The sequence below is a fragment of the Prorops nasuta genome, unplaced genomic scaffold, assembly GCF_024137725.1.
Source record: "Prorops nasuta isolate Cenicafe-Biocafe unplaced genomic scaffold, Cenicafe_Pnas_1.2 PNAS00011, whole genome shotgun sequence".
Classification (NCBI taxonomy): Eukaryota; Metazoa; Arthropoda; class Insecta; order Hymenoptera; family Bethylidae; genus Prorops; species Prorops nasuta.
The window spans coordinates 2,550,860-2,757,092 of record NW_027116808.1 but is presented as its reverse complement, the minus strand read 5'-3'; the positions used below and the strand labels follow the sequence as shown (position 1 = coordinate 2,757,092).

At 39.3% G+C, this 206,233-nt stretch overlaps 16 protein-coding genes and 1 pseudogene across 23 annotated transcripts; 11 read left to right on the top strand and 6 right to left on the bottom strand.

The window, feature by feature from the left end:
• The first annotated feature begins 5,295 nt into the window (after positions 1-5,295).
• Positions 5,296-8,363, top strand: LOC136777580 (farnesol dehydrogenase-like). Its single transcript, XM_066733990.1, has 5 exons — positions 5,296-5,822; positions 6,523-6,649; positions 7,346-7,481; positions 7,552-7,695; positions 7,793-8,363. The coding sequence occupies exons 1-5, from the start codon at positions 5,525-5,527 to the stop codon at positions 7,844-7,846; spliced, it is 759 nt and encodes a 252-aa protein (XP_066590087.1). The 5' UTR covers positions 5,296-5,524; the 3' UTR covers positions 7,847-8,363.
• Positions 8,364-9,279: 916 nt separating this feature from the next.
• On the top strand, positions 9,280-12,538 carry LOC136777270 (farnesol dehydrogenase-like; annotated as a pseudogene).
• Positions 12,539-14,767: 2,229 nt separating this feature from the next.
• Positions 14,768-17,458, top strand: LOC136777579 (farnesol dehydrogenase-like). The gene is made up of 6 exons (XM_066733989.1): positions 14,768-14,862; positions 15,027-15,345; positions 16,017-16,143; positions 16,790-16,925; positions 16,999-17,142; positions 17,249-17,458. Exons 2-6 carry the CDS (start codon positions 15,048-15,050, stop codon positions 17,306-17,308), a joined length of 765 nt encoding a protein of 254 aa, XP_066590086.1. The 5' UTR covers positions 14,768-14,862; positions 15,027-15,047; the 3' UTR covers positions 17,309-17,458.
• Positions 17,459-18,759: 1,301 nt separating this feature from the next.
• LOC136777581 (farnesol dehydrogenase-like) lies at positions 18,760-24,613 on the top strand. The gene is made up of 5 exons (XM_066733992.1): positions 18,760-19,054; positions 20,031-20,157; positions 20,234-20,366; positions 20,679-20,822; positions 21,384-24,613. The coding sequence occupies exons 1-5, from the start codon at positions 18,760-18,762 to the stop codon at positions 21,426-21,428; spliced, it is 744 nt and encodes a 247-aa protein (XP_066590089.1). The 3' UTR covers positions 21,429-24,613.
• A 122-nt stretch (positions 24,614-24,735) lies between these two features.
• On the bottom strand, positions 24,736-38,990 carry LOC136777567 (protein lava lamp-like). 2 transcript variants are annotated; one of them, XM_066733972.1, is made up of 11 exons: positions 38,770-38,990; positions 37,724-37,897; positions 37,287-37,625; positions 36,849-37,204; positions 36,031-36,775; positions 35,832-35,940; positions 34,880-35,008; positions 26,463-34,743; positions 25,887-26,050; positions 25,692-25,746; positions 24,736-25,623 (listed from the first exon to the last, which is right to left on the bottom strand). In XM_066733972.1, the coding sequence occupies exons 2-11, from the start codon at positions 37,889-37,891 to the stop codon at positions 25,599-25,601; spliced, it is 10,371 nt and encodes a 3,456-aa protein (XP_066590069.1). In that variant the 5' UTR covers positions 37,892-37,897; positions 38,770-38,990; the 3' UTR covers positions 24,736-25,598. The 2 variants fall into 2 exon arrangements, with proteins under 2 accessions (XP_066590069.1, XP_066590070.1); XM_066733973.1 differs by having other exon boundaries at positions 35,874-35,940.
• Positions 38,991-41,392: 2,402 nt separating this feature from the next.
• Positions 41,393-47,740, top strand: LOC136777573 (fatty acid hydroxylase domain-containing protein 2). The gene is made up of 6 exons (XM_066733985.1): positions 41,393-41,657; positions 44,445-44,574; positions 45,115-45,218; positions 45,363-45,690; positions 46,395-46,667; positions 46,770-47,740. The coding sequence occupies exons 1-6, from the start codon at positions 41,597-41,599 to the stop codon at positions 46,927-46,929; spliced, it is 1,056 nt and encodes a 351-aa protein (XP_066590082.1). The 5' UTR covers positions 41,393-41,596; the 3' UTR covers positions 46,930-47,740.
• Positions 47,741-48,066: 326 nt separating this feature from the next.
• LOC136777578 (uncharacterized) lies at positions 48,067-50,602 on the bottom strand. The gene is made up of 2 exons (XM_066733988.1): positions 50,250-50,602; positions 48,067-50,165 (listed from the first exon to the last, which is right to left on the bottom strand). The coding sequence occupies exons 1-2, from the start codon at positions 50,388-50,390 to the stop codon at positions 49,485-49,487; spliced, it is 822 nt and encodes a 273-aa protein (XP_066590085.1). The 5' UTR covers positions 50,391-50,602; the 3' UTR covers positions 48,067-49,484.
• A 185-nt stretch (positions 50,603-50,787) lies between these two features.
• Positions 50,788-53,452, top strand: LOC136777574 (transforming growth factor beta regulator 1). Its single transcript, XM_066733986.1, has 4 exons — positions 50,788-51,383; positions 51,636-51,864; positions 51,925-52,201; positions 52,276-53,452. Exons 1-4 carry the CDS (start codon positions 51,264-51,266, stop codon positions 52,667-52,669), a joined length of 1,020 nt encoding a protein of 339 aa, XP_066590083.1. The 5' UTR covers positions 50,788-51,263; the 3' UTR covers positions 52,670-53,452.
• A 175-nt stretch (positions 53,453-53,627) lies between these two features.
• On the bottom strand, positions 53,628-55,777 carry tank (EI24 domain-containing protein tank). Its single transcript, XM_066733987.1, has 6 exons — positions 55,622-55,777; positions 55,227-55,405; positions 54,908-55,163; positions 54,501-54,844; positions 54,355-54,429; positions 53,628-54,271 (listed from the first exon to the last, which is right to left on the bottom strand). Exons 1-6 carry the CDS (start codon positions 55,634-55,636, stop codon positions 54,184-54,186), a joined length of 957 nt encoding a protein of 318 aa, XP_066590084.1. The 5' UTR covers positions 55,637-55,777; the 3' UTR covers positions 53,628-54,183.
• Positions 55,778-55,848: 71 nt separating this feature from the next.
• On the top strand, positions 55,849-66,420 carry Epg5 (ectopic P-granules autophagy protein 5). 3 transcript variants are annotated; one of them, XM_066733974.1, is made up of 22 exons: positions 55,849-55,945; positions 56,045-56,621; positions 56,846-57,085; positions 57,151-60,107; positions 60,183-60,360; positions 60,431-60,454; positions 60,568-60,795; positions 60,860-61,023; positions 61,099-61,284; positions 61,362-61,485; positions 61,563-62,084; positions 62,161-62,303; positions 62,380-62,557; positions 62,627-62,956; positions 63,022-63,258; positions 63,324-63,507; positions 63,576-64,305; positions 64,370-64,578; positions 64,642-64,887; positions 64,946-65,162; positions 65,243-65,452; positions 65,513-66,420. In XM_066733974.1, exons 2-22 carry the CDS (start codon positions 56,598-56,600, stop codon positions 65,862-65,864), a joined length of 7,683 nt encoding a protein of 2,560 aa, XP_066590071.1. In that variant the 5' UTR covers positions 55,849-55,945; positions 56,045-56,597; the 3' UTR covers positions 65,865-66,420. The 3 variants fall into 3 exon arrangements, with proteins under 3 accessions (XP_066590071.1, XP_066590072.1, XP_066590073.1); XM_066733975.1 differs by lacking the exon at positions 55,849-55,945 and having other exon boundaries at positions 56,066-56,084; positions 56,386-56,621; XM_066733976.1 differs by lacking the exons at positions 55,849-55,945; positions 60,431-60,454 and having other exon boundaries at positions 56,142-56,621.
• A 303-nt stretch (positions 66,421-66,723) lies between these two features.
• On the top strand, positions 66,724-67,970 carry LOC136777583 (RING finger protein 212B-like). The gene is made up of 4 exons (XM_066733994.1): positions 66,724-66,856; positions 66,933-67,114; positions 67,175-67,383; positions 67,458-67,970. The coding sequence occupies exons 1-4, from the start codon at positions 66,748-66,750 to the stop codon at positions 67,657-67,659; spliced, it is 702 nt and encodes a 233-aa protein (XP_066590091.1). The 5' UTR covers positions 66,724-66,747; the 3' UTR covers positions 67,660-67,970.
• Positions 67,971-68,304: 334 nt separating this feature from the next.
• Rab7 (RAS oncogene family member Rab7) lies at positions 68,305-72,075 on the top strand. The gene is made up of 5 exons (XM_066733996.1): positions 68,305-68,431; positions 69,176-69,361; positions 69,447-69,665; positions 69,746-69,883; positions 69,961-72,075. The coding sequence occupies exons 2-5, from the start codon at positions 69,182-69,184 to the stop codon at positions 70,045-70,047; spliced, it is 624 nt and encodes a 207-aa protein (XP_066590093.1). The 5' UTR covers positions 68,305-68,431; positions 69,176-69,181; the 3' UTR covers positions 70,048-72,075.
• Positions 72,076-72,188: 113 nt separating this feature from the next.
• Positions 72,189-73,478, bottom strand: LOC136777582 (uncharacterized). Its single transcript, XM_066733993.1, has 4 exons — positions 73,324-73,478; positions 73,050-73,247; positions 72,789-72,962; positions 72,189-72,697 (listed from the first exon to the last, which is right to left on the bottom strand). Exons 1-4 carry the CDS (start codon positions 73,372-73,374, stop codon positions 72,416-72,418), a joined length of 705 nt encoding a protein of 234 aa, XP_066590090.1. The 5' UTR covers positions 73,375-73,478; the 3' UTR covers positions 72,189-72,415.
• A 138-nt stretch (positions 73,479-73,616) lies between these two features.
• On the bottom strand, positions 73,617-75,606 carry LOC136777584 (uncharacterized). The gene is made up of 4 exons (XM_066733995.1): positions 75,223-75,606; positions 74,889-75,068; positions 74,615-74,788; positions 73,617-74,385 (listed from the first exon to the last, which is right to left on the bottom strand). Exons 1-4 carry the CDS (start codon positions 75,271-75,273, stop codon positions 74,107-74,109), a joined length of 684 nt encoding a protein of 227 aa, XP_066590092.1. The 5' UTR covers positions 75,274-75,606; the 3' UTR covers positions 73,617-74,106.
• A 168-nt stretch (positions 75,607-75,774) lies between these two features.
• Positions 75,775-159,916, bottom strand: LOC136777571 (A disintegrin and metalloproteinase with thrombospondin motifs 9-like). Of its 4 annotated transcripts, none has more exons than XM_066733980.1 (28): positions 159,649-159,916; positions 132,585-132,713; positions 130,986-131,149; positions 130,270-130,395; positions 108,364-108,544; positions 97,947-98,157; positions 97,414-97,597; positions 86,882-87,096; positions 86,644-86,796; positions 86,410-86,559; positions 85,418-85,559; positions 84,624-84,982; positions 84,195-84,286; positions 83,776-84,126; positions 83,519-83,685; positions 83,207-83,457; positions 82,703-83,084; positions 82,423-82,584; positions 82,210-82,350; positions 81,972-82,103; positions 81,607-81,798; positions 81,282-81,497; positions 80,602-80,787; positions 79,309-79,497; positions 78,893-79,218; positions 78,671-78,807; positions 78,392-78,594; positions 75,775-78,303 (listed from the first exon to the last, which is right to left on the bottom strand). In XM_066733980.1, exons 1-28 carry the CDS (start codon positions 159,902-159,904, stop codon positions 78,214-78,216), a joined length of 5,487 nt encoding a protein of 1,828 aa, XP_066590077.1. In that variant the 5' UTR covers positions 159,905-159,916; the 3' UTR covers positions 75,775-78,213. The 4 variants fall into 4 exon arrangements, with proteins under 4 accessions (XP_066590077.1, XP_066590075.1, XP_066590076.1 ...); XM_066733978.1 differs by having other exon boundaries at positions 75,776-78,303; positions 97,414-97,621; XM_066733979.1 differs by having other exon boundaries at positions 75,776-78,303; positions 84,624-84,967; positions 97,414-97,621.
• A 4,400-nt stretch (positions 159,917-164,316) lies between these two features.
• xit (ALG6/ALG8 family glucosyltransferase xit) lies at positions 164,317-166,619 on the top strand. Of its 2 annotated transcripts, none has more exons than XM_066733984.1 (7): positions 164,317-164,654; positions 164,725-164,997; positions 165,079-165,235; positions 165,303-165,509; positions 165,575-165,814; positions 165,889-166,037; positions 166,104-166,619. In XM_066733984.1, the coding sequence occupies exons 1-7, from the start codon at positions 164,509-164,511 to the stop codon at positions 166,546-166,548; spliced, it is 1,617 nt and encodes a 538-aa protein (XP_066590081.1). In that variant the 5' UTR covers positions 164,317-164,508; the 3' UTR covers positions 166,549-166,619. The 2 variants fall into 2 exon arrangements, with proteins under 2 accessions (XP_066590081.1, XP_066590080.1); XM_066733983.1 differs by having other exon boundaries at positions 164,318-164,654; positions 165,079-165,247.
• Positions 166,620-166,820: 201 nt separating this feature from the next.
• Zir (Zizimin-related) lies at positions 166,821-174,256 on the top strand. Its single transcript, XM_066733977.1, has 6 exons — positions 166,821-166,965; positions 167,302-171,938; positions 172,017-172,451; positions 172,537-172,889; positions 172,974-173,176; positions 173,243-174,256. Exons 2-6 carry the CDS (start codon positions 167,341-167,343, stop codon positions 173,564-173,566), a joined length of 5,913 nt encoding a protein of 1,970 aa, XP_066590074.1. The 5' UTR covers positions 166,821-166,965; positions 167,302-167,340; the 3' UTR covers positions 173,567-174,256.
• Positions 174,257-206,233: the final 31,977 nt, after the last annotated feature.

Genomic DNA, 206,233 nt, shown 5'->3' with positions numbered 1-206,233 from the left:
AAGTAATATCAATGATAGGCATAATTGCATGCGTGTGTGCATATGCGTGTATGACAATACGGAACAGTAGGGAAGTATACGAACTTCTTTTGTTTTTCGAAAGGGAACTGTCAACGAAAGTGACAGTAGAGTAATTTTTCCATCGAATCAAAGTCCTGATTTATCGGTTTAAAATTGATTTATCTCAGCAATGATGCTTTTACGGTATTAAAGGTACATGACTTTTCCACTTAGTTTATGCTCGAGACTACGTGGTTAAAATTAAAAGCATCATTGCTGATACACACCCTGTATATTCATTGTGATACAACACATTGCAAAATCCTTCTGTAATCCTAAAAATTCACAAGATATCTCTCGCAGACAAAGAACGATTTCACGTCTGAATTTTGTTACAAAGAGTAATTTGGTTTTTAGGTATAGGTCATTGAGAAATCATTGAGAATTTAGCAAGACGAATCGAAGTGGTTCGTCTTGAGAGATTTGCAGCCTTCTTCTTCGGATCAAGAGATTCTCTGGTGGATGAGGTCGTCAAAGCGAATCCCACAATTTACCCCTTCGTGGAATCCCACCCCTAACTCATCATCTTATATGAAAAATTATTCCTACCTTTCTCTCCTTAATTAAATTTAAACAAAATGATTAATGCATAAATTACAATTTTGTAATTATTCAAAGTCCACTTTTTTCAAGTATCGAAAAAAATTGTGTGGTCCAGGGTTAATGGTTAGAATAAGGGTGTATTGTGGTCAGTAGTGCAGAGATGAGGTGTTTTAGAGGAGAATTTTCGCGTGGGAAACGAGCGATATCCTTTCTGCTGGGATTTTCAAACGAGTCTGTACACTATAATGCCGATCACGCTCACAGGATCAGAATTTCTCCGAGTACCAGATTTTCTCTTCCTCATCCTCTTCATCTTCTGCCTGACTTTCCGGATTCCTCTCATCCCATCACGATACACGCGATACTTTCAAAATGACAAACGCTTTGTGAAAGTTTTACCTCGTATCACTGTAATCCAGCTGAAAAAATTTCAAAATTCTCCAATAAAATTGTCTTCCGACTATTTTTTTGCACACCGGAAGTTTCTATACGAGATAATTTTTAAATGAAAAAAGGCTTTCTGAATGATTTATAAACCTTTGATATTTTAGATATTTTTCAATGAACAAAATTCAAATTTCTGGAATCCCTTATTATTTCGCCTTTGGTAAACCGGAAGTTCCTGTTAGTCCCCCAACGTCACTACGCAACCGAAACTGAAAATTGGAAATTATAATGAGACGGATTCATTGGGCTGGAAAATGAAAATTCGACGAATTTTTTATGAGGAGTTAGAGGCGATTTGGGGAAGGAAGAGGGGGGGGGGGAGTCAAACCGAGATGGATTCGTGGAGTACGAAGTTTGAACGTGGAGAGGCACGTCCTTATCCCAAATTAATTGCACGTCAATCTTTCGAGAACGAGCACCCTCGTTCACGAACCGGTCATCTCGATTGCAAAACGCCCCAGATAACAATCCATTCACAGCCACTGAATTTACGTCCGATTGAGTTTGCGAAACTAAATCCTTCCACCTTTAACGAAAGCAAGAAAAAATCCTGATACAAATGTTCAAAGGTGAGCCAGAAAATTGATAATATTTCTAAACAAATAATCTACAGAAATAAACCAAAGAAACATTTTACAATTTAAAGAATGTATAGTTTTAGAAATAAGGAAAAGTCTCTGAAGTAACTGTGGACTTTCGAATGACGAAACATTTTTATAAAAGAAAACATTCGAATTCACAGAAAAGAAACGATTTAGCAAAATAATGTGTGATCAGTGGATTTACAGATGATAAAATATTATTAAAAAACTAGAAACAAATTTGAAAATTCTAAAAAGAAACAATTGAGAAAAATGAAGGATTTTTTATTTAAAAGTATAAGAAACGATTGGCAAAGGAGTGTGGGGTTAGTTGGCGAATGGTAAAGTCCTTCGAGCTTAGAGGGTCCAATTAAGGACACAGGAAGAGACTGGGAGCATTTAATGTGAGATTGGTCGTCCATCGTGTCCCAGTTGTAATCGCAGCCGACTGAAGCTGGAGCTGACTGGACTAACGAGTTTGTTAATCCTCGAGTAAACGGTAAAGGGATCCACCCCCACTCCTCTGTACCTCTCGTAATCCTATCACGCTCCCAGTTAACCCTATTTAACTTTACGCGCTGAAACCAAAACAGAATGCATCCTCGTCACTGCCAGACACTACCGTTAAGTCAATCGCACCTTCAATCGTCATCCTTTCGTCCTGCAGTTTCATTTAAATCGTCAGTAATTTCACTCGTAAACAGGAACATGACATACATATAGTATAGTATAATTCCTTACTTAAATTACCTGGAAAAGTCTTATTTAAAAAATTGTTTATTTCTGCAATTATTACAAGTGGCAAATTTTTGCACAAGATTTTGCAATGAAAATAAAAAGAAGCTTCGAAATGATTCTTATACAAAATTATGATTTCTTACACGAAGAGATAATCGTTTTTATGCTTCTATGCTTGTTCAGCAATTTCATTCAGAATAAGTAGTTTCATGATGGACACGCAGAAAATCATTTAACTGTGGACATTTAAATTAGCTGACTATGTACAGTATAAATCTCACCTTGGTACTATTACCAGATGCATGTGTCAAAATTGAAAAGTCACTCTGTCTGATTTGTCAATATAACGCAACTGAGACTGTATAAAAATATTAAGTGCTTTATCATAAAGTGTAATTATGTTTAATTGAACGTGTAAACCTGTACAACCTAGCGGATGAATGTCCTTGTTCCTTTAATACCTTGAAAAGATTTTCTAACAAATTTATTCGTATACGAGTAGAGCCAAGTTTTTATCGCCATGACCGGTGCAAGAGCAAACAAGATGGAAATTTAATTAAAGAAACTTCGCGAATTCTTCGAGGGCCTTCGTTCGAACAAGAGCATTAAATCTCGAAGAGTCATCAAGGCCAAATCGATCACAATCACGATCTCTCATCGTAGCCAGAAAACTCGAGGGTCCTTATGCGTTCGAGAGTTCGACTTTCTTGAAATGTTTGCCTAAAAATTGACAGACTTCCAGCAAGGATCACTCTTCCATCTTAATTAATTCTCTTCGTAATAAAAATACCAATTAATCGCTGCTTCATCAATTTTTACAATTGAACTCAAATTTATTTCTTCAGCAGGAGTTCGAAGTGGATCGAGTTTTACTTTGATAACCGAGAGCTACTTGATATGTTTACTTAAAATTTCACAAAATTCCAGTGATGGTAATTCTTTGATCTTAATTAATTCTCTTTCAACTAAAATACCAATTCATCACTGATTAATTTTTTTTTACGATTTATTTCTTATCAATTATGTTTTAAGTAGATAAAGTTTTCGTATAAATATAAGCAAGAATTTCTTCAAATACTTGTGAATGAAATTGCAGTTTTTATCTTAAAATTCTATTTTTAATTAATGAATTAATCAATTAATCGTCACATAATATCGTTTTATTCCAATCAAATAAGTTTTATTTCTTTCTAGAGAAAGTAGTGGACAAAGTTCGCATTTCTACTCACAATTAAAACTAATGTTGCACCATGTTAGGATGTGTCATATGGTGACTAAGATAAAACGGTATATATGTATGTGGAACGCGTGGTACTCACGGACAGATCCAAGTCACGCTACGATGACTTGCAAATAGTAAAAATTATCTGTACAGCTTCGACCAAATCCAACGTAAATGTACAAGTCATGATAATCGTATAAATAAATAACATGATACTGCATTTATTAACATTAATCAATTATCATAAACAATTTTTTATATTTCATAATTAATACATAATACCACAATCACATTAATTAAAGATTAATTGCTACACTTTTATCGTACAATTATTTCCATTCTTCAAAGTTTTTTCGTCACTCGAGTCTTTTAACGAGTGATTCAGCAAAAGTGTGGATGCTTTCTTCATCAGTTCCCTTCAAAAGAAACACTTGTGATTTTACACTTTTTTACAACGGATATGCTTTCGCTATGAAAATGATGAAAAACCAGAAGCATCGTACAGCACGTCGACTTCGCTATCCACTTCAAAATTATTTTCCATTTAAAACTCGTCGCCACGTGAAACTTTCGCACTATTTCTCCTCTTTTTGCCTGTGGTTTTCGCTACGCCGGAGATTCAGCGGGAGTTTGGCGGGCTCCGCGCCATATCCGTCGCTCAACAAGAGCTTGACTAAAAAAAAAAAATAAAGGAAAGAAGAAAGTGGAAAATTCGATCGACCCAATAAAACGATGACCCGTCCAAACGCTTTTTCCTTGCACAATATCAGCTCTACTATACGTAAATCTGTGCAAAGTTGATTTCAGTGTCCACGAAATTATCTCGGAATCAATATTGGATAAACAATTGAATTAATATTGTAATCCTGGAATTTAGATAAATAAAAATGAAAATGTGAAATTACTTTTTTGTTTATTTTTAAATGAACATAAAAATATAATACAAGAAACTAAATGAAGGTGATATTGATTTTTGAATGGGAATTATAGGATTATAGCAAAACGTTTTTTGAACTGGGAGGTTTCAGGGAGCACTTTCCAGGGAAACATTTGCCTGTGGGAAATTCGATTATGCGATGTCGCGAAGGAATAAACGAGACATCGATTCGAATTAATTCGCAGACGCGTCTGTCGCGAATTAATTCAACTCTCGTACGTACGCTGAGATTGTTCAGATATGCCGACAAATTGCTCGCGATTTGATCACGAATATCATAGCTTTTAATAACGCTTATCCTTGATTACTTTTTCTAGTTAAAACATTATTTTAGGGAAACTTAATTTTCAGCTCGATCACTCTTATAATTTTATCCATGGAGTCCATATTTGTTATTAATTTTTGCGAAATTCAAAAACAAAGCGATGAAATAAAGTGAATATAATTCTTGATATTCTCTCGACGTGAAAACGTATATATTTTTATTATTATTAAATGTAACGATTAATAGAAATATCAAAAAATGAACGACTCAAAGTCTGAGGAAATATGTGACCAGCATAAATTAATAAACAAGAAAAACAAATATTTTGTAATTTACTAAAAAAAATGAAAAATAATTCATTAGGATAATACAACTGTTAGCTGTGTAACTGCATTTCATCGAAAAATGCAGAGTGGGGAATCATGTGGTGGGGATGCATTACTCGCTTAAACTGGTTGTTAGATGTATATATACAGATGTAACAATCGTGACTAACAGTTTTCGTTCAATCAAGCTAGGAGATTGCAGTCTTTGTTGTGTTGTGAGCATAAAAAATATTGTTGTATAAATTCCAACGTTTCCGTTTATAATCTTTCGTGTAAACTCATCTAAAACTTAATAAAATCAATTTGCCTTTTTTAATATTGAACCAACTCAAATTTCTCAATATTTTTTCAAACAAAATTCTTTTTTGCTTAGTAGTTTCCGACAAGTTTTCTTGAAAAAACAAAATGGAACGTTGGGCTGGAAAAGTGGCAATTGTAACTGGTACCAGTTCTGGAATCGGTGAGAGCGCTTGCGTTGCCCTAGTGAACCATGGTCTCAAGGTTATAGGGCTGGCAAGAAGATTCGATAGATTGGAAAAGCTGGCGAAAACATTGGAAAAAGCAAAAGGACGATTTTACCCCATGAAATGTGACGTCACCAAGGAATCAGAAATTCTGGAGGCATTCAAATTTGCAGAGACCCTTGGTGGCGTTGATATTTTGATCAACAACGCTGGAGTCTTCCTTCCAAGTCATATTATCAGTTAGTTTACTAAAATTTCACTATAAGATGATATGCAAATTTTCATTTTTATATAATTCAAACTTTTCTTATAAATTGTGAATTTTCCTTTATTTTTTATTGTCGAAATATCGATATTAATTATTGTTGAATTGAAATTTTTAAATCCAAACAATCGTAGGTGACAAGTTATCTATGAATTTATTGTTAAGGAATAGACAAAAGAATTTTATTAACGAGGTATTTATGTAACGTAGATTTACTAAACTTTAAAGGACTTCTGATGTGAAACATATAAGTAACAGAATTTTAAATTTAATAATATCTTATTTGTTTCAAAATAATTACTTCCACAAATTTGATTATTGGTTTATTCTTATGTTTAATATTCTATTCATATAATTTTAATTATATGGAGCTATTAAATCTTCATCGTTTTCTACATTTAAAAGGAAATAACAAGAAAATACTATTTTTCTATGAACACAGCAAACTTCTTACATTCTAAGTTATATCAATACGTGTACTGATAATGCAATCTCTTTTAAAAGCTTTGAGCAAACTTATTGCATTTATCTTTTAATTGTTGATTGTAACATCAAGATTGCGTTAAAGATTCTCGATTGTTTACAATATTTTATTTTAAAACATTATCATTACCATTTATTAATTACTGTTGTCGTTTTTCTTTCAATTATATTATTCATTTTTATTTTTACAGACGGTTCCGCGAAAGATTATGATCAGGTATTAGGTGTGAATGTACGAGCTGCTGCGATATGCATTCGAGAGATTACTCAATCAGTGAAGAAACGTAAAAGCCAAGGTCATATAATAAATGTGTGCAGGTAAACAATTAAACTGTTAGTCATTTAACTGGTTATCTCCTACATTTGAATTTTGGCTTAGGTGAAGTAGAGAACAGAATTTAATTAGTGTTTAAATTGATATAAGTCATAAAAACAGTCTATAGAATGATAAAATGATTCTTATCAAATTTATATTACAAGGTTCAAATAGAGTTGTAGATAAATGCTGCCAAAGAGTTAAAGAGTAAACCACCCTATACAAAGATAGATCATTATGACACTGGCTTCGCACTGGTTAGAAGAATCCAAACATATCGTATGCACTCTTCCAACTAATGCAATGGCCAGTGTCGTAACTATCCCTTATAAATTAGTGTTCCATTCAATTTATTCGAGTCAGTTCTTTTTTTAATTTTCTATGCTTTTTTCTACGTAAACTTATAAAAATAAAAATAACACAAGAAAAGTGAAGAAAATTGAGTTATAACGGGCAAATGTATTTTATTTAAATGTAAAGTAATCCGACTTTCGATTACGTTACATTGAGAAAAAATAGCAGGTGATATATTATAGCTTGAATGTGATCAGTTAAACCAAGGATAGAATAGTAATTTAAAACGTATTAGAAAGTGTGGTTAGAGTTAACAAATAAAATTTGTACTTATTAGTAAAATTAGTTAATTTTATAGTATCCAATTAAAAAATAGTCTCCAATTTATAATTTTATTTTTTTAGCGTTATAGGCCATAATGTGGAAATTGCAAGAGGAGCAGCTATTAATCTTTATGCACCTAGCAAATTTGCACTTAGAGCCATGTCTGACGCAGTTCGCAATGAATTAAACGTAGCCAAGGTTGACATTAAAGTTACAGTGAGTAATTCCTGATTGTATGGATGATAGTTGATTTGATAATAATGAATACGAATTGTCACATTTTCAGAATCTTTCTCCAGGGTTGGTGAAAACAGAAATGCCAAGCAATTCCAGCTATGGAGAAAAAATTTATGAGGTTATGCCCTATTTGCAATCCAAGGACATTGCTGATAGCATCGTCTTCGTTCTTGGAACCCCTCCCAGCGTGGAGGTAAATGTTTTACTTTTTAATCTGAAATTCTGATTTCACATTTCTTTATGAAAATTGTCTTTAACGAAGAATCTAACACTTTTTTTATATTTTACAGATCAGCGAATTAACAATACAACCGCTTCATGCAAATTTGGCACCCCAAATATAATTATTAGAAAACGACACAGAGTAGGATTTATTTTTATATCTATATAGTGTTCTTGACAAAAATGTGATTTAATTTTTTGTAAAAAAATTATTGATCACATATGAAGTTTTTATTCATATCATAAGATTGTGTCATTTGCTGATAAAATTTTGGTTGAGAGAAAGGTGGGCCTAATTCTATTGGGAACAAGAATTTTTAAAATTTAAAGAACTTCTGCTTATATATGGAAGTTTAGATAAGGTCGTGAAGTTTGAAGTCGTTTTAAGAATCTGGTTTTCGCCCAACAGAAAGAAATTGAAAAAGTAATAAAAGAAGATCGTGAGGAACGCATGGGATCAATGACCTCTTCATGTACCTGTTAGGTTGCCCCAAACTCTGAGCCTTTGCGGAAATTAAATATAAATAGGACTTATACCTTCTCACATATACTCTTTTCAATTCAATACACATTTCAAATATGTAAAAAAAATATATTTATAACAACATTTTTGAACAATAAAAGCTTTGTTAAAAACAATTTATTACTCGTTTCTTACCTTCCAAATATTTATAAATAAATAAAAACAACTCTAAAGCATCATGAATGAAATTATGGTATACTATAAAAAGATGTAAACAATCCAAATTGTTAATAATAATTTGTTTATACTCATTCTAAAAAAAGACAAATCTATTTATAGAGTAAATCCTTCGACAAATTGATGACTAGTGCTGACGTTCCATATTATTTCATAAAGCTTTTATGATACTGTAGATTGTATCCATTATGCAATAATGGAAGTATGAAAAACATACAGACGGAAAAAATAAGCGATACAATAATAATGATTTTCACTTAAACATTTTATTAGAAATTGCATAAAAAATGTATGAATATAAATTATAAATAATGATAAAAGAATTTAAATAATAAGAAAATATATATCTTTATTTATACAAATTAAAAATAACTATAACTCTATAATCATATTTGCAAATCCAATATTCAACAATCACAAAATACAGCTATTCTATTATTCTCGATTGAAAAATTACAGGTAATCAACATGATAATTAAACGACCTTGTGAGATTCAATGACTATAACTGGAACCAAATGATAAAATAGTTTTTCGTACAATTTTTCACACGATTAAAAATATCCCAAATGACTTGCAGAAAAAATTGCTACTTTTTATCCTAGCGTGAGGGGACATGTGTAGCCACAAAATTACTATCCTGTATGTAATTTCCGCAGTCTACAAGATAATTACAAGCCACGTGTAATTTATAATATAATGATACGATATACCTTCCAGCTAGATAATTTAACGAGTTAAAAATATAATGTGTAATGATGAGTATTATAGAAAGGGTAGTGGTAATGCAACATTCGACGAGCCTCACTCTTCAGAGTGGGGATAGAGCGCATCCATGATCGGTTAGAGAGATAAAGACGAAACACAAATGATCAGCCTTGTCCGAGGTTGCTGATACCGGTATTAAGTCAGTGCATGGTGAAATTCGCGAGGAGCACCAGTGAGGAAGACCCACTTGAACGTTGCACAAGTCCAACCTATACCGATCATCAGTACCGAGCGATAAATCATTTTTTAAACGATTCCTGAAGATAGCGCTCTTCGTACTATTTAAAATTCAAGCTTGAAGAGGTCCGACCGATACCGATCTTCCCGAACCAAAAATCGGTATTTGAAATAGTTCATCTCCGATACCAATCAGCGTGGTGCATAAATCTGAACCCTGAAGAAGCCTCATAGATACCGATCTTTACCGATTTTTTCAGACACGAAGGAGCAATGGATCGTTGGCAAGGAAAAATTGCGGTTGTAACTGGTGCCAGTGCTGGTATTGGTGCTTGCATCGTTAAGAAACTGGCAGAGGCAGGTATGAGAGTAGTTGGACTCGCTCGAAGGATCGACAAAATGCAACAGATTGCTGCACAATTACCAAAAGGACGAGTCATCCCTATAGCGTGTGACGTTGGCAAGGAAGAGGACATTGTCAAAGCATTCCAGTTTATTGAAAAGGAACTCGGTGGTCTTCAAGTACTGGTCAATAATGCTGGAGTAATCATCAACGAACCACTATTGAGTAATTTTTCTTCTTTCTGTGAACTAATAATAATTTTATAATTATAATTTGGCTTATAGTGGCTATCCATTAGTAACTGCATTTTCATATATTTTAATATTATAACAATTCCAGACTGCTCTCCATCCAACAGAAATTTATTCTCGATAACATTTTGACATTCGTATTCGAATTTGGCGATGATTTCATTAAAACCATTGCAATTCCCTTGTAACATTGAAGTTTATAATGGTTCAGTAGCAGTTAAGTTTTCGTATTACAAATTGCAAAAATTCCTGATATTTATCTCGATCGAGGATATTGGTTATTTTACTAATGAAATGTTATAATCGAAAGTATTTTTTTCGTTGCTATTTAAATGAAATAATAATTTTATTAAAAACATTGCAATTCTTTTATTGTATTTTAATTTAATATTTTTCCATTAAATAAAGAAATTTCTCATTGAAAATAATCAAAACTACTTAGAAATCGTCAAATTTATTTCAATACTGAAAATTTATGCACGGTGACATTTTCACACATTGACGCATATCACACATAGCAGCTCGTACTTATTAGTTAATATTGCAATCATTAATAATCTACACGTAAAATTGAACTTTTTTCACTACGAAAGTGATCGATAAGTGGACTTTTTAGGCTCTGCAATGAACTAAAGTATTAGCCAGCATTGATAAATTTAAACGCTTAATCAAAACGCTCGATAAGCTTGAGACAATTTTGTCCTTACTCGCAATAATAGTAGTGAATAAAAATTTATGAACATTGATTGTCGTTAGCTGTGAATAATTTAAGCAATCGATCGTTCGTGAGAAAATTTTACGCGAGAATTATTCAAAATTATGGAACGATGGTTTAAAAATTGATCGGTTTAGCATTATGACAGTACAGTGGGGAAAGACAGGAACGATACAACTGTAGGTCATTGGATAATTACACGACACGCAATCGGTGTCTATTTTTATAACGCAACGTTGGTTGAAACTTGCCTTGTCAGAGTGATTATTTGCAGCACGAGCAAGGATTTCGAGGAATAAAAGAAATAAAACAAATTGTTGAGGAATTGTAAACGAAGAATGTTTAGATGACAATAATAAATCGTTGGAGGAAATATAAATTATGAATGAGTAATTAAAGAAAGTCAAGGTTCTTATCAATTAATTTATTTCTGTCCAGCTGGCAAACCGGAAAATTTCCGACAAATATTCAATGTCAATGTCGTGGGTGTAGCAGTCTGTACGAGGGAAGCAGTGAGGATCATGAAGAAAAATAAAGTCGATGGACACATTATAAATATGAACAGGTATTGTTTAAATTTTTTTACAAGCTTGAGATTTTAATACAAATTTTTATCATTGTCTTTTAATTAGCATCGCAGGGCATTTTGCGGATAGCATACAATTACCTCTGAGTGTTTACCCAGCCAGCAAATACGCACTAACCGCAATGACCATTGGAACTCGTCATGAAATTGCAGCTGAAAAATTGCCAATAAAAATCACGGTATGATTGTAAATTTTTTTGGTAGGGTTATAACGATAATTAAAGCAATTTGGTAATCGACGATTATTGTTGTTAATTTAAACAATTATTATGTTAATAATTGTTAAGTTATTTTGCAGTCCAATATAAATTTACAGGGTTTGTTGTATACAAAAAATTGCTCATGCAAATGTTGTTGCAATTTTACAGTTTTTTTAGAATGTGGAATACATGAGGATTTTGTTGGGATTTTATGTTTATTTTTTTATAATAATTTTGTTAATTATTTATATCATCAGAGTATCAGTCCTGGAGCTGTGGAAGACCGATATGATCCAGAATGCTGGTCTTCCTGAGGAAGTTCCTGAAAAACATGCCAATCTTGCAGGACAAGGATATTGCTGATGCCAGTTTTGTATGCTATTGGAACACCACCCAATGTTCAGGTAAATTAAACAAATGTTTTTTTATTTTTATAACTTTTCCAGAAAAATTACATTCAATATTTGATTTAATCATTATATAAATTAAAATTTCTTTATAAGTATTACGTGGGAGAATAACAATCAAAAATAATGGAAACACCTGAGACGAAAAATAAAATTCCAAGATTGTGCTAGATAAGTGAATTTGTGATAATGAAATTAATTGATGTAGATAAGGACATTCTTATGTATCAGCTCTTATCTGACCGAGCTAATAGTTATAATTCTGTAATAACCTACTATTTTTAATTGCATTTATCTCTTGGTTAATACATTCATATTTAGATCTCTTTGATTTCAAAAGCAAATGATAAAAAAATGAGAGGTAAATGAAAATACTTTAATTATGTAGGTATATGAGGTGTTTTCAATAGAATTAAATAAAAAAATGTTCAAAATTTTATTTTTGTAAACATGCTGTAGTATTTCAACTTAGTGCTAAAATTAAGATTTATTTTCTATTCATCTTTTTATATAATTTCATTTACTCTCTTTTCAGGTTCTCGAACTTTTGATTGGACCACTCGAAAGTGTAACGAAATTGGATTCCAGCTACTGGAGACAAGGTGGTGCTACGAACAAAAATTGATTCTATAAAATTGTTCACTTTTCCTGAAAGACTCAGCTCTTAACAAATGAAATCTTGCATTGATTTTCGAATAACTGGTGGTAGTTATATATATTGAATAAATATTATTATTAGTAAAAATTCGCTTACGCTTTCGCTAAATAATACTTTTTAATTGACTTGAAATGAGTGAACACATTCCATTTTTATCATTAATGTATTTGAATGTAAGTTTTTGAAAATAAATATTTTACTATATAAAACATACGGTAATACAAAAATTATTTTAATCCTGCCAAAACACATTCTACTATAAAACAAGGATTAATATACCTCATCATAAAACAACATTACCCTACTAAATACAGACCAAAATAAAGAAGTAATTTTTTCAATAGAATCGACGAAACATGCACTAATTGAAAAAAAGGAGTTCATATATAAAAACAATATTGAAATCAAAATTCTAGATAATATTTAGATGATGATAAGAAATAATGAGTTAGCCTACATTTTCAAAAATAATCATTCATGCAGCTGGATATACTCGTAGGTTATCGTCCATTAACCATCAAAAGTGTTTCATAGTTTATTTGGAACACATTACCATCTACTAACGAATTAGTCAACCGACAATCACGTCAATAGGCCGAAGTTGACTAACTACTTGTTTAATAATCTCAAATCACAATAAAATTGTGGCTTGGCTCATTATTACGTAACACTGTACATTTTTAATCCTAGCAAAAAATAGTATTACACATTAGTAAAAAAAATAGCGGAAAGTACAAATTAAAATCGCATTATTTATAAAAAGCATTCCAGAGAGTCGTTTATTGTTAAATAGAAAAAAGATAGTCCATATTTTGTCGATATTATTTTTTATTAGCATATTAACACTAAAAGTATTTTCCTAAAATGTTGATCTTACTATTTTTATTAATTGAAATATTTTTTACCAATAGTACATGTTTTGTAGATTTTTTGAAGAGGTGCTTTAATATTTATTGTCTATATTTAGCAGAATAATTTTACATTAACTAAGGTTTAATAATCCTGCTTTTTATAGGATATGTTTTAACAGGATTGACAAAATGTTGTTATTGTGATACATTTTAATAGGACCCCAACTTACCAACTTCTTCGGTTTACAGACGATGTTTTTTCAGATGATATTGACCCTGAAAATTAAATCATTCAGAACTCTGTAAATAAGAAATATAAGTCAAAATTATTAGGAGTATGAGAAAATAATGCGAGAGACTCATTGAAGTTAATATTGATTTTTGAACGAAGATTAGCAGATTAGTAAAATATTTTTCGGACATGAAAAAATTCGGGGGCACTTTCCAGAGGAACATTTGCCTGTGGGAATTTCCATTATGCGATGTGGCGAAGGAGCAAACGGGACATCGATTCGAATTAATTCGCAGACGCGTCTGTCACGAATTAATTCAGTCCTCGTGCATATATACACAAATATTAATTGTTTAGATATATCGACAAATTACTCGCAATTTGATCAGGAATATCATAGCTTTGAATAAGCCTATCACTAAGATTACTTTTCCTTGTTAAAAAATTTATTAAAGGAAACAGCAAAGTTTCATCTCGATCACTCTTATAATTTTACTTATAAAGTGAATGATTGTTTTTAATTTTTGCTAAAGCCTCAAAAAATTAAAAAACAAGTTAACAAAACTACAAACTAAAATTATCACAAATAATAATTAAACCTATTCCTGCTCAATTTTAATTTCACTCAACCTTTTTCTGAAACTTTTACTAATTTAATTTGACTTTAAAATGAATTGAATTTATTTCAGTAGTTTAAATCTTGTTCATGGTTCTAATTCACGTTTGAATAGAAGATTTATGAAGAAATTTATATGCAAAATTTGTAAAATAATTATTGATATCCACTCTCAACGTAATAATAGATATATCTTTATTATTGTTTAATACATGATAGAATTATGGTGCGATTTCTCAATAAATATGAGAGAGAGAGAGAGAGAGAAATTTCCTCTATCTCTCTATCTATATCAATCTCTCTTTCCTTGTGTCATTAAAACAACACTATTGCAAAACCGCACTGTGTCTTAAATTGATTAATAAATCAAAATATCAAAGAAAATCTGACAAGTAAAAATTAATTTAAGCACAAATATTTTTGTAATGAAAAAGAAATAGAAAAATAGTTATTTTGGATATAACTGTAATTGTGTACAATCTAATCTAATCAAATTAGAGAAGTGGACCAGTTAGTGGGGATACAGAACTATAGTTCGAGAGTTGCTTGTCAGGTGTTTATATCATATAGACGGAACAATCGCTACTAATAGTTGTGGTGTATCTAAGTTAGGAGAACGTAGTCCTTGTTGTCTTGTAAGTAAACAAAATATTCCTTTACAAATTGTAACGTCTACATTTATAATCTGAGCAAAAACTCATGGATAATTTATACAAATTTATTTAATTTTTCTAACTTTTAATTTTCAAACTTCTCAGTATTATTCCAAATAAGTTTTTTATTTTTCAAATAATTTTAGACAAGCTCTCTTGAAACAAAAATGGAACGTTGGATTGGTAAAACAGCACTCGTAACTGGTGCCAGTTCTGGAATGGGCGAAAGTGCTTGCATCACCCTGGTCAACCATGGTCTCAAGGTCATAGGACTAGCTAGAAGATTCGACAGGATGGAAAAACTGGCGATAAAATTGGAGAGAGCCAAAGGACGATTTTATCCCATGAAATGTGACGTCACCAAGGAATCAGAAATTTTGGAGGCATTCAAATTCGCGGAGACCCTTGGGGGCATTGATATTTTGATCAACAATGCTGGACTATTCATTCCTAACCATATTATCGGTCAGTTCTCCCGAATCTTAATGTAATAATATCTGTATGAATTTTTATCCTTGTATAATTTAAAGTTTCCTTATTTTGATCAAAAAAGCTAGACTCTTCAATCTTAACTGTATTATCGGTCATTCAACCAAAATGTCAATGCAATGACCTATATACATTCTTATCCTTGTATAATTCATACTTTTCGTTACATTTTAAATTATTTTTAATATTTTATTGTAGAAAAATCGGTAATGATTTTTGCTATATAAATTAAGATTTTTAAATTTAAACAATCATAGGTAACAAGTATTTCATGAATTTACTGTTAGAGTATTTAGAAAAAAGTATTTACTTAAAGAAATAATTTTGCAAAGAAAGTATAGAAAATTGTAAATCTCCATTGATTTCTGCTCTTAAGAAAAAATTACGAGGTAATCTTTTGTTTGTTAAACAAAGCAATTTTTTCACATTCAAAGTTATCTCAATACATGTACTGATAGTCCAATCTCTTATAGAAGTTCCAGTAGATTCGTTGTGTTTATCTTTGAATTGTTTATTAAAACGTTGAGATTATATAAAAAAAATATCTTATAATTTATTGTCTTTTATGTTAACGCATTATCATTAGTATTTATTAATTGATATTATTATTATTGTTTAAATTTTATTAATTTTCCTTATTTTTAAAGATGGCCCTACAGCAGATTTCGATCAAGTATTGGGAGTGAATTTACGAGCTGCTGCTATATGCATTCGGGAAACTGCTCAATCAGTGAAGAAACGGAAAAGCCAAGGTCATATTATAAATATTTGCAGGTAAGCAATTAAATTAGTAGTAGTTTAATCTGTTATCTGCTGTATTTGAATTTTTACTCAGGTAAAGTAGAAAAGAGCATTTAATCATACTATTTAAATACATACTATCCATAAAAACAGTCTATAGAATGATAAAATGATTCTTATCAAATTCATATTACAAGGTTCAAATAGAGTTGTAGATAAATGCTGCCAAGGAGTTAAAGAGTAAACCACCCTATACAAAGATAGATCATTATGACACTGGCTTCGCACTGGTTGGAAGAGTCCAAACATATCGTATGCACTCTTCCAACTAATGCAATGGCCAGTGTCGTAACTATCCCTTACAAATTAGTGTTCCATTAAATTTATCCGAGTCAGTTCTTTTTTTAATTTGCTATGCTTTTTTGTACGTAAACTTATAAATATAAAAATAACATGATAAAAGTGAAGAAAATTTAGTTTAAACAGGCAAGCGTATTATAGTTAAATGTAAATTAAACCAAATTTCGATTTCACTACTTTGAGAAAAAATGGCATAGGATAGTAAATTAAAACGTATCATAGAGTCTGGTCAGAGATAGCAAATAAAATTTGTATTTTTTATTAAGATCTCTTTAATTTTATAGTAAACAGTTGAAAATGGACTTTGTTATTTTTCTAGCATTTTGGGGCATAATGTGGAAATTGCAAAAGGTGCACCTATGAATCTATACACACCTACCAAATTCGCACTTAGAGCAATGTCTGACGTAGTTCGCCATGAATTAAGTGTTACCAAGGCTGACATTAAACTCACGGTAAATGATTTGAAATTATACGATGATATTTGAAGGGATAATGAATGATAAACTCGAAATGTTAAAATTTCAGAATCTTTCTCCTGGATTGGTGAAAACAGAAATGCCAGGCAATTCCAGCTATGGAGAAAAAATTTATGAGGTTATGCCCTATTTGCTACCCAAGGACGTTGTTGATAGCATGATCTTCGTTCTTGGAACTCCACCTAGAGTGGAGGTAAATCCCTTTTTTTTTATCTAAAATTATAATTTCACAACTTTCTATGTAAATCATCAAATAACTAAAAAATCTAACAAATTTTATGATTTTTTATATTTTTCAGATCACCGAATTAACAATACAACCATTTAACGGAAATTTAGAATCTAACAATAGTTCATAGAAAAGGATGCATAGTTTGATTTATTTTCGTATTTATTACGTGCTTGATAAAAATGTGTGATTTAATATTTTATAAGAAAATTAATTATTGTATACAAAAAGTATTTCATTTTTATCATGAAATCTTTTCACTTGAGAATAAACTTTTTAATGGGATGAAAGGGCTACTGAATTCTTTCAACTGAAATTAAAAATCCTATATAGTTCAAAGCGCATGTATTATATAGAAGTATAAATAAGGTTGCGAAATGTGCATGTGTATTAAGGAAACTGGTTTTCGGCCAACGAAACGAAATTAGAAAAGTAATAAAAGATGATCGTGAGGAAACCACAGGATCAATGACCTTGGCTTGTACCTGTTTGGGTATCATAAATTCTGTCCCTTTGCGAATATTTAATATATATATATATATATATATATATATAGTATTTATGCCACCTCAACTATTATCTCATCAATTCAATATACAATTTCAAACTACGTAAACAAATTATATTTTTAAAAATATTTTCCAACATTAAAACCTTCATTAAAAAAACTACTAGCCTTGCTCGTTCCTTGCATTCCAAATGTTTATAAATCAGCTGCTCTCTAATGCTGACGCTGCAGATTGTATATCCATTATGCAATAATACAAGCACAAGAAAACAATAATATATAAATGGAACAAAATTAAGTTGGAATAGATAGAAAAAATAAAAGATATATAAATTGTTGTCATTCCGGAAGGGGAAACAAATACAAGGTGCATTCAGTTTACATTTTAATAATAACGATACTCTTCCCAACGAATTAATTTAAAAAGATAAAAATGCAGTGTGGAGGGAGCTAAAAATTCCTGAAGGGGTAGTGGGATAGCAAAATGCATAGACCCCCACTCTTCAGGGTGGGGGTGGAGGACGTCGGTGATCGGTTAGAACGAAAAAGACGAAACACAATTGGCTAGCCCTGTCCTCAGGTACCTAGGAGTGATATTGGTGTTGGGGCAGTGCATGGTAAAAATCGCCAAGAGCAGCAACAGTGAGGAAGATCCTCTCGAGCAGTGAACAAGTCGACCCTATACCGATCTCTCCCGAGAGAGAAATCGTATTTTAAAAACCGAGCACGAAAGATATCGATCTTCGTCCACCTTAAAATTCATCCTCGAAGGTGACCATTCGATATCGATCTTTACCGAACTAGAAATCGGTACCTGAAATAGTTCATTCGATACCGATCAGCTTTGTAAATAAATTTGAACCCTGTACACCGAGAATAATATTATTCAACCAATAAATAATTTTTTGTTATATAAATGAAGAAAATTCATCGATACAACGTATAATTATTTATATCAATGAATTTTGTTTATTTGTGTAATGAAAAATTATTCATTGATTGAAATATTTTTCTCAGTGTTTTAGTCTCATAGACACGAATTTTTAACGATATATTTTCAGACAGGGAGGAAAATGGACCGTTGGCAAGGAAAAGTCGCGGTTGTGACTGGTGCCAGTGCTGGTATTGGTGCTTGCATCGTTAAGAAACTGGCAGAGGCAGGTATGAGAGTAGTTGGGCTAGCTCGAAGGATCGACAAAATGCAACAGATTGCTGCACAATTGCCAGAAGGACGACTCATCCCAATTTCGTGTGACGTTTGCAACGAAGAGGACATTGTCAAAGCATTCCAGTTTGTTGAAAAGGAACTCGGTGGTCTTCAAGTACTGGTCAATAATGCTGGAGTAATCCTCAACGAACCACTATTGAGTAATTTTTTCTTTTTTCATTATAAGAAGTAATAATAATTTGATTATAATGATAGTTTAGTTTATTATTTTTTCATTAGCAACTTTTTTTCTCTATTTTAATATTATAATAATTCTTTAGTGCTCCGGATTGAGATTCAAATTTATTTTCACTGATATTGTTTAGTTTTTATCCAAGTTTATTTCATTAAAATCATTGCAATTATTATTTAATATTTTAGTGTTATATATTTTAATTAATTAAAGAAATTCTTCATTAAAAATTATAAAAACTTTTTAAGTACTGTCAGAATTATTTCACTACTGAAAATTTATGCTCGGTGGCATTTTTACACATTGACGCATATCACACATAGCAGCTCGTACTTATTAATTAATATTGCGATCATTAATAATCTACACGTAAAATTGAATTTTTTCCACTACGAAAGTGCTCGATAATTGGACTTTTAGGCTTTGCACTGGACTAATGTATTAGCAGCGTTGATATATTTAAATGCTTCATCGAATCGTTCGATAAGCTTGAGACAATTTTGTCCTTAATCACAATAATAGTAACAAATAAAAATTGATGAATATTGATTGTGGTTGCTAATGAATAATTCAACTGATAGATCGTTCTTGAGAAAATGTTATACAAGTTATAGAAAGATGGTTTAAAAATTGATCGATTTAAATTTATGATAAAACGATGGATTAAAACATAAACGATCCAGCCATAGATCATTGAACAAAATATGCCACCACGCGCGATCAGTGTCTATTTTTATAACGCAACGTTGGCTAAAATGTGCTTGTCACAGTGATAATTTGCTGCACGAGCAAGGATTATCGAAAAATGAAGCAAATAATATGTATTGTTGATTATAAAACAAGATTATTTACCAGACAATAATAAATCATTGAAAAAAATATTAATTATCGAGGAATAATGAAGAAAAGTCGAGGCTTTTATCGATTAATTTTTTTCTGTCCAGCTGGCAATCCGGAAAATATTCGGAAAATATTAAACGTGAATGTCGTGGGTGTAGCAGTCTGTACGAGGGAAGCAGTGAAAATTATGAAGAAAAATAAAGTAAATGGACATATTGTTAATATGAACAGGTATTGCTTCAAACATTTTTTAGTTTGAACAAACTTAGGATTTTAATTAAAATTTATATCATTTTCTTTTAATTAGCATGGCAGGGCATTTCGCGGATAGCATACAATTACCTCTTAGTGTTTATCCAGCCAGCAAATATGCACTAACTGCAATGACCATAGGAACTCGTCATGAAATTGCAGCTGAAAAATTACCAATAAAAATGACGGTATGATAAATAAATTTTTTGGTAAGATTAGAACGACAATTAAAGCAATTTCTTAATTAACGATTGCTGCTGCAAACTTATATTTTTAATTTGTAAAGAATTTTATAGCAGAAGTTGCTTAATTGTTTGTTTACAATCCGATGACTCTAATGTAAATTTAGAATGTGTATTATATATAAAATTTTGCAGCCACAATTGGAATTGTAGTTTTACAAAAATAATTTTAAAAGTGTGAGATAAAAGAGAATTTTATTAGGATATTTTGTTCATCTTTTATAATAAGTTTTAATCGTTTTTTTTTTGTTCCACCAGTGCATCAGTCCTGGAGCTGTAAAGACCGATATGATGGGAAGTATTGGAATTCCCGAGGAAGTTTTGAACAACATGCCAATCTTGCACGATAAAGATATTGCTGATGCAGTTTTGTATGCTATTGGAACACCACCCAATGTTCAGGTTAATCAAATAAATTATTTTTTGTATTTTATAGCTTTTTCAGAAAAATTGCATCTAAAATTTAATCTAATCATTCTATAAATAATACTTTCTTTATAAGTATTACTTGACAGAAAATTTATCAAAATAATAATAGCACTTGGAGGGGAAAATAACATTCCAAGATTGCAGTAGGTCAATGAAGTTGTCATAATATGGAAAAATTATGATAATAAAATTATTTGATTCAGATTAGATATTATTGCATTTCAGTTCTTATCTAGTCGATATAATTGCTTTATTTATACAATAACTTAAATATTTTCAATTGCATATGTCTCTTGATGAAATTCATTCATTCTTATCATTTTGTTTAAATTTTAATGCCAAATGATAAAAATATTTAGAAATAAATGAAAATGCTCTAATTATTTAGGTACCTGAAGTGTTTTGAAAAGAATTAAACAACAAATTTCCAAATTTTAAATTCTATAATCATGTTTGATTAGTTTAACTCAGTGCTAAAGCTAAGGGTAAATTTCAATTGAAATGTTTAAGTAATATATTTAATTAATTTCTTAGGTTTTGGAACTTTTGATTTCACCACTCGAAAGTATAACGAGTTAGGATTCCAGCTACTGAGGGCAAGGTGTTGCAAATTACAAAAATTAATTTTATACAAACTTTTACTTTACTTAAAAAACTTAACTTTCTAGTAAATAAGATTTTCCATCAATTAAATGTTTAATTTTCGAATAGTAATTATTCGCAGTTTACCCAGAAACTACAAAAGAGCTTAAAAATATTTCAAGATTATTTATAGAATATATTATATACTTTATAAATCTATTTTTAATATTTTAAGCGCTTACTTGTATTATCTAGGTATTTGATAAACATTATTATAATTAATAATTCACTTAAAATTCTTTAGATAAACAATTCTTGTAGTTGATTTGTATCGATCGAACATACTTGATTTCATCGTTGCTATATTGGGATGTAAATCATTGAAAATAAATATTGTTAATTTTTTAAATGTTCTTTTGTATTTATTCACTCTGCTTCATACGTGCAGTATATAGCTATTTAATTCTTCGAGAATTCCTTTCATTCTTTAAAAAATACTTTTTGTATAATTAAGAATTGTTGACTTATGCACTTTCCTTACTCCATATAAATATAATCTCAATTGTACAATTTAATTGATATATTTAACAAGAAAAAAATAGATCTTTCTAAAGTTCATAATTTTTGTTTAAGACTGGAAATATGAAGAAGTGGCACTATCAGTTTGTCGAATAGAAGGGATTGTTTAAGGGATGAATATAAATGAAGTCTGTTTCTGCGTGATTTCGTTGGGTCAAATGGATTCCTCTTATCATCTGTTTTACAGTGATTATTTTATAATAAACAAAGAAACCTGTGTACAATAGGAAATTTAGCATGAGTGCAATATTTCGATTAGCCTCGTGCATTTCGAAACAGAAACGAACCACTCTGTGTGTTCCTGATAAAATTCACACCAATAAACCATTTATATTTATAATAAGAGATACTATATTTATGAATATACCTATAAAAAATAAATTAAAAATTTTTAACGAAAACTTTACAATCACAATCAAATCATATTCCAACCAAATAAAAATTTTATTGCACGCTATAAATTTACAATTATTCCACTTTTTATTTTAAATTTTTTCATATAACGAACCCGTTGGCATCGTGTCAAAAATTTCGCCAAATAAAACAAAAGAATCTCAGTTTAAGTATCAATAAACGAGAGAATTGTGAAACTTAAAGTATTTTCATAAATGTATATTTAAAGTGTTTTTCTACTTAAAAAAAGTTTAAGATTTATTCACATCATTGATAGTTAAATTGAATTTTGTTGAGCTCGACTGAGAAGAGGCAAGCACTGATAGAATGGACATTCCTACGAAGCGTTTTCTCATCGTATCTATTACCAACTACACAAAAAACTACTATAGACCCTCAACGCCAATTGCACTCTCTGTTTTCCATGCAAATTGATCAAATTTTCCTAAAAAAAATAATAATTCACGTTTATCGACCCACAATAATCCAAAATTTAATTTATTCTGTAAAAATTATTATAAAAATAATCGTTCCTGTTCCTAAAAGCTCTCAGTAACTGTACAAAGTGTAGTTTATGAGATTTCGAATAGAGCATTGGGTTGTAATGAAGCCTTGCGCAAACCATTTCTCTTCCGGTGAACAAACGAGTGGATTTGCGTTGCTTTTTGGTCGGTATAAAGAATGCCAAGAGTTAGCTGGACGCATGTTGAATTGCGTGAGTAAACGATCCACAATGATTACCTTGCGCAATTAAACTCGAAACTCGTTGGAAGCTCGTAATTTCGCTCCGATTGTTTTCAACCCCAAATCATTCAGTCAATCGTCACCCTTTTCGATAATCCAAAATTCGCTGGGCAGACCACTTTGCTCACCACTTTAAAATTTACACAACCTTGGAGTTTCCTCATTAATAAAGCACATGAGAAAATTTCTCTTTGATAACAAACAATTGTAAGATAATTATAAATATAAATTATGTAATATTTATATACTTTTTTCAAATTGTGTCAACTTAAAATTTTGTTATAGTTTATTATATTGAGATAATATTGCGAAATTCAGTTTACTGGTTTGTAGACTGAAATAAATTATTATATGTTTAAAAACAGAGGTTTTGGCAGCCTTAACTATTAACTAGGATAAACCATTATATGCCTTTAATATATGTAAAATGCCCAAGGATCAAATCCAACAAATTATAAAAGCGATACTATCTAGTTTTTGTATGTAACAGTACGTAATATAGCATACTAATGATTTCTTATATAAATTATTACTAATAATTTAATTAATAGTGAATACTTCATTAAAAACATTAATGGGTAGTATTGAAAGAAAATGATTCAAAAGAGAACAGTTATGAAAAGTAATATTCACTAGTTGAGAGATTAGGCTCCTTTGCTCACTTATCCTACCTTAGAATCATTGATTATTCTAAGTCGTGTAGAGAGCACTAACAAGTTTTGCTCAAGCACCACTTCCGGTTTACTGTACCAGAATCCATACAGTTCTCCTGTAAATTCTGAATTTAACTCTTAATCACCACTAAAGCAATCTTTCCCAAACTGTTCTCTTCGTACAATTAATTTCCGCCAATATCCATAATCAATTATGAAAACAATATATCACCATCGTTAATTTTTGATTATCCTAATTAACAAACTTCATAGACCAATCGTTTTACAACGAATAAAATAAAGCTTCAAATGTTCAATAATTGCAAACGATTTGAAGAATGAAATATAAGATCCCTGGTTGGTGATTGCGGAAAATCCGTCGATTTTTCACACTTTTTCATTCCAGGAGCGAAAAACTCCTTTTAAAAGTAACTACACCCTTGGCAAACATAAATTGTGGAGAATCTCGATGGAACTGCACTCAGGATTCTCGCTTCCACTTATCAGCGCTCCTTCCATTTTCGTCAAAGCATTACAAAGGATACCGGAAATTACGATGTTCCCGTAACATCGGAAAACCTTGGGTCATCATCATTATAGAAAATAGCGTGAAAAATCACCAAATATCCTTTAACTCCATTTTAAACAGCTCTATCAATGATATCCTTGTTTTTCATATTCTCTTTTCAAAAAAACTGGTTGAAAAACTATAAAAGTAAAAACAATTCATTATTATAATAATTCAAAATATAAAGAAAACTATGATTAACACGTGCTTAATATGATTTTAATAAGTATTTGAAACTAACGAGAAGGTAGAATATAGTCACATACTGTTATACAAACTATTGTTTTGATCCTTTAATAACTTCTATTTGCATAAATTTTTCATCATGGTGCTTGTTGGTATTTTCCACAAACAAAAGCAATGTAAATTAAAGTGAGCACTTTTTTATTCAATACTTTGCTTCATCGCTTATTTTATTTCTGCTTTCACATTCGTGTCTGTACAAAATTTCGAGATGAAAGAAGGCAGCTACATTGATAAGAAGGTATGTCATTCTGCAGAGAGATACAACTTTTTATTACACAAATCTAACTGTTGCACAACTTGCCAGTATCTTCACAAACAAACTAATTTTAATACAGAAATTCAAGGTATCAAGTGGCAAGTGGGTCTTAACCGAAATGAATATATTTATATTTTTATATATAATAAAGTACACTATACTTATACTCGACGAACTCTACAGTTAAATCGAACAATGAACAATAACGAATTGGATAAAAATATATTCTTACATATTTAGCGTCATTCAATAAGCAAACTGCTCTATTAACAATTGCGGTAGGCTCTAATAAAAATTAATTTAAATGTACAAAGCGCATTGACACCATCTTTCACCATCTCTCATCATTATAGACAAGCACACTTTGATGTACATAAATATAGTTAAGTCTTCTTCCCGTAGTTTTTTTTGTGGGGTCGCTAATTCTTTTTCATTTTTACAGTTTCGTTTGGTTCAACCCATCGCAACGCGACACATTATTGCACAGGTTAAATATTTTCTTAAAAAATACTCTATATTCGTCGGCTACTAAGATAGTAGAAGTCGAACAACGAATCCTCCTCTCATCCTCGACGATGAGAAATTCAACGACAGAAAATGAAATTCATAAGCACAATTTCCTCATCGTGCAAGTACTTGGCATTATCACCGAAGGAATCTTGGCAGCTGATACAAGGCAGGAATGTATCCTCAGAGCAAAAGGCAATTTCTTTCTTATTTCTCGGTAATCACATGTGGACTACTTTCGGAGTGCTGAAAAAAAGAATCGATTAATAATTTATTCTCAATTGTAATTTAATCAATTCTTATAGATAGCATACCTTTTGCCCCACAGCCAATTCATCAGAACGCTCGATTGACTCTGGACGTCTCTCGCTAAGGTAAACAATTTTCATTAAAATAGCTATTACAAATTTTGAGATAAAAATCAATAATAGAACAAAAGTGATATTCGTAAAGCTTGAGTATACTTTTATTGAGATACGAATGAAGGAGAAAAAAATATATATACGTACAGAGAGTATAATTGGCATTAACAATTTTGGCAGCAGCTTCGGGTGGTAATGTACTTAGAACGTCTTTGTGCGCTAGGAGGGACATTTGCTGCATGTGTCTCAACTCTCTCTCATCCCTTAGACGCACATCCCGTACATGGCCAACTGTATGCAACTGCGAAAGCCTAAAGGGAAACTAGCTTGTACCCAATGCATGTAAGGAGCTTAAGATAAGTCAAACGGTATTAGGCCTTAGCACAAGGCTCTCAATGAATACAACAAAATGCTATCGATGTAGATATTAGACACTGTATACTACAGCCAATCATTAGAATTTCACAAGTTTTCTCAAAGATTTCATTTTATGATCAAAAAATCCAACCAAACATGACCAAGTGACCATTTCTAATTAATTTTCCATTCTGAAAGGGTCACTTAAATTCTACAAAAAAAACTGTAGTTCCAGTTTTATAACTAATGATCAAAACAAAATACCAAAACTTAAAAATATGAAAAAGCATTAACATTGAAAAGCTGAACTTTAAGTATAGCAATTTGACAATTGGGAAGTTAGGATTATTATTAAATATTTCATACTTTTCTGCTAGAGCTTCTTTGTCTTCTCCAATCGAGGTGTCTATGGCTTCCCTTGCAATTTCTACAGGTCCTTCGGATTTAGAGGGTGAGGGTTGTTCCACTGTTGGGTCTTTCGAGGAGGATGCTACTGGTGCTGCCTCTTTTTCAGGACTATTGGCCGATGGTTTGCGAAGCTCCTCGTTGATTCTTATAGCATTTGACAAACGCAATTGCAGGGTATCTCGTTCCTCGAGAAGCTGCATTAATTCATGGGTCAACTCCTCGCACCTGACATCACGTTGATGCAGCATGTAGAGTGCCAAGTCCAGCTCGGTCGAAGACATCTCTCCACTGTCAGTGGAAAGTATCTTCTCCGAGTTTTGGGCAGCTTGGGCCTCGATTATAGAGATATCTTTTTTAAGTGCATTTTGGATCATCTCGTATTCCTTCACCTTCTCTTCCAGCTGTTCGTTCAATGACCGAATTTCAGTCTCCTTTGCTACCACGACTTGCCTCAATTCAGTCAACTGTCTTTCCTCCTCTTCGGTTAATGCCAAAAGCTCCTCTATCTTGACGTCCTTGTCATGGATCTGAACCTTCAAGTTGTGCAACTCTGCATCTTTTGTGATACTCAATTCTGCTAATCTTCGTTCCTTCTCTGTTAAATCCATACTCGCTCTATTAGCTTCATCCTCCTTTAATCTTAATCTGTCACTCCACTCCAAGGACATCTCGTTTATTTGAATCTTCAAGTTCTCCACATCGTTACTCTTCAACTGCAAACTCTCCATCAGCTGCTGGTTCTCCGAATACAGCCTTTGCTTCAATTCCTCAATTTCCTTTTCCTTCTCCTGCAATCTCATTTCCAAATACTGTTCCATATCCACTCTGATTCTTTCCTTTTCAGATGTTAAAGATTCAATGACAGCTCGACTTTCCATAATTGTTCTCTCGTATTCTCTCGCTCTTGCAATTTCGTTCTGCATTTCAGCAATGATAGATTTTAAATGCTGAGTCTCTTGCTCTTTCGTGTATAATTCGTTGCTCAAGTTCTCTATGGTTTTTCGCAGTTCAAAGTCATCCGATTGAGGTTCCATACTGGCCTGTAAAGCTAATTGGGAGTCCTTTTCACCAATGATATACTTAAGCTCGTTGATTTCTTGTTCCCTTTCGTGCAACTCGTTCTGCAACTTCACTATTTCTTCCTGATCCAGCAGAGTACTCCTTTCCCTTGGAGTAGTATTAGATTTATCAATGGAGTCTGCCAATTGCTGCCTCAGATTCTCCAGTTCCGTATGTTTTTCATTCAGTCTCTGTTTCACAGTCTCTACAACCTCCTCCATTTCCCTCCTCTCAGCATGGAGGCAATTGATGTTATCTTGCATCTCCTGCAACATTCTGGGATAAGTATTTTCGGTCAAGAGATACCTGAGGTGGTTGACTTCATCCTGTTTCTCTGCCATTTCCGTTTTCAGCTGATCTACGGATGCTTGAAGATCCTGATCGTAATCACCACTTCCGCTCATGGTGAAAACCGGAAGTCCATCCACAACTTTGTTCAAGGTCTGCAGTTTCCCATCTTTTTCATTTGTTTTCAAACTCTCGGATTCCTTCAGACTCCTCTGCAATTCTTCAATCTGCTTCTGCAACTCGTTCCTTGCATTATTATAGTCCTGTCTGTTCTTTTCCAGTTCAGCCTTGTACTGATTCAATTCTTCACCATACTGTAATAAATAATTATCTTTTTGCGATATAACATTGCGCAGACTTACGACTTCCTTTTCCAATTCTTGTAAGCTAGCTATTTGCTCATTCAGATTCCTTATGGTAGTTTCGCTCTGTCCAAGCAATTCCTGTAATCTTGCAATTTCAGATAAATGCATTTGGATCTGCGACACTTGCTCGTTCACCAAAATATCCTTCTGCTCCAAGATCTGCTTAAGACGTGCAACTTCCTCCTGCAAACTGTCAAGGACAATCGATTCATTTTGCAAGGTCGAAGAGTATTGCTCAGCAGTGTGTTGAACGGCTGCCAGCTGATCGGATATAGCACGTATTTGCACATTTTTATCCTCCAGTTCCATCGCGTGCCTCTGAACAAGCTCTTGAGTGGCTTCGCTGACAATGACACCAATAGCCTCTGCACTCTTATGTTCCATCAGCTCTCTCTCCATTTCTCCTAAAACATGCCTCAACTTACCCAACTCTTGCTGCCTCTCACTCAAATCATTTTCCAGGGACCTTATCGTCTTGTTCGATTTCATCTCTGATTCCTCTTTGATAACATACTGTGCTTGCAATTCCTGTTTCAATTCAGCCACTTCCTGAACTCGAGCATTCAGAAGCTCAGTCACCTCAGCCAAGGATGACGCAAGATTAGACATTTTTTCCTCTGAAACTTCCAGGTTTTTAAGCTTCTCCAGTAACAAAGACTTTTCACAGGCTTCATCTTGCAACTTTTGCTCCAACCCGTTCACTTTTTTTAAAAATTCATCTATTTGGTACTGTAGATTCAATACTTCTTCGTTATACTTACTGGTTTTTTCCAAAAGCTCAGATTTGGTCTTCTGTGCTTCTGATAAATTTTGCTCCTGCTGGAGCTTAATCGACTCCAGAGCTGTTAATCTGTCTTTCTGGTCCTCAAGGTAACGTTGTAGCTGTTCGTTCTCAGTTGCCAGTGCTTCCATCTCATCTTTGAGATCGTCAATCTCCTCTTTGTACCTTTTGCATGCTTCTACGAGATCCTCCGAAGAAGTTTCTTGTACGTTCCTTGGCGAACGGTCCACAGTTGTGGAACTTTCAACTTGACTAACCTTCGAGATCTCCACTGGACCCTCAACTATTGGCACATTGACTTCAGAATCTCGTAGTCTGCTCTCCAATGCACCTACCTTATCGATAAGCTCTTTATTTTGCAACTGAAGAACATGAATTTCCATGTCAGTCTTCTTCTTCATCTCAGTAAAATTTTCGTTAGCAGAAGTGACGCTGTCCAGTCGTTTCATCAAGGAATTCTTCTCAGCCACTACCTGCTTCTGAGTCTCACGAACCTCTCCAAGAGTCTTCTCCAAAGACTTGATCTGAGACTTGAGTTCTTCCTCTATGGCAAAGTCAAGGCCACCAAAATCACTGGCAGATTTTTGAATTTTCAGTTGCTGCTGCAAACTCTCCATCTGGACTTTGTATTCCTTCAGCTTTTTCACCAATTTTGCATTTCTAAGTTGTACAGTTTCGTTATCTGCGAGGAACTTTACCTTTTCTGCCTCAAGATCCTTGATTTGATCTTGAAGCTCGTCGATTCTGGCATTCAAACGTACTTCCAAACTGGGAACCAGGGGGATGGACTGTACGTCACCTACCAGCTGAGCTTCTTCAGCATTCCAACCCCAGCCTTCTTCATCTACGTTTAATTTTTCATTTGAACCACTATCCCATCCAGAAGCAACATTCAACAAATCAGTTTCTTCAATCTTTTCATCTACACTTTTTGAAGATTCTATTGGGTCATCTATTGCAGATTCTACTGGCTTGTTAGTGACAGAGGAAACAATATTTGGCTGCTCTTTCTCTCGAAGCTCCTGAGATTCTTTCAACGAACGCATTAAACTAGCAGCCAGTTCCTTAGCCTGGTCCCTCTCTTGTACAATTGCATTTTGCTGACTTTCAAAAGATTCTTTAGCCTCATTTAAAGTCCTCGACAAATCGTTTACTTGTAGTTGCAAAAGTTCTTTCTCTTTTGTAACTTCAACCAAATGATCATGTAAACTCTTGGCATCTGTTTGCAAACTTAACAATTGACTTTTATATGACTCACTTTCATTCACATATTTCTCTTCCAAATTATTAAAGTCTTCCCTGGCATTGGATAGGTTTTTGTTCAAAGCATCTATCTCTCTATTCCTAACTGATATAAGAGAATTTAACCTTTCGATTGATTCAAGCTCGTTGCTGAATTGATCTGATACATTGTTTAGTTGTGCATTTATTGCACCGATATGATTATCTTTTTCAGAAAGAAGTTGTTGCAACCTTTCGATTTCCAAAGTTGTGCCTTGTTCAAAGTCCTTGAATCTTTCGGTCAATTCAGCACGAACTGCTTGTTCCTCACTGAGCAACCTCTGCAAATTACCAATCTCATTGGAAAGAGAAATAAGCTGATCTTCCTTATCCTTCAGAAGATCCTGCAGTCTGATTACTTCTTTATTATCGGATGTATCTAAACTACCAGAGGTACCAAAGATTTCAGAAGCATTGAAGAGCCTTGGAGAATTGCTTTCTGAAATTAAAGCCTTCTGTACAAGTGGAGAATCTATTTTTTCTTCTCGTTTTTCTTTATATTGCTGCATCTCTAATAGCAGTTCATCAATCTTCTCCAATTTTTGATTATTCTCTTCTTCCAAAACAAATACAGATTCTTCCAACTGTTGATTTTGTTTCTTCAAGATTTCATATTTTTCAGCAGCCTCTCGTCTTTCAACGTCCACAGATTGCTGCTGGGAAATCAATTCTTGTTGGGATAACGTAGCTCGTGCAAGAACATCCTCAAGTTCTTGTTGAGAATTTTTCAGAACTTGCCGAGTACTCTCTAGCTCTCGTTGAACCAACTCCAATTCTTTCTCTGAGTTCTGAAGCTTGTCTCGAGTACTTTCAAGGTCAATTTGAGCATCTTTAAGTTCCTTCTGCAAGGTTTCATAATTCTTCGAAGATTCAACATCGAAAACCGTGGAGTCTTGAAGGTCTCTCACTTCATCCTTCTCCATAGTTATGCTTTGCTCGATCACACTGGTCTTTTCCTGCAATTTATTTCTTACCTCCATCAGTTTTTCCTTCAGCTTCTCATTGGTAGATACTAAAGCATTATAATGCAGAAGAAGATCATTGAAGGGGCCATCATTCCTCGGATTAGACTGAATTATCTGGAAGAAATTACCAATGGAATTAGCCAGTTCGTTATACAAATTTTCAATCTCCATCTCCTGTTCTTGCAGTTTTGATTCCAAAGCACCCACTACCGTCTGACACTGATTACAGTGAGTATAAATTTTCCCATGCACCTTATCATTATTTCTGGAATCTTCCTCAAGTGTCTGAGTGGTCACACAAACTGATTCTGTAAATTCTCTCCTTAATTTTTCAATCTCGGTTTCACGCTCTTGAAGTTTACTCTCCAAACTTTGTATCAATGTTTCTTCAACATTATCCACCAGGGAGGTCCCCTCATCATTCTTGAAATCTTCGGTGGTCTGAGTTGTAACACATGTCGATTCAACAATTTCTTTCCTCAGATTTTCAACTTGTAACAGTCTGTCCTCTGATTCTTTTTCCACATCCTCCAATCTTTCAATAATCTGCGAATTTCTCGAAGCCAACAATCCATTTTCTGCTTGCAGATTATTAATGGTAGCTAATTGAACCATATACTGACCTTCCATTACTTCCATACGTACACTGAGCTCGCGTGCATTTTCTTTAAATTCATCCAGCATTATTTGTTTTTGCTCATCTTCCTGTTTCACTCTCTCCTTGTAAGATTCATATTCTTCCAGGATCTTTTCCTTGGTTAATCGCTCCACTGATAAGTCCTCTGAAACCTGATTCAATTGCTGTCTAAGTGTTTCAATCTCTTCTCCCATTTCAGCTATCTGCTCCATTAAGACGGATAGTTTTTCTTTAGAATTCTTAGTTTCCAGAAACAGAGATTCTGTGAAGGCTGCAGATTCAATAGCTTCATTCTTAGACTGATTTAATTTCTCCTCTAGATCTGCAATTTTGTTGTCCTTTTCTTTGATAGAAATTTCCACTTCTTGTATTTTAATATTCTTTGACTCTTTTTCGTCTTTTTCGAGTGTCCATTTTTCTTGAAGCTCCAGTACCCTTGCCTCTAGCTCTTGGCAAATCGTTGACTTCTTCTTCAGATTAGCTGCTATCTTCTTCATCTTCTCTAATTGGTCCAGTGATTTCTGCTTAGCCTCTGCCAAACTCTGCTCCAGATCATTAATCTTCCCTTCCAATGAAAGCTTCTCTTCGATCATGATAGACTGTTCCAGAATTTTGGCTTTGTCTTCCAATTCATTCCTAAGGCTATCATTTTCCAAGGTCTTGGACATTAACTCTTCTAAAGTATCCTCCAGTCTTCGATTTTGCATATGTATATCCTCTAGATGTTTCTGCTTCAGTTGCTCCAGCATTCTGTAAGCATCGTTTAGTTCCTTTGTTAAATCATTACTCAAAGTTTGCATATTCTGATTATCAAGTTTCATAGAATCAAGTGACTTTTGAAGTTGATTTCGAGCTTCCTCAGAATTTTCTAGCATGTGCAGTAGACTCTCTTTCTCTTTTGTGATATGTGAAATACTTTCTTCTTTCATAATCAATCGATTTTCGAGGTCATGCAAAGTTTGGATATTAACCAATTCTTCTTTCTGCCTTTCCTCTTCCTCCATTCTCATCTCCGATTCGTGTTTTAGCCTCAATACTTCAGCTTCAGTATCCTTAAGTACCTGATTAATTGCCAGAAGGTCTTGCTTTAAATTTTCATTTATATTTACTTCGTAGTTAAGCTTTTTATTAAGGTCGACGACAGACTCCTCTAATTCAGATATAAGTTTTTCCTTTGAAACTGCCAAATCGAATGATTCCTGGAGTCGTGATTCTAAGGAAGCTATTATAAGACTCATTTCTTCTTTTTGCTCCTTGGCCGTTATATCCTTAGATTTTGTCTCTTCGATCAATAATCTATTCTCCTCTTCAAGCTTGACCAGGCGATCCTCGATCGTTGTCTTCTCAGTATTCAACATTTTCATCTTCTCTTCCATTTCCTCGCATTTGAACTTCCATTCTTCCATAGTCACCAAACTTTCCTTCAACTCCTGTTGTAACGCATCTATCGCCAAGGATGATCTTTCCTGTTCTAATATCCTCTGACTCTTCTCCTCTAATTCCGCTTCCTTATTCTGTAATTTCATCGTCATTTCTTCAATAGCACTTGTCTGTTCAGCAATCAATTTCTTGCAGGCTTCAATTTCCTCCTCAAGAATTGAAATGCGTTTCTGCTCTTCAGCTTCTTGAGAAGATTTCTGAGTGGATTCTTCAATTCTTCGGGACTCATTAAGCTCCTCCGTAGATTTATGCAACAAAAGTCTCATCTGTTCCTGCAATTCTTGCCTTTCACGAGCTACGCTTTCCCTTTCCTGGGTTAGTTTTTCCAATTTATCTATCAACTCCAATTTTTCATTTGCATAATCGTCCGACTGCAGGTAATCAAGCTTCGCTAGAATCTCATCTCTCTCTTTGTGAAGAGTTTCCACTGTTAATTCTAAATCTTGCTTTGCTGCATCAAGGTCACGCATTTTTTGTAAAGCTGCGGACAATTCTACTTCCAAATCACCTCTCTCTTCAACTTCTTTAAAACGATCTTCCAGGTGTTTCAGCTTTTCCAACGTCACGCTATATTTTTCTTCCAATTTCGTAAATTGAATAGTCGTATCGTTATTTTCTATTACAGCTGCTTCTATATTTTGCTTCAGCAAATTATTCTCCTCCATAAGATCATTTAGCTGAGTTTTATATTTATCCACTTCCTCTAATAAAACAGAGGTACCCTGGTCTTCGGTCTCTTCCGATCTATCGGGCTCTTGTTGACCTTCAATTCGCTCCAATTTTTCCTCCAATTTGTAGAGTTTAATAACAAGATCGTTATTTTCTTGAGTAAGAAGCTCAATTTTTGCAAGACTCTCATTATGCTCCGGAATACGCTCAAATGATCCTGTGGAACCCGTATCCGATGATCCTTTTTCTTCAGTTTTGCTTAGCTTCATGACCAGCTCGCTATATTCTTGTGTCAGCTGTTCCATTTTTTTCTGGAGCTCATTTTTGTCCGTGTTATTAATGGTCTCGAACGATTCTGTTGATCCGGCATTCGAGCTTGCTCTTTCATCCACTTTAGATAGCTTATGAACCAACTCGTTATTCTTCGTGGTTAGATCTTCAATCCTTTTCAACAATTCAGTTTTATCGGCTTCTTGTATATTTTCAAAAGATTCCGTCGATCCAGTATCAGAGGTACTTTTCTCTTCTAATTTAGACAATTTATTCATCAATTCATTATTTTCTTGCGTTAAAATCTCCAATTTTTTCATAGTCTCCACAGTGAAATCAGTTTTACTCTCAGCCTCGGCTTTATGCAAAACTTCCAGTTGTTCTTCTAAGTCAACAACTTTCATCTCTGCTGTAACTCTCTGATTTTCTGATTCTGCATTTTCAGCTTCCAGTTCTGAAACTTCCTTCTTGACTGAGTGAAGTTCTGGAAAATTCAACACATCATTATTGTATTTCTAACTTCTTTTCTATAAAAATCATCCAATGATCAATTTTTCTCTACTGTTTCCTTTATCCCTTTATTCATAAATATTTGTTTTTATATCTCGAAGCACACTTACCTTGTATCAGGTCCAATTTTTGATTTTCTAAAGCACCAATAGCTGCTATATGCATCTGAAGTTCTTTTTCCTGAGTGGCGACCTTACTTTCAAGGTCGATAATTCGTTCCTGCCAGTCTCCTGATGAAGCTGTGCAAATCGTATATTTTGCCATTGACATGCATAAACTCTCATTTCAATTATATTTACAAAGCAAGCAACTCCATTAGTGATAATCATTCTGAATGTTATTTTGTATGCACCAGCATTCTATTAATACCTTAACGAGTACACTAATAAATTCATTATTTTTTAAGCAAGAAGCAAATGTAATTAGCCCCAGCTTTGATATTAGTAATTTCTTTAAATGCATTGAATGTTGAATATAGTAGATAAATCCAGATACAGTTATCGTTAGTAAGATAGCTTTCAATTTAAGTAAAAAATAGTTAGACTAATGTGCATAGCTTGAGACCAACACTAGCTAATTTTCTTTGTTATAGTTTTACAAGATAAGTCATTGCAATATTTGATAAAATTGTAATAACATAAAGAATACTCAGCTTCAAATTCGTTTTGATAAATTATAAAATAACTACTGCTACAAATTAGATTATAGCAAACTTTGACAAGAAAAGTAGGTACCATGTTATATTCAAATAATGAAGTATACCGAATTAATCTTTAAAGTCTTTGAAGCTAACATTAAGTTCAGCAAGATCCATCACCAGTCTTTAAGCATAATCTTCAGCTTTTAATAAATAACTGTACATGTTATTTTAATTCATTTGTCTAAATATAGTCTTTTTAAATATTCTACATTTTTTTAAACAGTAGGTCATTATCACACTAGGAACGGATTAAGGAAATATGAAAGACTGTCGCACGAGTGACCAAATGTCAAGATAAGTTTGCATTTGGCAACATATTAAAGAATGGAATTGCGACGACAGCTTCCTGTCCTGGTTCCTACCTTTAAGCTCGTCAAAGTCTACCAGACTCAGCTGAAGGTTACCTTTCTCCTCCTCTAAAAGAGTCACTTGATTCCCCAATTTCACAAGCTCCGCGTTTACATCAGATACCTATAACAAAAGAAATCATCGCATTATATGTATATATTTATCGCAACAATAATAAAAAAAATGGAGAATTAACAAAAGTAAGCTCTGCACCTTTTTAAAATTTTCTAATTGCTTTTGCAAATTCTTCAGTTTGCTACGATGCTGAGCCTTCATTTTTATCATAGTTTTATTTAAATCTTCCAATTCCTTTGTAAGTTGTTGAATCTTCTCATTCTCCTTAGAAACTATATTTTCATCTGGTAATTTAGCAGCAATGTCATTCTTTTCTACTTCGAGGTCGTGTACTAATTTCTCAAGATCATTAATTTTGTTTGCATACTCCTCATTTTGTGAGGACAATTCACTGATTTGATTTTGCAATTCAATTTTCGATTCCTCTTGAAGAAGCTCATTTGATTGTTTAAGCTCTTGAATTAGATTTTCAAGTTCTGCTATCCTATTATCTTTTTCCATAATTGCACCACTACCATATGCAGATTTATTATCTAGAACTTGGTCTTGCAATTCTACAATAGTCTTTTGTAAAGTATATTTCTCTTCTTGAAGCTGCTTTTGACTTTGCTCCAATTTTTCTAATTTAAATTGTAAATCTTCTATTTCTGGAGGCCTTACAATTCCTGCACCTGACTCAAACCGAAGTATTGTTTCTCTAGCTTGGGATAACTTTATTTCTCTCTCCTCCAGTTGTTGGAGAAGACTATCAATTTTAGATTTCATTGAAGATTCGATCAATACAAAATTTTCTTGCATTGATCTCATAGCATCCTTAGTTTCTGCTAAAGTATCCATTGTAGATCGTGAAAAATCAGCGCTTGCTGATTCAGCTAACTCGTTCCTGGAAATAATGAAGTATTGTTATATTAAACACCAATTAACTTATTTTATTAAAAATATTTATTTTCCCTTACTTTTGAATTAAACTTTCCAATTGAGTTATCTTATTATCTCTCTCATTAAGTTGCTCCAGTAAATTTTCATTTTTATTCTTTAAAGATGTCTCTATCAGTACAAAATTCTCTTGCATCGTTCGCATTTCGTCTTTCGTATCTTCGAGAGTATCCAACGTGCTTTTCCCTTTTTTGGAAAAGTCTGCTGACACAAGGGCTACAGCTTTGGTTTTTGAATCAATAACAGCATCTTTTTCTTTTAAATTTTCTTGTAAGTCTACAATAATAGCCTCAAGTTCTAAAACTTTATTACTAAGATCAGCTATTTTTTGCTCCCTTTCATGGATATCAACAGCAGATGATATTAAAGGATGTACCTTTACACATAAAAAATATAACAAATTAATCAGTTCTAGATAAATTAAACAATTAAAAAACGAGTTCTACGATAGTACTAACTTCTGAGGTAGCCGAAGTAATTAATGTAGCATTTAATTTTTCATCTAACTGCTGTTTTATTGCTTCTACTTTTTCTACAACCACTCGTTTAGATTCTGTTATTTCTTTACTACGTTGTTCAAATGCTTTTCTGTTTTCTGCTAATTTTCTTTGTAGCAATGATGACTTTGCTTTCGAAGTTTTGGCTTGGCTAATGTCATCCACTGTGTCTACATTTTCACCAACTATTTCATCACCCTTGCTATAAGAAAAGGATTCTTCAGAAGTTAAAGCAGCATCCCTACTATGCCTAGAAAGTTTTGCCCTGGATTTAATTTTAGACAGTCTTTGTGCATATTCCTATAAAAATAAATTATAGAATAATTAAAAGCTGATTAATATGTACAATCAAAATAATGATAAATTTTTAAAAATTACATTTTTATAATTTAAATTACCTGAACTTTTTCCTCTTTCCTTTTAAGGCTTTGTTTATTTTTTAGCATAATCTCCTTTAAATTCTCTAACTGATTTTTATTCTGTTCACACGCTTCTTTCACATTCACAATTGGATCTGGAGGCCCATCCCCAGTAGCACCTGGAGGCTCTTCTGATGCACCCCACATGATTAGCTGCAGAAATAAACAAACCACAAACCACTTCATTATATTAAACAATACTACTCTTAAATAAACTCTTTTATACAGTAAGTTAAATCATTGGCAGTGAAAGTTTGTCTAATATGTCTAGACACAGTGTCACCCAATGCTCTCATTTTCATGAACTAATTGGATAGCAGCTAGACTGGGGTAAACTAATTATGTAGCTGACTGTATATACACAAACAATGGTTTATATCCTATCAATCCTTTGCCATATACATACTTTACTTTTAAATATAGCATATGTATAATATATATCATATTATTTTGTCTTTTATCTGTGCTTTTCTTAATAATGCTTTTCTTTACATAATTTTTTATTCTTAAATAAGTAAAAAAAAATTAAAAAGCTATTTGGTCTTCCTGCTGTATATGATCTTATATATTACCGCAAACTATTAAAAAGCCAATAAACTAGATAAACAAAATAGAATATTCGTCAATAATAAGTTTAAAATTATTATTAATTATGTTATTTATCATTGGAAAGATGAAAAAATGTAAACTTAGTATAAATTATTTATATTGGAGAAAATATTGCTATATTGACAGAAATAATAACCTATAATTTTTAATGTCAAAGAAATTATGCAAGAACGTATAAAGTAATTTCTTTGGAAATTTAAACATAAGTGTAGAAAGAAATAAACAAGAAAATCAATTCGAAAGCATAACAAATTTATGCAATCTTTAATATAGAAAGATAAAATTAAAGCAAGCAACAAAGTATCATACGTTATGTTAAACGTGATATATTGTAAACAAAAACTGTTTCTTATTGAAAATATTGCTACTTTTGAGAAAGGTTTTAATAACCGGTAATTTCTACATACATTAATTACCTTTATTTATATTTTATAAGCTGTCAAGATTGTAATGCATAACTATTTAAGCACATATTTTTTTTCCGTATCCACTTTCTAAAGCACAGGTAGATTTGCTTCTGCATGTACAGCCACAAATAACTTACAAATTTGATATTGTTAAAAGCAAATCATGTTTTACACTAGAAACAAATGTATTAAAAAGTACACTTTATACAAATATTTTACAAGTGCTCCAATTTTACTGTACCACCTCATACCGGAAACAGTTGGACACTTGGCATGGCAATTGGCAGGCGTACACACATACGCGCACGTACACATTCGCACTCTCTGAAATGCCACAACAGTAGCGCCACTTTGTGGAAATTTCCTTAACTAACATCCGCGCTTATAGTAAAATTGAAAATACAAATTAATAATTCGATTTTGACATAACAAAATCATTTTTAACCAATGTATAATATAGTTCAAAATATTTTTCAATAAAATAGTATCTAATATTTAAACATATCAATTGTGAATGCGACAAGAAAAATATGTAGATGCTTTTTCTATCTAAAAGAAATAATTATAATAAGATAAATTTGTTATATTATTCAGCTTATATTCTTATTTAAATAAATCAAAAAGCTTTAAAATTATTGAACGGCAATGTTTTATCGTAATATGCAAAAATAAAAAACAAAGGGATCTTTCGAAAAAGAAACATGTTTTTATTATATAAATGGGAAAAATTAAAAAAAATAATTGGAAAAAAATACAGTCAACAGTACATATAGCAGGCATGTACAGTGGCGAAAAATGGGAAGCTCTCAGGTTTTCTTCTATAGAACGAATGTAAACTATATATGTTTGCTACGGCGCACTTGGCACTTGGCAGTGCTGCTCGTCCGGTATCGACTATCACGTCGTCTGTGGCACATATTAGCGGCTACCAGCCGAAGATTTGTGTGATTTTACTTGACAAACTGTCGCAATAACAAAAGTGAGACATGGAGATACAAAGGCAGTGCAAAGGTAGGCAGTGTTTATCTCCCTGCTAACTATGCTTTTATCCACTGTACTCAACCTCCACGGCAACAATAACAATACAAGGATGCATACACATATATAGACACTCCAGTTCTACCCTCCTTCTCTGTTTAATCAAGCTGTCATCTTTTCCACTCTTCCCTCATTTTCTTTAATTCCCTATTTTATGGCACGTCCCTCAGACAAGACTTATTGTAATTTCTGTTTCCATTGACGTGTGAAAGCTTCCGGAATCCCATTAAAAATTATTTTATTATGGTTTTCCATGAATATATGCTCGTTTCTCGCCGACAGAAATAAGACGGCAGACAAAGATGGACAGAGTATAAACAACGCTTTGGCTATCTTATACTAATCTGCTACTCAACTCTTCTAACCTCACTTTTCATCAATCCCATTGTACATTGGCGTAACGACTTTAAAATGTTGAAATATATTCTATGAATAGAAAGCAGAGAAAGTAATTGCCGGTTAAAAATAAAATTTTATCTGTGAGTTAAAGTGAAAAAGGCAATTGACACCTATCATATATCCTTTATGTGCGAAGAGCACTATCGACATAACGCTGATGTGCGAAAATGACTTGTTGTCCTTGTCTACATGGCGAGCCAACACATACACAAGCCTGCGTAACCGGAAAATCCATAAAATATCCGTTATCGATGAAAACATTTTTTATACTCTTCTCGATAAAATCAATTCGTAATTTTTTTCCATGTTAATATATATAAAACTGAGTTTTTAAGTATGATTACTTGCAAATTCATTATGATGTTTTATATTGTCGAAGAAAAGATAAAAATACATAGAAAAAGGTAAAGAAAGAAAAATGATAGAAAACCAAGTTTATTTGTTTATTTATTGTATCGCTAGGATTTGTAACTTTTTTTTATCGTTTCAGCAAAATATACACTTTAGGCTCTTTCCAAGCTGCGCAATTTAACATTCTGAAGACATCCGGGCGATATCGGAGCTCTTTGGTCCGAATAAGAATGAGCGTTGAAATTATAAGCAATTGAAAAGTGCATTATTACGTTTATATCATATCATATTATTAAGGTCGATGACGACCTGGCGTGTTACGGTTGAAACGAACTTTGTCTTATCTCTTAAATGCGCAAATCGTTTTATTGTCATCTTTAACGATACACCCCAGGCGCATAAAAAATTACAATCATTAAGGTGCAAAGTATTTTAGAATAAAACTGCAGAATTGAAAGTTTTGTTTTTAAATTTCAGGGAAGTTAATGTTTATATTTTAAGGGGCAGAGGGAGTAGACAGGACAAAATCGAATTGTGGGGCTATGACCGCAATTAAGTAGCGCGTGATTAGCGAAACATTGTGATGAGTGTGACGGAAGAGGGGAGGGGGGGATAAGAGAAGGAGACAAATATTGGATAGAGGAAGAAATGATCGGCGACTAACTGTGTACACCACTCAAGTCTCAACAGTCAGTAGTCGGTGAACGCAAATCGGAAAGTGGAAGGGACTGGCTCGTCTCCTCGTTTAAGCGCTTAAAACTGAGGAAAGATCCCAGCTGGATCCCCCCCCCCCCCCCCCCCACCCACAATCGCGTCAAAGTTTGGACTCCAGGCACGTTTAACTCGACGTATTTATTCTTGCAACGCGTGCCATGTATGTACCTTCGACACAGTTGACTTTTGTATATTCGCTCTCCACTTTTTTCTCCAACCGTTCTCTCTTCCCCGAAGCGAAGCAACCGCGAAACCAGTTTCCGCGCGACTCTTTCTTACCATTCTTGCGTGCTACTCACTCACTACTCAGTTGATCGTCTCGCTCGAACGCGTCATGTTCCGAAAACGTAACAAGAAAATCGGGAAGGCTCAGTGCAACTACGTTCAAGATAAATGTGAGTTTAGAGTGATTATACATTCATTTTTTCTATTTACTATTTCTTTTTTTTATCGTTAGTGCGACTGCAATTTTCACCTACGTTAAAAGAAATTCGGAAAAACTCGAGGCAGTTGTGTTCAAGATAAACGTGAGTTACCGGGTAAATTTTTTATCATCTTTCCATTTACGATTGTATTATTTTCATCATTAGTGCAGCTGCAATTTTCATTTGCGTGAAATGAAAAAATCGGAAAAACTCTATCCAACTGCGTCCTAAATTAACTAAACTTGTTACCAGTGATCTTCGATGTTTCGTTCTTTCGTTGTATTTATTGTTCTTATTTAACAACTTTTATACTGCTTATGGTATCATCCGGATAGCGCACTAAGAAAATTGGAAAAGTTCCTACAGTGATTTTATTTCGACTTTCTTTTGTCACTTTTATTGTTATTGATATTATTTCTGATTTTCACTCCTGTTTTTCATCCTGAAAACTCGATTAAAAAAGGGGGAAAAGTCCAAGGTAAACGCGATTCGCTACAGTGGCTTATTTATGTTTTTACGTTTGACCTTTGAACTGCACCTGACTACACGAAAGCATACAGCATGTATTTTTGCCTCGATCTTTCAAAGGATCTGTCGTTTTTCACTGCACTGCTGAAATATTTTCGAGCAAGATAAATTGATTTCTCATTCTAACTTATTGCACTGCTATATCCCAAAAGAAACATAACCTTCAAGCACGTATAGCATCAGGAACGTTCCTGAAACGTTCCCGGTATCAATATGACACTTTAGAACGTTTCAGGAACGTTTTTGGCACTATAGAAACATCCCTGGACTGAATTTGACACATTGGAAAGTTTTTTGAACCTCGTTTGCCAAGTTTACTGTAGCCAACGTTCGCTTCACTAAATACGTATATACCGTGTGTGTGTGCGTGTGTGATTAAAAACAAAACAGAGCATAGACGTAAAACTTCGATTTATTTCCTTAACAATAAAAGATATAAATTTTTCCGAAGACACTTTTTAGAAACTGATACTCATTTACCATCTGATACATCGTAAACAAAGTTTATATCTCTTAAAGTTTCTAAGTTAAATGAGTGTTTACGTTCGTGTTTTTGTGCAACTTCAGTGGTACACCCTATATACCCATTCGAGGAACGAGTCAAATAAAGTAGAAGAAAGTTTCGTTTAGAATTTCCAAGTTTTCCCCATTTTCACGATAACCCAACGAAAATTCAACTCTCCATGCAACAGTATTCGTTTTCCTGCCTTCATTTATGTCTTCATTTCAAGTATTCCACCACGAGACTCTGGAGACTTTCTCGGAGATCCTAGCACTCGCATTTGTTTATGCAAACATTGTTGTTTCTCGCGATAAGAGATTTTTAAGGGTCCCCCTGCAACATTATCTATTTATACAATGCCACTTATTTACAGTGAAGTAATCAATTGCGAAAGAAAAATTAACGCAAGTCAACAGTTTTCTGTTCTTTTTTTTCATAACTGTAAACGAAATGACGTAACCTTCTCTCCAAAGACGATATAACCCTCTTTCGTCGAATATTCACACGTGCCAAACATGTTTTATTATTAAATCAATCAAACGATCCAAAGATAGCCAATGGTTTATATTTTATAGTTTTGACTCGATCGAAAACGATAATAAATTACTGTTAGAATAATCTTCGGTAATTTATTGCAATTTTATAGTTTAAATATTTATCTGTAATGATTAGTTTTTATTATGCTAGGAATAATACTGAAAATATTATACACTTATTTTTCAACGTGAATTAATTTTGGACTATATTTATTTGAATTATAGTGAATTTAGAAATATTAATACAGAAATCCTGATTAATTCTATTAATAAATTCATCGAATAATACCAGGAGAGTCGTTTATATAAGAAGCATTCGGTCGGTGAATATAAATAATAGTCTTTTTCGTTATTTGCGAGCAATTTAAAGAAGAGCCTTAGTGGAGCTGTCTGGCAAACAAGAATATACAATTAAACGATGGAAGTTCGATAGTTCAGTTTCAGTAGGAAACGCAGATTCGATAGGCGACGTTGGAGAACAACAATGAGATTGATTTCAATGAAGAAATTCGATATGAAATTTTGCTTGATAGTTTCGTATCCATATGAAAATTATCTCTCCTATTTTATAAATAAATTTCAGATATTATACTGTAAACTGAAATTGTTTATGCAATTCTAAATTTTTATTTTTTTCCTCGATATTCAATTTTACGTACTTTAATACAAATATACATATATAAACAATTATATTGTTTTAAAAAAATTCCATCAGTGTAAATTCTCGTTCATTCATTTTTACAGAATTTCAACTTAACACGCCCAATTTGCAATGATTCTAGTTCAAGGTCTCCGTGTTCAAAGGATCATTATCTTTGCCACAGAATAATGAATCATTGTGGAACAAAGCACACGCTAATCTTATATATAGTATACTATGTATATATATATATATATATATATGTTTCAGTTTAAATAATCTTGCACGTTATCGGTAACAGAGATAAAACTTTCAGTCAAGGAGTATTTGCTTAACGATGTTCCGTTGAAAAGATAAAAATAAAAGGACGCGAGTTAGCTTTGTGTTTGCATAAATGTTTACAATAAACATATAACTCGAGCCTTCTCAATTGCGATCAAAACGAGGCTAATCGTTCGCAGAAAAATTGTGCAAATCGACGAAGAAAAAATGTTATTGGAAATAAATTAAATTGTTGTCTCAATCGAATCTTATTTGTCCTTTTTTTTCAGCAACAAATCCAACGGGGAATGGAAACAAGCACCAAACACCCCCAACCTTGCTATCCAGTTTACGAAGTGTCCTATTCGTTATTGGAACCGTGGTAATCGGATTCGCAGCTGTGTGCAACTCTCTAACATGGTAAACAAATTTTAGTTATCATCGACGACTCATCTCTTGCATCCTCAACAATCCTATTTTTGTACTATTATTCCTAAACTCCGTGCACACTGGTCAATAACAAATATTTTTGTAATTGCAAAATATATTTGTGCAATTTTTACTCGATATACTTTGTATCTATTTTTACAATTTTTTTTAGGCTTATAATTTTTGTATATGTGTGCATGAGGGTTTTAGTAATTTTTGTAGAATTGTTAAAAAATATTTTAACGAGTTTTCACGTTTCTCATTGATTTTTAAATTATTTCAGCTAATGTGTTTACGTTAAAATGGTATAATCCTGGATTACACACATATGTACACAAATGCACTGTGTCGATCGCTAGTGATAAATGCGTCGATAAGGCACACGAAGATATGTTTTCTATTTTGCTAAATATAACCCAAGCAGGAACGACTTTTGTCGAATCTGGGTTGAGACACTCGAGGAAATTGCAAACTCTCAGCTTCGAGCTCGAAAAATCTTCGTTCGTTGAATTTCTCTTCTTTTTGCTTCAGGCATTTGCAGAGGTTTTGGGGAGCCTCGGGAGACTTCTGGCAAGCACAGTGGGACAAGATACTCGACAAAATCGGTGACGATCCCGTTACACTATGGGTCTTTGGTATGTCAAAAGCAAACATTTTAACATAATTAGAGAAGTTTGCATCTTTGCTCAAAAAATATGGAAAAAGTGTGCTACTGCGTGAACAATTATTTTTTTTAATTTTTATATCAGTGATTAATATTGTTTTTCTTTTTCTTCAAGGTTCAATAGCGTGGACTTTTGTCGTTTATTGGGTGGTAGGAGGCATTTATATGATTTTGGATTTAACAAATCGGCCAGTAGCACTACGCAAATACAAAATTCAGCCAGGCACAAATGAACCAGTCGACAAAATGGATTTGTGTAAAGTTATAGCTCAGGTGCTGTTCAATCAAATCGTCGTAGGACTCCCATTGGCATACTGCAGTTATCTTCTGATGGAATGGCGTGGTTACCCTTCCGTCAGGGAGCTGCCAACTTTCCACTGGGTACTCGCTGAAATCGCAATTCACATTTTATTCGAAGAAATTGGATTCTATTATTCCCATAGGTAACTTGCCTGTTAAGCTCTGTCAACCCTTAAAAGGCACTTTAAGTTTAAATGACTCATAAAAATTTTGCGTCGCAATTTTAACCCTTTCAAATTGTAGATTTAATATTTATGACGTAGTCTATTGGTTGTTTAAGTCTTCCAATTGCAGATGCTACCACGCCTGTAGGCCAAGTGCCATCAATGTAAACTTTATCTTTTTTTATTCTATAAAAATCGTACAGTTGTTCATTCGATTAAATATACTTTTTTAAATATTCGTTACTATTGTCAATAATTTTAGTTAAAAGTTTATCATTTTATAATTATACTACTAAATTTTTTAGTAAAAATATTAAAAACTAGAACAGTTAGCAGTAGTTTTGTTAAAAAAAAATAGCATTTTTTCATGTTTATATTTTTATAAACTTCAAATAATTTCCATTTATATACAATTAAACACTGCTCTTCCACCATTCTAGATAAATAAATGTTTATGAATTTTTTCAGTCTGGTAATAAGCGTTTTCTTATAATTTTATAAGCACTCAAACTGTGCTGGATCAATTTGACCCAGTGTGTTCGTTGTGTTGTAAAATTAAAATATGTCAATTAAGGGCTAATAAAGTAATCCTGAGAGATTTATAATTTTTCATCGTTTAATATACATTATTTTTAATGATTGTACAAGTAGATTAATATTATATTAATATTTCTGTCCAACAGATTCTTGCATGGGCGATATTTGTACAAATACATTCACAAGCAGCATCACGAGTGGACAGCACCAGTTGCAGTTACAGCCATGTATTGCCATCCACTAGAGCACATTGGTTCCAATCTACTTCCGCCTTTCCTGGGAGTCTTCCTCGTAGGCTCCCACGTGGCAACTGCCTGGCTCTGGTTCTCATTGGCCATTCTTTCAACTCTCAACGCACATTCTGGCTACCATCTACCTTTCTTCCCCTCACCGGAAGCTCATGATTTCCACCATCTTAAGTGGGTACCAAAATCACTCGCATTTTTATACACGAATAGAAGCCCTACATATATAATTCTTTATTTGTCCACACAAATTTTATTTCGTTGGACATTTCGCAGGTTCAATCAATGTTTCGGTGTTCTCGGTGTCCTCGACCGTCTTCATGGTACCGACACCCATTTCCGGAATTCAAGGGCGTACGCCCGTCACGTAATGATGCTCAGTCTAACTCCTGCGAGAGAAGCCTATCCTGATGAGGTTAAATACAAATCGAAATAGAGTTTGGCCTCGTCCAAGATTCTGCAGCTATAGAGTTTTAATCGAAATTAATAAGCGTTGAATATGTAAGCTAATCGATATATAGTAATGCGTCAACCTTCTATAGTTTACACAGAATCAACAAGTGACGAAACGCCTGTTGCACCTTTCATAAAACCAAACGAAGAACTTTGATAGTAACGAATCGTGGTCCACACTGTCTTTCCAAAAGGATCATCTTCGACGTCTCTGTTGAGCACAATTTTTGGAGCTCTTATCGTGGTCGATGAAAATCAACCGAATGTATAGCAGGATGCATGTGTGTTTACATTCTTACATAATATATTGCGGCCAGTGCGAACTTGTTATCTTATCGCCGTTGACCTTTTTCAACGATAGATTTATAAATATCCGTCTATCCACGAACCTGCAACATAATTCATTCCTTTTGTATCATGTGTAATCCTTTCCCTAAATTTTTGCTATCGAACAGCTCTGGTTTTGCATTTCAAGTAACGTGCATCAAATCCTGTGTATTAATATTCTGTATGTATATATAATATTCTATGATTTGTAAGTGCTGAGCTTTTGGGATATGACGTTCTTTTTTTAAATAATTTTTTAATGCTCTTTGATGAGTACTTGGGTCTACGACCCTACAGCGGCTACTTTTAATATGGACTCTTTGTAGTAGTTTGAGAGCAACTAATCTATGTATTATTTTATAATGTGATAATATACCAGAGATACAAAGGTTCTATATATCAAATACTATTTTTGTATTTGGTTCTATGTAAAAAGACAACAAAAATATACATCACCTGTCCTCTGAGTCTTCTCTATATAAATCAGAGTATATACATAGTTTTTCTTGAGTGTATTATACATATATACATATATACATATATATATATATATATATAATATTACTATTTTAATTGTATTAGTTCGTGGAGCAGATAAGTATCCTAAAACTAAAATAATGTTATATATTATAATAAAATTCGGTGTTCGCAGAAAAGCGAAACACATATCATATGAATTATATTTTTGTTTATTTCTTTGGTCAATCATAGTCACGTAGCATAGAAAATAGAGCTATAAAATTATACCTTAGGATGGCAAGTAAGTTTTTCATTATTTACCATTATTTTTTGAACAGTATACTACAATACGTGTGCGCAAAAAGAAACACCATTGCACTTTTACCTTTTACGCGATTTAGTTATTTGTCGATTATTGTGAGTGTATCAAGTTCAACTGCTAACATCATCGCATTTAAGTGTAATTATAAAGAAACTTAATCAAGTTTTATATAATAAGAAAACATATCATTTGTATACAAATCGCTTTTACAATTGGGATATATCTCACGAAAATCAGTTTCACTTGTAACTGCATTTATTTCATGTACATTATCGTTACATTGCTTTAATTATACAATATAGTATATAAAAAATAATTACAATTATTGCTTTAAAATATTTTAACAAAATATAATTTTTATTACACAATACACCAAGAAAAAATCAGCATCTGTGCCCTAGACTTCAGAAGCAACAGTCTCCAAGCTTTACCAATGTTTATTTAATTTTTGGAAATTTATGAACTTGTTTAATATCGATGTTTGCTGAAAAAGTATTATTGCATGATATTTGAATAGGTTTTAAATACAAACGAAAAATTGCTCATGATTTTATTAAATGTATGGTTAAAGTGTTTTAATAAACGAAAATTAAAGCATTCATTTTTTTAAATCTCATTATGAATTAAACAGCTTAGGGCATCCTAATGTAAGAGTATTTTAAAATACCAATACTTATTTTAAATAAATGCTCATTGACGGAATACGCGGGTGAGGATTAGCATTGATTGTTCTTCATACTTCACAGACTTTTATACAGAGCTATGTTATTGATAGCTCTAGTATAATTAAACATTATAAAAATTGCTTTTCATTACTTTAATACATATTCCTATCTTTGAATTCTTTGTATTTAAAAAAATCTCCATCAGTATTATTGCCTATTTTTTCTTAAGCAAATACGTGATACCTCATACGTCCTTTTACTAACTTATGAAATATTTTCTATTGTACAAATCTATACTACAATAACTCTGGTTTTTATTTACATAAATATTAATGGTAAAGACCAATTCAACATTTTCTTCAAAAAACCCGTACTTCTGTGAAAAACACCGTTTTTAAAAAATTCAATATTAAATTTTTCATTTCACAATCAAAGCTTTAGATATAGCAAACAAACTTTCTCATACACATTTAGTAATAAGCTTGAGTCAATAGAACTCATAGCATAACAGCACATATTAAAACTGTTGTTACACATTTTGATATGTCATTAACAAACTTCATTAATTTTAATAAAATTTCTCAAAATAAATTTTTATAAGTCATATTATATACTGAGTAATGATTGATATGTATCATCATTGTTCAGTAGGTAATGGCTGTTAATTTTTTTGCATAATTATTTTATATATATATGCGTATTTACATTGTTCTTATTTGAGTATTCAACAGTACTTCTCACTCTCTTATATTCATTACAATATAATTAATCATTATACATCCCATCAATAAGGAAGTCCATTCTTCGGTAATGTCTTTTATCCCAACAATCTCTTCCTTGTTTGTATATAATATATGTTGTAGCACATAAAATAGGTATAGCAATCATACTTATGACAGTGGGAATAATATAATCAATTTTTCTAGGCTGCCCTGGTGGTAAGCTTTTCGTTGGTGTTGTTGGTATAGGTTTGTCTTCGTCAACCATTGGTTTGCCAACTACAGTAACTGTGGGTTTTGGCTTAGGCTTTTTTAAAGCATGAGTTGCAGCTTTAGTACTATTTTCAATTGTAATATTAGTACTTGTTGAAACAATATTTGTAGCATTGTTTCTCTTATTGTCAAAAGTTGTTGTAGTTACATTTCTTTTAATTGGACTAGGGGTAATAGTACTTGAAACAGTTTCTGTAGTATTCAAATGATTATTTTTTACCATAGTCGTAGAATTTATCTTCTCTGCATTATCTAAGCTTACTCCTTTTCTTGCAAATACTCTTTGACCAATAGAGTCTGGGTCTTTTTTAATTTCAGTAGAGTTTACATCCAAACTTCCAACTACATTGCTTACATTAGTTTTAACTGGTACTTGAGTAGTTATTTCTGATGAGATAATAATACTTCTTACAGGGCCTCCTTCACTCATTATTATTGACACATCTTCAGTAGTCTACAATATATGATACAGATAAAGTAAAAATAGCAATAATAATTTATGTAATTATTAAATTGTTTTAATCGTTAAGGTGTTTACCGTAGAAATTGTTGATTTGTTTAATCCAAATTTCTCATCTTTGCTTGTTTTTGCATCACTGTTGACAGATGAGGTTAGGACCAGTGTTGCGCACAAAAATAAATGGAACATATGAAGATAGGCTATCTTTATCGGTATCATCTTTACAAAGAAGTACAATGGAATTTGAGTAATACGTGAATATATGATGTGAGATTCTCAATATTGTTTAAAAAAGAAAAAAAGAAAAAAATTAAGTGGCCTAGACCACCATTCAACTCGTTACTCCATTAGCTGATTGGCTGTTTGAACGAAGTGAATTTCTACAAACTGCTACAAACCATTCGTGACTGAACAGGCTGAGTTGAGCTCACTGAAGGCTGAACCAGCAATTGCGCAAAGCTCAGATAATAATCAACATTTATTACAAAACAGCCGCTGCTCTCCATTTCAATTTCAGAGAAAAATACAAAGCACACCTTAATCGTCTCGCACAACGCTCCATATTTTTTCTACCAATCCGAATTTTCATTCACACACTATAATCATTTACCTGTTCATATTATTTTTTAATTTATTCTTGCTCGTTTTTATTTTACATACAACTTTAATAAAAAAGTATATATTGATAAAAATATCAGGAAACTATTGTTTTATAACTAAATTATAATTATTTTTCTTATCCACATAATATTTTTTACTTTTAATTTTCGTACCTTAACAAAGTTCATAATTCTCCATCGAACATCATAAATGCCGCCTTAAAAACTAGAATTTTTAGCGTCAGTGATGATTACAATACTTTGTTTTTCAAATGCTTTTTTTCAACCTCGAAATTATATTATATTAATTTCCTGATATAGTTGAACATTTTTTTTCGTACTCCACATACAAAAACATTTGAATCAAAGTCAATTTGATCAGTTAAAAAAATACAATTAAAGCTAATCGCAGCAAAACATAACCTACGAAGGAAATCATTCCATCTATTATTAACTTAGAATAATATTTATGCAATTGTAACAATCGAAAATTATGGCACATTCTTATAGCAGCTATTACAACGATTATAATAAAAATTCAGAACTTCAGCAAAACTTAAAATATAAGAAAAAATACAGGAAGTTGAAAAGAATTATCAAAGATACAGTCTTTGTAAGTACTAAACATAGCTGTCAATAGTAATTTATAACACGTGCTTTTGACGTTTATTTTTAATAAAAGATTGTTTTATCTCTAAAGAACATATAGCTGAAATGTTATTTATACATGCTAATTTTTGATAGTTATTAGAACATACACATTAAGCATAATTAATCATTTTTAAGTAGCATCTAGTAAATCATGATTGCCCTTAAATCAATAAAATTAGATAAATGCACAGCTTTAATAATAAACTGCTTTTAGGAAAATGCAGCATTGTGTGACCAAGTAGCTCATATGCAGGAAAATCTTATGGTGGTTAAAGAGGAACGATTATTTCTTCTACGAAAATTATGCCAGCAACAAGGTGAAGGAGATCCAGCAACACTTCTAGCTAAAGCACAATCAAATAATATTAATACTCCCAACTTTAACATGGAAGGAATAACACCCAAAAAGTCTGTAAAGAAAAGAAATTCAACAGAGAGCTCAGGTACATTAATAAAGAAAAAAATTCTCTTAATCTTTCATTGACAATCAATTTTTTTCACAGAGCCAAAAAATAAAGCAAAACGATATAATAAAGCTGCAAGAAGAGTAGTACAATTAATTCCATTAGATATTCATGGAAGGCCCATATTTCCTATATCTTTAAATGATCTTACAGTATACTCTCTAGGTGAAGTGGTATTTGATAGACACGCATATCACACAGAGGATTTAATTTATCCTGTAGGATATTGTAGTACCAGAATATATGCTAGCTTAAGAGACGTAAGAAGTAAAAGCTTATATACTTGTAAAATACTTGATGGAGGACCAAAGCCACGGTTGATATTTTGTTTTATTTATTTTCTCACTAATAAATTTTAAACATAATTCAATCATTTTAAATCACTTACAGATTTGAGATTGTGTCTGATAATGATCTTGACCAACCACTTGTTGGATCCAGCCCGGATGAATGTCATTCAAGATTACTGGCAGCCATTTCTCCAGTGCTTCGTTCTATACCTCCAAAAGGGGCAAACTTTTTTGGAATTTCCCATCCAACTATACAAAATTTAATTCAAAGCTCTCCTGGGACACGAAAACTAGCCTCATATAAACAACAGCGATTTGAAGTCAGCAAAAATCATATTATTGATAGAGGGGCAAGTCCAATAACTGAGGAAGAAACCGATCCGGGACTTGGATTTAATGCGCTTCACAGGCATTATGCCCTTACCAGTTCCTATAAAATAAAAGAAGAACCAGCGGATCACGACTTACTTGCTCTCCAAGAATTATTAGCATGACCATAATTATAAACTAAACAATATTATAGAATAATGAAACCATAATTTACAGATATGGTTACTAGATATATTTCATTTAATGACAAGACTTTTCAATACAATTTGCGCTGGTTTAAAATATTATATTGTTCGGTAAAAATGTTTAAAAATATACTTTTATGTAAGGTAATATATATTAAAAATCGTAAAAGTCACAAACCGTAAGATGTGTGACCGCGAATCAGGGAAATGATAAAACTACACTTAAGCATTTGTACTATATACGTTGCATCCGTTAAAAAAGATCACTAGGATCTTTCCTTAAAAAAATCTTATTCATACTCAATAATTTTATTGCATATGTAGGACTAGCTTTAAGTAGTATATATCTCAAAATATGCGCAATAATAAAGTATTGTTTTTGTGATACTAAATTATGTATTCTTATCACTAAAATAGAAACACAACTTAGTACAATTTAGTTTCTTCAATTTCAAAACCTAAATAACTAAATATAGATTTAGAAGGAAAATCTTCAGTGATTAGTTGCTTGCAGTATATTTTACTAATAAATTATTTAAACATGCAGTTGAAATAACAGCTCTGTAATGAAGAGTACTGAGCTTGTGAAATATTAGAAAGAAAACAATCAACAAAGTATAAATAATAATTTTGTATTCATACAGCTGTCATGTGAGTTTAAAATATTTTCTAAGTACATAGTAAAGTTTTCTGCTAAATTATAAAAAATCATTATCCATAGTCAAATTCCATAATAGATCAATTTGTTTGTAAATATAAAATCTTAATCATATTAGTCATTGTATCTTTTCAATAAGTTCCATATTATACATTTTTTAAAATAAAATCATATAACAGTATCTTCAAACTTATTTGAATAATTTACTTATTACTATATCACGTAAAGATTGCATGAAAGAAAAAATAGCATTACCATATAATTAACAATATTAGCCTTAAGTATTATGTTTACAAAGTCTTTAAATCATTAGATTGTATACAATATTTATTTGTTATTTAAACTGTATGTATTTTAATTCATAGAAAAAGTATAAAATTTTCAATATTAACTTTCTAAAAATTGATTATTGATAAATTAATCATTTGTCACAGAGAAATTTAAATTGGTAAAATTAGATTTCAATTTCTCTATAACATATAATTAAATTTTAAGTATTAACCCCCTGGTAAATATGATTAGCTACCTTTTAAATCCTATGCCAAAAAAGATATATATGATAAAAAATGCACTCCACATTATTCAAAAATATTTGTTTACCTAAAATATATAATTTAGATAACTGATCTACAATTAATTATTTTGGCAATAGTACATAAAATTAACCCCTTTCCTATTCTCTCAATCTCAAATATCTTACTGATTAAAATTGCACAGCACAATAAAATGCTTTTATACAAGACAACAAAAACTTTCCCAGTTTCTTAAGATAAATATAAGAAAACCCACTAAAATTCAGTATATAGATAAAAAAAATTAACTATTTTCTTCAACGTCACCGTTTTTTGGCAGGTCCAATAGTTTTATTGAAAATTGTATTAGCAATGGCAATCACTGGAGAAAATAATTTTAGTGGATAATCACTAAAAAAAGGAAACATTAATTTAATTTTTGTTTAATTAACAAAGGGTAATAGATCATTTCATTTTATATAAATGAAACTTACCAAACTCTTGTGACAGGCTCTGCTTCATTTCCACTTATAATAAATAATGGAAACAGTATAGAAAAAACACAGCCACTAAAGTAATTGACATAATATATAACATATAAACCAACAGAGCACAATGTTAATTAAATAATTTATGTTACCTTATAAAATATGAGTTGGGCAGTTGTGTAAGTACCGCTAATGGTAAACCAAATCCCACAAAGTAGGGCCAGTTGCCTTCAATGAATGTGAGCCGTCTATGTAGCTCCCATCCCATGTTAAACCACTTATATTCAAAAGCATAGAGAGCATATAAAAGGCACATGTGAATTAGGGCAAGAATATCACCCAAGGGAGGTAATGGTACTTTGGATACCAGCATACCTTGCCCTAAAAATAATGCTTGCACCAAGATGCTAAAAAGGGTATCAGCAATTAATTTGCTGACGCTGGATAATGGCAGAGGTCTTCCCTGTCGGTATCTATATGCACTGTCAGCAATGTCCTGCAAAATTATAGATTTAAGATGTTTTACACAAATTTTCTCCAGATAAATTTTAATACTTACTTGAAACCACAAGCTATTGACTATGCGACTTAAAAGGAATAAAGGCAACACCCAAACTGAACCAAACATGAATGATAAAAATGGTTGTGTCCAAGACCAAACTGTCATGCTCATTGTTGAAGAATGACCGAATATAATTGACAGCAAATATTTTAAAAATGGGAGTAATAAACATTCAAAAATTAAAATGCTTGCCCAAAATATGCCCCCATTTAATACACAGCATTGTATTGTGCGTTTCAAAATTTTGGATTTCCTAAAATAAATTGAGAATTGATAATAGTTAATGATCATTTGTAAGCTGGCAAATGGGAATTACTTTGGTTGATCATTGCGTTTAATTGGACTATTAGTCAAGCTGCTCTCTCTTCTTCTAACCACAGGGGCAGATGGTAAAGATTTTGCAATCTTCTCATTGATTTGCTTATCCAAATAAAAGAGTACTATAGCACCTTTCAAACTATCTGCAAATCCTTTGCATATTGCCCGTATTATACCCTAAAAATAGTACAAAATATAAGGTTACAATGTCTCAAAAGATGAAACCTCTTTCATCCATTAACAGTATATTATTTTCCAGCTGTGTTAAAACACGAAATACAAATAAATAATAATTATTATTTCAATGAGTACTAAATTAAAACGATACTTTTAAAAGTAATATGAGTTTTATAAAATGTCTGTTTATAGCAAATAATATATATAAATACTCACAGTAACATTATCCATGTCTCTCGACGATGACTAGTATATCACATTAGTTATTCTACGTTCCAAGTCTTTTCAATAATCAAGCAAAAAATCATTTTCGATATGATATCCCCATCGGAGTCAGTCATTCAGTGTAACGCGATTTGCATCACACACACAAACATATCAATGAACACAACAAACAGATGTTTACTACCACCAGAGATGAAACGCTACCACCTAGGCCAGGCTTGGTACTTCCGTAGTACTATATATAGCAGAGATGCTATGCTATAGTGAGGCTAGTGACTGATGCTACTAGTAAACATCATATAAAAATGTCCGACGGTACATATATATATAAAAATTTCTCAAATATGCTCAAAAAATAAATTTCGGGGAAATGTGATTTTAGCATTGGAGTCAATTTATGTTTGTTTTTTTCAGGGAGGGATTTAAAAAAGCGCGAAGTTATGTACACAACCAGGTAATGAACTATCTTTACAGAGAAACGCTAACTTCAGGTTAGATACGTTGAATTGCAGAGGAAAAGGCATGATGGCATGATATCATGGAAAAGACATTTCGCACGCAATAAAGAAGCACACATTCTGACAGTGCAATTTGTGCAGCCAGAAAAATTCCGAGTTCATCGATACTCTTTTTCTTAGCATTCAGTACAAATGAAAAGGAACTTTGCCCAAGTTGTCTCGCTCTCGGCCTTTTCTTACCCTACTTTTAAACAGAATGAAGATCAATACATCTTGGACCTTGTTTTACTTTGACAGTCAGCATAATACGTAATGCGTTATATCTAATAACATTGAATATGAGACATATCTATATCATGCAGTGAAAAAGTTTACAAAATAAGACCTGTTACCTTATTTCACATGATTGTGGCCCTGAAAAAAATTTCAAAAAGTAAAATTCAAGAAGCATTTCTACTTTGCTACTCTGCCTTTACTTGAGTAAATTTTTGTATTAAAGTCCATCAACCATGGAGAAACAAAAACTACGCCAAGTAAGAAATTGATCATAATTTTTAACTGTTAAACAATTTTATCTAGCATTTGTTACCTTTTATATTTCTATATACGATAAAGTAGAACATTTTTCTTCATTAAATTTTTCATGCCAATTATAATTAGTCTGTTTTGTAGCATAAGTCATCGGTAGTTAGTATTATAATTATGCCACACTTGCTGCATTAATCATCCTACTCTTTTACTCTTTCTTTGTATTTAGAGAAAGAAAAAAGAAAGATGTCGTCAAGCCATTCTAGAGAGACAGATACCAGATGCTCCTACATTAGAAGAATTTGAATGTCTTTTGGGAGAATCGCCTACAAACTACCCTAAAGGGGAAGGAGTGGAAAATATGGAAAGTGAATTACATTCAGCTGCAATTGATACTGAAATTTATGAAAAGCAAGCAGCAGAAAGTGCTGCTTATGAATCAGAATATAGTCTGCGTATTGAAGCTGAGGTATTTGTCAAATATGTAGAGCTATATTGTGAATTAGAATTGAATTTCCCTTTTTGTTTTTATAGATACCACAAGAAGGTTTTGACCAAGTTGACAATGTACCTACTGCAGCTGAACCAAACAACCAAGAAGACCAAACTGTTGAAGAAGTCAGTGTAATAGTTTCCAATATTCAGTTAGTTGATGTCTCTCCAACAGCCCCTATTCTTGAAAGCAGTGTGTCACATCATTCAGAGCAATTGATATGTGCTGTACCTTTTTTGAACAGAGTAATTAGCAAAGAAGAATCAAAAAAGGAAATACCAGTGGTATTGGAAAAGTCGGATAAGATTAGCAGCAATGTTAAAGAAATTAAACCATTCACTGAAACTCAACTAGCAACCCTATATAATAACCAAGAATTAACATTGATAGATATGTTCATCTCTGAATTTACTGAAGTACAATTAAAAACGAATATTAAGCAGCATCATAGATTATATGAACTTCTTATGAGCTATTTGAGAGTAAGAAACCATTTGACTGTAAATTCTCATGAGCTGGAAGGTCTTAAAAAAAATTGTAGAGAAACTCAGAAACAATTGTGGTGCTTGGATAAAACATCTGTGATGGAAGCTGGAGAATGTCAAGATGGAAATCCAGTCAATGCTACTCATGAATATTCGGTTGCACATTTTAATCAACAAACATTAGTATCACTGTCACGCAATTTATCTGCTATAAAAGAGTTACTACATAATACACAGGCATTATATTGTTATGAAGCTGAAGTTTTAAAGTTGCAAATAGAGCACTACATACAAAGAGTTTGTACATCTTGCAAAGAGTTCAGTAACATGTCAAATAGTACACCAGTAAGTTTAACGCCTATAAGCGCATCTTCTCAAACAACGCCACAATTGGTAGAGCTGAGAACATGCATCACTATATTATTTACTTTCCAAAGAAAAATCTTAAAGGATGGAAAATTTGTGACGGACACCAGGGAATGGTTGTCAAAGCTAGTGGCTATTCTTTTAAGAATAGCTACTTGGCAAGATCACTTGTTCTTGCTAAACCATATTCTTAGATGTCCCGGTGGTGTTACTAATTGGGCACGTAATTACGTTCAAGTACCAGGACCATCGAAACTTTCTAGTTTGTGTGCATCTCCATTAAATGATCCGTATCTCGATCACATGATAGCCGTGTTAGCTGTTATTTTACTCCCAATTAAAGAAAGGGAAAAATTTCTCGAACAAGTACAAATATCCTTACAAGATACGGGAAATAGCCCCGGGGATACTGTTTGGGTTATGCTGGACGAGGATGGGGAGGAAGATGAAGATATATCTAATTTGGGTGCAAACCTTTTCGAAAGTGATCTTATATCTCTACTACATCAGATTCCATTGAATAAATTATTCGAGCACGCTCTTTTTATTCAACGTCAAAATGATAAGTATGAGCAAGAAAAAAAAGCTATAACTGATCACCATATGTTAAGGGTATTTGCCTTTTCAACTGCTCTTGTAAGGATTTTGAAGCAGGGTTTGAAAACGTACGATTCGCCTAGATACAGACAATTAGCTAAAAGATTAAGTGCGTTAATTAGAGATATTGTGCAATACGCCAGTGATCAATGGGAGATATTTGACAAAAGTCAGGTTTTCGAGGAAAGCAAACTTTTAAAATTGCAGCTAGAGTATGACTGTTTTTTCTTAAGAGCAACTATGTGTATTTTTTCATCTCGGCGACTTGGAGCTTGGCAGTACCTTGCTGCTATTCCCTATCATATAATCTCTTCTGATGCTTTATGGCAAATTTTTTATACTCTACACACAGATACTTCAGCAGTAGAAACAATGGCAACTAATGTCTCGCCTTTAAATTGGATGGAGGAACTCACTTGTTCCAGATTATCTAAACAATTTGAAGACAAATTATGTAAAATGCCAGGCGACGAATCTTACTTTTTATTAACTACTTTTGCAAATATGGCTATGGCTAGAGGTTTGGAAGATTACGACTTTATTAGAGCCACGACACTTGATCTATTTCAGATTGGCTTTTTGAGTGAAAAGACTCAAGAATCTTGCTCCAAGGATGCACGTTCTTTATTATCCAATTTAACGAGTAAATATCCGATGCTTCTCTCTGATATATTACTGAAGTTAAGAGATAATTTTGGATCTGTTGGAAAATTAAGTTTATATTTGTTTACTGAGCTCCGAATGGACAAGTGGATTCCGCAAGATCAAGATATAACGATCCTCTCTACGTGGCTGCACAATAACTCATTAACGTCGACCGAAAATCACTTGGCAAGATTAGTTCTTAATAATTTGAATTGGAGTTTTGACGACGACGAGCAGCAACTCTTCCTTTCTATTCAACTGCACAGGCGCGTTGCACTATTAATTGTTGAGCTAGTAATGAAATTTGTACCGGACATGCCTGCACAAAATGCATCGTTATTAGCTGAAGGAGTTAAGCAAGTCTCTTCAATGGTGAGGCCCCAGAATAATGAACATGCCTTTTCCATGTGGGCCTGGGAAATGATAACGAAGCTTAGATTGCATAAATTCGATCAATCCGACAGATCATGTCAATATACCATGACCAATCTTGCTGAAGCATTCTCTCATGTTCTGGATCTGGATTCAGATCCATCTTTGGACATTTTGATTACTGGAGTCAGAGAAAAACAAACTATTGCATGCTACACAACAATGCTAATGACTTTATGGGGCCACTCTGTACCCCTTATTTGCCTTAATGGTTTCAATCAGCTACATGTACTGCAAAACCATTACAAGTACGATCAAGTACTGATAGTTTTGCATCATATAATACCTTTATTCTTAGACTGTCCGGATTCATTACTGAAGAGTGATAAGTTTGTAAGTCTTATTATTTCCTTGGTCACTGCCGATAGGACTTATATGAAAATTGCCAAAAATCTTATTGCCCCTGAATTTCCTGGACCAATACTGAAGCAAGTTGCTAACATGATCGAATCTCATTTAAAAAATTATCGAAGGTGAATAACTTTTATATTTTATTGTACATAATATTAAGAGATTGTAGTTTTATTATCTTTAATTTTACATTGCAGATATTCTTTAGCTAGTCCAGAACGTTTCGTGAATTTATGGTTGAATGTCTTGATACTTGTACCAGATTGGAATAAAGATCAAAATGTTTTATACCTGTTAGATACTGTAATTCGTGCTGCCTTTTTCCACTTGGATGCTAGAACAACAATGGAGATTATGTTTCAAAATTTATTTTCTGTAAGTGTCTCGTTTAAAATATTTTAAGCAAATTCAACTTACTTGATGATAAATAATCTTGTTTCATTAGCCCACTGTTGAAGGGAATATTGAGGTATGCTATAAAGAGCAGCTTAATCGTCTATGAATTAAAAGATGGAGTTCTCACTCTTATTTGTTTTTGTATTTTATTCTACATAGTTATTTTGTTAATTTTATCTGTTAAAGAACGTGATGGCTGGGCGAAGTTCGGGAGGGCTAGGATCATTTTTAAGCTGGGCAACCGGCTCATCGAACTCTCAGAGTTTGCTGGGAGGATCAGTGCAAACAATTTGGGTTGCATATCAAGTGCTATCTACTGAACAATTTCAGAGGGAATTAAAAACTGGCTTGTGGAAAGAAATCTTGAGAGAATTATCGTTTCAACAAAAAATTACATTAGATACAGCTTTAAAGGTCTGAACATTAAATTAATTATTGTACATTTAGTGTTAGGATTATTTATGATTTGTTTTATTAGAGAGCTTGTGCTACAGTAAAAATGCCGGCTTTTGGTGCAAACGCCTTATCCATTTATCGATGGTCTCAACAAGCGCTGGATACACCAATGGATCATCCACTTCTACCGCTTTTATGGCAAAATTTTTTCAGTTTATTCTTGGCTAGAGTTCCTACCTCTGAAAGGTAAATATTTGTCATTAATTTTTATATGTATATTCACGTAAATTTATCATTCGTATATTATTTTGAAAATTATAGCCTTCCTAACAGTGGTGGAGTAGGGGAAAAATTTTTCGAAGGAATGATCAATCTCAGTTATTTAAAAAGATTAAAGAAACGCTTACACGAGACGACCGATTATTTTCAAATAAAAGGAGAAAGGGATACGGATAATGGTAAACCAATAACGGATGATGGAAGAGTTTTTTATTTTAACACTGCGAAGTAAGTGTATTAATTTTTAAAAAGTGGCTATTATTTCTTGTATTCGGTATATCTATATTTTTATTATTAAATCATAGATTTTATAAAACATTAAGTCTTTGGTTGGAAGAGCCACGACTTCAAGAATCTGGACTTTATCTGCCGGCTCTACCGCCACAATACATGTCCCAGAAATTAATATTACTCGTGCAAGGTGACCGGGTGAGGAATAGTAATATAATATTTGCAAGAATATTCCTTTCATTTATTATTTGCTAATTTTATTACATAAATTTCAGAATCCATGGTTGGAGTATGTTGATTACTACTCAGTCCAGCAAATTCAACAAGCCAATGTTGAGGAATGGCAACGAACGTGTTTACGAGTACCGGAAAGTCAAAATCAAAAGTCAAGTTATACAGCAACTAGTCCAATAGAGCCCTCAGATCCATTGGAAAGAATATTCCGAAGACTGAGCACGTATGAGCAACCTGTTTCTCCGCCATCTTTGAATAAAAATGCTCATGTAATAAGTTCAATATCGAGAGACAGTTTATACAGCTCTTATACTTTAATTTCATCGGTCAAGCCTCATCTCAAAGTCATCTTAGATTACGCGCAAACTTACAACTTGATGGTTTCCGAGCATACGGCAGTGGACTGCACGTTTTTGGAGCTAGTGCCTACTCTTTATAGAGAGAGCGAGAATATTGTAACTCTACACGCTCTTTGCGATCCCGCGCCTTCAAGTCAAAGACGTTCCAGATCTGGGACTCCACCGATTGTTCATTGCGCAGGTCCGGCTGTCATTAGAATAAAAGTAAAATAGTTTAATAATTATTCAAAAATACTTTATTACAATTAGAGTGTATAGTACATAGTGTATTTTCTTGTAGGTAACAGAGGCTCATGTTAGTGATGGAGTTGATCAAATGATTACTCAAAATAGAGCAGAATATGAAAATTTATTAGTAAAAGCCAGTCAGCCTCCACCCAGTAAAGTTACTCAGGGATGCGTTTTTGTTGATTATATCATAGCGTAAGTACTTTCATCTTTTAAATGAAATCACACATAAATATATATATATATAACTATATTTCGCATAATTTCATAGTTTACTCGAGCATGAATTGAATATATGTCGAACGAGCGAAAATAATATAACACTGCACAAGGTCCAAGAAAGTGGAGTAAAATTATTTTATCACTTAGTGGAATTTTATTCGGAAGACGCAGCCTTATGTCCACCGACAAAACAGCTTATTACAACGTGCTTGGAAAAGCTGGGACAGGTATAAATTTAATGATTACAACTCTTCTGCAATGGGCACAGCATTTATTGAAATATACTGTTTGTATAGTTATTTATAAGTGGAGAAGAAAGTCAAGGACCGCAATTGCTGAGTACGATATTACAGCGACCAACTCTTGGTGGACTTTTGGGTCCACATTTTACTCCAGTTGCTGGGGGAGCTTCTACATTTTTACAAATGTATCAAACTGTTGTCGAGCTATCTACGAGTACGAACGTGGATTTGTGTTTCGTATTGTTATCAAAGTTTGACGTAGGAAGCTGGTTAAATTATAGAAGACCTAGATTAAGCGAGCGATCTACGTTTATTGAGCTGGTCTCCAAAGCTCTCTGTAATATAGGTCTTAACCCTGAAGAAGAAAAGCTCATGGTGCATGAGGTAATTTTTCGATTTTAACGTGAATAGCTTACAAATAAAATATTATTTATATTATATCATTACAGTTATTTCGTAACCATCTTCGATTAGTCTTACTACATGAATTTCCTGAGCATTACGGGGAAGTATTGAGCGCTATTTTAAAAGGTAGCGAAAGTCAAAATCTGTCCTTGGATGTTTGGCGAGATCTACTGGGTGCTCTTAGTGGCAAACCTAAGAGTGCCGCCCCTGTGCATTCAAATAAGATTAGAGACGAAGTTCGCCATTATGCTACAGAACAAAGACTTCTATCTAGACAAGAGGTTATACTTTTAAAAGCAATTAATTCTTTAAGCATATAGAAATTTAGTAACATGAATAATTTCAGATGCACGATACTGCCGTTTTACTAAGTAGACACTTCATGAAAGAACGTTTGCAATATGGGCTGTATGGCTTGTATCCGAGATACAGAGTTTATAATGAACCAATTACTACGTTTCTTGGTATGATAGGTCATGCATTGGTGGTTCTTACGTTACAGGCTGACAGAGGTTCCTTGGCTGACCAATGTAGGTTCCAAATTTAATATTGTTTCGTATATATAAGAATTTATGCATTATTAAAAAAAATTTTGCAGTGTGTGAAAAAATCTGGCCTGTTTTAAGTGAAATGTATGCGCCATGGATAACTCCTTATTGGACCAGAAATTTGAGAGAACCAACCGCAGCCTGGATACAGCAACTAACCGATGATAGATCGGTTTTGTTGCCTTGGATTATAACCGATGGACCTTACGCAAATAGAACAGTCGCGATGTTCACAGAATGTATACGATTTATTATGGATACAATGCCAGCATCTAGTAAAATTTTATGTTTTGTATGGTATTTCTATGTGACAAACTTTGCCCACGCATCGGTCAAAGATCATATTCTCAATGTGATTCATGGAAACTTTTTGACGCTTCCTTGGGATAGATTTAGTCCAGGAATAAACGATGTGGAATTGATGATTAAAGTTGTCGACCAATACTTACCGGATAGTCACTTGTTCCTAGGTAGCCTGTTTACTTGTATCAATTGGCCAGCTTGGGTTAACGAGCTGCAACAATCTCAGCCACTGCCAGTTGTAGCCAAGATGCATATTTGTATGTTAAACTTACTTGTAAAACTGTCAAATGAACCAAACGTTAGACAGAACGAAAAGGCAATTCAGTTGATAACGGAAGCAGAAAAATTTTCTTGGCACTTGGTTGATGCGGCAGCGTACGACCAAGTAATTAATTGGCACGTGATGAGCTGTGATCCTAGAGTTGTTCTTGCATTGGATGGAGACCAATGTTGTCCAGTAGACGTAGCGGTCAACAAGTAAGTATTTTATAAAATTATACATAGTAATTGTGGTATAATAACTATGTAATTGCTATTTTAGTCTGCTAAAAATTGCTGCAGCATATGATGCGACGATCACTCATTTTCATCCTACTACTTTGAAAAAGAGGCAAATGTATATTCGTTCTTCCGTGAAACTGATGATCAATTGTACAACTCGACATAAATCCCTTTTATCTACAAATACTAAAGCATTTTCAAGTGCCCTGTCTCGTATGCTAGATGAAATGGAAATGATTATTTCCAGCAGTAAGCTTCTATATAATTTTCTAGCAACTGATCCGCTATATATCAAGAACTATTTTTTTTCAGCTGTCTCAGAATCACAACAGGTTTCCGAAGCAGGCTTATTGGTAACAGAATTGCTTCACACGATAAATCAAAGTGGACTTTTAGTGGAGCATCTTCGCAGTAGCTGGACAACATGGCTTTTACAAAGAAATGCAACTAGTCCAATTCTTATGGGTATACTCAGGGTTATAGGTATGGCTGTAGCTTCACCATCTACGCTTGGAGAATTAATGGAAGCGGCGTTAGAAGCTTATTTTAAATTTAATGGTACGTACAAAGTGATGTCGTCAAGGTCTTTAGCCTAAAAAAATGTTTTTTCTTTTAGTGACTGAAAATATTCAACCAACATGGGCATCAGTACTGACAATTTTACAGCCTGTAGTGCCTAGACAGCCTCCTCTGGAATCGGTATTAGTTTCCGAAGGACGATTTCTAGCTCTATACTCAGTTCTGCTTAAAAGACTTCCATCCTGCCAAAATATTCGAGAAGAGGGCATGCTATTGATCAATTTAATTGATTGGATTACTGCCATTAAAACAATGTATTGACAGAAATAATATCAATTCCAAATATTGATATAATGTAGTATTCATCACAATTAATGCTAAATTCGTATTTCAGTGACATCGTTGAAATGAAATTACCATTGCTATGGGCTAAAGCGTGTGAATTGGCATACAGACAATGTCAATACAGTGAGAATACAGTGATAGCTGCTAGAGCTTTGAAAGGATTAGCACGAGCTTTATTGATAATGGCAGATGACGTTGGACAAGGGTGGGGAATATTAGGAGCTATTGGTTTACGAAAAAATTCTCAACTTTCAATCAGGTAAAATTCTATTAATTTGAAAAAATATCCATATGTATTTATTTGATTTACTTAATTCAGGTGCAAGTTCCTAAGTCGTGCAATAGCCGTTTATTGCCTAGCCCAGTTACCAGAATCGAAATCCGAGCAGCAGCTTGTACGATTCACTCCACATTCACCTGGCGTGGCCCCCGTGAGAACATCCGAGTCTGACACAATGGAAACTCGTCCTAGTGCGGAAGCCATTAAAGCAATGCAAAGTTTAGAAGGGCTTTTGCTCAATAAGCAATATGCGGAATTGAAAAGTGACATAGAAAGATCGATAAGGTTGATAAGAGATTCAGCCAATTCTCTTCATAATGCCGTTTGCGTGGTGGGCACACTCACAACAGAACTTTATAATCAAAGATATCTACATGTATTAACCGAATAATCCTTCTTTATTCATATATCATAACTCAGTAATCTTGCTTGCTAAACTTAGTTTTACCACTATCTTCCCGGTTCCAGCTTTAATTAATTCCTAATTCTAGTCATAATGTAAAGTAGTTTAAAAACCGTAACTTTTAATAGTTTTCAAGTCAAATAACGTTTTTAAAAGATTATGTTCTTTATTTTCTTATGAAACGAAGTTTTCATTTTTTGCGGTGTTGTGACGAATATGCTCTCAAATGTTATGCTCTTTAATAAAATGTGTAAAACAGTCATTTTTACGTCAATTTACGAAATCAGTGTAATTTAATGTATATAATCTGAGGCATATCATGACTGATAGGTAACGGATACTTTAATTAGCTGATTTGTGTAACTTTAAAGCACTGAATTTTTGTAATCACTGTACATAAGATTATGAAAATGAAGCTTGCTCTTATTGTCTACTTCAGATTTTTAAATAGCGCATAAAATATTAAGAATCTTTTCATATTATAATTGTTAAACGTGTAATTAAATTTTTAAGTCAGAATCGGGCTGTGTGAAATAAAAGGATAGATAAGTCTGTTAAAATTATTATTATTTTCCTATCCCGTGTGCGTTACTCTTTAAATATCTTTATATCATTTTAGTAATAATAGTCTATGTTACCAACAGTACCAGTTTGGTAATAAGTGCAGAGTTAGAGGTTAGTTTATCGACCATGCAATACTCGTTCTTTCGATTATCGATTAAAATATGTCGATATTGATCAGCCTATCAGAAAACGGCGGTAGACGTATTATATATATACATATATATAAATTTACTTTGCTAACGGACTCCATAAAGTAATGTTCCTTTAAATAAGAAATCTGTATATAGAATTGTTTAAATTTCGTAAAATGAATTTTTTCGTTTGTAATAATTGTTTCTCGCCTCCAAACCGTGGAAAGAACCCTTATTTCGTGACGGAGTGTGGTCACATTTATTGTAGCGATTGCATATCAAAAAGTACGATAGTAAGATAATTAATTAATTGAGACTCTACACATTATTATTCTAATTATTATTACTTTTGCATACGTAGTGGTAAAATCATGTGTGATATGCAGATCTGAAAATCCAGCGTCTTTACCTATTAAAGATCCATTAATTCCAAAAATAGCGGATTATTTCGCGCCAGTCGAGGAAAGACTTAAATCGGAGATAAAAACGTTAAATTTTCAAAAGGCGCAGATGCGTATTTTAATAAAACGATTTGGAAATTTGGTATGTTACAAAATCTTTATTATATTTTATATCTAGATAGTAACGACTGAAATTATATAGGATAATAAATATGAGAAGATTAAGCAAAAATATTGGTTAGCGCACCGAAAGGTGCAAGAATTGTCCGTAGAAAATGCAGAACTCAAACGGGTGATTCAAAATCAAAAACATAAGGGATTATTTAATGAGTTAAAAAATTCAGGTGCGAATTTTAAGAATGATAAGTCGGAGAGGCACAAGCGTGAAGTAATCACACCGAATTCGGAACGGTAAATAATTTTATTCCTTTTTTAAATATAAATGTAGCAAAAAACATGCATAATGCATAAAATATGTGTTGCAGGATTTTTTTAAAAGCCCCATCCGCATATTCGTCTACCCTAGTGACACCAATGCAGCAATATACACTTAGAGACGTAGTAACTAGCGACAGTATGTTTAGAGTTCCCCATGCTCCGCCTCGACGTTCAGGAACTACTGTTTCGACAACCCGGTCATCGGATAGTGGAAATTATTCGTGCTCAACTAGAACTACTAATACTTAAACAAGCTTTCAATTATAACTCTACAATCAGATTAGTGTTTTATAATTTTTAATCGACGATTAAAAAAACTTAAATTTTTAAAAGATAATTATCACCTGTCAAGACACTCCATTTGGTATAAGCAGATTCGTACACGTTCGTAATAAAGTAATTACTTAATAACAATTGTGAAAGTAGGTTTTGTTAAAAAATTGTTTTTTTCTTATTTATAAGCAAAATATGTCATTTAATTGTTATAATGATTAAATTATCCCAACTACGGGATCTTGTTGAACTTGTATTTTATTTTGAAATCGATTTTCTTTACTTCGTAAAGTGGTGATCGTACTTTTAATTTAATTTGTCATAGGTCAATTTTCGCTTTAAATATATAGCCTATGTTTTTCCCTTTCAAAACGAGGAAAAACCATATTTGGTTAAACAAACCAATTCATTCTGAAAAATTCGAAAAATGATGAGCGGCTTGAACTCAAACATGCAATGATTTCTGGTGTTCTTTTGCAAAGTAACAATCGTAACAACATTATAGATCTTCTTACGCTGTTTTCTACACAGAAATAGAATCGTTTTTTTTCATTGATAGGTCGATCAAAGTCGATATATATAATCGAGAATCGAACGAGCATTAGACGGCGGTCGCTCGGTCGATAAAGGAAGTGAAGAACAGGTGACGACATCGTTGTCATATACTCGTGATTTCATAACACGCCATTTTCTTTGTGCGATCTGTTGAGCACTTGAATTTCTTCTTCTATTCAGTACCAAATTAAAGGTAATTATTCTTATATTATATAATGAGATTACACATAAGTTTACAATAACTGATGCTTTGATAATATCATCTTCTGTTAAATAGAAAAGCCTAAGTAGTTGTCGTAGAAAGTTTATTCTTCAGGTTCAGTGTTGACAGGTTTTCAGGCATTGCAGTTGAGCGGATTCTACTTTACGTATTTGGATTTTAAACTCCTTACTTAATAACGGGATAAAGTTGTAATACTATATTGCTAAGTATGTTCGATTGTACAGCGTGTGAGTGAAATCGATGATAATTTCTTAATTCGAATCTTAAGGTTACGTGAATAAACTACTTTGGCTGGACAAAGTTTTTGTCGTGTGTATTGTATGATACGTCATTATGATGGGAGTACTTTTCTCCATTCACTAACGATGATTCATTAAAAATCAGTCGTATTTAAATACTTTGTTATATGTTGCTCTTATTTTTTTATAGGACGTTATATTCTTTTCTAATGAATTAGATTTCTATATCTGGTTAAGAGACTAGAGACAAAGAAACTTATACTTTTTAACCAAGCTATTAATTTATACTAATTGAGTATAAAGCTCTAAGTACTTATACATTGGTTATTTATAATTAATTTTATGTATGTCTGCATATTGTTAATTAAGATGATAAATTGATTTGTTCTTGAACAAATTTTAATTTTATGTCTGTTTTGATTGTAAACAGCAGAAGTAATGTAGCACAGATTTTAAAAATTAATTTCTTTTACAGTTGAGAATGGCATCCCGCAAGAAAGTGTTGCTTAAAGTTATTATTCTTGGTGATTCTGGAGTTGGTAAAACCTCGCTGATGAACCAATATGTAAACAAAAAATTCAGCAATCAGTACAAAGCTACAATAGGAGCAGATTTTCTCACAAAGGAAGTTATGGTGGATGATAGGATAGTGACAATGCAGGTGATAATTTTATGACTCAGTATACAATTAATATTTGTGAGTTTATACATGGATTATTATTATTTTTTTAAAATCAACTTTATAGATTTGGGATACGGCAGGGCAAGAAAGGTTTCAGTCCCTAGGTGTGGCCTTCTATAGGGGAGCAGATTGCTGTGTATTGGTTTTTGATGTATGCGCTCCTACAAGCTTCAGATCTTTAGATTCTTGGAGAGATGAATTTCTCATTCAGGCATCCCCTCGTGACCCAGATAACTTCCCATTTGTTGTATTGGGAAATAAGATTGATCTTGAATACAAAAATGTGAGTCTTTAAAGAATTAAATTTTTGTTTCTCTATTGCTATAAGTCACTATATAAAAATTGCTTGTTAAATTTATGTAGATATCAAACAAGAAAGCTCAGCAGTGGTGTCAGCAAAAAAATAATATTCCATATTTTGAAACAAGTGCAAAGGAAGCAATCAATATTGAACAAGCCTTTCAAACGATAGCTAAGAATGCTCTAGCTCAAGAAAGCGAAGTAAGTGAAATATTTAACTTTAATTTTCTGTGCTATCATATATGAAAAAGACTTTATGAAATGTTTCTTTGTTTCAGGTTGAACTTTATAGTGAATTCCCAGACCAAATCAAGCTCACCAATGACCAAAGAAACAATGGTAAAGGAGATTCATGCGCATGCTAGGTAGTGGATTAACAAATATTTTGGACGAGTATACATAGAAGAAGATAAGATCATACGCTCATATATCAATGCGTAAAATTGACATGACTTTACAGTGATCAAATAAGTTAACATTCTAGGAAGTCTTACGCTTATCTCCACTTGGCAAATTATCCAGATTTTAAAATTAGTAAGATAATCGAGAAGAATAGACTTATCTTTTTCCCTTGCTGAAGCAATAAAAGTTCAAATTTACATGATAATAGGAACAAATTACTACTTCTTTTATCTTATGAAAAATTGAATGGGGAGACGCCACTGACTTCTTGCGATTTTGAAAGAAATTTACGTTCTGGTATTTGATGTTTTAGGTGTAAGATATACGATGAACGGCACAAACCTAATTGATTTAGTGATTTACCAAGCGAAATATTACAGTGTTTACTGTAAACTTCCGTTTGGTATAGCAAAGCGTATGAGCTATCTTCTTTAAAATGTCTCTATAATTCATTGTTAATGTCCATCATAGGTCGATATCATGAAGTTTTTAAATGATAGAAATTTTTGTTATGCTGGGGAAGAAAAAAGCACGTTGGAACGAGGACAAAACTAGCGCTATATATGTAAAAAAAATGTCACAAGTGTTTGCTCATAACTCGTTATGTACAATCGCATTTACACAGGACTTGTAGCATCTCGCGAAGATTTTTAGATAATAATTATGCTAATCATTTACAGTATACACTTTTTTATAGTAGAATTATATAGCAAAGGCAAGAGGAAATTATATAAACTAATACTTTCATTTTTTATTTCTTCTAAACAGTTTTTAATTAAACGAGTTACCCTTCGATCTTCTTTACACTGTGCAAATCTTGCCGATTATGTAATACCCGGTAGCGATAATTTTTTCTAATAGTAGCAGATTTTTTATTAGTATACACGTTTGCTAAGTAATATTTTTAATTAAGAGGGGAAATCTATTAAATTTTTGTTACACAAGTAATTATCTGTTTATTAGCTTTTACATCTTAGTATGTTTAGCGGAAGAAATGAATGTTTTCCTTAGAATTTAGTTGATGAAATTTTCTCATTTGGTATAGAGCGCATAGTTTTTCTTTGGATACTTCAATAACAACTGGCCTTTGATAAGTCCTCAAATTCCTTCTTGAAGTGTGCCGTGATGCATAGATTTTCCAGCACTCGTCTTTTAATTTCCATCGAATGTAAAATATATTTAGTGAAATTTTCCTAAAGATTTGTAAATGCAGTTTATATCTTATAGAAACGATATTTTTTAATCTACGAAATATATGTTAACGAATCGGTAAATCGCACTATACATTTTGTGCTATATAATATTGCTACGTTAGATGGTTCTGTATATATTTACCCAAGTTATTGAGAAAGCTAAATAAAATGGGATCCTTGATGGAGCAAGAGTCTATCGAACATCACTTGATAAAATATCTATGAATTTTAATGCATTGACTGAAAAATAGCTTATTAGGTAACAATGCGAGCTTTAACATTAGCGGAGCCTTTTCATATTCCATGCACCGTTCTCTCGTAAATGGAATTGGATTTAAGATGTTAAGTACTACACGTTGCTGAGAAAATTATGCAACGCGGTGCTATCGTTTCCCATTTTGAAACACTTGCTTTTGGTTCTCAGCCGTGATCCTTCGAGCAAGAGGACATAGAGCTATGCGAGGGGGAAAATATGAAATATACATTTAAGATTTCATAAAGAAAAGGTGGGTATGTGACATATATGAATACACGAGCGTCCTATTCTTAGACTGTACAGGCCTGCAGCCTTACGAGTATTCATATAAGTACATTTACCATCGTGTAAATAAATGATGATCATGACGATTACAATTACAGTTATTAATATAAATTTATCAAGATATGTTAACGATAGATGTTATAATTATAAATATAATTACTATTATTGATGCTGCTGCTATAAAATTACTATTGCTACTCTTAGTTTTAAGTAAACAAAAAGGAAACAGAAATACATTTATTGCAAAAAATTAATAAGGATTTACTTCTCTTATCAGCGCTCCTAATAAAAATGTTAAAAGAGTGGTCGATATTACATAAGCTATTTACGATGAATAGGATTATCCTCCGTATCTGCATAAGCTGTGCTATAAGCGATTACATGCTGTAAACACCTGCGTGAAATACCAGCTCCCAAAGAACGAACTGCGGCCAACACATCTCGTTTATGCAATTGTATCTCTTCCAATGTTTAATTTCTCATGCAAAAGATTGACGCAATGACACTTTTGTACATTAATAAAATCTGTCTTTATTAAACGTCAGTCAGAAATATTGGCTTTACAAAATAAACTGTCAAAAAATTATAGAGATACAGTTAAGCATTTTGAATACATTTCGTAGCAGCTGATCTCGCGTTAGAAACTTTGCTCGAAACAGAGCCTGTAATTTGGCTGCTACAGACAGTAGCGTTACTTAGTGCTTTGCTAATGGCGATGGAGAGAGTAGATTCGATGGATCTTACTGCATTTTCGAATGCTTTTACCGACAGACTCATCGTTGCTAATTTATTGGTATAACAATTTCCTTCCTGTACTGCGTTGGAAGATTGGCATTCCAGGGGTATGCGATTAACGTCGTTCAAAATTCTGTTACCAGCCTGTTAAAAATATTTAATATTGTTTAATATCATTGTTCAATCATCGATCAAAATGTAAATAAGTAATGTTATACATTTGTTCAATAATTACCTGAGTATTAGAGGATATATCCGTAAGTGTTGGCTGCACCAGGCTCGAAGCACTAGTTTTACATTGTTTCAGTTTATCGAAACCGTCCATACTGACCTCTCTCAATTCCGCTTTCGCCGTTACGTAACAATTTTCCGCATCTTTTCCGGCATTTTTAGCCGCATCAACGCTCGACTAAACGATTTTTTCTTACGTTAATTTTGTAACAAGACAATTTGTAATGTAGCATATTAGAATGAGTTTGTCCAGGGATGAACTTACGCGTATGCTGTTCAAGGCAGGGTTGACAGCACTGTTGACACTGCTCATAGCATTGAGATGGATATTGTTTAATTTATTATTTAAATCAAACTGCGTCGACCTTTCCAATCGAGACAAACTGCTGAGTCCACGATTGACTCTTGATTTCAAATTGGCAATGGCACTGGGCCATGGACTTCTACCAATAGCAGTGGCTGTCTGTAAAATAAAATCTGGTTGGACAAAAGTCAAGCAGCCAAGAAAAATTATATTCGACGAAAGAATTGTTTCTTACTTGAAGAAAACAGCATGCAATTACGATGCACAATGCAGCGATAGGTTTCATTTCAATGATATCTTATCCTGTTCGAAGGTTTCTATCTACCAACTCTCTGAGCTTCCTATCAGCAATTATCTCTTTTATATACCAGGCGATCTTGTTACGATTGATACTGGCAAGATTCTGATAAGAAGGACAAGCAAGATTTAATTTTGTTCTTATCAAGAAAGATATATATATATATATATATATATATATGTAAACACATGTGTAAATTAGTCGTTCCTACGATGTACGACTAATCAACCTAATTTCTCAGAAGAACACAAGTTTCGTTACTTAATTATTTACTCAATTGCTCATAAATCTCGTAAGCTTTCAGTATGTGTATATGTGTATTCTGTATCGAGTACACATATGATCTTTTGCACACATTTGCACTAAAGCAAACAGCCTTGTTTCATTCATTCCAAAGGAACATACACTTACGTTAGAATGATAGATGTAGGACTTTAAATTAATTGCTCCAAATGAGTAATTAAATAAGTACGGTTTAAACAAGTTGTAGCTATTTGCTTCACCGAGCCACAAGCTCCATTGTCAAGTGCTTTCGACCACTTGTGACTCAGACATCGAGGAATTGTGCTCATAAGGAAAAGTGACGAGGAAAAAGAGTGGAACTTCAGATTAATGACTCTTTATCGATGTTTGCCAATAAAGCGTTGTTTCAATAGTGTAATTCTGTTTCGTTGGTTGTGTGGAATAGGCGAAAATACAAATGCAAGCACGCGTCTGTGTTTATTCTTGTGCGCAGTTCAGGCCTTCGCGTTTGACAACTTCAGCCTCGCGCCGGACGGTTGTTTCTATTTTCGAGTAGCACTGGCTCAGAGTTCTCGAGACGTTTCCTAAGGCAGATTCAGCCCTTTTTATCGCCATTCCGGTTTTGCCATGAAGGTTCATCATGTCCTTGTTGGCTGTTCTCAATTTGTCCATCATGCAACTTTGTTGCCTCACTTTTCCTGTGAAGTGACAGTTCTCCACAATATTGTCCAAAGTGGAGATGATCTTCTTGCCAAACTGAAAATTCACAATAGTTGGTTAATTAGCAATTAATTTGCTCGTGATACTCCACTCAAAATTCGTTTAAAAATTAGTGTAATTATTAAATTAAAAAAAAAAACTGTTCTAATTTGTATTTAAATATCATAGAATATTCCATAACTTTTTTACATGAAATAATCAGAAACAAGAAAGATCCTGTAAATTGTTGATACATAAAACAAAAGATCCAATTTCAAGTACTTACAGCAAGAAGCTCTTCAACGTCTTTATAGACGGACCGAAGCTGAGCATGATGGTCCTCATTACACTTGTTTATATTTTCCTGGGCTTCGTTATAAATTTTTTCCAAAGCCTTTTTGGCGTTGTCGTAGCAGTGTTCCGCATCCTTGCCATTATGTTTCGCATTATCCACGGCGTGCTGTGCGATAAATTTCGAATAAGTGACTCGATAAAGTAGCAAGAAAGTTTAAATCATGCAATTTCTTTAGCAGACCCAATATTATTTATTGTTCGCTCACTCTAACGTTTTCAAGGCTATTCTCAAGGACCCTCTTAATGTTGTCCTCAAGGTGGTCCTTGTCAGCACTGTCTTTGGCGTTGTTCAAGAATGCTTGCAAATCACGTACGTCTTCCGCGACATCCTTCGCATACCTCTCTGCTTGGTGCTTCAGAGTTTTAGTGTAGTCTGCAGCCACTAGCTATGAAAATGAGTTCTTTATTAATTTCTAGCAATCTTACGACGTTTACACCAAAGACTAATAAAGAATGACGAAGATTATAGAAAATTAAATAAATTATAAAATTCTTGTACAGAGTATAGATACTTGAAGAGAAAACTAAAAAATAACTCACCTGCGAGAGCAAGAGGGTAGAGAGGATGGTCAGCGATAGAGCAGCTTTCATTTTGAGGGTTTATCGATGTCTCGAGGAGCCTTGCCTCAAAGAATGAAATTTATACCTGTCCTAAAGACGACCTCGAACACTCGAAGCATACCCCGTTTATCCAGACCTATACCTACAGTTTGTAGCAATTTTCTTCCGAAAATTGTGGTTCTTCACATCTGAACATATTTACTTATACCGCAGATAATCGAGTGAAAATCTTGAAGAAAGTCTTTCGTAAGGAGCAAGCATCTCTTCAATGATCTCAAGGTCAATTCTGTAATTTCGCGAGAAATCATTCACCTTGGGATCAACCAATCAAAAATGTTTGCAAAATTGTCTCGAGTGTACGATTGGTTCGTTTCGGTCGAAAAGCGAAGGTTTTCGCGTGAATTCACGTGGCAGGATTGACTCTTCGGTAATGCAATGTCATTCGCAGGAGAAGAGTACCGGCTGAGCAAAGATAAAAATTTGCACATTAAATTACGGACTATTGTTAGAAGGAATGGTTGTGTTCAATAAACAGTACAATCACTGATCGATGAAATGACTCGTATATTTAAATTAAATAATAATTTACGTATACTGGTTCACATGGTATCTTCCAAATGGATAACTCGTGTGACACGTAATGCGTTAAAATTTCGCCATTTCTCACGCTTCTGGCTCTGTGCATATACATCGCAGTGATATACCTGCGTATATGGCATATGTTAATAAATAACTAAGGCGAGGGAGCTGTACAACGTTTTAGGACGAAAAAACTGAAGACGACGTTTAATCTTTTTAATTGTTCTAATTTAAATAAAGCATTGCGTTGATTAAGAGTGCGAGATTTCGTGATAACGTTACATACGGGCATATTTACAAAACATATGCCTGGCATATAAAAAAATACTTGATATATTGGCAGTAATATTGACAGTTACTTACAAAGAGGATTCCGAAAGTTATATAAAAGCGTACAACACGACGATAGATAAAGGATACATTGTTAGATAGAAAAAAAAGAAACACGATATAATTCAGCGAAAATGATTATACTCATACTACTCCGTTTGATAATTGATCGTTTATACATACATACGAATATATATGTATACCTAATTTCTGACTTAACGAAATGTCGAATAGTAGTATAATCTCGTAATCTACATTTTGACGCTATGTATATATATATATATATATATATTGCTTATTCGTCCTTGGCACTGATTAAATGACAACTACATTAACGTTACTTTACATACAATGGTATTGTAGAGCAGCATTCGTTATGATAAACGCTTATCATATTTGTCTAATACAAAGATCGAGTGATTCGACCTTTCTTCTACTTTCCAATCGAATCCATCGTTTTCACGATAGACAGACGACTTACGCATTAACGGCTATTGTACGTATTGCGAAATAATATTAACTATGGCAGTCTGTTGAAACGATTAACAAAGTTACTATAATATAGCTACGATGGACGCCCGTTCCTACGATCGTATAAAAGAAGACTCGTCAATTAGAAAAATACCTTTTCCTACGATTGCCAACGAAAATTTGTACTTGAGGATTGTTTTGGCACCTTTCAATATATAGCATCAAGAAACGAAGAAAAACTGTCTCTTCGCTCTGTCATCTCGATTATACGTTTCTTCTGAACTATTGAAAATTCGGCCTCTAAAAAATTATCCTATCCGAGCAAGAGAACGGCAAACGCGACTTATGCATGAAAGGCACATATCGGAGTGTGCGTGGATTTTCTTCCTGGTTTTCTTTTCCTCTTTCTCCACTTGGCTTTGCTTATGATAAAATTATTGCTCGCAGGGATTTGAGCTGCTCTTCGTGTGTGTGTGTGTGTTAAAACTATATACGTATAACGATAATTTAGCTCGCTACGCCGAAAGCTCCTGAATTAATCGTTACACTTGGAGACGTCGATTTCTACAGAATTGGTTTGTCTAATATTACAGCTAGAGCTTAGTACAATTATAGTTTTTCTAGAATTACGTTAAATTAGCGAGCACGCCTCCTTCCATCCTCGTTGCAAAAATGCTTTGTCCTGTCATTGACAAAATGACTTAGAGGTGTGGCAGTGCTTTTTTGTCGCCTGTTACAGAGATTGCTGCTGTGTGCAAAAGAGAGAGAGAGAGAGAGAGAGAGAGAGAGAGAGAGCATATTACATACGTACAGTGTACAATATTATATATAGCTTATTTTGTTGCTCGAGACTCCTGCTGCTGTCTTCCTCGACTATTACGTATCTAATCTAATAAACTGGCTAGGAAGGAATTCAGTTAATACTTGGAGGATACTTAAACATATTGGCATGTGATCCCTTCTACCGGCGAATATATAAGCACTGTCTCGAAATTTCCATCAATTAGCGCACCGTGTCGTCCCTTATATAGTTACGACCTTGATTCCCCTGCAGGGACAGCGTTCGTTAAAAATAAAAATTTCAGTCATTCTTCTTTCTTCCTCCCAGGTTTCATTCGAGCACTATAGCACATTAAAAAATCTAATAGCAAAGAGAAATATCAATACTGCAGTAATCATTGGTCGATCGTTAATCGAGCGAATAGTTTTTGAGTTTTCGGCCAGCCTCGAGCTTCCTCGTTTCACCCTCCTCTCGATTCAACGTTTCGACGAATCGGAGGACCGTCGGTTCGTCCCGAAAGGTCAAAGTTCAGGTGGTCCAATGGCCGGAGACTCGACTCGGAAAGCCTAACGCTTATGTACAGAATGCACAATAGTCCCAAGGATCCAAAATCCTCTCGTTTCCTCCACCTGTACGAGTGCGTGCACTTGGAATGACGTTTCGTCCAAGAGACGACAAAGTCCACCTTAAAACGTTTCCTACTCGGGGTAAGGGCATTCGGTGAATACAAAGAGCGTCTTGTGACTTTGCACCAATGCCAAATCCACTTCGTTCGTTCATTTTCTTCCTCTTCTTCACGCGATCCTTGACTAGGGAGGTAGAACGTCCAGTTTCAAGCCAGCTTTTGGACTGCAAAAGCCGCAGTAACCACCGCACTTGCCAATCACTCGCTGATCGTTCTGCAAATTATTTTATTCAATTTTTGCACTGACGAATCATTCATCTTTATTTAAAAGTACTACAAAATATATATGTATATATACGTACTATTCTATTGATCGCGAGGGAGGTCCTCGCCTTGATCGTCTTTTCTGGGACCCAAGTGACGTCCGTAGCTAACTTCAACGCGGTACCGCTCAAGTTTATGCTAAAACGACCCTGAGGACACTCGGCCAGACTGTAGCAATCTCCCGTCCTGCCGAACTCGACGCGTTTTGATCCTTTGGTCCACGAGAACGTGTAATCGTCGGCTAAATACAGAATGCACATTTGTGGGAAATAGATCAATTGGTTCCTGGAGAACAATTATGAACCAATATTCCTCACCTATGATGTAGAGTTTCGCAGGATCTATCCTGACTCGTTTGAACATGGTCTTTCCAGATACAGTTCCCAAATCAGTGGCACAGTGACAGCTGTCGTTCCTCTGTCCGTTGTAAGGACACGTTTTTGGGTTTATCAATCTGTAAGAAGATGACTCTTTAGGAAGAGGTTCTGTGGATGTTGAAGATTTTTAGGAAATAATCGAAGATGCGGTTTGTATCGAACCTCTTGTCGTATATCTCAGCATAATTCTCACGATCACCTATGGGCAACGTGAGGTACTCTCGAGGCTCATCGCTGTCCATATTGTGACAGTAAATAGACATGTTCCTACCACCGATGAGAAGAGCGTACTCCCCGTCCTTGAAGATCTTGCTGCGCTTCTGAACCTCGAGGCAGCTGAGCGGACCGCATCTCTTCAAGTTGCACTTCCTCTTTCGCACAGGCTTGAATTTCGCTGGACAATTGAACCGAGCCACCTTCTTCCCGATACTGTCACGACAGAACAGTCTTCGGGTTTGTCGACCCTTTCGACCACACGGATGACTGCACTGTAATTGAATTTCGTGATTTATATCGTTACTTTCTTAATACTGTAAAGGTTTAAACGAGGGAAAAAGTCCAAGTTAATTTTAAGTTACTTTTCTCCAAGGGCCTGGTACCCAGTAGTGCTTGTCGCTGCAAGAACGGACCTTGCAGACTTGATCCTCGGTTGGTTTCTGATGAATGGGACAGCCAGCTGTTGGAGCAGGATCGATCCAGCCAAATTGATTGACTCGATGACAGGTGACGATTCGACGTTGCAGACCCTCGTCGCACTCCGTGGAACACTTTAAAATGGGTAAAAAAATCATTGAGACCATTTACTCTGAACGCGTCGTTGTTCCAAAAGAAGAGACAGAAGATATATATATATATATAGTATATATAGTAATATTGAAAAAGAACATAAATTTATTTCTATATAAAAAAATTCTGTCTTCTTCGTGGAAAACTGTTACATGCTCATGCATCCGGTGGTCCCGTACCAACGGAAATTTGTTATTGACAAAACCCCATATTTACAGCTTGGAATGACAAACGACATGACGATCGAGTCCAAGAAATGAAATTCACCACAGTGTCCAACAATGCGTATGCCACTTACACACAATCACACATTTAACGTTAATATATATGTTGTTAATAAACATTACATGAGGTGCGTGTGTCAATAAGTTGTCTACAAAAGTCCATTATGCCTTGGAATATCGGTACATGGTTATTATAATTGTTATTGTTGTTTCACCAGCAAAACAGTCTTGTATCTGATGGACACCCTGGAAGGACCAACCTTTTTTCCACATGCTTACAAGACCTTGAGGGATAATGATGAAGGGTGTGCGAGGGCACGAATCGAACCGGATTAAAAGGGGAGAGAATGGTGAACATCTATATATATGACATTGGTACCAAACCGAAGTAAATATGTCTTTCGCGTTCTCCAATGACAAATGTTACTGGAGATATTCGTACAATATATATATAGAACTTTATATGCGTGTGATCGATCGTGTGTGGGTGCGTCCGTGCGTGCTCGAGGCGAACCTCGGTGTGCAGTGCCAGAATCCGAGTCCCTCTCTTTCTCTCGCGGACCAAATTGATATGTGAGATGCGTGTATAAAAGCGGTGAGTCGTTACGCGTTCGCGTGTTTACAGTTATTGGAATGGGAGTTGAATCTTCTCCAATGCGAGGATGAATATCGATAGGGGGATTGCAAACACGAGAGTCATCCTTGATTATTTACAGAGAGCGAGGTTCGAACGAGAGAAAAAGTTGATGTACGATCAAGACACCCCGAGGAATGACGCGTTACTGATAAAATGATCAAGATAGGATAAAATAAAATTATTGATCGACGATACGATGAAGATGAATGAGGTATGTGGGATACCTCGGACCAAGGGGTCTCCTGCCAAGTATAGTCGCAGGGAATACGTTGGCATGGTCTCTGCGATTTAGGCTTAGGCCATTTCGAGCACAGCTCGTCCTTAACTGGGATTTCCGGCCCGTGGAGTCCTCGCCGACTCGTGCATTCCACTCGTCGTGTTTTCGTGCCACTGCCGCACGTTTTTGAGCACTGCAAAATATTTCATTCATCCAGACTGTCTTCAAACCTGCACTCTCCTCCATTCTCTTTGCTCGATCATTCTACGTGTGCCTCCCTCCCCCCCCCCCCCCCTCTTACGATCAAGACACTATACATATCGACCTCTCGATAAATACGACAAAGTAGCAGCTGTTGATCAAACTACACACTGATACGAACAATTTCTGCATTATGATTCGATTTTAGATAAATATATATGTGTAACGATAGCTAAATTCTTATGCATGCAATTTATAACGCAAAATACGGTACAACATCGATAAACATTGAAGCTACGGACATCGAACAGAGTACGGAAGAATCAGCTTGTTTCCTGATAGGTGTTAAGTATACATATATATACTGGTACCAATAATGATAAAAGCGAGTAGAAAAATTGGGACGAGCCAAGTTTTTCGACGAATCACTTTTATGATCAAAGGTATCGCAAGGTCGTCAATGGAATGAGAAATTGCACGACTTACGGGTGTCCAATTGGATACTCTCCATCTGCGAACTATGTTCGTGTTTAGGACGCGTGTCGAGTCGTCTTGCTCGGTGGTGCACGGTGCCTTCTGACACTCTCTCGTGTGTCGAGGCTTGTCCAATTTCGAGCACTCTTCGTCTGGCAAAATTTCCCTCCGGAAGCTTTGACAACGTACTTGACGATGCTGAAATCCGTCTCCGCATTCGACGTTACACTATTGGAAAGTATTTATATATATATATAGAGAGAGAGAGAGAGAGAGAGAGAGGAAAACACAAGTAAGATTTATAAAAGAGTGGACAGAAAATTTCTATAGAAATTACCTGACTCCAGTCTCCTGTTTTCCATACGGATGAACCGATCCGGTTATCGGGACACGGATGATTATTGCACGAGACATTCCAAGGTGGCTCTTGTCTGGCGTCGCAATAGTCTCTCCTAGCGACTATTCCGGTCTCGATGGAAATACACTTGACGATTCTATTCATGATTCCACCATTGCACGATTTCGAGCACTGCAAAAGAACACGTGTTTTTTCATAAGAACCGCAAAGCGAGAAACCACCGTACTTTCGTTACAACAGGCTCATTAAGCATCGTTAAAATGCGAGATTTTATTGCTCGAAGAGAAACTGTGCAGATGTTACAGCCAAGACTTTAACGTTGCATTGTTTATCCGGTTAATTACCTCGCCGTATATTCCCGTTTTCCACGCGTATCCAGGATGGAAGATTATACCGTTGCCATCGATCTCGTTATCCTGTTGGGAGAGATCGTCCCTCGGAGGTTGGGGGGAGTACGAGATGGGGGGAGAGTTGACCTGTGGTAAAAATATACAGGTTTCAGGAGTTAATATCGCATTGAGGAGAGAGAACGTGATTTCTACAGACCCGAGGTGTTCGGATGAAAGAAGAGGGCCTACTTACGATTGTGGGACAAGGCTTGAGCGCGCAAACAGACGCGTCTTCCGGTTTCTCGGAAATCGAACACTCGTCGCTGCTCGAGCCATCGGCATTTTTGCAAACAACCTTTCTCCTCCTGGTACCTTCCCCGCAAGTTACGGAGCACTGTGATGGAGGAGAAACAAAGAATAGAGGTTGAACTCGAAGAGAATCATGACACAGGATCGATATACTCACCGAGCTCCAGTCACCTTCCTGCCACCTGTGACAAGGACCAGCGTCGCAAACTTCCATAACGTTGATAGGAAAGATGCTGCAGAAGCTCTCTGGTACCACACGGTTCTCCACGTGGCACCAGTGCAGTCTGTACCTTTTGCCCTTGCCACACGTGACCGAGCACTGTTCCAAGAAAAAACAGTTAAAAATGTTAACATTCGTGGATAAAATTGCTGTATATATATATATATATATATAATAACAATAATAATCCTTTGCAGAAAAATTGCAAACTCCTCACCGTGCTCCATTCCCCGTACTCCCACTTGGGACAAGCTTTCTGAGTACAGGTTTTTCTCACAGTCTTCTCTTTGTCGGCGCAGGTCTTGTTGCTTATGGGATTGTTCCTGGAGTCGACGCAAGTGGCTTTCCTGTACTGATGGCCACTTCCACAGGTGACCGTGCATGGTCCCCACTCGCTGTAGTTCCAGTGGGCATCCTCGCAAGGTCCCGTGCACGGCTCGTGCTCGCTCGGCCTTGCCAAGTGGTGGCAATGATAAGCCGGTATTCCTCGGGACATGCGTCCCTCGCTGGTCAACAACGACTGGATGCAGCGTGAGGTGACGCTGCGGATTCCTGCTCCGCAGTGGTTCGAACACTCTGACTTTGATATCGCCTGCCACCTGAAATACGCGAGCAAACAATTCAGCGTTGTACACGGATCGAGCAGATGACGACTCTGATCTCTCGCGATCTTATTGCAGCGATGTTCAAACTCTTCCTTCGTGTCACACCAGATGCTTACTGTAAGGCGCAGTGAGAATTGCACAGCTGAGTCTCTTCGCGTGGTTTCTCCTCGCTTCGACAATAATCGTCAGGTACGAGTTCCTTGCTCTCGGTGCTCCTGCACTCTGCCCTCCGGTACTTCATACCCTGACACATGTGACTGCATCCCGACCAGTCGTTCAGGATCCACGTGTGGTTCTTCAGGATCCTCTTCGGCACCGTGTACTCGTACACTATTTGCGGTGGCTCGGCGTTGCTCTTCGAAACGACCTTGAATATTCAAGGTACATTTTATTGGTAATTGCAAATTGAACTTTAACGCGAATCGTACCTCTACCACCAAATCAAAGTTTAGTGGCCTTGAACTGTTCAGTCTCTCCACTACCAATTCCGATCCACTGTACTCGATTGGTATTCCGGTTGGAGCTATCACGGTTTTCCTCATGATTTTGTTGTTACCGTTTAGGATGTATTTTCCTCCCTCTCCGAGTCTCAGAGCTATGTATTGTTTGTAATAAATCAATTTTGTAGTCTTTTCATGGAATGATTTTGTAATTTCAATATATATAAAGTAAAAGAGATGGTTACCCAAATAATTGTCGTCCTTCAGAGTCTTCAGCCAGCTGTACTGTCTAATGTCGATGTAACTGCTACCAGCTGGGATTTTCGTCACCCTGTTGTAACCTGCCGCACTGGTGTTATAGGAACCAGCGATTCTCTGGCAAGTGGAATTGTCACCACCGCAAACTCCGCAAGCATCCAGAGCAGCGGGAGAGCCCAAAACGTGATCGCATCCGGCAGGCTCGCAGCGTCCGTTCACGCAAATATCAAAAGTGTCTAATCCGCAGGGTGTACCATCTATCACTTTCTCCGCGAAGAGATAGGACTGCTTGCTACCGTCGAAGCCACAGTACAATCTACACTTTTCACGCTCGGTTCCTGAAAATCCTTACAATTGGAACATCGTTCTTCATTGAAATAAAAGACTATAGAAAAATATCAATTACTGTATTCCGAATATTTAGCGTGCCATCTGGCGTCTCTCGGCACGCTCTCGATGTTGTTGATCTTGTTGTTGTAACTGGCGCACTGTTGATCCCTGAAAATCCAGACTTGTTTAGAAACATGGTCCATATTGAGTGGACCAGGACGTGTGAAAGAGATTCGGAGTCAATGAGATACGAATTTCAGCGTGGTACCAACGTGAAAGAGGTGGGGGATAAATTTGTCCTTGATTCGATTTTTCCGTTTATGCTATTGTTTAGAAACATGGTCCAGCGAGTGGACCAGGATGTGAAAGAGATTTCGAGTCAATGAGATACGAATTTCAGCGTGGTACCAACGTGAAAGAGGTGGGGGATAAATTTGTCCTTGATTTAGTTTTATCGTCTTATTTTTATATCGAGAGGGTATTGAGAAAGGTGGAGGGGACTAACCTGAAGTCCGAGGGACTACCAGTAGGGCATTCCTCGATGTTACAGCTGCGGTACTCGACGTGCTCGCCCACGCAGTATTTGCCGCCGTGTTGAGGAGGTGGGCTGTTGCACTCGCGTTTTTTTTTCTGCACTCCACCGCCGCAGGTGCGGGAACACTCGTAGTATTGGCCCCACTCGCTCCATTGGCCATTGATGGGTTGCAAGTTCCTTTTGGACACGCATTCGCCACGGTGACACCATTTGCCTACGTCGCAAGGCGTGCCGTCTGCCCAGGGCATGTTTTGCGTGTGGCAAATGGCCGCGCGGTCACGGGGATCGGTGCACCACAGTCGAGCGCACACTACCTGGCCGGTAACCAACTAAGCGTTCAGTTTACTTCTGCTCTATTATTCACTCTAGCCCGAGGAAATACTCCAGAGACACCCAATCTGTACCCCGAAGTCTGGACAGACTCGTATCGTCTTACGTTCATACATATAGTCAATTTATACAGGGCGTCCCTTTGAAATTTACCAAAATTCCCTTCAGTATTTTCCAAGAAGCTATACGAGACATTCCCTTGAAAAAGGGGGAAAAGTACAAATATCACCGACATGTTGGAATTGAATTTAACGCGGGGTAAGAGAAAGTTGGTCTCTTGGTCCTCTGTGGTTAATGTACAGGTGTTCTGGTTTATTGCATCGTAAAGGGCGTTATGAGTGCTCGTAATTCAAAGTGGGTATGGTATACGTGAACATACATATATATATATATATATATGTATATACATACATGTGCGATTTACCATAACTCACCTCGGAATCGCAGATTCTGGAACCAGGCCCGAAGACGAGCTCGCATTGTCTATTCTTCGAGTAGTCCTCGCCGGGTAAACGGTCGTCGTCCCTCTGCATCATTTTACCGGGCTCGTTGAGCAGGCAATCGCCGTATCCGGCGCTGAAAAAAAAAGCGAGAGAAAGGGACCGTCATAGGACGAAGACTCGACGAGAGCAAAGCGAAAATCTCGAACGATCCTGGGACCTGTCAACGACCACCGCTCTCGCTCCTTCGACCGCTCGAGATCTTCCCGCCAAAGACACCGAATTTCTCTCTCTCGAAAAAGAGAGGAAAAAAAGTCATCGACATACTACACTGCCAACACGCGAGCCTCTTCACTTAGAATCCTGCGGAACGAGATTCCTAAGTCGCCGGTCTTCAGCTTCTCTTCTATATATTTATATATATATATATATATATACGCAAAAACCTTGTAACGTGTATTTTGTTGATCCTGACGTTTTTAATGATATAAATATAAGGGTCCCGAGGAAAAATTCTGAAAGCTCGTTGATGATCCCAGAGGAAACCCGAAAGAGTCGAAATATCGGGAAACATAAATATAATTCGAGAGAATAATATAGTCTTCTTCCGCATTCTGGTAAGTTTGAACTCTAAACTGAGCAATGGTAGTCTATTTGCCGAGAACGACATATGCGCTACATCGTCTCGCGAATATACGACTAACGCGAGTACAAGAGGTACTTGCTTTTACACTTTATTTACATGCCATCGCAGCGATCTATTTCGAGCTGACCGTATCTTTGATGCTAGTTCAGCGCTAGACCGTATACAACGCGCATCTGACGTTTCCCCTGAAAATCTATATATAAAACCGTCTTAAAATATTTACTCCACATTTTTCCAACCTGGAAAATAATTCAGCGAGCCTTTGCGGGACATCGAGGCGTTAATGGGCGTTTTGCGACAATTTGCTCGTTGGCCTGCTTAGATAAAATTAATGACTCACTCGAGGAACTCGGTTACGTGGTGACGGGAACATTTAGACCATTCCCAAGGGACGCTCTCGTTGTTCAACCAACTGGACATTATATTGTAGGCTCGAGAACGATTACGAAATTTCATGCACTTCGTATCGTCGTCGTGTGGCATGTTCAGCCTGAAACGATCGTGTTAAAAAATGTGGACGTTCATTATTATTAGATAAGACATCGCGACGTTTGGACGAAACGGTGTCACTTACACGTGCCCGATCTCGTGCGCTATGGTGAAAGCAGCTCCCAGGCCGTTGTCCTGGACAATCGTGCAGGAATCTCGAGGTGAGCAGATTTTGCCAACCTCTGCGAGGCCCAGAGTGTCGCAGAGACCTTCGTTAGGGGTGTAGCAGAGGGTCTCCCTGAAGAGTGCACAGATTTCGAGATAAATCTCCGCACGCGTTAAATGGCGTCTACCTTGAAGAGGAACGTTACAATTTCTCTCACCTGGTTAACAAGAGGGCCACGTCGTGATGCTCGGCGGACGGTTCGTTAGGATTGTGATATTGCTGCCATAAACAGAATTTCTTCAGCATCTCCGAGGCTGAGATACCCTCGCCGATCCTGTGCTTGGTACCGAATAACTCTTCGGTCTTTTGGATCTTCGTTACGGCTATGTTGATAGGATTACCTATGGACGGATCCTTGTAGATCTTCGACACCTGTTGAAGAAGAGAACCGCTGATAAATTTGATCGATTCTTCGGGAATCGAGTGGTCGGGACGATGCTGAGGAAGATTGGTAAATTACGCGGAAGTTGTTGGATCCTTCCACCTGAAATTTCAATTAAGAGTCGCTACGACCACTTCAGGTTCTACCTTGTCGCTTAAAAAATTCCCTGGTAATTACAGCGTTAATTAAGAAAGGGGCTGGTCGTCGTGCGAAATTAAGGGAGGGGTCAAGGATTCGATATTAACCGTGGCCGCGCGGCTCGGTTGGTGGCATGGGAAAAACGAAGCTTCCAACTTGAATTGGCTCGATCGATTTGCATTTTATGATCGTGGTTTTTAGCCGAGAAGCGTGTTCGATCCTCATCAATTTGCGTTCGCTCGGAAGAGCGTCTCTCTTCCTACGGTCTCTCTTCAAGAACGTCGAGGGCCAAACGAGAAAATGATGATGAAAAAATAAAGAGCGAAATTTAGAGATAAAATCGAGCTTAACGAAAATCAGCCTCGTCTCGTACGTCGAGTCAGCGCTAATTGAGTCTTCCTATGTATATATATATATACACACACACACTCTACGTATATATATACATACACGAAGCAGCAAGATCGCCTCCTTGTGCTCCTTACACCTCGCTGCACCCTTACATCACTCGCGAGAGCATTATCCGCGCTTTATCCAGAAATCTCCAATATCAATCTCTGTCTCGCCAGTGACACGCAGGATTAACATAAAATTGCACCATTCTTTCCGAGCCAATGCAGATTTCAGATATAAATGGAACCGTTTAAGCGATAAAATCCACGCGTCGACACAAATTACTCGCATACTTTTAATGTAAATCAGACGCCGGTGTAGGATTGCTCCTATAAAGATGTTACGATAGATCCTACGTGTCCACGTAACACAAGAGTCAGTTTGAGAACCACTGCACGTCCCAAGATTCCCAACATTATACGATCGCACGACTGCTGTCCAATTAAACTCGAGAATCTCACCAGATTGGCGTAAAACTGCAAACATCCCGAGGACAAAAATCAAAGTACCTCGAGTCGTACCGAAAACTTTGAATCATCCGAGGAATTAAGGTTGCGAGTAAAAAACGTTTTTACGAGGTTCCCGAGTGTCTGGTAGGAATCAATCAAAATTAACAAAATTTGTAAATTCTTAGTGTCGTATACGTGGCAGAAACGGGTTTTATTGGTTGATTCCTTGAAGTCAAGCTTCACGGGTCCAATCTCGAAGCTTCCGAGGGACGTTGCTGGAACCAACATCGTCCGTAGAGACCTTGAAGAGTGGGCTAGCTCCGATGTATCGCTCAATTGACGCGCGTCACTCGCCTACACACATCCACATATACACACTGTTATTGTACGATTACGCTGGATCCCCGCTGTTATCTCCAGCGGCCACGAACGCGTTCGCATAATTCTCCCGGAGCCTCCGCTCTCCGCTGCACCTACGATCCGTTGATTTACGGTGGACACGATTGGATTAATGAGCGCGCGAGACGCGGCATTTTTTGCACCTATTGCGAAACAATAAGCGTGCACGCACACGGACGAGACCCGAGGACGTCGGTGAATGGCCGATCGAATCTCTGGAAAAACTACTGGACGAGCACCAATGAGAGTGACGCTCGGTATTATCGCGAGGACTTTCGGTATGCGCCCAGCAGCACCGATCCGAGATTTATGGCGAAAAGTTGCATTGTGCGATTGCCAGAATTGGATATAACGCATTAGCGGCGTCCATCTTGGTTGCAGAAATTCCTCCTATTCGTTGGACGTTGCACCCGCGGCACCAAACCCTTGGGCCTTAACAGTCGTAAATTTCTTCTTCAATTTTCTTCCTCCTTTTGCAATTGTCCGCGAAGAAAAGCTGCTATCTTCGAGGGGCCTGTAGTGTATACACAATAATTTACTTATTCTTTGTATATATATATATATATATATATATACAGGAATAAAACATTGTGTGCAGCAAGTTTAAGGGGTTTTTTCACCGAGCGAGAGTTTAAAGCTTAACAGTTGGATTTTTATAAATGCGTATATACGCGTCGTTCCGAGAGACGTCAGCTTTGTACGAGCTCCTCGTTGATTTATCGTAATCCTCCATTATTACTTTTTGCAGCCCGGTGCACGTGGAAACGCGCGCGAGGACAGATAATGGTTCGTTTAAGCCAATTTTCGGAATGGCTTTTTAAATCGAGTTACTTCTCAATGTTATTCCAGCAATTCGCTCGTTAAGCACCAGCACCACCGAAAATGTTCGAGTCGAGGAGGATGCGGGATGATTGTCGTCAATTTCAAGCTGGCTGCAATCGTCGATATGGGAGATGGGAATCTTGGGTATGGATCGACTCGATTCTTTCTCGTAAAGTGTTCTCGTTTGGAAGTTTGATTCCCGCGTGGTATGAGGAGAACGAGAGGGGAATTCTGATGTATCCTGGATTTTTTGGTGTAGTTTGTTTATAAGTGTATTTTGATCGGAGGCATTTTAGCTTTTGATCATCGACCAAAGACGATGATCGTTATTAACTTGTTTTATTCTTAATCATTACCACAGTTTTCAAGGATTTTTTCAATGTTAATTTTCATGTTCTAATCGTGATTTAATTCGTGGCTCGTTATTTTTGGGATAAGAGTGTGCGTGTATCTTGGGTAATTTAATGGAAGCGTTGGGTCGAGTGTATTAGTTGGATTATTATCGTGTTTTGTCCTTTGGGCAGGTTCAAGTATAATCAGATGGTAATTGTGAGAAAGGGAGGGGGTGGATGAGGTTTTCTCGTTCTCCGCTGTATAATCGGATCGCAAGCAGCATCGATAATTCTTTGTCGATGCTTTAACGAGTGGTCTCCCCCCCCCCCCCCCCCCCACTTGAAATGAAACATTGCGAGCATCGAGGGGTCATTTGCAGGTAATTCCACCTGCACTTGCCGCTGATCGACGATCCGAGGTCGACCAAGGCCTCCTTTCTCATCCTACCATTCGATCATTTCACAAATCTCTCTGCCACTACGTCATTCCTCTTATAAATAATTTTTTCAAGCAGAGATATAAAAATTGAAGAACTTAAAAGTTTAAACAATTTTTTCGTGATTGCATCAAATCACGTTATATGTATTGGATACGTATAAAGTTATTCTTGAAAATAATTGCAAAAGGATTATTTTGATTTTGTTGAAAGATTGTTTTATGTTGAAACCTTGCAATTTTTTGCAAAGTGGAATATTAATTTATATCTTTGACAATATTTTTACCGCAACCAATGTAATGAAATCCGGTGAAAGTTTAGAGAATTATGAAGCGACGTGATTGGTGCGAGTATCTTGGCAATGTCAGCACCCAGTTTTTGTGGCCTAGAAAACGTGGCCACTTGTCATGAGACACGCGTATATCTCGAGTGAGATAGTGGACATAACCCGGGCAAGGCGCTCTTACGGTCAAATGGGTTATACAGCGGACATAAATCCATATTTATCGACGTCCAGCGACAGCTCTTCCTCTTCTCGTCTACCTTGTTACAATACTTTTTTCCTTGCTCCAACCACAACCACGTATAAACACCCTTCTTCTGGCTCAACCACTTTTTCCCCAAACTTCACGAATCCCTCTTCGAGCACCGTTGCGATGCTCGAAATTCCATAAAATCATGAAAAAAATAACTTTCATGAAAAAATTGCTCTCAAAACCCAAAGAAATAACAATCTTCTTCCGGTTCAACCACGTTTTCCCAAAACCCCAGAAATCCCTTTTCGAAAACCCTAGCAACCCTCAAAATTCCACGAAACGACCAAGAAATTTCTCTGAAAATCCTCAGAGTCCTCCAAAAATAATTCCCTTCTTCCCCAATAATTGCCACAGCAATGACATTATCCCAATAAAAAAAAAAAACCTTCTTGAAAGTTCGAGAACTCGATGAAGTTTGGGACAAAGTTTCTCGGTTCTCGCGAGGAAAGCCTCGGAGCCTTTAAAGGAATGACGTTAATGTGAGATCTTACTCCCGGCCGAGTCGAGCGGGTAGTTTAGCGTTGAAAAACGTTAATGTCCAATCAGATAAGGGCACGACTGGTCATCGGTGATTATTCGATGCATTATTTTTCAATTATCGGATAAACGCGGTTCGATTATGATCTCCGGCGCTTCCACCCGGCGGATCCTATAAATTCTAAGCTAATTCTAGGCCTCGGAATGGAATTTACGGTTTGCGCCTTGTTCCTCGCCCCGAGCACCGGCGACTTTATCACTGGTGCATCCGCGCGCTGCACTTTGCGTACCTTTAATACCGCGCGAGTGACCGGCCGTGCAGCGAGCGAATGCACCTGTTGCTACTCGACTCTTATTGTCATTGCGTTCGATACTCGGAGCTGTTCTCGCGTGGAGAATCGTGTTAATGGGCCAATGGGCGAAACGAAGCAGTAAAGCCTTAAGCCGGTGGATTAGCTTTGTCAATCACAGCAGAGTGCAGCCTGTCGTGCACACTCGCGAGGCCATCATTTCTAACGTAACATATGCGATATATGCTACTTCAATTTCTCGCTGTTCCTTTTGTGCTCTTGCGAAATAACTATATATATCATTCAACTATATGGTTGTTTATCTGTTTCTGTGTTTGGAAACATTTGAGGGTTTTCGATGCTAATTGGAGAATGGTGATATTAAAATGAGAGGAAATTAAGATGATTAGAGTTTCTATACAAAATAAGGATCATTGGTAATTGGAAAACAGAATCGACTCATCGATGCTGGAATCATTTGAGGGTTTTGGTTGCTAATTGGAGAATTGTGATATTAAAATGAGAGGAAATTAACATGATTAGAGTTTCTATATATTCAAAATAAGGATCATTGGCAGTTGGAAAACAGAATTGACTCATCGATGCTGGAATCATTTGAGGGTTTTGGATGCTAATTGGAGAATTGTGATATTAAAATAATGAGAGAGGGAATTAACATGATTAGAGTTTCTATATATATATATATATATATTCAAAACGAGGATCATTGACAGTTGGAAAACAGGATTGAATCATCGATGAATGACAGGCGTGGGTACGTGAAAGTGAACTGGACGTCTGGTGGGATGATATGGCGTGCAGGGAAAAGACAAGGTGTGGTTGGCACGCGTAGGACGAGCAGCCGACGGATGGTAATGACCGCAATGACCAAATTGATCATCGAGTTAAAACGACCCCTTTCCACTAAACGATTCTCTGGAATCACGAGTGAAGTCGTGATTGAACGTCCAATTCCTTTAAAAGCTTTCTTCAGCACCAGTCTTCCTGTTGAACATCATCGCTGCGATCATTCGATATTCGATATTAATGACGGTAGCTATAGCTACTTCCACGTTTCCAATCAAAGCAATCCGTGTAACGCATTTATCCTCGCCATTCTACGCATTATCGCGACTTGTAAACCAGCTGCTTCTTTCGATAAGTGATTTTCCGAAAGAATCCTCTCTAACACTCGTATATATATATAGCGAACACACGGTACGTACACGCTGCCGAAGCAATTTGTCATCGCGCAAAACGCATTGAAAGCCAAAGCTTTGAAAGCGTGCAATTTGTAATAGAGATACATCGAGGCGAGAGTCAATTTGCAATTTATTCTCATAAAAAATTCTACTTTACTATTTTCCTCAGGATAACGAATTTCTGCAGCAATTACTGTTTTCTCTCAGAAATATCTAATAGCTTTGTAATACTATTCAGGTTACTTTATATACCATATCCACAACGTTAGTTGGCATACGCGAGGTGCGATTAAACTTTTTGCAAGATTATTTTGCAAGATTCGGTAAATGTCTATAGAGAGTTCTCGAGTCTACTTATCGAGTGGACTTTTTGCTACAATTGCATGGATTTTATTGGCATTTACCGGTGAGTATGTGCAATCGTTTTCCCTGACCCCAGGCTACATATATATATATATAATAACATAAATAGTAATATTTATAGAAACTCGATAGGAACCTATGATGGGTCGAGGGAGGACGACGGGAGATTAATCTCTTCATTAAATATCGAATATTAATTCACATGCATCGACTGATAATTAAAATTGACAGTAATAACACGTGCGAATTGAGATAGGAATCTGTACGTTGGAGGACCGACGAGAGATTATTTATTAATCGCGCGAACAATGATTCTTCAGCCAGCAAGAATAATGGATAAATCATAGATATGTAATAAACTTTGGCTATATGCACTATATACACGCACACATACATTATTGTAAGACACTACAGGTCGTCTCGTCGATATAATTCGACCGTATATACCAAAGACGTTAAATTAGCATATAGCCAGGCGTGGGTAGTTCTATACAGCAAACTCATATATATATATATATTGTGCGACTCGAGCTGATTCTTTCAGCCAGACGAAATATGCGGTATAAATTATGTCGAGTGATCTGGTTATGCAAGCGGCGCCTGTGCATTAAACTGGGTAAGCAGAGTGCTAGAGTCTAGGATGGCAGAGTCCGTGAAATGGACGACACCGAAGTCGAGTAATCGTGTATAGGAGCGTGCAATTGGAAATCGCGCAACGCGAACCCTAGTCTCGCGTGATTAGTAACTTTAGAAGAGTTTTAGAAGACTTTTAGAAGAGTTTTAGACGCGATTAGTAACTCTACGCTCTTCGACTGGATACACGTTTCGCGCGAGTCTCTCGTTAGATCGAATTTATGTAAGACTGCACCTTGGTCGTGGTACTCCAGGTGATGGAGAGTATTTAGTCCGAACGAACTTGTACGCGGATGACTAAGTTTATGAAACTCGTGGCTGCGTTTTATTAACGAACCTCGTAAACCGATACACAGTCTGTATATATATATATATATATATATAGTCAACACTGTGCGTAAGATGGAGGATCGAACCGAGGGAGAATCAGTGGCGATATTCCAGTAATTCTTTATTATACACATATATCTATCGCCCTTGCGATATTGCTTAATAAAATAAGCAATATTTGTTCTCGTAATAATCCTGCTCGGTGGCTACGTTTGATTAATCGTTCTTGTGAAATATTACCACTTTCTACCGGTCTTACATGCCTCGTATGCCATATATACATTTTTAAATACCACGCGAGATAATAAATCTCGTATAGGAACAAATATATTCAGGATAGAAACGCTCGCGTTGTGCGATAAGCTTTTTTCCTATGCAGTGTATAGTCACGCTTAATTAAAAGTTTTATCAATCCGTCGAGATAATTCAACGCCTTGTATTGTGATCCAGCAGTGATAGACATATATATATATATATATATATATATATATATAAGAGTCTGAACGGTTCATTCAAGCAAAATTATGCGTTTCCTTCCTACAGCAAAGGCGTCCTTGCAAAATGGATTTTAATTTTACGATTCGCGAAAAAGAAAATATGCAAAGCTCGTCGCGTGGAGATATATTAATAGAGAGAAACACACGCCCACGGAGTTAACGGTGATTTACGCGCTAGGAAGTTGTCAATCTGCCTGAGAATTACAGTCATTAGCTGTCGACCGATCGTTCATTAGCTATTTGTAGCAGCGATACAACTCGAACGATTAGCATTTAATAGAAGTTTTCAAATTACAAGGAATTAGTACGGTCGTGTTGCTTCGCTCCAGCAATTCATCAAACTCACGGTTTATGGACGAGTATACATATATATATATATATATATATATATATTTATATGTGTTTATATTTTAACACCTGTGCAAATTTCCCGTTGCGAAATCAGCGGGACACCGATATATATATATATATATAGGATACCGTTAGAAAAAATAGGAAGAAGAGATTCTTCGACAATACCAATGAGCATATATATACTATATATATAGTTGTAAAGCAACCAAACACATGGGAGGAATTCCGAGAAAATCATCGATGATTTTGGTGGCGAAAGCCTTGAGACGATGGCCTTGAGGAACATCGTAGTGTTTGCGAAGTAGCCCCCATCGTTCGAATAACGTGTTGGTAAACACAATTTATGGGACCTTGAAAACTCCAGTCAGCTGATCGATGATCCATTATTGAATCGTTAGCCCGACGAATCTTTGGATGGCTGGGGGAAAATTCGTGAAAGTATCGTATCGATATCTCGAAGATTAAACTCGAATGATTCTGTAACAGATTTTTTATTCTTGCGAAAAATATCGAAAACGATTTGAGAATGGGAGAAGAGAACAGTGGGGATTCTCCAATAGTCGTTATGCAGTCGTTTGGTTCGAGATGAGATAGTTTAATTGGATTTTTGAGAAAAGAGTCAAGCGAGTCTTTGAGAAGAAAATCTGGGTTATTGGCGATAGAAGGGATGTTGGGATGAGAGGAAAGCTATTATTAAGCGTTGGTACGAATAACATTTATCGCGCCTCTTACTTAATACAACGAGTGCTATAATTCTTGAACGATAACCGTATTTGTGTGTGTGTGTGCGAAGATGCAACGACAGCTGCTAGCAAAATCTTTCGTCAATTTTCGCAATCGATACGATTTTTCCTGGCTGGTCGATTTAGAAACGAGCATAGCACCGGTAAAAGCTCGTGTCGACATCGTTCTCGATGGAATTTATAAACGTTACAAGGTTGTAAAGATTCGAATCCTTTACGATGGTGCATATATGTGTATACCTCGAAACGTTTAAGCATTTTCTCAGAACACACTCGTATAAATGTATAATAATATGTATATACCTTGCAATATTTTTCTCTTCAGCCCTGAACTTTTGGATGATGATCCAGTCAGTCTTTGCACCAATTTTCAATTTTCCCAATGTAAGATCTTGAAGATCAATGAGATCACAAATTCCTTGCTACGACTCCATGCAAAAATTTATATATATATATATATATATATATATATATATACACACACTCGTATAAGTGTATAATAATATGTATATATACCTTACAATATTATTCTTTTCAACCCTGAACTTTAGGATGATGATCCAGTCACTCTTTGTACCATTTTTCAATTTTTCCAATGTAAGATCTTGAAGATCAATGATATCACAAATTCTTTGCTACGAATCCATTTAAAATGTATATATGCATATATACATACACACAAGAGTATAAGACTGGACATTGAAGGAATAAGATTTTCCTTGGCCAGACACCGAGTCGAGGGAGGAATGGATTTAGAAACGACCAATAAAAGCTCGCTTGTCGACGTTTAGTCCCGAACGAAATTTATAAACGCCGCTCGGTCATAAAAGCGTATTAAATTCGATTCATTTATGACGGGTCATAATCGTTAAACGATCGACGAAATGTCAAGTTGACGTTGAATGTCCAAAGATCATATCGCACGTGGCTAGAAAATCATGTATTCTCAGCGAGTGATTTTCTTTGCTCGATCATTGTTCCGAGTCGTGCAGGGAACGCCGAGCCTCTTGCAAAATCCACCTATACACCCCAACGTTTCTCAAGCTGAACATTGCACACGAGGAATAACGAGCATACGTGGAAAAACAATTATCCTCAACCCCATGAAACGCTTTATGTTTATTACCCCAATAAAGCATTTCCCATTAGGCATAATAGTATTGTGAAAATATCATCGTGGCACGCGTTATCTCATTTTTCCAACTCCTCATCAATTTAACACTCGAGAGTGTACTCTCTTCGAGTTTAACGTTCACCATGCAGGCAGTGGTAACTATTAATTGTTTGATTTGCGATCCACCGACAACAAATTTCCATTGTGTTGATGGAAAATAAATCTCTCCTTCGAAGGATCAAGCTTGTCCTATATATATATATATATGCAAGTGTATAGGAAACAGTGTTGCAACAGCGTCGATCCAACGACGTTGAAGAGTCTGGAGAACCGGAGACGGTCGAAATTGTCGAAAATAAACGGTAGGCGTTGGGCAACGGGTCTATATTTGCATAATATTTAACCTACGAGACAGATCCTGCCGCCGCTTTACAAGATCGATTATTCCGCTGACACGGCAACCGTTGCTGGAAGATTCACCGTTTTATCTCTTCAACGTTGACACAGGTCGATTATTTTCTCCTCCGGACCCACCCACGTTCCATTATTGTCCTTTTCAAACCCGAACCACGCGATTCGACCAGCGAGAACCAAACGTGGAATATCGTCACAAGGAGAACTAGAAATCTCGAGCCTCTTTGTTTAATCCTTTTTTCATTTTATAAATTATACCAAAACTTTCCACATTTTTTTTTTCGACTAAAAATTGTTAAAAATATTCTCTACATAAAATCTGCGGTTTTTTATATACATATATATATATATATATGTGTGTGGAGAAAAGAAAGCGATACTCACCATACTCATAAGGACCAAAATGTATCTGGTTAACTGGTTTCCGTGGTATTCTATCATCTTGGAGTCAGCCACCACCATGATCTCGATGAAATATTCTCGTGGCAAAGCTCGTCGTGGTCTCCACGTGGCGAAAGAATCCGATTCCATTTCCGAGTAAGCATTTTCCTCGGTAAGAAAACTGTGCCTGCGGTCCACGGAATAATACTTGCTGTTACAAAAATGCTCGTATTACGCAATGCAATATTTTTTAGCGATTCCTCAGCATCAAAATTTCACAAATTTTTGTATCATTAAAATTTTGCCTCGTTCCAGTTTCGACGGAGAATGTGACAGATCCTTCCGTGTATGTATTTACGAGGCAAGGTTTTATAATTATGCAAAATACTTCTTTTAATTTCGTATTATGCTTAAAAGAGAAATTAGGGAGTGGGGGGAGGGGGGGGGATGGTTGATCGAAGAAGTTCATTGTGTTCATCTAACGAGGAATTCTTCAGGATCGAGATTGATGATTTGAATAATTTAGCCACGCTTACCTATCGTAACGATCATCGTGCCTGAGAGAGTTCCGATGCCTTTGGTTTCCCACGAACTGCTCATATTTCTTATTGTTCTCGTCGCTGACCCGATCGAAGGATGTCTTTTCCATCAAGGATCTGCGCTCTCGCCTACGCTCTCGCACGTAAACGTTCTCTCTCGTCGAGTTGCCACTCGTCAATGGACTCGACGACGCGTCACCGCTGTAATCTGTAACGAAAACAATCACCGAGTCTCGTTAAAACCATAATCCTCGCTATATTTTGCAACGAAGAATGTTTAATGAAATGCTGAAAATTCCTGAACAAAATAGAAGATCAATTTTTTCCAAATCGTAATTCTATAAATTCGTCTGGAGAAAGAAACCGGAAGTAGAGGAGTAAGAGTTTGAAGGATGGGTTTTTATCGTTTGTAAATCTCGAGTTTCGCGACTTTTATCCTTAATTGCCGAGTGCGTGGAGTCGAGTGAGGTTGAGCAGGTGGGAAATATCATTAATAAATCTCGCTTGATCGTGGCTTGCTCGGTCGCTCTGTATTTAGCGGCGCGTTTATGCGTAACCACATAATTATTCGGCGAATAAGTGCATGTCGACGAGTGTATATACTGGTACCCCCACCCACGAGCCTTGGCATGGTCCCGTAACCACAGGATCGGCTGGGAGACCGACAATTTTCGAAGATCCGGCAAACAAAGCCGATTAACGGAGCGTGGACGGGACTGCGGCTGCAGCAGCCAGCTTGGAAAGATTCTTCGAGCTTTCCGCACGAGGATATAGTTTTTACCGATAGCGATCGCGAAGGGTGACGGGGACCTTGAACGAGTTCGACCAGCGAGCTACGCCGGCCGATGCTTCGAAGAGAACGCCGATACTTCCACGATGTACGTAGTACTCTGCTCGGTTTGTATATGTATAGCTAGCTTGACGATGATGGCGTTGGCCGATTTTATCGGAAATTGCTGAAGGATCGGTTTGAAGGACAGTGACGCGAAGGGTTGAATTTCGCGAATCTTTGATTGTTGATTAATTCGATAGGAAAATTTTGTTATTGTATTTGTTACAGGATTTTCTTCCATTAGGTATGTATATATATATAGCTAACTCGACGATAACGCAAACCGATGTTATCAGAAATTCCTGAACGATCGTATTTAGAGGCAACGACGCGATGGGTAGCACCGCAAGATTATCGAGCGAATCTGAAAAATCGATCGATCGGAATGGCAAATTACCGATCGACTACCGAGTTAAGAGCAAAGTTGCTTTTGTCCGATGGAGAGAAAAAGGAGAAGTTTTCTGGCGTGGAACGTGAGTCAACGAAGGAACAAAGCAACCGGAGATTGTATGGTGCATGAGAAAAGGTTTATTTGACGAGAAGCGTAATGGGTATCGCATTAGCAAACTCGAATAACACTTTACGTGCTTTCGCTGGCAGTTGAGATGGGGGCAAAAAATTGGAGGAGTTGAGCGGTCTGGGCGAATGGATAAAATCGAAGAGCGTGACAGTGGGTAGCATTGTCGTTGTGCACGCTGCAGCCACACGGTATCTCTCAAGGCTAATTAGCGATACGACGCTCGCTGGCGTGTCTATACAGTATAGACATGTACGAAAGTGACGTGATCATCGCGGTATGAATATATAGGTATGCTACGCGCCAAAAAATGCCGGCCCTCATTTTTTGGCCCCGAGCAATTTCGCCAAGTGCCCAATTATCGTTATTATTATTATCGTACGCTGTACAGGAAAATTTCGATAAGAAAAAAATATTGAACAAAAGGATTGTACTTTTAATTTTTATTACGACTGTACACATTTTATCCCCGTATACCGTATAATTATACAAAAATTTAACAACAAAGAAACTATGAAAAATATAGATTTGCATATGCAAGAGTAATCCGAGGGACAAGTGCGAATCGAATGCGGGATTAAATTACGGTAAGAGAGAGAGTGCTCCGCGTAATTAAGGCGATAATTCTCGCTTATTGCGATGTACGACGGTGAACCGTGAGCCGCGGGTAGAAACAAAGGAAAATGGACGAGGACGGGAAGACACGCGCGTATAATAACCGCAATGGCGAAGCTGCATCGGGAAATATAATGTTCGAGTGCTGCGGGAGAGTCGATACTAATAGGATGCGATTCTTGTCCCGCAGCAATTCCGAGGGTTGATTCCCGTCCACTCTCTCTCTCTCTCTCTCTCTCTCTCTCTCACTTGGATTGTAAACTCGCACGAGGGGGGGGGGGGGGGAGTTGAATAGAAAAAAAAAAACATTGAAGGAACCCTCGTGTTGCGGTAGGTCGTCCCCGGAGCCAATGCACTTTGATGCAATCGTAATGATGGCTTTATTACCAGACGTTACGACTTTTATCATTACCATTATTATTATTACAGACGAACAGATTCCGAGCATTGTTTTACGGCGGCAATTTGACCGCCCTCGTAAAGCACTCGATTCTCGCGACGCGACGCACTCTCATATTCAATTGGTTTACGTCGGCGAGTAAAAGTTATTTATACATTCCCATATTTCCCATCCTTCTTCCCGGCCGGAGATCAAAGGGACAGAGAGACACGTCCTTTTCTCGTTCTCCACCGACTCTCTTCAGCTTCGAGTCGCGATCGTCAATTGAGCGAAAATTATCGTCCACCTCGACTAACAAAAATTGTATACGCTTTGTTTACGACGCGTCGTGGATGAAACGTCCTGGCAAACTTTCCACGAACACTCGTCTCATTTTGTGTCTTTCGTTCTCCATTCTGATCCGATTTATTCCATCTCTTTCCTCGGTGCGAATTCTTTGTGCACTCACCAAACACACGGTGGATCTTCACTTTTCATTGGAATAGAAAAATATCGAGACGTTGGTTATTTTCATCGCGAGTGTGTGCCGTGCGTGAGTGGAGACCCGGAAGAGGAGGTGGAGGACAAATTTTAAAAGAGAAGAGAAGCGGAGGGACGAAAATGGAAGACGCTTGTACGCCATAAGTATAAGAGCAGGGGGTACGGCATACAATATTTGAAAAATAATTATTAGAGGCCTTACAAAGTGTGCTCGATGGACGCAGAGGGTTTACCGGATAATGTACAGGTGTAATAAATTGAAGAGATGGTAATAAGAGAGAAGGGGTCTTTGGTAACGGTTCGGTGGAACTCTCGATAACTCACGAAATAATTCCGAAGGGTCAAAGGGTCCCCGACTGGTTTTCACGCGAGTTCCACTCCCGATTCTTCGGTCAATTTTTCACGAATTCCTTTCTGGTTTAGTTGGTCGAGGCTTTTATCATTCTAATAGGCAACCCTCCTGCCCTCGCTTTACGTGATATACGACGACTCCTCGCGCGACTTATACTCACTCGTGCCTCTGTGTGTGTGTGTGTGTGTGTAATACCAACACAGCGAAGACACCGCGAGGAAAACGCATTCATCCTGACGACAGTAGCCCCAAAGCCGAGAGGAAGCCGAATGAAGATATTGGCGATAAACGGTAAACCTTAACGCACGAACACAAATCAAATAAAGCGCTATCACTTTTCCCATCGATTTATGCGGATAATGCGTGTACGCGCGTTAAGACTCCCGAGGAACGTGGGAAACCATCAATTTCCGAGCAAAATTGATACGTACGCGGATTCTCCTCGAACTCGATATTAATTCGCCTCCATTGGAGACGTCTTCGACTTGCGTGTATATATATATATATATAGGAGCGTTCCTGTGCGAGTGACTTGGTTAAACCCGACTCGATGCCAAATTCCGTTCTTACACCGCGGTTTTCCTCGTTTCGAAACGCGAGACAATTGACGTTCGAGCGGACGATCCGGTTCCGATCGACGCCTCTCTGACACGTGTACGACACGTTAAAACTGGCCACGCGACGCGCGAAAAAATTGCGCGAATCCAGAGTCGATTTACGGCGCCCGGATGCGGATTTACGACGAGTCGTTTGGCGACGTCGAGGATGAAAAGTCGATGGGGCGTTTGACGAAAGTGGGAAAAATCCGCGTAACTGTGAATATGGAGATATCGATTTCACGGGCATAGGAAGGTGTGTATATATATATACACCTTGCGGAGGGAACTCGTTTCCAGGAGGAATCTTCGAGGGGGAGGGTTTGCGGCTAACCGATAATTTTTCTTCGGTTCGACTCCCACGCAAGGCCATTACGTGCGTCTCGAAATGGCCAAGTCGGCGAGATAATAGGGCACACCGTTTCACCGGGCCAAAGCACCGACGAGCATTTATCCTGAACATTGTCACGCATTGTCCGTTCGCTCAACGTGCGCCGAGCCGCTTCCTCGAATCCCCCCCCCCCCCCTACACTCGCTCTCTTCAATATGGAGAGCTGCACACTCTGAAAAAGTGGCTAAAACCATCAGGAGGAGAGAAAGAAGTCCCTGCGCAGCCCCTCCTAATTGGAGAGATCGCGAGCAGCCTGTTTGATCCACTCGGAGATACCGGAAGTTACGAACGTTGCCCTTTTTAGATCCAAGTGAATTTCTCGAATTAGGTATAACGCGCACGTGCAAAAATCTGCTGGAAATTAAGTTTATTGAATTTTCGAGTGAATTGTTTTGGTTTGATTGGATAAACACTGTTTTTTATTTTTATAACGTTATAATTATATATATATATATATATATATATATATATATATATGTGTGTTAGTTGAGAGTATATAAAAATTGATGAAGAGGCACGTAAATAGCTCGAGTTTAGGCGATAGAGGAGATCGAAGAGGAAGAGTGCGAAGGTCGAAGAGTTTTGAGAAAGATTTTCAGCGTCGATCGACGATTGTTGCAGTAACGAGACACGTGCACAATGGGTTTCGAAAATAGATGAATAAGAAGCAGATGCGAGCTTGAGTAATCGACTCGGATCGAGATGGTGTTTTATCGCGCGCTACACACACACGTAATACACACGTACAAACGAGGCTTTTATCGAGGGATCGTGGAGGAAACAAAGCGGTCAAAGAAATTTAATTCCACGCGCTTATAGATCAAGGTCGCGATCTATAGATCATCGACGGAAGAGCTTCTGGGAAGGAAAGATCTACGAAGCGCTCGATCTTCTTTTGGTCCCGCGAGAAAATCCTTTGGTTCTTGTCGCGGCGCGGTTCAACGGCGTCTTCGGCATCAACGATCTATGGATCGCGATCTATGGATCATCGCGAAGCTCGGAAAAATCCTAAAGCTGCAGAATTTTGACGCACTCTTATTTGTAATACGACGGCACTTTTTGCTCGATGCTGAAGAGTTTTCTTTCCCGATGCATTATTATTTGTAATACGGCGGCACTTTTTGCTCGATGCTGAAGAGTTTTTCTGGCGCCGTTGCGTGGCTGATATGGCTTTTAGCTTTCAGGCTGCTCGCCGATCGTCGAATCACGGTGGTCGTATCTGTTTTTGGATATTGCTGACACATGCTCCGCTGCAGGTTGTACTGCCAATGGGTGCCATAATCGGTCGGTCGTCAGGGCGTCTACCTGCCATGCAGCTGCCAGGTGTTGCCCTTCTCAATGACGAATGATCCCCTCGGATGCCCGCGACCACTTAAGGAATTTTACACGCTCCTTCCAGGTCTCGCTCACCTTCGACATCCTTCTCAACCTCTGTCTATATATATATATATATATATATATATAGTGCACGTGTACCACATTCACAGCTCTATGCCATTAGTGCAACCGTTTCCTCAGGATCGTAGCGATCGATTAAATTTATATAATTACATAACGCTATACTACTTTATGTATATATATATATATATATATATTACAGGTAAAAATACCAATACACGAAGAACGAGAGAAAATACCTTACGATTACATCATTATCGAAATGTTCTCCAGCGCGAGGTGTCATTAAGGGGAAATAGTACTGGTAAACATTCGCGGAATCTTGCGAACGTGCGAGATTCGCGTCGAATCCCTCGGCGAGGGTCTTCTCGCGTGAGAAAAGGGCTCGGCGATTTTTCGCAAATATTAACTAGCATGCAAATCGCTCGGGCAGTGGTAATCTTGAGTACATACGAGCTGGCGAGTCTCGATCGAGAGATTATGGAATTCCGTCAAGAGGCTGAGGAAAGTCGAAGAGTCAAAGTAAACCAACTCGTGTGTATACATAATAGAACCTAGTTCAAACGAAACATTTTCACTATATATATATATACAACATCTTTCTCGCTCTAACCACTGGAAGAGTGTTGCGAGTAAAAAATGAAACCAAAAATTGCACGAGATGGAAACAATTTTTAATTCCACTCTTTTCGTTCAAAATAGTTCAACGAGCTTATATACACAGTGAAAATATTTGTTTATACGTTGCACCGTGCGTGCCACACTAGGTACGCCAGTAGGAAAGCGTTGTAGCGAGCGGAGAGCGAGAGCAAAGGGACGATGAACAGGTGAAGGGGAAGTGAAAGGGGAAAGCAGGGGGGGGGGGGGAGTAGGGCGTTCTGTACGAGCACGGTGATTTATTCGTGGATTTTAAGCAAACGCCATAGGGGTTCCACTTCCACGCCTGTAACTCCGCGTAGTAAAATTTATGTCCAAGTCCTCTCACCTATACCAACCGGAATCCTTTTCTCCGCTATAGCGTCGCCATTTAACCCAACCTATTTAACACACGGGGACAGGAAGAAACTTTTTCTCGAGCCAACTCGAACAATCGTCCCAACGCGCGTCATTCCAATTTATTTTTCACGTCAAACAACGCTGCTGCTCATTTCTATGCCCTGGCAATGACAAATTAAACCTGGTGGGAGGCCCATTCGCGCGTAAGTATATAGATATAAACGAAAACTGTGAAAGTCTCTGGATTCCTCCTCTTCAGCGGCAGCTTTGACTCTTCGTCGGCCATCAACCACGAAGGACACCGTTGGAGCCTAATTTTATGATTTATGCGATTTTAATAACCCGTGCTATTATGGCTACCACATTCTTACGTAAGATCAAGATCCTGAAGAGTCGTGTTATATCTCTGTGCGATTCGTCTTCGTGTATCGATGAGTTATAGAAGATATATATATATATATATGTACTTTCACCGAATTCGGAATTATAGCCCAGCATGAGAACACCTTGAAGAGAGACGAGAGGATATCGCAAGAATTCGCCTTTTCGAGCCTTTCTTTCAACGCGAGAAATCGAGTTAAACTCTGCCCCCATCGATGTCCCTTTCCTCGTCGTAAACTTATTATTTACGAGTAATAAAAATCTAAAGTTTCAGAGGCTGAGAAACAAATATAACAAGCGTTAAATTTCTATCAGCCTTTCCGCTGCTCGCGAGCTCGATAAACGAGGCTATTTTATGATTCATTCCTCGAACGCTCGAAAGAATAACGCTGCATCGTTGTGCGCGCGTAGGATAATTATCGCAGCAGTGATCCTTCGGGCTACCATTAATTAAATAATTATATTGACTGGCAACTGCGAGATAATCGTCGATTGCGCAATTGAAAATCGATTTAACATTTTTTTTCATTGGATAACCGAGAGAAAATTTAACTCGAGCGATTTCTATGAGCTCAAGTTTTGCGTGTGACGATATTTTTTTGTCGTTCGCGTTTATTTATTGGCTATGGCGAGTTTATTCAAATTTCCTCGGGTACTGGGTATAATAATCTTTCGGTGGATCTACAGCATTTTATAACGTATCATTTTCAATAAAAATGCCCGTGAAACTTGAGAGGGCAAGAAAAATATATAAAGCAGCGTGGAAGGTGGGCCATGAGAGGCGCGAGTTCCTCGAAGCTATGTCTTGTCTGCAAATTCAATCTTTGTAATAACGTCAGTTCCTCCAAAGTTTTAATGATCCTCCGAGGATCCTCGCGATATCCCAAATAATCCTGCAGAGTCAATGACTCCTCTTTCTATCAGCGGTGGTCGATCTTGAAAGATTTATTAAGAAATTTAATTGTTTTATTCTTATCAAAATAAATTGAAAATTATATATATATATATATATATATATATAGAGAGAGAGAGAGAGAGAGAGAGGGAGAGGATGGATTTTACCAAATGGTAAAATATTTCTATGGTCGAGTTTTAAGGAGTCCAAATTCAAGCTGAGGGGTGATCGAACTTTATCTCGACGCGTGATTACTTTTTAATCGTGAATCCATATCGCTTACAATAAAGCCTGGATCGATAAACGGGCACCGAACTTTAATTAAAAACGAGAGAGCCACGAAACGGCTCGATCGTGGTACGCGGCAAAAGGAGGAAAATATCTGGTCATTGACCACAAAGCTGTATAGAAAAAAGTATAAAAAAATACTTAGGTTCCTATTTAGAAAACAATTAGCAGCAAGTTAAGGTCAATGACCTCGGTTCTCCCTTGTTACAGCGTATCGGGTTTATGAATCGTTTCAATAGGGCTTTTATAGGACCACCGTGAAAGGGCACGTAAGGGAATTGCATCCCGGTCTGTTATTAAATGATCAAATCAAAATTTCAAGGTACCATTTATGTAATTGTATTTATTAGGGTTCCGGAGAGAGATACGTTCCTGATTGGTCCCATTTCTATCCAAACGAAACTCGAGCATAAAACACGAGTCAGACCCTTTTTAATTAATTCAACGCTCGATCAAAATCGCACGTTTTCTCTTATAGTTTCATAAATTGACTATAGAGCACCCTGAAGAGTCGATACTCTTCAAGATTCCATAGGACTAGGTCGAATCTCGTAAGAATTGCATACTTTGCGTTCGGAAGCAGAATTTTTTCTGGCAAACAGCTGCCGCGTGCGTTTCTTGCTCGAAGCTGAAGAAGGGCTGCGGTTCCCGCTCAAAATTCACGCGTGATTACAGGTTTATCGACTTAACAGGTTTACAGTGGCCCGCGGATGAATTCGGACAGCAGAATTGGTCTTTTGGCTCTTGGATGGATCCGCGTTGCTCCAAGTCGAATCGCGATCCTCCGCCCACGCAAATTTTGCTTTATCGCCGTGTCTCCGTTGAAATGCCGAAGACCCATCGATCGTGGTAAAAAATAACCTTGAAGACTGATTAAAAAATATTTTTAACGATTTTTTTCTTCAGTCGCTTTTTACTTCGTTACGATATTTCTCCGGCAATTTCCGGTAAAATTCTGCGGACTAAAGTTTTGCGTGGGTGGTTCCTCGACGCGAAAGAGGGGGAGGGAGAAGCTGGGATACGAATCTATAGACGATGGCCACATACACCGTCGCCAGGCTGTCTCACAGCAGCCTCCGATGAGTTTTACCAGGTACCCTTGAACCTGTTCCGTACAGGTGCTTCGCGGTCAAGTAAAATACTGATTGTGAAATAAAACCTCTCCAGCTCCTGTTCTCTTTGCTCATGGTTCAATCGCACTCTCTGGATTACTCTTTATATCTGCACTATTTGCCATAAATTCTACCATTAAATTTATAGTTATTACACAACTTTGTTACAATATATTTTGAAAGAAAAAATCCAGAATTTACAATCCACACCATAAAATTTATCTACTGGAATGCAATATTTGGTAGTTTTAAAAAAATGCTGTACTGGCAAAAATGACAAAGTTCACTAAAACTTATCTACCGGAATTTAACATTTGGTACTTAAAAAAAATGTTATACCACCATTGGCAAAATTGACAAATTCAAACACACACACACACAGCCACACAACTCCTATAACGATAAAATAATTTAAAAACCCGCGTTACTCGCGTCGAATAAAATTGACTTGCAAATAACTCGTTGCAGCCATTATACGCGCGTTGCTCTCGACAATAATCGAACGGGCAATATAATAAGGGAGAAAGGAGTGGTGGCAAAAGTTGGCGAGCACGCCGTCAATTATCGTTTCGATTATTAAACGTTATCGCGTGCCACGGAGGATTGCCTCCGACTTGGCTTATTTTTCCATATACTCGATATCAACGAATAAGCGATTTTCATACAACGTTCCAGGACCACGCGATTCCAGTCGAGAATAATCGTTAAAGGTGAAAAAAGGCCTTTCGCGCGCGTCTTAATTGAAACTTTTAAAGCCATCGAATCCATATTTACATATCTTATCTCACAAAATTAACCGGAGGAACGAGTTTACTATGTATAAAGCGTATCGCGAAAAATAGTGAGGAAAGATATATATATATATATATGGACAGTTGCTTTTATATTTCGAGTCTCGTACGAGATTAAACGCAGGAGGTTTACTCGTGCGCCGGTATAAATACCACGTAAAAAGAAATAATTTAATACTGGCAATGAAGTCATTGCACAGTTTCTTCTGATACTTTAAAAGCACATTTCACCGAGCATCAAGCTTAACGATTTTGATGGCTTTATAACGGTGTACGAGCCAAGTTATTCGGGACGTTGCTCGACTAATTGCTGGGACGTTCCCTTCGAGTACGAAAATCAAGAGGGGAGGGGTGTGCAGAAGAATCTTACCAATGACTCCGCAGTGGGTTTTTTCTTGCCTGTCAGTAACGTCGTTGCGAGGATCCAAGGATACGGAGATTATCCTGGAAATGGCGTGCTTCACCGTGGATCCTGGAGAGTCCTTGTCGTAGTACCAGTGCTCGGTGGGCTTAATGAAGTAGTTACCACTGGACGTTCTCATGTGGCCCGTCTGAAAGCCAAGAAAAAATGTCACGCACTCTCTTTGGTATGCTCGCGTGTTATTCCGTATCTGCCAAGGTGGATCTTGCTCCAGGTACTCTGATGCTATATATATATAGCTCGTAGGAGCTTCGATGCAGAATTATAAAATGTTAAAAAAGGTAAATTCGTAGAAAACCCGATGATGCACGAGGAATCTCGACGAGCCCCGATCGAAATCTTCGTGTCAATCTCGTTTTCTACAAATGCTTCCTATCGTTCGCTCTTTCATCAGCGATAAATCGCGCATTGTTAAGCTAAACTCTCGGGATTCGCCAGGAGATCATATATATATATATATATATATATATATATATATGCGTGTAGGGTCGATTGAAACGTTGCAAGAGAGCTGCATAATTTTGTCAATTGGAGCAGCGGACAATTTACGATCGGTAATTTATTAGGACGCTTCGAAGTTAGCGTTTAAACTTTCGATACTAATGCTCCAAAGTGCAATATATCAATTTCAGAAGGACCATAATTACACGCGAGTCTCAGCCCCAGCGATTTATCTTCGCATGCTTTGCTCGTGATATTTGCATTATCCGTTTCTGCAGGAGAGCCTATCTTGATTTCTAAGTGAATTCATTGTTCGTGCTTAGGAGAAGCCTCCCACGTGTAATATGTTTATACGAGACACGTTTGTTATAAGGTATTATATATTGTACGAATAAGTTGATACGAGTTATATATATATATAGTGTTGCTCGTACCGAGCAGCTGACTTTGCACACGCTCGAATTTTGTATCTAATTTTCTCACATTCTTCTCCACCCCCCCCCCCCCTCCCCCTTCTACGTTATATAAAGTCTTGCAGTATTCAAACGATATAGCTATATATATATATATATATATATATATATATATATTTATCAAGCGGATGCACCGTTCCCCATTAGAGGCCAAGTTTTGTTCCGTCGACCAGCTAGCTTCTCCACAGCTGGTCTTCTTTATCTAACGTTTGAAACGATCTATTGTTCACCGATATAGTCTCGAGGGTAATACACAAGCTTTCAACTGGCTCCGCGTCGCTACCAGAAGCCACAAAGGGCGAGCTTGTACTTTAATCATGCATTTTGCAGCTGCCACTGTTTATCTCAGGTGTTAAGCTTTCTATTTCACGCGCCGGAGAAATCCCCTTTCCCAATGGGACAGAGAAATTTTATTCGAGGCGCAGCTACTGCCTATTGTCCCTCGACTGTGCTCTTTGTGTGTACCGTGTTCGATGATATTTAAGGTGGCAGTCTTGTATCCGGAAAGTCGTTCCGATAGTGCTCGATCCAGTTTCATCGACACTTTTTTCGACTCTCGAGATTCAATGATATTTTAATGCAGAAATTTGTTCCAATAGAATTATTCTGTGCAGTTACGTACAATTATTTTTAGATACTCGAGATGTAATATCTTTTAATGCAGAAATTCATTAAAATAAAATTATTCTATGCATTTACATGCAGATATTTTAAGCACTCTATATGTTAATATTTTTTCATGCAGAAATTTGTCCCAAAAAAATTATTCCATCCAGTTGCATACAAATATAGTTTCCATCACTCGAGATGCAGTAAAATGAAAAATCGTCGGGCAATTTCAGTCTCGATTGGTTCGCAAGAAAGAAGGGATGGTTTCTCTCTCACAGCGAATCCATCGGTAATTTTATCCACGAGTTTGGCGAATTGTAGGTTCGACATCCGGCACGAATTATATTTATATACGCGTGTGTGCATGGTGCGCGTTGCACGAGCAGAATTGTCCCTGCCCGAGAGACAGCAGCGAACTTCCTAGATTCTCGTTCATCGTGGGACACGCAAGGTAGACGGGACAACGCGCGCGCGCCTCCGCTAAATATAAGTCGCCCACGTGCATTCCGCGCGAGGGCAAAGCCGTGCGAGCGCGAGGTACGAAATAAGGGTGTATCGGGTCAACGGTACACCCGCCGAATACAACGCTCCGATAACGTACTCGATGTGAAACCTCGTCTCGATAATCCTGCATCGCGAAATATCTCGAAGATCGATCGATAAGCCCAGGAGACGAACATCGATCGATATTTATATCCAGGATTTTATCGATCCTATTTGCATATTACAAACTCGTGGATCCTCTCGAGACTGTTTTGAAAAGAAAGAAAATTTTAATGGCAATTTTGTCGAAGAATCAATATAACATCTTATAGGAAAATGTGCACTGATTGGGTGAAACTGGATCATCGAGGTACTCCACACTTTAATATCGTGTTGGTGCACGAGTTGGATCGAGTTTATTCGGATCATCGATCGTCCTTGACTTTGCAATAACGTTATCAATTTCCATGTTATTTTTAATTTTGCATAATTACGTATAAAAATAATCGTTTCTCTCGAAGCACGAGTGTTTTATACATGAAAATAGTGCACGAAATAATAGTTGGCGATGAAAGGAATAATTTTCAAAGTCGAGGATCGACCGTATAAAATTCCTCGCTCGCACAGTTTGCAGGTTCAACGACAGAGTCAAAGCCCCCTCTCACCGATCACTCCCAGCGATATCAGGTGTGTATCTGTATTATCGTCGGCTCTTCCCATTGAAAACGCGTGTAATTACGCGGTTGTTCGTTCGAAGCTGCGAAAAGCGAAGGATCGATCGATCCGCTCTTAAAATCAATTTTACTCTCGCGTTATGAATAATCCTGTCGCTGATAGCGCGTAATACGAACGCGCGATGTCGAGCGACAATTTCGCGCTATCTGCTCCGATTTATGTTAATATTCCAATCGACATAGTCGCGCGTGCTCGCGTAACTGCGTCGATAAGCTTCGCGCTATCCGACGATGAAGATCAAGCCTAAAAATGTTTTTAGCAGCAAGATATCGACGATAACTCGCTTAAGCCGCTTATACTCGACGAGATTCGAGACGAGTCGTCGAGGAGAATAACACGCTAAGTATATATATATAGGAGGCGAAGAATGGGGCTTGACGAGAATTTGCTGAAAATCAAAGGAAAAGCCCGGACAAAGGCACGTGGATTACTGCCAAATATCAAAGGACGATCCTTTCGAATTATTTATGACGTTAGGAACGCGAGTTACTCGCCAAAGGAAATCTATGAACGAGCGGCGCGTTATGCTATATCCGCTCGAATTTCAATACAGAAAGGGCCGCTTGATTTTCTCGAGAGTCGCGTTCGATTTAGTCGCCCACGCACGTACACGGTTGCAATTCCGAGCCGAAACTCCGTTCCACCGCGTCCATTCAGCTCTTTCGCGGTTCTGGCCCGGGACCATGGAACGCGGATGTGTTTTTTAAATTTACCATTGTCCTATGCGAATAATAGGATGATAAAGTCGAAGGGGAAAGTTTTGGGAGGAAGTGGGTAGCAAAAGTGTCAAAATTTCAATTTATCGTCCCACGCGCGGGCGTTGCGAGATGGGAAGGTGCAGTACACACACACACACACAGAGGATCATGGGACTCGAAACTCGCAGAGAAAACAAAGCTACGGCGACGACTGTATCTTCTTCAGGGGTTCTTGTTGCATTCTGCATACGGTGCTCGGGGCATGGAGAAGGTGTAGGAGGGGGGTGGAGGGTGGAGAACCGGAGGTGTAGGTACCCGGAGCAGCAAGGAGTACCAGAGGAGTAGCACTGCACGGTGCGCACTCGGGTATATTGCTCCGTGAGCTCTCGCGAAGGACAACTCGGCCTTTCAACTGTCATTGCTGCCGTTTCTTCTACCGTTTGCAGATTACGACTCGCGTAAACTGCCTCCTCCAGTAACACCTCGCAGCCGGAGACTCCTGGCTCATTCAAAAGCCACTGGGAAAACTCCGTGATTCATCGAGCCCTGTCAAATCCCATTTCGCACAATCCGCTCGAGATGAGAGATTTATATACCTATACTTATGTATATATACATGTGCACGTGCGAACGCGGAACCTTTAAAATATTTCAACGTAACTCGAACGATATTACAGTATTTTTAGAGAACCCTCCTCTTGTTCCAATAACGCACCTTGTATTCCTGCTGCACCGGTATTTCAGCCACGTGTGTTTTCACAGTGACTAAAATCCATTCTCAAAGATCTCGCCAGATTCACCCACGAAATTTCCTCGATCCTCCCGAGGCTTTGTTCCACCTAGCGCAATTCTTACGACGCGAAGGTCGTGCCAGAAATAAAGATTGTGCAGCTTTTAAGAATAGATGAAGATTTGGTTCGTTTATACTCGTGGATATTGTACGAGATGAAGAGAGTTGTTTAAACGTTGCGTGGCTCATAGTTTTTGTTATAATCTTGGTTCGAATTTGTTTTTTGCATCGTTCATATTTTGTTATATATATATATATATCATTATGATAAATTAGAACGAATCTTTTATTTATAGCTTTTTACCTTTGATGCTGAAGAACCAAATGCTTATCAGTGTATGAGTATTATTTATCACTTTCATATATATATATATATATATATATATATACATCGTCCTTATCTCGCAGCTTTAAACGTTCGATACAAACCAGTAATTAAAACCTTAACAACGACTCCCTGAACAATATTTTAACCTGACTCGTTTCAACCAATTTTTCAAACTTTAATACAGCCATCTTTACAGCTCGATGCGTGATTACAAATAAAAAGCCACGCGCTGTTATTCTTACAGCCAACACTCGTTCCTCGTTCTCGTTGTTTAAACATTCTAGTCGAGTTACCATACTCCGTCTACATATTTATTTTTTCACTGGAGCGTAGCCACTCTGCTATTCCTAACCAAACGCAAAAATCTTTGAATTTTTGATCGAGGAATCACAGGATTTGGATCGAGGCACCAGTATGGCTCCTACGTGTGTTATTTTCACATTTCCACGGAGGAGCTTGCTCGTGGAGCGAGGAATTAGCGATTTTATCGGATTTTCATTTCGAAAAGCCGAGTTATTTTTAACCGAGCGAAACGTGCGAATCGAGCGTGGAGTCGAACGCTCGAATTTTAATCCAAGTGCGATACATGGTCTCTTCGTGGTGCAAAATTTTGTTTTGTGGTGAATAAACAATTTACTATATATATATATATATATATATATAAAATTGTTTTTTTGCATTTTTGATCAAGGCTGACGATTAATTTGTCAAAACTCTTTTCTCCTAATCGGAGTACACCCTGCCAAGTGACTCACTTCCCTTTCTCATAATAAATCAACTTGTATACCTGAGGTATCCTGCGAGTTTGCAGGATGCTGTTTAATTTAAGAGCCGAGCTTCGTTCCTGGAAGTTTTAAAATTCCAGAGTGACGTATTCGAAAGAAATTTCCAGTCATTCAGAGAAATCCAGGAGAGTCACGAGAGGGCGCGTCCGATCAAAGTTTCACTCTGGACCAATATGCATATTCATCTAACCATTTATTATACACTCCGGGGTCGGTAAACCACGATTAATTAAAAATCTGAATTTATTATACTTTTACTTATATCCGTGATGGAGAAATTACAAGAAAAATGACAAGCACGTGAATTGGGATAATTGTATTAAAAATATAAATAAACAAAATTTTAAATAGATGGTCCATCAGGTTTTCAAGATTATTCAGCATTTTTGCAGCTTCGTCGTAAAAATCCTACAGTTTGAAATAGTTTGGAAGAAAAGTATCCGAGTCTGTTGGCGAAATAAGATCTGGCTGGTTCTTACGTGTATTTTTCGCCACGATCAATTATTTTTCTTCGAGCGAGTGTTCCACCAGGCGATAGAGCGATCGTCTTTAATGAAAGTATTGCATAAGTGCGTAGGCGCCAGAGCAAACGATAAGCGGAGTAGCCTCGGTAAAAAAAAGAAAAGAGAAAGGGAGCGAAAGAAAGATAGAGACTAGCGTGTATATACTTGCGCGATAGTCCCGTATAAAGCACCGGCATACCCGATAACTTTGCATTTATTTAACATAAATTTCGCGCTTCGATTTTACGTACAATGACTGCTGCAGCCTTTTATGTGTGACTGGTAATCGTGAAATTCGAGGAACGGCGAGTGCCAACATTTTTAATATCGTACAATTCGTCCGAGGTGCGATCAGAGAGTTTCTGTACGTGGTTCGTACGTTTGGAAGAATCAGACAAAGTAGATTTGCACGTTCGAAGAATCTTCCTGAAAACTTCAGCAAGATTTCATTCTCAGCATTTGTTGACCCTGAAATACGAATGTTTTCCTATACAAAATTGGAATTTTCGGAAGAATCAGACTGCGAGATGGATGGTGCATTTGCGTGGGTGGCTGCTCTCGGTGGTAACTGTTAGGATATCCTGGACAGGCGAGAGCCGAGAAGATCCTAGCTGCATTTGCATTCCTGGCGCGCGCTGTGGCCGGGTTGCTCCATGGCACAAAGCCTGACTCGAGGGTTACCGAGAACTCTTGGCAAGAGCGCCGTTTTTCTTCGTCTACGCTCTCTTTCCATCTTCCCCCTTCTTCTCGCTCTATCCACTTTTTTTTCTCTCTCTCTCTCTCTCTCTCTCTGCCGCCCCTCCCCCTCCCTTTCACCATACCACAACCGCCCTCAACGCCGGTCACGACGCGCTCTTTTTGCCTTTTCGACCGACCAGCAACGTCGGACTCTGGCAATGACCTCGAAATCCACTGACGAGAGCGAACACATCGACCTTTCCGATCAGCCACCAGCTATGTACCCAATGCGCGCTAATCTCCTCATTTTCATCAACGCCTCGACTCCTCGATTTCCCACCCCCCCCCCCCCCCCCCTCCCTCTCCCCTTATTCTTCCGCGGTAGCGTGCTGTGATCTTTCTCGTGATATAATAATAATAAATATAAGTATAAAATACTAAAATTGCTTATATTCGAACGAAACTACATATATCGTTCTGCTGTTGGTTCTATAATTTGTATACATTAAGAGCGTGGAGAGAAAAGAGGGTGGGTTCGTTGACCTCTGGATGGATCCGTTCGCCAGCTATCCAGGTACAATAACAATCCGTTTGTTTGCATTGAGGGCGGTTTGCTGGATGTTTATAAAATTGCAGGAAAAATCCATGCGAGGCGAAAGTTTGCGTTTGTTTGCTCTCTGGTTTATAGTTTCCTGCGGAGGTTGCGCCGAAGAGTTGGAGGATCGTGATGGGAAAAAATTAGGGGAGGGGGGAGGATTGGTGAAGCACGGGGAGTTGCAACGGTGCATGGGACGATATATTGAGGGAACAGGGGGTAGGGGGGGGGGCTGTATATCATTGTTCAGGTTTGGTTGGGGTAAGTCTGCAAAAGGACATGGCCGATCGAAGGTGGGCCCGATTGGTCGCGCTGGGTCCTCTGACGATTCTCCTGGAAGTAAGTCAGAGGCTCTCTCGTGTGGTGCACGTTGCATTTTATGCGACATGCTTTATGCGTCCGATAGATAAAAAGGATCGAGCTACAATGGCGTTCATGGGTGGGCTACTGGCTGACTTCAAGGTCTCCGTTCCAAAAGGATCAAGGTCACGTGGAATCGCGTGGGTATCAGGACTCGACCCTGGAAATATTTCGTTCACCAGGAAAATCTCATCTCCCCCCTCCTCTTCTGCAAATTTCGTGCACCGTTGATCATTTTCCATACCTCTGGTTTCTTCAAGGTCAAACGCGTCGAGTTTGTACCAACGTTGCATTAAGAATAGATTCAATTAGTATGCCAGCGGTAGCCTGCTCCGCGAGAACCCACTCCCACCCAGAATATCGCGACTGAAATTTAACATAAATCTGCTTTCACGAATGGAGCTCAATGGTCTGTGTGGTATATCTCACCTTTGAACATTATTTATTCCAGGCAGATCCACCGCAGAGAATTGCTCGAAGCTCTCGTGTACGGGAAAAACATCTTCCATAATTATGTACGCTCGAATAAAAACACATTTCGTCTGCTCTTATCGCGAGGACGATGATGAAGAAGAAAAGATATTTCGTGAAATTTTCTATCGATATTCGGTGTTGCACGATTAACGGTTATCGGGAGATGGCGGAATTTCTAATGGACGCGAGTCGATTAATTCTGAATATTCGCGATATGAAAAACAATATATCAGTGTTGAATCTCGTCGTGTATCGGGAATTTCACGAGGAAACGATAAGAGACAAACTCGATTAATATTTTTGTCCGTATTCGACGTTAGGAATGATCGTGTTCGGAGGCAAACGAGTATCAAAATTCAATCGAGCTCGTACGTCGATTAATTTTGGATATTCGCGATACAAAAAACAGTATATCAGTGTTGAATCGTCGTGTATCGGGAATTTCACGGGAAAACCATAAGAGACAAACTCGATTAATATTTTTGTCCGTATTCGACGTTAGGAATGATCCGGTTCAGCGAGGTGAAAGAATATCAAAATTTAATCGAGCTCGCGCAGGAGGTTGTTAGAGTCTTTCAACATTTTGAATTTATCACTTTGTTGCAAAAAATGTTAGGCGTCTGGCAAAGCGTTTTGTATGCAAAGTTATCCGGTGAATTAAAGTCAGTTGTAGCCCAGGACCAGATGTTATCTTTATTTAGGCTCTGCTTAATATGCGGAGCGCGATACATCATAATAAAAGGTGACTGGATGTGTGCTATACACTTACGAGGGAAATATTAAAAGGGACAGTGACGAGCAACGGTAATTTCTCGCGAGAACGCCTTTGAATAAATTAATCTTAAATTTAGCCAAAATTCCGAATAATCCCTCCTATCGCGCAAACTCCCGGTTATTTTCTCTCCACTCCGTCATCGAGGCGAGCTCAGTTCGAATCATTTGCAAATTTTCCCAAAACGCCAGATTTCCCCTCGCAAATTTATCCTTCGCCTGCAACTACATCCGCGTAAACACCGTTACACAAAAACCTGATTCTTCAGGTTCGAGTTAGAAAAATATACTCGAAGAAAAATGTTGCAAAGCGTTGCAAAATAGAGCTTTCATTGATACCACTCGAAAATTCTATTTTCAACGTTTACACCAACGTGAATGGAAAAGTTGATAGAATTTCGAACGGTTTCCATCACTCCCCCCCCCCCCCCCCCCTTCTCATTATTTAACGAACACAGGCGTTGATTTAATAATAGCCACAAAAGTGTGAGAAAAATATACCGAAACACTGTTAAGCAGAAAATTTATTACAGTAAATCGACTAGACAAATTTTTAACAGGATTATCCATGATTAATCGTGCAGACTATATATATATATATATATATATATACTCCTCTCGAATCCACCATTCCACGAACCACAGCCTCGCTAAATCTATTAAGAACATGTTCGATCCGAACCGTCGGATTTGCGAGCTTCAACAGGGAATTCGTTAATTAGCACTTCTCGTAACGCACGAAAATAGCTCGTAGATGAGACATTCCGATACGCGTGGTTGAATAAATTGATCAGGGTAATTGACTCGAATTAAGAGATTAAAAAAAACATATATATATACAGAGTGAAGCGAGAGGATTAAGAACGAAGCCCCCCCCCCCCCCCCCCACCTCCCGAGGGGACGTACAAATCTGTAAAAGGTTAGAAAGCGGACAAAAATATATATTACGCGCGTTCGCGAGACGAGATGATTTAACGACTGCTAAACGAAGCTCTTTTTTCACGCCTGACCCAATTTTGCCAGACAGCGCTTTCCTCGCCGCGGTTATTGTTTCTTGACGCGCGTCTGCAACCGAGTTACGGAGAATACGCTGTACATATATTTATAGCCGCCTATGCTCGCTCGAGTTAATTAATCGGAGGACGTGCATACAGTCCGATTGCCGGTCGTCGTCACAGTTTCGTCGGGCTGACCGGAGTGTCGATCGCGATGCAACGCGATTTTTTTTGCCACTGGAGTATCCGAGTTCGGGTGGCGAAGTACAGTCTCGTGGAAAAAGAATTCCAATTAATTCCAGCTATTATATTAGAAATTTCTGTCAAGGTCGCCGGGTTCCTCGCGCGTTCCACCGGACTCGACTGGTCGTACCAGCTCGGGAACCGACCAGCCGCGGGAATTCACGTTTCTGGCCGGCGGCCAAATCCAAAAACCGCACGTTTTTCTCGCAGCCGGCATCTTTCAGGGGACAAAGTGGAAACTCGGTCTATAGATATGCTTCGAGAGCCCCCCTCGTATTTTTCTTCTCGACTCTGCAGCGTTTCCAGGAATTTACGGACGAGGTTCACGGTCAGGGCTGTTATTTATTTTCTTTCTCCCTTTGCCGATTCGCCGTGGACTCTTTTATTTGTATATTTTAGTCGTTTTTGTGGGTTTTATAGTGTTTTATCGATAATTCCAGTGTATCGTTATTTGTAATCGTTGGTTATAATTTTGTATTCCATATTCGAGCTGCAAGGATTTTTAGGTTGCATTTTGGAAACGTCTGATTGAACCGTTCTCGCACGGCCAAGGATCTTTTCCGTTTTTTAGAAGCACTCTTATATTCGAGAGAGAAAAAAAATATCATTCATTGATCCTTGGCTAAAAATATTACGAGAATCAGTGCCAAGAATTTCTAAATTTTATATATATATATATATATATATATATATATCAGATTTATTATTCCATTTGGAGTTCCGGCATTTAAAAAACATTGCTACTTGAATGAAATAGTTGGTCCATTTATATTTCGATACACGTGTAAATAAATAAGGAATTTTATCCATTGGTCCATGCTGTAAATAAAGTAAAGCATATATATATATATATATCGAATAAAGATCAATTCATTAATTCGTGTCGAACATCCATGAAAATCTTGGCACAGCTTCGGTCGAGTATAACAAGTTTTTACGTGTAATTAAAGTGGACGCACCATGCTGATCGCTCGAAGAACGATTTCATTGATCGAGTTAGATTCGGGACGACGATCCCTTCTCATTGGCTTATTAATAAGCGTGCCGGTATTCGTTTCACCGCTTGACTATATTCGCGTGGAGGAGCATGAATCATCCTCTGAAAATTTCCCTTTCGAGTCTGGGCCCTTGATCGTGGCTGAGGTCAATTAGATCCCCGATGCGCTCAGCATGTATTTACGATTTCAGGTGTAACGTTGCTCGCCTCCTCCAATTATTACATTATTTACCTCGCGAGTCTCAAAGATTTCATTAATCGATTTAGATTCTGGACGACGATCTCTTCCCATTGGCTTGTTAATAAGCGTGTCGGTATATATTCGCGTGAAGGAGAATGAATCATCCTCTGAAAATTTCCCTTTCGAGTCTGGGCCCTTGATCGTGGCTGAGGTCAATTAGATCCCCGATGCGCTCAGCATGTATTTACGATTTCAGGTGTAACGTTGCTCGCCTCCTCCAATTATTACACTACTTACCTCGCGGGTCTCCATATTTCCCCTGGCCATTATCGTTCCGCAAAAATTACACTCGCGAGCTGTATGGTAAACTGTAGCAATAACTGCCGTGATTTTATTTCCAAAGTTTATAACGTGGAATTTATCGCATTTCTTGGCAGTTGGCGACAAGGATCTTAAATTCGACTCTCGTATATATAATCTTCTTCACGGGAGAACCTTTTATGCTGCTATTTTAGTCGGGCCACTTGACCAGCTCCGTGAAATCTTATACAGAGACGTGGTATATTCAACTTCCTCGTTCGACCATCCTCCATTTTCAGTTTCTTCCTAAAACTTCTCTGTTATGCACTTTCTATATCGTTTTCCTACCATCGTTTGTGCATAAAACTTGAAGTATTCCGAGATTCGTATACGGAAAGTTTAAAATTCGTTCGAATATTTTCCTCAGCTTCCTTTGCAATTTTAAATCTTTCGTGAGATTTTAGCGAAGAATAATTTTGCGGATGAAACGACGTGTATAAAAATCAGGGAAATTTTAATATTTTCAATTTATCCGTACAGCAACCTTGTCGAAGGTTCGTATCTTCGAAAGAAAATAATTTAAACTCGCAGCATTTATCAAGCAGAAGAAATTGATTTTTATGTACTGTATCGATACATGTAAGAGAGAAAAGGGGGAGGGGGGGGGGGGGGGTAGGCAAAACTTGATTTATACAAGACTGATGCGTATCTAATTTACCACATAGACCACACGAGCAGAAAAAACAAATAAAATTAGAAGCCTAGACAACTCGCCTACTCAATTGCCCTCGAGTACTCGTTCGACCTCATCGCGGCACAGTTTTTGCGTCGAGACTCGCCCCGTCTAAGCACGCACGACCTCGCCTCGGCAACTCTCTTCAAGAACGAAAACTCTCCGACGTGCGCAAAAATCCACCATGAAGCGAGCCTCTAATTTATCGATTTTCAATTAACCCCAGCGCGCAACTTTTCTACGGATGCCACGAGCTCATCGATGCTCCATGAAAATTCCTAAATTACCATCCAAAAACTTCCTCCAAATTCCCCAAATACTCCAACAAATGTCTCCTTATAATTAAAAAACCAAAAAATTGTGCAACAAAATTAATTATTAATCGAAGTCTTCAATTTTATTATCAGCTCTATCCTTACGTTCAGCGATACCATTCCCAGCAGTGGATATAGTCTTGGTTATTTTTCCATGCAAACGAGCATCGACGTTCGGTTTCTTGGCACAGACTATGCGCAAAGTCGGTATAGTCGCCTGCTTCTAACAGGCATTTTCACTTTCTACACCTTTTTATCGGCGGAAAGATAATTATTCAACTATCTCGGCGGCGCGTGATAAAGCACGACGGACGGGAATAAAAAAAAAGGCAGCAGGCTTTACTGAATTTCATTGAAAAGCGTGCATATAGCAATTATACGAGTGAGCGACCAGATAACACCGAGCGCCCCAGCGCGTATCCATAGAAAAACCCGACGATTCCTGTGCGAATCACGTTGGAACGATTACTCAACGCGCGCGCTACCGATCGCTGTGTCGCTCCACTGGGATATTCCAGTAATTATTCAGTGCATTTGACAGTTTAAATAATGAAACGGCAGATAAACCGCAAGGAGAACGGTAGCGTTTCTGCGAGGAATTATCATAAACACCACGCGTATCGATCAATCTTGCGTACTTTCATATTTCCGTTTCAGACATTTTTCTCTCGAAACGCGATTAATCAAATATTGGTTTCTCGGGGGAATAGTATCGGTGGTGCGATTTGTAAATATTTGAAGAGGTATTTTGTGCTTTGGTACGAGTTTAACTTAGCGCGTCTACTGGTGGGAAATTTTTGTATCGTTCTCTGAGAATTTTCTTCTGGTACCTGATTGTTCTGGTACCACTGAGCTGGGTTATTACGATAAATTAAATTGATACTCTTTTCTATAGCTCTCTGAGAATTTTCTTTTGGTGCCACTGAACGAGTTACGACGATAAATGAAATCGAAAAATTTATATATTCTAATGAGAATTTTCTTTTGACACAACTGAGCGAGTTACGACGATAAATGCATTCGAAAAATTTGTACAGTCTAATGAGAATTTTCTTTTGGTACAACTTTGACCGATCCTCTGAGAATTTTCTTTTGACACAACTGAACGAGTTACGACGATAAATGAAATCGAAACGGACGTCGGGTTCTCGGATGTTGACGGGCCACGGAAAGTTTGTTTAACGCGAAGTCACGGATCGACGAATCGCGATGCGATCATCGACCACGCGTACTCAACGGGATGGTACGTGATTTTGATGAGTCGATCGCGATAAAGCCGCGTACAGCGATAAATCCAGAGGTGTCTTCTTTTCGCATGCGGGACGAGCAGTGAATTTCACTGATACACCGCGTCTGAGTAGATTCAATGTCCCTCGGAAATTGAACCCATTGTTCCCCATTAGCCTCGGTTTAACAAAAGCCTGTGCATCTCGAGTTTAGCGAGGAATAAGCCTGCTGGAGCATTCGCGAAAATTATACGACCCTCTCCGACGATATAAATGTTTATCGACAGTCACAATTGTCGATAAACAGTTTAGCCACGCGTCGAGTGGCTTGATTAACGCGTCAATAATACAGCGAAAGAGATGTTTATTAATTAAAGCCGTGGGTGGCCGAGCACAAACTCGTCTACCACGATTAATTTCTTGCTGGATCGTGATATTTCTTTCAGTGGAGAAGCTCGATCAAAAATGAGTTGCAAAAATTCTTATATTCCTTCGATAACGAAAATAAAATTGAATAATCGTGGAGGTACATAATTGATAAGAGAGATAATTTGACACAAATTTAAAGAGCAATTATTAATAATTGATCCAATACATATTCCACACATAAAAAACGAGACCAATGACACCATCAAAAATAACTTTCAAAAATTCTTATATTCCTCCAACAAAAAAATCAAATAATCGTGAAGGTACATAATTGAAAAGAGATAATTTGACACAAATTTAAAGAGCAATTATTAATAATTGATCCAATACATATTCCACACATAAAAAACGAGACCAATGACACCATCAAAAATAACTTTCAAAAATTCTTATATTCCTCCAACAAAAAAATCAAATAATCGTGAAGGTACATAATTGAGAAGAGATAATTGGACACAAATGTAAAGAGTAATTATCGATAATTTATCCAATACGTTCCACACGTATACAAAGCGAGGCCAATAAAAGAAGCGAATGGGTGTACGTTAACGTTCGTCATAAATGCCTACTGGCCAAAAACTAATGCGGCCGCGGAGAATTCACAGCGTGACCGTGTTTACCCGCCATAAAACGTGTGGGGGTCTCGCGTGCGCGGACCTCCCCTGCTCGGAAAAACCTGTTCCCGGCACATCTACAACGAGTTAATAAAGCGAAATCCAGTTTCGTCTCGCGATCCTCCGTCGATTCGATGATTCCTCCGATAATAAATCTATAATCACTCTCCCCTTCCCCCCCCCCCCCCCTCTTAACCCGCAACAACCATCGGTTTTGAACCCGTTAGCCGACCACGCGCGTCAACCTCTTCTACTTAAACTCACTTACGCACACCACGACGAATCTCGTTATAGAACCGTTTGTCCTTTGCGAGTCGAAACGATGCGTCGTACCTTCGAAGTTTCGACCTTGAAGACCCATTGGAAAATTAACGAAGCCACGAGGAGCGGGGCTAATTAACGCTTATTAAATTCTCCCACGCTTATCTATAAATCGTGGCGTTAGATTTCACGACGGTGGCAGCGAGATGGTGTATCGTGGTGGAATGATGCCCGATGACGTCACGACTCTCCAAAGCAAAAAGTACATCCTAGCAAGAAGCTCGTCCGGTATTACGAGTCGAACATCCTCGCTTGGTTTCTTTGTGCCCCTGTGCTATATCCGTATAGTGTATAATTAAGTTTGCGAGAGTAAAATATTGCAATCTTTGAAATTTCTTAGTTATACATATATATATATATATATATGTCTATACGGGCACGCGTGGCAGGATTAATGGACGAATAATGGTCGATAATCGTTTATTGGTCCCGTTTTCTCGAACGCGACCTTGGTAAAAGGAAGAATATAATAATAAAGCGATATTCTTGCACGATTGCACTAATCTTTATAGCTTTATTAAATCCCTTTTATTGTTTTTTTGCTACTTGGATATACTTTACGATTTATATATATATATATATATATATATATATATGTATATAGCTGCGTGGAAAAAGGGTTCAGCTATGCAAATCGACGGATAAGATTCTCTTATCGAGGCCGATGCCAGCGAGGTGCAAGATAAAAATTAAAAGTACAGCACGTGGGAGCAAAATTTATAGATAAAATAGGAAAATGGTGTACGGACGTTGCAAAAGGGAAAAAGAGTAGAATATGGCGCTTTTGCGAGAGCAGCGCAAATTAGAAATCGTCCGGACGATGTTCGGTCGTTATCGGGGGATCCTGTACACGGATCAGCGCGAATTCAACCGGTGGAAAAAGCTGGATTCACGTGGGATCGCGCTGTGTAAATACACGGGGTATCCGAGTATGGAGACCAATGAGATTCGATTAGAAGTGGACACCGATCTCGAGAGAGAAAGAGAGAGAGAGAGAGATAGGAGTGACAAAGTAAGCTGGTCCCCCACCCATTCGAGACATAATTACCATCCACTCCGGTATTCGAGATGTTAATTGAGGCGTTTCCTGCTCGACATAAATTCACCGGGCTAATTAGGATCCACCGGGCCAATTAGCAGAGTGACGAGGAGATTTTGTGGATTTCTGGAAATACCGGAAGCTGATGACCAGTCGCTTCACTTTTATATTCGGTACCAAAGAAATTTTGGTTTAAATCGAGTATTCCTGATGGTACTATATTAACAATTGGTTTACGAATATTATTCGGTGCTTCGAGAAAGGGTTTTTGAATCGTGTACTTCAGGAAACACCGGAAGCTCATGACCAGTCGCTTCACTTTTATATTCTATGTACGAGAGAAATTTTCGTTTAAATCGAGCTGTATTCCTGGTGGCATACGATATTATAAGTTGATTTATGAAATGTGATTTGACGTTTCCAGAAAGGGATTCTTGGAAAGGGTTGGATATTGGATCGTTTGATCGTATTGAAGGCTGACATTTTGTATAGTGATTTTTTTTATAAGGCGTGTGGGAGAGATCGTAAAGTTGGTAGACGAGGGTCCGTATAGGAGGAGGAGGGGGGGGGGGTGTATATAGGGAAAAGGAAGGAAGAAGACTCTCCCGCGCGGGCTGCTGGGGGGGGGGGGGAGCTGCGAGAGGGTAGAGGGTCTTGGATGCACGTGGCTGCACGGATCAAAGACCGGGACCTTAACCTCGCACTCTTTTTCGGCCGCGAGTATCTCACATTCTGGCGCGCCTCCCAATTCAATTATTCGCTATCTGCCATGTATTTTTAGATCCAGATCTAATTCGTTGCGTCAATCACCCATGACGAGCTTGGATCTCTGCGTTAAATATTAATTTCTAAACCGTTTAATTAATATCGAGTTTAACCCGAAACTTTAATTTTATTTGATTTTAGTTTGTACATGTGTTTAGAAAATGAATAAGACTTGTTATTATTGTGAAATTAATTATATGGCAATATTTTGGAAAATGAGGAAAGAACGCTGAGGGAAAATTCAGAATTTTCGTTCATATAATTCCTACATCTGCTGAACGTTTTCGTTAGCTCGTGCTGCGTTTGGAATCCATACTGGATACGCGATACTTGCTTTAGCGCAGAGAAAATCTAATTTTGCGAAAGTGGGTTAAGAAAGTGGGAAGCTCGTCCGAGAGTACCCAAATCCGTCATCGGGGTACTAATATTTCAGCCACGGAATTGTCCACCATGCTGAAATTACAGCGTCGTAATTCCATCAGTTCCCGATTGAAAATAACTATTATGCAACCTGGGTGGATCTTAATTCACTCTGGTAAAAGTCGAATATATGGCTGAACATGGGGAAAATCTGATAAATGGCTCGAGTATCTGGAATAGAATCAGCGGAGCCATGCAATCAGGAAAAGTAGAAAAACTTATAACTCTGGAAACGTGACGGGGCAAGGAATCAGTGATAAAAGCTGAGAAATCGTCCGAGGAAGCAGAGAATTCCTGGCGAGAATAATATTTACGAGAATCGTGGTTGAAATAATTAAACCGAGTGTTTTTCTGAAACTTTGATTCTTCCTATATGATAACAATCATAATAAAGCAAGATTTAAAAATATAAAATTGCAAAAAAGAAAGTCGTACGTAGAATATCGAGTCGAATCATTCCTACCAATGATAATCCTATCATAAAAAAAACGTATATATATATATATATATATATACTACACAGAGAAAAAACATATTTGTATATTTTTTCAATCGATCATCGAGCTCTGAATCTCGCTGGTCCTTTTTAGAGAGTTACAAGCTCGTGGACAGTAATTTATACAGTTTTCTTTTCCAGCAGCATAATTACTTATGTATTAGGTGGTGTTTCCAGCTTGTCGCATCGCACCTGATGAAATTAGAGTCATCTTATAAGGAAAGAGAGACGGTGTGGGTTTTCTCGGCTCGTGCGAAAAACAAGGCACGACCCAGTTGTCTCCGGTCCCATTTCGACCAAACGATTATGGTCACGCGCGATTCCCTCGTGGCGATAAAGTAATTGCCATTTTCTCCATTTACCCTTTTTAATCCGCGCAACGACGGATTAATGGGACACGCGAGGATAAACGGTGGAAGCTCATTGGCCGTGTAATTGCAACGTCGATTAACGAACCTTTCCTTCGTCCTGGAATGATCATCATCATCATCATCATCATCATCACCACGGGGAATCTCTGATTTCGATTTGGGCTGGTCCACGTTGCGGGGAGTCCAAATCCAGGACTCTTCAAGGTCGGTAAAGACCCTGAAGAGGAACCTGAAGAGGGGATAATGGGGACGGTCAATGAGCAAAAGTGAAAATAAAAGCGCGGAAGCGGTTGGACGCTGTTTAAACATGATTTATTCTCGCGATGCTGTAAGAACGGAGCGTGCCGAGCAAAGTGTGTCGTTGAACCCGCTTCGAGCGTGCGAGAGTTGAAATTTCATTCATTAAATTCTTCTGGGTCCGCGTACGGTGGACGGTGCAGCTAAAATAGGCCTCGGCTCATAAAAACGGCCTCGTAAACCTTTTTCGTTGCGAGGAGGATGAGGACTCTGGCAGTGGCAGCCGTGCCAGCGTTTAGCTCGAGACTCTTCTTCGGCCCCGATCGAACCCCAGACCCTTTTTTCCTCCTCCTCTCATCGGCTCGTCTCCCTCCGACTCCCTCGTCGCCGGCTCGCGCCACCGATCGACCCTGCACGAGTGGACTCGACCAGCAGAGACTCTTCGAGTGCGCGATAACTCATCCACTCTTCCATACGTCCCATCGTCCGACGATTGATTCCAACCCAACAGCCAACGCCACTTTTCGGAGCCCAGAAATCAAAGCGACTATTAACTCTCGTAATAAACTCCTGCTTTTATGTGCAGCTGCTAAAAAAACTCCCTGTATCTCCTTATTTCATTACGCGTTATTACACAGTGCTGTATTTATTGTATAATTATATGAACTTCATCGTGCTTTGCTTGTAATTGCAACATGCGTTAATAGGATAATCCCATTGTGCTTTGGTCGTAATTGTAGTATGTGTTGATAGGACTCGTTCGGGGACTTTGAATATTAGTTCCACATTTTCTATATATATATATATATATATATTCTAGATGTTTGATTTTATGTCTCATACACGAATGACTCGAGAAGATGGATCCGAAAGTAATGTTGGATAAATAAACGCTGTAACTCCTCGAGTTTATTTTTTGTCCCACAAGCGTGTCATAACTCACATTCATCGCTTCGGGGAACAGGCGACTAACAATTACGAACCTAGCGGATTTTAACGTGAAATCGTTCGGTCTGTCGAAGAAAATTACGCGCAATTATAGGAATCCTCCAATTTCTAGTGGGGGAAACTCGTAAAGTTCGTCCGTGAAACGCGTACGGGAAAAACTTGCGTAAGGTTCGACCTTGGCTTTTTCTTTCATCTCGCGTGAAAATTCTGCAAAAGTGCGTGGTTCCCGTCTTTTCCTCTTCATGCACTATTATCATTATACGGTTTATCGAGAAAATTCTCGGGAACGTTAAAAATGTTGAATAAGAATCTCGCGTTGATCCTCGATGCGATGATGAAGAGCGTAGGTAGACCTTGAATTTCGGATTATCAAAAATCTCCGCGTATGGAAATTCGCGTGGTTCTCGTTTCTGCGAACGTGCATCCATTAGGTGCAGTTAAATCGTATATAGTGGATTTTCTTGGAAAGTGGCCAATGGATTTTCTCGCTTCTCGCGTATTCGGCAATGCTTCGTCCATAAAGCATCGCCGGGCGATAAAATAAACCGGAATAAACTTGGGGAGGGAAAAATATTCGTCACTTTGGACTCGCACGAATGTCAACTATTTTTGTATCTACGTGGCAGGATCCGAGACTACCTATACATATATATTTATATATATATATATATATATATAGTCTTGATAAAAGCAAACGCGTTGAATTCCATTAACCGCGTGGCCAACGTCGTTTTTCTTCTATCGGGAGAGTTCGATTCCTGCTCGCATGTTCCCCTTGCACCTATCGCAATCTCATCTCCTTTTATTGCACTGCGCGAGTGTCAATCTTGATAAACCGTGAATATACTCGAGGAAACCAAACAATGAGTTTTTCTTTATTTTCTTGGGAAATTCTCCCCTATACCCATACCAATTTAACACATGCACTAAATAAATAAATATAAAAATAAGACTCGAGCTAAACGAGGTGCAGAAGCCAGAAATTGATGATCGACCAAGTTTCATTCTCAAGGTCAAAGGCACCGAAATTCCTAACCAATTAACCAGTTTTTGTTCGTCGCGAGAAACGCGCCGAAAAACTTTGCGCCCGGTGCACAGCGCGCGATTAGAGTCGCACAACAGTTGCACGAAGCATATATAGGTATATATATATATATATATAAATGTCGTTTGAAAGTTAATAAACGATTGGCACGAGAAGCCACCTCGATTCATCGAACCACTATTACGCGATAAGATCGAACACGAAGAGTCGCAACGGTTCAATTATCTCGCGAGCCGTCGAGTTTCGCAATGTTGAGACAAAAGAAAATTTCCTATACGCGTCAACGTCAATCGTCTCAATTACGGGAATTCAATCGTTCGCTCTCGCCGATACTCCGCAGCGTTTCATATTTACGATCCTTTCGTTGAACTCGCCTTGAAGGAAAGCATTCATTCGCAGGACTAATATCGTTTCGATCTGGTCGGGGCATAATTAATTATCCCAGTATGGAATACGTGGAACCGATAGAGAAACCTACACACAGACGGGTACTATAGAAACGTGAAAAAAATTCTGGAATTTTTGAAAGAACCACAAAAACCTTGCAAGATTAATTAGAATCGACCCAATGATCCAGAATGTACTTGAGGAAGCACGTTGGTTCTTCGAGGTTAACGATGGAGCTTTTCTGCGAAAAGGTGATCCTCGCTGATCTTGGTACCTATATATATATATATATATATATATATATATATATATAGTACTGTTAGGACTCTGTTTGGGAGTGTTTCACAGGGCGCCACTGGTTGCTTTGATTGCCAAGATAATCCGGAAACTTGTTCTAGCATTACCGTGTGGCAAGTGTCCAATCTGGACTATAGGAGGGGGGGGGGGGAGGGGTGACACCCACGCGAATCGGTGTTGGTCTTCGAGAGGCGGCGAAGCTTAAAGAGGATCCTCTGTTGAGTGGGTTTAAGGGGGGGGGGGGTGTGACGAAAGGACACAGCCAATGGCTGGATCCACTCGAAATGGACTTTGGCGAACGTGTCGCGACGATGTCCTTCTGATTCCAAGCGTGTCGCTGCACTCTCCCCCTCCCCCGTAGTATATACGCTATATACATAGTACTACACACCACTACATATATAGCACCGGCTCTTCTCGCGGATTTGCATAATTACGATCCCCGTATAGCGTGGCTCCGCGTTATCGGATGTAGCAGCGCGAGCCAAGCAGCCTTGCCCCCGACTCACCCTCCCCCTCCCCCCCCCCCTACTACACTCCCGACGTATTATTACCAGCGCATAAATTTTTTCGCGAATTCTCTCTACCAGCTGATTGCTTCGATCATCGCTGCTAAGCTGGAATTATCATTTTCCTCGGGCTAAACTTAAATTCTACCGATTCCAGCATTTTTCCGTCAATTAGCGAATAAATTTCGAGAGGCTCCAATGGATTATCTGTTTATAGCGAGATGTAAGGTTTTTTTTTTGTAGTGTACAAGTGAGTGGTGCTTACCATCCCGTGGCAAAGACTGACGGTCACTGTGGAACTTGGATCTCCGTCCACGTAGCCACTGTAGAAACACCCCAATTGGTGTCCGGGATGCTCTCTCATTGTCGAGTTCTTCGTCATGGATGTTATCTGAAAGAATTGCATTTGTTTTCTTGTTGTGGAAATTTAGAAATTTTGTGGATTTTAATTTTTGGATAGCGGGACTGTGTTATTATGCATAGAGAGAGGGGGGGGGGGGTGTACTTAAAATTCACTTCTTTTTACTCCCACCCTTTCACCAGCACTCTTTAAAAACTCGTTTCAACTTTTTTCACCAACAATGAGCCAGCAGCTATCGAATGTATATACAGTTGACACGAATATATATATATAGGCAGTTTAAAAAGCACTCGTTAACTTCGTTGCAACTTGATCGAAACTCGATTCTCCTGTTACATATTTGCTACACCAACAAACGTTTAACTCTAACACGAAGGATTTTTTTAATTAACTTCGCGACTGAAAAATTCTTCATTTAGAATTTCAAAGAGTGCAATGTTGAGATCGTTGATTAATTTGGTAAAAATTGCAACAAAGTTTTAAGATTGTTAATTTTATTATAAAATCTTTCTTGCGAAAAAAATAAATTATGCTCGATTCGTTTCTCGATCCTTTAGACTCTCGCTGGCGGTGAAAGGTTAATTGCGGGCTTGCGAATTCGACTGGAAGAAGAAATTTACCTTGACGTCGGGAGAAACAAAACTGGAATCTTGGGCCAGACGTAATCGGAACCGTCTGCCAAAAGCTGTAAACTCGTACTGCGGATGAGGATCCCAAACCTCTGCCTCTGCGTGCCGGAAATGGCCACTGTGCTCCTGCCTTTTTGCCTCGGACGATTCCCCGACTGAAATATGCGTGGTCCAGTCTCAGAAGGATTTTTTGCATTATTATACGCATCGTTTAATTATACAGCAAATTTATTCGAAAGTGGCACATGTCTCCGATTGGCCCGAGCACAAATGTTTCTTTTACTCCACGGGGAACAACACGTGTTCTATACGGATACGATCGCTAAAAGAACGTTTGAAAGGGTCGCAGAAACGATTATTAAGAATGACAAAAATCTACAAAAATATCAAACAAACTTGGCTTAAAAATTTTTCAAAAAATTCTACTTTTATTTTAAACAAACAACAATCGAAATTCTCTTCTAATCCGCACTTTCGTCCTTGAGACATCGATATTAATCACGAGTCACCGAACGAGAATTCCAGCGGCTAAAAATATTACGAATTATTGGAGTTTCTTATCGAAGAACAGGATTGATCGCTCCGCAAGGTGAGTCATGGGAAAAGGGTGTCGATGCATGCAAGGACCTGCTCTCGCGGTCGCGGAGGGAGTGGGGGGGAGGAATAAATATCACGAGAGTCCGGGTAATTGGTATTACGGTTTCCAGACGCGCGTTCAGCATTGCCACGCGCCTGCACGCGCCTACGTGCCGACAGCAATTCAAATTAGCGCAATTACGGCACGGTTTGCCTCGCTGCATTCCGATCATTGGGGCTGCACGCCAATTTTCGACCTCGACACTTCTCGCTGCTCTTTTCAAGATCGTCTTAACGCGTGGTCGGTATATATATATATATATATATACTTAGGATCGAACGGTGCATATGGAGAAAAGAGCGATGACGTCACTCGTGGAGATTATCTTTTTATTTTGCAGCAATAATAAGCGGTGTAAGAGAAGAATATTAAGGGGGGGGGGTGGGAGGTAGTGTAAACTTTTGGCTGTTCGGTATATATATACTGACACGAATGGGAGAAACGAAGGAGTAGGCGTCGTACACGATTCTATATATATATAGAAAACGAGAGAGAGAGAGAGAGAGAGAGAGAGAGGCAGATTAATAAAGGGTGCCGACCGCCTCTCGTGATATGCGACTGCCGATTGCGAATGAAAGGATTCGCCTCTGCAAATTCGAGCTCGATTTATCATTGTTGTGCCTTGTCCAGCTCGTTTTTCACACCCAGTATATATATGTATATAGTATACCGTTTATATATTCTCACCTCACCAATACACAGACTAGTTCGACTCTAAGAAAATTTCCTCTCGTTTCTATATATATTTTTTATTAAAATATTTTGCACGCTCGTTTAATTTTGAAATATATATCTGCTAATAGTTCCGTAGAAAGCCTTTCTTTTCTCTCACTCCGAGCAAAAATAGCAGGCCTGACAAATGGCGAGCAGATTCGCAGTGGTTCGCGCGCATTTTCACACCTATTATTATAATGATTATTGTGACAGGTCGAGAAAGACGAGGCTTTACTCACGCGAATCTTCATATTGGTTTTGGCTGATCTTCAAGAGCTTCACGTATTCTAGGTCAGTCTTGCCACGCGGCAGGATGTCTGGCGTGGAGTCATTGTGCTCCTCTTCGCTTTTTGCTTCCTCGGGCAACACTGCAAACAAAAAACATTCTCGCTTTAATCCGATCCATCCCACGTCTCTCTCTCTCTCTCTCTCTCTCTCTCTCCCTCTCTCGTCCTCTATTACTATATATATAAGAAGCATTTGCAATCTCGTTGAAACGAACCAATTAAATTGCAAAGGACTAATAAACCAGTGCATAGGCGAGGAGTTGGAGTGGAAAAAATTGGTCGTCGTCTCGAGTGAAAAATTATGCGAGCGTTTATATGAATATGAAAAATTGATCGCACACGAGTGTGTGGAGTAACGGTCGAGCGATATCCTTCGCTGTAGTGGTATTATATATATAGGATTACGTCACAGACGAGTAGAGAGCTGGCTGAGTTGGCAGCATATCGGAAGATTCTTTCAATTCTTATCTCGAACGTTCGCCGTTCATTGACGGGCACAAGGGGGAATACTAACGGAGCGTGAGAAAGCGTTGGAAAAAGTGCACGAGCGAACGGAGGAGGATCAAACGCTGAAAATGTTTGCGAAGGGACGAGCGGTGGAGAAAAGTGGACTTGGGAGCCACTCGGTCGTTGCTGGATCAAAATAAAGAGTCGTTTTCGTGTGGAGAACGGTGAACGAGAGAGCATTTTATTTTGGAGCTTCCAAAGTCATTCGCTGATTGGTGGAACGTTTGTTTGCGACGCGTTGAGATTTAAAGGGTCTTTGAATTTTTGGTTTTCAAGCTGTCGATGCGATCGTTTGGTTGAAAAGTAATCAAGATTTATAATCGAGTGGAGTGTCACGTGGATCCTTCGGAGAGTCGTCGATTGTATACAAGTTTTATCGACCACGTCCTTATGGGGCTGATCAGAGGATTTCAGTAGTGAATTCTGTGACGTGGATAATTAATCGGAGGAACGTTTCTCTTGACTCATCGGCACGTCCGGAATTTTTAGCTTCGAGTCGTTAAATCGATGAAATTTCTTGGTTGAGAATCGAGTTATAATTGATCAGGATGAAGTATAGAATCTCTAAATTCTTATAAAAATTTCATTGACAAACATGAAGCATTTTAATCATCTCTGAAAAATGTTTAAAATTTGAAAATATAGAAAAGAAGGAAGTAGTTGCGTTTTTATCGTTAAATAAAAAAATCGAAGGATTTATCTCACGAATTCGAGCATGAAAAAATGACAGAAACTATTCTCTTTACTCATGGTCGCGTTCGGAATTTCTAGCTCCGAATATAAAGGCCTGAAAACTGCTGGCCAAAAACCAAAGTGATAATTGATGAAGATGACGTATGGGATCTCCGAGTGAGAGATTCGCATCGTATAAAAATTTCATTAACCACGTCCTTATACGTGGTCGAAGCTGACGAGCGAGGTCGATTTTCAAGCGTGGATCCTCCCCCCTCCTCGCTCACACTCGCAGTCAGAGATCCCCGTCGAGCCATTAATCCTGATTAAGCGACGATATTAAGAATGGACAGGCCGATTGCGAGAGACTTTTTTCCACGCGGAAGTCGAAGGTTGCACTTTTTTCGCCAGGTTTTTGCACGAAGCAGGGTAGAAGAGTGGATGAGATATATATATATATATATATGGTTTGTGATGGAGACTCTCGAGAAGATACGAGAGGTCTGTAAGCGATAACCTCGGTGCACATCGCCATGCACGATGCTAATTGGCTCACTGGAATTGAGCAAGGTCGTTACGTCAAATGCGACACTTTTTCTCATTCGCGCCCCGATCAGGAAGAAAGAGGAAAATTTTCGCAATCGACCTACTCTCGTTGTACGTTCGGTCAGAGTAGAGGAGCTAATCTCTCGAACGCGCGAGAAACGAGACTTTCATATACGACATATACAGCATGCTATTTTATACTATATGCAAAGCTTACTTATATGAAATAAACAAAAACCCATCACCAGCTCAATCTTAATTCCTTTCTAAACTAAAAAATCATAATATTTGTACAGAAATATAACAGTTAAACACGTGGATAAAATAAGTTTGCTATATACGAATTTTCAAATTAACTCGAGACACTTTCACTTTGTGGAAAATAGTAAAGATAATTTGTAATGATCTATATATATATATATATATATATATATTTATAGAAATAAACGAGTTTAAAACGTCGAGTATTCTACGTAAAAAATTGTTCCAAATCAAAAACTGAATTACAGAGAGAATTTTGCCATCCGAATTGGATTACAAAGGAGTTTAGCGTGGATCAAGGTGGTTTCTAGCGCAATTCCATCGGTTTAATTTAGCCAAGACTCGGGATAAGCTCGAGTTGGCCGGTCCGAAGGAGCGAACGACTCTCCACGCACATCCGATACTATAAATAAAGCACGGCGGTCGACTGGCCAATTCGTACGATGCACTCCTCATTCTCTTTGTAAGCCAAGACAACGGCCGCGGCTTTTTAGTTGCGCCGAGCGAACTGCGCCACAGCAGCATTCGAACCAAAAGCCGATCACAAATTTAGATTAACGTCCCTCGCTCGATCTTGCCTCTTCGCGCAATCCTTTATCTTTTTCCCCGCTACGATTTCTCATCCCACACGTTATACAGTGTCCCTGCATAATATACGCGCCGAGTCTCGTCGAGTTTCCTCAGCAACAAAACGCAGCTTTAATGCTGGGCTCGAGTCTCGTCGAGTGAAATTTATTTATAGCCGATGCACCGAGAGATCGAGTCGAACGACAAAGGGAACGCGAGATTTTGAGAAAGTTTTTTCGTGGATTTGGAAGTGGAGGGATTTTTCTCGCGGTTCCCGATGGAATCTCCCAAATCGCTTCCTGCAGGAAGCGAACTTAACGTTCGGCTCGTCGAGTGAAATTTATTTATGGTCGATTGAGAAAGTTTTTTTTGGTGAATTTGGAAGAGCAGGAATTTTTCTCGCGGTTCCCGACGGAATCTCCCAAATCGCTTCCTACCGGAAGCGAGCGTTCTACTCGCGTTGATCGATTCCGAGTACCTCGAAGACCCTCGATTGTCTCTGATCAGCGGAGCCTCAACTTCCGGTCGTTCCTGGATTTTCGTCCAGAGCGCTCTTCATTGTGTACAACTTATATATATGTGGTTTAGGACACACCCGGAGATGCAAATCAGGTGGAAATTATCGAAACTTTGTACCGTGAAATTCGAGACTTTGAGGGAGGGAGGGAGGGGGGGGGGGGGTAATAAGCTGATCGAGGAGGTCGAGTGTGGAATCGAGTGGATTTATTAATACACGGCTCGTTTACCAGGTGTAAACATGGTGAGAGGAGTGGGTGTGGAGGGGGTGGGAAACGTTAAATATATATCTTTCCTTTACACACACACACACACACACATTCAAGATAGTCGAATAGAAATAAAATTATCGCAAAGGTGAGAATGCTAATGAGTGAAAGTGGTTGGCGTTTGTTAATCGTATTACTTGCGTGGCTGTAAATAGTAAGTATAGGGAGGGGGAGACGACAGGAAGAAGACGGATGGTACGGGATGCGCGGGCCATAATCGTCCGCGCCTGGGTCATCACGAGGACAGGATTTATTAACGGATGACTCGTTTCGTTAACGAGTACAGAGGCGAGGCCCTCTTTTAGCACGGTGCACTTATCTCGCCGACACAGGAATCGAGTCCTCCGACTCGCTACTCGGAGCAGTAAAACACCGAGCTCAACGTCCAGCAGCGAGAAAGGCGCGGGGAAGAATATTTAGCGTTCTCCGTCCACCCAATTCGAATTCCTGCACCAATCAGCGTAAAATCGATCATTCGAGGCTTCGAGGCGTCGACTCGACCGGATATTCCGTCGTTAACGCGAGAGTAACTCGGCTTCTGTTGCGAAAGATTCGCGAATAATTGCAACATTCCCCGCAGATCCCTGCCAGATCCTTCGCACATCCCGTTTTTATCGCTCTTCGAGGTGATCGACGCGTTCTTACGATTGAAACGCGCCTTAACAATTTTCTTCTCGAGCGAACAATAATTAGCGAGATATTTTAATCGAGCGGAGGAATCGTCGGTGGAAAGTTTGACGTTTGACATTGCGCGGGACTCGTTCGAGTCAAGCGATTACGAACGAGGGGAAACGATTTACGGATTCACGGGAGCGTTATTATCGCTGCAGTTTCGACGAAACGGATGCAGCCTCGATGCTCGCAGTGATGCGGCGTCGTGTTACCGGTTTTAAAACGTTTCGATGCTAATTAAAAGATCGTGGGAGAGACGATATTAGGCAGGGAACGCTCCGACGATGATTATTAAACTCCAGTCAGTTCTCTTCAGGGTGGTCCCTTGCGCTAAATTCCCAAAGTGTTTCCTCATCTTTTTTTCCGGCTTAAAACTGTATCATTGGAAAAAACGTTGTAATTCGCTAAACAAACAAATTTCGTATACACATGTAATATAGTCAGTGTGTCCAGGGAGGAAAGGAAAATGGAGATTTCGACGAGGGAAATTGGTGAATCGATTTCCTGACATTCTTCGAACACGTCGCGTTGCGTTACGAACGGTTTTATGCATATTTGATCTGAAATACGATCCGCGAGTGGTTGCGAAATCGCCAAGTGGTTGCATAAAGGAGACGGAAAGCAAAGTGTTGGGTGCCTCAGCGGCGGGAACAATGCGGCATAAATCGAGTACGCGACAAAAATCTCCACTGAATTCCCCCAAGGTGTGTGTGTGTGTGTGTGTGTGTGTGTGCTCCATGCTACTTTTTATTCTACGGGACACCGGCTGGACACAGTCGACTTTTACTACTGTCCTGTGCTCCCTCACAATGATGCTGACTCCATGCTGATGCATTAAGCAGCCCGATGTTTCGATAACGAGGATTCTCTTCTTCTTCTTCTTCTTCTTCATCTTCTGTGGCTATAATTAAATAACTGTATAAGGAAGAAAAATAAGAGAAGAGCGATACAGCCGATCGGCTCAACCAGCAACGAGCGTACTGACTTTTTCACTGACAAACTGCCTGACCCAGTTGCAAAATAACAAACGAAGCACGCCAGAATAATGCATGTGCATATTTGCGAGTTACAGCCGAGTGTTAAGAAGCCAGCACTTTTCAGCAAGTACTACTCGCTTCCAAGAAGCAGACTTGAAAATATCGCTATTCCAAGTGCATTGGAGAGAAGTTCAGCATTGAAACTGCATTGAAAACATCGTTAAACCACCGTCCATCCACCACCAATACCCTCTCACCTGTTTGCTCTTAATCAATTCGAGGCTAAATCCATTTCGAGCGCGCGTGTCATGCTAAACAAATAAATTTTATGATTCTTTTGTGTTTTCTCGATTCCTGAAAAATATCACGAAGCGCGAACTTATCTCAATGCCACGTTCGCATTCGTGAATCGAGCAGGTGAGACACGAGGCTGGCGAGGAAAAGTCACGATGCTCTTCGCTTTCGTTCCTCGCCACAATGGCACCTTTTCCTCAATTTTATATTTTCCTTCAAACTGAAAATTCTCGCAAGGCTGACCAAGGACGAGTTTCGATGCAGAGTTTCTATTAATAAGTTATCGCGAAGATGCATGCAAATTCAACGAGATAAACCAATAGCGGTTTGATAGTTTGCGACTTTAATTTTAAATCTTTGAATTTATCAGGTTTCTCCACTGCTCGTCGATGAGGAAGCAGAGTTTGATAAATTTATGGGATATCAATGAAGAATTCTTAGATTTCGAGAGTATCGTTGGACAGACCAGTGTGAATCATTTTAATGGACAGAAATTTTCCACTCGAGTGGAATAAAATTCAAGATAAATGGCATTGGCAAGGTAGTCGAGTTTGGAAGAAAAAATGACGAGCCTCGGAAAAGACGTTATCGTGGCAGTGGAAAATCTGAGATATTTTAATTGTGTACGTATAAAGACGAGTTGAGAAAGAAATGAGAGAGAGAGAGAGAGAGAGAGAGAGCGATCGTGGGGTAGTAAGCTGTTCGTTACGACACAGGGAGGCTTTGTGTCGCACCGACGTATGCGTCATTGGCTGTGACACATAAGCTTCGCACAAAGCTTCCTCCAAAACAAAAGCACTAATTTTCTATCGCAACGAAACTCTTTGTCGATTTATTAAAATTAATTTTATGGCTGTCTCGACATGGTAACGACGCGTTTATTGCCTTATCGAGAGGGGAATTGGACGATTCTCTTATTAAGGTATCAATGCCGTCGAGTTGGAAGCGGAAGAAAGGAGCGAGCAGGCGTTACGTAGATTTTCAACTGGACGCCTTATCTGGCAGTGAGAATTGCTAGATGATAGTGCGGCTCGTAGCGTACATTATTCATTCAGCCGTCTCATTCGACCTTATAAAGCTGGATATATTAGAAGCCGATGCGCCTTGTCGAGCTTCTTTCATCCACACGGACGAGCAAATGCACTCTTGCACACACTCGCACGACCACTCGTCATTTCTATCCTTCCTGTATTTTCACCTCTATTACAGTTTAATATTTACATACACTTGTGTCTGCTCCTTCTTCATTCTGCTTGTACCATTCCTTATTTCTCTACTTGCAAATTCTTAATGTTATTGCTATACTATTTTCTGTCGTGTGGCATGTGAGATCTATCGATTTATGGATCAAAGGTTTATTCAGAGTGAGAAATGTATCCTTCGCACTAGTGTATTTTTGCATAGTTACCAATTTCCATCCTTTCCTCGCTTTTCCTTCCAATTTAATATTTACATGCACTTGTGTCCGTTCCTTCTTTATTCTGCTCGTCCTCTCTCATTTTCCAACTTGCAAATTCTAAACTATTTCCCTCGCGTGATACGTGAAATCTATCGATTTATCAAACCTTTATCCTCCACACCATCGCACTCTCGCACAGTTACCGAATTATTCTATAGTTATCTTTCTCGATCCTTCCTATATTCTCAATTCGCTCATTTGCATGCATTACCATCTCTTTCTTCTGCCTGTCCTCTCCGTTATTCCTCCAGCTGCACATTTCCAAGAATTCTCGTTACAGTTTTCCCCCACGCACTGCACACACGGAACCCGTGGGGCGATCGATCGAATCAGAGTCTCATCCAAGATGGAATTTCACGCGAAGAAAATCCTCTGTCCATATATCTTGCTGAAACGTTAAACGCTTGATACGAACGTCGGATATCGTGGCCCTGAATTAGTTGCACGAGTGCTCCGTCTGACATTCTTTTCGCCTCTGCGATCAGCCTCGTGCATGGCCATCATCGTCATCGTCATCGTCATCAGTGAGAAACACTCGAAGCCCGATGAGACGACGCATTGTCGACCACTTTTATCGTTCGGTTGTGGAAGCTCCGTTACCGAAATGCATCGATAAACGATCGTTCGAAAAATCACAGCTGTTCACAAAGCCCTCATTGTGACGAAACTGAAGAAAATGCAGAGTCGACGATGAAAAGTGGCAGTCGATAAGATAATTTACTGAATTTATATTATCATCGACACTTTTACTGTTCGCTGATAAATCTCCCGGACAGGACACTTAATTTCGGGACAGGAATGGAAATCTTTGCGAAACGATGACACACACACACACACACACATACAGATAGAGGAATGGGATAACTTTATTGGGAATGAACGTTGGGCGAGAAATTTCCTTGAATGATAAAAGTAGGTGTTATAAGCTAATGGAACAGCGTGCGTGGGAACTGATAAGGTGCAAAGTATACATGTATATACAAGAGCCTCTGAAACAACTTGGTTTATACACAGGAAATTATCATTCTATATATTGGTCTGGGTGAGAGAAGTTCCATTCGAATCGAACGTTTCCTCATCTCTTCTGGATAACTCGGATCCGGAAGAGCCGAGTGGGATAAGGGTGAGTGCGCCTTAAAAGCCACAGGAAACTATATATGTATATATATATATATATATTTCTCCAGTAGAACTTGAAAAAATTCCCCTCGAAAGATAAGAAACAGATCGTCGTTAATTGCAACCGTGCGAAGGTAGCTTAAAATCCTCCAATTTACCGATAAAAGGACCTCGCGTTCTTAACGTCTTCTTCATCCCATCTCTACATCCTCATCGTTCTCACTTCAATATCCTCGAGTACAAATCGTTAAAAAAAATAAACAATATTCCTGTTCTAGAATAAAAAAATTTCCAACAAAAATTCCATCCAAATTATAACGCTTATTCGCAAAAATATATCGTCGATGATGAAAAATCGGTAAGAGAGTTACGAGAGGATCGGTGGTATTCGGTTATGGGTGCAGTGTTGTCAACGAGAATCAACTCGACTCGTGTGCGTGTGGTAAAGGCGAGGGCCGCTCACGCGACATCCAGAGTGCCAAGTGGTTGCGTAATTTGGAGCCGAAGAAGTTTATGCTTTCAGCACGCGCCGTGGCTGAATTTGTCGCTCGCCTCTCGGCAATGTTTTGTCCGAGAATCGGTAGTGACCGTGACGGGGAAGCAAGCTCGAAATAATTGCAGCGTGGCCACTGCAGCAACGCGAGCGTTGGTTTCGAATTTCGGTAGCTCGTTGCTGCTCCACCACGAAAAATCGGTACGAGCTTATAACGATCGATCGATCGATCGATCGGTTTCTACTTTCAGCGTTGCAGCGTTACCCGAGCGAGCGAGCCCGTTTAACGAGTCCTGAATAACGGATCGTGCGAGATAAATCGGCTTCTCCTCGAAAAGATCCGATCTCTGCGAATCGGTGATTCGACTTGACGCGAAAAAACAGCTTGTGCAATTAAGTAATTCGAGCCGACGCTGGAAACGAGCAGGGACCGCGGCCTTTCTCCCATTGGGATTCAATGATTTTTTGTGAAAACGTTGTTCAAAGACTTTTTTCCATTTAATGTTACAAAATTATTTTTTATTGTATAATAACGAATAGTGTATACAAGTAGTGCTCTACTGGATCCGAAGGATTTTCGTATAGAATAATTCGTTCTATAAATTTATTATTTTACAAGGAATCATATATACAAATAGTGCTCTCTGCAACTCGAAGAATTTTCCTATTGGATAAAAATGCATATATAAGGAGCGAAAATTGTTGTGTTAGGTAATGTAAGGTCAGCTGGAAAGGAACGAGCTACTTTCCTCCTAACGTGATCGGTGAGAAATCCGGTTTCGGTTTTCTATTTCTACGAGAGAGCTCGAGCGGGCAATCGCGTTTCAACTGACAATGGTCGCCAGGTCCAATCCGAATAGTCGATAGCTGTTGAAGGCTGTCGTGTTATATATTTACGGCGATATAACGACGCGAATATAAGAGAAGACAGGAAGAAGGCCGATATAATATCTCCGAGGACCATAAATACCGAGTAAACTTTATAACTTCGAGATTCGAAAGAACTAAATCTCCACCCCTCCCCCCCCCCCCCCCTCGCCCCCTTGATACGTCGCTTAGTTAACTGGACAATGGAGCCTTGCCCCACGTCGAAATCTAAAATACAATCGAATCGCTAAAGAGAGATTACAAGCCACTCTGAATAGTGGAAAATCTTGCAATTTCAACGAGTGCAACGAGAGAACAAGCCTCCTTAATTTTCCATTATTTCCAATCCGCGTCTCGGCACGGGGACATGGAGAAAATTGTCGATAAATCGTCCAATAAAACCTACGATGAAATCCGAGCCTCGGGAATAAAGAATCTCACGACGAGAGACACTCGTTTCTCTCATATACAATTTGCAATTCATGAATTCCAAGCTGAGACTGCTCGTGCAATTTTAGACAAAAACTTCGTCGACCGAATATTCCCAATGGCACGTTCTCCAGCTGTACGGGTGTGTTTCCAGCAGACTATTGGAACTCTGATTCGATCTCTCCAAATTTGTACTGGGCGAGATAAATGGTCCCATAAAAGCCCTGTTTACACGATTTCGCTCCAATAGATGCATTATTTATTAGACTTTTGCGTTGGACCATTCTCGATCCTGCAACTGGACACTTTTCTCTCGGGATCTCTCGATTCGCGATAATCTCGCTCGGATAATCTGAACGGTAGCAGATGGAATATTAGTTTCCCTATTGTTCTATCCTGATTTCTTCGCAGCCATTGTTTATCGTTGAGGAAAAACTGCAGCACTCTGAACGAAACTACTTTGCAACCTAAATATTCATTGTTATATACATGTATACTGATAAACAAAAGAATTCCATGCTCAACGATTAAAATTTTGATTCGTTCGAATTAAGACGTTCCTGACAATGCAACGAAGCGGATATTCGAAGATAAGAGGAGTTGGTTCCTCAGCAAGGCAATTAGGTGTTCTATCAGAGGTGATAATGAGGAACAAGCCTGTCCGTTATCAAGGGTCCAGGTGGTATAATTTGTGGACGTTTCTGTGGAGGGAGTGGGAGGGGGGTTTCCGAGAAAGGGTTTTGCTCGAGGCTCTGTATCCAAGCAGCGTGCTCGTGCAGACGCCTTAAATCTCCGTACCTACGCGTCCGCACATGCATTGCATATGCATTTGGCCGGGGGGAACCAGGTAAGACGCGAGCGAGCGATTCGTAAGAGGATATAGGAGACCCGTAGGCGTCATTGTCCGTGAAAAGTCTCCGAGAATCCCCCTTGTCCAGTTTGGAAAATCCCTCGAGACTAAACGACTCTCTCTCTCTCTCTCTCTCTCTCTCTCTCTCGTGCGCGATCAAGGTGTGCGCGTCCTTTATCCAATATCCTTCGAGTGTGTTAGATCCTGCCTGGTGGCTACCTGCCCCCTTTATCCATTCCTTGCATTAAACTCTCGTTCTCTCGCTCCTCGCGTTTATCACACTTAATGAAACGCCCAATTACCGGAATAATACAAGAAAAACCACTTAGTGTCTAGGACCACACACACAGAGAGAAATTTTTATATTGGTGAGAAACTTCTTCGTTCGGTGTAAACGATACTCGATCCGTGGGACCTGAAAATCGCACGTGAGTATGGATGTGGACAAAAATCGATAAATTCTGTCACGGAAGATTCTAAAACTAGAAGAAAACTCTTCGCGTTCTTCATGATTTATTTGGCTGTCTTAATTATCTTTCTGAAGAGTTTGTAACTCTTCGAGTTCGATTTAGGAAATTCCTCCATGTTTCTTCTTTCTGTATTATGCGATATTCGAGTGCATCGAATCTTTTCACGTACTTGTGTCATTTATCCAAAGCGTTAAACTCATTTTTCACTCTTCAAGTTCTTCAGAACATTGCCGATCAACGCGATTGATAATTCAATTTGAGCAAAGCCATTTACACCGATGAATTTAATGGAGCATGGTGCAAATCCTGAAGCCGAAGAAGCTGGTCTACGCGAATCTTCAACGTCCCCTGGCTCTGTGCCAGCCTTGTTTTTGTCGCATCGCTCGACTCACCGACACGTAAGCGCGCACGCATATGAATAATTAGTCGAAGCACCGAGATAGCCTTTCAAGCGCACCTTCGTCAACGCCACACGATATCGCATCTCCGTTCTCCACGCGTTCTCCACGCGTTCCTCGACGCACGAGTCGCAACCGAAATTGATACTCCTCGGAAAAAATCAAACACGACGCGTACGAACGGCGTGCTTTCGATAGAAAAATGATTTTATAGTCGGGGACATCGCGTTTCCCGTTATTCCTTGCGTTCCCCGCTTAAGAGTCCCCTGGAGACATCGCTTTCTAACGGGACACCGCTATTTCGTTAATATCTCGTATATATAGTTAAATTATCCATTTGTCCAAAGCACCGATATACAACCGGTATTATGTGCAATCTTTCGGCAAGGAAAATTAAGTTTTGCATAAATAATAGATGAGTCGGTTACTCCACGCGGAACTTGGGTCTTGGTGCGTGTCGTAGATTGCACCTTTTAGCGACTGATAACAATGTAATCAGCTACGCTAAGTAAGAATGTTTCAAAATCGCACTTTTTTCGGTAAAGAAAATAAAATTTTATATTAATAACGGACGACTCGGTCACTCGTAACGGTGGAATTAAATCGGGTCTCGATGCGTGTCATAAAATTGCACCTTTTACCAACTGATAACGATATCATCAGCTGAGCAAAGTAAGAATTTTCCAAAATCACATTTTTTTCGATAAGGAAAATAAAATTTTACATAAATAATAGATGACTCGGTCACTCGTAACGATGGAATTAAATCGGGTCTCGATGCGTGTCATACAAATTGCACCTTTCAGCAACAAACAACAATTGAGAATGTTCCAAAATCGCGCTTTTTTCGGTAAAAAAAAAGAAAATAAAATTTTACATAAATAATAGATGACTCGGTCACTCGTAACAGCGGAATTAAATCGGGTCTCGATGCGTGTCGGGCGATTGCACCTTCTCGCAACTGATAACCGTGTAGTCAGCTACGCGTGGTAAGCATTTCCCGAAATCGCGCTTCTTTCGAGGAATCGTGCAAGTTTAAGGACGGCAGGACGCCTAACGAGTGCGAAAAATATGCGGCGACGAAGAAATTAAATATGCCTCGCGACGCAACTCGACCTTCCCTTTTCGCCGGATCTACGATCTACTCAGAAAATCATGTTGCGTTTCCTCGCACGTTTGCAACAACATTACATATATATATATATATATATATGCATATATATCCCGATGGTCGTACACGGCGCTATTGTCGTTCCTTGCGTCATCGGGTAATCCGATGCGATCTCGAAAGACTCGCGCGAGCAAACTTTGATTAATGCACGCCCTTGCCCCTTGCGCGAACCACCGATTCTTATCGATCTTCCCGATCGTTAAATCCACACGCTGCGAATATTCCGATCCTCGACTCCTCCATCTTTAAACTTTCTTCGGGAAAACCCGATCGATTCCTACAAACTACATATATACATATATATATAAACAATTGTAACACAAGAAACCTTGAAATTTAAAACCCCTAATTTTCAAGGTCAAGGACCACAGGACGATAACAACGACAACGTCCGGACGATAATACGAAGATTGATATTCGTCTCTCCGCGAGGACGATAAAATCGGTAACGCCGATCGGGTCGTTCCGACAAAATTCCGTCGTTGACCGCCGACGCGTCCCAGGACGATTTCTTGCCGATCTTACGGCACATATCGCATATATAGAATAACGCGCTGGCAAAATACGCGCGTCCGTGTGTGGCACGCCCAATAAAGCGTGTACCGCCTATCAGGCCACGTCCCTACGGAGGGTATCCTGTGTCTGGATATCGGATTAACAGTCGGTAAGCATTTTTCTGCGGCCAGGTTACCTCCTCGACTCGACCTCACCTCCCGGGGAATCGTTTTCTCACCGCGCATCGCTGTATTCGCTGTCTGCCTTATTGCCTTTCACCCTCCTTTTCTTCCGTCCTGCAACCCGCACCACAGACATCCGTCAGCTTCCCGGAACATCGTAAGCCGATTACAAAACTCTGCCGGTTATTCCACTAGACCACTTATAATTATGTACACGAAGCATCCGGTTCAACGTTTGCCTATTATCCTCTGCCCCCCCCCCCCCCCTCTTACTCTTCAAGGTGCTCATACTTGCCATCTCACCTCTGACTCTCTGCTCGCCGCGCTGCTGATCCCCCGAGCTTTGTCTCCATACCCCCCTCCCCCCCCCCCTCTCTTCCTTCCCTTTCTTCCAATCTTGCTCGGTTATAATGCCACTGCTCTACCCACGCGAAAGCTACGATCCGAAGAAAAAAACTGAGAAATTGCGTACACGTCGAGAAACCTAAGTCGATTATGATTATCTGCAAATCGTGTTTCTCCACTACTTACAATAACCGCCCTCTGTGCGTATGCTGATGAGAGCTACCAATTCCATTGTCACTGGTTTGAAGAAGAGGAAATCTTGAATATTTTGCAGCTTTGGAGATGATGCGTTCGTTTTCGAATCTTTGTGTTTGTGGGAATTTATTACTGTATATATATATATATATATATATTTTAATCAAAGCTATTAATTATCGCAGTATAATTTATACAAACAAGTATTTTTTCTGGGAAAATTTATGTTTTTGTGTTTTGTTAAGAGGATTCGCAGTGAATATCGATTTGTAAGAGGAGATTTTTGGTTTTGGAAGAATTAAAATTGAAGGAGATAGAAAAATCTCCACAGGATTGAAAAAACGTGTGGTAGCTCGTTATTGGTCTTCTTCCCTGCGATTCGCGAAGAGACGAGCTACAAGTGTCATTGAACTGCACCGACGGTAGACGACTTTGTCTGGCGCATAAGAGTGATGTGTCTCACCGGCACTGCGCTCTTCTCTTGCATAAACATTTATGCATCGGCAAAAGATATTTGCGGGACTCTTTCGACGCCTCTCATTACCCACGGGGGAACACGCGTACACCACGCAAGACCGTGAATGACTTCCCAAAACAAAACTCGACGCTTCGCACTCCGAGCAAATTGGAAACGTCTCCGGAAGCTTCGATGAGGAACTCGAATTTTCTACGAAATACAAAATGCAGAAACGAAGAATGGTGGAAATTGGAAAATTCTGCACCCTTTTCCCATCCACCCTCTTTCCACCCTGACACAATTATTTACGAGAGTGCGGAAGCTTTAAATAGGTTAAATACTACAATGCGCAATAATTTATTCCCGCAGGAAATGCGTGCTGAATTATGCATTATGTAACGCAGCGCGAGATAAGGAAAGTGCATTTCTGTACGATAAATCTCCTCGCGATAACGTGATTTACTAAGAAAGTAAACTAAGCGCTGTTAGGTATGCTAAAAGAAATTACGAGCTGCTTATGGATCTTCGATCTTCGTACGGTCGATCGTTGACGCAAAAAGCCCATTAATCCCGTTATTTATAGAGATATCGCGCGCTGCACTGGAAATACTCGGAATTCTTCGGTGAGGCAAATGTCATGCGCGGCTCGTTAATTCGACGAAATATTTCTTTCGATAAATTTATCGAATCCGTCAAAAGTGCACAACACTGTGATTTCTCAAGTACAAACATATATATATATATATATATATATATATATATATCAATCGAGTTATTTCCTTCGTGAAATAATTCCACCCTAAACTGTATATGTAATAAAAATAATAATAATAATGGGAACCGAAAATTCGTGCGAGATCGAGCTCGATCCCATCAAGTTCAAGAACACCCGGTGTTATCGTATCATTGAGATAGCCAGCTGGTCGTGTGTTTGACTATTTTAAACCAAACTGTCTTAAAAATAAATTACGACCGAGCGACGAATATATCTTCCTGCCCGGTGGCGATTTCGTCCCTCGGAGATCTGCCTCCAATGTTTATGAACAAAAGCTCTCGGAGTTTCTCGCAACGATATATCAATCGCACGTCAGTTTTTCGCAGCTCGAGGATAGTTTCTCCTATGACAAACAGTTTTTGTAATATCTCGGTTTTTGCGTTAAATAATCGTTATTAATTATATATATATATACACCTGTCATTTGGACGAATCGAATCAGATATCGAAGCAGTCGAGTGTTACACTTCGAGTTGTACAAATCGATCCCTGGATCTCGCCACGCGATCGATCGTCGTTACAGAATCTTTGTAATTTACAAGGCTACACGGACCTTGACTTATCACGATACTCACGAAGGTGGTCCACGCTAACGATATTCATGAATCTGATCTCCGTTCTTCCCGGACAGCTTCGATATTGGTCCCCCCCCCCCCTCCCCCCGCTTCTCTGTTCCCGGTAGACCCACCTAACCTAACCTTCCATTCCACCCGCTCAATTCCCAAGCGAGAGAGCAGATGCACCGAGCGCGTGTTCCGATTTAATACCGTTAATCAATTTTCTCCGAGAGCCCGCCATCCTCTATGTTTGTACCAATAACCACAATCCACCTCTCTAACTCGACGTCGAGGAACAATGTATGAATATCATTATGCTAATAGGGTCCTCGCGAAAAATTCACCAATCTCTTGGCAGCTGCAGAAATAAATTTCAATGACGGTAAAGTCTTTGGTGTTGTTAGATAACTGATGATTAAAAACGAGTGTAAATCAGTGTACGGAATACGTAAGAAATTAATAAAAAAAAAAGAAGCAACATTTTCAGTGGCATCGTGCACAGTGATGAATGACTATATTTCGTCAAGGTGTCGTCCAAGAGCTATCGGTATACGGACTTCCCGGTGTTATACATACGATAAAGCAACATCGACTCCTCGTCATAAATCTCCGAGCAATTGTTTTGACGTGGTTATCTCGGCGGGAATTGACAGATGGGACTAACCGACTGGGCCAATGTACCCGGTTATACATCTCGTTCATTAATCGTAACAAGATTCCCCAGCGAGCATCGAAAAGATGTCTAAAAGACTTCTAACAGATGTCTCGGAGGCGAAGAACGCTGTTGTTGTTCCGTCAGAGGTCGAACGGTTGCGGGAAATGTTATTGTTGTCATGGATAGCTCTCGTAACAAAGGAATTAATCCGCTGGGATTACGCGACGCGCGAGGAACGAGGTTCGAAGAAAAGGTGCGTAGAATGAGTCACTCTATTTACATATTGCTTTATATATAGCGATAACCGCAAAGTTTCTCACAATTGCAAATAGAATGAGAAATAATTACGGCGTAAAAGGCTGGCAGTCAGTGAAAACGAACGTCTTCGGAAAGGGACGGCTATTGTCAACTGTCACTGACTACGCTTTAAGCCCGACGTTTATTGCGGGACGTATCTGTCCAACGCTCTCCTCCGGGCTGCGTGTAAACAGAGAAGACATTCGTCTCTCCCAGCAACCGTCGAGATTTATCAACTCCTCTTTTTAACAACAACGTTGAACAAAGGTTACGTATATACAGATAGCTTATGAACCAAACTCACGATTAACGCTCATCCCCTCCTTCTCCACTCGCTGCCTTCATTTCGCTTCAATTTATATTCCTAATGTTATTAATTCTTATCCTCTCTCTCTCTCTCTCTCTCTCTCTCTCTCTCGATCCTCGACATTCCAAAGCGTACGAAAGGTCGTTGACCCCTCTTCCGATGGAAAATTCGCATTTTTCGAGCCAACCTTTCTCTCCGACTTTTCTTAATTACGGAGAAATGACTCTTTCGACTACCGCATTCTTTACAATGAGAATATTTATATATATATATATAGGAGTTGGAAGCGAGTGTAATTTCTGGGTCAATAAAGAGTGACTAAACGGGCCAGTTATTTTCGTGAGGCAATTGCATCACGAGGATGAACGTTGATTGGAGTTTGCTCAAGGATTTGTGGATTATTTAGTGCAAAGTATCGAGTTTTGAGATTTGGTCAGAGACAGCGATAGTTTTTGTGTTTTAACGTTTTTCTTCAGGGTTCTAGTTCGAGAATGGAAGTTTCCGAGGAATTTTGCAAGAGTTTGCATCGAAGCGAAGGTCTGGGACAAAAGCGGTTCGTAATACAGAGGATTATTGTCAGGTGAGATATCGTTATAACGCGGGAGGAACCGGACGATAAATCTTAATCGCGGCTCCCTCGATACTCCTCGAGAATCTCGAGTTCTCCGTTGTTGAAAGTTTCTGTCGTCGTAAAAGCCACCGGTTACCTCGTTCGAGCGTTCATCCGTCCCGCGGATTTTCAAAGGTTCCTTCGAGAAACTGGATAATCCATCAGGAATATTGCTCGTGCAACGAGCCACTGAATAATCGTAGAAACAAGCTAGTCTCTCGTACAGCTTTAATTACAAAACTCCAATCAAACGATACACGCGTAAAGTGCAAACTTTGAAAACCAATAAAAATGGGAAAAAAATATTCCATGAAAAGCTGTCGAGGGAAATTGATGGATTTGATTAACAAATGGGAAATTGTATCGTGGGAAAATGATAAAATAAAGGGAAGAATGAACTTTGGTGTAGAGGACAATGCCACATGAGTCACGCGATTGACCTACTAGGAATGTTAGGCAGAAAAGTTTCGGCCAGGAGCTGACAAAGAGCGCGTTGGCGTGATTGTCCCGTATTTGTCGCAGGCGCATTCACCAACCCATTTCCGGGTTTCCAGTCAGAATTCGAAGCTACGTTGGGTTCTAACAAAATTATTCGTTACAGCACGAGAAGCTTATTAACTCGTCTATAGTATTTTTCGAGCGAGCTTCTTCGTGTTCGATTTTAATCTAGTCGAGGCACGGAGCGACCCTGATGAGAAGACAAGAACGCCACAAAAGTCTAAACTGGAATCAACTGAATTAATTTATGTTGCTCTCGCATCAGCTGTTTATTCTCCAGAGCCTCGTATTGTCACTCCGAGAGACTAACCACCGCACAGTGGGATGGAAATGTAGGCTAAATAAATTTTGGAGACTTTATTGGCTCGAGAATAGTCGACGAGCGTTTAAACGAAATTAATGACGTTGATTTATGTTCCCTGTCAATGGCTAATTTCTATAGTTTCGTCGAGCCGATATAAAAGTTTGTCAGTGTTGACAAAATAATTTATATACACCATTCTCCTTCAGCAGCAAAGTTCCATCAGCCAACCCTCGTCTCGAAGAATTTGATAACGTAACAGGATCTGCGTTACAGAGTCGATCATATTAAATTCAAAATTCCGCTGTTTTACGCCACTGTAGTAGTGCGTTTTTCGTGTAGAAAATCGAGAATCGTTGTGGATCGAGTCAAACTCGTGATTTTTCGTTTTGCAATGGGAAGCACGTGTTCCGAGTTCCTTGGCTAAGAATATCCTCTCTCTCTTTGCATATATATATATATATATATATATATATTATTAGTACAAGCATTCCCAATTGAATTCGGTATAATTTATGTGCAAACACTCGCGACAGTTATTGTCCAAGTCCTTATTTGCAAAAGTGTGTGTGTGTTAAAAGACACGTTTTAATCAGACTCGTTTCCTAAAGCAGTTTCCCAGCGCAGAGTCATGGGGGGAAGATTCGTGGTTTGGTGTGCACCGTATAAGAGTCTGTGACAATGGTGTGCGGATATAGAACGATCCTTAGGTGGTAGCAAGTAGCTTATTAATAGTCCATGAGGCCGATGCCGTCGTAATTTACGATTCGTTCTGTGGCAGTTATTGAGAAGCCAGATGCAATAAGGAAGGTGATCTTGCGATCATTTTCGTACTCTGGACTTTTCTTGGCTGGATTAACGACAGCCACACTCCACTGGCAACGTGTAAATTATATGGGTAAATGTGTGTATATGTATATATAGGCAGCCAAACGTCAAAGGATCGTTTTCTTCTTCGTATCATTCACTCGACGAGTCGCTGTATAGCTGAATGGAAGTAAACGTTACTCCCCAAGGGTGTTTGCTTGTACGAACTTGCAGCTGCACTCGATACAAATGTAAAATAGCCTCTTTACCTCTCTGTAATAAAGGGAAATATATGAAATCAGTGTGTGTGCCAATTTCTGTAATAATACACGAAGGAATAAATTGGTGAATCGCTTAATAAAGAATGATAATTGGTAAAAGGTGATTGATTTAATTTGGAAATTTTCTGTGACACTAAATCACTTTTTGTTGAAAAACTTTTTATATATTTTTTGTAACCAATACACGAAGGAATAAATTGGTAAATTGTTTGGTAAAGAATGATAATTGGTAAAAGGTGATTGATACAATTTGAAAATTTTCTGTGAAACTAAATTACTTTTTCTGGAAAATTGTTTTATATATTTTCTGTAATTAATACACGAAGGAATAAATCGAGAAATTATTTAGCGAAGAATGATAATTAGCACAAGGTGATCGATCTAATATGGAAATTTCCTGTGACACTGCATCACATTTTCTCGAAAAATTCTTTACGGTTTAATCAAATCATAATAACGCAATAAACTTTTTGTCTGCATTATATATACCTTTCCGTTACTTTCTCATACGTCAAAGCTGCTATTATTTCAAAGGGGTCGCTATCAATTTTTTATCTTAACCCCTGAACTATTGCAATACGATCGTAAATACGAAAATTACCAATTTAATGACTCCGGGCTAAGAAGTTGAAAATCACATTCAGCACGTAACGCGGTAAAATCTCACTCGCGGTAATAAAATGAACCTTACCTTATTAAAAGTTGCGTAACTGTACAACGTTCGCAAATAACAATGCATTTTTCCCTAGATTTTCTCCAGGGGAAATAAATAAAAACGAACATCCAATCTTTCGTACAGCGGTACATCTGACTGGAGTTTTAGGAATAATCAAAATACGTTTCCGTACACTTGTTTCTCCATTAAGAATAAAGTGGGTGAGTGGGGGGTGGGGGGGGGGGGGGGTGGACAATACGGAAGCGTGTTATTTAAGGAGTTCCAGGAGAGGAGCGTCGGATTGGTCCGTCTATTTCGAGCGTATGGCGAAAATCGCGAGGTTGCACGTAGGAGGACAGGAAAGTTGGGTCGTGGTGGATGTAATTATTGCGAGAACAGTGCACGATGCACCGATATACGCGTGCGTCCACCCTGCCGGCGCAAGTGCACGCGATATGCGAGTTGGAAGGAGAAACGCGTTTGGCAAGCGCGTGTGGGAAGCTGAAGAGAATACCGAGCAACGCCACTCTCGACCTTTCCCACTTTTCTTTCATCTATATATCTATATGTATATATATATAGTAATAATTATCATTGTTAATTCGATACGCTGCACTAGCTCGTAGAAAGCGGAAAGCACTGGCGGGATTAATTATCAGGTGAGAAGCATTGGAAAGTCATTAGAGAACCGATAGAACCTGCGCAAACGAACCAACGGTCGATCCCAACCGTCAGTATCCGACTCGTATCGTCGTATAACATGTACGAGTATTAATTAGCTTTGTTAATTTTACATTGGAGAAATTTATTAAATTACCACCCAACTATTGACACTTGCATAAATTGTATCAAATTTTATCTTCTTCGACTTTGCAAGGAATAAAATTCTGTCGATTTTTATCGTTTCTTTGTGGTTATCTATGAATATTAAAAACATCATTGCTGTTACATCCTGTATATATAGTTAAATCATTAGAGAACCGATAGAACCTGCACAAACGAACCAATGGTTAATCCGAACCGTCAGTATCCGACTCTTATCATCGTATAACATGTACGAGTATTAATTAGCTTTGTTAATTTTACATTGGAGAAATTTATTAATTTACCACCCAACTATTGACACTTGCATAAATTGTATCAAATTTTATCTTCTTCGACTTTGCAAGGAATAAAATTCTGCCGATTTTTATCGTTTCTTTGTGGTTATCTATATATATATATATATATATAGTTAAAGAAGCAGAAAATCCAAATTAATTATAATCGCGAGACTCGCGTGGGAAGTTGCAGATGTATTAAGGCTACCGTTTCTATCGCTGATGACCTTTCACGTTTCTTTATTTCCCGAACGCTTGCGTTATGCTCGATTGAAAAAATTAACGCTTTGCTGCAGTTTATATGTATATATGTTTTGTAATGAGAAGTGCGTTAGTTGCACGGATACCGCAATATAAGGTCCGCGTGTGTGTCACTCGTGCACCACTCATACTTGACCTCTCGCAACCCATTTCCTTTCTCATTGTTTTCTTTTCATTCCCTTTTCTCTATCGCAACACTCGAATCGCTATCTTAAAACATTAACAGCCCTCTTTTATATCTCAGAGTCGTGAAATTTCTATCGTTTAATCCTTTTTCGCAAAAAAACTCCATTTTTAATTATTTTATCTCACCGATCGTCAAAAAAATAATTATTGCCAAATTACAAATTTCGCAAGAAAGTTGCGAAACCCGACGAAATTTCGCAATTAACAAATTGAATTTTCCGTAAACGTTGAGGTTTCTAATCGCGTAAATCATTCGGTCGCTCGTTTCGATGAACAGCACGCGTGCCTCGGAAGAACCGCTGTCCTCACTCGCAGCTTTTGTTAACAATTAGCATATTATAGCATTTCGCCGAAGCGAGAAATTGCAATCACGCTGACACTCTCTTACTCATTGGTCGTTTATTGCCGGAAAAATACGAAAATCTCTCGTAAATTGCTCGTGCAGGTGCGAACCACGAGCAGCGACACTCCACTCGTCCGTTGACGTTTCGCGCTTGAAATTAACATTTCCAAACAATATTTCCTTGCGCTTGTCTGGTAAAATTGCGTGCAAAGCTTTGCTCGAAGAAAATACCCCCTTCTCTTCAGGATCTCTCTCGCGAAATATAACGCGAGAAAAAAGTTTCCCTTTATTAGCGATTTTTATCAAAAGTTGATTACGCTCTGATAAAAATGATGATCGAGCCACGCGAGTTTCTGTATTTTCTTCGATGACGCGCCGGATGATTTAGCGAGTTTCTCTGAAGGGAATTTTCAATGCTGCTTGGAAGAAATCGAGCGAGACTGCGCGTCACAGTCTACAGCTAATTGAGAGAGTCAATATAATCAAAGTTCCACCTGCAGGATGACGTGAAACGTTCCGCCATGTCTCGAGACCGATCGGGATCCTCGAGGCGATAACATCACCGAGTAATATTTAAATCCTTTCAGCTACCACTTTGTGATTAAACCTTGTTTTTGCAGTGATCTACCCCCTCCCCTTAAAAACAAAAAAAAATGAGAACAATCAAAAACTTTTAAACTAACTTTTCTTTATTAATTATCACTCTAAAATCCCTCCATTCGCAAAAACATTGAAAAATCGAGCGACGAATTAACAGAAACATATAAGGAAAATCTTTAAATTAACTTTTCTCTATTAATCATCGCTCTAAAATCTCTCTACTTGCAAAAACTTTGAAAAATTCATCGACGAATTAACAGCAACATTTAAGGAATACCAGAAATATACATTAAAGCGCGAGATCGTTTATTACGCGTACTTGCGCGTCTAATCAAATTATTACAGCATGATTCCGAGGAGAGTCGAACGAGACGAGACGTGATAGAGACGAGGCAGAGATTTATAGTTCAGTGCATAATACGCGAGTACTTAATTACGTTTGCTTGTAACACCCCCCCCCCCTTTACTTCATAATCGTCCAGTTAGATACTCTTGAAATCACAGCTAGTCGATTTAGTAATTTACACGAGGTTTATTTTGCAACAGTCACCGAAGAATGGAGTCTAATGAAGCGATTAACCAAGCCGTTACAAATTACTGAGTATGTGTGTGTGTGTGTGCGAATGTGTCTCGCGGTATCTCGGAGAGGCGCGACTATGTAGAAAATTAACATGGCGTCTTATCACTGTAATCAGCATAGACGAGCACTCTATTGGTACATATATATATATAACTTAAATCGACTCGATCCGAAAACAAATCATAATTAACCTGCCATTGCGATATTAAAAACTCGCACGCGAAATTGCGAAAACCGTTTGAAGCGATCGGCGATACGATCGACGAGCCTCGACCCAACAACGTCGAGCGTGGATCGCCCAAACGCGCTACTTTATTATCAATCCTTTCGTTGTCGTTACCTAACGCAAAATCGAGTCCTCGTCGATCCAATTTCACAGTTGGAAATCGCTTGCGAAAATTCGCAAACGTCGAGGAAACGCTTGGTCCCCGCCACTGCTCATCGCAAACCACCGTGGTACCAGTGACGTCACGAGCTCCTAACTGCAAAGACGCCATTAAACATGGCGCGTATGTACACGGTAGAAACCGGTGACGAAGCGTCAACAGGAAATACACCTGTTTGGAAAGTTTACGTCTCCTCGTCCAAGGGCCCCACGAGGATATACTATATTTATTCCCGTGTAAAAAGTACCCTAAAAATTCCTATCCAAAGAATTTTCAGACTTTCCATAAAACTTTGGCGTGAGAGGCCAATAAATTCGTTTTATTTCCCAGCTTTTTATTTCCTAACGACGAAGCGAATAATCAGCGATAAGAGAGAGAGACGGTGGTCGTTGAATTTTACAACGTAATCTTTTAGAGAGATAATACACATATACACGTGCACACGCGTAAGAGTCATCTGTTTTTTCATGCTATATTTGTATAAAAAAAACAGATGGACCACCTGCAAGAGTGGATAATTGGTGTTCGCCGCGTGATCCAATAGTTCGGTCGAGCGCTCCACGAGTACGCGCAAGAAGATGGTCTTTCGCGCGAAGGTTAGAGACACGGGTCGGGCTTGTACGTACCAGCCAGTATTACACCTACTTGAGTGGTGCGTTCGAATGTGTCGACCTGCGTCTGTGTATATATATATATATATATATATGCTTGTACATACTGCAACGGATTTCAGGTGGAATGGCCGGTTTCCTCGGAGGTCGTCGCCGTGCTGTCTGCCCGCGAAAACCTCTCGAAAAATTGCCAGCTTTTCGTTCTCCAATTACCAATCACGCGACTCTATATATATATATATATATATATACAGTCGTGGTCTCGATCTCGAATAATGAAAAAAACAAGAACGACGAGATTTATGTCGGGAAATAATTAAAGGGGGTTGGGGGGGGGGGGGGTGGAAGAAAAGAGAGCAAAGAGGAAGAAGTTCGAAATAAGCGTAAGTAGAAAGAGGAAGAAGAACGACAGAAACCGCGCATCTGCTTAGCCAGCCGGAAATACGAGCTCGCGCGACGCACGCACTTTTCGCGCAAGTCGTCAACGGGACGACTCGGTTACGTCCAAATTTACCCGCTAAGCACGCGTCGCACACACGATCAACGCCTTTGTACGTGCGTGTGTGTCGCAGCGTCGGACGATGCGCTTGTGTTGACGTTAAAACGTAAAACTCCAACCGGTGCCAGTCCTCGCGTTTTCAACGCTCTTCTACACGTGGCGAGAGGACGTCGCGTCGACCGTTCCCGTGGAGATCCGGCAAAAAAGCTCCCAGACTCCGCGCACAAGCGCTGCATTTTCTATACGCACACGAGCGAATAAAAACTGACCCAAATATTCGGTGCTACAAACGCACGCTTGACTGCAGTGTCAACTTTAAGGAGATGGGAACGAATGGTGGTTTATTCGTAAAACTTTCTGCGTTGGTCCATCTTCTCTTCGCTTGAGATACTAGTGCTACCCCCCCCCCCCCTCTCCCCCTCTACTCTTAAAAACTTTCTTCGTCGGTCCATCTTCTCTTTGCTCGAGATACCACTCTTTACTGAATCTAATCCTACCTCCATGCTAATTACGATAATGTCGTAATACTCGAGCAACTAGATTTTATCTCCACTCGATTATGCTTATTATTATTATTAAGAACGCTCGGGAATAAGGATGCTTATCTCTCGAACGAGCAGAGTCCCAACATTCGCACACGTATTGCGAAATTGCCGAGGATTTTTACTCGATTGTTATGCGTGTGGGAGAAGTCTCTTTTCTCCCGGACAACGTTCGAAGGATCGACAATCGTAAAGCTTTCGAGAAAACAGAATAAAATCCACCAAAATCCACGCACATGGAAAAAATAGATTTCTTATCGATTCTCCCTGTTCTTATCTATGTCGATCAGTGACGTCACGGTCAAGACACTCGCGTCGTATGGCAAGGTTGATGCTCCTAGAGCTCTTACAGCAAAGCATTATCATTTGGCTGAATCAGCATGATAATTATCAGAGCTGGGAAGTGCGATATTGCAGAGGTTTGGAGAACGAAGACGTGGAAATTAACGCGACGAAGTTCGCTCGAATAAAATCTGCGAGCGTCCATTGGGAGACAAACGAGGTTATGGGAGTTAAAGGCTGTGCTTCGCAAGGTTTACAGGCAGATATAAAATATATAAGTATGAATAAATGAGCGAACGATTGTATAAAGCATAAAATGTCCCTGTCTGCAAACTGACCGACCCAGAAGGCTACACTCTGCACATTTCTAGCCTCTACACGTTTATTGCACAGCTGTTGCCTTAGCCTTGTATATATACACATATAGACTACTATGATAATCCGCAATACGGTATGCCCCATTGATGGCTGGCAATCTATTCATACGTTAAACGGACGATGCGATCTTATCGAGAGAAACTAATTCAACGTATAAGCATTATCCTCCATTATTATAATTCAACTACCTGCGCAGTCTCACTCGACTAACTATAAATAATATATCATCCCAACGGGAAGCCATAGGAAATTATTGGTCGATGCTGCGAGAGAATTTCATCGAACCTAACATTTTTCTTTTGAATTTTATATAGTGTGTATGTATATATAGAGAAGAGTCGTGATAGTTACGAAAATAGAAGATGAAATAGGGAAGAGTGCAATGGACAATAATGCAAAACGAGCAAGCCTATAATTAGCCATGCAATTTTTACTCTTATGACATTCTTAATCAATTGCAAAGCGGATTCAGGTGGTTACGAGGTTTTACACGAGAAGCTAAATGCTAATGCAAATAGAAATGCGAGCTTGTTAGCGGGAACGAAGGTGTACGAATGTATAAATGGATGTAGGAGTTGGTGTAGGTTTGGAGCAGCGGCCTTACAAGGACGTCTGGACGTTCTAGCTTTCCCTGGCAATCGCGTTGTATCCTCGGGTCGATCCACCATGCGTTAACGAACCTCTCTCGAAGCTTCGAGGAAATTCTCACAAAATTTCGTACATTTCGCTCTATTCCCTGTCTCGTCCGCCCGAGCGAACAAAGACCAAACGAGCCTTTCGGGAATTCGGGCGGAAATAAACGAATACCCACAGCATCCATCGCTGGTCCTGCTAACAGGAACTGACGTATCTGGCCAGTTATCGAATTTTATCGCCCCAAAGTCTCGTCGTACAATCAAGCCGATCGTTTCGCTCCTGCTCTCCGTTCGCTTTATCTTATACACAGGACTGAGGGAGTTCCACTCGTAAAAACCAAACGTCTATTTGCTCCGTTCTCCCTTCAGACACTGTCTAGACGTTGCTTGCCGAGAAACGCCAGAATTTTCTTCGTCGCATAAATTTGGTACCCGAGTTCTTCAGGGTGTATATATGTATGTGTATTAACTGTGCAAGATTGGGATATATTTGCAAATGCTTCTTCATCGTATAAATTTCGTACGTATGGGTTCTTCAGGGTGTATATGTATATATATATATATATATATATATATATCAACTGTAGGAAATTGTAGGATTTATTTGCAAATGCGCGTTAATAAAATTTAGGAGGATGTTAAACTTGAGGAAAACTTACCTTCGTTAGTGAGATTATCCTTAGGATCGCTCGTCACAAATTCAACTTTATCCAGAGCACTTGAAACACCCCGCAGGAGTCCTTTATCCACCAAACGTCCTGGGTTCGCAGTGTTGGCGTTGTACTCGACCTTGTCGAGTGTAATTCGAGCAGCGTTCGATCGCACTCCCGTCCAGAGGACCGCGACGAGAACCACCAGCAGCACGATGGCCACTACCGCTGCGATTATGCTAACTCGGCTGGAGATCCGCGACATGTCAGCTCGCGTCAAGGTCGCAGCCAGCTCGAAGATCACACCATCAGAGGCTGTACAAAGGAATGCTTCGGGTACTCGAGAATTTTCATCCGGTTCTCTGGTACCGATCACTCTTCAAGGTCACTCGAGTTCCATCCACGAAAAGACGCTGGTCCAAGAACCAAGGTGCTCAAAATTATCTAGCAGGCTTCTTCTTGGATCCTCCTGAGGACGACTCTTCAAGGTCACTCGAGTATCGTCTACAAGAAGAAGACGCCTGGTCCACAAGTCGCAGCATCAAAGATCGCACGTATCCAGCAGAACGTTTATCCTGATGTATCGACAAGTTTTCAAGGTCACAAGAGTTCCATCAGGAGAAGAGGCGTCGAACGGCGTTCCATCCAGAAGGCTCTCCGAGGATCTTCCTTGTCCCTCTCTCGATCCTATCTCGATCCTCGCTGCGCCGCGGATGAGAGTCCTTTTCCTCGGAAGCAAGCTAAACCCGCTCGTCCAGCACTCGGACGACCTCGACTCCGAGGGCTTATTATTTACTTCGTCGCTATTACTCTCGAGTAAAACCGCTCGAGTGTATCGCTCCTCGCACGTTTCTCCACTGACACCCGCTGCACATTCATCCTCGAGAAAACTTTGAGCCGATACCAACGACACTGCACGAACGCTCTCTCGGCTTTAGAGTTCTCCGGAGAACCACTCGATGGAAACGGTCAATTCTTTTTCTTTCTCCTCACTGGTACCACTCCTCTTCAAGCTCGCGATAATCCTCGCAGATTTCCTCCTCGAGCTTTCCCTCAAAGCACCTGAAACAGAATTTGCAGAATTTTTGGTAACAATTTTCCGTTCACCAAAATGGCCGCCACGGTTCCGGCTCTTTTCTTCGTTGGTTCTTCCGGAGATTCGGGAAAATCGAGGATCTTGCAACGCGGAGGATCCCGACGCCCGTTGGTATATATATACTCAAACGGTTGAGCGTGCGAATAGCCGTGAAAGCGATTCGTGCCGCGTTAAACGTTTACGATGAGAGTGCGTTGCATTCTTCCTGCCGGCTGAACTACCTCCGCGCGCGCGTAAATAGATTTTTGATCCTATCTCCGCCTCGACGGGCCCCGGAGAGAGCTCGGGAATCGAAACGAGCCGGCTTCGTTAATCGGTACAAGCCTCCAAACCACGCTCGGAATTAACTAGACGTTTTTTCTAGTTTACCTATATTTACTTTATCTTGGGGGCATTTTTTGTACGTGGATCGAAGGAAGAAAGGCTGCTGCGTGGAGTTCGGAATTAATCGGAGGCGTAGCTCCTTCGTGTTTCAAGGATTTTTTTTAATGGAATTTTTAATTTTTATTATAATTTTTCTACTTTGTTAAATGCAGATTTTTTTTTTGTGGTTCAAGGGTAAAGAAGGAGACCGTGTAAAATTGAAAATAATCAAAGACGCGATTCGTTCTTAAATCCTTTCTTTCTTAATCAAATTCCATCAAAGATATTAATTTTTCAAAAACTTTTAGATAAACCAGCAATTTAAATGTCCCCTCTACCACCCAGATAAAAATAAAACCAAAAAATAGAAAATGAAAATGAATGAACCGCGTGATTGATTCATCAAAGGAAACTTTCTGCATTAATAAAAGTTTATCAGGGACCAAGTGAGATCTATCGATTTTTAATGAAAGTTCCGTTGGCCCTGCGAAAGGATCACGAGCGTTGTTTCATCGCCCCTGTATTGTCACACACACACACACACACCTATACAGCGATTCGTCGATATCCAATCAAACGTTTCGCATACCAAAGTTTCTATCCTCCCCTGCAGTGATCGCGAATGACTCGTGGATATTTATAAATTAGAGCACTCAATATTCCAGTAGTGGGCTGCACACGAGACACCGAGGATGGTGGGATAAAAACGTGTAAAATCGAGTGCAGAGCTGGTGGTGGAGCGAAGAATGTTCAATTAACAAACATATATATATATATATATACATATATATAAGCAATGATTCGTTCATCGAATATATTACTCTACAGATCTTCCAAGTAAACGTGCCCGGTGGCTAGTATACGTAATAACGTGGCGTGTAACACGATGAAAGTTTGTCCGAGTGAAATATAAAAGGTCCCTTGGGCGCACGGCTACCGACCCCGGCGGAGTCACTCGAGGTCTGGGTCAAACTATTTCCGTCACGTACATCGTCCATTTGGATGCATCGATCGATCAATGGATCTTATCCCATTCGAGATCCAACAAAAATCCATATATATATATATATATATATGAGCACCGCACAGCTCTTTTCTCTTTCCTCGTTCACAGGCAAAAATGGTCGGGCGAAAAAACCTGATATGAATTAAAGATGAGGTCGAGGTCACGGGAGAGACGCGAACTCATCCATTTAACGAAACGTCATAATAAAGCGCGAAGATAAGGCGCGCGCCGGGGCCACACTGGAACTCGAAGCACTCGAGTGGCAGCTGGGACCACTCGGAAGAACTCGGCGCACCACGCGCGACTCGACTTTCTCCGCTCCGGCTGAAAACTCGGTTTCTAGGATCTTTTAGCAAAAGCGAGAGCGATAAGTTTGCGCAAGGCGAATCTCCTTTAACATTTTAACCGGCGATAAATTATCCATGCAGTAATATCCAATTAATTATACATTAGCCACATAATTTACACTTCCTACGCTAATCTTGTGCATACAAAACGCGCGCGTCCATTTTTTGCCTCGCTTCTTCTCGCTACGCACCGTTCGATCCCAGCCGCACCCTTTTAATAAATATATGTGTGTGTGTGTGTGTGTGTGTGTGTGTGTTACAATGGCAGAAATTCGCAGCGAGACAATCGTGGCGAGTACGCAGCGCGACGTAGGAATCGCGAGTTTACGCAAATCATCGGAAGCACCTAAAAATAGAGAAAATGTAAATACGATAGGCGCGTACGCGGCGTATCTGCGATAATCAAGGTCGCGTGGTATCACTTTGCGCAAGGCCTTGGGTCAAACGTAACAAGCGCCGCCCGGCAGAATTTAGCGCAAAACTCGAGTGTGCAGCACCGACCAATCTCCGCCACTCTTCCTTCCTCGAGCGCGTCGTAAAGGTACGAGATAATTGCCACGTGTGCAGAACGTTGCTTATTTTTATCCGCGCGTTCTCCAGAGGAATCCTCCAGTTTTCGACCGTGTAATTGGGCTGCACACCTCGACCAATAATAGCGTGACATTTAGCGAAGCCGGAAATTCGCGTCAACCACACACACACACACACACATGTATTTATAAAGACTCGCGACGCTCTAACCTGAAATCTCGTTGATCCGCGCACGTTCGGCCCGATACGAGAAAACGCAGCTCGGGTGAAATTGGAGAACGCTCTGGCGATCGCGGTTTCCGGGCCTGCGATTGGTGGATCGGCGCGAACAGCGGGGGAGGACGAATACCTTCGCAGGAAAAGGATCTCACCTCCGCGATGCGTCACGTGGACAAACTCTCAAGTCGTTGGCATCGTCGTCGCGTCGAAGACCCCGTCGAGATCCTGACGAGAAGAGTTAGTCCTGAGGGATCTCGCACCGGCGCCGCGGAAGGTCGGGAAGATCGCGTGAATTTTCGCGGGGGGAAATCCAGACAAAACGAGGGGATGGACCGGTGATCGGGTTTCTCGACCTGGTGCTGGACTCGGGACTCGAGCTAATTTTTGCGACGGCCAACCGCCTCCAGCGCGATATCTGATACGCGCGAATAGAAATTAAGAGAGTGCGTTGACGCCTGAGCAAGTCCGACCTAACCCGCTCGCACGCACCAACTGGACTGCCGACTGACTGTGAACGACTCCCAGCCCGAACCGAGACGGCGAGACCGAAGACCGAAGCGCGGATCATCCGTATCGGCCGCGCGGACAGCGATCTTCTCGCAGCCGCAGCGCTCTACGCTACCACCAATACCACCGTACACACCGTCTACGGTGTGTATGTACCTTCCCCACCACCACCACCCCCGTCAATCGCTCCACTACCTGGCCCCTGCCTGCCCTGCACACGCTCAACGCCCTCCGCTGCTGCTCTTCGGCATCGCTCATTTTACCAGCTTCTAGCGTGCTTCCTTTAGTTCCTTTCCTACCACCGGCTCTGCTAACGCATGCGCCGAGATTTCCACTTCCAACAGCACCGTCACCACGCGTCTCTCTTACACGATTTTATTTGCTTTTGCTCCGGGGTTTTGGATAAAAGCATTCTATCGAGTTTTATTCTTTTGGTTTAAGCTTTGGGGTCTTCGTGGTTGGGAAATGTAGTTTTTTTTGGGGGGGGGGGGAAATTTATTGTGTTTTGGTAATGTTAATTTTGGTTTTATTGGGTACTGGGCTTAGGTATTTGGATTAGTGGTTTTTTCATATTTGCATTGGGTGATTGAGTAATTATTCTGGTTTTGTGTTCCTGTACAAAAAGGTGGAGATCGTAGATTTGAATTTTACCGCTTTTAGACTGATCAGTGTGAAAGTATAGAGTTTTGACGTCACTTCCGAATTCAACTAGCGTGAAGATGGATCTAGCCGGTTTATAACCTAAATTCATGAGCAACGTCAATGTCAACAATTACAGATGTCAGAAACACGTGCTTTAAATGGATTATATTGGAAATGAGAAGGTTGCAAAAATGATCTTGAAATCAGAGCAGAAAAATGAGTTTTTACAGAGGACAATGGATAAAATGATCGTTAAAACATTTATTCTTATAAGCTGCATTAAAGTACTTCTTTTCCCGACTTAGTAAGGAATAAAGCTAGCAAAGATTATGAATTATATTTTAAGTTTTTCATAAATACAATTACTTTTTCAGTCATTCAACTGATTTTGAAGTGCACCGTAATTGGCTTGCGATCACGCACAGCTTGCCTCTCGAAGAATGGTATATAAATGATAAATCTGAATGGACTCTTGATTATCCCCCTTTTTTCGCGTGGTTCGAATACCTGCTTAGTCAAATAGCATATTTTATTGATATTGAGATGCTTAAAGTGGATAATCTAAATTATGCATCTCCTGCAACTATTTTGTTTCAAAGAAGTACAGTAATGTTTGCTGATTTGGTACTTGCACTTGGAGTAAGAGAGTAAGTTTAGGAAACAATGTTTCGTACTAAATAAGATTAAATTACTTTACAGTATTTCTCATTAAATTACTATACTTTCAGAATATGTAAACAATTTCATAAATCTCAGAACTGTTCCACAATATTTACAGTTCTATCACTATGTAATATGGGACTGCTAGTCATTGATCACATACATTTTCAATACAATGGATTTTTAATAGGCATCTTGCTACTTTCAATTGCAAAAGTATCATCTGTATGTAAAACGGTATGTAAATATTTGAAATTTTATAAAATATACAATATATCCAAGTTTCTTTCAGACCCAAGTATTGCAAGGAGCTATGTGGTTTGCAATATTATTAAATTTCAAACATGTTTATTTATATATTGCACCAGCATACGTTATCTGGTTGCTAAGATGGTCTATGAAGGATAGTCAATTCTTCCATCGCATTTCTTCACTTGCTTTTATAGTTTTAACTGTTTTTGCGTTATCTTTTGGACCATTTGTATCTCAAATGCCTCGTGTAAGTACGTTAAGTAAAAAATTCTTCTTGACATTAAATTATACATTTTATTTTTTGTACGAAAGGTATTAGCCAGATTATTCCCTTTTAAAAGAGGCTTGGTTCATGCATATTGGGCGGCGAATGGATGGGCTATTTACATTGGCTTAGATAAAGTGTTATCATTATTTTTAAAATATTTAGGCTGGACAGGAGCAACTAAAACTGCAGTTATGACAGGAGGCTTAGTTCAAGAACAATCTTTCAGCGTTTTACCAACTCCAACTCCTTTAATAACATTTATCATAAGTTTTGCTACAATGATTGTAAGCTTCTCCATGGAAATAGTTTTAAGATTTACCATACAATACTTTTCTGACCTTGATACTTTTCATTCTAGCCAGCTTTATGGTTTCTAATGTTTCAAACTGATTTCCACATAAGGCCAAAGAAATTAATTAGATGCATAATTCTTTGTGGCTTGAGCTCTTTCACGTTTGGCTGGCATGTACATGAGAAAGCTATTTTAACAGTTATTATTCCACTAGGGTTGGTATAAAAATTAAGTTCTTGTTAAATGATATACTTATATATTATATCTTCTTATTGTTGCAGTATCCTTGCTGTGATTGATGCAAATGATTCTAGAATATTTATAATATTAAGTAGTACAGGGCAAACAGCTCTTTTACCACTGTTATACCCAGAGAATCTGAGTCTGTTAAAGCTATTGCTATCTGTAATTTATATGATCATGAGTGCTCTCCTGTTATGCAGGCATTTTAAAGATAAACTACTTTGTACACACGAATGGTTATATGTCAGCAGTCTTCCAATGTTTACTATTTATGAGACACTAATACATAAATGTCTTTTTGGAAAGAAACTTCCGTTTCTTCCTCTCGCCTTAACTTCTATTTATTGCGCGATAGGTGTAACATATTGTTGGATAATTTATTATTATATTTATTTAACTGATAATAAGAAGGAAATAAATTTGACAGAAGTTAAGGAAAATGTACAATTGGAAGGTAAATCTAAGAGCCAGAAAATTTTATAATCTACCTCAGTGTGATAACGTTGTCTATAATAAATTTTATATTTTTTGAAAATTGTTATGGAATAAAGTATTGAAAAATGTTAAGTAACTTTATTATATCTGATTTTCCTCTCCTTATTCTATTTCTTGCAAGAATAAAAAAACTCTCCTCTCGTATAAAAAGGATATCGAAAAGAAAAATAAGGAACTTGGAATTGAACTATAGTATATGTTTCTGCCAGACTTCTGCTTGTGTTGTGTTGTGGCTTGTGGTTGTGGGTGCTTGGGTTGGGGCATGTTAGGGCATAGGCCATGACATTTGTTCGTGATATATCTTTTTTACATAGTTATTTTTAAGTATCTTTCCGTATTATTATTTTAATTTTTCAACAGTATTTAATTCATTATATATTTTATGATTCATGACGCTTAAATACAGTAAGTAATATACCGTAAAATGTTTTCTATCACGTTTACTCATTCAAGGATTCTCATGCTCGTCACTTAATCGGCTTTAGCTGTCAAATTCTAATTTTCTAAATATTGGTTCGCTGTAAAACTTTTCATTCAATTAGAAATTTAGAATTTGTAAATTAATTACCTTTTAGTACTTGCCTTCAAAGTAATGACTAATTTATTAATATTTGTTGCGGCAACGAAGAGGTTAATACTCTGATGTACTCTTCTATTTTTTCCTAACTTATAACTAATTGTGTATTATTCATCTGAGAATTACCTCTGCTCATAAATAAATTGACACATTTTTTCTTCTAGGTTTATTGACCATTACATTTATCAACTGAAGCATTTAAAATGTCTTCGGTGCAGCGAGCATTTGCTCATAAATTGAGTAAACAACATGCAGCAGATGTCAGAAGACAAATTGCTACCTCCACATCATACTCCAGAGATTTGTCAAAAAGTGGTAGCAACATGTCTGGATTTTCTTCAATGATGTCTTTGTGCGAAGTATTGGAGCCTTTGGATTACGAAGAATTTTTAGCTCAACATCAGACTGTAATTGATCGTGATCCGTTAAGACCAATTCTAGACTTCCCTCTTGGGGATGTAGAACTCAAGGTGCTAAAGAGAAAAATTCGGACCGAAGAACCTGTTGTACCTTACGAACCATTGGATACTGTTTCACCTTACGTTAAAAGATGTATAGAAACTTTTACATCAGACTGGATAGTTGTACATAGAAAGTATAGATGTAGAGCATCTCCTATTGCTAGAGAAAGGCTCTTACAGGATACGCCGAAACAAGATTTTGAGGTTGATCAAGATGTAAATGGTTCTGGATCTCCAAACGAAGAAGACGATCTGTCAAATTGCGGGGACACTCCCAGGGGTTCGTGGGCTAGTTTAGACTTACGACATTCTCAGCACGATCCCTTACTACCATCATTGCTAGACCGTGTTTGTCCTGAAACAATTGACCAAATGAACGAACAGAAAAGATCCGAAGATCGTCAAGAAGCGCTGTTTCCTCTTTACTCACCTCCTACCTCTTCGGATGACGAATGGCAAGAAATAAGTCCACCACCAGAGCCTTCCGAGCCATTCTCCCACAAGATTCTAATAAAGTGTCTTCAACTAAAATTGGAGCTAGAAGTTGAGCCAATATTTGCAATCCTGGCATTGTACGACGCTAAGGAAAAGAAAAAGATTTCAGAAAATTTTTACGTAGATATGAATTCAGAAGGATTGAAAAGAATGCTCAGTGGTCATATAGCTTACAGCGATGCAAGTACTTTAGCTAGACACTGCGTTATGAGTATCACTAAACCAAGTCCTGATTTATTTTTAGTTATAAGGCTGGAAAAGGTGTTGCAAGGTGATATATCCGAGTGCGCAGAGCCATATTTGCGCGATGATAAGAACAAGGACAAAGTACGAGCAGCAGCTGCAGCAGCCTGCGAGCGTTTAGGTCGCTATAGAATGCCTTTTGCATGGACGGCTGTTCATCTGTCCGGTGTAATCGGAGGTGGGAGCGATACGGACAGCACAGGCAGCGCTGGTTCATTGGACAGAAAATCAGGGGGCTTGGAACAGTGGCGAAAGAAGATCGAGCCCCCTGTAAGACGTGGATCGTTGGAGCGACGAAGTTCCGATAAGAGGCGCAGCTGGTCCCCGGATGATTTTGCTAATTGTCTGGACAGCTTTAGGCCGATAACTTTAACAGTCTCGAGCTTCTTCAAGCAAGAGAGCGAAAGACTCAGGGACGAAGACCTGTATAAGCTCTTGGTGGAGTTACGAAGGCCAGGCTCGAACCTGAAGCGCTTAAAATGTTTGCCAGGTATACTTAAATTAGACTTAAGTCCGAAACCCGAAGAGTTACCACGTTGCTTGGATCCAGATCTCAGAAGGTTAAATCCATATCCCGATGAAAAGAGCCGTCCTGTCAAGGAGATACTCGAATTTCCTAGTGACGTAATATCGCCCGACTTAACTTACCGCAATTTGCTCTACGTTTTTCCAAAAGAAGCTAATTTCAGTTCTAGAACAGGTTCCGCTCGCAATATCGCTGTGCGTATTCAATTAATGGGCGGAGAGCAAGAAGCCGATGCACAGACCGCGATCTTCGGACGGTCCTCCTGTCCGGAAATGACCCACGAGTACTTCACCACTGTCTCGTATCACAACAAGAACCCAAGCTTCTACGATGAAGTTAAGATCAGGCTCCCCGCAGATTTAAGCGAGAGACATCACTTGCTGTTTACCTTCTACCACATAAGCTGTCAGAAGAAGACGGAGCAGCCAAACGTAGAAACACCAGTAGCGTACACCTGGCTACCACTCTTGAGGAACGATCATTTGCAATCTGGAGAATTCAGTCTGCCAGCCATGCTGGATCCTCCGCCATCCAATTACTCTTACATCGCTCCGGACGTTCTTTTACCCGGGACCAGATGGGTCGATGCTCACAGAGGAGTGTTTACTGTGATACTAGAACCTGTGTCCAGCGTACATCCACAGGACAAGTACATCGATAAATTCTTGTCGTTAATCGGCTTCTTGGAAACAGGACAGGTACCACCGCGAATCGGAGAGGCAGGAATGGAATCAGAGCTGAAGTCAGCACTTTTGGAACTGGCACGTGCCTCGCATTCGGCTTTGGTCCGCTCGCTGCCACAGCTCTTGGACCAGTTGGTCACACTGCTGGTACGGCCACCGACGCTACCATCGCAACCACTCAACGTTGCTGCAACGATATTCGAAGCCTTGGGCCTTCTGGTCCGCAATGTAACCAATTTGCCGGATGGACAGTTGGACGCTCATGGCAGACACGCTCTATTGGCAACTTACATCGCTTACCAGTGCTCTTTGCCGTCCATGTGCAATGGTCCCGGTATCCCAAGAGCGCAGAGCAACCCTGATTTACCGATCGAGGACCTTGAAATGGAGATCCACTCGCGCGGTTTGGACAGAACCGCCTCGATGCGCCAAGAGTCCCCGTTGATAAACAGTCAAGCGTCTCGCAGACTTTTGCACGAGGAGCTGGCGCTCCACTGGGTGGTTTCCACTGGACAAGCGAGGGAGCTGGCGATCACGTACTCCTGGTTCTTCCTGGAACTCATAGTGCGTTCGATGGTCGTGACGCTGTCGGAGGTGAATTCCCTGGAAGCGCCTAGGAAATCAAGGTTCTCCCCGCAGTTCTCCGATGACGTAGCTACGTTGACCGCAGTCCTAACGTCGGAGGTGGTCTCCAGATGCAGCAAGGACGGCAGGGTTGCGTCCAATTTGATATCGAGTCTGGGCAACTTCTTGTCAGACCTTTTGTCCATAATGGACCGTGGATTCGTACTGTCCTTGCTACGGGCCGCATGCTGCTCCCTAACGGATGCATCCATGCACGTACCAGACTCAGCGGCGCTCTACTCCCTGAAGCTTGATCTCGTAAGAACGGTATGCTCCCACGAGCATTACGTACCGATCAATCTACCTTTCGGAACTGGATACACGTCGGGCTCTGCACCGGCGTCTCCTAGTCCGTCCACTGGCAGTTCCGGAAGTCTAATCTCCACGTTAGTTCCTGGTGATCGCGCTCGCTTTGCCGAGCTCAGTCAAGAGTATCGTCAGCAGCATTTCCTAGTCGGTATCGTGTTGTCTGACTTGGCGAATACTTTAGAAATACCAAATCCTAGCCTTCAGAATAAAGCCATTGGTACCATCCGGTACCTCATGGGATGCCACGACGTGGATCCCAGGTATTCCGATCCAGCTGCGAAAGCTCGAGTGGCCGCGCTGTACCTTCCGCTCTTGAGTATATTAATGGACGCTTTGCCACAGTTGTATCATTGGGACTCGAAGGACAAGAGCGTGTACACGGATGAGTCAGGATCCATCACGCAGTCGGTAGCACTGGCTATAGCCGGAGGAGTGTCGGCTGACGCAGCAAGGACGCAGTGTCGGGTGTCTTTGAGTTCGGAGGCTACCAGACACTTGCTGATGTGTGCTTTGTGGGTGCTGAAGGGATTGGAGAGATCGGCACTGGCGCAGTGGTGCTCCGAGTTAAGCGCCAGGCGCGTCCTTAGTCTGTTGCAGGTCTTGAACATAGCCACTGCGGCCTTCGAGTATAAGGGTAAGAAGGCCTTGAAACGACTTCCGCAGCAGGCCTCGGCTACCAGTGATATCCGGTCGAGGCTGGAAGACGTGATCCTTGGCCAGGGTAGCGCCAGGAGCGAGATGATGCTCCGGAGGAAAGAGAGAGTCAGCGGTGATAAGTTGCGGTGGCGCAAGGATCAGATGGCTTACAGGTCGAACGAACAGTCCGAGGGAAAGGCTGTTGAACAGGATGCTCATATCGAAGGTGCTTTAGCGGCTGAGGCTTCTCTCGTAGTTTTAGACACTTTGGAGTCTGTGGTGCAAGCTGACGGAGGTGGCGGTGCGGTGGTGAACGGTGTATTGAAAGTCTTACTAAGAGCTTTAGCAAGAAACCAAAGCACGTCGGTACTTCAGCATATGTTTAATACTCAGCGGGCATTGGTCTTTAAATACCACAGCGCATTATTCGATGAAGAGAGCGAGAGATGCGGCGATTTATGCCTTACTTTACTCACGAGATGTAGTTCACCGTTAAGTGCCATAAGAAGTCATGCAGCTGCTAGTCTTTATTTATTAATGCGGCAAAATTTCGAGATAGGCAATAACTTTGCTCGCGTTAAAATGCAAGTTACTACTTCGTTATCAGCATTAGTGGGTAGAGGAAGGGCTCCCAGCGAAGGGGCTCTGCGAAGGGCTCTAAAAACCGTCTTGGTTTATGCAGAGAGAGACACGGAATTGGTCGATACGAGCTTCCCGGAACAGGTGAAAGATTTGCTCTTCAACTTGCACATGATACTCTCTGATACCGTTAAGATGAAGGAGTTTCAGGAGGATCCGGAGATGCTGTTGGATCTGATGTACAGGTATACCAAAGTCTATTGTCCAATTTCCTGTGCAATAAGTTTGTTGATGGAGAATTAACTCGTGGATATTTTTTGAAGGATCGCAAAGGGATATCAAGGTTCCCCGGATCTGAGGCTCACTTGGTTGGCGAATATGGCGCAGCAGCACATGGAGCGGAAAAACCATACGGAAGCAGCCATGTGCTTGGTGCACAGTGCAGCGTTGGTTGCCGAGTATCTTCATTTATTGGAGCCTGGTGGGGGTGGCAGGCCTGTAGGAGCAGTCGCTCTTAGCCCAGTTACTCCAAACTCTCTGGAAGAAAGTGCTGTTGGCGATGATGTATTGGCTAGGAGGGAGGAGGGTCTTTGCTTGGGTCCAGACTTTTCCGAAAGTGGCTTAGCTGGCTTATTGGAACACGCTGCCAGCTCCTTTCATGCCGCTGGCATGTACGAAGCTATTCCCGATGTCTATCGAGTATTGTTACCGATTGCTGAAGCTGCTCACGATTATAAAAAATTAGCGAATATTCATGGGTGAGAATTGACTTCTTTGTCAAAATTCAAAATATGGTTTACCATTCATTTTTATAAGTATATAAATGTTTTGTATTCTTTTCAGAAAGCTTCACGAAGCTTATACACGCGTCGAGCAGTTGTCTGGAAAACGGGTATTTGGTACTTATTTTCGAGTTGGATTTTATGGTGCTAGATTTGGTGACCTCGCTGGCGAAGAGTTTGTTTATAAGGAGCCAACGTTAACCAAGTTACCAGAGATATTTTCTCGTTTGGAGAACTTTTATGCCGAAAGATTCGGCACCGATAACATAGTTATAATCAAGGACTCCAATCCTGTCGATCCTACGAAATTAGAGCCTGATAAAGCATATGTACAAATTACCTACGTCGAGCCTTACTTCGAACCGCACGAGTCGAGGCACAGGCCCACAGTTTTTCATAGGAATTTTAATATAAGTGAGTCTCACTGCTTCGTCCCTGCCAAGAGCTTCGTTTTGGTGATGCTGGTACCTTCCTAACGAATGTGTTACTGATTTCCAGAGCGATTTGTGTACGCGACGCCATTCACACCGGGAGGCAAGGCTCATGGAGAATTGAGGGAACAGTGCAAACGCAAAACGATACTTACAGTCGCCACGCATTTTCCGTACTTAAAAACGCGAATTAGGGTTGTTGCGAGGAAGCAGATAGTACTTAGTCCTATAGAGGTTGCGATAGAAGATATACAAAAAAAGACTGCAGAGGTGAGTTGGATGATGAGTGTATTGCAAATATTTGATAACGATGGATATATCGTTCCTTTGAATCAGGTTGCTGCAGCCACCGCGCAAGAACCGCCGGACGCAAAGATGCTTCAAATGGTTCTTCAGGGTTGCATCGGTACCACCGTTAATCAAGGACCCGCCGAAGTCGCCGTTGTATTTCTTTCTGGGCTGCGAGAGCAGAACGCTCAGCCTTCCAGGCTGCAGCACAAATTGCGTTTGTGCTTTAAGGATTTTTCGAAAAAGTGTCTCGATGCCTTGCGTAGAAATAAGAATCTCATTGGGCCGGATCAGCGTGATTATCAGCGAGAACTAGAAAGGAATTACCAAAGATTAACGGAGCGACTCGCGCCTCTTATTGCTTGGAGATAAATATTCCTGTGCGAGGGAGTGAAAATTTACGTCACGTGTGTCAGCTGCAAAAGCGATTGTCTTTAACGATGTATTCCTTCGACAGTCCTCCGCCTTTGTCTAATCAACAAACCAATTCATCGGCATCACCGCATTAGTAGATGTATGCATCACTGCCTAATCGCTTACCAAAGACTACTTTTTTATTACTTAAAGTTAGATGCGCGTATAGTCACTGAACCAAGTTTGGTGAAATTTTCGTCTTACGTTGCATCGAGCAAAGTACCAGCCGATATAATAATGATAATTATAAGAGCGCAAAGAGTGAAAATATAAAAACATGCTATATTTATGTACGCACAAATTGTATATTTATGTACTGCGAAGTATTACTTTTTCCAAAAAGATATCTTAAGTTTAATGGACATCACCATCCGTAATTGTAAATCGTAATGTGATTCGCTTCTACTTTCTCCTCGCGCGTATAGGTGCGTTTAGCTAGTAACTTCTCTTACTAGAGTTTTATACTTTGACTAGAACGTTATCGAGCTACAAAGAAGATGCTGTCCAATATTTCTCCAATATTGTAAACGATCGGTAACGATGTTATTATTCTATATAATGTCTTATTTATACAGATAACGATTATACGAGTAAAAATCTTTATATTTGGCGACGTATTTAAAATACATACCGATTTTATACCTCGGATCATCCGTCTTTTTAAAAATCGCCATGTCGACGATACATCCCTCTTTAAATTTTCAATAACAGAGGTTTTGAATAATTGATAGGATTTCACGGGTGGAAAAAAAAATCAAAGAAAAACTTGAACTACAAAACTGACGAAGCGCTGCGTATATTTTCGCTGGTAAAGTGGTTTCAAGATATTTGTATAACAGACTACACAGTGAAGCGTCTACCCTGGAACTCGTCATAAATTAGTAACGGTATATACTTGTGCTAGAGGAGGCGTAACAACAATGGCGCCAACTCAAATTGGGTTAATACAACACATATTTATGAAGGTGCGCATTTGCGAATACTTTGGAACAAACAGAAAAGCTGGCAACTTGACCCTCGTTAATTGTTGAAGAAAAAAAGAAAAGAGTGGAAAACTCTTTTCATTAAATAAATTAGAGAAGCAAGAATTACATTACTCCGTAAGCCGAGACGAATTTTCGAAGCTCGAAGGGAAATCTTTTGGTGTAGCGATCCAATTATTAAACATTTTTTCAAGAGTCGCAAGAAGGAGTGGAGTAAGCAAAGAAAGTTTTGGAAGAGGAATGTAAATTTTTTTCGAGCTCGGGGTAAATCCCTGGAAAAATGGGAAATTACCCGCAGAATGGGAAGCTCGGAGGTGGAAGCTCGGAGGTGGAAGCTCGTTTAAGCAAAGGGCAGCTTGCGACAGGGACGTTGAAACGGGTGACTGGGCTGGGTCGGCTGGCTTGGACCGTGGGGGGGGGGGGGTATTAGAGAGATATATATATATATACAGAAGCAGCATATACAGCGTCTTTGGAGTTGGCGTCTGGCAAACACAGGGGCGACGCTTTTCTTTTTTCACCAGCGGCTCAGCTACCTGCTATCTTCGGCTAACATAGTCCGCTCGAGCCATTTAAGGAACGTCTTACACAAAAAAGCTGTTCCCATACGAAACGCGCACTTCAACCACTTTCTCCTCCGTCTCTCTCTCTTTCTCTCCCGAGCTTTCACACATGCACTATATATATATATATATATATATGTATACACCTGCATGCATAAAAAAGCGAGTCACTCGAGAATTAGAAGCAGCCCTCTCAAATAAAGAAAGGAAAAATAATCCTGCAATTACCACCGACCATTCGAGTCACCAGAGCGAAACTGCATCAGAAATTGCGAGCAACAAAATTTTCTTTGATTTTCCAGCGAGCCTCGTGCGAATTTCACTCGCAAACTTTTATCGTATTCGAGGATTTCTCTTCTTTCCCGAAACAGAAATAAGTGAAAAAGGTTTGACGGGATATAGGTTCGGTTAAAAACTATTGGTCGGATTCTCTCTCTCTCTCTCTCTCTCTCTTCCTGTTTCCTTCCTCCAGGTAAGTTTGGATGCCCCAGTCGAGCCAGGAGAACGAAAAACTTTGCGTTTCTCGTACTTGTTCTATCCTTGGTTCATTTAACTCTCAAATTCTACCAAACCCCCTCCCTCGCGATTTCTCAAATACGCAAAATTGTCCATTTCCTGTCGATTTCTAAAAAAATGGTCAGAAATTATACAATAATACCGCTCGTTGCACCAAACCAATCAACGAACGGGTAAAATCATGAAAAAAATCGCGTTTTCCCAATCTCAGCAATTTCTCAAAATTGTCTACCAAAAATACCTTTTAGAACCCTACAATTAATCTCGATATACATATTTGTGCAAAACAGGGCCTCCGACGCGAGTGCATTGACCTTTGACAATATTATACAATACACACAAAGTACACGTGCACCGAAAGTTGTTGGAGGGAAAAGGTGGTTTTCGCGCAGTTCCTCGGGAGTCTAGCGGGTCGTAGCCGCTCGTTCGTCAGCATATATTTGCGAGGAGCCTGGAGAAAGCTTTTGTTCGAAATGCGCCTGTGCAGCTCTTAGCTGTCACGTTTGCGTTCCACGTAGCCTTGGCATTATTGTCCGATGCACTCTCTTTTATGTATCCGGCCAGGCAGTGCCGTCTCAAACGAGGCATTTGAGCTTGACAAAACGCATCCCGCGAGGAACGGCGGAAAACGAGCCGAGCTCCGCGATAATCCGGTTACTGGAGGGGGGCACGCCTCGGGCCGGAACTCGCGCGGTACGTTCGTCTATTATATATATATATATATGTAGTGTATCGTCGGATCGCCGGCTGGACTCGATGGAACATCCCACGAAAATTTTCATTAACGACCGATTTCACGGCGGATAAACAAACTTCGCCAAACGCCATTGGAGGAACCGCGACAAAAGACGATAAATGCTCAGCCGATCCGAGCGTTTACCCCAGGAATTTCGAAATTGAAGCGAAGAAACAGCGGCTAAATCGTTTCCGATAGACCGGCGATTTTCCTTTCGTGGAAAATGCATGAACAGTGGTTTTCCTTTGTGTATTTATTTTCGTAGATTATTTGGAAATAGCACTTTGATTTTTTTTTAAATAAACGACTTATTTTCTCGTTCCAGGAAAATTCATCGTTTAATCGTCTCCGCGTGGTTCCAGAATGAGGAAATTATCGGGACACCCGGTATACACGTGGTGCTTCGTAGTTCGTTAGTCCCGATGCATCGACTTGGCCAGAATTAGGTTTGCTACGTTAGGCTGAATTCTCGAGGCTTTTGCACCTACGCTATATATATATATAGCACGAAACTTGGGAGTCTGTGTGCGCGTAACCCGGATGATCCTACAAGACGATGAACCTTACCTACGCTCACTGCTTTTGGCAATTTGATCATCCGGATCCAGTAACCGGGCTTCCCTATTACCCACTTCTCGAATTCTTCCACATTCCACGCCTTCTATATATATATATATATATATATATATATTAGCATCAGGTGAATATATCGAATGTCAACTGGAAAATGGTGATATTCGACAAATTTATATTTTTTAATACAAATCTATACACAACGCAATAATTGCGTCATATAAAAGCGATAATTGGAGCGTCAGCAAGATTACCGATGGATAAACGATGTCAGCTCATAAGGCTCCGTTTGGGTTGATCCCCGGAGCAGAACCTGGTGGTCCCTTTATTTGCTTTTTCCATCTTATTAGTTTCCATGGTGGTTCGGTTCAAGCTCGAATGAGGGGGAAGTCAAGCGAGGAGAGGATTCGAGTAAGAAGGTTGTTGAATAAATATCCATGGGACGTCAAAGTTCAGAGTGTAGGAGGGGGGGGGGGGAGCTGTGTGTATGTGTTGGTATTAATGAGCTCGAAGGAGAATGGGATATATAGTATCCAGAGGTGGAGAGGAACAAGGCGAATTAGAGGAGGAAGAGGAAAGACAGAAGGGAAATTAGCAGATGGGGAAAAGGAGGGGAGGGGGGGGGGGGGTGGGTGAGGGTATGTGTAAGACCGTGTTTAATTTATTTCGCCTGTCAAGGATTCAAGCTCTAAGCTTCCACCATTCTCTGTCGCATTACCTATTTGCCTTGCATTCGTCACTGGCAGGGCTATGCCTAAAAGCGATAGTACCCAAGGCTCGGGATTACCCCGATCCTCCCATTTCGACTCTCCTATCCTATCAACCCCCCCCCCCTCTCCCCTTCACCCGTTATATTATCACTTTGCCCGATATTTCATTGGTTTATACTACTTAACTCCGCAATTTTTCCATTCCCAACACACTGAAAATTTTATCAAACCTTCCATGTGCATATATATAGCATACATGAGACTCTGCAGCAAATCACAAAGCTTCGATTGATTCAAAACGGATCGAATATATATAAGCCACTAATAAAGTCTTTCGATTCATACTCAATTAATTCCTCTCTGTGTTTATCGATAAATTTGCACCGAATGAGAGTACACAGGATTAAAACTATATATATATACACGAGTATAATATAATCGTGGTTTATTTTTATCACCCGTTAGAAACCGAGTTGATTATTTTAGCAGACGTAATCCACGTACCCACTGGGCCAATAGTCCTGTTGTATGCGCATGCAGGTCACACAAGCCTTGCCAGAGGCTGAGTCTCTCTAATCAAAGCCCTCAGACTGATTATGATTAGCTCTGCTCGATGCAAACTCTCGACGATATAATCATTTTTCCCTCCATCCGATGCACACGGAGCGACTCGTGTGTTATCGGTTAAGGCCGAACCGCTGACCTGTTTAAATATCGCGCGACCCTCTCAATTAACGAAATTTTGACCTCGTTAAACACTCGAATACGTTTCCAGGAGTCCACCCACGGCGCCTCCAAAACTACTTACGCAACTTCCCAACCCGGCTTATTTAACCGAATTCACCATATTGAAACAACTACTTTTAATCAAAACTACGATTATGCTTGACTCGTGTAACCAACTTGCTTAATCACGTACCCTTTTTGTCTCTTTCAATTTTGTAATCAAATTATATATAAATATATATATATGTGTGTGTGTGCTGCATATACGTGTACTCATTGATTATCCAGGGACTCGCAGCATGCAGTAGTTACGGAAAGATCAATTTTCTTTAATGGATGCTCGTAAAGGTGAAATTGTTATCTATTACCGTAATTTACAAGTATACTTGCTTATCATTAATAGTAGCAACGTTGTATTAACGCTAAAACGAGTCGGTAATTGTTTCAAGTACACGCATATTAATAGCTTTCCGAAGTAACTGTAGTGTACAGTTAACGAACTTGGAATTTCACTTGGCACCTGACTTTAACCTAAGGAACCATTAAAAGTTGGCAAAAGAAACTCGATCTTAATTACAACGTGGTTATCGAGTTGTGTGTTGTATTCCTTTTTTTCTCGTTAAAAAAAAAGAAAACGTAAATATATCCTTGGTAATATTTTTAAAGAGCTGCGAATTATGAAAGATGATAATTACTCAATATTTCTTGGAGAGTGCATGAAAGGTCTCTGGGAAATCGTTTCTTGGAAAATAGAGGAAAAGTTGTGGAAAACACAGAAGGGTAATGTCGATGATTATTCTGTATCAATTCGGTGCGTTGATCCTAACGTCTCAAAAGAAAGTCGATCTTGATTACAACGTGGTTATCGAGTGGTGCACTATATTCCTTTTTTCTCATTAAAAAAAAGGAAAACGTAAATATATCCTTGGTAATATTTTTAAAGAGTTGTGAATTATGAAAGATGATAATTACTTGATTTTCATTAGGAAATTTTCTTGGAGAGTGCATGGAAGGTCTGTGGGCAATCGTTTCTTGGAAAATAGAGGAAAAGTTGTGGAAAACACAGAAGGGTAATGTCGATGATTATTCTGTATCAATTCGGTGCATTGATCCTAACGTCTCTGTTCCAGTGGCCTTTCTTATTTCTCGCGAGTACTTCATCGTCGGAAACTCATCTCGTGGTTATTACAAAAGGGATGAAACTCGGAGCGAAACTCCTCAAAGAGGCGTAACAAGCTCCATTCTTTACTGGGGCTGTCACGGCCTTCTTAGAAAATGGCGCGATGCACACCTGTAATTCGAGCGGGGTAACTTGGCTATAAATAAACTGAAATTATTAGCCGTTCAGGCAAAACTTTCATCCACACAACACCCTTTTTTCTCCCTCCTATTTTTTCTTAACCCCCCCCCCCCCCTTAATCCTAAGACTTTTCAAGATTTCACTCCAATTTATGCTAATTAGTGAAATATTTGCAGGTGAAAAATATTGCAGTGAGAATGGTTTGATTAATTTGTAATTTTTTATAATTATATAGGAATATACATGTGTAAGTAGTATTGCTGTTCTTCTATACAGAGTAGCCTTGTGTAATCGTGCGTAAATGCTGAAAGTAGTAAGAATTTCTATTATACATTTTGGAATATATTAAAATTCCCCCTGGATTGTGGTGCATATTAGTTTCAGAGCTATTATAGCTTCCGGCAGCGAATATTACGAGAGGCAGTGTACTACGATTTGCCGGATGGTAGCTGAAATCGATTTTGTAATTGACATGAACGCATCGGTTACGCTTTGTTTGATTCAAGCATTTTCAATAGTCCTATCGTGCTACGTGGTATATGGAGAAAATTGTAAATGGATACTTAATACTGGAAAACTCTGTGTAAAATACAAAAGCTGGGTATAATGAAATTTTGTGCAAAAACTATATACAAAAACACAACGAGTGTATTTAAAAATGGCTGATTGTTCGTAAAAAGCAACCTGCATCAACGTGCATTTATTGTATGCAGAAATAGGTAACTTCTCCACTGCATAGCTAAACTTTAATTCAATTATAAAAATGCTGTGCATGTATATATACATAGTTGCAAACTATGTTGCTTAAAAAAAATACTGTAAAATAATTTCAAACACCAACAGCATACGTATTCCTACATTTATCAATGGGAAAGTGAAGAAAAGAACGATCCACTGATAAATAGTTGAATCTGCTGAAATTTAGTACGACAAATAATACAGAAACACTATATACAAAGTGTTATAATTTCCACGAATTATTAAACACTGGTAAAAGAAACCTGAATTGATATATATATGTATATATATATACAATTAACTTCACGAACGAACAATTAAATCCTTTTTAAATTATTAAAATTATTCAGCATATATCTAAAAAAATGTTATAAATTATAATTAAAAATATGAACGTTATTCCTGTGCTTCCATAAACCAATGGATTTTTCCGCACCTTTTCCAGCAACACACCAGAAAATCAAACGGGAGAGCGGAGGCAAGGATGATCCGCTGATAAAATGCGTGTACAAAGTGGAACTCTGATTGGTTCGCAGGTATTCTCGCGACTAGGAAACCATCAGGAAAGTAGGGCTAACCAACGCGTAACACGGAGAGGTCGCTGGAAACACATTATGCATACTTCCATGCGTTGGCCATTACGGCTAACGGACATTAGTGTTATTGCCCGTATTCCAATTTCTCCAAACGTTATCCTTTCCCATCCGATACTTCCCATGCCGAGTCATAAATTAGCCAGCGTTTTCTCAATGGCCCCATGAAAGGTTAATTTCAATCAAGCCGAATAAAATATTCTTCCAGCAATATAAGAAAAACTAAAAAAAATAGTGTACAATTAGCGACATAAACGTCATCGATTATCAAAATCCTCGAAAAATCGTTGCTAAATCTGAATAAAAATCACGGTCTGCTCTATATTCTATAATATATAAAAATACAAAAAAATTCTGTGGAGCCATTAAAATAGGAAATTCGTGAAAAGTATAATCAACAAAAATCGTAAAACTCTGCAGGGTCTATTAGTTTGCACGCGAGTGAAAAAGCGTCGAGTTTATGCACGGAGCTCGTAACGTGAAATTTTTAACCAAACGCTGAGCACTTTAATCAGAATTTAGAGATAATATTGGCAAATTCGAGCGATATCGAACGATCGAGTTTATCGTGGCACAGCTTAAAGTTTGTGGGGCTGTAACGAATTATTACGGTACGCTATATATATATATATATATATACACACAACGACGTTACTCCTGAGAAGGGAAATCATATACGGAGAATGACGTAAAATAATCGAAAATTTACGGTGCAGTTAATTTGGAAGGGACGCCGGTGATTTATAATCAGCACCGTTAATTATCGATCGAGCCTCGTCCTTGAGTCCTTTCGCATTTCCAGGAGCCATGCACCGTTTCCTGTCCCATCCCGTCACACGTATACTTTCCACCGGGACACGGTCCTCCATTATCCCGGTCGATCCTTTATTGCGGTTATTTACGATTATTATTATTGCCGGGATGACCCTTCCATTATCGCTCGGTTACTGCAAATACGAAAACAATTCTAATCTCGAACGAACGCGCTATCTGCCGAAAACTTTTTTCGCAACTTCGCCGATTGATTTTTGTCGGCGAAAAATCGCAACGATGGAAACTCGACGTACGCACGTACACATGTATATAGAAGCACGCACGTGATCAAAACTTTGATCATTAACGGTTGTGTTTATCGTTCGTCGATTTCCTTCGCCCGCGTTTGCAAAAAGCGCGCGCACTTTGATTTACGGAGTGAAAATCGAATTGTATATTATTCAGGACTCTGGTGCGTGGAGTGAGAGGAGAGGGGGAAAAGGAGAATTTTTCTTTTTCTTTTTTTCTTATCCAAGTTTTAACGAGCGATTTTACGTTTATGGATTAGGAGAAGCGCGAACAATGGACGAAGGGAGGAGCGGGGGCGTTCTGATATTTGTCGCGCGAGTGCGTGTGTGTGTACCGAGTTGTGGAGTCACGCACCCCCCCCCCCCCCCCCCCCTCCATACATAGTCACAATTGTCCAGGTATTGTTAGCCGCTACCTGGTGCATTGTTATTACCTATAACCTAAAGGCAAAGCCTCTCGACGCGCTCCGATTAGTTTTGGACGCGCGTAGTACGTGCACTGGTGCGCAGTGAGTGCACGTGCACTCCGGCGCGTTTCCTATGCCACGCGGAACCGTGTGCAAAGTATTAATGACACTGTTGCACTTTGCTTTCTCCCTTTTTCCCCTCCATAATGGAAATAATTATTCTTTTGTACGGTCTCCCTTCGAATACAATTACTCTTTTGTTTAACCATCCTGCAAATCTATAGGGGGGATCCTCGCGAATAAAAACCTGCCTCGTTTGTGTGTCTTCTGTGTTTTGGATCGCGTTAATTAATTAATTTCGCGTCTCTTTCGTTCCACGAGTCATTCGTGGAAATTGTCTGGTGGAGAGGTAGTTTTTTGTCTTTGGCTTCTTTAAGAGTCTCTCCGTGTTTTTTTTTTTCATATTTTTTGTTTAATTTCTTAATTTTGTGTCTTTGGCAAATTATTTTGCTGGATGAGAGAGTGTTTCGAGAATGCGATACTGTGTTTTTTCAAGATGGGGGATTTATCAGTGTTTTATTGCTACCTGTGCTCTGTCATTATTCGCGAATACGGGCTTTTTCGCGCGTGGGTGGTCGCAGTATCGAGTGGAAGCTCCCGTACGAGCTTACTTAGAGAATGAAAATAAAATTGCTATTGGATTGATCGATGGAAGCATTTTGAAATTATTGGTAAAAGTTTAATGGATGCATCGTAAATAATTTGGAAGATTAAGAGAGAATTACAGCGATGGAAGATATTGTGAGCATGTGTACGTATATGTGTACAAACTTTGCGTGGTTTGTCGAGGTCGAAGTTAGGATTTCAAAGAAATTTGTGGAGCGATGAAAAATATCGAGCATGATGATAGAAATGCTTAGAACTGTATGGATTATTTATGGCACATTGAACCACGATTTAATTTTCAGTTTAATTAGGCGGAGTGTCCTGTTGAAAATGTATATACAAGGTGTCCTACGAACGATGGCCATTCCAATAATACCATCGGATAGAGGATAAAAATCTAAGTAAAAAAGTTGTAACAACTTTTTTACCAGCACTCTTGGTTAAAAAGTTATTTGCAATTAAAGATTATCGATTAAAGTAGCCTTTCTTAAAGAGGAAGATTGTTTTGTGGTCGCTTTATATAAGACCAAAAATGCTAAGATTCTGTGAATTAGAATACTAAGAAAAATACAAAGCCAAACATCCACTCGAGCCTATTGTGAAGTGGTGTGTTTATGTTTTGATTGTTTTTATGGCGCTCGCACTCGACGATGCCGATCTGCCTTGAACCACTTGAATAGTCTCAAGTAGGTTTGGCTTTGTGTTTTTCTTAGTATTCTTAATTCACGGAATCTCTCTGGCCTAATAATGCGACCAAAACAATCTCTTCCTCTTTAAGAAGGCTACTTTAATCGATAATCTTTAATTGCAAATAACTTTTTAACCAAGAGTGCTAGCAAAAAAGTTGTTACAACTTTTTTTCTTAGATTTTTGTTCTCTATCCGATGGTATTATTGGCATGGCCATCGCTGGTGGGACACCCTGTATATAATAATAACAGTATATTCGTCCGAGAGTTGGAGAATCCTGCAGGATCGTAGGCAAAGTAAGAAGGGAGTTTCGTAAACGAGTGGAGGATTGTGAAATAGAAAATGAATGTCGAGGGTGGGTTGAGAAAGAGATGAGGGAGGGAGAGGAGGATGGGGGGGGGGGTAGAAAGGATGGCGTGGCAGTGGTGCTCTGAAATAGTGGTACGTGGAGAACGATGATGGGAAGTCCTAGTGAACAGCACCCTGGGGAATCGTATTCTACCGAACCTTTGCTCTTCGGCTTGCCAAAGCTCTTGGCTCGATTTCTACTTCCCCGACACACCACTACCCCCTCCCCCCGATGTCCTTCCATTTCATATCCTTTCTGTTCCCTCCTATCGCAATATGCCACTGCTAGGATCCCGCAAAAATTTTCCTCAAACATCTACGGTGTCAAAAATAAACTCCAGCACAAGAACGACTCTCCTTTATTAATTTTCCTAATTTATCGAAATCCAATTAAATTTCTTCCCCCCACTCCTCGTCACGATTCTCCCTATCCTCTCGAATTTTTAATTTCTTCTACTCCAAGCACCGTGCTTAAAAATGGAGTATCAACGAAATTGTAGTTGTATAGGAGGGGGGGGGGGGGGGGGGGGGGATCGAATAGGAAGGAAAATAGTGGCATGGTAAAGTAACTCGGTGAATTAAGCTGTTATCCATCGATAATAGGTGAAAGCCGAGTCAATTAAAAGCCGTGCAGTTGACTGGCAAAACTCGTTACTCCGATGTGTCAGTTACCTTTAATCCCGAAACAGGCTTATTTGACGTTCCAATCGCGGTTGTCTGTTCCATTGGCGAACCACCGCACGTTTAACCTTTTTTTTCAAAGCACCAGATAACTCCATTTGAATTCTCACGTATAAAAAGACGCGCAGTTGCATGGCACAGAATTTTACGATTAAAAAAACGGCCGCTATACACCGATAACTCCGTCACGTTTTAATAAGACCAAAATTAAAAGGAGGAGATTAACAGTGCTTTGGCAAACCAACGGAAGCGAAAAGCTCTTTGAACTTTGCAATTTTCCAACTCCATTTTTTCCCTCATTTCTTTGGCAGCAAAAAAAATCTCCGAAACTTTCGCTGCCTCGTAACAATCTTGTTACCGATTTCTATTAAAGAAAACTCGAGCACGATTTTAAGCAAAGAAGAATGTTAACGCGAGTGTGCCCGGTAGCAGTGATAAAGGACGAAAATTTAGAAACCAGTTTCTGCCGCGATCCCTCAACTCATAAAACTTCCTTCTCGCCATTATCTATTTGCGGGGCCAAGAGTCATCGAGTTCCGCGAAGATGAGGAAAAGACAAGGACCTCGGCTGGGACTAGATTTCGTCCTGGTAAACCAGCATATATATACACACACAGCAAAAAAAATACTCCATCTATATATATATATATACCAAAATGACAAGCACAGTTTATTCTCCATTAACGAAATCTATTCCTGAAGAACCCCGCGAAATTTGCATAATTGCATGGTTACAATGTTGCTCGATATAGCACGCAGTGACTAAATAGAGAATCCTCCTGTTGACCCGCGAGGGTGTTCTCCATCGACATCCAGGATACTCAACGGCCGTTGTGATTCCGTCAGATGGCACTCAAACAGCTTAAGCAAGGATACATCCCGTATGCAAATGGGAAATGTGACCTGGAATAAGCCATGTCCCGCAGTACCTGAGGAGGATCATCCCTTCCACGAGGAGGATGCTTACCAAAACACTTTTCTGCGCCTGCACCCTCCACACTATATATATATATAGCACACTTATAAATCCTTGCTCCTCGTCATTACGTGGTTCCTGCAACAGGATCGTTATAGTCCTTAAAAAATTACGCAATTTGATTGGTCGAATGGTTCGAGAGAAGCCACATGAATTTTGGCTGATTTTCTTTGGGAGAAATCTTCAGAGGTGTGTACAGTTCTGATAGAGTTTTAATCGAGGTTGGTTCCCTCGTGTTCATCCAAGGCTTTTCGATATACGAAGAGGTTTTTTCGGTATAAGGAAGATCGGAAGCAGGAGCCCTCGGTTCTGTTGCAGGGTCCCTCGTGTGCCGGAGGAACTAACTTCTAATCGAATCAACGACCCCCTTGCTCCGATTTCCTTCGGTATCTGCTTCGAGCGAGAAACTCCTCCAACTGTTTCAAACGAGCGAAGCAGAAGCTGTTTCTTGCTCTTTTGCGCCCACCCCTCCCCCCACTTTTATCCAATCTAGATACAGCGTAACATATATATGTATATTACAACGCGTTAATCGTTCTCCAAAATTTACATTTCTCACACTGATTCGACTGTGTATATATATGTATAGCAATATTTGCCAAGCAAAATCTATGCTTTTAAGGTATAACGTGTATATATATATATATATATGTTGTGTGCATGTACGACTAGCCTGGGTAATGCAACCACTAAAGAGACGATTCATCATAGAAATGCCAGCTGCGAATATGGAATAAACTTACGAAGCTCGATGCTTTTTACGGAATAGCCACTTGATGCGAGAATAAATTTGTTATTCGAGCAATTTACATTTCAACGATAATGCAGTGTGGAGTAAGAAAAAAGCAAGAGAAGTTTCTTTGGCCTTATGAAATTTGGCAAAATGTCTCGGATGAATGATTAGAGTATTACGTGGCTCGACAAGATAGAGAGAGAGAGAGAGAAAATGAAGTTTCGGGAGATCCGGAAAACTCAGTTTCAAGACACTAAACTACGGATAATAGTCTCCATTATCATATTTTATTTTCAATTTACCTCCGCTCAAAACGCTTTCCATTCCTCACATCTATATAGCCAAATGAGTAGCGCGTTACGTTTACAACGCTTTTCACTCTATTCGTTATTCGCCATCGGTATATTTTTATCGTTCGAATTTTCCAGCGGCGCGCCGGGAAAATTCGCAATATCGAGTGACAAATTTTATTCGCGTTTTCGCGACTCTCGCGAATCCCCCCTGCATCGAGCCAGGGATTTAATCGATATTTTCTCAGACAATTTCGGAGAAAAAGTAGTACAGGCAGAGTTTGGCGAGACGCGGGCCAATAATTCCGGCACGTTGAAGCAAATGGGACCTGGCGGGAGCACGTGGGGGGGTCTTAAATTATAAAGAAGCTCGTGGTTCCTGTACAGATCAATCGGCTTAAGTGCAAAATGTTCTTCTTTCGAAGAGTGCTCGATAAGGAAACAGCTGGCAATGATATTCCCTCACGCTGCACGGGCCTGCTTCCTGCGGGAAGAAACTTTCCCGTCCTCCCATTTTCCTCTTTCTCCACTCGCACCTTCAAACACTTGCTTTCTTTCCCTTTCCATAATCGAGAAAGACTCGATCGAGGACAACTCGTTGAAACTCTTGATCGGATATACGACTCGGCATGAAATTGTAACTTGAATATTTTTATTGGCCAGATTATTCCTCTCTCTCTCTCTCTTTAGGAGTAAATATTGAAAATGGCGAGAGGAGAGAAGCGTGTATAAAATTTGGAGTCTCGACCAAAGGACAAAGGAGCAGGGCTTATAAAGAAGTGTCCGCTCAGCTGCAGTTCTTATTTGCCTCGTGTTGCGTGTGTGTGTGTGAGAGAGAGAGGATCGATAGCTGGACTCGAGTATCCAGATATCGATACGTACCTTGGAGGTTTCGAAAGAGCTACACAATCTGACGTGAAATATTGCGCGACAGGTTATAGCCACATTGCGAGCTGCAGCTTTAACGTGTTGGTTCACTTATGTGTTTGGATTTGTATATGTGTGTGTGTGTGTGCTATCCACGCGTCGATACGAATGAATATATAAACTCGCAAGACGGATCTGTCGGACCATCCAGTGACCCCAGTCACTTCTTTTTTGTCCTTTATTCTGTGCATAGGAAAGGTGACGCTACGTCACAGGATATTTGCTTTCTCTCAATTTTTCAAAAGCTTCCCCAGCAGCCTTTTTCCACAGCTCTCGCGACTCTTGCATTTCTCTCTCTCTCTCTCTCTCTCTCTCTCTCTCTCTCTTCCCACGTTCTCTTTTTATTCCCCCCCCCCTTCCTACTGCTCTTTCACGACGAATTTTTCATTCCATATTGTGCATACGCGTTTTTCCTCGAGGACGAGGCGAAAGAGGGCAGCCTTGAATATTCCAAGGACGAAATTAATCAAAAGCTCCCGGTTCTGCCCCAAAGTGAATGCAAAATTGCTACGTTCCTGCTTACCTTATATATATATATACTTAATATCAAATAACAGGACCTAAACGTGCCAAAACTCTCTCCCCCACCCCTTCATCAGGTTCTTTCGTTAATTCGACTCCCAGATTTCTCGCAGTTTCCTTCCGCCAATGTAGGAAACGCGAACGTCGTGACGTATATAGAGTATAATCTGAAATGGGCTGCATCCAATTTTCCAGTCTGACTGGGAAAGGCTAAAATTGCCAATTATCGAAATCCGTTGGTGATATTAAACGCGTTGGTATCAAGAATAGGGGGGAGAAATAAATATACAAGCTATATATATATATATATATATATATAACACTGACTTATATCGATTAGAGCTATTCAACGTTAGGAGCAAAGACACGAAACGTGTCGCGATGCTTATCGTTCGGACGATAGTCATCGAGACACACCGTATATTCGCCCTCCCGTAATATCCTTCGGGATGTTTTATTATTATTTGCTATTTCTCCCGGCGAACACCCGCTCCGAAAGCCCTTTCAGTCAATTTGGCCCGGTCGTATTTGGGCTTATTTGCCGCACGCATATTCTTCCTCGAGCCGTAACGCGACAAAAGGGATTTAGGGGTGGCTTTTCGAGGGGGTGCCCGAAAATTGTTTGCTTCCACGACTCGGCAGCAACATCGTCGCGTTGCTTTTCCTCCCATTCGGTGACTCTGATATCGACTGTAATCCTGTACACATGTACCACGTGTATGCCCGTTTATATACACGAGTCGAGTGTTTCTTTATTCGGCACCTTTCCTCGAGCACAGACCTGCACGGTTTATCTTGCGTCACATACGAGAACCCCAGCATTATACCTCGACTACACCGAGCTAAATACCTTTATTTCGTGGCTGTGTTTGTGCTAAATTGCACGGAAAATTATTTTCTGCGATTATGCGAACCAAACTCCGTTTATAAGTATATATATATATATTTAATAATGCGTTATTAAAATGGCTGACCCCACGCAGGCGCGACTCCTTCATTCCTCAGCGTTATTCCGAACAACGGTTATTATCGAGGAGAATTCATTGTGCAACGCGCCACCACAAAGCCGCCATAGATATTTTAATACGTTTCCAATCAAATCATCGTCGCTATTCTTTGAGCCGGCACAACGTTGTTTTCAAACATACTCGATGCTCGCGTTGTATCTATCGCGAAAACAATTAAGCTACAATTTACGATTCCACAGCACCGAGATCGGTCTAATTGTTTAACGCGAATCGATGCGAAAGGAAAACTGGTGTCGATTGTTCGATGAAATTTATCGTTTGACGCTCGTACTTTATACATGGTATATATATATATATATATATAGATGTGTGTATATATATAGGGGAAGAGAAAAGGAAACGATTTCACGTGTTTTTCTGGAGAGTAGTAATTGGACGTGAAATTTGTGCGCGTCGATCGAGTCGTGCGAGTGAGTCATCGTTTATTGCCACGCGTGTCCGTATGAAATAATTCAGCGACACGAAGCTTCCTTCGGTCGTAATCGTTTCTGCTCGAGGGATACTGGGAAACGGGGTCGTTGTTGTGCCCGAGTTGAGTTGATCTCGCGTGGCATTCTCAGCGGAGTGCCTTCGCTGTGTGTATAAAGAGGGGGGGGGGGGGGGGCCGAGGCACAATAGGCGAGCGAGCGGGACAGCTCCATTTGGTCCGATACCACAACAAGACACGCACCAGCGTTACGATATTTACGTTTTCTCTCCGTGGACTCCTTTGACAGGCCGTCTCGATGGAACTCTCCAAAAGCACTGTATAGACGCACCCCGTAAGAGAGGCACGAAAGACACGCCGCTCGTTTGATACACGCCAGGATATTCGACGAAGCTTTCCACTCTCTCCCGTGCGATGAAACACGAGAAACGAATAAAGCGAGGGGGGACGAAAAGAGCCAAAGGCGAGAAAATCGCGAGGCTCCCGAGACTTCCAGCCTGGCTGAATCTCGATGGATTCGCCGTGAGGAATCCTTCGTCTCTCGATTTTCGTGGGGGAATCGCGTGGACAGGGGGGGGGGGGGGTCGGTGTTTGTTCGCCGAGAAATAATATTTATTCGAAGCGCGGATAAGACTGTGCGAGTCCGATGCTCGCGTTTCTCGTTGGCGCTCGTATTCCAGCCACTTCCGTTCGCTCGGTTCCGGCCGGCAGGAGTTTCAGAGGCGCGCACACCGTAGTCGCTTCTCCCTAAAATATTAAAGCCGCCGGCTCCGCTCGTAACCAACTAGCGGCAGTGGCTTGGAGTAATGGATGTGCGCTGCCTCTCTCGACTCCTCCACTTTAATCCCGGAGCACGCGATGCGACCCAATGTTCAACGTTCTCCAGTTTCTCCGAGCGGACAGTTTTCTTGCCTGCCATTCGCCTCTTTTCCTCGGACTCTTTTCCATTCCACTGTTTCGCGGTCGCGAGATCCTTCAACCCTGGCATCCTGTTGCGTCGCGCGGGCCCGACCTCCGAGTCTCCGTCATTGTCCTCCCGGTGACCTCTGCCGCGTCCTCGCGCCTCTTTACAGCGAAACTGACTGAAAGTATATAAAGAGAGAGAGAGAGAGAGAGGTAAAATACTTTGCCATTTCTTTCGCGCGCACCATATAATTCCGTAGGGTAACGGAGCCCGGCGAGGAGAGACAATTTGTTCCAGCTTTTACGTAAACCCGCTTCAGAATTTACCCCTCGACGTTCTCTCTATCTGGTTATTCTGTAAAAGGTGCACGATATCCATTTCATCCGGATATCCCGTGACAGATTCTGCCAACGAAAGCTCGCATCCTGCGGGACGCATCGGGAAAAACCCGAATCACTTTGGAATTTCCATTCTCCAGAATTTTTCCCTTTTTTTGTTTACGTATATATATGAACTCGAGCGAAGTCTCCCGGTGGATGTTTCTAGTTAAATTTTCACGCGCTCTTCATCGTCCAGCGTTTCTGGATCAGGAGTGGGGGGGGGGGGGAGGGGGGAGTCGATTGCTTGTAATTTTCTTCGGACGAGTCTCGGGATGGCACGCGAGGAAACGCGTCCCTGGGTGATCTTTTCATTTTCCTGCGACTCGCATTTCCCGCCAGGCTCGCCACATATCTGGAGCGAAGCGACCATCCGGAGGTCGGAGAGGGCGTCCCAGGGGAACATCGGCGGCCATCGAAGCTGAGCCTGCAGGGCCGAGTAGGGGTGCTGCTTCTGGCGGGATCGATTTTTTCCTGGCCAGGCAGGAGCATCCCCTGCGCTCTGCTCTCCGACTGCTGCCACACCGCGCTCCGCGGGGGTGCACCAACCACGAAATATTACGTTAAACGCCCCAAGCTGCGCGTCGCTCCATCCTCGCACCTCCTCCGCCCTAATCTCCATCCGAACCTCGCTCGAGATTTTTTCACCGACATTATCATAACGACATAGCGGTGGCCCGTATATAATGCCGATTTTATGCACCGTTCTTCCGCAAACTCCCCAGTGATCTTAACCGCAAATTTTTACGCTCTTTTTGCAAATACTTGCGGGAGCAGGGGATTGATCCTTCGAGATGTGGATAATTCCTCCCTTGGTTTTTCTCCAATTTCATTTTCCTCCTTTCCACCGGGGGAAAATACTTTTCTTCAAATCGGTGCGTTGTGTGCAACGATGATTTATCGGAATCAACGTCACGTTTCTTCGCGCTGGAAAGTCATGCGCCATGTTTAAATTTGGTACTTTTGCAGCGGTCGAAATATTCGTTGTGGACCAACTTTGTGATCAAATTTCCTACATTCTACACTATATACCTTCTATATATATATATATATATATATATATATATGTCACATTTGATAATACAAATCTATAACTCGGCAGAACCAAAACTTGCACCGAAACAACGACGAAGGATTGATTCTGGAAAGACAAAACACGAAGATGACACATCTTGAAGAAGGTAATCGTCGATACCAAAGGTTGTCGTATGTATGACCGAATCGAAAAGCAATTTTGAGTCTTCCGAGTGGCGGAATGCTTCTTCCGGGTCGCAGTAACGTCATTAACGCCTTGGAATAATTTCATATTAGAATTCCCTAGTGTGCACTATTGACCTTTTTCACTGCCGTTAATTTTGTCCCTTTGTTCCTCGCGACTTTTCTTTTTAATTCCCTTTTCCCTCTTTGCTTTCCAGAGAAACGTAGCTTTTCCAAATGCAGCAGTAGCTCGCTTATTACACGTACAGTCAGGAGAGCATGAATATTTTTAACATAAATGCTCTTTGCTCAAGAATGTACATTTTATAGAGACGTTTCTTCAGCCTGGAGAACACTGCGGAGACTCCCAGGAATTATAGCTTCCGTTAAAGCACTTAATCCAGTAATAGTCATTTATGAGAGAGAGAGCGAGAGAGAGCGATGAGTCGAGCGTTACAATATTATTCACAGTGAAATTTTTCTCCCGTAGAAATTTTGAAACAGAGCTATAGGAAAACCTGAAGAAGAAGAAGAAGAAGAAGAAGAAGAAGAAGAAGAAGAGGCTGGTACCAGTGTGCTGTTGAAAATTCAGTCCCATCGATCACCGCGATAGGAGCAACGATAACGTGTAGGTAATATCGCCAAGGTAGAAGCTACTTTCAATTTTTACGCACGTGCGAGGAAAATACGTGGGATTTTCGTAGGCTTACCCTATATATATATATACACGTGGTGGTAATTGTGAGAAAACACTGCAGCGTAGCTTTCCCGAAATTACGGTCAGTGATTAATGGCGCGGGACGATGGTGGCAAACTTGCCAAAAATTGCACGGGACAAAGATAATTGTTATTAATTGACTAATCGATGAAGTATATATATATATATATGGCAACACCACGTGTTATTCGCTCTTAATGTGGGACATTACGCAACAATGTTTCGGTCGTATTCCGGCCGATAGATTATCATATACAAATCATCGTTCGTGCAACACGGTTGAGCCGGCCTCGACAAAAACCTAATTACGCTTAATCGCAACGAGTGTACATATATATATATATTTACAGCGGGCCAATTGCGATATCGCATGTGGCGAACGGCGGGTTTATGGAAATTTTCGCCAGAGCACCGCGTCGAGTTATTTTTTATTCGTTTGTACGCGCGTTTAATATGGATGTTGGCGTTGTTTAATAGAGCGACGAACCTGGATAATCAAGTTCCGCGACTCGAATTTTGGTTCTCGAGCTGCGAACGCTCGACGGTGGCGCGTTTTCGACATTGGCATGTGGCGTCGATGACGATTCTCACTGTGCGATCGTAAAATCCTGAACTCGTTCATTCAATTTGAACTGTGTTAAGGGGGGGGGGGGGTGCCATACGTCGATCTTCCGTCAACGTTCATATAAGCCTCTCCCTCGGCCTGCAGATGGCAAAATAAATTACTCCGAGCAAATTACATGCCAGTCGTAATGAATGTATTAGTTTATACGTCACACACACACGTGTAAAAACAGAAACTCGCAATTCTAATTAGGAATTCATTTATTCATTTCACTTTGCAAATGACGTTTTTTCCGAACTATTTCTCAGCGAGATCTCGAGGCCTCGCTGATTCGTCGTTCCTTATGACGCGAGTACAATGGGCGATCCTGAGGAATCGGCGAACGATACTCAGCGGCGACTCAATTAAACGACGACGCAACCAATGAACGTTTTTACTTCGATATTCGAAAAATGGAGCGATCAACCGTCGCTCAAAGTTTCGCTAAAGGCTGAGCGCGGTAAAGCGAGTTTGCGAACTCGGTAGTTATGTAGATTAAAGAGCGAGAAGGAAGTGAGGGGGGGGGGGGTGGGATGGACAAAATTATAGTTTCCGCGGAAATAGTCGGGGCCTGTGTATATATATATCTACACATACATATATATACAGTTCGGTTTGCTCTGGAAAATCAGAGAGGGTACCGTGGAGCGTCGGTCGGTGGGTGTCGTGTTGAAACAAGCGGAGAAGTATTGGTTGCATCGCGAGCCGGCAAGAAATTTAATTAGAAAAATCCATTCGATGGGCGTATATATATAGCACGGGCAGCGTATTGCCGTCGTGCCGGGAATATTACGTCTATATCACCGGTACAGCACGGTTATTGCCGGTGCTGGACTAGCAATAACTTACTGCAGCTCGATGTAGCGCAATAATTTATCGCTAATATTTTCCTCCACGGATCTCGCCCCTTTCTCAACCACCCTCACCCCCCCCCCCCCTCTTTCATTCAACGCTCCTTCCACGTGCCGCCGAGCGCCCGGCCCCCTTTCTTGGAAAGTGATTCACGGTTTCGCCTATTCACGGCCAGCACGCCGGATCCCCCGTAAGTCCCGGGACCAAAACCTGCCAGGAACAGAGACCGAAGCGTCGCAACGTGGAGGGGATAAGGACGATCTTTAGAATTACCGGGAAAGAAATCAATCGAGGAGTGTAACGTTTGTGTGTGGGAGAGTGGATGTAATGATGGTGGTGGGGGGGACTTGGAGAACAGTGGTGTTCGATGGATTCGTTGCAGGGAAATTTCATAATCTTTCGTGCAACGTTCTATGTATGTGTGTGTGTGTGTGTGTGTGTGTGTGTGTACTGCACTTCCGAGTTTGCTTCACGGAGGATGAAAGCTCTGCAAAGCTCCAGTACCGTGGAATCCAATGGAATCTTCGCATCGGGGATACTATATATATATATATATATATACCTGTATAGATCGATTTCGAGCACCTTAACGCCAATGGTGTATACCTCGACCCGTTCAACTTCTCATACGCGTTGCTCCTATAGGAAATATTTCTCGTTTCACCTTGCACTTTTTATCATATTTCAAATTCCGAGATTCGTGCAGGGTGGATTGTGACGAGTGGCCTTGAAATGAATTTTGCGTGGAATTTATTTTGGCAGGTTTAGTTTTCTTGCGAAGAGTTGTTTTTGGTTTTAATGGGGGTGGGAGATTGAATTTTTGAAAATTATGTTTTGTTTTTTGTTCGTTTTTGGATTTGGGGAAAATTGGGTGATGAGGTTAAAGGTCGAGGATAAAGCGGGGTGAGAATGACAAAGTGAATTTGGGAGGGGGGGGGGGGGGGGAGACAAACGAGTGTGATTCGAAGGGATATCGAGGAGATTGCAGTGATTACGGTGGATATTGACCAAACAACTTCGATTTAGGCTGATCGCGAGGAAGATGACGAGCCAGCCAACGGTGGAAATAAGTTAGCTTTTTCAGACGCCTCTGCCGGGAGCTTTTTACCCCCACCCTTGTCCCTTTTTTGCGGGACCATCTTCCACGGAGCGTTTCCGCCTATAAAAAGCCGATGATTCGCCTGTGGATAAGAGACTACCCCCTTGCAAAATATGCAAAAATACTACAAACATATTTTAATATCAAACCTTTGCCAACGTCATTTCGCCCAATCAGCATAACCCGCTTTTTCCTCCCCCCCCCCCCCCCCACACTATTTACATTCTCCGATCTCCAAGCGAGCAAAAATGATCGAAAAAAAAATATAAAAGACCAACACAGATTTAAAATTAACATTTATTCAAGAGGAAACAACCGAAGCGAGTCAATGGGAGATTTTTGAAATTTAATTACAGCCAAGGTGGAACGATTGTGGGAAATATGGGAAAACTGTTATTTCCAACCGGTCGGCTCCATTCTTGCGTGGTCGTCTGGTGGATGTCTGGACGAATAAAAAAAAAGAAAAGTGGAGTAGGATGAGTCGGAGGAGAACGTGTCGTAGGCAGAGGAGCGTGAAGGTAGTCGGTGGACTGGGGGTGGGGGTGGAAAAGAGGTTAAGGGGGTGGGAGGGAGGGGGGGGGGATAAGAGGATATAGAGAACAGCAAAAGGCAGCGCGGAGAAAAGAAGAGACCCGAGGAGGATATTACGTAGCCGCTCGTATCTTTCAGCTCGATTTCTTCCGATATTCCTCTGTCTCGCGGAAGCCTCGCTCTGAATGGCTACGAAAATTATTACACCCGCAGGGCTGGGGAGGCCGACGCGATTATTTATCGGCACCCGTTAGATAAAGTAGGGGGTCTTCGAATTTCAATGAAATTCTGAATAATTTCCAGCACGGTGCGAGGAGGTACCCCACTGCTGCACTGCGAGCAGCCTTATAACTCTCTCTCTCTCTCTCTCTCTCTCTCTCTCTCTTAATGCTCTTGCTCGATTTTTTCGTGATTCCACTCAACAACCCCCCCCCCCCCCCTCCCCTAATTTTCATACAAAGAATGGACTTCTCTCGTCTTTGACGCACGAACGAGAAATAACGTGGTAAATTGTGTAGAGGTAATTAAAAGTGGGAAATATAATTCAGGTCTGTTTAATTAATTATCGAGATATATATGAATTTTATTGTATATATATATTTTTTTTAATAGACTGTATCAATTATTTACGTAATTCGACTTGATTTTATGGAATTCGAGGCTAAAACGTTTCAACAGCTATTTCTCGGTTGAACTTTGAACCAATAAATTATACAGCTTAATATAATCGCGAAAGTAATTTACGCAATTCTACGTTACACTACGTAATTAAGACTTTGACTGCCTAGCATCTCACGCAACTTCTCTCATCTAGCCAAAGCCAGCATTTCTCGCGTTCGTCCTGCCCCTCCAAGGGGTGCTTTCCTCATGTTCACTCGTCTCGCAATTGTGACGCCTTCGAAGAATAATATATCCAAACTTCCAGCGAATGAATCACAAGAATTCCTGCGTTACTTTTCCTGCATAAATCTTCCTTAACCTTTTAACGAGCTTTCCAGTCGTGCAGTGTAATAATAACAACAATAACATTACCGTGAAAACAGCGTTCGAATCGTTGCACCATTGACGAGTCAAGAGTTTCAGAATGTAGCAAAAAATCTGCAAGAATTTTTCAGTCACCCGTTATACACTCGTATATATATATATAACACGAATATAGGCAGTTGGAAAGAGATTTTGGTACAAACTCGAAAATGGATAGGAGATTTTCTACAAGATTAAATAGTGGATGGATCATTTGCCAAATGTAAATCGTTCGATTCGACGTTCTATATCCACTACCTCTCTCCTCTCTCCTCTCTCTCTCTCTCTCTCTCTCTCTCTCTCAGCACGATATCGTCCATAAAAATGTTGTTGAGAATTTTCCCCGGTGCATCCTACCAATAAAACTTCGCCTTTCCCTCAATTTTCCTCAGACTCGACGGTTTTGTTTCCGCTCGCAATCGGGATAAGCATTGGCTGGATGAAATACATGGAGCAAATCCGGTAGGAAAATAATGGAGGATTTAAATATTGAGTAGCGTCGATCCGGAAAAGTGATATAGCGCGTGTAGTGTGGGAGTTTGAGGGTTGGGTGGAAAAAAGTGCGGAATCACCCGTTAGGGATTGCATCCGTTGGCTCCGAATAGTCGAAGAGGTTTGGGGGTGTGCATATAGGGGTGGGGGGTGAGGTATAAGGTGGTGCCTTCAACCACGAAGAAGCGCAGTGGAGCGGACACGCGATAAGGGCCACCCCCGGTGCATCCCCTTCACGCTCCCCCGAGTCGCGCGCGCGACTCCGAAGGGTACACCTACACACACACACGTACACCCTCAGCGATCCTGAAGAGCCGGTGTCTGCGCGCCTAAGGATGCCAGGTCCGCCAGCGAGGAGACTCCGGCAATTTATTCCGATATTTAGAGCGAACCCGGAGAATTAGCCCTCTGCACCCGTCGGGTCTTCCACCCCTTTCCCACCCCCACCCCCCTCTCACCCTACCGGATTTTAAACGAGCCGTTTATACCGTTCCTCCCCACGAGTCGATCAAACTGGCAAAAAGCATCGTTTGGAAAACTCGTGTCGCTCGAAAGACCAACGATTAGCACTTTTCTTCCATATATATGTTCCTTCCTCAAGGTTTCCTCAGGATGATTCTCCGACGAAAAGCTTTCGTGCCGATCCACGATGATTTATTTTCGAGTAGTTGAAAATTATCGCATATTATGGTAATCGGGGATTTAACTTTCAACGTTGCCAGCCTTCTGTTTTCGGAGGCGGCAAATTCCTTTGGAGGCGTCAGGCACCGGTGGAATTCGTTTGAAAATCGCTCGCTGCTCCTCTCGATTCATTCACGGGAAATAGGTTTCCGTGATCGTGTCGAAGAAGTGCGGAAGACACATAGTGGACCTCGCTTTGTGATTCAAATTTATAGGAGAGGCCACCCTTTTCCACTCTTTCCCTGTTTTCGCTAGGATTATTCTTAAAAGCGATTGGCAAATTAAACGGAAAAGGGGCGAATCTATATATATATATATATATATATGTAGCACGGTGCAGTGTCTATCCACAGCATTATTATTATTATCAGCCCTATTTATGGTGGACTTTGCTCACGAGGCGACTTTAAGCAGCTTTCAACACTCGAAAGCTCCGAACGATATTTTATTCCATCGCCGCGACTATGTTGCTGTGCACTCGCAACCAGCATTTTCCACCAAAACTATATATATATATATATATACTATACGTTTTTCCATGACTGGATTATTTCGTAAAAAAGTTTTGCTTCGCGCCACTCTATATAGGATATCTCGTCGTTAACTTTCGTAGCTGTGGAATTATTGTTCCTTTCAGCCGGAAGTCTTTATATGCGTGGAGAAAGGTGGCGGGAAGTTGCGGGGAAAACTTGTTCCGCGCTCTTGGAAAATTCCTCCGGAGACGTTGCAAAGTGTGCTCGACCTCGGAGGGGACGACGGTTGAGTTTCAGCGAGCAATTATCAGATCACCGAAGAGACAGAAGCAATTTCTGATATAGTATATATATAGTATATCTCTCTGCAGGCTAGGAATTATGTCTTTCCTTCCTTCCTTCCTTCCTTCCTTCCTGCTTTGCTCCTCCCAATCCTGTATCCAATCATATCCAATAAATCCAATTGCGACAAGTCAACTTTCTAATTCTTTTAAGCCACCGTTCCTTTCCTCCCGTTTCTTTTCTACAGTTTATTATTGCATTATATATATATATATATATAAATGAAGAGTTTCGATTTTCCATCCGTCCGTAAATGTTTAAAAGAAAATTGGAAAGCGCATTCGAGCGTAAGCTCCTTTTAATTCTTTTCTCCGGAGGAATTCTAACCGGAAAATTCTCCATTAAACGGAGTCAGCTTTCAAGGTCCTCGCGGATATCCGCGCAGCTTCCGCGCGACCTGAAGAAATTTAAGGCCCGCGCCCCTCTGTAGCCTCGTCGAATCCGCCGCCTCGACCTTTCCCGGAGGCCGAGGGACGCGGAGGACGCGAAGGGCTGGCTTCTTCGGCATCCTCCGCCGCCACCCCTCGATCGACGAAGCGCCAGAGTTTGAAATTCACTTTGGTCGAGAGCGCCTCTGTCATCAGGCCTGGCGTTTATTACTGCGGCTTCGCTCTCTCGCCATCACTGCTATGCTCCCTCGGTGCCCATAACTATCGCAGCATTGCCACAACTGTCGTTACACGCCATTAAAATCCCAACGTTTATACTTCATCCACCACCAACACTGCTATTCACTGTTTTTCATCTTTTGTCGATGCTGCAATTTTCTTGTGATTATGGAAACCGTTTTTTCCAAATATATACTCGTTAAAAATTCGTAGAGTGCACTCTTGAACAATGTTGCGATGAAGCAACAAAGTGAGACTACGATGCAACATAGTTGTGCTTACTTGGAACGGTATGGCCATTGATAACTTTTTATCTCGACACTGGTGTATAATTTTCTTTCCAATTATCGACGTTACTTTTCCTAATCAAGTGTGTGCACATTTCCAGGGCGTCCTTCAAAAATCGTTGATGAGATAAAAGAGAATAAAAATGAAGTTTCGTGCCAATGGAGCTTTGGATATTTTTTTAAAATTCGAGCCAACGTATAATCCATTAATACTTTTCAAATTGTTTCTATTGGAGCGGAGTGAATGATTGACAAGGATGAGTGGCAAAAGGGTATTAATAATGCGAGGCTTGAATATGACGCGGCTCTAATCAATTTTCGGTCGAAGAGCTGAGATTCGCTGCTCGGCTCGGGCTGACTGAATGAAATCTTTGAGTGGCCTCCTCTATCTCGGCGTGAAACTTTGTTGAATCGGTGAAAAGCTGAAGCGAATCGTGAATCTTAGATCGAGGAGTGGGAGGGGGTTGAATTGTTCCGATGCGTTTTCGCAGTAAGCCAAAAATCCTACCGATCGATTAATCTTGGTTTAACTCCAACCTATACGTACACGTTTATATATATATATATATATATGTATGCCCTTTAACCACACGCGCGTCTCATCTCGTATAAATTTACCTGAAGCGTTTAACGACCTCTCCCCCAGCTTTTCACCGGTGACGCAAACATTTCGCCTCAAACGCGAACCTCCACCCTTACCTCGAAACATTTGCAAATAATTACTGAAATTTTTGCAAAAAAAAAACTTGTACACTTTAATCACTACAAAAAATATTTCAAACCTGCACCAAAACGACGAATAATTTCCAACAATCCAGAATATCTCGCGTCAAAACCCAATAAACTAAATAATATAAAAAAAATACGACTGCAAGAAACGTCGAAAATCAAACACGAGCAATGACGAAACAATCGTTTATATAAATCCCTTTAATTCGTGAGATCGAAAAAAAAAACAAACAAAAGGCGGTCCTCCCTGAAACGTTAATTGGTCTCTCCGAACAATTTCCAACACCACTCCTTTTCGATTTGAAAGGCGAGCGAGCGGTTGGCGAGAGCAGAGCACGACGAAAGGGCAAAGAAAAAATCGTTTTGTTTTTTTCGTATTTCCTTTTTTTGCTGCTTTTAAAGAGCTTTGCAAGTGGCCCATTGTGGCCTGCGAATTCTCCGTGGAGAAGTCCCTTTCGAGGGAGTTCTCACGGATCGAGGTTGTTGGATGGAGAGAGAGAGGGGGGGGGGGGGGTGGGTCAAAGGGTGGGGGTGTTCCAATCGGTACAAGTGATAAAAACTAAATTCAGCAACCCCTCGCACTCCGAAAATTCGATTCGTGGTATCCTTTCGCCGGAGGCTGCGGGATCGGGTAGTTGGCCTCCCGAGGCTGTCGGGGACCGGAAGATCGGTTGAAGCTTCGCAAGAAAAGAGGCAGAGGGGGGGGGGGGGGAGTTTCGAACGTCTCCAATACATCGAACCACGCTCTCCACACTTATTTATTTACATCGACCGACTAAATCCCACCACCGTTTAACCAAGATTTTCCATCGAATCTGCTCCAACCACCTCCCACCCCCTCCACTCTAACAATGAGATTCGATCACACGGATCGCTCGACACTGCCGCACACAAACACGCGCCTTCCCTCTTCCGTCTGTATTTTGCACGCTTCGATGCACTCGCGTGCTGGATCGACGATTTTCCGAGAAGGATTTTCCTGGCTGAGTGCTCGCACCCCTCGATTTTGCCCTTTTCGCGGTTTACCCCATCTCGATTGGGGTTAAAGGCCAATTTCTGCGCGATCTGGGAGTTGGATAGTGTAGAGGAGGGGGGGGGGGCTGTAGCATGCAGCACCCGAGGGGTCGATACACCAATGGGCCAGTCTCCCGATCGCTTCATCCCTGAAATTCCCTCGTGCGACTATCACCCGCCAGCGATTAAGATCTCACCACACGTGCACGTATAGCTGTACACCCACGCACGTTCGCTCACACTCTCCCGAGTATATGCATACGATGTGCGAACTTATAATAACGTCCCTGGATAAATTCCGCTTATGCCTTTAGCTATATATGCGGAGCATAATTGCTTTTAATATTGTCATATATATTTAATAGGTATATATATATATATATATATATATATATATATATGTGTGGCTGGAATACTGCGAATGTTCTCCAAAATAATTTTTGCTTTGTGTATCATATATATATATATATATATTTGGAGAACGTTTCGCAGTTCATTTTGTTTATTGCTCCGGTCGAAAAATACAACGAGGACGCTCGTGCACTCATGAAGCTCGCACTTTTTCAAAAGCCGATAGCGGCGGAAAGACTGTTTCGAGTCGAGGGTGATGTGGATCCAATATATCACCGGCTGTTACGACACTCAGCCGGAAATTGGAGGCGAGTAGCTCGTAGCGTGGAAAAGCATCCAGCAGTAACAGTCGCGACCGCGACAGAAACTCACTGCGTACCGAACGTTTTTCGTGTCGTTTTTTCCACAATCGCTTCAATCCATCCCCCCCCCCCCCCTCCCACTTTCATCCAATCACGTTCGAGACACTAATTTTTTCTTTGTGCGAAAGATACACCGAGTTTGACCATATAGAGCGATCGTGGCATGTTTCAGACGCCAAAAGCGAGGTTGAGAAAGTTGCACCGTGACTATATGTGACCGAGATGAGAATTATCGTGGTGGAGGATGCTGAAGAGTGGGGACGAGTAGCTGCGAAATTTTTGGGAGCTCAAACTTTCATGAATTCTCTTGATTTTCCTGAGAGATTTTCATTCCAGCTACTACAATCAGAGAAGAAGAGGGATAGTAGCTGAAGAGCTCGCTTGGGTCAGGGTCGTTCTGGCTGAGGATAGTCTAAAGAGCGTCGCAGCTAAAAGTCGTCTTAAAACGGTCTAAAAGTTTCATATTATATTTCTTATTTTATCAAACTCTTAGATCACTGCCGGTGCTTCGTTCGCAGTTTCAAAATGTAGATTTTTTTAGGCTGATCAACCATTCGGCCCTTCAAGATCATGAATATGTGTACATATATAGGTAAAACTAATTCTGTTATTAGGGACCATCCTAGAGTCGCGTGATTCGGAGCCATCTCACATTTTTTAGAGCGAGGCTCGTTCGGAGCAATAATGTCCGTTTTGCCCTTATAACGACCTTTGACCTTCGACCCCTCCCCGATCCATCGAGCCACAGCAGTAATAATAAGAGCTTATCGCGTCCACGAGATCGCTTCGTCCATTATCCAGACTCTGAGAAACACTGTCGGATTTCAGGACTCGTAAGAATATAAGCAATATTTCAAAAATTAGCTGAAAGTCTTCAGCACAGCTCGCTTAATCAGGAACCTCGTCAAACCTCGATGAAAGTGCTAAGTAATTCTAATAAATTCCAGGCATCTCTGCAGCGATCATGAGGAAAAGAGCAAATATATATATATAAATAATATAGAACATTGTTAATAAATAATTGAATCGATTTTTGGTGCAGGATGCAGCAACGAAAGGTCAGGTCAACGAGTGGAGAGGGACGAGTACGGTGCGAGTAAATCGAGTGGTATTAGCTTGGGTTAATATTGTTTATTCGGTCGTTCGTCATGGAAGTAACGCGGCGTTTTATCCAGGTACGAGGGACTTAAACTGGAGATTATGTTCACTCAGGCTGCGTTTAACGGCGTTCATCGAATAAGTCGTTAAATTCTTGCGCCAAGTGGAGCGTCGGTGGATTCAAATCACAGCTCACCTTTCTTTTATTCCATTTCTATTCGAGTTCCTTTCTTCCCCGGCGGATCTTTACGAGCGCTCGAATACTCCTTAAAAATTCTACACGACGACCCTCTCGCTGGAAACGGTCGGCCTTACGCATAGTCGAGGAGGTATCATACAAGGGGGAGAAACGAAGACAATGATAAAACAACTATAAATTTCATTTTACGGTGCTGCCTTATTGGCTGAAAATCCTCAGCCAACCTTCTCAATCTTTGCGTTTAGTACTTTGTACTTGGCCTCTTTGTTTGCTCAACTTCTTCAACGACTCTTCTTTTTCCTTTGCTTCGCGTGGACGAGTTTCACAAGCCCCTCTTTTCCCTAACTGACTCGTCCGTGCGCGACAAAGAATTTCTAATTGCTGCCCGTCCAACTTGTTCCAATAACGCGGGGCCTCGAAAGAGGTCGATGAGAAATTGTTGGATCCGGAACGCAAAAAGCGGTGCAAGGTCGTTGCTTTTTTTCAGCTCGGAACATTCCGCCTCTCTCTCTCTCTCTCTCTCCTTTCTTCCACGTCGACTTTTTGTCTTTATCGCGTCGTTCCTCCTTGTTTCGCAGGGTCTACTAAACATCCGACAGGCTGAAAGGTCGCAAAAGAGGAAAAAAGGGTACTCGAAGAAACGTCTTACCCCGTACATGTCTGGAGAACGCATCCTCGCCGACGACTCTTTTCTCGAATGTCATACGAGGTAGGCACAATGGCGCTTGGCTTTATTTAAAAAGTAAATATCTCTTTTTTATACCTTTTTCGAATCAGCATATTGACTCTGTATGGAATAAACCGTGCATCCCTCTGTACTTGGAATCCCATTTGCATCCCGAAGATGAAACATTTATTCAGCCGTTAGGAACGATAAACCTTTAGCAATGCTGAAACATTAAAAACGCCATTAAAAAGCCACAAAAATCTCTCGCGAGTAGATCAAAATCTGTAAGAAGCGAACACTCGCCATGGGACCATCAGAAAAACGCTCCATTATTAAAAACAGATAATCGAACTTTGCAATGAATAAAACCTGCTAAAACTCAAAATCGCCCAGCAAAAATAACGATCCAAAATCCATGCCAATTATAAACACTATAAAAACAAAAACGCCATCAGCAATCACCAAACGTTGAACCATCGGGAAGACCTTTCAGCATTAACACCGCAACGGAGCTTAACTGTATGAAAGAATAACCAGTCGCTTGTTTCAAATTTGATAGTGCCGCGGGTTACCAGTGGATTCGTCCTAATTAGCGATAAAAAATCTCGACGCGCCATTCACGGAAAAAATTTTCAGAAAATAGACAGAAAAGAGAAAGAGTATATATATATATATATATATAGCTAAAGACTGGAGAGAGAGAGAGAGAGGGTGGGGGATTCTCGGTGCTCCTGGGGGAGCTGGTCGTATCTCGGGAATAATTCTCGGAAAATAATGGAGTGGACCCGTTGAAAAGTGCCATAAATTCGCGAAACGTACCGGAGAGTCCCGAATAGAGCGGCTAGGTAGGATTGGAGGATGGTCTGCCTCATATATATATATATGGGGGTGGATGGTTCGTGGACGCGCGAGTGGTGAACGAGGTTAAGGGGGGTGGGGGGGGGGGGGGGGTGATGGGGTGAATGTAGCAGTAGTAGTGGTTGTAATAGCAGTGCCTATGGTAATGGTGGCTGTATATCCATGGAATTCTATCGGGCCGGTGAACAGAGGCTGTTTTCCCTCGTTGATGACCGTGAGTGTGGTAGTGGCGTTAGTAATGGTAGTCGTACTCACGGAATTCTATAGTAAGCGAGTGAGTTAAACAGCCGGAGGCCACCAATTCCCTGGCTGCTAACTGCCTTCAACCTGCAGCCAGCCAGCCGGGCTCTTTTTGGTCCCACATTTAAACGCGATGCTTCCATGTGTGCGCGTGTACATATTTTCCGGCCCTCCTCGCAAGCGTGCCTGCTGTACGCGAGAGTGCGAGTCGAAAGGCGCGCGTTCTACGTCGTGCACTCGGTGTTAGCGTGTATATACGTGTTGGTGCGAGGGAGAACTCGCGGGCACTCTGATGATCGCTTGCGCGCCAATTGGTCCCAAAGTGAGCACTGGGATGATCGAAGGTTGGTCTCGAAGACGCGGGGCCTTGTTGATTTTTGTAGCGTGTGTTTGTTAGGCGCGTTGATCGATCGTCGACCTTTGACCCCGAACCGCGCTTTGCGCGCAAAACAGGAACACGAATAATTCTTGGGGAAAAAGCGGGAATCCGAGTTGGATTTTGCGAAAAAAAGGTTTTTCACGTGCCGGTGATCGCATGGAGCAAGGCAATTGAAAGCTTGACATGGTTGAATCACCTTTTTATCGCGTTGCGTTTGGACAAAAAGGGCCGAACGGTGAATAATTGGCCAGGAAGAGATTCGGATCTTTCTTTGGCAGAGCAATTTAAACCTATGTATGGCTGCTAATCAATAAAATCGATGAGCTTTGTCTTTGTGTGTGTGTGGG

Excerpts from the sequence above, each read along its gene's own strand:
- tank (XM_066733987.1), bottom strand. Across the intron at positions 54,845-54,907 it reads TCAATAGCTTGTGGTTTCAA|GACATTGCTGACAGTGCATA; the intron begins GTAAGTATTAAA and ends ATAATTTTGCAG. Across the intron at positions 54,272-54,354 it reads GAGCCTGTCACAAGAGTTTG|TGATTATCCACTAAAATTAT; the intron begins GTAAGTTTCATT and ends TCCTTTTTTTAG.
- Rab7 (XM_066733996.1), top strand. The coding sequence starts at position 69,182 with ATGGCATCCCGCAAGAAAGTGTTGCTTAAAGTTATTATTCTTGGTGAT. Across the intron at positions 69,362-69,446 it reads ATAGGATAGTGACAATGCAG|ATTTGGGATACGGCAGGGCA; the intron begins GTGATAATTTTA and ends TCAACTTTATAG. Across the intron at positions 69,666-69,745 it reads TTGATCTTGAATACAAAAAT|ATATCAAACAAGAAAGCTCA; the intron begins GTGAGTCTTTAA and ends AAATTTATGTAG.
- LOC136777573 (XM_066733985.1), top strand. The coding sequence starts at position 41,597 with ATGTTCCGAAAACGTAACAAGAAAATCGGGAAGGCTCAGTGCAACTAC. Across the intron at positions 45,219-45,362 it reads CGTTACACTATGGGTCTTTG|GTTCAATAGCGTGGACTTTT; the intron begins GTATGTCAAAAG and ends TTTTTCTTCAAG. Across the intron at positions 45,691-46,394 it reads GGATTCTATTATTCCCATAG|ATTCTTGCATGGGCGATATT; the intron begins GTAACTTGCCTG and ends TCTGTCCAACAG.
- LOC136777583 (XM_066733994.1), top strand. The coding sequence starts at position 66,748 with ATGAATTTTTTCGTTTGTAATAATTGTTTCTCGCCTCCAAACCGTGGA. Across the intron at positions 66,857-66,932 it reads TAGCGATTGCATATCAAAAA|TGGTAAAATCATGTGTGATA; the intron begins GTACGATAGTAA and ends TTGCATACGTAG. Across the intron at positions 67,115-67,174 it reads TAAAACGATTTGGAAATTTG|GATAATAAATATGAGAAGAT; the intron begins GTATGTTACAAA and ends GAAATTATATAG.
- LOC136777578 (XM_066733988.1), bottom strand. The coding sequence starts at position 50,390 with ATGATACCGATAAAGATAGCCTATCTTCATATGTTCCATTTATTTTTG. Across the intron at positions 50,166-50,249 it reads ACAAATCAACAATTTCTACG|ACTACTGAAGATGTGTCAAT; the intron begins GTAAACACCTTA and ends CATATATTGTAG.
- LOC136777567 (XM_066733972.1), bottom strand. The coding sequence starts at position 37,891 with ATGTGGGGTGCATCAGAAGAGCCTCCAGGTGCTACTGGGGATGGGCCT. Across the intron at positions 35,009-35,831 it reads AGACTTTGACGAGCTTAAAG|CTTCATCAGGAGACTGGCAG; the intron begins GTAGGAACCAGG and ends CGATTTGCACAG. Across the intron at positions 25,747-25,886 it reads TAATGCCAATTATACTCTCT|CGAGAGACGTCCAGAGTCAA; the intron begins GTACGTATATAT and ends TGTTTACCTTAG.
- LOC136777574 (XM_066733986.1), top strand. The coding sequence starts at position 51,264 with ATGGCACATTCTTATAGCAGCTATTACAACGATTATAATAAAAATTCA. Across the intron at positions 51,384-51,635 it reads TTATCAAAGATACAGTCTTT|GAAAATGCAGCATTGTGTGA; the intron begins GTAAGTACTAAA and ends AACTGCTTTTAG. Across the intron at positions 51,865-51,924 it reads AAATTCAACAGAGAGCTCAG|AGCCAAAAAATAAAGCAAAA; the intron begins GTACATTAATAA and ends TTTTTTTCACAG.
- LOC136777584 (XM_066733995.1), bottom strand. The coding sequence starts at position 75,273 with ATGAAAGCTGCTCTATCGCTGACCATCCTCTCTACCCTCTTGCTCTCG. Across the intron at positions 75,069-75,222 it reads CTACCCTCTTGCTCTCGCAG|CTAGTGGCTGCAGACTACAC; the intron begins GTGAGTTATTTT and ends TCATTTTCATAG. Across the intron at positions 74,386-74,614 it reads ACGTTGAAGAGCTTCTTGCT|TTTGGCAAGAAGATCATCTC; the intron begins GTAAGTACTTGA and ends GTGAATTTTCAG.
- LOC136777582 (XM_066733993.1), bottom strand. The coding sequence starts at position 73,374 with ATGAAACCTATCGCTGCATTGTGCATCGTAATTGCATGCTGTTTTCTT. Across the intron at positions 72,963-73,049 it reads CTGCCTTGAACAGCATACGC|TCGAGCGTTGATGCGGCTAA; the intron begins GTAAGTTCATCC and ends AAAATCGTTTAG. Across the intron at positions 72,698-72,788 it reads ATATATCCTCTAATACTCAG|GCTGGTAACAGAATTTTGAA; the intron begins GTAATTATTGAA and ends TATTTTTAACAG.
- LOC136777571 (XM_066733978.1), bottom strand. The coding sequence starts at position 159,904 with ATGTCGCGGATCTCCAGCCGAGTTAGCATAATCGCAGCGGTAGTGGCC. Across the intron at positions 82,585-82,702 it reads AGTACGGGGAATGGAGCACG|TGCTCGGTCACGTGTGGCAA; the intron begins GTGAGGAGTTTG and ends TTCTTGGAACAG. Across the intron at positions 82,104-82,209 it reads TCAAGCCTTGTCCCACAATC|GTCAACTCTCCCCCCATCTC; the intron begins GTAAGTAGGCCC and ends TTTTTACCACAG.
- LOC136777580 (XM_066733990.1), top strand. The coding sequence starts at position 5,525 with ATGGAACGTTGGGCTGGAAAAGTGGCAATTGTAACTGGTACCAGTTCT. Across the intron at positions 5,823-6,522 it reads CCTTCCAAGTCATATTATCA|ACGGTTCCGCGAAAGATTAT; the intron begins GTTAGTTTACTA and ends TTATTTTTACAG. Across the intron at positions 6,650-7,345 it reads CATATAATAAATGTGTGCAG|CGTTATAGGCCATAATGTGG; the intron begins GTAAACAATTAA and ends TTATTTTTTTAG.
- xit (XM_066733983.1), top strand. The coding sequence starts at position 164,509 with ATGGATTATATTGGAAATGAGAAGGTTGCAAAAATGATCTTGAAATCA. Across the intron at positions 165,248-165,302 it reads TATCATCTGTATGTAAAACG|ACCCAAGTATTGCAAGGAGC; the intron begins GTATGTAAATAT and ends AGTTTCTTTCAG. Across the intron at positions 166,038-166,103 it reads ACAGTTATTATTCCACTAGG|TATCCTTGCTGTGATTGATG; the intron begins GTTGGTATAAAA and ends TTATTGTTGCAG.
- Epg5 (XM_066733974.1), top strand. The coding sequence starts at position 56,598 with ATGGAGAAACAAAAACTACGCCAA. Across the intron at positions 57,086-57,150 it reads GTCTGCGTATTGAAGCTGAG|ATACCACAAGAAGGTTTTGA; the intron begins GTATTTGTCAAA and ends TTGTTTTTATAG. Across the intron at positions 62,085-62,160 it reads CGGCTGTCATTAGAATAAAA|GTAACAGAGGCTCATGTTAG; the intron begins GTAAAATAGTTT and ends ATTTTCTTGTAG.
- LOC136777579 (XM_066733989.1), top strand. The coding sequence starts at position 15,048 with ATGGAACGTTGGATTGGTAAAACAGCACTCGTAACTGGTGCCAGTTCT. Across the intron at positions 16,926-16,998 it reads AGGCTGACATTAAACTCACG|AATCTTTCTCCTGGATTGGT; the intron begins GTAAATGATTTG and ends TTAAAATTTCAG. Across the intron at positions 17,143-17,248 it reads GAACTCCACCTAGAGTGGAG|ATCACCGAATTAACAATACA; the intron begins GTAAATCCCTTT and ends TATATTTTTCAG.
- Zir (XM_066733977.1), top strand. The coding sequence starts at position 167,341 with ATGTCTTCGGTGCAGCGAGCATTTGCTCATAAATTGAGTAAACAACAT. Across the intron at positions 171,939-172,016 it reads CTGTTGGATCTGATGTACAG|GATCGCAAAGGGATATCAAG; the intron begins GTATACCAAAGT and ends TATTTTTTGAAG. Across the intron at positions 173,177-173,242 it reads TACAAAAAAAGACTGCAGAG|GTTGCTGCAGCCACCGCGCA; the intron begins GTGAGTTGGATG and ends CCTTTGAATCAG.
- LOC136777581 (XM_066733992.1), top strand. The coding sequence starts at position 18,760 with ATGGACCGTTGGCAAGGAAAAGTCGCGGTTGTGACTGGTGCCAGTGCT. Across the intron at positions 19,055-20,030 it reads CCTCAACGAACCACTATTGA|CTGGCAATCCGGAAAATATT; the intron begins GTAATTTTTTCT and ends TTTTCTGTCCAG. Across the intron at positions 20,823-21,383 it reads GAACACCACCCAATGTTCAG|GTTTTGGAACTTTTGATTTC; the intron begins GTTAATCAAATA and ends TTAATTTCTTAG.